General features: G+C 37.0%; 28 protein-coding genes and 4 long non-coding RNA genes across 76 annotated transcripts; 18 read left to right on the top strand and 14 right to left on the bottom strand.

The window, feature by feature from the left end:
- Positions 1-2408: 2408 nt before the first annotated feature.
- LOC124308924 (uncharacterized) lies at positions 2409-6663 on the bottom strand. Its single transcript, XM_046772094.1, has 5 exons — positions 6568-6663; positions 3532-4000; positions 2786-2980; positions 2593-2713; positions 2409-2515 (listed from the first exon to the last, which is right to left on the bottom strand). Exons 2-5 carry the CDS (start codon positions 3847-3849, stop codon positions 2409-2411), a joined length of 741 nt encoding a protein of 246 aa, XP_046628050.1. The 5' UTR covers positions 3850-4000; positions 6568-6663.
- LOC124308923 (arylphorin subunit alpha-like) lies at positions 5011-7927 on the top strand. Its single transcript, XM_046772092.1, has 6 exons — positions 5011-5261; positions 5330-5666; positions 6097-6494; positions 6578-6894; positions 6966-7300; positions 7386-7927. Exons 1-6 carry the CDS (start codon positions 5043-5045, stop codon positions 7793-7795), a joined length of 2016 nt encoding a protein of 671 aa, XP_046628048.1. The 5' UTR covers positions 5011-5042; the 3' UTR covers positions 7796-7927.
- A 2005-nt stretch (positions 7928-9932) lies between these two features.
- Positions 9933-12718, top strand: LOC124308826 (arylphorin subunit alpha-like). Its single transcript, XM_046771955.1, has 6 exons — positions 9933-10241; positions 10338-10677; positions 10760-11175; positions 11284-11600; positions 11684-12021; positions 12135-12718. The coding sequence occupies exons 1-6, from the start codon at positions 10026-10028 to the stop codon at positions 12545-12547; spliced, it is 2040 nt and encodes a 679-aa protein (XP_046627911.1). The 5' UTR covers positions 9933-10025; the 3' UTR covers positions 12548-12718.
- Positions 12719-15068: 2350 nt separating this feature from the next.
- On the top strand, positions 15069-25008 carry LOC124309667 (uncharacterized). The gene is made up of 8 exons (XM_046773521.1): positions 15069-15334; positions 19283-19472; positions 19597-19714; positions 20986-21096; positions 21562-21711; positions 21812-22081; positions 22217-22514; positions 22894-25008. Exons 1-8 carry the CDS (start codon positions 15314-15316, stop codon positions 22999-23001), a joined length of 1266 nt encoding a protein of 421 aa, XP_046629477.1. The 5' UTR covers positions 15069-15313; the 3' UTR covers positions 23002-25008.
- On the bottom strand, positions 20986-44423 carry LOC124309662 (protein fem-1 homolog B). Of its 4 annotated transcripts, XR_006909285.1 has the most exons (13): positions 43766-44423; positions 41794-41971; positions 41422-41639; positions 40972-41312; positions 40586-40746; positions 40156-40316; positions 39873-40016; positions 39367-39596; positions 39160-39276; positions 38930-39036; positions 38278-38431; positions 35960-36145; positions 35225-35294 (listed from the first exon to the last, which is right to left on the bottom strand). XR_006909285.1 is itself a non-coding variant. In XM_046773515.1 (12 exons), exons 1-12 carry the CDS (start codon positions 43895-43897, stop codon positions 21001-21003), a joined length of 1980 nt encoding a protein of 659 aa, XP_046629471.1. In that variant the 5' UTR covers positions 43898-44423; the 3' UTR covers positions 20986-21000. The 4 variants fall into 4 exon arrangements, 3 of the variants coding, with proteins under 3 accessions (XP_046629471.1, XP_046629472.1, XP_046629470.1); XM_046773515.1 differs by lacking the exons at positions 35225-35294; positions 35960-36145 and adding an exon at positions 20986-21037; XM_046773516.1 differs by lacking the exon at positions 35960-36145.
- Positions 24356-29488, bottom strand: LOC124309665 (WD repeat-containing protein 43). Its single transcript, XM_046773517.1, has 6 exons — positions 29034-29488; positions 27299-27796; positions 26681-27128; positions 26184-26493; positions 25874-26118; positions 24356-25264 (listed from the first exon to the last, which is right to left on the bottom strand). Exons 1-6 carry the CDS (start codon positions 29226-29228, stop codon positions 25062-25064), a joined length of 1899 nt encoding a protein of 632 aa, XP_046629473.1. The 5' UTR covers positions 29229-29488; the 3' UTR covers positions 24356-25061.
- On the top strand, positions 30329-35952 carry LOC124309666 (SHC-transforming protein 1). Of its 2 annotated transcripts, XM_046773520.1 has the most exons (12): positions 30329-30543; positions 30604-30755; positions 30957-31063; positions 31160-31230; positions 31997-32057; positions 32355-32528; positions 32611-32765; positions 32985-33220; positions 33313-33459; positions 33543-33670; positions 34313-34423; positions 34505-35952. In XM_046773520.1, exons 3-12 carry the CDS (start codon positions 30962-30964, stop codon positions 34655-34657), a joined length of 1338 nt encoding a protein of 445 aa, XP_046629476.1. In that variant the 5' UTR covers positions 30329-30543; positions 30604-30755; positions 30957-30961; the 3' UTR covers positions 34658-35952. The 2 variants fall into 2 exon arrangements, with proteins under 2 accessions (XP_046629476.1, XP_046629475.1); XM_046773519.1 differs by having other exon boundaries at positions 30330-30755; positions 30960-31063.
- Positions 44424-45730: 1307 nt separating the features above from the next.
- LOC124309470 (uncharacterized) lies at positions 45731-47958 on the top strand. Its single transcript, XM_046773136.1, has 5 exons — positions 45731-46211; positions 46324-46608; positions 47163-47283; positions 47532-47723; positions 47792-47958. Exons 1-5 carry the CDS (start codon positions 45969-45971, stop codon positions 47956-47958), a joined length of 1008 nt encoding a protein of 335 aa, XP_046629092.1. The 5' UTR covers positions 45731-45968.
- A 1258-nt stretch (positions 47959-49216) lies between these two features.
- Positions 49217-55455, bottom strand: LOC124309647 (MIP18 family protein galla-1). 6 transcript variants are annotated; one of them, XR_006909280.1, is made up of 6 exons: positions 55086-55454; positions 54606-54869; positions 54020-54125; positions 53356-53530; positions 49922-50965; positions 49217-49820 (listed from the first exon to the last, which is right to left on the bottom strand). XR_006909280.1 is itself a non-coding variant. In XM_046773495.1 (4 exons), exons 1-3 carry the CDS (start codon positions 55240-55242, stop codon positions 54028-54030), a joined length of 519 nt encoding a protein of 172 aa, XP_046629451.1. In that variant the 5' UTR covers positions 55243-55455; the 3' UTR covers positions 52402-52569; positions 54020-54027. The 6 variants fall into 6 exon arrangements, 2 of the variants coding, with proteins under 2 accessions (XP_046629451.1, XP_046629450.1); XR_006909279.1 differs by lacking the exon at positions 49922-50965; XR_006909278.1 differs by lacking the exons at positions 49217-49820; positions 49922-50965 and adding an exon at positions 52402-52569.
- LOC124309471 (uncharacterized) lies at positions 49721-53725 on the top strand. Its single transcript, XM_046773137.1, has 14 exons — positions 49721-49828; positions 49905-50010; positions 50126-50368; positions 50447-50668; positions 50802-50995; positions 51084-51213; positions 51311-51400; positions 51498-51598; positions 52255-52389; positions 52451-52608; positions 52703-52919; positions 53106-53265; positions 53352-53509; positions 53702-53725. Exons 1-14 carry the CDS (start codon positions 49781-49783, stop codon positions 53723-53725), a joined length of 1986 nt encoding a protein of 661 aa, XP_046629093.1. The 5' UTR covers positions 49721-49780.
- A 557-nt stretch (positions 55456-56012) lies between the features above and the next one.
- On the top strand, positions 56013-62473 carry LOC124309637 (baculoviral IAP repeat-containing protein 7-like). 3 transcript variants are annotated; one of them, XM_046773468.1, is made up of 8 exons: positions 56013-57332; positions 57449-57569; positions 58932-59141; positions 59291-59469; positions 60569-60709; positions 61054-61196; positions 61281-61537; positions 61648-62473. In XM_046773468.1, exons 1-8 carry the CDS (start codon positions 56838-56840, stop codon positions 61836-61838), a joined length of 1737 nt encoding a protein of 578 aa, XP_046629424.1. In that variant the 5' UTR covers positions 56013-56837; the 3' UTR covers positions 61839-62473. The 3 variants fall into 3 exon arrangements, with proteins under 3 accessions (XP_046629424.1, XP_046629425.1, XP_046629426.1); XM_046773469.1 differs by having other exon boundaries at positions 58935-59141; XM_046773470.1 differs by having other exon boundaries at positions 58980-59141.
- A 479-nt stretch (positions 62474-62952) lies between these two features.
- LOC124309639 (death-associated inhibitor of apoptosis 1) lies at positions 62953-72411 on the top strand. Of its 7 annotated transcripts, none has more exons than XM_046773477.1 (4): positions 63044-63157; positions 63623-63728; positions 68894-69807; positions 70260-72411. In XM_046773477.1, the coding sequence occupies exons 3-4, from the start codon at positions 68956-68958 to the stop codon at positions 70617-70619; spliced, it is 1212 nt and encodes a 403-aa protein (XP_046629433.1). In that variant the 5' UTR covers positions 63044-63157; positions 63623-63728; positions 68894-68955; the 3' UTR covers positions 70620-72411. The 7 variants fall into 7 exon arrangements, with proteins under 7 accessions (XP_046629429.1, XP_046629433.1, XP_046629430.1 ...); XM_046773472.1 differs by lacking the exons at positions 63044-63157; positions 63623-63728 and adding exons at positions 65329-65567; positions 66340-66452; XM_046773473.1 differs by lacking the exon at positions 63623-63728 and having other exon boundaries at positions 62953-63157.
- Positions 72412-73646: 1235 nt separating this feature from the next.
- Positions 73647-88125, bottom strand: LOC124309635 (DNA mismatch repair protein Msh2). 4 transcript variants are annotated; one of them, XM_046773460.1, is made up of 15 exons: positions 87942-88125; positions 87810-87859; positions 78485-78608; positions 78117-78373; positions 77827-77994; positions 77553-77741; positions 76929-77323; positions 76210-76424; positions 75684-76001; positions 75333-75554; positions 74961-75193; positions 74791-74882; positions 74383-74605; positions 74172-74264; positions 73647-74044 (listed from the first exon to the last, which is right to left on the bottom strand). In XM_046773460.1, the coding sequence occupies exons 1-15, from the start codon at positions 87973-87975 to the stop codon at positions 73889-73891; spliced, it is 2769 nt and encodes a 922-aa protein (XP_046629416.1). In that variant the 5' UTR covers positions 87976-88125; the 3' UTR covers positions 73647-73888. The 4 variants fall into 4 exon arrangements, with proteins under 4 accessions (XP_046629416.1, XP_046629419.1, XP_046629418.1 ...); XM_046773463.1 differs by lacking the exons at positions 87810-87859; positions 87942-88125 and adding an exon at positions 79747-79766; XM_046773462.1 differs by lacking the exons at positions 87810-87859; positions 87942-88125 and adding an exon at positions 79608-79724.
- LOC124309633 (interaptin-like) lies at positions 80142-87208 on the top strand. Of its 8 annotated transcripts, none has more exons than XM_046773458.1 (4): positions 80142-80291; positions 80982-83433; positions 83518-83667; positions 83962-87208. In XM_046773458.1, exons 1-4 carry the CDS (start codon positions 80284-80286, stop codon positions 86239-86241), a joined length of 4890 nt encoding a protein of 1629 aa, XP_046629414.1. In that variant the 5' UTR covers positions 80142-80283; the 3' UTR covers positions 86242-87208. The 8 variants fall into 8 exon arrangements, with proteins under 8 accessions (XP_046629414.1, XP_046629412.1, XP_046629409.1 ...); XM_046773456.1 differs by having other exon boundaries at positions 83518-83559; positions 83770-87208; XM_046773453.1 differs by having other exon boundaries at positions 80982-83028; positions 83113-83433; positions 83518-87208.
- On the bottom strand, positions 83134-83513 carry LOC124309650 (uncharacterized). Its single transcript, XR_006909282.1, has 2 exons — positions 83416-83513; positions 83134-83352 (listed from the first exon to the last, which is right to left on the bottom strand). It is a non-coding gene; the product is annotated as an uncharacterized LOC124309650 (long non-coding RNA).
- A 324-nt stretch (positions 88126-88449) lies between the features above and the next one.
- Positions 88450-94713, bottom strand: LOC124309636 (protein Son). Of its 5 annotated transcripts, XM_046773464.1 has the most exons (13): positions 94677-94713; positions 94191-94553; positions 93708-94085; positions 92463-93168; positions 92192-92343; positions 91966-92111; positions 91675-91783; positions 91281-91483; positions 91098-91208; positions 90886-90999; positions 89181-89409; positions 88717-88832; positions 88450-88619 (listed from the first exon to the last, which is right to left on the bottom strand). In XM_046773464.1, the coding sequence occupies exons 2-13, from the start codon at positions 94507-94509 to the stop codon at positions 88506-88508; spliced, it is 2697 nt and encodes an 898-aa protein (XP_046629420.1). In that variant the 5' UTR covers positions 94510-94553; positions 94677-94713; the 3' UTR covers positions 88450-88505. The 5 variants fall into 5 exon arrangements, 3 of the variants coding, with proteins under 3 accessions (XP_046629420.1, XP_046629421.1, XP_046629422.1); XM_046773465.1 differs by lacking the exons at positions 88450-88619; positions 88717-88832; positions 94677-94713 and adding an exon at positions 89751-89812 and having other exon boundaries at positions 89250-89409; positions 94191-94670; XR_006909273.1 differs by lacking the exons at positions 88450-88619; positions 88717-88832; positions 94677-94713 and adding an exon at positions 89751-89870 and having other exon boundaries at positions 89323-89409; positions 94191-94670.
- Positions 94714-95217: 504 nt separating this feature from the next.
- On the top strand, positions 95218-102566 carry LOC124309638 (actin-related protein 2-like). Of its 2 annotated transcripts, XR_006909275.1 has the most exons (6): positions 95218-95436; positions 96266-97090; positions 97248-97611; positions 98056-98359; positions 98860-99131; positions 99524-102566. XR_006909275.1 is itself a non-coding variant. In XM_046773471.1 (5 exons), the coding sequence occupies exons 1-5, from the start codon at positions 95309-95311 to the stop codon at positions 98946-98948; spliced, it is 1710 nt and encodes a 569-aa protein (XP_046629427.1). In that variant the 5' UTR covers positions 95218-95308; the 3' UTR covers positions 98949-102566. The 2 variants fall into 2 exon arrangements, 1 of the variants encoding a protein (XP_046629427.1); XM_046773471.1 differs by having other exon boundaries at positions 98860-102566.
- A 1180-nt stretch (positions 102567-103746) lies between these two features.
- Positions 103747-106947, bottom strand: LOC124309645 (ras-related protein Rab-39B). The gene is made up of 4 exons (XM_046773493.1): positions 106120-106947; positions 105496-105605; positions 104702-105175; positions 103747-103946 (listed from the first exon to the last, which is right to left on the bottom strand). The coding sequence occupies exons 1-3, from the start codon at positions 106225-106227 to the stop codon at positions 104737-104739; spliced, it is 657 nt and encodes a 218-aa protein (XP_046629449.1). The 5' UTR covers positions 106228-106947; the 3' UTR covers positions 103747-103946; positions 104702-104736.
- Positions 106948-107072: 125 nt separating this feature from the next.
- On the top strand, positions 107073-109622 carry LOC124309640 (adenylyltransferase and sulfurtransferase MOCS3). The gene is made up of 5 exons (XM_046773480.1): positions 107073-107648; positions 107713-107926; positions 108386-108684; positions 108798-109265; positions 109434-109622. The coding sequence occupies exons 1-5, from the start codon at positions 107471-107473 to the stop codon at positions 109583-109585; spliced, it is 1311 nt and encodes a 436-aa protein (XP_046629436.1). The 5' UTR covers positions 107073-107470; the 3' UTR covers positions 109586-109622.
- LOC124309641 (probable galactose-1-phosphate uridylyltransferase) lies at positions 109595-112518 on the bottom strand. 7 transcript variants are annotated; one of them, XM_046773482.1, is made up of 9 exons: positions 112205-112222; positions 112054-112089; positions 111630-111756; positions 111254-111391; positions 111015-111184; positions 110735-110940; positions 110429-110657; positions 110098-110314; positions 109595-110019 (listed from the first exon to the last, which is right to left on the bottom strand). In XM_046773482.1, the coding sequence occupies exons 3-9, from the start codon at positions 111703-111705 to the stop codon at positions 109745-109747; spliced, it is 1311 nt and encodes a 436-aa protein (XP_046629438.1). In that variant the 5' UTR covers positions 111706-111756; positions 112054-112089; positions 112205-112222; the 3' UTR covers positions 109595-109744. The 7 variants fall into 7 exon arrangements, with proteins under 7 accessions (XP_046629438.1, XP_046629439.1, XP_046629443.1 ...); XM_046773483.1 differs by lacking the exons at positions 112054-112089; positions 112205-112222 and adding an exon at positions 112459-112518; XM_046773487.1 differs by lacking the exons at positions 112054-112089; positions 112205-112222 and adding an exon at positions 112459-112516 and having other exon boundaries at positions 111684-111756.
- A 41-nt stretch (positions 112519-112559) lies between these two features.
- Positions 112560-114487, top strand: LOC124309644 (proteasome subunit alpha type-6-like). The gene is made up of 5 exons (XM_046773492.1): positions 112560-112720; positions 112906-113000; positions 113105-113186; positions 113740-114169; positions 114273-114487. Exons 1-5 carry the CDS (start codon positions 112645-112647, stop codon positions 114328-114330), a joined length of 741 nt encoding a protein of 246 aa, XP_046629448.1. The 5' UTR covers positions 112560-112644; the 3' UTR covers positions 114331-114487.
- LOC124309648 (probable small nuclear ribonucleoprotein Sm D2) lies at positions 114476-115405 on the bottom strand. Its single transcript, XM_046773497.1, has 3 exons — positions 115245-115405; positions 114749-115004; positions 114476-114662 (listed from the first exon to the last, which is right to left on the bottom strand). The coding sequence occupies exons 1-3, from the start codon at positions 115385-115387 to the stop codon at positions 114558-114560; spliced, it is 504 nt and encodes a 167-aa protein (XP_046629453.1). The 5' UTR covers positions 115388-115405; the 3' UTR covers positions 114476-114557.
- A 48-nt stretch (positions 115406-115453) lies between these two features.
- LOC124309643 (trafficking protein particle complex subunit 13) lies at positions 115454-118192 on the top strand. Its single transcript, XM_046773491.1, has 10 exons — positions 115454-115653; positions 115810-115978; positions 116070-116154; positions 116236-116363; positions 116671-116794; positions 116943-117039; positions 117107-117333; positions 117417-117517; positions 117648-117795; positions 117934-118192. The coding sequence occupies exons 1-10, from the start codon at positions 115611-115613 to the stop codon at positions 118024-118026; spliced, it is 1215 nt and encodes a 404-aa protein (XP_046629447.1). The 5' UTR covers positions 115454-115610; the 3' UTR covers positions 118027-118192.
- LOC124309649 (uncharacterized) lies at positions 117063-118632 on the bottom strand. Its single transcript, XR_006909281.1, has 2 exons — positions 118218-118632; positions 117063-117852 (listed from the first exon to the last, which is right to left on the bottom strand). It is a non-coding gene; the product is annotated as an uncharacterized LOC124309649 (long non-coding RNA).
- A 24-nt stretch (positions 118633-118656) lies between these two features.
- LOC124309632 (chromodomain-helicase-DNA-binding protein 1) lies at positions 118657-135388 on the top strand. 2 transcript variants are annotated; one of them, XM_046773449.1, is made up of 23 exons: positions 118657-120116; positions 122825-122937; positions 124429-124719; positions 125230-125418; positions 125503-125672; positions 125791-125954; positions 126058-126217; positions 126310-126622; positions 126752-126959; positions 127056-127333; positions 127427-128153; positions 128238-128483; positions 128560-128727; positions 128806-128932; positions 129161-129321; positions 129394-129755; positions 129856-130093; positions 130469-130588; positions 130688-130915; positions 131063-131386; positions 131476-132050; positions 132140-132253; positions 132386-135388. In XM_046773449.1, the coding sequence occupies exons 1-23, from the start codon at positions 120108-120110 to the stop codon at positions 132606-132608; spliced, it is 5508 nt and encodes a 1835-aa protein (XP_046629405.1). In that variant the 5' UTR covers positions 118657-120107; the 3' UTR covers positions 132609-135388. The 2 variants fall into 2 exon arrangements, with proteins under 2 accessions (XP_046629405.1, XP_046629406.1); XM_046773450.1 differs by lacking the exon at positions 124429-124719.
- A 1503-nt stretch (positions 135389-136891) lies between these two features.
- On the bottom strand, positions 136892-138182 carry LOC124309651 (uncharacterized). Its single transcript, XR_006909283.1, has 2 exons — positions 138051-138182; positions 136892-137556 (listed from the first exon to the last, which is right to left on the bottom strand). It is a non-coding gene; the product is annotated as an uncharacterized LOC124309651 (long non-coding RNA).
- Positions 138183-138460: 278 nt separating this feature from the next.
- Positions 138461-144516, top strand: LOC124309642 (saccharopine dehydrogenase-like oxidoreductase). 2 transcript variants are annotated; one of them, XM_046773489.1, is made up of 8 exons: positions 138461-138645; positions 139940-140112; positions 140434-140609; positions 140960-141276; positions 141359-141505; positions 141776-141866; positions 141971-142233; positions 143755-144516. In XM_046773489.1, the coding sequence occupies exons 2-8, from the start codon at positions 139941-139943 to the stop codon at positions 143858-143860; spliced, it is 1272 nt and encodes a 423-aa protein (XP_046629445.1). In that variant the 5' UTR covers positions 138461-138645; position 139940; the 3' UTR covers positions 143861-144516. The 2 variants fall into 2 exon arrangements, with proteins under 2 accessions (XP_046629445.1, XP_046629446.1); XM_046773490.1 differs by lacking the exon at positions 138461-138645 and adding an exon at positions 138765-138787.
- Positions 144517-148717: 4201 nt separating this feature from the next.
- Positions 148718-170725, top strand: LOC124308546 (GTP cyclohydrolase 1). 2 transcript variants are annotated; one of them, XM_046771353.1, is made up of 6 exons: positions 148718-149027; positions 156878-157117; positions 159962-160171; positions 164243-164408; positions 167553-167669; positions 168631-170725. In XM_046771353.1, exons 1-6 carry the CDS (start codon positions 148940-148942, stop codon positions 168758-168760), a joined length of 951 nt encoding a protein of 316 aa, XP_046627309.1. In that variant the 5' UTR covers positions 148718-148939; the 3' UTR covers positions 168761-170725. The 2 variants fall into 2 exon arrangements, with proteins under 2 accessions (XP_046627309.1, XP_046627310.1); XM_046771354.1 differs by lacking the exon at positions 148718-149027 and adding an exon at positions 156024-156279.
- Positions 170726-174487: 3762 nt separating this feature from the next.
- LOC124308545 (rRNA 2'-O-methyltransferase fibrillarin) lies at positions 174488-177775 on the bottom strand. Of its 2 annotated transcripts, none has more exons than XM_046771351.1 (5): positions 177620-177775; positions 176962-177329; positions 176317-176490; positions 175248-175493; positions 174488-175137 (listed from the first exon to the last, which is right to left on the bottom strand). In XM_046771351.1, the coding sequence occupies exons 1-5, from the start codon at positions 177630-177632 to the stop codon at positions 174967-174969; spliced, it is 972 nt and encodes a 323-aa protein (XP_046627307.1). In that variant the 5' UTR covers positions 177633-177775; the 3' UTR covers positions 174488-174966. The 2 variants fall into 2 exon arrangements, with proteins under 2 accessions (XP_046627307.1, XP_046627308.1); XM_046771352.1 differs by having other exon boundaries at positions 177629-177769.
- Positions 177776-178747: 972 nt separating this feature from the next.
- LOC124308860 (nuclear exosome regulator NRDE2) lies at positions 178748-184032 on the top strand. Its single transcript, XM_046772011.1, has 9 exons — positions 178748-178869; positions 179704-180374; positions 180461-180827; positions 181006-181152; positions 181572-181840; positions 181898-182767; positions 182844-182990; positions 183421-183590; positions 183681-184032. Exons 1-9 carry the CDS (start codon positions 178794-178796, stop codon positions 183931-183933), a joined length of 2970 nt encoding a protein of 989 aa, XP_046627967.1. The 5' UTR covers positions 178748-178793; the 3' UTR covers positions 183934-184032.
- Positions 184033-195837: 11805 nt separating this feature from the next.
- LOC124308881 (seipin) lies at positions 195838-199791 on the top strand. 3 transcript variants are annotated; one of them, XM_046772037.1, is made up of 5 exons: positions 195838-196367; positions 196536-196681; positions 196817-197019; positions 198116-198422; positions 198555-199791. In XM_046772037.1, exons 1-5 carry the CDS (start codon positions 196144-196146, stop codon positions 198623-198625), a joined length of 951 nt encoding a protein of 316 aa, XP_046627993.1. In that variant the 5' UTR covers positions 195838-196143; the 3' UTR covers positions 198626-199791. The 3 variants fall into 3 exon arrangements, with proteins under 3 accessions (XP_046627993.1, XP_046627994.1, XP_046627991.1); XM_046772038.1 differs by having other exon boundaries at positions 198594-199791; XM_046772035.1 differs by having other exon boundaries at positions 198745-199791.
- An 8715-nt stretch (positions 199792-208506) lies between these two features.
- Positions 208507-209673, bottom strand: LOC124308907 (uncharacterized). The gene is made up of 3 exons (XR_006909140.1): positions 209484-209673; positions 209193-209288; positions 208507-209080 (listed from the first exon to the last, which is right to left on the bottom strand). It is a non-coding gene; the product is annotated as an uncharacterized LOC124308907 (long non-coding RNA).
- Positions 209674-282389: the final 72716 nt, after the last annotated feature.

Here is a 282389-nt window from a genome sequence, read left to right on the forward strand (position 1 = left end):
TACCGTGAGCATTTGGAAAAAAAACCTCCGCAATTACACTTCGCGTTAATCACTTTTACGCGATAACTCTACCAATCTAGCTATTTGACAGGCCTGGGTATAACTCGCGGCAGAACACAGGCAGCAGCACAAAGGTCAATTTGTAAGATTTATTTGGAGAGGAGATGATCGAGCTTGCAATACGGCGGCGAAAGGCCGGTAATCAGTTTATTGCTTTAGGTAATTAGTCCAAATACCCGCGAAGTATAGTATACCTTATCTATAAGAATAGTTTCCAAAAACTAGAGTTTTTCAACGAATAAATTTTTTCATAAATTTTAAGCCAAGAATCACAATGGGCCGATGATTCGTTACATTTCTGTTATTTATTTGAATACGAATTTTATCGAATGTCAGTTCTGAAAAAAAAGTTCATTTAATTCACGCCTGCTAAGAAATTCGTTTAGAGAAATTTGTAGTCGATTCAGTTACACTTTGATTTGGATGTATTTTTTTCATCCGAAAAAAAAAAGACATTCACTCATTGATATGAAAAATACCTTTTTAATGAAACCGGCTAATTTTTTTAAATAAGCTTTTCATCTGACTAGAAATAAACTTTTTGTGAAATTACCTTACTAGATTGATATTTGAATAAATTATAAAAATTCAAAGAGACGTTGGCTCATGATGATACTGAACGCTTAATATTCATGAAAAAACTGACAGTTTCGGGGATATCCTTCGAAAGAAAATACAACCGAACCATCTGCACGATGAAGGAAATTTAATTTTTTTGGTCTCAAATTCAAAAAAGTCGTGAATTTGTATAATACCATAATTTGTTGATTTGCTTATCATAACTCAAGACGAATAAAATGGATCGACTTTAATTAATATCTTATTTAATTTTTGAGTTGTATCGATTTGAAAAATTTAAATAGGAGCTTTCAAAAAATTCACAACTTGAGCAATAATTAAGATACAAATTTCGAAGAATTCATAAATGATCATTTTGACAGATGGAATGAAACTAACACAATGTAGGAAATAAAAAACGCAACCTTAAAATCTTGTTCGATTCCGCAAATAGTCTCCAACATATATAATTGAATTTCATTGATTTGGGTTGATCAAGAAACAGGTACAAATTAATGCAAAATCTTATTCCCATTTGCTAGAAGGGAAATATGTAATGTATAGATGATAATTATGTAACTTTATATCTACGAGTTAGACAAACTAACTAATTGATGGCTATAATAAACTAAAACTCATCGGTCGAAAAAAGCATGAGTGTTTATAATACAATTATCCAAAAGATAAATGCCGTTATCTATTTTTACTCGGGGGGTAAATGAATTTGCTTGTACTTTCAGTAAACATCATTACACTTGATTGTCAAACAGTAACACGTGATACGCGAATGTTGATCGTAAGTCGAATGAAGTTTCATAGAGTAACATCTTGCATCTGTACTCTTCATTGTATATATTTGGAAAAAAAAATAATGATGCACATTGGCTTTATAAATCACGAATACGGAAAATCCATAGTGAAAATTGAAATATAATATTAGGGGATAGTTGACAGAAACTCGTGAATTCAAGTTACAGAATTCAGTTTGTGAGCCTAATAATGAAACGAATTAAATTTAGGTGAATTTTACCCGTACTACATTCGAGTGTAAAAGAACCTTCGCAAAGTGATGAATCCTGGAGTTTTTTTCTTCGAATGATATTAATTATTATTCCGTTACGCCAAATAAACTCCGATTAGATCGATGTAAATCTTTTTTGGCTAGATTCATGTACGAAGTAATACTAGATTCATGTAGTTATGTTATTTAAAGTACGTAATTTTTTCTATTTGGTTGTTTCAAGAATTCATGTAGCAGCTTCGTAATAAATAATGATGTAACGTGTATTCATAATGTAATACAAGACCCGCAAGCCCTTAATCACGTTACGCTTGCGCAATAAACAAAATTCATTTTACAAGTAGCGCGTTAGTCTGAATCACTCAAAAATTCAGAAAAGTAACATAAAAAATCATGCGAACCAACGTTGATGATAGATGAATTCAGTGAAAGAAGAGACAGGTGATTAGCGAATATCATTACGAAACAAGATTGCGAGTTCTTTTTTCCATATGCATGTATTTTTTTCTGTTATCTAAATCGCAATGATAAAAAGTTGACATTTGACCGCGGTATGCGCTGGGATGTGTCACATAAATTATTTCCAACGATGATATAACATGCGTCAATAATTGCAAAGATTCATTTATAGACCACCGACAGCTGCAGCGAGGATAGCGATTATTTAAAATGAAAAAAAAATTTATAATATCTGTTGACATTTCACTCATTATTTCTCATTAGAAATTTCTCCATAACACGATGGAAGCACCAGTCATATACGATTTAATTATACCAAGCAATAATCGAGCCGCTTTTGAAAGCCTCGTTCAAGTTTCTTGTTAACTAAAAGTCGTCTCTTCCTGATTTCCGATGAAAAACTTGGCGAAGAATTACCTGTAATTAAACGGAAATAATTAATCTTCACTCCGCCACACTCAAGCCGGAAAAATCACTCCATGCATCATCATCACCGAGTCCGAGACAATCGCAAGCGAATCTTGGAGTAGATTTTGGCGACAATGAAGTCTCTTCGAGTACTACGTTTCTCACGGAAATCGAAGGACGACTAGCATCGATAACGTGGCCTGGAAGCTGTTAAGAAATTTATGAAACACGAGCAGATGAAGAGACAAGCAAAAATATAACTCTGACCATCGATTTTACCTTTCCATTAATTCTGCCATCAGAAGCTCCTTTCTCGGTGACGATCAAATCGTTTTTAATCCCAGGATGGGGACCGTCGAAAAGAAGCGTCTGTCGTTGAACAAATTTTTTAGGCTGGTCAAATTCACTTCTGGCCAAAAGATGAGGGACTCGCATGTAGCTGCTTACGTACATAAACGCGTTTAGCCACTGGTGCTGCGTTTGGAAAGGGTTTCAAAATCAGTCGGTCTGAACCCGCTCTCGACTTTGTTAAAGTCAGAGTTGGGTAATATTTAAAATTATATTTTTTATTTTCCGTTTGAAATAGAAAGATATGCATATAATGCATCTAATCATTTGTCGAATGCAACTATTCACACGAGTTTTACATTCGTCCCAAAAATTTCGTGGCCAATATTCAAAAACGATTCCCTTTGAATGGAATACGTTATGTTGGGATTAGCAGGTCTTGAATCAATTTTCAAACTAAAGAGAACGTTATTAGCAATGCAACAATTTTTCGATAAGATGTTAATACAATGACAACCAGGAACAAGGCGTACCCTAAATTACCAGATAAATACAAATATTTCCGGCATATAATCTCTAACATTTTAAACTTTACATTTCGTTTTAAATACCTATTTTCCATCATTTATAATTATGAATTGTATTAATGTAATTATCCGAAATATTCCACATTCTATTTCGAGTGCAGTATTTGCGACAGAATTTTACCCAGCTCTGGATTTACGGTATATTCTCACTCGTCCGACACCCTCGACTTCAATCAACTTCTCGTAAAGCTGCCTCAACACCGGGTCTCGGACGCATTTGGCATCGGGTGGCGTTGGCAAACTCGTGCTTCTACTCATGGGCGTTCGTTGAAACGCGATTTTTTCACCACGGCCGAAACAGGTGCTTGAAGTTCTACAGACGGCTGGAAATTTCTTCATGGCTTCGATCTCGCGGGAAGCGTCGTAAACCTCCTTCTGGACCATGTACAACATTTCGTTACAGGATGACATGACCTCGGCCATCCTAGCCACCGCATATTTAGAACTCAAACTGTCGGAAGAACTCATCCCTGATCATGTTTCGTCGACGGATGTTTCCAACCTCTCAAGATTGGGATAGGAGCACGATTGCGGCAAAACCATTACCACTACAGCATGACCCATGTGAAGTTGGAGCGAAAGAAAATTGATGACCGCGCTATTCGGCGCCTGAAGTTGGCTGCGAAACGAGAATTTATCAGGTCATTTGTAACACAATTAAGTTAGTGTGACGATGTAAGAAGATAAGTAGTGAGAATATGCGTTGTGTCGAACAGGTATTATGTTGGATGTGTGAAACTAGAAAACTATTCTACAGCAAAATTTCCGTAGAAAAATGTTCTGTAAAAGAATTCCCCCGCAGAATAATTCATGCAGGATAATTTCTGATGTGAATCTCGAATTCTTTGCCGTAAAGGAAATGTTCTGTAGAAAAATATTTTTATAGCAAGGAGTCTGCAGAACATATTCTGTAAAATATTTTCCCTGTAGAACTGATTTCTGTAGAATCGATCCTCCTTCTTCGAAACGAATCTGAAGAAACGAACTTATAGTACCGTCACTTGTAGAAAGGAACTTGTAGAACCGTTCACTTGTAGAACTGATCCGTATAGAACCGGTCCTCTTCCATCGCATCCCGCCATGAGGATTCTAAACGTTGTCAAAACAAATGAAGTGTAATTCCGGTTGCCTGAATCAGGCGCACGGACCGTTTGGCTGGCAAGCCTATCGCATAAAAAACAGTGCACTTACATTACCTGCAGATGGTAACTGGCCGTAGCGTTCACTCACACCAGGCTCCGACTAAATACGAGCGCGTGTGCGTGAACGGACGGCCTGTAGGTGATCCAGCCTACGGCACACGGCTTTTCTTGCATCATGGGCATCATGTGCTTTAGGAAAACTTTTAAGACGATCGGTGTATCGTAATCGAAAGAAGAAGAAGACGGAAAAGAAAAAGAAGAAGACGAAAAAGACGAAGAAGACGAAGCAGAATGCGAAAACAGGCATTGTTCTGAACAACGCGACAGGCTATTTTTATGCACAACCATAATGCATAATCGCGACACAGCGTAACAATAATGGAAAATAACAGGCGAGGACAGAGGTTAATGAGATTAGGTATGATCTATGATATACGAAAGAAAACAATGTTGTCCATAAAATGAGACGGCACATCTGTCCCTGCTGGACAGTCTGTTGAGGGAAACTGATCAGGCAAGATGTCTGGTTATATTGTGATCCTGTTGTGGTCGGTCCTCTCATTAGGAATGGCCGATCACGTCCCAGTCCACCTGGCAGATGAGCATTTTGTGACAAAGCAAAAGAGCGTCTACGATCTTCTGCAGCATTTGGATTGTGTGGATGTTGGGAACCCTGGATTGTACAGAGAAGGAGCTTCATGGGACGTCAGAGGAAACCTCAAAGCGTACGATAGCGAGGTGAGAAGGTGTTCGTACGACAAATAATCGCAGATGGTTAAACGTTCCCATTCGATTTCTTCTTTCAGGTCATCGTCAATGACTTCCTCGATAAATACGAGCGTGGAATGTTGCCTCGTGGTCGGGTATTCTCCGTCTTCTATCCGGTCATTCTGGACGAAGCCATAGCCCTTTTTCGGCTCTTCCGATCCGCCGTGGACTTCAAAACATTCTACAAAACTGCAGCCTGGGCTCGCATCCACGTAAACGAAGGGCAGTTTGTCTACGCCTTCAGTGTTGCAGTCATTCATCGACCGGACACCAAATACGTGAAGCTACCAGCCCCCTACGAGATAAATCCGGACTTGTTCTTCAACACCGAAATCATCCGCCAAGCTCAGCTTCAAAAATTGAACCGTTTGCCTGGTGCGTATTTTAATATCATGCTTCGGAGAAGTGAGAAGTCTTTAAAGTATTCTGTTACTCTTGAGGGGTTAATCACTCGTGAAATATAGTATACACTTTTCCGGAAATCTTGTGAAATATCTTGAAATCTTTGAAATCTTCTTTAATCTTTAAAATATCTTAGAATCTTCTAAAATCGTTTGAAATCTCGGAAATTTTCCTTTGAAAAAACCCTTTGAAATCCCATCAACTCTCTTGTAATTTTTTTAATCCTTCGAATTCCCTGAAATCCTTGTAATCTTGAAATTAGGTGTACATCAAATGGATGAGTGATTAACCCCTCGGTAACACTCGTCAGGTCACTTGACGCCGCATGTAAGCCGCGTAGCGAAATTTTGTAACCAATTCAGTAACTGGACAATTCTTTACTAACACATTCCGTTTTCCGCAGGCTCTGCAGGATCTCACGTAATCCTTGCGAATCGCAGTCTGTGGTACGCAGGAAATCACGATGACCGTGAGCACGAAATTGACTATTTTGTAGAGGACGTGGGAATGAACGCTTATTACCAAATCCTGAATCTCGAATTCCCGTTCTGGATGTCAAGCGAGGAGTTCAATCTGCCGAAGGGCTACCGCGGCGAGCTTTACTACCACAATTTGAAGCTGATACTGACGCGTTACAACCTGGAGCGAATCAGTAACAACTTGGACAAAATTGAATACATCGATTGGAACAAACCAATTGAAACGGGTTACCATCCATCCATGACTTATCACAACGGATTGCACTTTCCACGACGCGATCACAACTCCATGGTGCCGCGAAACAAATACAAGAAGCTTCAAGTGCGTCGATGAAAATGATTGATCCCTAAATGATCGCACTTTTGAAACTAGGTTCGACTGATTCTTCATTTACCTTTTCGCAGGACATACAGAACCTGGAATCCCGCATACTGGAGGCCATTGATTCAGGGTTCGTTCTTAACGCGGATGGGAAATCAGAGAGCATCTACACTTCGGACGGCTTCGACATCCTCGGCAATATAATTGAGGGTAACGTCGATTCGCTGAACAAACAGCTGTACGGTTCGATCAACTCCCTCGCCAGAAACATACTCGGTTTCAGTCCCGATCCTTTGAGCAATCACCAGATACTCCCCAGCGCTCTGGAACACTTCAGCACCAGCTTAAGAGACCCCGGATTTTATCGTATCTGCAACAGAATCGTCGAATTCTTCAACAGGTGGTTAAGCGTTTTCGGAAAGTATAATATGATTGAAAGATCATAATTAACCGATGTTTATTCGTTTTCAGATACAAGAGCAACTTAGAGCCTTACACGGCTGAGGAATTGGGTCAATCAGCCGGTTTGAAAATCGAATCTGTTGTCATTGACAAGCTAGAAACTTACTTCGACCACTATGATTCGGTCATTGAGAGTTCCGACGAATTTTCCTTTACCGTCAAGGCTCGCCAGCGACGTTTGAACCACAAACCATTTAGCTACGCGATCAGAGTTCATTCTGAAAAGGACACGGAAGCCATGGTGAGGATTTTCCTCGGACCGAAGTACGACGCGTTGCACAACGAACTTGCCATAACCGAGAATTATGAAAACTTCTACGAGTTCGATGCGTGGAAGATTAAACGTTAGTACATACTTAATATACACTTTTCCGAATTTACACACCGATTCGCGGATCGTTTTGACGCTTATGATGCTTCGATTTACAGTTGAACCCGGGTGGAATGATATCAAGCGCACCAGCAACAATGCCCTCTTCGTGGTTCCCGATGACGAGGGTATCGAAGTTTTTTACCGCAAGTTGAAAGCGGCGGCGGAGGAAAAAGCGCCTCTCACCTACTCGGAACATGTTTACGGATTTCCGGATCGGCTTCTCCTCCCTAAAGGAAAGAAGGAGGGACTCCGGCTACAGGTTTTCGTCCACGTTGTTCCCTGCAGCAAGGATCACATCCAGGAAATCGATTCTCCGATATGGGGGAAGGCCTACACCGATGGTCGTCCGATGGGATTCCCTCTGGACAGACCGATCCAGGCTAACAATTTCACCCTGCCCAATATGCGCTTCGAAGAGGTTGTCATTTTCCACAGAGAAGCTGCGGAAATAAACGCCACTGTGTAAACAAAGTTTTAAATTGTCCCGAGATCATAGTCATACAATGTTTCTATCGTAAATTACTTTTTTCATTTGATATTATATATATGTATGTATATCCTGCTGTGATTATAATTGGCAAAGGTATAACGCCGAATAAAGAACGATGAAACTCAGTCCTTGATTATTCATTTCGCTGTTTCGTAACGATCATCCCGAAATATTTCTTATCTCATAAAGAGGGAAAAAAACGACACGAAAATATCACGCTAAATAAAACTGCTACAAAGTTGCATTACATATTGCGACGTTTATACGCCCCGACAACGTTATCAGGTCAAAATTAGATTGCTCGACCTTCAGTCCGAATTCAAGTTCAAGTGCGACATTTCGTTGCATGATATTTTAGCTGCTCATCGTTGATGGGAATTTATCAATTTCAATGTTCAATGGCTTCATAGAATAAACTGTCACCCAATCACTCAGACATAACTATAACTGTGCAATATTCAAAATCAAATTGTTCATACAGTTATCAATTTTTTTTCAATTCTCTGTACACGGGATTTTCACGACACTCGAATTGGCAAATATGCAGTGGCCATGCTGCAACTTTCAACCAAATATAATTATGAAGAGCAATCCTGCACCCTTTTCAATCTCGTCGCTAGCGATAATCAAGCTTACGCGATGGACTCTGACAAGTCGTGAGTGCAATAATAAGATATTAAATGTTACGAAATCGATTATCTGTGAACGCTGATATTCAGAAACATAAATCAAATTTTATTCAAGATACGGTAAATTTTCCCCGCGTCAATCGAATATATTGTACCAGATTTTTTGCATGTAACAAATTTACCGTAATTCCGACGAAATATTTTTATAGCACTTCAAATTTAAAGCTTTTATATATGTAACTATATTATGTTTATAGATATAACAGATTTTCGATTTTTTGCTTTTGATTAAAAAACGAATTAATCGATCACATATCTGTATAGTATCTACGGGTGCAAAATTGTTGCTATGAAATTAAATTTTTCTTGTGGAAATTATGTCGAATGAATAAACACCAAGTGTGAAACCAACAGAAAAAAACTTGGTATTTCCCACGACGAAAGCCATTTTTGAATGTTTTAAAAGCTTGTTCGGTCACATATCGTTTTGTGATCGACGACAAATAGGTTTGTCATTAAACCGAAAATGATATTTCAAAATTTCGCAACTTTTCATGTTTTTGTTTAATTTTGTCAAAAATATTTAAGAAGTGAAAAACGTATTTCTAAGCAACAAACTTCGATGATATCTACATAAAAGACACAATTCACAGTTGTTGTATGGACAAAAATGAAAACAAGACTAACCAAGTCTGGTACATGTTTAAACAACCGAAAAACAGTATATATTCATTTTAGATTGTGCAATGTTAAACTGCGTAAAAAAAAGACTTTGTTCTACGCATCATAGAAGCATGTTTTAATCTCGTACGAAACCCTTGCATTTGTAAAATGCTTTAATTATTTTCAAACCTCCGTGGTAAGTTTCCCAAAGTTTTATTCTTAATTACAAATTTAAACGAACTGTATATGCTTAAAATATTATCTGCTCCTACGTTCACCAAATTCCTAAGAACACTGAATTTCGAATAAAGTTGAAAACGAGAAAATTAAATCCAAAATTAGTTCTATTCGCCAATTAGACCCGTCACAGAAAAAAATTCTCAACACGGACGTAAATTCGCACCCTCAACTTTTTTTCTTGTGAGAATTTAGCATTATCTATGAATTGGGGGTGCGAGTTTTCACACCCAAGTTGATTTTCTTTTTCTTTCCGTGAGGGGAAGCAGAGAAATTGAAAAAATAATTTTTATTGTTAGGGCACGTCAATGGCCTTTTCGAATATCGATGTGATGATGAAAACCTTTCAAGACCAGCAAATACTGTATACATTGCCATGTACACGTACCTGTTTTACCAAATATGCAAGATATTCCTATCGGTAACATTGTCGCATCATGACCTATTTGCGATAACTGCGCAACGGTTCTTTATCATTTGTCAAATTTACTGTGTGCACAAGTGCACAGGGGTTACAAAAAATGATTGCGACACAGTTTCGGTGAGTATAAAAGACCCCTTGATGTTGAATCGTTACACTTCGACCTGAACAAGTAGTCAGAACGGTCTTGCTCGTTGCATACGAGAACGTTGATCGGGTATACACGAAGGAAGAGGAGCCGAAGATTTTATAGAAAATGATTCGGCAGGTGGCAATTCTTGCCGTCGCGGCATTCTGCCTTGCGGCGTCTGATCCCGTCCGTGTGAGGGCTCACGACAACGATTTGGCCTTAAGGCTGACCTACGATTTAGTATGGAGAACTCAACGGACGGGCAAGTTATCCAAAGAAGTTCAGGACAACGTGGATCCCAACTTCAGCATCCCGAATCACCTGCTGACCTGGCCGGACAAGGTAAGAAATTTATAACTTGGCACTTCTGGTAAATAACGGAAAAAGCAGCACAGATCGGCTGAAGGTTAACACTGCTCACATCGATTCTGTAAACAGGAAGCGCTCGCGGACTTCTGGGCACGATACCAGTACGGAATGCTTCCACCTGGCGCAATTTTCTCCATCTACTACCCTGACCAGCTTGAAGAAGCTGTGTCGATCTTCAAGGTCATGCACACCGCAGCAAACCCCTGGCTCTTCTTCCAATTCAGTGTTTGGGCGTTCAAAAACGTCAACCGTGAATACTGGACGTACGCTTTAAACATGGCCATCATGTACCGAGACGACTTTAAGTCAATGGCTATGCCCAGTCCCCACACCATTTTCCCTAACTACTTCTTCAACACCGACGTCTTGCACCAATTACACACCTTCAGAATGGACTACCAGTACGAAGGTAAGACGATGACCATTCTTTACTAACGTACAACAGTAAAACGGAGTCTGAAACCCTCATCCGTTCCCTTTTTTTTGAACAGCTATCGAAGGAGGAGAGAACGTCCACGAAGTAGTCGTGCCGGGCAACTACACCAACTGGTACATCACGGGATCAATGAATCCCGAATCGAACCTCACGTACTACCTTGAGGACCCAGATCTCAACAACTTCTACGCCTACCTACACGTCGAATCGCCGTTCTGGATGTCGAGCACAATGTACAACCAGTTGTCACATGAATTCAGAGGATCGGTTTACTTCTGGGTTCACCATATGTTGATTAACCGTTACCGCATGGAGCGCCTGTCCCACAGAATTCCGATGATGGAAACTATCGATTGGAAACAACCGATCGCCATGGGATATGATCCACAGATGACTTACTCAAACGGCCTTCACTTCCCGCGTCGCGACGAATGGACCAGAGTCCCAATGTTTAAACATCACCACGTTCAGGTAAACGGATGGAGAGTTAATACTAGAATACACAACAATATAAGATTTAAACTTATCTTATATTCTGTGATGATTGGTTAGAGTTAATTGACGTTGTTTTTTTTCCAGCATCTAGAAAAGTACGAAAGTCGCGTAATGGAGGTCGCAGAGTCTGGAATCGTTGTGGAAAGAGATGGAAACCTCAAGCACCTGAACGACGCAGAGGGCCTTAACATATTTGGTAACATCGTGGAAGGCAACAATGACTCCTGGAATTCATTCTACTACGGATCGGTGGACCACCTCAGCAGACACATTCTTGGATTCTGTCTTGAACCTGAGAACAAATACCAGATCCTTCCCAGTGCCCTTGAGCACGCTTCCACTAGCATGAGGGACCCAGGCTTCTACAGAATATACGATAAAATCGACGACTACTACAGGACGTGAGACGATCTAACAATCTTTCCAAATGACCACAATTCTTTCCCTACAATCAAACAAGTGACTATACGTTATGTCTCTTCAGGTTCATGAAACGCCTCGGGCCCTACACGAAGAATGAGCTGGCTTCACCTGGAATCACGGTCACCGAAGCTTCCGTTAGCAAACTTGTAACTTACTTTGAATATACCAACGTCTTTGTGACGGGTGTGAACAGAACCGCCGACAACAAATGGGTGTCATTCTACGTTCGTCAGCGCCGTTTGAACCACCATCCATTCGATGTCAATATCAAGGTTCACACCGATGAAGCAACCAAGGCCAGCGTTAGCATTTTCTTCGGACCCAAATACGACCAGTATGGCAGAAACATGACCGGCACATCCAAGTACTTCTACCAAGTTGATTACTGGGTCACAGATCGTAAGTGCATACGAGTAAAAAGAACCACACCAAAAAAGAAAAGAATTCATGCAAGCATGAATACACGGTCTTTCGTTCACTCTAATGAATCACTGTTACTTCTATCATTCTAGTCAAGAGTGGCGATAACGAGATCATCCGCAAGAGCACGGAGTTCACCTTGTCCGTCGTTGACCACAAGAACGACGAGCACTTCTACAAGACCGTTAATAAAGTCGTTCAAGGAGTGGACCCAGTGCCGAAGAACCCCATCCCAACTGGATTCCCGAATCGCCTGGTTCTGCCCAGAGGTCGACCAGAAGGAATGAAATTCCAGATCTTCGTGGACGTCAGAAAGTTCGACGAGACCAAGGCGAAAACGCTTAAGAGTCGGTTCTTCACCAAGGGCATAACCATAGACAAGCCCTTCGGATTCCCTCTGGACAGACCGATGAAGGCATACACCTTCAGCCTGCCCAACATGTACCTGTTCACCACCGACATTCACTACTATGAGGATGAGTCAAAGTTGAACCTGACTGCTTAACCTTTAAGATTAAGATGGTTAATCCAGACTGCTCGACGCTAATGGTAAAACAATCGCTCAGTCCAATTATCACTCTCTCGACCGATTCAAGATATACGTTTTGGTCGAATATTTAATCAAGTACACTGTAGAAGTTAGTAGACACAAATAAAAACTATAATGCATTCCGAACACGTCAAGCTTATTTATATTTCTTACCCTTCAATATATACGTCGGTTTTTTTTTAGGTTTTTTTTTTTTTTTCCTGAACAGTAAACGATGTGCAGCATACCCGGTCGAAATTTGGCGCCTACATTTGATCCTACCAAGGTTCAGATAAACCTACTTTGAAGGCAACTGAACCTAGAAAATTGACCCTCTAACTCCTAGAAATTTAAGACAAACCCTACGTGGCACTCTCAGTAGACAATTGAACTTACATATTTCGATGCTATTTAATCTACAGCTCCTCCATTGGACATGTCACTCCTTCTCTACGTAGACAAGTGTACACAATGAATCGTCGAAGGGATATTTGGACATAATTTTCATAAGCTTCAATAACATTTGAAAACTAAGTACTGCATTGCAACTGTACTTAATCAACGTTCTTACAAATACAAAAATCCTTTTAACTGATTGGATATGTTTTTCTATTTATTGTTATTTTCATTTAATTTCATACATTTTAATAGTAATTTTTTTTTTGTTTTTTATTTCGGTCATAATCAATTCGAATCGATGGACCTTTCTGTGAGCTCGCGCCTGTACTATATCACGTTATTTCTCGATTCCCCGTATAGGCGCTTTCTAACTGTACCATCAGAGTAACGGTAAATCCATGTGACGCTAAACACGTAACTTCGGTACACACTCACAACACCTACGCGATAAATTTACTCTGTGATAATTTAACAAAATCATTTCCACGCCACTCTGGGATTCCGAGGATTTCTTCTGGTTTGCTGGTCACATCGCATCGACGTGTTATTTTCACTTCATAACTCTCATCATATAATTCTTACATGCATATTCAGGCTGTGTACTCACGCATCCATATTCGTTTACTTTTGAGCACCGAGAAACGATGTGCAATACTTATTTTTAGTTTATGACGACTAATTACCTACGGTACTTTATGCTGGCATGTAAGTTATGTAATATGAAGTTAATTTTTGGATTCAAAGTTTAAATTCTTCTAAAACCTTTCAATCAGCTAATGTTTCATTGTTGACGTTTATAATTCTCCTCAGATTTGTCGTTAGCGTAAACTAAACTTTTTTTTTCAACTCTAATTTTTATAGAAGTACTAATCCGGCGTCAAGTCAAGTTGAAATTTTTCAGATATAGTAAATGAGCGAGTACTTCAACATTCCACACTCATTTCATGAAATATTTCATTAAAATACAAATAATCATGGAAATTCACTTTACTGTGAAGAATCGACAAATCACGTTTTATACCTAATAAACGAAAATCGGTTTTAAAACTGTATTTTGAAAAAATGTATCACGTCTGGTATACAATAACATGATTGAATAAAAACTGCAGACGATGAAACTGTATACTATTCCTTCCACCGCATATCGCTAAATTATAGTTACATTAACATACCTCTACAATTATGCACTTGATCGAGACAGTGAAATTGATTTCCAATTTCATAAAGCCCGATGCAAAGTCTGGTCTGTCAAAATCCACGAGAAGTATGATGTATCCAAGCCACCTGTAATAGCCATACCACGATGTGCTGTAATTATAGAACCACGCATCAAATACCGTTGCAGTCTCAAACGAATATCGAGATGTTCTCATTGCTCATACTTGAAATCGGATACCAGCTCTACCTAAGAGTCAGTATCAAAGACGCACAGGACTCCCGATTATCTGTCAAGGTCATATACGATTTTTTATAGGAAAGAATTCGGTACTCTCTATAGTAATGGAAACTTTCAATAACGGACAATGAATGTGTACAATATAATTACCACCGCACGTCGCGATATTACAATAATTATAGGTATGACTATGTATGTCCAAATCATCATAATCTGCATGGTGACGAACATCAACTCATCTATATCTGTACATTGCGCATGAAGATGATATCGAATTTCACTGAGATTCCTACAAAATCTTATCTACGATAAAATCGATGACAATTATAATGGTTTTGCCATGACGCGGTAAGCTGTAATAATAGAGACAGCACGAATCGAATACCCTTGGGGTTCATTGTCAGACGAACATCGAGAAGGTGTCATGGCTTACCTCGGATCCAAGACCAGTTCCGCTCAAGATTCAGTATCAAAGACGCACGAGACTCCTGGTTATCGGTCAAGGTCAAGCATCCTCCTCCAAAAGGAAGTCGGTAGAGGTGGTTTCACCTGAGTGGATCACACTTCTAGCCGGGTCTCCGTATAGTCTTTCCATTATACACGCCGCATAACGCTACATAACGCCGGCGTATTATATATAGAATGTAGCACGTTAACCTGCTGCTCCTTCCACAACAAGCAGGAAGATTCCTCGGACAACACGCCCGTCCACCCATTGAGGATGAGGGCAAGTGAGGAAAGGTAGGGGACGTAAACGGGGCCATCGGTCTAGACTCGACGAGCTTAGTCTTTCCGAAGTCGATGGACTGAAGACCTCAGAAGAAGAGACTGAGTCCGCTTGTTCCAGTGACGTTGATAATCACCCGAGGATCAACTTCTTTACTCTACGCCGACACCACAAATCTGTATCACTTCTGGTTCACGGTGATACCAGCCAGATTGACATCATGAATTTTCGCACCTTTATCGTGAGTTGAAATTTCTTTTTTTCGTGTCCCCGGAAATCCACAGTACTCATTGTTTGAGTTGTTCCATTGCAGTAAATTCTAGCAAAGATATTGAAACTCCATTTCGCATCTTGGTAACGTTGAGGTCGAATCCGATGCATGGTTTCAATAAGAAATATGCATTCTGTACTTCCATTTATTTAGATTATTTAGATTATTTAGATTATTATCCATATTAACACTCATTCTCAGATCAGTTCCAATTCACATGACACTTATTCTGAACAACGCAGTAAACTATCCCACGTGACAACTAATAAGTGTTACAGAAATGTCTAAACGCCATCGGTGCTTGACAATATAGCATTTAGTATCTATCAACTGAAACATTAGCCAATTGCACCACATTTTCTGGTACGCGAGTATTACGATGCAGCTCACCGATTTTCATTTTTTAGCCAGAATCGTGCGTTCCTAATTTTTATTGACTTAAGCCTCCGGTAAATATCACCTTCAATTACTACAGGTGTTTCTTTTTTGTTTCCAATCGCAACTTGAAAACGATTATATGACCAGACTTTTGGTCAAAGATGAAAAACTTTATAGTACTCATTTATGACATCTAACAAGCTGATTATTGAAAGGTTTTGGTTGATTTTGTGTTCGTCAAGTGAGTTAGCTACACTTTATACTTTAGAATAGAGCCAAATTTTAGATTAACTGTTCAATTATCAATAGAGAGTGACAAGGAAAAATTCGTGATGTTTCAAATCCGCACAGTAAAATTTTTACCCACTCATCAAAAGCTTTTATATATTTACCGTAATATTATAAGTAATTTAATTCTGATATTTAGATGCGCTAAAATCAGTTCGAAAAAACAAGTTCCACGTGATAAAAAGAAGGCCAAGCTGCAAAGAAATTTCCGCAATGAAAAACGGTAAATAAATTGAGGTGGTCAAGCAACTGACCAGCCTCCTGACACGTTTACCGCATATTAATGCTATCTAATTAAATGAACAACAAACCAACGACAACTCCAGTTTTCCGTTCATGTAAAGCAACCGCGATATAAAGTGATGTAAACTCAGGTGTTCAAATTGCGGTTCTCCTTAATGCATCTGGTTTGGTAGTCACATAAAAAGTGAAGAAAATTAGAAATTTTATTAATGGACTTGAATGCTCGTGTAACTGGTATGCTGCTACCGGTTGAAGCACCTCGTCAATCCACGCAGTCTATGTCACACGTACGGTATATGATACAACACATGCAAAGCCAATCGTGCGTAACACCGCAAAACCGGCCCAGAACTGATGGATGATAAATTATGCGAGGAAGTTATAATACACGTGTAAGTAGGTTGAAATTTCTTCCTCTCAAAGTCACGACATTCATTTCCGTACTATAATGTTGTTACGGTATAATATAATGTTATTATACGCCTTATAGAGGCATGTATAATGTAGGTATGTAATATACCAATATCTACGTGAAAGTTCTTTTACTTGCAAAATCACATTGCGTAACTTGTAACTGCATGCTTAAAACGCGTAATTGATCCAAACAATCGCTCGCATCAAATCGACGAACAGTGTACATTATGCATTATCCTGTATTATTTCCGAGAAAGTTGATATTATTTATTTGTAAGAATTATAAGTATATAGTAAAAATTTTCGTAACTACGCTGTACGTGTCAAAAGTCCATTTCACAGACTGAAAAAAATCTATGAAATAAAAGTTACAACGATTGTTCGCCACATGCCAGCTGACGCTCTGCGTTCTCGCGGCAGAAGAATCGTTGCGAAGTATGACAGAAAAAAAACGCAGCGTTGAATAGCTAAAATTTACTCAATGCAACATTTTTGAATTGATTATGAGACGTGGAAAAAAGATAATTGTCACGTTTATTCGAAACGCACGTGATTTCATTAAGAGAGAATACGGGGTGTTTCCGGGGCAAACGCCGCAGTACGTTGCGTTGCCTACTACTCGGGAGAACAAATATCGGTAATACAGACCTACCGAGTTATCGGTAAGTAGTGTTGACAAGTTGTGCGAATTCGGCTAAGCCGTTGTTTCGTTGTTTATAACCTATGCTGAAGAATCCAGCGATCGCATTGCGAAGTCAAGTTGAAGTAATTTATATTTGACTTGACTTGACTCAAGTGATTATGACTCGGTAGGTTTGTTTTGCCGATATTTCTTCCCCGCAGTTGTGAGCAACCCAACATACCGCAACGTTTACTCGAAACCATCCTGTATTCAAGAGTAGACAGCTGAAAAATTGGATAAATTTTGGAAATTTATAGCTTAACAATCAATTGTTAAATTCAATTGAAGCTTATTGTATTCAGAAGCATGTAGATCCAGCTGTGTTCAATTACCCTTGAATGAGAATCCGTTAATAGGCAGCATTATCATTGACAATAACCGCAACTGTTGCGCTCGGTGACATGTTTTGCTTCCTATTTACTTCAGATTTGGAGACTACTCTTGGATAGTTTTTGGGATATAGTGAGCATCGCAAAACATGTCACTGTCAACAACAATGCTTCTTATCAACTGATTCTAATTTTTTTTTTTTTTTTTTAACACTGAAACAAAGCTTGATCTGCATAATTTTGAATAAAACAATGTCTAATGAAATTGAAAGGTTGGTTATCGAGATATTAATTCCTCGAAATTCACCCACATTTTCAACCGTCTCCTTATCAATACTCCCTCGATTGAAATGCAAATTTTCATCGGTGCCATGAAATATGCGATAAAATCGGAGCAAGGTATTTTTTGAGAAAACATTCACAAACTCGTCCAACGGTGCTTCGCCTTATCCGACCTCGAGGGAACCAACGATGCGTCCACTGTTAAAATACGTTCCAATACACACAGTAATATTAATATATAGGTATGTATAGCCGCAGTCAGTGGACCAGGTACCGTTACTAAAGCAACTCAACGGCATAGATCCGTATGTTAACAAACGTCAGCACACGGGTCATGTTTGTATCTGTCCGACTGCTGGCTTGCCCTTAACCGAAACGAGGCTTCGCATACCTCTGCGCACGCGGCATTCGTCGACTTTATCGTTATATAGGTATACTCATGTGTCAATGATTCAGTACCACGAACGCCCGAACCGCAATTCGTGATCAGGATTAACAGGAATTCCGTGCCACGCATTTACATATGCTTTATATGAATAAATCGTACGAATGACCGAAAATAATTGATTATTTTATCACGATTAATCGAGTATAATCGATTTTTCAAACTCGATTATTTTCTCTCACGATCGGTTTTTGTTTTTCACTCCCATGAACAATGCAATACAATATCAATTCGTGCGATTAAAGTATCGATTATTATCATTGTCTTACCTTCTAAGTACCTATTTTATATAATAAGTGAAAGATGAATGAATATTTTTACTTGAAATTGAAAAATATTTTGTGTCAAACTATAAATCAAATCGAAAACACTTTTCCGCTGTTAAGACTACAAACTGAAATTTACGAAATTTTGGTTCCGTATGCACCATTTGAAAAAAATACGAAATAATTGATTCGATTACTTTTTATCGATTCAATCGAATCGTGTTCGATAATTTTTTTGGACTCGATTAATCTACACATCGATTATTTTCAGCTTTTAGTGGCCGTAGCTAATTTGATATTCAGATATTCGATCGTTTTACGTAATTGCACGGAATTAATCAGTTTTTCCATGTGAAATCATGTACAGGGTACATATCTCGCAAACGAGATGAGAAGACTTTTTCTGTAAATGATTTAATGAGATTTTTTCTAGAATAAACGAGCGAAATTTTCGTCTACCTAAGAAGTCACCGAAAGTTTAAGATTTTCAGAAATTTCGGAAAATGAATTGAATACGTAATATATGAACCTGAGAATAAAGAAACTATACGTCCCTTATTATATGGTCAAATATTGTACGATTGATTGCAGCTAGTCCTGATATGCGCTTCGGCGGAGGGTCAAGATTTTTCTAAGCCAAATTTCGACCGTTCAAAAAACGAGGATGCGGTACAGGAAAGCGAACCTCCGGAGGGTTATTACGCTTTTGTAGAATCTCCGAATGCCGAACCACCAAAAGTTAGACCGCCGCCTTACATGGACAGCGATAAAGAATGCCAAGGTACGATTAACTGTGTTTTATATTTATAAACTCGATTCTGTCACCGAGTTCAATAACAGTGGCAAATACTTCGTTTCAAACGGGTACAAGAAAATTCAATTTTTCTTTATTTTTCATCTTGCAGACCCCGGAAAACAGGGCAAGGGATTCGTCTCGGTCCATAACATATGCGGGGATCTGAACAAAGGATATATACCGCGAAATCCCATGCGGCAAAACGTTCTCGGCTCTTCGTACCCTTTGTAAGAAAACAATAACATCAATTGCATTATTATTTCAACTATAAGTATTAATATTATTTTTGTCGTTCTGTTTCGTTGGATTCGAAAAACACTAAAACGCTTGATTTCGATTTCGGTGGTTACTTTTTAATTTTTTTTTTTTTTTTTTATCTCCAAGATGCCTATCGAAAAATTCACGACAAATACTAAACAAAAAAAGATGTCGTAAAACCTGGATGAAGTAAGAAAATATTTACAAGTCGCAACCAATTATTATAATATTTTTTATATATTTTTATGTGTACACCTTACGGACTTGATTAGTTTGTTATTTTTTTTCGTATTGTGGACTAATTAATCATTGTTCATAAAAATTAGTACTGGAAACGAAATAGAGACATTAAAGGTGATATGATACTCCTCTTTCGGTAGCAAAAACTGTTATCCAAATTTCTCCGAGACGATTAATCTTCCGGATAAAAGACGAGAACAGACAACTGCGGAATTGTTACATACGGTTTGCTGTTGATGGGTGACCGATTAATCGGACCACGATACTAAAAAAATTAAACTAATATATATATATAAGTCCGTAAGGTGTACACATAAGAATAAATAAAAAATATTATAATAATTGGTATCGACCACTAAATATTTTTCCACCTCCTCCAGGTTTTACGACAATCTTTTTCAGTATTCGTCACAAATTTTCCGAATGGCACGTAAGAAGAAAAAAAAGAAGTAAAAAAAATTAACCACCCTAAACTGTATATTACAAATAACTACGGTGCAAAGAATTTTTCTCACGTATCGCGTGAATAATTAACTTACTATGATAGGTCGATATTCTGCGTAATATATTTTCACTCTTTTGTTTTTCTCGCCAAGCGATAAGACCTTATTACAAAACACAGCTGCAGAAAGTTATTTCTTATCATCAGCTTTCTTTTTTATTATTTATGTGCTTGTTTGTTATACTGAGTAAATTTGATCCGTTATAGTGATGCCAAAGTTCTTGACACAAAAAAATAATCATTTAAAGTATAATAACCATTACTCATTGCATTTACGAATCTGTATAGCAGAGGTCATCGATCGTATCGTTGAAGATTAATCGTTCAGTTTAATTAACAAGAGTATGAAACATACATAGTAATACATAACCGATATAACATCGCGAAATTCACTGGTAACAAGTAGATTCGAGAGCGTTGAATAAGTCCAGATAATCGCGGGTTACAGTTGTAGCAAAAAAAGAAACAGCGATTAAGATCAAGTAAAAATTCTTTCAGTGAACTGTTGCGCAATCACACCTTGAAGTTCTTGAGCAAGGCTCTACCGATCCTAAAGGCTGACAACTCACTGCCAAAAGTTGCAAAGATAGAACCATTCTCTCAAAATTCGTAAGTTTTTCTTTCAATGTTTATATTTCTACATCCGTAATATAATGCCAAATATGACCATACAGGTACAATCAGATTTGAATATCAATGTCCAAATACGACGGCCATTCTAGTCATATTTTGAAAAATTGCATGTTATTTAGGTCAAATCTCATATTTTACCCGGCTATTCTTACATTTACGGCAAATGTTATGTGTGATATTCCACATCTGACCGTACACTGACCTGTATGACATTATACATAATGACTAAACCCACAGCTTAGCGAAATGTGATTACATCGAATTGTATTTAAATATATCAAAACAAATCTAATAAGATAGAAACAGATTTCGGATCCGATTGTATCTTTAACGACTCATAGTGCGATATGATTATATCATACATCATATTATTTAACAATTTTTGTCCCAGAAATTGATTTGCATTGGTAATTTTTCATTTCTCACTTTGTTACTGCACAGTGTCGATACAGATGAAAAACGTAGCATAACTAAAAGATCAGCAACGAATACAGACGCGGCTGGGAGGGCAGCATCGGAAACCGAGCCCGTAGCGGCGGAAAAAGATGCGACGAGGACTGGGCGAAAATTTTGTGAAAGTGGCGGTGGCGTGTAAGTATTAATACATAAAGTAAGGAAACAAATACAGTTCAGGAACGGTTTTAGTAGCCTAAAGGAAATGGTCATAACACCAAGTATATTATGCATGCAGAGTCTGCATGCTCTACAAGGCGATTCAGGGTGAGCCTCTAGCTTCGGCAGCTGCAGAACGCAGAGACGATCCTCCGACACCGGAATATCGTCAGAGAACACCGCCGCAGGAAGCACCAGCCGAATACTCAGGCCCGCCGACTCCTTGTCCTGCTAAGGTCGAGTACGCCACACCGGTATTCGCCAAGAATTATCAAGGCGTTTGGCGTTACGTTGTGCAAATACCATACGAAGGATACTTCACCCAGACGATCGAAATCACCAGATGCATGTGAGTGAATAATTCACGGTCTTGAGTACGAAGCATCGATAGGGTACACCGGGTTGTTTCCTTGAGACGTTCTATGGGCATACAATTATTATAGGGGCAATTCATTCTTATAATTTCATGTTGTTTATCGGATAGGCAAACCAGATGCCACTACTTGGACGGCGGATGTCTGTCGTCGCCCAGATGGACTAGCTTGTTGGTGGCGGAAATCTTCTACCCTGACACCTTCTTGGAGGAAAATCAAAACGCCAGATTGCCAGGACCCAGGGAACCCGTTGCTGGATCCCCGCCGCCGGTTCACGATTTCCAAAATTATCAACAGTACTTGCAGAAACGCGCGGGCGAAAGTGAGGCCAGAAGCAACAGTGGGTCTCAGTTCCAGCAACAGCAACAACAGCATTGCGATGGCGTTGATGACATGGGATGCTTTCAGGTACGTACATCATACATACATACCTGTGTATGCTCATGTTCAGTGCATGATTTTTCTCGATAACGCGATTTCAATTGTAAAGTGGTCGCCATATTGGTCGCATCTACGACCCACCTCGCAACTTCAGCCTTCGCGTTCTGCTCGTTCTTTTCTCGAGAGTTAAAAGTAGAGTCTTTCATCGGTTCGCTATCGCCTGCACGGCTGTGAACATTCATATTTTCAAATCTTAAGCAGTTAAAAGACCACAACATATGAAAGTAATTTTCTCGACTCTGAATTTTCGACGCCATGTTTGTCACGTCATCGAAAAAAATAGTTTCCAAGTTCTTTCACTGACCTGCGATGTTAACGAAATGTTGTTTTACTTGCTTGTTTACAGGTACGACTGTACTACGACTGGTTCCTCGTACCAGGAAGTTGCAAGTGTTGGCGACCGGATTATTTCAACCGTTACGTTCGCCGGGGTAGTTCAAGTCCCGATTTGTGATGAGAGGAAAGAAAAACTTGTGTTTATTCACAAACACGTTTATCCTCAGATACGAGCGTAAGAAACAAATTGCAGGACATTGAAAGTAGCGGTTTAAAAGTTGATTTACAAACGACTGACATGATCATTATAAGTAAGCCAGAAGAAAAAGTTCTCAAAAGAGTGTCCTACTATAAACAGCATACACTGTGTATGTACTAACCAGGTCTAACCCAGTCTGCACATATTAAACTATTAGTTACGTTAGTCTTAATAATTATTGTAAAACTAGAATGTATAAGGTTAGAACTGCTAAGTCCAAATATCATACCGTTAACATTCGTTTTCTTAGATATATATATTCACGAACTCAGTATTGAATTCTAGATATTTTAACGTAAGTAAAAAAAAAATATCCTGAATATTATTCGAATAATGTACTCACTAGATACATTATCATTTTATTTATTGTATGTATTTGGAGACGATCAAAACGTATATGTACAACGTAATTTATTTTCTTGTATCTATACAGTTATACCACTTAAATGTTGCGCCTCGAGAATAATACTGTAATGTTTACATTGATAAAAATTTCAATTACATTTTATTCAAACGATAATTTTTTACCACTGATAATTCTTGATCAATACATTCTAAACAGAATTACAATGAATGTAAATCAGTCAACTACTGGCACTTATTCATTCAATGTTTCTAAAATATAAATCATGTTACAAATTGAGAAAAAGCTCTAGAGTGAAATATTTCTTTCTTTCAAATAAATCAATGGTCACCAACATATTTACATTACCGTATGAAACTCACATAAAAATTTGAAGTCAGATATTTATATATGCCTATAGATTTTTATGCATCCTGCAATAACTTGAAAAGTGAAGATTTGTCATCTTACAGTATAGTTTTAATGGTGTGGTATAGATGTATCGATAACTCTATTACACATTTGTGTTGAATAAGTCTATATTTAAAAATGGAACGAGTATTAAACGTAATGAACAAAATGAATAAAATACCGATTATTAAAACGAACTTTCTATCTTTGCACGAGTGATACCAATCATTAATGTTATTCAGATATAACAAGTAGACAAGGTTTTTGAAGATTCAGATATTTTGAAACAACATTCAATTAGATAGATTCTTGTTTATTCACATTATTTAATCGGAATAGACTCGCCTAACCCATATAAAATCCGGATCGTTACGTGTCTAACGTAATTTAGAGGATATATTTTCATAATGGGTAGGCGAAAATTTACTCATATAGCTTCTCATTCGTAAATTGATAACAGTTCGATGATATAAAAATATAATGTGCACATATGTACGTAAACCTATGAAATTTTCTTTCTTTTATTAATTTTCCCAAACTGTATACTACAATTAGCAACGGTTCTTTGAATTCGGTAAATTTTCGTATTTCAATGAGAATCTGCAACACTGGTAGTGTCTTTCACTGGCTGCACTTGGCTCGCACTGGGTGTGATTTTCCTAGAATTCCTGGTGCACAAGTACAGCCAGTGAAACCGACGATTAGCCTGAACAAGTTCTACAGAAGAGGCTACAATTTAAAATTTAAAGTGGATATATCTGTATACTTTAATCACTTTGTTAGTTACAAAAAAAAGAGCGTCAGTAAAAAGTGAAAACGGTAAAGGAAATAAGAAAATTTGGTAAATTTGTTTCTTTCCACAAAACGAGTTTAAAGATCTACAATTTATATTTACATTTAAAAAAATATAATGCAGCAAGTTTTATACTGAACGAACACTGAATCAACGTAAATAAAAAAAAAAGAACAACGTCAACATAAGTTAGCCCTAATTAATTCGCAGTCTTTTACGAAACAGTGAAATTATCCAGCTCCTTCGGGCTTTTGTTATATCATACATTCAATTACTGGTAAAAGAAAGAAGATTCGTTAATCAACATCACGTTCCTCCTTTTTGATTTCAAGGTGGCAAAGTGATTTCAAAAGGTTTACTTGAAAGAAATAGCAGACATTTCCTTGTAAAAAATTTGCCCCAATTTTACTTGTTTCTGTTTTCTTCACAAGTTCAACTAGACATTGATATATCGTCATTGTCGTCACCTTCGTCATCGTCACTCTCATCGTTGTCATCCTCATCATCATCGCCCGGTTGATTATTCGCTTCGTCAGCTTCTTGATTTGCCTCTTGGTCAGAAGCTTCCTCCCAAATATCATCTGATTCACTTCCAGATGCCAGTTCCTCTACCTCAGTGTCGTCGTCTGAAGAATCTATTCAAATCAAAATTTGACCGCTCGTGTAACATAATAAATAAATCCGGTATTGTTCGCAAAAAAAAAAAAAGTTTACGCGTTAATCATACAATTTCATAATTCTCAAATGAATGTTAACTTTTCGCTAGAACAGTTCCAAAACCAGTTTGCGTCGAATGATATATCAATTTCGAATACGATGTAAAATATACGCTTCATCCAACATGCCACGGTCAAAACCATGCAACTTTTCGAAGTAATACGCCAATCTTTCAATCGAGATTCAGAAGTCAAAGTATCTTTCTTAAAAATTCATTTAAAAAATCAGAAATTAATTATGTTTTATATTCGTTGATTTTTACATCAACTTCCATTTTCATTCATCTCATTGCACAATGACGCCGCATTTTTAAATATTGATCAAAATTGTAAAGAAAATTGAAATCGAAAGAAAAATAAGCTGGAAAATATTTAAAGCTTTATATATAAAGCAATAAAATTTGGTTTCTTCAAATCAATATGTTATTACGAGTGGTAACATAGAGCATCAAACCGCAGTATCAGAGATCATGTTTTTCAATCACACTATGACCATTCATCCGGCATTTCATAATCAACAAAACAAACCTGGCTCTTGATAAACGAGGAGACTCTCCTCGTTGATTCTTTCCCGTTTTTCAGCAGCTTGTGTGATTTGTCCAGTGACAAGAGCAACACGCCCTTTAAGTCTGCACAATTGTGGCAACAGACTCAATTTTGCGTCCACAGTACCTAGAATGGGTCCCAATAAATCACCAATGTCCGGATAGGCCAACAAATGCCCCGCAAATTGTTGAACCAACATTTTCAGCCAGGTGATGGCTATTTTGGTCCTAAAACAGCGAGCAGTGAGCATAACGTCGTATTAAGAAAAACGTCAAATAAAATTTGAACGTACGTGTATGCCTTCCCTTGCATCAAGATGGTGAGTTCCTTGAGCAATGGAGCAATCGTCTCGACTGGTAACCTAGATACCGTGTTTTTGATCAACGTTTCATCCCGCCTCATTAAGACGTCGCGAAGTATAGTTTTGTCTTTGCTATGTAAACCTTGCATGAGTAGTTGCGCCATATTGGTAGCTTTTGTAGGTGCTTCGCCCGGTGTATTCGCTGCTGTTTTTAAACTGAGATTTTCTAATCTAACTTCCATTGGTAATTGTGAACCTGCAGCATTCGATCGACTCCTTTTCATTATTGGAGTGGCTGTTCCTAAAAAAGGAAAAAAAATTAAGAGTAAAGGAGCCGTAATGCAGACATTCCAATCATTTGCAATCTTCAAGAAATGAATATAGCGATTTATTCATATTTATCATAGTAGGGTATTACAATAAGGGCAAAATATTGCAGTAAAATATATGTATAGTGTTATTTCTTTACAGCTAAATTAAAATATTACCTGTGGCTAAATATTGGACCTCTCCATCGACTTCCGTAGGTTTAAGTTTGGAAACTGCGAGCTCATTTCTTTCCTTCGATATCTTTGCACCAAGCCTCATAAGACATTGTACTTTCTCTGAGAAATCAGGCGTAACTTTTTCGAAGGATACATTAAGGTATGAACCATACGCCAAAAGCATCCGCGAGTCTACCGTCAGTTTAGCAGTTAAAATTTGAATCTGTTGAACACTTTCTCTCTGTCCACGACTTGAATTGACCACAACGTCAAGTGTCGGTTTAAGAGGCTTGGAACTTCGCCCGTTTGGTTGATGCTTGAATAAATGGGCTTTACCAGACCTTGTCACTGCCAATACCTCGACTTGTGAGTCTGCGACAACGTGCGTTGTTACCGAAGTGGCCTCATCCTGCATCACTAATATAGCCACAGAGTTCTTGTCCCTATTTTCCTGCATTTGAATAATAAAATATAAGGGTGAAGTAGCCGATAACCTGGTTTTACTGGACAAGTAAAATCAATCTTGCGCAAAATCCATACTAAGTAAAAACCTAAATTCCAATATCTGTGACAAATTTTGTATAGCAATCGAAAACTCTTAGAAATCAATGAGAAATTTACCTTATTCAATGACCAAATGTTCAATTGCCTATCGCCGCTGGCTCCACTGATAAGGTAGATACTTTTGCCATTCATTTTTATGGGGTTTAGGGAAGTTACATAACTGGCATGTCCCGTAAAGCTCGTAATGACACGCTGGTTAGACAAATCCCACCACTTGATAGTTTTTCCAGCTGAGATGATGGAATTTTCGCCATGAACAACAGCGATAGCCGTCACTTTTTCCTTGCCAGACTTAAACCTGGCCTTGACGCAATCGTCCTGGATATTCCAGTGAACAATCATCTTGTCTTCCGCAGCTGTGAACAAGCCGCTACAATCTGACCAGTCGATTGCTGTTATTACTCCCGTGTGGCCCGACTCCAATTGTTTACTAACTGAGGCAGCCGCTACATCATAGAGAATGACATTCCCATTAACCGAACCCATCGCAACCATTCCAATGCTCTCCGGCTCCTCGGATACTGATTTTCTCTTTCGCTTCTTCCATGGTGAAACCTAACAGATATGTTCCTATACTGCAGAGCACAGATTTCGTCTTTCTCAGATTGGAAGTAAATGAAAAATGGTAAAATGGGATAAAGTCAAACTTTGTAACTTCGATATAACGATGCATTTTTAAGAAAAATCATTACTTCGCAGAATTAAGATTGTTTTAATTTGATTTAATTTAATTCAGTACATTGTAATAAAACAAAATATGCCACATATTTTATGAATGAATTCATTTCAAAGTTATTTTAAATTTTAAAGATTTCGTTAAAAGATAAATTTAACTTCAATATTTAGTAATCTATAAATATGTCGAGTTCTTTCACATAATATTGATTCTGAACAAATGAACAGTAAATTATATTGACTTTTGATTAGTACAGCCAATGACTTCTCTTAATTCTGAAATCACAACACTAAAAATTTAATGTAAATTCAGATATGTTCCAGATATTCAAAGTTTCGAGGTTTCATAGAGTCTCTGTAATTTGACCAAAGCTTCTTGAGAAACGCGAACTCTAAAATTCAAAAACGAAGGTTCTTTTCAACTGCCAGATTTGTAACAAAATAATGAGCGATTATTTTTGCTCTTTAGCATAATGTCAGACATGTTACACAAGATTCGTTAGTCAGCTATTGAACAATCTTTAAATGCTTACAACAAGACTGTTACAGTTTATGAAAGGCTACATCGAATCGACGCTGCAGATCGCAATGGATAAGCGATAGTTAAAGCATCTACAGTCCAAGTGAGCGAAGATTAGTCGCAGAATAATCATAATTCGTTTCATAAATTCATAAAAAAAAATTTGGAGGGTTACAAGAATGCTCGGTTGTATGAAGCTGAAGCTAGCAGCAGGAGTCAGAAATCAAACGTATTCAACTTGTTGGAAAGAGAAAAATGCAGTTGTTTTATCCTCATAATTATATAAAAATATCAGGGGTTCGAGGTATTTTACTAAATTTTGATTTTCTGACTTCACTACCTTATTGGAATGAATATTAGAACATTTGACTGCGAATTCGGGCTGCTAGATTCAACCTCGTCTCGATTGTTTGACATAACCTATGCCGGTTATTGGAGTGAATATGTGTATTATTTCTGGGGGTGAACGATCGGGTTGAATTTATACCACATAAAAAGATGGGCATAATTGGGATGGGTGTCACAGGATTGATAATAAATTGGTTGAGTAATTAATTAATAAAGTAGACAAAGTTATATAACGCGCACATGGCTTACCGAGTTGGAGTTTGATTGACGGGTAACGGAGATCCATGCTAGGACACTGCAGGGCGATGACAGATGTAAATTTGGTATGTATTCCTGTTTCAACCTACTTGTGGCTGTCTCCCAAATCTTCAATTTACCGTCGCTACCACAATTGGCTAGATATTTTCCATCGTGAGAAAAAGCGGAGCAACTTGTACCCGCCATCTTTCAATATTCTGCTGTGTTTATCACATGTAGTATTTCAAGGGAATACGAACGATCGTTTGTTTAACTGTACTAATAGGAATTTATGAGCGGTTCGCAGTGCTTGTGTTTCCTTTATCCCACCCGCCACATGTCACACACGGTGTACTTTCTACAATCACTTCCCAAAATGAGAGTGTAGCACCTAACACAAGTGTTCGATTAGCAGATTTTCGAACAGAATAGCATCCTCATAACCTTCAAATCTCCGATCATGCCGCGTTATTGCCGTACAGGAAGTATTTAGAACACGTTGAATCCATAGACTTATACACAGACCACTTATGGATTGAATCCTTGGATCGTATACTACTAGAGGTAGCTTCGAGTGTACAGAAAGTGTAGCGGAGAAGTGAGAGAAAGAGAGAGAGGTACACGTTGGTTATAATCTGTCTCTCTTGCACTACACCTGATTGGCTAATACGTTACCTCTCAGCCAATCAAAATGCAAATTGAGAGCGATGAATACCTCGGATATGTATATCTCTCTTTCATCACTTCGGCTACATTTTGCGCAAGATCAATGGGGTGGGAAATTCATGACGTTTCTATGCACGTGGTAACCTTTGGATCTTCGAAATGACGTTACAGTATTTTGAGGAAGAATTTCGTTACTTAAAGACGATTAACTAAGCCAGTCACGCATGCGGGCATTGATATCCTACCTCCGTGCGCATAACCTCGATGTAAGACATTAATGCCCATGAAAGTAAAGGATTTAAGTAGCTTCAGTCAACGCGCCACATAACTTGGAAGTTCTCTTTTGCGCCGACAAAGAAGCTACCAGTTCGCTAACACAGCTTCTTATGGCCTGAAGGCTCACTTATCTGCTGAGCACCGATCACGAAAATCTGGCCAAGGGTAAACAGCTTTAAATTTTACCGTCAACATCCTTCGGAATTTTTTGAAGTTTTTTGAAACTCGACCGGCGTTCGAACAAGAACTGGACAAACGTGAAATAATTCAAATTGATTTCCGTAGGGTGCGGCAGGCGCAAGACGATACTGTGTTGGTTTTTTGCTGGTTGGTACGACAGCACGATTATACGTAGACACGGCATTTGCATAGACGAATATTTAATCAATCATGTTAAAGTGGCCCAGAATTCGATGCGCGTATTAATTCGAGTGCAAAAGACCCGAGTCGAGCCATTCAAACGGCGCGCATGAATGATCCGCATTAATATTTCTTTTTTAACTGCCTAGTGCATGCATATGAATGAAACGAGGAATCACGGACCGTGAACCATTCTTTCTGTCAGCTGTCAAATGATCATGTAATTATTACTGTTTCACTGTACTTGAGCAAAGGACGTGATTCACCAACGTAATTTTAGATAAAATTGTCTTACTCTGTAGAAGGATTGTCACCTAAGGATTAGTTGATTGACATCAAGGCTGAATAATTTTAACCCTATCATGCGTTTCCGAATTGTCCTCAACTGAACACTTGCTGCGTTCGTCGCACCATTCAGCCTAAAATAAATACGTAGGTACAACATTCAATCAATTGTCACAACCCACAAGAACAACAATTAATAACAAATCGCATTACCTTCGATTCCGTTTCGTTTACCATTGAAACAAAATACAACTTATTAACATGTCATTCAGAACTTCGATATTGTTTAAAAAATTATCATCAACAATACGTTTTCTTACTTCTTTTATTCTTGTCTAATTTTCATAGCAGCGATGTCTAGCGGAGGTGGAGGAAGCTTCATAAGTAAGCCAGCGAGGGGCTGGTTACATTCGGATAACCAAGTCACCAAGGAAGGCATAACATATGCAGTCAGGGTATGAATTTCTCATAAATGATATTATCTGACAATTCCCTTTCATTCCCATATAATTTCCTTTCATGCAATATCATACTTTGTTCCAATTTTACAGTACATTGGATGTCTTGAGGTCTACACTTCGATGAAGAGCCTGGATTTTGAGACTAGATCCTGCGTTGCTAAGTTAGTTTTGTCACTCTTTGCTTGTTTCCTGTACCACATGCCTGTAACATGAATAATTCGAAAAGTTGAACGCAGTTTCTATAACACAGAAATTGGATAACTATAGTTCAGGCTATTCGACATTCTTTAGGATGATTAATAACATGTAGCTTTGCTGGATCAATTTGTACACCTACCGAATTCTTTCTTAGTGATTAGTCATTTCTTGTTAAGTATCACAGGAGATTACTTCGCAAAGCAAATTATCACCTTTTTCTTTACTGTTTTCACATTATTATATGTTTAAGAGATGATTTACATATGTTTTTCACAACTTCATGTTCGCAAAGGAAATAATACTTCTTTTAATTAGAAAGAAATCCTGCTGAATTACGAGAATGCTCCCAAAAGTAGGAAATTTCAAAAACTTACAAATGTCGGAGAAATATTTTGGGACATAACATTAAAAAAATTAGAATTGACTCTATAAAATAGGCAGTAAAAAAATTTTATTTAATGCCTAAGGAACCTCGATAAGCCTGTAATTTTATAAATTCACAATGACTTTTTGTTTTAGTCAATCTAGTCACTGAAAATGCCCAATTTCCCGACTGTAAATTATTTTAACACTTTTTCCTCAAAACGAGACGTGATTGAAAGACCCAACAAAAACTAATGATTGTCTTACAATTATAATACAATGTTAGTGAGGCATGATACCATGTTAATTTACATTTTATATTACAGTTGAGTCTTTCATAATCTAGCCTGTTAATTGCTCTTGCAGAGAATGTATAAACAGAGTCTGCGAAGCAGCTGGACTCAAATCGGCTGACAAGAAAAGACGAGTAAGTTAGTTATGTTATTTCAGTATAGTCACTTGCCTGGAAAATGTAAAAATCGGTCAAAAGTTTTATTTAATCATAGGAAAGTTATAAAAATGTCAAGAAATCGGAAGTACATTTCAAGTCATGATTGACTCAATTAAGAATAGGTCAACAAAGTTCAATTCCAATACAAGCATTTCACGATATCGTTTTTATTAGTCGTTTTGGTATGTTTGGAAAAATTTTAAGAGAAGTTGATAATAAGCAGGAAAACAAAAGAAGAGTGGTTATAACAGTAGATTTTTTATCGTTTTTCAGGTCGATCGAAAAGTCTTGAAAGCAATTGCCGATAAACCACGGATGGAACATGCAGGAGCAAACATAAACCTGATTATAAGTAGCTGCAGTTTGGCGTTAACTATGCTTGACACTGGTGCGATAGTTGCTAAGCATGATATGCCAAGAATATCTTTTGCTTCTGGCGGTGACACGGTAGCTCTTAGAAACATCTTGAATAATAATTGTACTGGCGGAATTTTTTATTTCGAATTTACGATATATCTAATCTTTATAGGACACATTGGATTTTGTTGCATACATAGCTAAGAACTTAAAAGACTGGCGAGCCTGCTACGTTTTGGAATGTGGCGGGGGACTGGCACAGGATGTAATTGCAACGATTGGTCAAGCGTTTGAATTAAGATTCAAAGAATTTCTCACCAAACCATCGTTAGTAATCGTTAGAAATTATGTCCCAAACCTCAAAATAATAATGTGATTTATTCAGGGCATTCAATTTCTACGGAATTGCGTTTAAAGTGGTATTTTTCTAGCAACTCATCCAAATTTTTTTAAAATCATTATGGGAACTCCTATTCGCCAATTTCATTAAGTCTAAAACAATTTTATAAACCATTTCTCCACCTAATGTGTTGTTATTGTAAATAGCACTGCATTGACAAACCCACGCGACGCTGATAGAGACTACTACAACGATCTACCTGGTAAAGTACCCCCAGATATCGGGCCACCTCCAGTTCCTCCTCTACCAATTAATGCATCAACATTACCAAACCTAAAACATCATTCTAATCACAATCACGGAGTGGCTGGTACCTCCCAATGCTCATCACTCACGGATACGCTGTCAAGTAATCGCAGTAGACAACTGCAGCAGTGGCCAGGTACAAAAAATGAAATTCTTGTTCAACATGCGCTGAAACAAGTCAATCGACATTCTCTTTCATGACATCTATTTTCTTTTCTCTTCTTCCAGAAACTGGAAATTTAATAGACTTGAGCTCTGACACTGCATCAGCAATGTCATCAAGCAGCATCATTGTGGAACACAATTATGTCAACGATACTGTTATAGCGGCAAATCGTGATACACGCAGAGAACAAAGAGACGCCTTTGATATGCGTTAGTATTTCAGATTTCGTGTTTAAAATGCTTTATTTCATGTGATGGACCAGCAACGACTAATACTGTCTCTCCTTTCACAGAACCGTTCAATACCGCCATTCCTGAAGTTAGTAAATTGAGCCCGCAGTCGCAAAAGCAACAATTAAAAAGGGAGATTTGGTTTCATGGTAGCATAAGTCGAGCGGAGGCTGAATCTATGCTTACCAAGGCAAGTACTCAACCAGTATTTACCTTCAACTCATTTCTATCGTAGTTGTAGCATTATAATTGCAATAACTAGGTGAATGGTGAATAACATGTGTTGTCAGCAATGTGACATGAGTGATATACATTAGATTTTACAGGAGAGCAGACGCGATATGTACGGTTTCAGATTTTAGACTTAAATACTATTCAATTATAGAGCAGTGAAAAATTCTGACCATAAAATCAAATGAATTCTGCATGAGGTGTCTAATTTTACTCATGTTCCGCAGCTTTCACGAATGATTACATTCAAAAAACAAACATCAAACACAGTATTGTCAGAAACGAAACAATTTCTTCAATTTTAAAGTTCAGAATACAACTACCTTAAAGTCGTTGCAGACCTTCCATTAATTTTTGGCTCAACAAAAATAATCGAGCTGCTTTTTCTCTTTACAATAGAAAAAAAAACATCGCTTGCTTTTTCAAACTAACTACAAAACTTTTGTGCTGTACCAAGTTATCCGAATAAAAATTAGTATTTTTAGTGATCGGAATTACTTATATTGGTTCCAATTACACACAGCAAAAGTCCTGTGATTTTCAAAGTTACTGTTGCATCGCTTGACGAAATTTGTCTTGTTTTTTTTCTTTTTTTTTTTAGGATGGAGATTTTTTAGTTAGAGAATCGCAAGGCTCTCCAGGGCAGTATGTTCTCACAGGAATGAACGGCGGTACACCTAGACATTTGTTACTTATAGACCCCGAAGGCGTGGTGAGTACCCGCATGCTATCGATGAATGCATTTTCTTTCTCTTAACACTCTCGAGATCAATTTCTGACAAATTAATTTTAGGTTCGCACTAAGGACCGAGTTTTCGATAGCGTAAGTCATTTGATAAATGACCACTGTGACAATGCGCTTCCAATTATATCTGCAGACAGCACATTGGTACTTCGTTATCCCGTTCATCGACGTGCAGAACAACCGAGCGAGGGGCGAAAATGATGATTCCCAGAACAAGAGTTTAAGTATTGCCCCCGTAAAGTATATAGAAATATTAATTGAGCTGCTGTTGTCAATCTAAACTGTAATGCGATACCTATTGTTATTACCTATTATTTATCTTCCTCGTGTACGTGGAATAGATGCCTCAGCTTACCTTCAATAGTCTGGTTAAGTGAAACTAAAAAATTCTGTGACACTAAAATAATTTCAATATGCCATGTAAAACGAATTAATCTATTACATTCGACGTATTATTTTTGATATTTTTAGACTGGAAGTATGTAGACATGTTCTGCAAGAGGGTTCAAAGTATGGTAAATTATACACAAATTGATGATAAAATTCGTGCATACATATTTAGATAGACTAGTAGCGATGCAAAAATTGCGAAATTACTGCATTTATTCTAGTTGATAAACCAGTGTGTGAAATGAAATGAAATCAATGAATTGTATTCCAGTTATCTCTAAGTCGATTTATGCTTCTCTTTACTTACATTACTATAACTGTTGTTTTTATTCTTTAAATTCCAGTCTCTATCTTACTCTTCAGCATTTTTTCTAAGAATTTACATGCAGTAGACGACGTCACTGGTAAAATAGGAAATAATTAACAGCTCACCTTCCACACATCCGTCCTAAAAACAGAAAACATGCTGGTTCTTAAGACATTAGTTTTTAATACCTATTTTTGTACGAAATTAATTTCGGTATGTGCTTGAAAGAATTACAATAATTTTTACAGGCCATTATTATAATACGACTTTTTGAGGAAAGATTATTTCATGTTTCTTTTCTTTCCTATATAAAAAAGTAGTTCGGATTGTTTCTAATCGCTACCACTTTAGTTCGATTTAATATATTGTATATAATGATATAGTAATACTTTATACATACGTAAAATAATATTATTTTTCTTTCTTTTTTTCCCTTCGAGAGACGTTTGTTCGGAACTTATACGGTCTATACAATTATACATAAAATAAACTGAATATCCGACTATAGGGATAGAATATAATATGTGAAAATAGTCAGCAAGATTTGAATCTAAGTCTAAAACTTTCGTACAAAATGTTACATCTAAACCGGTCAACTTTGCTTGAAAAGATAGTCAACATTTCTTTTTTTACAAAGTTTTATCAACTGTTGCTTCCAATAAAGTACGAAAAAACAAAAAATCATGAAATATTCCAATATGCAAACACGCATCGAATCGAAACTACGGCAGACGACAATTAGCTTATTTGTTTAAATTGTACTATGTCAATGATCAATAAATATTTGAATAAATCGGGATTCATACCCTTTTTGGAATCTGAAGTTCCGTGACTTTTCCAAGTATTCCAGCTTGAAATTTGCGTTTTCTGCTGGACACCTTTGACTACAGATTGCGAAGTACTTTATTATATAAAAAGGAATTTGAAATCGGTGATCTCAAGGTCGCGCCCTCCCCTTGTTAGTTTGGTGGTATACAATTTGAATAATAAACCTGCATGTAAATAAGAATAATAAAATAGACTATATTATTATAAAATCTTCTTTTGTTTTGTATCTTATTTTCGTTTACCATAAATATAAACATATTTCACTTCAGTGGATCAAATTTATGACAAAATTATGAGCGTGTCATTATTCTGTAGTGCTGTGTAAGTTCTATAAAAATTTACAGCCATTTTAAAAAGTTCGTCAAATATTTATTAAGTATCCAGGTAACAAAGTTTATCTGTGCAAAATGTCTATCCCACTTGCCGCAATAATTGTTGCCTGTACACTAATTATTTATTTAGCATCATAAGTTTTGCGCAGCAGATTTACAGCAAATCACTTTTGTATTATTTTATTGTATAGCAAAGCTAGCTTGCATTTAGCAGTTGTGTTGACAAATTTTGCTTAGAATAGGTTGATCTGATTTTGATAGCAATTGAGGACACACCTTTTTCTAATATTGCTAGCAACACTTTTCAACCATTGTGGTTTTATTTTTTTAATGCGAAATTTACACACACGTTGTTATCTGGGTAGTTTAATAAACGTCCGTAACATAATATCTTACTTAGAAAAAATTTGGGAACACTGAGCGAATATTGTTATTTTAGATATTGTGATAACAATAAAATGTGTATAAAAAAAAAATGACACCCGTTCGTTCCTTTTGATATTTAGAGATATCCAGCTGGTATTGCACATCAACTGTTTCACAGAGTATGCAAGTTTCATTTAATTTTCTAGAAGTTTATAATAATAAAGTAAACCCACCGGTAAATTTGCAGAACGAATTCAAACAGTATAAAAATTATGTATGTTATAGAAATAATTTATATCTTATACAAAATTATAATTTTTACAGTCAAATTTGCCATAGTAAAAAGATATCAGTAAGCGCAGGTGATTTGCTAATTAATCTTTCAATTACCGTGATTGAGATAAAGTTCAAATTTCTCATCTATAGTTGACAGAGCGATATGCATGACCTCGAATATAATCTGATCATCTAATTTAGTAAAATAATGTGAATTTAATATAAAATCGAACCAACCTCGTTCACTAATTGGCAAGATGTTATCTTAGGTAATCGAATTAATTATAATAAATAACAATCAAATCCGTTGAATTGACAATTTAGACAAGCTAATTCAAATATCATAATCATTATTCGAGTCGAATCCATTTTATATCGATTTACATCTGCGACGCGGGAATCGAATACAAAATATTTTGCATTATACATAGCTTAATAGTTCGAAGCAAATTGTAATGTGAAGGAAAAAAAAAACTACAGAAGTCAAGATTACTTTTACTTATGCTTATTAGAGATATATCACTAAAATAAGATAGATGTTATTTAAATTCTATCTATACATATAATATAAAGTTAAAAATGTGACTAGTTCGTAAGAAGTAAACGAAAAGAGTATTGAAAAAAAACCTAATTCAGTAACCGCAGGTACTTTTATTACTGCACCACAGATCACTTTAGAAGTGTCTATAACAATTACAACAGACTAAAACAAAAAAGTCGAGTTAAAAAATAGAAATAAAAACTTTCATTTGAATCATTCGTTCTTACACTCTTTTCTGTTCACTAATATTATAATATTCAAAAGGCATCAATTGTACAGCTCATTAGTTGGTACGTCAGAATGATTAGCTTCCTATTCTGTTGCGAGATCTTAAAAAATTTTTTACATGGATGCCAAACCATTGATCAAGTGCCTAACGCTTAGAAAATCATTACACAATCCACTTATTCAAGTAGTGGAAGTGGTGTACTATGTTCACTCAGAGAAAAATTCAAATTGAGCTCCAAAAACCGTGATATTACAAGGGAAATTCATATTATCTAGCACCTAGCTGTAGCATTTTCAGAGTTTATCATGTATAGAAAAGGAATTCAAATATTGAATGTTGGATATTTTGTAGCAAAAATAAGTTCACTCTTTGACGCACCATATTTGTGTGGTTGATTAAATTCTCAGATTCGTGTCTAACAATAGTAATTCAGTTTGAAAATCTTGTCAAAAATAGCATGAAAACCGAATTTGGGATTTAAAAATTTCCTACAACATGACGTGACAACAGTGATGATTCTTGTCTCGGAATCAATAGTCACGTAGTAGTTACCCTTGATTAAGTCCGGGTCCGTGCAGCTCTATAAAACTTTCGAGCGAACGTGGCACGCTACCACAGTAGGACAAGTTGTATGTCTTTACTGCTTTAGCCGCCATACATTTTAATGAAAGTTTAGTTTGCTTTCGAAGTATTATCTCAGCAACACCTGTAACACGGAAAACCGGAAATAATTGGTAGTGTATGAGAATCTTAATAGTATTTCTTCTTCAAATGGATATTAAAGATGTGTAAGTAATTATAAAATATTATAAAAATTACAGCGAACATTCATAAAAACTGAAATGAAAATTAAGGTAGATGCCGATAATGGCTTGGGATACTTTTTCTTCACGTAACATTATTCAATATTATTTTTTCAAGAAACTTGTCACCGGATACTCTTTTTGAATTACTTATACTATCGAAAGCTATTTAGTTAATGCTTTTTCACCGCATCAAGTTGTAAGAACAAGATGCTATAACGAATAAATAAAAGCTAGTACAATAAGGTGAATCGTAACAAAAATATTGATGCTATTGTGATAACTTTGTAGTTGTAGTGAAAAAAATAACAGTGTCATCTTTTTCAAGTGTGATTGAGCCTCTTTGTCACCGTGTTCATAGCGTGAATGCATGGCTATTATCGAGCGAGAGAATAACTCACCAGTTGTTGCAGCATCATATGGAGTTTTTCCTTCAATGTTAACTGTATCCATGTGTGCTCCAGCCTCAGTGAGATCAATTATTATCGAATGAAGCGTTAAGAAGTCACTGCAAGAACCAATCCAATCATATTTTACAAACATTGTTATAAAAGCAGATTGGCTATCTAATGAAAGTAAAGTTTTGCATAAAAAAAAGACGAGAGAATCGTATATCCCCAGTTAGTCTTACCTGATAGGTTTTTGATAACTAACTATCACATGTAGAGGTGTATTCCTGTTTATATCCATCGCGTTAACATCAGCCCCGCATTGGATAAGAAATTTGGCAGTAGCAGCGCAAGGAAATCTTTGAAAGAAATTACGATACCGTAAGCAATTGGTACTTATTTAAGAAATGATATTTTGAAAAACAATTCATTACAAGGAATCTACATACTTGCAAACATCGTTAGTATGAAATTCGTCCACGGGTGTATCTGCGTTCACAGCAAGATGAAGCAGAGTTTGTCCATCTCTCAGAGATACGCCAAGTGCGCATAAATTATGTACCAGCCGATGAGCTCGGCTAACTTTTTCCTCTTCACTTCCCTTCTCATTCAGCTTTATTAATTTCATTAGAATAGTCAAAATGTAAAGCGTTGTTGTAATATTGGATTCCATTTCCTCCTAGAAGTAGCAATATTGAAAAATGTTCAAAGCTTGCTCAAATTTTTCTCTTCAAAACGTTCCAGGGTGAATAATTTTCCTCCAATTCTCTAAAGATTTTTTTTGAAAACTGCATAAAATTTGCTGCCAAATTTTTTACGAACATTTTTTTTTCTTTCAGTTTTACGAACGGTTTTTCAGAATACAATTTTTTTTCTTTATGTTGCGTAGAGAAATATGATGGGAAAAAATTCACTAGGGCTGTAAGTTCGCTTGACGGATTACGTTATGACTTACAATAATTTGCTCAAAATCATCCTTGGAGTCTAGATTTCCTATTTGGTCTTTATTTCTTTTTAGTTCTATCACACTAGCTTCTAAGACATTGATAACTTGTGTGAATTGCAGGTCAATTCCGACATGGATCATTTGTGAAAATACCTAAAAAATGAACATTTATAATATTAATTACTCTGAGCTCAAGAAACTGTTGAATTCTGTTATACGTCATACTGTCTTCTCTTTTGTTTTTCTGTTTGATATCACACAATGTAACCATCACGCAGGATATATAAAATACCTGAGCAAAACGAAGCAAGTCTCTAACAACCGAAATATTATTTAGTTGCCGCAGCTTCAACGCATGGAGCCAAAGATCGATACACCTATCAAACCTTGCGTTATCAGCAAAAACGGCCCCTCTGAATATTATTGGGTGCGGTACCTCCGGATTATGAGTTCCTAAACAAAGTATGGGAAAATTATTTTGTATCATTTCCTAATGAGTAATTTATCGAGAAAACCCAAATCGCATCAATAATTGAGAGAATATCTTAAAAGAAAAACAAAAAACTATGTAAAAATATTGAATATCTAATAAGATATTATTCAAAGTAATTATCAAGTTAAAGCTTCAAGTTACTTGAAACTTACTATGTAAAAACTGTTTCCTTTCAACCCTTCATTTCTTTTGGAATTATTTTCTTCTTTACATTAAACCCAATGCTTACCTAATATTCTTTCCCTAATTGCAAGCGACTCCATGTGGATAGCATTGTGATTATTTTCTATATTTAACAACTGTTCCAGAGTAACAGACTCGCTCCAATTTTCATACGCCGATATCGGTGCACATACTGGTTTGTGCATTATATTCTCAGGATCACTGTATCTAAAGCATCAAATTCAAATGTAGTTTTCAATAACCGAATATGAAAAATATTTATGCTGCTTCTGGATATTATGATTCTCTTCTTCTGTCTTCAACAAGCAAAAAAAAAAACATCATTGAAGATAGTTGGTAATCAAAAACTGTTACGTTTTATTAAACAATTATTGCACATGCAAGCAAGAAATAAATAAATTATAGTTAATAAGTTATATTCAATGTAGGTACCTTAATTTCATCGCTTCGTACAGGTATTTGAACGCTTTGCTAACACAATAATTGTCTTTATCATTAGCGTAAGAAGCACCAAGCAATTCATAAGCTTCAATCTTCTCAGCTTTGCTAACTTCATTTCTCTCAACTAAAAATTCCACTACTTCAGTTCTTGTTCTTTCGGCAGCTGCTATCAATGGTGTCATACCGCTGACGTTTTTTGTCATCTTGGCATCATACCTTAGCAATTCCGATACTATACGAAAATGCCCGCATTCAGCGGCAAAATGTAATGCCGTTGCTCCACACAGTGCTTTGTCATTGGGATTGGCACCGATATCAAGCAGATAACTCACCTAAATTATGTAAAAGGATATCAATTGAGTAAGTAATAGCTAATTTGGATTGGTTAATTATCTTTTTTAAAGATTAAAAGTTTGATAGTAAAATTCTCATGGTACTAACAACTTCGAGGTGTCCCTTGTAAGCAGCGATCATTAAACACGTGTTGTTGTACTTATTGGCAATGTGTATATCGGCATGATGCTCAGTCAGATACTGAACGATGTCGAGCCTTCCGTCGAAACATGCGGCTCTCAAGGGTGTAGAAATTGTTCTCGTCGGATGATTAACATTCGCTCCAGCCTTGACAAGAGTTTTTACTACATTCAGATGCCCAGCCCCTAACGTACAATACAGAGTTACACAGTTATAATGGGCAATATTTATTAATCGAAGATTGGAGCTTCTCACATGAGAATGAACATTGGAAATATGTATTAATGAATACTACGGGTGAAAAAAGTGGGATAACAATAAATGATAATTGATTCGCACCTGCAGCGCACCAAAGAGCACTCGCCCCTTGTATAACATATCCGTCAAATTTAACAGTACCCTCCTGCTCCAAGTCTGGCTTAAATTTATCGACCAGCATTTTAACGACTCTACTGTGACCATATCGTGCCGCAACTATCAATGGAGTGCAGTGCTGGCCGTCGTCTTCTATCACTGTCTGCAATAATGAATTATTCAATCTTTTAAACTCGCTGGTTGAGGGGACTCGGATTTAACAAATATAAATAATTGCATAGGGCTTGTTTGCTTGGCTATTGCAACATTAAATAACAAATCTGATCAAAGTTCAACTAATTAGAGATTGCACGCTATGAAAATTAGTCGATTCTTGATATTTCTCTGTTAAACAATAATATGAGATGAAAGCTCCAAGTATTTAATTTTTCAATTAATTGTTATTCATTTGATTGCACAGTATCATATTTCAACCGAATCAATATAGAGCATTTTTTTTTTTTTTGGGTAATATAAAAAATCCATTGGTTCTAAGAGAACAATTCAAATTCATATGATTGACAAACTCCATTTATCTTCTTCATTTACCAAAGTTTATAAATAATCGTATAATAAGTTGTCTGCGAAAGTTTTATTGATTTAAGTTTCTCCAAGACTGGTTCCACTGTAACATTGATGAAAAACATTTCCCTCTTCTCCGAAAACTTAATTCAAATATAGAACCTTTCTTTGAACATATTCTTTTACGAATCTCTGAATTTGTGAAAGGTATTTAACTTGTTTTTCCCAGGGAACATTTATATCTTTTATAAACTTCCACCAACGTTTGTGGAAATATTGGTAGAAACCTTCAGATGTGGTAGTATTTATACATTTCTCATTCGTGTTATTTTAAGCCTACAAATCAAAATTAGATTTCATCAAACAGAAATGAATTTTACTTAGCATATTATGAAATGTGTTAGACTGAGACAAACATATGAATAAAATTGAGTTATTCAATTTATTCGACTCAACTGCATATATTCCGTGATTGAAACCAGGTACTGTTGAATCTTGACAACTTATATGGAGCAATGAACTTGAATGGACTAGATTAAGTATTCTTATCCACAATTAAAAATAACCAGTAGGTCAACCTCGAAATTTTTTTTGTTTTCAATCACGAAGAAGTGAAGGAGAGATATCTGAGCAGAAATTTAAAAGTGCGCTAAATTCAAATGAAAAAAAAAAAAAAAAAAATACAGCCGTAAGCAGATAACAGTACTCCTGAAAATTTGCCACAAGTAATTTCTGAAGTCATGTGGAGTACACTGCATAGAGGATTTTCAATAAGTAAACGAATGTGTCTGTCCTTGAATACTGAATGTTGTATTTTGCGATACAAGACATCGAGCTGGAGTTTCATTTGTTATCTTTCGACCAGAATCATATTGCAAAACTAAAACTAATCATTTAAAGGGAAGCATGCAGTAGTTTTGGAAACCTCAGTACTATGATGAAAAGCAATGAAATTTGCGTAAAATACATTTTTGATAATATAATCAATTCTTTATTTGGCGATATTGTGATCTTTTTTAGTATCATATCGCAATGACGAAGCAATAACACCATCTACAAGTTCGCACAAGTTTATGTGCAATAAATAGAAACATTAAAACAGCTTGCATATATGACATTTGTTTTCATTCGAGAAACAAAGAAGAGGTAAAATTCTTTAGGGACACCGGCGCCAATTTAGCCTTCTTCTTTGTCTTTTATTTATTTATAAACTGCAAACCTAACGAGATTTGGGTTGCCTAGTTTTAGGCACTGAAATTCACCCCTTGAATCAGGCCTGAGTTAATGCACCTAAGTAGCAGAGGTAAAGATCAGAGAATCATTGTTACGCTGTACGGATTTTTCTGTAATACAACTTTAAATGATGGTTAATTAGAGAAATGAACATTATGGATTAAGAAATGCACCTTCTTTTTCATGTGTACATTATTCTCACCTGATTAAGAAGCTGGTCCAGGTGGTCCCCCCGCTCGCTGAGAATATCGTATAGAGATATTGCCATGCCATCGCGAGCCGCGTAATAAACACGATTCATAAGCGACTGGCAAATTTCAGAAGATTCCTCCATGGCTTTCGGTGCTGGATTAATTTCCGAAGACGTACGCGTGTCCGCCGAACTTTGGCAAAGTTTCTTCCTTTGTTTCGCCAGAGGCACGGACGGCAATCAAAAATAAATTCGTATCATCGCTACGACGACGACTGCGCGATTGTTAACCTCAAAACTGACTGAACATCGCACCCGTTCCCCGTATTAATACTCGTGGCGATGATCCGACGTCTATTTTTATAGATATATTTACATGGAATAAGCACGCACACAGAGAATGTATTGATTCGCCGTTGCAAAAATAGTCAACGCTCCGTAAATTGCCTGCGCCTAATCTTTCCTTCCTCCGTACACTTCAACTCTTTTCCTCACCCTAGTGCGGTCTTTCTTCCGCTGAACATGCAGTAACGGCTTATCGAACGTTTTTTGTCATTATTCCGACACTTGTCGTACACGACTGATAATTCACTTGTATTATTATGAGACAATAAAGTTATTTAATATTCACATTAATCCAGTGACTGTCGTGATGACACTTGTGGAAATAGTATCTTCATGGGGTGTATTCCGAAATATACTTCCAGTACTGCCGACCGTGACGTCACGCAGTCCACTGCGTACTGCGTTCCGTTTTTACTTCGAGTTGTCAGTCGCAGTAAAATCGGAACGCTACACCGAGGACGCGGCCATCTCTCAAGTATTGCAACTGCCTCCCGTCCCAGTAAGCTGTCGCGCGATTTCAGGACGCGGTTGCCAGTACTTGCAGTACTGAGAGTATATTTCGGAATACACCCATTATTAGGGTCTGTTTTCACAATTTTTATTTTCCGAACGCTACTTCCTTACAGGCAACTTGTGTTTTGTTCGATATGTGAACCGTCACTTTGCAGTGCGGGTGGAAAAATTAAACTAATATAACTAGGCTTAGTAGCTGGTATTTGGCAATATTTTTTCACGTACGATTGATTGAAAAATTATATTATTGATTGCGTATTATCAATTTGTGTAACAATAGTAATTTGAAAGCTACAAATTTACGATTTACGTTCGAAAAATTGAAAACTAAGGATATGTGGCAACAAAATGGTACCGACAATGAGATTCTGACGTCATAGGGACATTTCCTAATTTCTAGTAGATCATTGTCAGAGCACTTTTTTGCCATACAGCGATTATGATTGGCTGAAAACTTGCGCGGGAAGTAAGAGACAAGGAGAAGACGGAACCCCAACCGGTTGATCAGCAACAAGAGTGGGCCCGATTTCGACTCTTTCCGGCTGTTTTTAAAAACCTACAACTTTGTATTTGCCGGGTCAGAAGGAAGAATAGGTCATAAAAAAATAAATATATCACGTATTGAGAAGGGACTTTTCACCTGGTTTCGTATTGTCGAAATGAGCGCCTGCTCTAGAGACAGTAGAACAGCAGTAATACAATTTGAAGTCAAGAGAACAATGAACATACCAAAATATGGGTAGACGACAATAAATCAGATACTCAGTTACAACCCGAAAACGGAGCAGTTGACCAACGAAAACGTCTGCTCCAACTCCTCGCTGTATACAAACTGAGCGGCAAGCGCCCCGGCAAGTCGGACCAGAAAAAAAAATGTGAAAGTGGGGCCCTCTAGCGGCCGGAAAGCGACTTAGCCTCAAATTTCTATGTCCATCCGCTGAGGATGTATAAAGTGCGGTGCGTTCCGATATTAGCTCCCAGTGCACCCATCTTATAGGATTCCAATTATGCTAAATCGAGTCAGCATAGCCGAATACTGTAATTTCCCTTTAGCCCTTCAGCTTCCCTTACCGTACCTGTACCCGAAGCAAAGTTCATGAGGATAGCAGTCTCTACTCTCTATCTTCACTCAACGGCTGTGGCGCCAAATCAGTACAATGCAATGATTGGTTGTCGTTCCAACGCGCGCCTTTAGAATCAGCCCGAGGGCTTCGACCTTCGATTTTCGATAATCGCACTTCAGCAATCGATTGTTTGAGCGAGGGAATCTTTGTATGCGATAAATAGACCGACACAATTGTACAACATGAGCGTATTATGACCATGGTATTATGGTAAAAGATACCATATACCGTGGATGCAAAGTATGTCGCTTCTAGGCCAAACAGCAAATATGTCCAAGTCATATTTGGATGGGGAAGAAAGGGAAATGGAATGGAGAAAGAAAGTAACGAAGATGCGAGAGCGGTTGAAAAGTCGCCTTGACGAAAATACGATTGATGGTAAACGTGACGATAACTTGTTTCACGGTATGAAATTGGTCTCGTCAACAACGATGTTCGGGAATTTTACGGAAATTTGTTACTGCGAGGAAACCCAAGTAGGTTGACAAATATAAATGCTTTTTATTATAAATGTTAATATGAAAAAATTAATTTACACGCATACTGTTGTCCACTTCAATTAACCGTTTGTTTGCAATAATTTATTAGGAATATTTAGTCATCGATCCACCATCAAATATGCTGAGATTTTCAGTGCAAGCTAAACTTATTCAACCCTCGTACCCACTCAGCAGTACGATGTTGTTTACTAAACTATTGTGGTGTCAAAAAGCTAAGGTACTAATTGGATATGTACCAAACGACGATATGATCTGGCTCATGACTTCATTCTGCATGCTCTACCAAGTCATTCGTAACGAATTTCGAATAACCGACATATTTTACGAGCCTATGACAAACGAAATCGTTGTAGCAGGACCCAACAAAGTTACGGTATAAAATTTAGCAAAAACTGTAATTTTTTAAAATGGTTATAAATGCAATTTTTCACTTTAAAATTGGAACTCCTAAAGACACAAAATTTTCACATCACATTTGTCTTACTTTCAATTTCACCGTCTTCTAGTCTTGCATTTTATGATCAAACTATTATGATTGAGTTACACGTAACTACCATACATACAAAAAAATTTCTTTCACAGTGTATTATAATTAAAAACCCAAATTCATCTTTTAGCAATCATATAGACTGAAACAAATTATGCGAGATATTATAATTTTACTGGTAAAAAAAATTAATAGCTAGTACTGAATCGCAATTTCTTCCACACAGATCAACAAATATGCTAACTTACTATTCATTGTATGCGAGACCATTTGTAATAAATATGTATAAGCTAAAACCACATTTAGATACGCGATTTTATTTTTCGAATTTAAGGATAACTTTTTATTGATAATGCAGAAATAATTGAAATAACGAACGGATTCTGATGAACTACTTTAGAAAACCTTAATTCTAACAAAATGGACATATTACCTTCCAGAGATTCCCACTAGCGAACAAAGAGTCAACTATGAATCCTTGGAAGACAATGGCTTACATAGACAGCGAGTATGGAGCACTTTGGAAATTGGAATGCATGTCGTTGATTCCAGCGAATACATGTGCGTTAAGTATCTATAGCAACATTCGTCGACATTGACAAAATAATATATCTGAAACATATCTGAATATATGTATCGCGATATAATTGGAAGCGATAGACAATGTTACTCGACAATACCAGACTCACTTGAGTTCGGGTAAAGGTAGTCGATCCCAGTAACACTGAATGTTGAGACTAACTGCTATAGATATGTATCTATGATACATCTTGTAATGACAATATTTTAAGGAACTTTATGACAAGTAGCAATGACCAGACTGGCTGGCTCATACATGACCACTATTTACGTACTGCCATTGGAACCTTTGAAAGAAAAGGAAGACATCGTTCCAGTAATGTTTCTGGCCCGCAATCCTGCCGCTACAGAAGCTGCCATAACAGCACTGCTCTTCCACGACACAAGCCAGTGGATTATAACGGGAGACGAGCAAGGAAATGGTACCATTCCACTATCCAAATTTCTAAAATATTTCAGGCCTTATGTATTAAGTCTCTTAACCGTTTAGTCATGGGTTGGGACCTTGAATTGCATTGCATAATGAGCTGTCCTGGTGGTCATAAGGGATACGTTCAAAAGATAGTCGTTCATCCCTCAATATGTGGATTCATTACATGTGGCGAAGACAATGTGCTCCAAATATGGAGCTGCAATCTAAAAGGAAAGGTCTCGTAAACTGTACTGTATAAAAGACATACATTTTCTAGTTTCTTTAAGAGGGTGTATATTTGTATACATATATACAGATCATGGAAAAAGTGGGTGAATTTCGGAAATTTATGCCTTTTCAACCAATTATTCAATTTGATTGAGCAGCGTATTATTGAAATTATGTATATCGAGCTTCATCAGCATGTAATTTTTGAATAATCAAGTGGAATTGGTTGCTGTGATATAAATTCCCAAAAGTCACCCACTTTTTGAGCCGCTCTTAACTCATCCTTTCGAAATTTTCTGCAACTCTTCAAATCTCTACATCACAATTATTGGAATATCAGCACAGATGGAATCGTTTTCTGACATCGGCGAAATACAAGGCATCGCAATTAACAAATCAGCTGCGGCCATAGCAACCCTAGGGCAAAAATTGAGCTGCTTCAACATGCATCAGTTATACACATTCTACGCTGCTCTGTCGTAAGACTTGCGTTCGTTATGACTCGATCAATAATTTTTCATAGACAATACTACGAACGTCATATATACATACGAACGCATTTCACCTATAGAGAGTCTGCTACAGAAATAATAACGACTATGAATCCGATGTATTCGACAAGGGTGATTGTGAGAAGTGCAGATAATACTATTCGCATTTTAAGCTCTCAGACTGGAAAGCAAATTAATCTGCAAATATTACCAAAGACTTTGAATCTGGTATCAATGACATACAGTGGAAATAGAGGTGGCTAATAATCACTCCACATACATTAGAAAAACTTGACAACCGTTGAAAATGTAGTGTCCTTTGATTACAGAAAGATTATATACAATCATATTAAAAACTGGCGAGGTTCTTGTCAGCAATACACAAATGAATCCAATGGAATTCAAGTAAATGTCACTTTGCATTACAATTCTCAACATTGATTCAGATAATAATGTATCTTTTATGCAGACATGTTTGGGTGTCAGATAGAGATGTTATAACATGTATCACGGCATATGAATATTACGAAGAAATTCGAGGATACGATTGCCAACCACAAAGTAATTTATCGCATCAGGTAGAGTAACAGGCTCAGTATAAACGACACTAAATTTCTTACCGATTGTCTCTAGATCCAAGAGTGATTTACCCAAAATATACCCTAATTTTCGTGGGAACACAGAATGGGACTATTTTAAATGTCGATGAGCCAAGTGGGAAACACGAAGGCACATTCGTGGTGAATATTTCAAAATTAAATATTGGAAAATAATTCCGTGGTAGTCGTTTTGATAATTATATTTTCATATCGTAGGCTCACAATGGACCAGTAACAAAAATATGGTCATCGACCATATCACGGCTTGTTGTATCTGTGGGAGCGGACAAAAGTGTTAAAGTTTGGCGAGTATTTCCTGACTTGGAAGTTCCATTAGCCTTGGCACACTCGGTTTATTATACAGTTCCGATAACGCACGTTGTTAGCATGGGGTGAGTCGTGCCTTGACTGCTTGTACTTTAAATTTGACAAAAAACCTCTGATTAGAGACCAGAAAAAAATTATTCTTTTTATATAAAAAGTTCTGAAAATTACACACATGTATGTGTAATATTTTTACAGATCAGTAATTTGCATGGCGAGTAGCAGTCCTCTGACTCCAATGCATCAATTATTTATGTACGACATGGTGGAATCAGGTACCTGATTGTCAATGTTCAAACTGCACAAATGACTTTACATTAAATTATCTGTTAGTTCGAGTAGATCATCATTCGACGAAAGATCATACAGATTTGATAGTGGACATAGCAGCTTCAGAGTCCCTCCAAATCTGTGCAACGTCCTCTATGGACAACACGATACGTCTCTGGGACCACCAGAATATACCTATTAAAGTAAGAGTCCAAAATTCAAGCATGAGTAATTGAATGCGTATGTAACATCAATGTGAGATGGTTGTTCAACTTTCAGGTATTAGAAATAAACACATGTGCTAACAGCATTGCTTTCTCCTCTCAGCGAGGAGATATCGTCTTTGGCGCTGGGAGACACTTGTACAGAATTTCGTATTGTCATTGTAAGAATGCATTACTTTGTACTAGAAAAAACAAAACACAGATATCAAGAGTTTATATTCTAGTTCGTTTTCAAACCATTTATGAATCGTTACTGAAGTATATTTCATTGGGCAGATCTGTCCCCAAAATACAGAGCTCGAATACTGATGAACGGAATACCTGAAGAAAATGAAGAAGAGATGATACCTGAGAACAAAGACTACAGAGTCTATGAAAGTATCGTAGATCGAGAATTTTTGTTACATCCTGTTAGCAGCGCACCCCTTGGGTCATTGGACATCAGTGACGGTGACGCACCTCGCTTGGAATTAATGATCCAGGGACAAATGTGTGCTCAGCTACGACGTAGAGATCAGGGTATGAGGAAACCTTGTTCATATGATGGCGATTTACATGTCAAATGATGTGAGATTATTAGCTTAATTTGAATTTCAGATGTAATTAGTATAGAGAAAGGTGAAATAAAGGCGGTGAAATTAGTGACAGGAAAGTCGCTCATGAATCAAGAAGCCTGGGAAAAATATCTCGATGATATATTGGGAAGATCGAATAAAACAAGCACAGAAGTACCGCCATATGATGTTTGGGCTATGGTTGAAAAGTACAAAACTATGAAAAGATATTACAACAAACCTGGAATATTCAAAATGTTTTATGGTAAGGATCGAGATCAAAATACAGAAGTTACTCAATAGCTATTAAATACCGTTAGACGTACTTTTGATGTAGATCGTCATATCGATGCGCATAATACCATTAGTATTTTTTAATATTTTTCGATGGAAATCAGGTTACAGTATTGAAAAATTCCCGGAATATCCAGAAGCTGTACCTGATGAAGTACAGCATCCGCATTTGCGATTGTTTGGCTTCCTTCCAAATTCAGTAATCTACAAATTATTTGACATTGAAGATGTTGAACCGCCTCCGCCAGTACCAGAGCCGCAACCTTTGCTAAAATATGAATATCCTCCGGAGTTTCTGGTAATTATTTAATTGAATGTAGAAAAAACTTTTGATTATCAGAAAACAGTCAGTCTCGGTCCTGATGTTTTTATTCCTTAATCGTTAGTTGGACCAGCTGCATGAAACAAATTCGTCGCGTTTAGACTCAAACGTTGAAATGACACCGTCACAACTCATAAATCTAACAAATGTTAATGATATTGATTCAGAAACAACAGTACTCAGAGTTTCTGTTCGTGAGTATAATATGCAAATTACAACAATAATATTCACCACTAAATGTGTGTGTTTGTAACTTTTTGGGAGTAATGATAACACTTGTTCTTATGCAAGCTGTAGATCAAAATCCGTTTGTAAAAGCAGCACAATCTGTGTCTCAATACAGATATAATTCAAAGATGAAACGTTGTAGAACACGAAGAGGTGAGTTGAAGAATAATGCGTCGTTTATGTATTGTTGTATCATATTTTTCTTGAGAGAAAATGTTTTCAACCTTCCTCTTTGCTTATCTGTTTTCAGCGTATCATGATCATGTTGACAAAAAAAAGACGTACGTGAAAAAGACATTGAAAAGAAAGAATAAACCACGTGGTAAGAAATTAGGGATACCTTTGCTATGGGTATAATTCTTTTGAAGCAGTAATTTATTACTCGTTGTTTTTGAAAGACATATATTTTCATTTGACCAGATGAAATTACTCCAGAGGCATTTTTATTTCTCAACGAATTTGTCATGTTTAGTTCATTTAGATTATTTGTCGCAAATATTGTAGGTTCCGGAATCCCATTGACTATAGAGAAAATAGTTAATGAAGATCAAGAAAAACTTGAAATGATCTTGTCGCAGAAGATAACGAACGAACCACACATGGATGATTTTTACAAGGTGTTCAGTAGTTTCAACTTAACACGTACAGAAATTTCTGCAATTACTTTTGAATGTGGTAAAGTTAGTGCAACAAGCCCAGAATCCATACTTTCAACATGTGAAAATATTTGCGGTAATTTGAGAATTTCTAATATTTATTATTATTAGTTATCCTTCCGGTCACTCCTTATCAATTGAAATGTTTGATCGTTCTCGGATTCTATGATAGGTGTCAAAAAGAAACATCTGATTGTACATAAGAGGACGAAATTCAAAAAGGCATTGCCTTCAAAGAAGAAAAAAAATAAAGAAAATTGTCGCGAGGTTCGAATATATAAATGGAATCGTTAATTCAATTCAAATTTTTTTTGCGTACTGTGAGTAATAACATATATCAATATGTTTTAGACAGTACGAGAAGAATTCTCGAATATAGATGATCTTGCTAGATTGGGAACTAAAGAAATAGTTTTACAACTGGAAAGCATTAAACAGACAATTAAAAATAATTATGGTTCCATTTCAACTCTTCATGATAACAAGGTAGCACTAAAATATTCTAAATGCTGTTTAATTGTATACAATTACTACATATTTTCCACAGATCAAAGATACTTTGATGGTGCTTCTGGCCAGGTTTGTGAACAGCCCATCTTCGTTTTCAGTAATATTAAATTTACTGAATATCATACCAGTAAACAACATTGACATCATCGGGTTTCTCTGTACAATTTTCATAATTACATCACGTCGAATAATCAGGTGATACATATGCAAAACTTACTAAAAGCTCCAGCTGTCATGGATGTGAAATGAGCATTGAAATTATTTAAATTGAACTTATTCACGCGTCTAGAAAATCGGTCTTAAAATATTTGAAGAATCATGGATTACGAGATCCCCAAAAAGTACTGGCCAAACAGTTACTCATGGTAAAAAAGGTGACAGATACCACAAACTTGTTTGAGGTGAAGAAATTTGTTTCCCGAATGATCAGTGATTGGATCTACACTTTGGAGCGACATGTTGTTTTAATTGCCAAAGATATCAAATGTAGCGACAACTTCGAGCATGTAAGATTGATGTGGTATTCAGAATAAAAATATAAATGTCGCAACGTAGTTTGTTCCGAATGTTATTTTTGATTGTCTCCAAATTTGTGCTATCAACTCAGGTCTCTGGGTGATTGACTTTTAATTGGAAATAAAAAGATTACCGGAACTTAACAAGACATTTAGTAATTTTGTTGTATGATTCAGGTGAGAAGTGCTGTAAAAAAAGAGGGAAATCCACTTGCAGCAGAAAAATTAAAAAAAGGCAGAAATTTAGATGCAATTGATTTTAAGGATAACGAGTGCGCAAAAGAAACTGATCAAATACATGAAAAATGGTGCCACACTGATATGCACGATGGTTGTGGTAAGAAGCATAGATAAGCTTTGAACACGATTTCTTCGAACCTATTTTACCTAACAAAGATTGAATATTTTCATATTTGATTCTAGTTACCTGGAAAGATTTGAATGAAGAAATAGTTTTCTCACCAATCGAAGGAATTAACTATTTTTGCGAGATGAACATCGAATTTTCAAACATACCAAAAGATCCCCAACAATCATCCCAGCATACATGCGGAAGACATTCCAAATGCAAAGCCAGTCAGGTATGTAAAATCGATATAATTCTAGACAAAAATATTCATAACAGTGAAATACAATTTACAAGATTACTGGATAACTGTAAGTATTACTATGATATAAACTAGGAATCAGACTTAACGAAAGTATGTTATTTAAAGTTGGCAATTCTTCGGTGTAAAATTACTTGATACGATTAAATTCTTTTCTCATTACAGGTCAGATCGACCTATACGAAGTAAATGTATGTTATAGGATTAATCAAAGAACCAGATTGACAAGATTGTATTACAGATTGTTTGAGAAGAATTTGTGCTGCTCAAGAGTTCGAGTTCTTTATGGATATAATTTCTTGCCATTAACTACTTGTTCATTTCTCAAGATACGACCTAATAATTTTTATACTACAAAACAGTAACTTGATATTTTAAAAAAAGTTGAAATGCGGATTTGCTTTTCAAAATATGTGTATACATATGTACAAAAATTTTATGGATAAATGGGAATTAATTTTTCCCAATATATTAATAACTTACTAATCAGGTCATTCTTCCTCTTGAATACACTTCTCAACAAGATCTCTCAAGTTAGGGTTTTCCATTGCAGCAGCGATTCGTTCTTTGTCGTTTATTTGTTTGTTAACTAAAATCACATCACCAAGTAGTTACGACATATGAAAAAGAAATTACACACTTCCATTAAAAAATAACCATATCGTTATCTGTTTATTAATGGACAGCCATCAACATCTACTCTCTAAATTTTGGGGAGTGAAATGTCACTTTTTTGTGATGAAAACCGCGCTACTCTGACAAAAGTGACATTTTACTCAAAGAAATTTAAAGAGCTTCCTGATTTTCTTCCAATTTTTCTGCATTTTTATAATAAATTGAATGTCTCAGTTTCTACTCCGCAAAATTTAAAGAGTAAATAGAAGAATTCTTTAACACCTTTAATTTTCAATGAAAACAAAAAAAACGAAGAAAAAATAAAGGTTTTCCTGAAAGTTGTCCAAATTCGTGTCAGCAAAAATTAAAGAAAATTCTAATACACACTAGTTTTCATCTGAAAACTTAGAAAAAACTGTTTTAAAACATAGATTGAGTAAACAGCGAGCATTACTTTCATCTTCTGTTGCATGAGCCCCTTCCTTGATATAGATATCCAGTTTGAATGAAGCGATTAAGTGACGTTCTAATTTAACACGGATACAGAGACCGATGAGCGTAGCTAAGGAACAGTGTGGTACTGTTGGGTTAAACTCAATTCGAATCACTGAGACACCTTTTGTTGTCGGTTTATTTATGTAGACGCAATCCTCATACACAACATCCAGTTCTTCAAGGGTTTGGGGTTTTTCGGGGTCTTTTATTGTTCGGAGCAAATCTAGAAACATTTGACATGAATTGAAAAACGAAATCAATAATAAAAGAATAACGTTGAAAAAATTTATGATAAAACAACGGATAAATGACAATAGTAGATTAGAGGTTAGAAGAGAGATTTGATCACAGATTACGCAGAACTTAGGGAAATTTTTTATAATTATAATTCAAGGTTACAACTTATATATTATTCGATGATTTGGGCAAAATCACAAACCATAAATAGTTTCCCTCAGCTCATTTTCATCCTTCAATAATAAATTGCTCTGGTTTTTAGCTTTCAAAAGATCTTCTGGGGTGGCCATAACTCCGTACGGCAGTATGCCTTCCTTAACTTTGTCCGATAACGACAATTTACGAAAAAACGATAACATACTTATTTTTCACGTACCAACGAAAAATAAAAAAAAATTAACACATATAGGTATATGTACTGTTACGAAATCAAACCAATTTCGTGTGGTGTGTACAGATTTCCAAAGTCCAAGTGGTCCAAATCAGTCCAAATCATCCAAAACTACTCGAGCTATCATGAACTATCAACACTGGTCGCACTCAGCTGCACTGATTAACTTCGAGTCACGAACTGTATATTCACATAGATTGACTTCAAGTAAGTTTCTAGAGAGGCCCCATGACCGAACTAGACCCAATGTTCACGGGGAGCAAAATACCGCTGCAGCAAGCAGCGCGATAGCGAAAAATTGCCCGTAAAAATGTGTCGGCAGCGGCAGAGTTTTCACGAAGTTCGATAAAATGTTAATTCCGTCAAAACATGACGGAATGCTGTCAACGAAATTCGGAATCTATGAAATTTTATTCATTGCGATCCGTTGTCATCCCGATCTGTCGATCCGTCGTTGCCATGCAACAACACCCTTATTAGGGTACGTACCAAACTTAACTGGCACTGCACAAAACTCCCTAGCTGAGAGGCAGAGCTAATCACGAACCCGGCAGTGCAAAAGAGACAAAAATTGTTGACAGCACCTGACAGCACTAGGAGCTAATAACTAATCGGAACGCACCCTGAGTTCAATTGGGTATGGGTTCAGGTTCATGTGAATTCAACGTAGTTAGCGCTCATTTCACCCAATCCCAATCCGAGTCGGACCAGATTTGAACCCTCGATGGAAACATAAGATAGCGAACATGATTACGTATTTTATAAAACAAATAAATCAAGTTAGGAATATTAATTTGGCCTCGCAAATATTCAATTTCATTGTTTATTCGCAAGTATATTCGAATCCCACAAACAGCGGCTCGTTACTAAAGACCAATTTTGATCCAAATAGGATGTAAAAAATCGATCACATTTCATCAATTTAGCTCGACGTGTTACATAAAGTTTATAATTTCTTTTCTTCTCTTTCCTAGCAATTAGCGCTACAGTAATTTCTCGTTCATTCTCGTCAACACCGTATGACGAATCATGCTACACATGATTTCTATCAGAAGATGTAATGCAGCACGGATAGCATGGAAAAAAATTTCCACCCATTGTGTGAACCGCGACCATTATGACCGCAGGGTAGGAATTTAAAAATGCGTTCTAATCTCGAAGGTTAAACAGAGAAATTAAAATATTCTTTAACGACGCGTTTATTCAACGGTGTAATCTCAATTTTAAATTTTATAAGAAAAATTTCATAGAAGGTTGAACCCATTTGTCCAATACCAATGCTGTACATTCAAAAGACGGAGAAGCTTGTATATTCGTCGGATCTAGGTTAGGTTACGTCGAATCGAGTGAAGAGCATAAGGCATATGTGATAACACATCTGTACACACGCACACATAAACACAGCTGCAGCGGAGAACCGTCAAAGCAGAAATGTCAAACATCATGTTTCACAAAAGAACTTCAGGGACCCGGTAGACGTTCGGTGTTTTGATAAAAATTGCTTACTCGCTGCCAGTCGTGATACGCAATATCATCAACGCGTTCAATATCATCCACCTAAAAATGAACGTCGAGGAAAACAGGTTAAGAACGTTTTCGGACTGGCCGTCGAACGCGGCGGTCGACTGCAACCGCATTGCCAGGGCCGGATTTTACTATACGGGTCGGAGCCTTGAGGTTCAATGTTTTTTATGTGGTGGCAAAATAACCGAATGGAATTATGGGGACCAGGTGATGGCTCGCCACCGTCAGCTCGATCCGAATTGTCCCTTTGTTCTGAATCCATCTAGCACTTGCAACGTACCATTAGTCTCGTCGCCAAATCCTCTATCCTCCTCCTCGTCATCGTCGTCGTCATCAGTCTCTCGGCAGCAGTCGAACAACCGTAACCCGATACCAGCCGTGTCTGCAGCCGTAAGAAGAAGCCAGGAACCGAGAGCAGAGTACAGAACCGAGGCTCAGAGACTGAGATCGTTCATCAATTGGCCTGTGCCAATGATCGTGTCACCAGAAAGCCTTGCCAAAGCAGGATTTTATTACCTTCAAGAAGCCGACATGGTAGGAAAATGCTAGAACATTCAATGGTTTGCTCGTTTCTTTTATTTTTGGATTATCATAATTGAAATATAACTTATATGAGTGTATAGTTTATTGATATCCTTTTTTTTTTCTAGGTGGAGTGTGCATTTTGCCGTGGTATTATCATGAAGTGGGAATCTGGCGACGAACCTGACAGAGAGCACAGAATTCACTTCCCAACCTGTGATTTCTACCTACATAGAGAAAATAATGAATGTAAATCATTCTTATCGATTTGCCGGGTTTTCTAACTTTATCAGCAGGGTAGAAAAACCACCTCTTTTTTTTCCAATCAATTATGTCTGCAGGGCTTGTAGCCGATTATTTTCCTCGCGTTTGATTACTTGTCCTTGCGTTTTCAATCAAATGGTAACTTGGACTAGATTTTTTTTTTGGTAATATTTACATTTGCAACAGCGTTGTATGAATGGTCGAAAACTTAAAACAATGAAATATCAAGAATAGTGCAGAGATCTGCTAAATGCAAGTAGTATCGGTGACACTTTTTCATCAATTTTACCACAAGGTGAATCAGAAAACATATGAAACACGTACAGAGTATTTTAGCTCAGTTTAACTAACCATGAGACTTTTTTTTACATATACTACTAGTTTTAATAACAATATCTGATTAATTTGAGAGACTTTCATTTCCGCATTCTCAAAAACTTCCTTTCTATTATGATAATTGTATCAAAAACATTCAAATTCAATATTTTCCAATCGCAAAATATACTTGCAGGAAAAAAGGTTGAGAATAATTTCAAATTTAAAAAAAATACTTCATGTCAAAATTAAAAACTTGCAAAACTGTTGTTCAGACACAATTGATGTCCTCAAAAAAATTACACATACGTAGCTCGATAAACAGTTCAATAACCCTACAGAAAACTGCATTTCACAACAAAAATCATAATTCAGACGGATGATTTAATATGGAACAGTCAAACGAAAATATGAATGATTCTCTGATTCTTTGATTTAACAAAATAAAGCCTCGCCATTTTGTTTTTTCAATTTTATGCTAGGGGTTGGCTAATAACATGTTTTTCTTTCAACACTTCAGAATCTGTAACTCAGGAATTATTAATGAAAAAATATTCTGGGTTAGCGCCCCTTTTTGAGAAAGTGCTCAACAATATCATTACATTTACGACACAGTTGCCTAAATTGATAATATTTTGCACTTAACTAAGTGGGGTGACACTGGGACCACCATCTATTTATTATTCAATCTAGTTTTGCAATACAAAAGTTAATAATAACTGTTCTGGCAATGTCATGAACGTATAGTATAGGCATTAAGTTTTGCGATTATTTTACAAACAAACAGTAAAATGGGTGCAGGTAATTTGATAAGAATAAATTTAAAGTGAATAGAACTGTAAATTTTCTTCGATAATATTGCAAGAAAGACTTGTGCATCAAATATGAAGTAAAGTGTAAACTGACAAGAAATAGAGTCAAAAATATCTGCCAATAAAATGGTGTAAAACGTTAAACCAGAGAAAATCTTGAGATTTGATTCCAACGCTATTTCTAGACAAGATTATTTACTGAACTCTTTTCTTTGATTAGTAGTATCTACAGAGAACGTGGAGTTGGGTAATGTGAAATTGACTTCAGGGACAGAGTCAGACTTAACGGAGCTTGGAATTCAAGCGCACACCGCGCCTCGTCAACCCAAACATGCCACCTATGAAGGTAGATTACGAACATATCAAGGATGGCCTGAAAGCCTGAGACAAACCCCCGAAATGTTGGCTGATGCAGGTTTCTACTACGTCGGTAAGTTTTTTAACAAATTATTCAAAGACGATAATGGTTGTCGAGATATCAAAAATCAATCTCAACGAATTCTTGCAACTGTTTGAACGAAAAGTTTGGGACATTGATCATTTTGATCTGCAAATCTTCACATTCAATATGTATAATAGGGGTTGAGGACCAAGTCAGGTGTTTCTACTGTGATGGAGGATTGCGTAATTGGGAAGCAACGGATGACGCATGGACCGAGCATGCCAAATGGTTTCCAAAATGTGGATTCGTCGCTCTAGTTAGAGGACAAGAATTCATCAAACATTGTATAGACAATCGACCGCCTCTAGATCCTTCGGTGCGCTACAATCATGTTATACATTATCTTCAAATGACCAATAGCAGTTCGTTAGCAGAGCGTCGAGCAATCCAAAAAGTGTAGATATTTAAGGGATTTCCAATTTGCAGACAAGTATCAAGAAATTTCTAAAAAGTTTGATATTTAAACTGCGCACATGCTTGTATGAGTGTACAAAGATTTAATGTAGATTCTTGGATATCTTTTGGTGTCAGTACGATAATATGTAATTGTCAAACTAACCAAATTGAGAAATCAATTCTTAAACGGGTATATACGAATAGACAATTGAAAAATTGGATGTATTTGGAGAATTTATATCTACAATCAATTATTCAATCCTATGGAGGTTTATTTCATTTACAAGTATGTATGTACATAAGCATCATTTACATATTCTCATATTTATTATAATAAATTGACAGTTATTGGTTAAATTTTATTTGTTGTTTGTTGAAACATTGTTATTATTGACTATAACATCAATCATTTCACTCAGTGACACGTTTTGGCTTGCCCACGATATCCCAAAAAGGGCTTAAACAATTTACTTTAAATTTGGAAACAGTATTCATGGATAGTTTTTTTGCTCTTTGCCTCATTCCGAATTTTTGTATTTTATTTAGACGAAAATGGTGACACTTGAGGTAGAACTTCGATTTTTTTATGTACTTAACAATGAATGTGTGATAATTTAATAAAAAGTAGGGTCATAGAAAAGAGGTTCAATTTTTCAAAAATCTTGTCTTCAAATTTGAAGTAAATTTGATTAAACTGTTTTTGAGATATCGTGCTTACTGCAAAACATGTTACCGAGTGAAATAGTCGACTTTACTGCCAATAACAATGCTTCCTATCAATTGATTCCAATAAAAAAAAAAAGATCTAAATGAAGCTCGATCCGTGTACTTTAGAATAAAACAAACTCTCGAATTAAATGACTGGTTTTTCAGATATAAATTCCCAAAATTCACCCACGTTTTTAGCCATTTACTCGCACAATTTAAATTTTCGAGAAATTTTCCATCGCCATGCTGCTGGGCTTTCTGATTTGTGTTGCAACCTTTCGTGATATAACGTATTTTTTGAATCTTCGCAGATATTTGCTGGAGTGGCAGACAATGGATCCGGTGACGTAAGAGAAACTCATCCACCCTCGCTATCTACGGTTACCCCGCCAAACATACGCAGCGTCACCGAAGCTGAGATTGAAGAGTTACTCAACACAGCTCCTGCATTGGTAATTGCATGAAATTGTATAAAGTACCGCAATTCCTATATTTCCACCTAATAAACTTTAAATAAAGTAAAAACCAAACTGTATGTAAATAGATTAATCGTATAACGAAGTGGCGGGAGTATTAAAATCGTCAACAGATTTATAGCAGCCTGCTATCAATTCCGGCAGGACATTAGGTACAATCCGGGGAAAAACCATGAACATACCATTTGACTTTTCAGCACATAATCTCTTAGATTCTCCATAAAGCACTTGTCTTGTGTGTTAGGACGAATCTTTAATTGATTAGACCACAACAACCGTAAATTACTGTAACTAAATTTTATTTATCCTAAATATTGTAGGCAGCACTGGAAATTGGCTTACACGTTGGAAGAGTCAAAGCAGCGCTTAGACAAAGAATTGAACAAACAGGTATCCCATTCACGAACGCCGATCAGCTTATCGAAGATGCGCTTCATGTGCAGTTCAGAGAAGATGGCGGCAGGTGAGTTGACAAATTATATTCTGTCATAAAAGAGACATTCCATCAGATATTGGTTAAATTGAAACATTTCATGTTCGTCTTCAGGTCTGACAATCATACTCCAGAGTCGCCATCAGCAGAATTGACTAATCTATTAAACCAAGTCATAGCATCAAGAACATTGAATGATTCGGATAGCAACGGGGAGCAATTCAGTGGAGAGCATAGAGTGCAAGAAAATATGCCACAAGGTGTTGATCGGGGTGAAGATAAAGTCATGAATTCCAAATGCACGGGAACGGTGGATGGAAACGAGAGTTCTGTGGAAATCAAAAAACGTGAATCTAGCGAAAGTTGTACAGGTAATGCATTGAAGCGTGCTTAGTAAATTTTTTTTCCAGTTATAATTTCTATTATCTTCACGAAACTTTCGAAATTATCTTCCAACTGATCTGCTGTTTTTACTCTTCAGTTTCCCTGGAGGAAGAGAATAGAAGACTAAAAGAAGCTCGATTGTGTAAAATCTGTATGGACAAAGAGGTGGCAGTAGTTTTTCTACCGTGTGGACATTTGTCAACGTGTGTTCATTGTGCCCCGTCTTTGAAACATTGTCCAATGTGTCGTCAAGAAATTCGAGCCACAGTCCGGACATTTTTAGCATAATTTCCATGATATTATTGGTGATATACCAAACACCTAACGAAATTGTATATTTTACTTCTTATTATTGCTGTTTTTGAGCCAATTTTTTCATAGCACCAACCAAAATAACCAAAGTAAAAAAATGTGAATTTATTATAGAAAAATGAATGTTTTTTTTTTTTTTTTTTTTGCAAATTATTTTCTATACTTCGAATCAAATCTGTATGATGGTGATCATCATAATTTTTATTTACTGAAATGTAAGTACTTATAGATCCTAGTCGTCGGTAAATCATAGTTTCCAATATTATTCTCGACAAATTGAAATATTTGCAAGCAACCATTTGACGTTGATGTTAACAAAGTTATAGAAGGTAGCTAATTTACACGAACATTTGGAACACTGATCATGCAATTGTTCAACCTAAATCGTCTAAAATGTATACTAAGAAATATCAAAAGCTGTTCCATAGTTGTAAGAAGACATGTTGATATATACTACTTTATCATAATATAATCAACTGAGATTGCACTATTTATTTTTTTCCGAGATCTTTACATACTAATTTATTTTGTTGAATAAAATACTATACAGATATAATTATACTATTAAATGTTAAATCGAGCTATATGGGCTAAATAAACTATGAACATTATTCATCAACGATTCATTCCGAAATTATCATTCCCAGCATTTTCCAGACGAACAATTCCATTCTCAGAATTTATCTCTATCTGAAAAAACAACTCTCCTTGAATTTGTTGTTCATAAGGTTACTGCCGAACGATCGGTGATAGCTTATCATTACAGTGTATGCTGACATTAAATATAAGATAAGGTGTTTTTCAAGATAGAGTCGTTAGCAACATTCCGCGATTGTTTCAAATTTTCCTACAATATGCCTTAGAGGAAAAAGTACAGGACATTCACAGAAATACGCTGATATTGCAAAAGTCTCGAAACTGAAAGATCAATTTAGTTATATGAATAATTTATTAATCAATCATTTTTTTTTAACAAAATTGAACTGTTATACCACAATGCTATTACAATTATGCTGCCAATGGTGCTAAGAATACAAAAATAAGCAATTTTAAGATTAAGACCATTGTTGATTCGGAATAAAATTTCAAATAATTCTTCGTGAATATGATTCACACACACACCGCAAATACCAGAGGTTGTATTGTGTGGTTATCAGGCAGTGTACCACATAAATACGGCGCTCTTGTTGTACTGTCATTCAGTCACTGGGTACACAAGTGTTTAGAATTAATTGTATGTTTACAACCTTTTAATTTCCTTTTTTGTGAATTCGACTTTTTTCTGGATCGCATCAGTAAGTACATACACCGATTCTTCAATCTCAATTAATATACTTTGTATATATTATATGCGCATGGATTGAAAAAAATGGGAAAGAGATGTGATGAAGGAACTTCGCTTTACATTTCGTACAAAAATTACGTCAATGCACTAGAAATATTTTTATTTTACATATTATAAAAGTGTTGTACTGTTAAATGAAAAAATAAAAGTTTTTCGTATTCGGCTCGATTTATTTATGTATTTATTTTTTTTTTTTTTTTGTCAAACTCTCAAATCCAATCTTCAGAACGATTTTATCCTTAATATTTTTTATACTTGAAAGCTCTCGATGTCCAGCCAACTGCAAAAATTTATTAGTGATTCCATTTCAATTTCACTAAAAGTTCAACGGTGGTTAAACTATAAAGCAGGAAAATTGGGGGAAATTGATTAAAAAATTTAGTGAGATAATAAGCATTATTATTTATATTTGCAGCGGATCTTTGTTTCTCGTGCTGCCGTTTAGCGGATCGTGGTTTGAAATTGTTCGAATTTCAAATTCTGCCGTAACGACCAACATCAATTCTCCCGCGACTCACGTGGTAAGGTGTCAGCTTTTTGATCGATGGCCTAAAATCTATCATAATTTCGTGATAATTAGCTCCGAAAATATGAAATAATAATTAAAAATTGAAGAATCTCATAGGACCGATGAGAAAATCGAACAAAGTTTAGACATTTAGGTATATCCAAAAAATACATGCTTTCAGTGTGCACGCGGCGTTGATTAAAGGCAGGCGCGTAGTTAGGCGATCCAGAGATTAGCGCCGGGCGATAGGTGCGCTTTATTATTAAAATTGTAAATTGATAACGAGGTGATTACATCAGGATTACATAAAAAGCAGGGCGTACGTGAGAACTTTCATGCTCACAATATTAACGGATATTTTGGGACGCAACCACTGTTCACGTGTTCATATCTGGGTTAAGTATCACAGGGTGTGGCGGCTTCCACATCCGTTCCTATCGCTGTCGAGCATACCATATTTTCAATTTAATATATAAAGCTCAGGAAAATATGATTATTAACAAGACAAGAGGATCTGTTTTTTCCTTCATTTGATAACCGCACTGACGGCCGTTGTGGGGACGGAAATTCCGCGATATTCTTGCACGGCGTCATTTTGGAATGATGAATACATCGACATACCTCGAAGTATAATTCGAGCGCCAAAAAAGACGGGAGGGGCCCAAGGACAATGAATACATATAAAGACATCGCTTGAAATGAGCGGATGACGGTCGATTCTAAAAAATTGTGATACGCAATATATTGCAGCTTCGTCCATTTATATTTATTTTCGCAATTTACGCCTTTAATCTCTTTACTCGCGAAAATATAATAATATCCTTCAATACATATATTGCATAAAAGACACCTGGTGCCCCTTAGATTGTTTCCACGTCATTTATAAATGATTTTTCATCTATTACGATTATATTGCGTCTATTATACAAAGCGAATAATTAATCCTTCTGTAGCTTACATATATCTATCTATGTGTTGCTGACGTAGTTGATATTAAGTGTGATTGTATAATCGTAGAGCCAGGCAGGGGAGTGCACGGACGCATGTCATTTGTTTTTTCCGATATTTTTTTGAAAACGGTTTATTGCAAGAAACATTGAGAAAGACAAATAAACAGTGGATCAACTGTTTTGAGAAATGTAAAATATAATTTGATTTGTAAAAATATAATGTTCAAAATTCACAAAGAATTGCAGATAGGTAAGTCATCATTTTACTGCGGATTTTTTCCAGTACATAATATTGTAGATAAAAATTCTACCGCAGTGCGGTAACGAATATTGGAATTTGTGCAAGATTATACAGCTGATTGTGAGTGAATGACCCCGAAATATATTATATATTTTCTATGCATACAATGACGAACGAATAACGAGGAATTTAAGGGATGTACAATATCTGACCACATATCTTCGTAAATAAAGCTGATATTTTCGCTAATCGTATTACTCATTCTCATTCATTTTCATTATCTAAGTCCTACAGCCGCAGACCTGGTTCATCTATTAATGCGCAAGGTCTTACACCTACTAATTATCACATGCAAAGTAATTTAAACAAGGCTGTGATACAGGGGAAAATCGATTTTTAGGGCGATTTGTGCTGGTCCAGAAGGGTCGAACGATCGCATGCTCCGACTTATAACCGATACGAGAACTTTGCGGTCCGTCTTATCGATCCCAGTCGACGTCGGTAAAACAGAACTAAAAGCGATCGAGCACACGGAAATATTTACTCAAAAACCTTCCCGCGTGAATGTTCGTGCTGTGTTACAAGTCCACGATTTCCTCAGTGACTCGTTGAACTGCAGCATAGTGAAACGATCGCGTTCGTTGCTCGTGTTCGCCTCACGGTAAGCTTGCATGGCCTATAATACTATTTTAAAATCGCGGTTATAAAATTTTTATCTCCGCCGGAAGTTGAGTGATCATAACGCGCCGCTAGCTAGGTGTGTCATACAAATATTCGCTATACTCGGCAAAAAAAAAATTATCGCGCGCCACGATGTTAAAATTACCAGTTTGAACAGCCTTTGTGTTAAATACCAAAAGACTCGGTATATATATAATCTCCAGTCAATTAAACAAACTTCGAGCCGTGACCGATAGATTCGCAGAAACGTCAAGATAATCAAACCAATAATATTATTTTCTTGAGAACAGTCTACAGCTTATATCGATGACACTTCACACCTTATCGTCGATACGTCGATAATCGCTTTGTCCGCATACAAAATCACCCGTCGAAATATCGAACGGAATCAGAAATTACGTCGAAACGACAGATGGTGTAGTTTCGTTCTCAATCTTTCGCGATAGTGGTTACGCTATCTGCTATCCATTCGTTAGTTAACGATTTTTCGACGCTCGAACATGCACCCGCCATTTCAAAATTCAAAGAAGCTCGAGGGTGGGCAGGAAGGGAGGAGGAAAGGAATTCCTCTTTTTTTTTCCTCGAACTGAGCCCCTTTCCGTTGGGCTTCCCAGCACCCGTCAATGGGGCCTTTGTACCTAACGCTCGACTCCGTTCGTGTGTTTGTACCGCGTGTATGAGAGCGTGTGACTCGACGTCACGTCGCGGTGAATGTAAATAACTTAGCCTGGCTCGTATCATTATTGTTATAGACAAGGCACGCAGCTGTACACGCACACACAAACACAGCTATACCGTTGGTTGCACACATTGTCGAGGCTTCACGAGATTCTGAATAATCGCCCACGTCATCGAAATCCTGCCGGCTGGTGATATGCGTAATGAAATCATGCATTCTGCCATATCGTTTCTTTTCATTCCTTTGCAATCATTTCCTGATTGTTGTTATATCGTTTCATGTACTACCGGTAACTAATGAACGTCAGCGTTCATCAATCGGTCGTCTATATACCCTTGTAAATATATACCTACCGTATGCCTTACATGCATGCAACATTCATCCTCGGCATGATCTCGTCTCACAGAAAGAAATCCCGGACCGTGGTATGCGGGGATATAACATTTTCTACACACACAACGCTTTCACATCCTGTTGGTAGGGGAATGATATGTCGGGATAGGTTCGTGGCTACAGAGCTCAAGAACTCTGTAATCTGCTTCGCAACCGACTGAAATTATCGTCGTTGTAATTTTTCGAAATAATTATCCTGGAAATTGTATCATGCTGTTAAACGTAGAAGTGAAATCGGTTTTCCTCAACTCTCACTCACCAGATATACCACAAAAATTATAAATAAGGAAATAAAATATATAAATGTATATTTTCCATATTTTTCCTCTATTACCAACGTTCTCGTAGATATTTCGAAACAAGAAAACGTCGAGTCTTTCATAATCACTGAACATTAATCGTATATTTTATTTAACCGAGATGTAAAACACCAGCGTAGTTGGAAGGACAGTGTCAAATTTAATCGGCACCGTGACTGGTAAAGGTCACCTTTTTTTCTCCGAACTCATTTTATCCAACATTATTCATATCTAGAGTCGAGGTAATCGCTACGGATCATCAAATGCGCGTCAACTTGATTCCGTTCTGCGTGGGATTCCGTAACGAAAAGAAAAGAAAAAAAAAGATAGAGAAAAAAATAAGCTGTATTTGCTGAACTTTAGCAAAATACCACAATGCTGGGTTAAAAACCCCATATAAGTATATTCCCAACAACTATTATATCCATACATAGTAGGTATACGTTTGTAGTAGTTCTACGAATTGAGAACGGAATACAGCGGATAACACTCGCGTATAGGTCACATACGGTAAAAATCCATGATAAATCGAGTGATTTTGTCGGAAATTTTATTACTTGTCCGGTTCTTCTGCAAAATATGTAACGTTTTTACTAACAACGGTGAGTAAAACATCTACAGAGTATGCGATAAAAATTGTATAAATAGAGAGAGAGAGAGAGGTGAGAGAGAAAAGGTCTTGATATGGTTGATAGGACGCATCCTGACTACCCACGGCCGAACTCGAGAGTTTGGCAACGTTGCCGGATCGAAAACTTTCATTCTGTTCTTGTCAGGCTTCGCGCGTGTGTGCGCCTATGTAGGTACAAGCCCGCCGCTATGCCGTACGTACGCTCGCCAAGGCGCCTCACGATCGCTGCAACAACCTATAGTACGAGAACGAGACGCCAGGCAAATTCAGGCGGTAGTTTCACACAACCGCACCACTCGATCCCGCTCTCTCGCCGCTTTGTAAGGCCTGCGCGAAGCGCGATCGTCATAGCCGCATACCCGACATGGAAGTACCCGAGTCCTCGCGCGTTCTGCTGTTTTAAAACATTGATAAATTCATTGTAAATTCACCTCGGTCATCGATCATTCTACGTACGTATTTATCGTGCCCGATGACGTCTCTGGAACAATAACAAATTTCAAAATTACCGTAAGTTTATTGTTTCTTTCCCTCGCCGCTAGACAACCTATTTACTTTTTATTTTCTTTTTATTTTTATTGTTATTATCATTATTATATCGTTTCTTACAACACCTTATAATTGCGAGATCGCGGTACGTGTATTGACAAAGGCAAAAGTTGGCCGTGTCCGCCCATTCAAGCTCTTCCCCCATCCCCACCCCCCCGATCCCCTCCTCAACCCTTCTTTACCACTATTACGATCCCCTCTGGCGCCTCTTTGCGTAAAAATTAGTCGTACATCATTTTTGCCCCGGATGCGGACGGATGTTTTGTACATGCATACATGTTATTGTCGTTTAATTTTTATCCAAGTACCGGAAACTAAAGAAAGGTCACACAAAGTACGTTTTTGATTCCTGGGGTTCGCTTTATTGTAGAAAGAAGCAGCTGCGGCGATTTATTCAAAAGCGATGATACGGACTGTGTCGGCCTGTGCTAATTTAACGACAAAGAAAAACCGTTGATGCAGATTCGGACTTCTAAAACTCGGACTGAAAGCAAGCAAGAGTCTTTTTTGCTCATTTTCAATCCGTTAAAATTTCAATTCAATATTTTTTTTTTTCTGTTCTACTTAACACCAATTACTGCAAGTCCAAAACGTTGTTAGAACAAACAAAGATGATATACTATAATCAAAAAAGGAATGACATAAGCACACAATGAGTAATACACAGAGAAAGGTGGGGATTCGTGTAGACAGAAATGCGAATGCACCGCTTCAGCAATAATAATAATATTAGTTTTCTTCTTGTTTGTCTTCAGATTCAGGTAAGCACCACAAAGATTGTCTTCAACACATTCTTTGCACACTTAACTGCCTTCAAATGACTGATTGCTATCAGTCTCGTTATGGTGGGTACTTGGCGATGAACACGCCCAGGTTCAGAGACTCGCTGCCTTACTTTCAACCACCCCTGCCGCCGTTACGTTGTGAACCTCCCGATGAAACAGACGATCATAATGATTTCCGGTTTGAATCTGCGCGTAGAAGAAGCTTCGCAAATTGGCCGGTCAGGTTCATGGATCCGAAGAGATTGGCGGAGGCCGGGTTTTACTATCTCAACGAAGGTGATAAAGTAAGGTGTTTCGAATGTAAAATCGAAATTTGCAAGTGGGTCGAGGGTGACGATCCTCAATTCGAACACCAGAGATGGTCCGAAAGATGCAGATTTGTCAGGAGATTACCGTGCGGTAATGTACCTTATGGCACTGACGGTGCAAACATTTTTTCTGCTCCTCGAACCACAGACGTCTGTGGCCCCTATGGATTCAATGTTGAGTCGGAACTTGGACCCGACCTCAGCTCAACCCCACCGAACCTTCAGCATACCGTAAGCACTGCAACCCTTGGGAGCTGGGGGATCGGTGTGCCCAAGGAGCCCAAACATCCACAATATGCCAGCCGCGACGCAAGGCTAAGGACCTTCAACTTGTGGCCAAAATCTATGAGACAGACGAAAGAGGAATTGGCTGATGCAGGATTTTTCTACACTGGCAAAGGAGATCAGACACTCTGCTACTACTGTGGTGGTGGTCTTAAAGATTGGGAGCCAACTGACAATCCATGGGAACAACACGCCCACTGGTTTTCCAAGTGCTTTTATCTATTCATGGTAAAAGGACAAGCCTTCATTGACCAAGTCAAAGGTCTCACCAGGGAACAGCCTTCAGCCGAGGTGAATATTATAACTTGCACCTTCTGCTGTCAAATAAAAAATATTTTTATGCCGAGGGTCATTAAATCAATCACTTTTGGAGAAAAACCGTGTATCACTATTTGCCATTTCGTGATTTTGTAATTTTCTTTTCACTGTTATAAAACATTTCACTTACATTGCACCACTTTGTAAGATTGTGAAAGCATCGTTGGAGCGGGAAAAACTAATATCCAGGGTGTTTGTAAAAGTTAAAAGTTTGAAATACAAAGTGCCTGTTAAAGTTGGAGTTCAGTAAGAATGTACGTTTCCTTTCACAAAGTGCACAGAAGAGAATATCCATTGTAATGGGTCTAAATATTTTAGACTTATTTATCTCATGCGAGTTCTTGAATACTTTTTTCAAAAAAAAATGATAGCTGGACGCAAACTTGAAAGGCTACTGTTTATTAAGTAATTCATTCTGCTTCCAGGAAGCGCAGAACTTGACTCTACCGAACTGCATAAAGAAAGTGGAGAGGCCTATAGAAGCTGAGCCTGAACAACATTGTCCAATTGCTGAGAGTGGCGAATCTGGAGAAAGTTGTAGTAAAACTGGTTCATTAGAGTTGGGACCACATAAAAGCGAGGGTTCTATGCATCACAACCTGGAGAATGATGAAAAGAGAGCGGATGACGGAAGGCTTTGCAAAATTTGCTACACGGAAGAACTGGGAGTTGTATTTTTACCTTGTGGGCACATGGTAGCCTGTGTCAAGTGCGCGCCAAGTTTGACAACTTGTGCAGTATGCCGGAAACCTTTCACAATGACTGTGCGGGCTTACATTTCATAGCTTTTCATCATAAAATAAACTATAAATTCAACAAAATGCCAGAATAATGTCTAGCATTACTATACCTTTCGCCAAGACATGACTCTTGGCATATCAATGAAGTGAAGGCACAGTTCATCAAAGTTCAAAGACATTTTGTGATTTATTTTCTTTAGTTGCCAGCTGTTCTTATTGTCAATCAAGATCCTGAGAGCTGGAAGTTCGGATTGATCAGTCTTGCTTTAAAACATTAGACGCGTCATCTTTTATGTTTTTTTTCTTTTAGTTTTTTTTATTCCGTTCAAAACAATATTTTTTTTTTCTCTGTGTCCCGAATTCGTTTTTCTTTTTCTCTGAAAATTTGATGAAGTTTATATATTTTGTATCTAAAGAAAAAGAAGAAAAAATTCGTAATCTTCAGCATATTCGGTACATTGTTTGTGATTGAGATACATTTCGTATCAAATATGTAATTGTGCCTCCGGCGAAAAATTACAACTGCTTGTGAAAATACTAACATGTTAACAAAATCAGTAACAATATAATTCTCGCTATACCTTTATACTAATCGATCCTTGATGTAATGTTCATGGCTTATATTCATACTGTACATAACACTATTTCGGTAATGAGATTTCTGTAGCAATTATATGTGATTCGGAAAACAAAGGCAATTGGACAAAGAAACATGAACAACATTATGTTTATTTTATTTATTTTTTTTCAAAAAAATGTTAGTGTTTTCACTTTAAATGGGGAAAAATAGCAACTTGACTCTTGACTATGTACATATTCAAAGCACAATGATCTCATGAGAAATTGTGATTGGTAATTACTTACCACCCGGAATATTATTTTGGTTTAGAATTTTTTTTTTTATTTAACGTAGTGATACAAAAACATAGGAGAGAGAATTAAATTTTCAAAAGCATTCACACTCACTTGTATATTACCAACTGGCATTTGCGGTATCATTCTAGTAAGCACTTAGTGCAAAATAAACAAGATCAAACTGTACACGTTGAACCAACTGTACAGTAAATAAATTATTAACTTTTGATCTACCTTAATAATTAAGCATTTAAGCAATTATTTAATTGATGATTTTTTTTATTTATTTTTTTTTTTTTTGCTGCTTCAATAATTTAAGGCTTTTATTCGCGGGAGTTGGATCCATGTTCCAAGGGACACCGAAAAAGGAATATAGTATCACACAAACGGTATTTTAATACACTTTAATATCTAAATAAAACGCCCACTGAAAGCACTTCAAACTAGGTAGTATTAACAATTTATATTTAAAAAATATCACAGTCGCTATGAAACATAGTAACTCGTAAAACTGAAACTGTGAATAATTTTAGCTATTAAGTATAACAAGCAAAGAAAGTTCGTCAATGGCTCGATAACCATACTTAGAATATAAACACTTAGAAGTCCCAAATTTAATAAGGACCTTTTTTAATAGCTTTTTCAACTTTCAGTAAATAACGAATTATACAATCTCATAAGTGCACAAGATGGTATGCCGGGTAATAATATTTTGGTTTTAATAGAATAACAAATTGCGCGAATACTTTTTTTTTTCATGAATAAATAAACGCATATAACCTGCCGTAGAAAAACAGTATTATTAATTTCATGTACTATAAATATAAATTTAGGAATATCGAAATCAGAAATTATTCGCGACATATTATATTTAGTGAATTACCTTCAACTGTGTAATTATCAAAAATGTATATCTATACTATATGACTACACTAAGTATAATCTTGTATTCGTATACATTTAAATAAATACCGAAACAGAATTTCCTTGATTTTTATTCTCCTTTGATAACAACACCGGTGTTGGTAAATAATAATAATAATAACCACTGACCACAGTCGTGTTTATTAAGCTACCTCAATGCTTATGCTCCACTGATTTTTAGTTGAAAATTATAAAGTTTATATACTATCTGACTGGCACCGAAATGTAAGATTTAATTTCTCAGACAGTTTAATATTTTCTCTCCCTATTGATAATTAATACAAGGCAATGTTAGCTTGCGCACTTTGATAAGAAAGGTTGGTATAACTATTACTGCTCGTCCTTGTTCTCACGGAGAAAAAACGGAACTTTAGTGGAAATTCTTGCTAAATTGTTTTTGGGTACGATTTTAAGGTTTCTAAGCCAGGTAAAAATCCACGAATACATAGAAGATATTGTTGTGCGGTAAATGAAGAATGTTTCAAGTACTCCACAGACCTCTGGCATTCCAATGATCATTTTTTCCTTCAGGGCTGAAAAACGTAGCCGACCAAACCAGTATGCAGCACACTAACGCAGCAGCATCATAATAAACTGGTTTGGTCGGCCCTTGGCTGCATTCCTTTCCCACGAAGGGCGTAGGCTACTCACGGAGAAACTTAACCCGTAATCTCATCCAGTACAAGGAATTCATTCACGCTAACTGACGCAGGTCATTTTCTACAGCCCACTGTTGGGATTGTTTTGCAATGATTTTCTCATCAAAATCTCTTTCAATTTAACACAAACTTTCAAAACAATTGTCCATTACTGCTATCCCTGATTAACAAGACGGATGATTTCGTTTCAGCTCGAATAATCACGTGAATGGATGCAATATTGACGGATATATTATACATACTACATAAAATAGATGTGCATTCTTTCATTAGGTCAAATTCATAACGGTACAGGCGTTTTATTTATCTTCTTGCATTCGTTGTTAATAACATCGCTCCTGACAACTGCAAATCGAAGTCTTCTTAGAAGAAGTAATTGCGATTACTCATACTCGTGACGCGGGTGTTACAGCTCGGCAAGCTTTAAAAGGCAACTGATTTTAAACGAACAGTTTACAAAGCGTACGAGTTTATATTAACATATCATGTATATAATTGCCTCAATGATAGGTATTAATTCCCGTCGAACAAACTAATAATAAATTTGTAACGTACAGGTTTCTACAGCTTGTATATTTTATTTCAAAATACAAAAATATTAAGTACAGGAACAGTGATCTAATATTAATAATAATAATAATAATATTATGACAGCCAAGTGGAAAACAACATTTTTCCTCGATATTTTCTACAAAATTGTAAAGAAAGAATCAGTAGTAAAATTTAAAAAAAATAAATAAATATCGAGGTTGCATTACGTGAAAAAAGCTAAACTATACGTTGAAATAGTAGGTACTAGTTTTTTACCTTACTGGTCTTCTCGTCTCTTGCTTTTTTATTTGTATTCCTTACCGAGCGCCCGAAATGTCAATCGTTTCACGGACTCGACAACAGTGCATTTATATAAGGATTGTTGTGAGAAAGAATCTCTTCTTTGTATAACTGAATTTTGTTTTCAATTTCTGGCTTCGTTAATGATGGATCGAGTGCTTTGCATTTGGCTGCAAAATTTGCGATCAGCTCGTCTCCAGCCTAAAAAAAAATTGCACAAAAAATTAAAAATATTCCCATATCATTGTGAATTAAAAGTGTTGCTAAACTTAGATTTTATACTGTGAACTATTTATGTTATTTTCAGCTATGCGTATGATAGATTTACTTTTATAATTTTTCTTCTAGCTGCTGGATCATCCGAGCCTTCAAAAGTTATTTTTTGACAATCTTCCAATTCAATCAGTTTTTTTTCAGCGGCCTGTAACGAGAATATGAATTTTCCAGAATTCAGATACATTCCTTGTCAATGTTACTTATAATTATGTTAATATAATTTCAATCTTATAACATGCTGTTCATGTGAACGTGATTATCACCTCCACAACATCGTCTGGAAAGTTTGCCATTTTAGCAACGTGTATTCCGAAACTTTGGTCGCAAACACCTGGTTTAACGCGATACAGTAAAGTGAGCTTGTTGTCTCCGACAACTGCAGTTACTTGGAGATTCTTTACTGTTGGTACATCTTCTGCTAGCCTCGTTATTTCATGGAAATGAGTAGCGAAGAGACAGTAAGGTTTGAGTTCTGTGGCCAAATGACTGTGGAGATAAAAAAGAGAAGATATTAGGTATACATCTATAATAAATTTACTTGTCCTTTGGGAATTGGGTAACAGAGAAAGGCTGGTAATTCAGGAGCATGTACGGATGTCTTATTTGCGAATAATTTACATAATTCTGAAAACTCTACCAATGAAATCACAACTCAAACGTGAAACACTCACTCGGCTATAGACCAAGCTATTCCACAGCCCTCATACGTGGAAGTTCCTCTACCAAGTTCGTCGATTATGACAAGAGAGTTAGACGTTGCGGTCTAAAACAAGCAATCACAGTGTTAGAAGAAAGTCTTAGTTGAGCGAATACTAAAAGGAGAACTAGGATCCTTGAATACCCTTAAAATAGCCGCTGTTTCAATCATCTCAGTCATGAAGGTAGAAAGTCCTTTAGTTTGAGAATCATCGGCTCCGACTCTCGCCAAAATACAATCAAGTATTGAAATTTTTGCACTATCACAAGGCACAAAACAGCCAATGTGAGCTAGCAGAGCGACAACTCCTGTTGTTCGAATGTACGTACTTTTTCCGCCCATATTTGGCCCAGTTATTATGTGAAAGGTGCATTCGTCTGTAAACAGAGTTCTTATCATCATCAAAATACAGTATTCATAAATTTGGTTGTATAATTTGAAAATTTATTCTAATCAAATAAAAAACGTACAACTGAAACTGACACAGTTCTTTTCCCTTCAATTCACTACAGTTACCTCTTTTGAAGCTAACATCGTTTGCGATGAAATCCACCCCTTCCTGAAGTTCTAGGCAAGGATGTCTTGCCTGAATGAGATTTAACTCGCCAACATCACTGGAACACATTTCTGGTCTAACATAAGCTCTCGGAGCATTAGCTGAAGCTAATGCAAAAGCTGTAAGTACGTCGAGCTGAGCCGTCACAGAACCGATGGAATGAACTGGTCCAGTATATCCAGCTGTAAAAAAGAAACGGAAAGAAGTTATAACAATATTTGCTTTCATATAGAAGTTAGCAGATTATTAAGCACATGTTAGAAATATGCCATTTTTTTATATGTGCAGTTGAGAATTAATTTTACGTAAACCTGCGATGTTGATGATTTCTGAAATGACAGATTTTTGTTCTTCCAAATACTGATCCCTGACGCTTATGAAGTCTTCATTAAGAGACGTCAGTTTCTGGTTTGTAAACCTCACACCGCTTTTGTTTGAATCTATAGTTGTGTAGCCTTTCTTGTTCCTGATAGACTTTTCTTCTTTCAACGTTATTCGAAAATAATATCCGAACTGTTGATTCGATTCCAGTTTGAGAACTTTTCCAGCTTCAAGAGACAAGTCTGTGGCAACTTTGTTGATCAGGCCTTGTATTTCTTCCTCCAAATCATTCATTTTCAGCTTAAGCTCTGCAATAATGCAAACTCTGTCAATTGCACAAATATGGATAAACGACAGTTGTCTGATTTTTGTATAAAGCACACATTTCACTTTCGAGCATAGTGGCTGCTCAGAGATATGTAAGGTCTTTCTTGTTTGTCAATTTATCGACAAGTAAAATTAATTTTAAACATATGCTGGAAATTTAAAAAATTGCTTTATAAAAGTCGTTCATACCTTGCAAATCGTTATTAAATTCTGGTTTCACCATGTAATCACCCTTCTCTGCAGCTTCCAAATCAATAGTTTGTTCTATCATTTGTTGATACTTATCCATATCAGAAATAAGCTCTCTGAGTGGATCTACTATCATTGCCTTCATCGCCGCGCCATATTTTGCATTACACAATTGCTCGGTGAGTACTGGCAAGTGCGAGACACAAAAGTAAATTCTGAAAACCAAATAGATCTATAATTTTACGATTACATGATACTGCAAAATACTACGTAAGAGATTAAAAATAAAAACGACTTTTAAGATGGGGTGTATAGAAGTATACTGAAGAAAACTGGGTAATTTTTGGGAAACTAATCAGTTTCGTTAAGTATTTTCATTGACATATTTCATTTATTAAATTCAATTAAAAAATAAAGTGTAATAAGAAGTAATAAGAAGCATTGTTACTGGCAATAATGTCAACTGTTCCGTTCGGTGACATGCTTCGTCAATAAACAATATACTTCCTAATAATTGATTCCAATAAGGAAAGACATAAATGAAGCTCGATTTACGTACTTTCAAGTAAAACAAACGGCAATCGAATCGAATAATTGGTTATCGAGATATGGATTTCTAAAATTCACTCATTTTTTAGCTGTCTACTCGAACATACTTCCTTAATAGAAGTTATGCCCATTTTTGTTTGAAATAAAAAATGTTAATGTTTTTTTTTCACCTGCAACAATCCTGTAGAGTGACTTTCTTTTTGGCCAACTTTTTTGCAAGCTGCTGAAGATCGGGTACGCGTCTCAGATGATCTTCCATCAGAGAGGACCTCAATTCGTTGTCTTTTACCAAAGTTTCAACAATGTCATGTCGTTCTTTGATCAACGCAATGTCTCGCAGCGGTTGTCTAATCCACTGAGATATCAATCTGTGTCCTTGTGGGGTTCTGCATCGATCCAACAGATTCAGTATGCTATTCGGAGCGCCTGTACTTGTCCCAGAAGGAAGATCGCAGCGTGGTTCGATGCTCAGCGCTCTCACTGCTGCTGCATCTAATCTGACGAATCTAGACTGTTCTAATTGTTTTACCTTGAACTGATTGAAATTTCCTTCGTCCGATGTCAACTAGAAATAACGAGATTTGTTAGTTTCTAATATTTTTCTAGAAAACATAAGTGTTCCTAATGTTGATTTGATTGTAAGGATGGTTTCATAGAAGAGACTAACACTGTGAGAATTTTCAGGCAAAGTATAGCTAAGAAATTCTAACGAAGTCCACCTAAGAAATTTTTTCATTCATATTATTGATATATTGTAATTTCATATACAGCTGACGATGAGAGCTGATAGTCACCTCAAGATATTTGATAATCGCTGATGTTCCTGCCATAGCCACTTTTAAATTCATTTCCACAAGTGTCTGGGCATTTCTTTGCTGGCCTTTCTTGAAGTTCAGAAGCGTGTTCATGTCTTGAACAATTGAATCCGTTGAAAAATCACTCTTCTTTCTTAGCGTGACCATGATGTTACTTCGTTCCATTAACTACAGACATTATCAGAGAGTCGCGTTGAGTAATCAGAACATTATTACATATATATTATTAGACGAGCAAAAGTAAATTCATCACCTGTTTCAAAGTTTGAAACTCTTGACTGCCATCCCCTTGAATTATTAAGCATTCTTTTGGTCCAAAGGAAATCACAAGCGCTTCTAGGTTTGAGAACAAATCGTCGTCGGCAAATTCGCAAACAGCAATTAAACGCTCAACTGAATCTACGCAACTCACTCCGACTATCTGTAATTACGAGATTAAATTTTATCCAAGAATCCATTACAATTGTGTATATTACATGAAGCATAGATGCAATGGCAAGTAACTTTGCTGTTCAAATTTATCGTCGACTGTTATATTCTTACCCTGTTTTTTGCCTCACCACCAAGTTTCACAGCCATAACCGAGGTACTGACTGCGACATCATTATTGCTGAATAGAATATCCTCAAATTGAACTAAATTTCCTGGAGATCCTTTGTATTCTAGAATCCAATCCTGATTCTTTCCTGATCCTTGATTAACAAACACTTCCACTCTGTACTGTTTAACCAGCAACAAATCACGAACAAAATTTTCAAAGTTGGACTTGCTTAGGATCAATCCTTCCGTTTTGTATGGCTCTGGAGGGATGAATTTGGTTGATTAACAATGGATATATAAATCACGGTGAAAATAATTTCTTACTGTTGATTGAATACCGTAAAATTAAATGTAATAAAGTTTTTTCTCACCAGCACCGAGCATCTTGCAGCCAGCTGTACTTTTGTAGATCTCCTTAGCCGCGAACAAGGCGTCGCTTCCATGTAGCGTATAGTATTCTGTCCTGTTGAAAAATCGTATCGTACTAGATGGTTTCTGAAAGAAGAAACAAGAAATCGATCAGTATATTATTCTACATCTTTGGTACAATATAACAGTTTAATATCAAAAACTTTTGGCTAGTCATTAACCATTGCTCGATAGAAAAATAAGGCTGTATAGACATACTTTATATAGCACATTAATTAACAAAGAATTCTTCAACCTTGACAGCATTCGATAACACGTAAAAGGAATAAATATTCCGATTAAAAATGTAACATTTGCTGAATAATTTTATGATAAATTATTGGCTTGCTTCTGGGAAAGTGGACCTTGACACGGATGGCGTTATACCGGGATTTATCAGCAGGTCATAGGGTGATAGGGCATATCATTACTACGGCATGTTACGCTGAAAAACAAATTTACGGAAATCTCGACATCGACGAACAAACGTTTGTCCATCATCAAAGAAATCCAGTAAAAGTCATATTTTTGTAAAAATCTCACCAACGAAATAAACAATATTATTTATTCTCGACATGAATTTTCGTTTTTTTTAGAGAGCTCGATAAAAATTCATCATTCCTCTGCAATATGAGTATTGTTAAACGTTTGATTGCAGGGTGATCTGTTAATTACTTTTATGACTGGGAGATGATTTTCAGTCAAATTTAACGAAATAGAACTATTAGAAATAAATATTTGTATATTCTATTAAATAGTGAATAATAAAATAGCTTGGGGTCAGAATATTTAATACAGTAACAACAATTGAATAATGAATTGGTAAAAAACAACATGGAGCTGAAAATAAACCAACAGTAATGTAAAATATGAATGTTGAAATATCAATTACATGGTGGATAAAACGGGTGATAAAAATCAGTAACGATTGTAAATCAGAAGTCATACATCAACTTACTACAGACCTATAAAAGGATGCTATGAACTTTGATAATTACTGCTGCTACTCAGAAAACGAGGAATGCGAATAGAAAAAATAGAATCTTGGAATGGTTTATTCATCAAAATTAGCAATATATCAGTTACCATTACTGTATACAATCATTTCGTGGTTGTGCGATGAGCTAATGAATTGAAAAAATACATAAACTGCCTTCTGAGAGCTTATGTCACGGTCAAGCTATGACTGGGTGACTGGATGGACAAGCCAAGCCTTGCACTTTACCTTGGATCTCACCGGGACGAGTAAAATAATAATCATAATTGAGACATTCATAGAATAATAATGGCATAACTAATAATTATATAGAACTGATTCGTGGCAATGAAAAATGCAAGTTATTCATTATTTGAGATATGGACCGGTCGCCGTAATCTGCAGAAAGCAAAAAAATAAAATAAATGTGCTAATTATACAAAGTTTTTTGGATGTTTTATATTTCCCAGAAGATCCAGCTTTCTATGAATTTATGAACAAATAATTTCCCGCGAATTAAACAGATATCAGTAATATCTTTAATAGTGACTGACATTAGAATACTGATAAAAAATGATTATGCTAAGTAAACAAGCGGATAATGAGAAGAGATGTCTGTGAATGACGGCAGAAGAACTTTCAAGAGTCCAAGATTCGAAGAGGGGGAGATCCTCATATAGGGAATAGCTGGTGACTGCTACGGCCAATAATCTGTGAATTGTTTAAGTGTTAACATCCTCGATATAATTATAAAAGCGCACTAAGAAAGTGGCAGTTTGAGCTTTCATGATAAGGTAATTAACATTGCGTCAATCCAAAACTGTACTATATAAGTAATTTCTTATTTTTTCTGCATTTTATTAATGATCATTTACATTTTCAATTCTGATAATGCGTGACTTTATTTTACTGATTCTATATATTTGATGAAAAATCTAATGTTTAATTTCAAATATGGATTGCTTTACATCTTTACATAATATGGTTTCATTATTTTAAGTATTTGATACGCAATACCGCATTGACCAAGGGTACTTAATATTCAAATAGTGAAATGTGATTCATTTTACTGTAATTTAAAACTCGGAAACGATGCAATTGTTCGCGGGAATTTCACTCGTTTTTATACGTTTAAACACATTTAATTCTTCTTTGTTGAAAATGGTTAAAACTCTTGTTACGTTATATTGCAAAACAAAGTTGCAAGGAGAAATTTGTATTCAATCGGTACAGATATAAAATTAAAAGGAGCAAATAATAAGTTATCAACAAAATTCTTTTTATAACGTAAATAAAAGCCAAAAGTATATACTGTAAAAATAATTACAAACAAGAATTCTCATTAGACTGTCAATAAATCTTTTATAACGACTAACGACGATCTATAGAATGATATATTTAATCTGAAACGATTTTAATTTATTCAATATATAAATTACGTTGTCATCATAATTTGAATAAGAATAAAATTCTTTTATTTCCAGGGGTCAAAGCTCAAGCATGGCGCCAGCAGTGGTGGCTGTTTTCGTAATATCGCTGTTCGTAGAATCGTTCTCAGCACCGAACGGGTGTATCAGATGTGTAACATCAGATACTACCGGTGGCTACCAAACGCAGAGTGGTTGGGTAAATAGCAACAACTTATCGCAGAGGTCAGCGAATTTGGAAGATTTGATACAACAAGTAGAGGGTGAACTCGGTGGACCCCACAATCAGTTAGCCTTTGATAATACCAGGCCTGGAAACTGGAGGGACGTGAAGCAGTATCGAACAGCTGACGGTCATGGTAGGGTGTACGAAGAGCAAGGTCAACAAGTTCAAGGCCCAGTCCAAGTGAGATATTACAAAAAAAATTTCACCTCGAGCTACAGCAGCGGAAACCCAGGTGGTTTTGAAGTACCGTCTTTATCTGGATTTGATTTTGACAACATTCGATACGGTAGTCAATCGGCAAACCAGGGCAGTTTTGGCCAGGAACAGAACTCTGCTTACGATCAATCTGCAATCCGTGAAAATTCATACGCTTCGCAGGGTTCTTTACATTCGGCAAATCAATTCAGCAGCCAGGATGAAAGACTAGGAAGTCAACAGCAACGCGTAACGAGCAGTCAGTTTGGCGAAAATACATCCGGATTCAACAGTTGGTCGACGCAGCAAGGATTGTCTGAACAGGAATCACTGAGGCCAGGAAATTGGACCACAGCTAACACTTATAAAACTGACGGAGGTAACGGCAGGGTGTACGAAGAACGAGGACAAGTTGTTACAGGACCGCAAAAAATTCGTTTCTACAGGAAAAATTATACCTCGACTTACAGCTCGGATGGCGGGATTCCAAATTTGATTTCAGGGACTGATGGAGCTACAACCTTTGAAAGAGAAGTACAGCAACTGCAGAGACAGATTGATTCTATGGGACGAGAGGTTCATCAAGCTGGTCAACATTTCTCAAATAGCGATTACGTGCAGCAGACTTCTAGAAATTACGGACAGTCAAGTCCGACTGTAGACCGTACAAACTTCAGACATGTGTCAACGACAGGTAACTACGGGTCACAGAACTATGATAACTTGGGATTAGATTCTCAACAAATACGGCACGGTGCTTATGACAGCGAAAGTCAACGTGTATATCAGACTGGGAGCAGTATTAATAGGCAAATAGAAAGTGGAAACCAAAGGGGTCAAACTTATGGCCACATGACCGGCAGCTACGACAATACCAATGGACATGGTGCTGGGGGAGTACAAAAACCGATTTACCCAGAATTAAATACTCGGCAAACTCAGCGTCATTATCTTTCTCAGTCTGAGCAGGAAGAGTATATACGCAATCACGGGTCTCAAAGTTGGAACCAAGATCAAGTGTCCACTGGTAATTTGAATCGTGAGCAGCAAATTCATCATTCTTCATCACATAATGCAGGAACAGGACCAGGCCGCATTCAGCATTATGATCAATTTCAAACTACCTCTTCGTCTTCGTCCCAGTATCCGAATATTGACAGACGATACCTCCAAGCTGATAGTAATAGAGAAACACAACAAACGCATGGTGTGAGCCAGGATAAAACCGTCGGTAATAATTATCACAGGAATTACAGAATTCAATCTGGAAGACTGAGTACACAGGGTATTGATTTAGGGCGACTGGCACACGGACCTGATTGTGTAGATACTGCAAGTGGACATACCACGTATGAGCATTCCCAATATCATACACAATATAGACGGAATACTGAAGATTTTGATCAACAAACCCAACATATCAACCAGCACACGGAAGATCTTACCCAGCAAACAGAAGATCTTACCCAACAAATAGAAGATCTTACCCAACAAACAGAGGATTTAACTCAGCAAACACAAGATCTTACCCAACAGACGGAGGACTTTAGTCAACAATCACAGGGTGTTATTGAGCAATCAGGAGACCTTACCCAGCAAACACAGGATCTTACCCAGCAAACACAGGATCTCACTCAACAAACAGAGGACTTAACCCAGCAAACACAAGATCTTACCCAACAGGCGGAGGATTTTAGTCAACAATCACAGGGTGTTATTGAGCAATCGGGAGACCTTACCCAGCAAACACAAGATCTTACTCAACAGACGGAGGACTTTAGTCAACAATCACAGGGTGTTATTGAGCAATCGGGAGACCTTACTCAGCAAACACAGGATCTTACCCAACAAACGGAGGATCTTACCCAGCAAACACAGGATCTGACCCAACAGACGGAGGACTTTAGTCAACAATCACAGGGTGCTATTGAGCAATCGGGAGACCTTAGTCAGCAAACACAGGATCTTACCCAACAAACGGAGGATCTTACCCAGCAAACACAGGATCTGACCCAACAGACGGAGGATTTCAGTCAACAATCACAGGGTGTTATTGAGCAATCGGGAGACCTTACCCAGCAAACACAGGATCTGACCCAACAGACGGAGGATTTCAGTCAACAATCACAGGGTGTTATTGCGCAATCGGGAGACCTTACTCAGCAAACGCAGGATCTTACCCAACAAACGGAGGATCTTACCCAGCAAACACAAGACCTTACCCAACAGACGGAGGACTTTGGTCAACAATCGCAGGGTATTATTGAGCAATCGGGAGACCTTACCCAGCAAACACAGGATCTTACCCAACAAACGGAGGATCTTACCCAGCAAACACAAGACCTTACCCAACAGACGGAGGACTTTGGTCAACAATCGCAGGGTATTATTGAGCAATCGGGAGACCTTACCCAGCAAACACAGGATCTTACCCAACAGACGGAGGATTTCAGTCAACAATCACAGGGTGTTATTGAGCAATCGGGAGACCTTACTCAGCAAACGCAGGATCTTACCCAACAAACGGAGGATCTTACCCAGCAAACACAAGACCTTACCCAACAGACGGAGGACTTTGGTCAACAATCGCAGGGTGTTATTGAGCAATCGGGAGACCTTACCCAGCAAACAGAGGATCTTGCCCAGCAAACACAGGATCTTACCCAACAAACAGAGGATCTTACCCAGCAAACACAAGATTTTACCCAACAGACGGAGGACTTTACGCAACAATCACAGGATTTCACACAGCAAACGGAAGAACTCCCTCAACAAACACAAGGATATATTCAACAATCGCAAGATCTGACGCAACAGATAGAAGATCTTCCTCAACAAACGGAAGGATTTATTGCAGAATCAGGAAACCTTGGCCAGCAAGTTGAGGATCTTACCCAACAAACCGTAGATGTGACACAAAGTCTTCAACAAGAATCTGGTCACTCCATAGATGTAGGGGAGCCAAACTATGTGCCGCATGTATCAAATTTTAAAGATGTGCATGAATTGTTTTTCGATGATGAAAAAGAAGACAATAGACATCAAGAGATAGAGAAGATCTCTCCACAAGAGGAAGATCTCACCCAACAAACACAAGATCTTAACCAAGAAACAGAGGACCTTACCCAGCAAACACAGGACCTTACCCAGCAGACGGAGGACTTTAATCAACAATCGCAGGGTCTCACTCAAGACACGGAAGACCTCTCACAGCAAATTACTGGTGGAAATTCAGACTTTGGACAGCAGACTAATTGGGGGCTCGATCGTTTTCAAGTTGGAGATCAACAGGTCGAAGATCTGAACCAAAGAACACAGGGTCTCACTCAAGAAACGGAAGACCTCTCACAGCAAATTACTGGTGGAAATTCAGACTTTGGACAGCAGACTAATTGGGGGCTCAATCATTTTCAAGTAGGAGATCAACAGGCCGAAGATCTGAACCAAAGAACACAGGGTCTCACTCAAGAAACGGAAGACCTCTCACAGCAAATTACTGGTGGAAATTCAGACTTTGGACAGCAGACTAATTGGGGGCTCGATCATTTTCAAGTAGGAGATCAACAGGCCGAAGATCTGAACCAAAGAACACAGGGTCTCACTCAAGAAACGGAAGACCTCTCACAGCAAATTACTGGTGGACATTCAGACTTTGGACAGCAGACTAATTGGGGGCTCGATCATTTTCAAGTAGGAGATCAACAGGCCGAAGATCTGAACCAAAGAACACAGGGTCTCACTCAAGAAACGGAAGACCTCTCACAGCAAATTACTGGTGGAAATTCAGACTTTGGACAGCAGACTAATTGGGGGCTCGATCATTTTCAAGTTGGAGATCAACAGGCCGAAGATCTGAACCAAAGAACACAGGGTCTCACTCAAGAAACGGAAGACCTCTCACAGCAAATTTCTGGTGGAAATTCAGACTTTGGACAGCAGACTAATTGGGGGCTTGATCGTTTTCAAGTTGGAGGTCAACAGTCCGAAGATCTGAACCAACAAGTAACAAGTAACTCAGGAATTTACAATGGAAATTTAAATCAATTCAGACAAGATCAAGTATTGGACTACCCAGCGCAAGTAGGAATACAGCCTGCACCAAAACCAAAACCAAAACGTCCAAAACACAGAACAATGCACATACAAGAATTTTCCACAGAACAGGAACAGCCATCAATGGCTAATATACAAAATGGTGCACCAGAAATCATTGTGACTTCCCCATCAAACAGAGGAGATCAACCCAGTCATGAAACAATTTCCAATACAGAATTATACGGTAGTGAACAGTCACATCGAGTTCAGCCGACTAAAACTGGGGGCCGTCGGAGGAATAGGTATTACGGCATTCAACATAAACCTCAAGTTAACCAAGGAGAACATGGGCAGGATTCGCAAGTAGAGCATGTTCCAAACGAGGTAACGACCAGCCAAGAGCCGACTCTAAGATACACCCATGTAAGTCAACTTGACAAACAGAATTCAGGCGATTCAAATGTCAATCCAAAAAATGTACAACCGATTCCTGAGATTGAAAACAGATTTATAGAAGCATACGGAGCAAATGGACCATACAACAGTGATCATGAACCAGATTTATTTAATACTGTTAAACCAAATCCAAGTGCAATATTACCACCTGTAGATGGCGACAAGGAACCTTTCGAAATTATTTGGTCAACTACATCCACAGAGCCCACAACTACATCCACAGAGCCCACAACTATGACCACCGAGGTCTCAATTCCAACAACCACTGAGCCTCCAATTTCTACATCCACAACTGTCCCTCCGCCAACAACAACTGCTGCTCCCTCATTATGGCGCAGATTTAGAAACAGAGTTAGTAACACAATAGACAAAGCCAGAGAACGCGCAATAAGTATCTTTGGTTAACTAGTGCTATTGGATGACTGTAGTTCTACTGACTATCAACATTCTTTCATTTTGACCAACTATAATTGTACAGTCATAACTAATTCAGACGTAATATCATAGCTATTTGCCAATAATATAAATGTAAAATGTTCTAACAAAGGTGAGACCAAAGAATCTTGTGTGCCATCAGTTATTACAAACAGTTCTAATTTCACTTTTTTCTTTTGCATTGTATTTTGCTTTCAAGCCATTCGATGCTTTGTAGGTATTCTTACTAGAAGGTAAATTTTTTTTATAAAGTTAACTATTACAAAAATGAGTATACAGTGTCAGGTAACCAATGGTAAAAAAAAAACGGAATACTGATATGTTTTCAAAGCTTGCGTGTGTATGTTTGTATGAATTGATTATTGCGATAGTCTGGCAAAAAATTATTCATCAATAATACAGTAATGATATGAAATATTGTTAGTATAAAGAATTAACGTTACATTTACTTAGTATTAAGAATTTCACGACATTTTATGAATATGCGAGAAATTGTAATGCATTGTCATTTACGTTTAACTGAGTTAACAAATTTTTTTATACAATTAAGCTACTGTTTCTTTATTCCCTCAAATTATAACTAAGCAAAAAGTAATAATGAATTCGTAGTGATATGCGATAACGAGAACTTTTTTTCTGTTTAATAAATATTGTAAACATAAAGGAGCAATCTGATCAACTGACATCAAGCACAGAATAAGGGTATTGACCTAATGATAATTATGAGCACTTATCTCAACTTGCTTCGAAGTGGTCAGAATTTAATTTGACATGAATTGATAAGAAGAAATTGCGAAAACTCTATGTAGTTGAATTATTACATTTTTTCTTTTCTCAATATAAGAGACATATTTGGAATCTGGCTAAAATGTTTCTAGAAGGTTCAATTTTATTATAAAATTTTTGTAAATGAATGAATAAATTAAGTTTGGAATTATGAACGTTTAATAAACATTTACTGACATAACTCACTCATTTTAAACAAATATTGTTACGAAGTAGACAATATTCTGTAGGAAATATGGCAATCAAAGTGCAACTTAAAGTAAACAAATGCTTTGAGAAAAAGTTTGCGGTATTTATCCAGTCTGAAGTGAAAATGAATTAGCCACAAAGAGATAGAAATTTATCATAGTGAGGTTGATTCTCTTTCTTCAATTTTTCTATGGTCAATTCATCGCATCGCTTATTCATTTAGCAGATACGTTGGTTAGTATTTATTCTATTCTCAACATTAACAATGATATTTGACGTATATGATTATACCCTCTACAAATATTTTTTTTAGCAAGAAAACTGAGGAGTTGCACTAGAAATAGATTTGGAATAATTTTTTTGAAAACTGAAAGTAGAATAGAGTAGACGACGAATAATATGCTTCACTTTTTTATTACTGCATGGAGGGTATCCAATGCAGATCTTGAAATACATTCAGACTGTGATTTTGTTTATCCGAAGTGCGATTTAGTTTTCTTGTGGTTAGGTTGGAATTAATTTTGGACCGTAAATTGAGCCAAGGTAAGATGATGAATACTTACTTCAGGAAGATTTTTAAAGAATCTGATAAAGCTCTGTTGCGTCGCATTGTCTAAAAGTGAAAATAATGATTACGTAGTGTGAAGTAAATGGTGCCTTTTTAATTAGTGTGGTTATGTTTGTTGTTTACTAACCCATGTTGAACTGTTGATTTGGTTGAACAGCCATCTCGATCCCTTTTTTGCGAATAATCCGTTAACGAGAGATAGATAAATGTCAATGACTCTTTTCAACAATAATTGGTTGATTATTTAAGGAGCGGTAAAACGGCGACAATTCATGTCATGTGACGTCCTCGCTGTTCCCGCCGTTTAAGAATTGAATGATCAAAAATAATCGATTATTTTGTCCTGAGGTATCGAGTTTAATCGATTATTTTTCAAATACCACCATATTCAAATTGTGTTGTATAATACATGGCGGTACTTCGGTTGAATATTTCAAGACGCGAAACGTCGCCAAAGTATTCGAGAATACAAATAGATTTAACTCCTCATTCAACGCACGAACCATTACACGTAATAATTGGAAATTTGAAAAACAACTTCGAAACACACGAACTCCTCAGTCAACGACGTAATTGTTAGATTTCGTGGAAAAGGAATTGATTGCAAAGGATGTGCAAAGGATTTGCTACAACAATTTTAAACAAACTTATTTTATTCATTATTTTATCTATTTTCATATATTTACAAGATTTATGCTGCAAGCAGTCCTAAAGTTTGCAGACATATTTGAGCAGCTTCTGCTTTAGCTTGCTTCTTGTTCGGGCTGGCGACACTCGGTTTGTATTCTATCCCATTTACTTTCACCTGCATTCACAATAACATGTTATCTGAGAATTAAATTCTCTACTACACGTTGTAAACCAGGAAGTACGTACTTCCTGTCAGAAACAGAACTCTTTACCTTGAATAGAAAATTCTTCTTATGGTCTGGTCCACACTCAAAACACAGCTCATATACCGGTGCCCCAAACTTTCGTTTCGAACAATATTCACCCAACAACGAAACTGGATGTTTTCCTGAAAGTTTAAATTGATTAAACATACATGCATTAAATAGAATAATGCACAGCTGTATAATTACTTTAAAAAAAATCTACACTGGAAAAAAGACTTTTTGGAGTATTAGAGCATTAAGTATTTAATATTTATCCCTAATCAATAGTCAATAATAAACGAACAAAGGTGATAGAAACCTATAGCGTCACGTGTAGCGTCAATAGGATTTGAAATTCCCAAACATGGACAGGTTATTCATTCATGAATGAAAAATAAATAGTTCACCTGAATAATATTCCACGAAACTAAGATTTTTCTCTCAATTTAGATATAGTGATTTCGATCTGTCTATTTTTGAAGCCAATTTACCTTCAAGAGTCTTGATCGTTGGCACAACTGGCTTTGCTGTTTTTCCAACTCGACTACCAATATCCTGATCGGAGACAAGACCTCGTTTGTCAAGCTTTACTTCCAACTGTAATGGCACTAAAGTGCCTTCCTTATTTTTGCCTAAACCCTCACCAGGTCTCCATCCCATTTTTTGCAGTAGCGCCATTCCCATTCCACCAGAGACAGGTTGTGCAGTTAGCAATTGATCCTAAGTAATTAGTGTAATTTCGTTGTAAATAATGCAGGAGGAATTACCTATTCGTTTTTTACTAATAGGAACTGAAGCAAGTCTCAATTCATCTCAGGAGAAATTCATCTAGAGAGCGGTTGTGTGATATTTGAGTATAAAGTAATGAAGAAATGTAACCTTTCTCACTCATCTGTCAAGGTAAATTGAAGATCATTTCGAGTATGTATATGATTCCTAGTTCACTACTATCATCTTTTAATCAAAGAGAGACATTATTCAAGGAAACACCAATTTAAAAAATATTCAAAAGAAATATAAACTTTCCAGCAAAATTTTTTTTTCTTTTTGATAATACTTACCAAACAAAGATCAATGAGCACTGCGCTGCGAAGGTCGTTTCTTCTCCAATGTAGCTATGTGCCTGTAACAAACCCTCAGGTGGATACAGACCAGTGCTAACTAGTCTCAGCTCGTCAACTCTTTATTTCAAATAAATTAAAGTCACAGTATTTTCTTTTCTATTTATGAAACACAAAGATGAGCAGCTGAAGATTAATTAGCATTGATCTCACAGGAGCAAGTTGCCAGTTGTATAATTATGCAACGAAGTTCACTCGTTGATGTCAGAGAGATGAAAATGTGGCAAAGTGAACAGGAAATAAATAGCATCAACGAATGAATCTGTGCTGATGACAAGTGATCGTTATATTTTGTTTTCTCAACTATGCAGTAATCGTCATTTCGTTTATGGCAACAAGGCTCTTGTGTCCGTGCAGACACAGAGTCCACCTCTGCGTGAGAAGTGGTCTGTGCCTGCAACACAGTCTCGGTTAGACCAAAGTCATTCTTTATGGATGGTCTGGACTGAGACTGTACCTGAAAACTTGCTATAGGCAATTGCGATAACTTAGACCAAACAATACTATCAAATAATAAGCCAAAACGATGGCTAATGTGACAAGTCAAATAAATAAATTTATTACATAAGTTTTTTTTTTTTTAGAATTGTCCCAACAATAAAATTTTAAAAGTTACTTGATAAAAGTTTGTTTTTAAAAAGAAACAAAAACTAGTACGTCCAATGTTATACACAGAATGTGCAATTATGATAGGCGCTATCGTCATGTAAAAAATTAAAGAAAACATGTTACTTAGAGAAGTTTGAGTTATCAAAATAAATTCTGAATACATATTAACACTTTTTTTCCTCAGAAAACGAAAGAATATTTTGTGTACTTTAAAAAACGAAAGCGAAAATTTGATATTAAAATATGCAAGTAAATTGCATAGTGATTTTTCATTTTGAATTCGATTCAGTGCACTTTGTAAATTTTTCCCAGTATTTATACCTGTTAAAAGTCTGATAAACTAGGGAAGCTGTACTTAGTGTAGTAAATCGAATTCGCCATAGTCTTCGAGACAAATATTGAATAAAGAGCTGGAACTTAAAATACCGGGACAAGTGAAGAAGACAAAGATAATCGATCGTGTTACCTTACGGGCCCATGCTTGATAGCCAGCAGATAGTTCAGAGGCTGATAGCACTTTGACTCCAGTGCTACCCGTGAACTGACCTGGCATCTGTTTACTCTCAGCCCAACTTTTCATCTGAACAGAAATTATTCGAATTAGTATTTTCAAATTACGTCTAACGTGTTTTGTTGCATTGTCTCATTTGATTATCGCTGTCAGTGGAAATTATTTACCCCATTTTGAGCTCTGTACATTTCATTCAATGCTTGGACGTCGTTTGGATTTTCTCTGAGTTTTCTCATCGCGGCTAATCTCTGAGATACGATGCAGCCTATATCAACATTCTGAAACGTAAACGATGTAATGATCTCACGATTCACCGCACAACTTCAAATTTTTTTTATTGCCTCACATACCTTCAATAGAGAAGGCTGTGAAAATACAGGCGATTGTGGTGCAGGTGTGGGGGCAGGTGTAGGTATAGGCGCAGGTGCAGGTACAGGTGCTGGCGATTGTGTTGGCGCTGGCATTATTGCAAGCGGCTCAGGTGGAGCTGTCACTGGAGCAGTTGGCTTCTTTGGTTCGGGCTTCTTTGGGTTAACTGGTACCCACTCGTTCTCTGTGTACAAATAATGGGAAAAAATATCAGTGCGCTCATGCCGCATATATCCAACCTTTAAAGTAGACTGAATAATTTTCTTAACGTTTTTTACAAGAGAACATGAAGGCTCTTAGATTTTTATTTACATAGTCGAATGTTCATTCTGCAACTGTGAATATCTGTCAACAGTAAGTTACACATTCTCTCACCAGTTTTTCTGTGATGTTGTCCACTAGAAACTGGAAATTGTAATCGTAACTGGGTCGACGACTCTGCCGCTTTTTCTTGGAATGTTTTTGTTGGTAACTGTTTTGCATCCTGAAATAGCAATATAACCAGTGAGCATAAAACTTCGTTCTAAAGCCTTGTTCAATCGTATTTCGATGGCAAGACCTTGCGATAATTAAACCCGAATTTTAAGTGGGAAAGTTTAGTATTTTGATTTCGATTGTTATCAGAAGCTATTGAAATCGGCATTCTTTCACACGCTGCCAACTCACCCGAATATTCATGATTATTGAATTGGGCCTATCTTTGACAAGGAAAGGATGATGAAAGCCTTTTTCAGAATTACTGCCATCGTCGTCTGAAGATATGCTGGACAGTTCACCCAAGGCTTCGGATTTTGATAGGGATTTGCAAAAATCTGAGAAAACAATAGACAAAATTAGGATACTTCGACGGCAGATTTTTTCTAAGGATTAATACGCTTTTGAAGATAATCACCTGTGAGTTCGTCGACCGACTTTCCTCCAGCTTGAATAGCGGCAATCACTTTGTCTTGTTGAGCAAGCGGAAGTGTTCCCTGCTGAATCATACTTATAGCATTCTTTCTAGCGATTTCGAGCAGCTTTTTTTTGTCAATTTCTATTCTTTCTCTGCAAATTTTGTACAATAATAGAATGAATTGAGAGGTAGACTTAACGAGACATCACTTTTAGCTAAACGTTACAATATTTAACTCGAGAATTTCAGGCAGAAAAAACGCACGACTAACTTTCTTTCTCGGCTCCGCGTTCTTCCACGATTATTGCGCCTGTCTCTGCTTCTATCCCGACTCCTGCTTCTGTACCTATCCTTGTCTCCGTCTTTGCTGACTTTCCGTCTATCCCTGTTCCATTCGTGATCCCACCTATCTCTGCTTCTCTCCCTATCTCGTCTGTCTCTGCTTTTTTCCCTAGATCTTTCCTTGCCATTACTCCTGCTGCGCTGAGATCTGGAATGGCTTTTTGACTTGGATCTTTTTCTCTCACGAGACCCGCTTTTGCGGTGATGTTTTTCTTCGTGACCTTTGTCGTTGGAATCTCTACGTGTCTTGTCTTCTCTTTCCTGTTTGCCGTTTCTCAACTTGGACTTTATTTCCTCCCGACGCTTCTTTTCCTTCTCCTTTAAAATCATCCGCAGATCATTTCTTAGTGTTACACCCACTTGCTGCAGCCTTAGCATTGGACTTGGCGTTCTCACAATTGATTTATTTGATTCTGGACTCAAGGATGGCGTTCCATGATTATCGCATGGTGAGGGACTTGGACTCAGCGTTGGAGTTCTATCGTTGCCACTGCTGTCAGACAGTTCGCCATCTTCCATGCGAGCAGCCTTTTCTCTTGCCTTGTTCTCAACTTCTTTCACGACTTCACTGTAAACCACGCTATGCTTCAGATCCTTGATAAGAATTTTTCCTGCTGCTCCCTGCTTCGGATTTTCTGTATTAAAAGAAAAGTATTCTTTAATAGGTGATCTCTTACAAAAGATAGTGAAAAATTCTAGATGCTGAAAACGAAAATCGATAACTAACAAACAAATGACTAATAGGACGGTAATGAAATCGATATAATAATCATTTTTCAGTGATTCCCTAATATACTCTGCCTTTCCCACAGATATAGGACTTATCCCTCTTTGCCATCAGAGCTTTCAATTAGCAAAAAGTAACTTTTATACAGTCTATTACTTGCTATGCGAGGAATGTTGATGATTCAATTGGTATAAAATAAAATAATTTGTTTTTGAAAATCATATGTCTAAAATTAAGGATAAAAACGTTTGTAATAAGAATCCAATAGAATAATTCTTGTTGCTGAATCCTAATATAGGAAATCCTTGTATAACATTAAGTATATCTAACAGTATGAAACTTACGGATGAATGAATTATTTTAATTTTATTATCTACATAAAAGTATGTTTGCTATCTGCAAGTTAATACTGTGAATTAAATTGTTAAAAGTGATTTTAATACACACCAAGTAATCTTGGCATGACTATGTCCTCCAAGTTATCCTTGTTAGTTTTACTTGCTACGAAAGGTTGCCGGGGACTTGATGGTTCCAAAAGTGCCTCATGTTGTTGATGCACTGAATGCTCAGGCATTGCTAATCCTGGCTCTGTTTTGATCAAAGCATTTTCTGCAAGCTTTGAAACGTTCTTATTCGCATTACCATTAGTAGTTGCATCAAATTCATCGTTCAAGTAGTTTTCACTTATTTTGGAGTTCTTCTTAAAGCCATCACTATCAATCTTTTGTACTTTTCGTTTCTGCTCATCCGATTCGGAAGTTCGACTTGACGAAGTATCTCGCTTGCGTTTAGATTTCTTTTTATGTTTTTTTCGCTTCTTCGAGCCTGAAAAATAAGAGCAAAATAAGAGCAAAAATAAAAGAGATTGGGAACTTAAGATTCGTTGAACTAATGTGGAATTGTTGATCCTAAATCAATATGTCTCCTCACCATCTTCAGCCTCGCTGTCGCTATCGGATGAATGTTTCTTAGTTTTCTTCTTGTGTTTTTTATCCTTATGCTTGTGCTTCTTCTTGCTCTTTTTCTTCTTAAGCTTATCCGATTTTTCGCTCTTTACACTGATATCTTTGGCAATCTCGTTATCGCCGCTTCCAGGTGAAATTATTCCTTCATCGGCGTCAAACGTACTAAAAAGTTCGGTCAAAATTTCATTTGACGATTTTTCGGGTAACCCTGGCTCCGATTTAATTTTAACCGCGTCTACACCCACCGTCGTAATTAAATTTGCTATATCGAATAAATCGGCCATCGGTAATTTTCTTTCCTACCAATTGTCAATGAAATTCCATACACCTGCAGAATTTAAAAAGATAAAATTGTCAAAACGCAAAAATATCCCTCCTCCCGCATAATCTACGTCCCATCACAAACACCCTTATGCCATGTACTTTTCTAAGTACTACTGAACATAGCTACCATAGAGATCAGTGGTAAGCTACCCAACCGTCAACTTGGCTAAAACTGTGGTCGTAGCGATGAGAGAGCGAGATGTATAGCCCTGGATTACCACCATGGGTACTCTGCCTCTCTCACTCTGCATTTTATTGGCTGAGAGAAAAACGTATCGGCCATGCAGCTTGAAGAGCGAGAGAGAAAGGCTGCTCATAGCACGAGTGCTCTATCTCACTCCTCCGCCACAGTTTTTGTATAGGCGATGCTTAGCGCGATGCTACCACCAGTAGTAGTATATGCTCTAAAGCAAAAACCTACCCGTGAAAATGTGTCTGTAGCGGCAGTAAAACGCTGTCCTATAAACGTCCCGTGAGTTGATCACGTGGTTCGTCACTACATATTTTTCAGTTGGCTGCACTGAGTGCGTTTCCCCTAGGATTACGCCTTTGCTATTAGTTGAAAACTGAAGATATCGCACTCAGCGTAGCCAGCAAAAAACTCTAAAGACAAGTCTAAACGCGCGAAGCAAAGCTTCAACTATAGCCTTGAACTTGACTAGCGCATTATCAGCTAAAGGGAGTGTCTCGAATATTTTCAACGGGTCGGTATACCTGTCAAACTTATCTTTTATATTTCATTATTTTCGAAATATAATCATGGATCCAGCTGTCTTCCCCGAGGAAATATGGATTAAAATTCTTTTATACTGTGATGTGCCTGACATTATTGCCTTCGGGAGCACCTGTAAATACCTCAGGAAAACATCGGACACCGATTACTTGTGGTAAGTTTCGAGGTTATGTTGCTTAAACGCCCTTCGTACTTTACCGAGCCAAGGCCTTATAGTTAGGAATGACAAGCTAATTATTTAATCATTTTTCAACCCTTAACACATACTCTTATAAAGGTAGTATTACAGGACTATGTTGTACATCCCACAAAGTTTCTGAGCAAAAAGATCATAAAATGATGGTGTAGCATGTACAGCTGAAAGAAATCAAGCCTGTCGAGCCAAATTTTTTCGAAATATTACCGTCAACGTGACCCGCAATTACTCAACCAAAATTCAAAACATGAAAACCCAGCTATTTACAAATTTATAACTGGTTGTCTTGTCTTAATCAGCAGGAATGAGGCTGTTAAGTCCTTATCAGCATTTGGGATACGTGAACTTTGATTTTTAGAGATATATATGTCAATGTTGAAATCAAGCATGGCATTCCCTTAACCCATTCTGAACTGCATTATATCTAATGGTGAAATTTTTTTTTTCAATTTATTTGAATTCTTCATACTTCAACTATACTAAGATATTTGATTTTTTTATAAATTATTTTGAATGTTATTGGTTTGAAGATTTGTTGAGAGCGTCATTCATTGATACTGGACGAAATATCTGCTTTTGATATTTAAAATACATTATACAATTCATAAATTTCTGTAATTGTCAGCAGCCAAGATCATTTGATTAAAATTTGAAGTTGAAATCTTATACCCTCACCCAGGGTAATTGTATTGTCAAAATTAAACCCAACCAACTTCAGCCGCACCCGCGAATTATGGATTAAGTAAACCATGCACGCTTCGGTACATAAAAACTTTTTTCATTTCAGGAAAATCAAATGGCTGCAGCTCATATCCAAAGTACAATTCAAATTTCCTGACATGAAATGTCTCCAGTTACTAAGCGTTAGTTTTAAGGCGATGTGCTACCGACTTCACATGGTAGTGACGCTGGGAGAGAGCGTTCCATTCCCTAAGTGCTACCACTGCAGTGGTTACACGTGTCAAAGGAACTGCGTCGAAGGTTCGAGTTCAAAGGTGGTCATCGAGATCGGGAACAAATACACGTGGGTCATAACGCCTCATTTTGGTTTAAGACGGCATTTCTCTATGTTTGGCATACCGAAATGCAACACGGCCAACGCAGAGGTGCAAACACAGGCACCAAGCATAGCGAGCAGTAGCAGCAGGTTAAAAACTGATGCAAAATCAATTGCCAAAAAGCTGAAACTGGTGAGGCTATCCGAGCTAGCAACGGCAAAAATTCCACGACCCAGTGGACCGTTTTGCGTATTTTGCAATCCGGTTAAATTGTATCGCGAGAAAAAACGCCTCGCATCGCACCAGAATGATGTACAAAAATACTCTAGTACAAATCCTATTTATCAAAAATTATTGAATGGATATTGTGCAGACACCATTGAGGTTCTCGGAATTCCTAACGTCGATGTTGTTAGTCCAGCAGAAGCCCTCTTAAGCGATGGAACTTTTTCGGTGCTAAAGACTTTCGTCGATCACTTGTTTCACCAGATGGGTTTAACGGCGACACTGAGAAAGCCAAACGCTGTACTTATGTTCTGCGAACCACTCGCCATGCATCCATTACTCAGAAAACAGCTACTTCATTACTTATTTCAAGAGGTCAAAGTTGCTAGGTAATTTTATTCGCTAAATTTATAAAAATAGAATCATATGGAAATAATTATGTAGCCGGTTCTTAGATATTTGGAGTATAATCTTCACTGCTGCAGAGAGAAGATTTACTTGTTCAGTTGAATTTTAACAATTTCAATTCTCTCACAATCGTTTCAGGGTATGTTTAGTTCCAAAACCCTTGGCTGCTTGCGCAATGCTCGATGTGGAGACTTGCGTTGTAGTAGATAGCGGTGCTCTGAGTACAACAGTTGCTGTTGTCATCGGAGGAAGGGTGATGCCTGATCGGTGGCGTCTATTGCCTGTCGGTGGATATCACGTAGCCCATCATTTAAAACAAGCGATGCATTGGCAGCCAAAAGAATACCATCAGATTCCTGTATCTTATTTGGACACTATGGCTGTCAAGGAGAGATGCAGATTGAGCTACAACATTGAAAATGAAGAACGGAAAAGAGGGCCAACCAGAAGAGAACACATCAATCTTAGGGTTGATAGTTACGCAGATTACAAACAGTTTTGGGTAGGTAAAAAGTAAATGATATTAAAATTATTTATGCAGGTGTGTCGAGTAATTAGAACAAGTAACAACTATTCTCGATGAATGTTAAATATATCCTTAATTAACACGCAATTTACTGAAATTTGTCATGAATCGATAAGAGTTGTTCATGTAATAATTTGTCGAGAAGGTAATTGAACAGTATGAAATATGTGATGAAAATATTTTGCATTCCATCGATTGTTATTAAAATAAATAAGTTTTCATTGAAAATTGATATGCTTGGTTGATGGGCGTTGCGATCCACCCACGTTTTTTGAGGTGAATTTTAATTTCGACGATTTATCATCATTAAATTCTTTAATGATCGGAAAGAAGTTTGTAAACTTTCTGTAGCGATTAGTCAAATATTTCTTATTATTCTCCAATGTATAGATTGATAGAACAAGAAATTGATTTTGGCAGAGAGTATCGCTGGGTTCTGAGCTTTACATCGCACCTGAGATGATGTACGTTAGCCTTGGGCTCCCCGAAGTGATCAAGGAAGTGACTATGGGCCTTTCGGAAGAACTGACCCAGGATTGTCTATCCCATATTCTGTTGACCGGAGGTAACACTGATTTGGCGGGATTTGACCTCAGGCTATCTAAAGATTTGCGCGAATTACTTCCGGAGCACAGTCCAATTTTGGAGGTCAGAAGCTGCCCAGGAACTCACAGCTGGAATGTGGCTATGGGATCAACTTACGTACCTTTGGCCGTACATCCTGGTATGTTGTCACCTTGTTTGGTAAACACCATATTTTTCTACTGTCATCGATCAGAATTTTGGATTGTATCAGGAGTTGAGGATGAGATAAGAAAAGAGTGCAAAAAGTCTCTTGCTATTTTCACGTATGGCGTAAAACAGGGAATTGAATATCGTTATAAAGCATTGTGAGAAAAGCATTGGGTGGATTCTGGAAAAAGGTCCAATGCAATTTGTATCTTCATTTTAAATATTTGAAATTACAAGGTTAGTTATTCAATATAGAAATCTCGATACATGGATTGCGTTGTGAATTGTAATGCTGAACAATCAACATCGTCGTCCAGCTTTAATGTGGAGCTGAAAAATATTCAGCAAGATTTAATTGTATTTAACTATTTAATACGGAAAGCACTTTGCCGTAATTTTTTCGTTCATCTCAGAACCAAAATATTTTTACTTCTTACCTTTTGTATCTATTTATTCTTGCATCGATAAACGATCCGCTTATTTGACTTGCAGACAAAACGCCACCAGAATATGTGGAAGGGAATCCATTCTGGTTATCGCGGGAAGAGTACGTCTTATTTGGATGTGAATCGCTTGAATAGTAACAAAGTAGCAAAGTGGGAGATAGATATCAATGACGAATGATTCAAGTCATGAATACTAGTACCTTAGCAATGATTATGCAAATTAGCAAACCAGTACATATGTCAAGACGTAATATCAGGAAGAGAAATGTTACCAGTGTCAAGTATATTCTATTCCTATATTGTCTATCAACTCGCAAGGTATGAATTCTCTTATAATATTATAATAATGTTAAATTAACTAGAATGACTTTATACATTATTGAATGCATGTATGTTGTACGGTTTTGAATATGCCTGCACATTATCGTGTAACCGGCGTCACATATTTCATCTAATTTCTTCATATATTTTAACAGACTAACTCACCAGATACCAACTCGAAAAATTCTTTGCAAATTAACCTTATTCAAATAGTAAATCAACAATAAGCAAACTTGCACTTGTAAAACTATTTTAACATAACTCTGTTGCATTATAATACATTCTGAACCAAATAAGAATACTTAATTTCAGAATGAACGTATGAAATTTGAAACTTTTTAACTATAATAATATTTGATATATATGAGAAGTTTAAAATGTTATTCTAGCTTCCCCGCTCATGATACCTGCAGGAACTTCAGAATTTCTTATTTCACCAGATTCTGAATTCGAGGTTCAACTAAAGATTGATAAAATTACAACTAGATGAAAATGAGAATCTAATCTGATTGAAATGTGGAATGAACGGTTTCACTGCCTTATTTCACTATGCTAAATTTATTACTTATGTATCTCTGGCAAGTGTTCAACACGCTATTACATGACACAAGACTGGGAGATGTTATACAGATGTCAAAAATTTAGCAATGAAAATCTTTAAAACTTTTACTACTTGGTAAAGTTTTCTACGCGCAATAAATAGTTTAATTTTAATATGTTACTGCATCTCTTATCTCTCCGCTATATTCTTTCTTTAATTCACATTGAAGAATGATATGGAAAAAGGAAAGTGTGATCAAAACAACTAGTATCATTTAATTTTGCGCGTTAAATGAATTTTAAACTTGCAATAGTATTCCGAAGAATGTCATTTGTTATTTCGTAAATTTATATTGGATTTTTTGCCAAAAAAAAAAAACAAACAAAAAAGCAACACAATAACGTGCGTGTGTGTGTATATATATATATATATATACATAAATGTATGTATGTATGTAGAGATTTTTCTAGTCACCATAAACCTACCTAGAACATTAAGAACAGAGTATACTTCCAAAATAGTAATATATACGTATACATATGATATATATGTATTGAGTAATAATTAGTAATGATAATTAATTGAGAAAAAGTAATAATATATTAAACTCATGAGTCTCTCGTTTATAGGTTTATACAAAGTAAGAACAAAGAAGTAATTGTTATAATAATTTATACGTCAAGTTTCATAATATTTATTAATAATGACTATACCTAATAATGCTGCTTATGATGAGGTATAAAATATAATTAATATTAGTTCACAGCAACGAGCTCAATGAACATATTTTGTTACATATTATAGCAGATTTTTATCAGCTTACTATATAATTCCATCAATACAAAATATTTTCGATAAGATATTGTACAATTTAATGATAAGTTTATTGAATTTTACTAGCACAATGTTGATTTTTTTTTTTTTTTTTTTTTAACCATACTTTTTCTTCTCTTCAGGTAGTTCCTTAAACGACTAAAACCTTGAAGGAACTCACAGCACTAAAGCTGCATTTCTTTTCTATAATGTGTAACAAGTTCATCATTCCAGTTATAATTTCTTCAATATCGATATCTTAAAATATTTCATTACCGCAACGAACGAGAATTCGTACTCGGTGATTCAGTCTCTGTATTTATTTTAAGGCTGTACATTTGGTAACTTGTTGTGATTTCCTTCATAGATTATTCATAATGTGAATGTTCTCAACATTCAAATTTGTATTATAATCAGTGGTCTGCTACAGATGTGAACAAAGGATAATATACCAACATCAATATAGAATCAGCTCTATCTATTTAAGAAAAAACAGTTTCACACCTGAATTCTAACAATCTAAAATGTCAGTGAAAGTGGATGAAAAGAAGAAAAATTGTTAAATAATTATTCATTTCTCATCAGTTTTTACAAAATATTTATGTATAATCCTGTAATTATTGTTGCTTGGCACAAGTTTTTATCCGATGGAAAAATAAATAAATAAGTACATGTGAGTGAAAGGGATATGTTATGAAATTATATCGACACATTTAAGCTTGTCGTACGCTCAAGCTTTTATAATTTTAACATTTAATTTTGTTAAATTATGTAAATAACAAGAGAAACACATTTATTCAATAATTTATTTCACCACACTTTACATCAAGAAGTCTCGTTATATTATAGATAAAATAAAATACAACGGCATGCGTACGATACACATATCCATATATATTTATGTTTACACATACGCACATGTATATGTTTGTGCATATATATACATATGTATGTATACGCACACAATATTTACACACGCGCACACAAATGCCTGTGTTTCTATCGATGTATACTATTTACGACTGTATATTTTGTGAATTTTTTTTTTTTTTTTCTGTCCCAAGAATAGAAAGCCAATAAAAAAAAATAGTTTTATAAAACTTTTTTTCTAATCGTTCTATATTTTATCAACTCTCGTTTCCGCTTTATACTCTTAAGAATTATTTCTTCATCGTTCAGTCCAAAATATTAGCGCTTTTTAATTTGTTCATACTAATTGAATAGTAGCAATAGAATTAATGAAAATTACAGATTCGAATTGTTACAAATCTGACAAATAAGTAAATAACGAATTGCATACTCGTTAGATAAACTGTAAAAACCTTTGGCTAAATGTGGTAATAGTTATTCATATCATTTGAAAAGAAACATTATTATACATGGTAATAATAGAAGATATATTTTTTACTCTATAATCTGTGACGTGCAGGTTTATGACCCATGATAATCACTCTTGCAATTTAAATTTACTCCGATGATAAAAAATACGACCGGAATACAAGAGCGAGGCAAAAGCCTGTTGGAGATCATAAAGGCAAGGTACGTACATCGTGATTGACAAATGACTTTATGCAAATCACTCAATCAGTACAATCTTATCCTATGTTACTAACAGTTAATCGTTTATTTTACTTACTTTAATTTTTTTTTTTTTGGTATCAGGTCAAACCACCCAAGCCACTGAACGTCAATCTTTGCTAAATATCGATCGTATCGATAGACCCGTGTGTTTATGAACTGTTACACTTGATCGCTATGATTTGAGGCCATAGTTGCATTTTAAAAATTTGCAACGGAACGAAAAAACTACATGCGAATCTCCGCGAAAATGTATTATTTTTCTTAATTTACTTGGGTATTTCAAGTTCGACAAAATTAATGAAAATAATGGACTCAATGGGTATACATAAATATAAATATCACGTTTTAATTTGATAGAAAATGTGAACGGTTAAGAATCTGTACAAAAATGACGTTTCAAAGATTCTGTCATATTTAAATTCAAGAAGCATGTATGCTAGAACTAGAAATTTGAAGTACAAACAACGTATTTTATGACAAGTTCGCTATTAGAAATGTATGTATCAAAAAATCTAACATGGGAAAGTTTGGTTCTCTCGAATAAGTAATAAATAAATACTTTAAGATATATTTGTCTTATTTTGGCATTGTCATGTCTCAGGATGCTTTGTTTTCGTTTTAATACGAATTTCAATTAATCGCACTTTTGCAAGAACTTTCGAGTACGATGAAGTAATTAAACGGACGATGATTTACATGTAACATATTTGGACGTGGACTTTGGAGTATTAAATTTTATTCTATTTCCAACAGCTATTAAATGTATGTATGTATGTATGTTCGTGTATATTACAAATTAGAATATATAAAATATACCCTAAGTTTTGAAGAATATTTTGTTTTAATTTCTACCTGCATATTTGTGATGCAAATTTGGCTCACATTTGTTTTTGTAAAATCTTATATATTATCTATGTAATAGCGTTTCAAAACTATTGAAAATCGCAGTGGTATCAAACAACGACTATTTATTCTTGTTAGTAAAACTTTATGAATTTATGTCAATACTTTGACTAATTATACTCTGACTTTTTAACAATAATCACTGTAAAATAGTACGTGTATGGGATAACTTCTGTCACAAAAAAAATTTCGAAACTGTAAAGCAAACCACTAAAAAAATCAAAAGGGTGCTCGACAATTCTTCTCTGATTAACAAAACGACACTTTATGTATTCCACAAAGGTACTATCGCGTTATTAAAAACAATTAAAATATTAGAAGGCGCTTTCTATATGTATATGTATATATATATATATATATATATATATATATATATATATATATATATATATACATATATATATGTAAATGTGTCAAGGCTTATCTAGAAAGAAATATTTCAATCTTCCAATATGTACCTGAAATTTTAAAGGTTCCTTTGATCGTAATTATACCAAGATAGTTATTTCGCAAAACTTGTTCAGTAATTGTAAGTGCAAAAATTTTTCATTTAAATTATTACAAATTGATAATTGTAATTTAATTTTTGGAAAAACTTGCCGGAAAAAATATGTGCGCCATAAATTAATTTATATTTTCTTTCAAATGAACATTGGAAACTTCAGGCTCATGTTCTAATCTATTGATACTTCAATATTATACATGTTAATTTTTTCATATTATTATTATTACATATATATACAAATTATATACAAAATTGTTACAATAACTCTGAACAAATTGTTTCGATGCTTATAAATTCTCTCTGTTAGTCTTTTTTTTTTTTATTTTTATGAATATGGATGTTCAAGGTTTGATCAATTTCATGGCAAATCTTTGAACGAGAGAACAAAAAAAGGTATATCTTTCTACCTCGTCTCAACTTTTGCCAACAGCGCTTACATGTTATGATCCTAAAAAGTTTTTACCTTTAAGGTAGTACCGTGATAAATCACTTTTCTTACAATATCTTTCAATTTTTGAATACACATAATTTGAAGTGTCCTTTATACGTAGGAATTTTTTTTAATAGTCCTTGCGGTACTAAATTTTGCAATATTAGCGATCAAAAGTCGTACAATTTACATGTATTCCCTATCCCGACCGTAGTTAGCGTGAGCATTTTATTCAATAACAGCCATACTTTTCTTAGAATTTTTTTTAAAAACTGAGAATTATTAATTGAGGATATAACAAGTAATTTTTTTCAAAAAAAACATAAACAAGCAGTATTCATTTTTTTGTAAATAATTCTTAAAGTTTGTTGCTTTTAATGATTTTCGAACTTTCTCTCATAACCTGACCCGTGAGAAATAGTGACTTGGCAACGTTGCCCTACGCGGGAAGTTTAAAATGCCATAAAGACCTAACGAATTGAAATAAATGTCAGAACTTTGCGGATATAGGTTACGGTACGGTTCAGTCTCCAATTATAACTAACCTCAAATTGATTTCATAACAATACATTTCTCTACAACACATGCTTGAGGGGCAAGAGATACTGAGTTAGAATGCAACGTTGCCAAGTCAGACAAAAGACGCAATGGGAAAATTTTTATACTTCTGCGCATGCGAGAGGAGGCGCAAAGGTGTACTGTATCTCAACTACTTTTTACTTTAGTTGTAATGTTTTATACAGGGGATATTTCTCTGGAAGTTGAGGACTGCTGCTATCACGGTACTACCTTAATATAAATTTGGATTAATCATAAACTGCCGCTATTATTAGCAGCAAGAACTTTTCGCAGGTTCAGCTTCGATTAAATTGAAATCCAACCCTCCGGGTCTAGCAAATCCAGTTTTGATCCCATCCCATCCATCCTCCAACTTATACTCACCCGTTTGTATTCTGTTGTATACTTCCTGCGTCACCGTTTTAAAAGCATCTTCAACATTTATCCCTGTCTTAGCGCTAGTCTCAATGTGGTGGACTCCGTGCTGATCGGCAAAAGCCCTTGCTTCCTCCTTTGAAACCTCTCTTCTACCTCCATTGCTCACTAAATCTACCTTACATCCTACCAATGCAAAAACGGGACGATGAGGCTCGATATGCCTCCGTGCTTCCATCATCCATTGCGGTATGTGCTCAAAACTCGCTCTGTTACATACATCGTAAACTAGAAGTGCTCCAACCGAATTTCTGTAGTAAGACTTCGTTATGGACCTGAAATATGGACAGACATGTACTTTTGTTACTAATTATGTAATTATATGCAAAATACTGGGCGTTTAGTTAAACGACGGTTCAAAAAAAATATTATAGAATGTAAGGAATTTGAAAGAATAATGCATCTTCACTGGATTCATGCTGTAATAAATTAATTTTTTATCATCAATACATTTACAAACGTCACAAGGCTACTAAAATAGGGTGCCGTAGTGTAAGAAGTGAGAAAAATGAATCAATTGAAGCCTCGCGAATTCTTGGCTTATTTCTTACAATACTGATTGAAAATAGGATCAATTCCTGTGCATAGTAGCTACCTAAATCTTTCTTGGCCTGCCGTGTCCCAGAGCTGTAATTTAATCCTCGTCCCATCTTTGACCTCGATTAATCTGGCAAAAAAGTCTACTCCAACTGTTGGGTCCGATAGCTATAATGAAAAAGTAAGCTTATAGTTTTCCTAAATTAGAAAAACAGACGAACCAATGTTTAGGTATGAATCATGCTATTTGTATGGAACTTGGAATTTTGAAAGGTTATTCCCTACGAGTCATGCTTGCACTTTGATATGCAATAAATGACGATTCATTTCTCAAAACTAAGCTGGTTGGAAGGTCATGGATTAGTTTTGAAGTGATCGTTATAGTATGAAACAAATTCCAAAAGTACGAGTAAGGGACAAGGAAAATTTTTCCGACAATCAGCTCGGCATCTGTATAATAATATCTATGATCTTCAAATACAGACTTCAGCATACGAAATGAAAATAATCGGCGACCGAAATTCTTAGGTCAATAGATGAAACCACTGAGTGGTAAAAGTTTTGATCAATTATGATGCGTATTCGAGGTTGTTATCAACAAATTACAAAGATCAGATGCGATAAAGGGTCAAGAGTAAAAATAAATATGCATAACAGCAAAATAAATGACAACCAGACGTACCTCGGCGAATTTACCATCGGTAAAATATTTTAGCAGTGAACTTTTTCCAACCGTACTGTCTCCGATAAGAATCAATCGGAATTGATAGTCAAAAATAGGTTCCACCATTTTGACGTTTTCGCTTTTAGGGGCGGCGCGATTCGTTCAATTACAGAGCGATAAAATTGTGCGTCGCCGTGTTAAAAATAGCGCATCTTCGTAACCTCCGAACGTTGCCAGGAGAGTGGAATTTGTACAAAACACAAGAGTCCTTTCGGCTGATCGTGACACATTAATTGTCACTTCCTCTAGCAATAGCTTTGTTTGATTTGTATTGTTTATTACGAGCAAAGCCTGAGACTTGCATATGATTTCAACTGCGCATGACGCGCTTTTTTTTTCTATAGTTCCGAATCAACTACGTCTTATCATTCGCTCGACTAACGTAAAATTTGATTATCCCAGTACTCATTTTTGGCAGACGGTTAAAATTCACTGCCGAATCCCAGCGCTCTAGATAATTAACCGCGATATCGCAGTGGCCAGCACTTTACTTTAAATTGTCAGATACGCAGTTAGAACTTATTTTGTCATGTAATGCCACTTTGAGGTTAATAAGCATCGCGGAACGGCAGGAGATATGCCAGAAAAACATTTGCTCTCGATTGCCTTTTGTTTTGCTATGGTCAATATCACCAACAACAAATACATTCGGTTGATCAGCATTGATCACAGCTGACGTAACATACGCGTACTGAGCTGATACGAGCCTTTATTGCATATCTACAGATGCGTATGTAAAAATTAGCCATGAGATTAGGTGTATTCCTGAAGCAGAGAAAGATATATCTCAAGCGTGTTCCTCACTGAAGTATACACATATATACATATATATGTATATAGGTATATTTCAGTGGTATTCCTGGTTCCCCATCTGTATGTCAGCCATATTGGATTTTCAACTAATCACATTTGAGATCATTTAGCGCACGTTTTAAAATGTGAAAATCTTGAACGTGTTGAATCAACGTTCTATGAATTTAGCTGCGAGAGCGTTTTCATTCGTTATAATTTTGCTGTGAATGTGAAATATTGGACCACACCACCACAAAGTTTCGAATGAGTGAAATTTTTTCAATTAATTTATACGTAGAAGCGTCGAAAAACAGTCGACATCTCAGCCAAGATGTCGTCCATGGACAATTCTAAATTCCATTCCTAATGACCACGATAATGACATTGTCATGTCGACAAATTCAGGATTGGGTTAGGTCAGGTTAGGTTAAGAAATCTGCACGTTCTCGGAACAGGTTTTTACTGGCTCGCGTCAGTATCGGAGTTGATTTTGGTTTCTGATAGATAATTCTAAGCAATGAACGAAGAGGAATTAATACGAGAAATTGTCGCTCTTACAAAGACATTACGCGAGAAGAAAGATACGCTCAGAAGCTTACAACGAGATAAGCATGTAGTTCAAGAATGCGGCTTGACCAATGAAGAAATTGGCAGATACAGCAGGCAGATTTTAGTGCCTGAAATTGGGGTGAAAGGTAGATCAAATATATCCAACCCATTTGACAAGTAACAGTGAAATATCTCGGTTCCTTTTCCTAGGTCAATTAAAGTTGAAGAAGTCATCGGTGCTGATCGTTGGCGCCGGAGGCTTGGGATGTCCTGCAGCATTGTATTTAGTTGGTGCTGGCATTGGGCACATTGGTATCATTGACTATGATGAAGTCGAAATAAACAATCTTCACAGGCAGTTATTACACTCCGAGGAGAGCATCAGGGTCCCCAAAGTCGTGTCGGCTACAGCGGCGCTGACTCGGTATATTTTGTTTGGCGCATGAAGCTTTGTCAGATCGAATGACTATTCATAGGTTTCACAGATCCTGCCGATTCATGCGTGGTCGGTAGTGAAATGAACTACTGCGTTCAGTTTTGATCCACTACAACAGTTTTATTATAACAAAAGGAGTCGATGTATTTTTTCATCTACATAGTACAATCAAAACCATGATTATTTATTTTGATACTGTGAAACAGATTTAATGATTTGATACCTATATTTTGAGTTTTTGAATATGCACCAGAAATCGGTGGCTAGAGAAAAATGAAGAATTTTCATCGAGTAGATAGTAAAACAAGTCCAATGTCTCCTACCATATCGTAGTAAGGTGAAACTGAACAGTACTCTATTTTACTTGCGTTATATGCGATGTCTGAAGTCTGAATATTAATTATATCTGACATTCTGATTACTAAAAGTATTAATTATTATTCCCAGGTTGAATAGCAGCGTCAATATAACGCCTTACAAGATGCAGTTGGACAGCAGCAATGCTTTGGAAATAGTAAAGCAATATGACGTTATTTTGGATGCTACCGATAATGTCGCTACCAGATATCTATTGAACGACGCTTGCGTGTTGACTGGAAAACCGTTGGTTTCTGGCTCTGCCTTGAAATTTGAGGGACAATTAACTGTGTACAACTATCGGGGTCCCTGTTACAGATGCGTTTTTCCAACCCCACCACCTCCCGAAACTGTGACGAACTGTGGAGACGGAGGCGTGCTGGGCGCAGGTACTTTTGAGGCCAAGCATTAATTTGAAAAACGTGCAACAAAGAATTACTAGTTGCTAGCAATTATTGATTCAAACCAGGAATCGACTAAAAATATCTAAACTATTTTCTAGCTGTAGGAACAATCGGCGTTCTCCAAGCCTTAGAGGCGATGAAAATTATTTTGGAAATGTCCGGCGTGCTGGCTGGCAGATTGCTACTATTTGACGGAACGGAGACATTATTTAGAAATGTGAAATTGAGACCAAAGAATCAGAATTGCTTAATATGTGGAGATAATTCGATAATCGATAAGCTGATTGATTACGAAGAGTTTTGCCGGGCCAAAGCGAATGATAAAAATCCAGGTTTAAAATTGCTCAAGGAATCTGAGCGACTCTCTGTTAAAGAGTATCATAAGTTTGCTGACAGCAGTGCAACATCTCATGTACTAATTGATGTTCGGTCTCACGAAGAATTTGAAATATGCAAATTGCCCAATTCTATTAATGTTCCATTCACCCAAATTTCTAAACCTGACAGCCATGCACTTGTGGAACAAGTTATCAGAAGTATGAGAAATGGGGATACTCCTATAGACGGTAAGTCAGTTCAAAATTTATCCTTAAGACCAACGATTTCGTTCATCTACGTGAGATAAATTATCTCTTGATTGAAACAGTCGAATCTGTTCCTGTTTAGCTTTAGTATTTACATTCTTATGGAGAGTCGAACTATCTTTCAAATGAAAATTTGTTCTGCATTTTCAGTAATTGTGATATGCAGACGTGGTAATGATTCCCAAAAGGCGGTGAAAATTCTCAAAGGATTGATCAATGACGAGGCTGTAAACATAAGAGACGTAATCGGTGGTATTCACGCATGGGCAAAGAACGTCGACCCGACATTCCCAATCTATTGATGTACAATATCGTTAATAAACCTCCTTTAATTTCCTATTTACACGTATATCTTTTCTATACAATCGTCAAAAAATATATAGTCAATATTTTAAAACGTGATAATTGGCAGATAGTGAAATGTATGTCAGAATCACTCTAATTTCCTAATTGACTAGCCTCTATGACTTAGATGCTTCAGGGGGATTGCACACACAAAATTTAGCAGGCTCGTCAGGTGGCAAACTCATTTCGGGATGTCTGTAATGAGCGTCTGATACTGCTCTAAGTTTTTGAGCTGCTTGTTCAGGCGTTAAATCTCGCTGACTTTGTGCCAAGAGTTCATATCCGACCATGTGCTTCTTTATCGTTGCAGAACGGAGCAATGGTGGGAGATATATTCCGTGAAATGTCCAGTAGCGATAGTCCTCGTTCAAGTATTGGCCAGTCGGAGCACCTGCAAGATTCAAGAGACGATATTTGATATTTTCATGATTTTCTCCCTGCACTTAGCAGCTGATTTACCGAAACCTACCATGCCATCCCATTGAATAAGGGAAGGAGCATTGGAATAAATTATCGTATCTGGTACACAGTCGCTTCATTATAAGTGCCAGAGACTCTTGTTGACTTGCCGTCAGATCTTGCATTCTGATTACTTGTCTTTTGGGTAACACCATAGTCTCGTAAGGCCACTGCGCCCAATATGGGACAACAACTACCCAGTCGCAGTTCTCAATCACGATACGTTCCTGAAAACGTGTCAGTTACTGTATTGCAACATTTATTCGCACAGTTCAAAGATTCAAAGATATTAATTGATTTACTCAAAATCTTTGCCTTTGAACAATTATTTCCCGAAGTACCTTTCTATCAATCTCTTTTCGTACATAATCAATCAAAAGCGGTTTTTGGTGACGGCGGTAGTAGTTGCAGAGAAATTTGTCCTTTCTCTGGGCTTCAAAGGGCAGAAACGAGCTACTCCAAATTTGGCAGTGCGGATGAGGGTTACTACATCCCATTATAGCCCCGCGATTCTCGAATATTTGTACCCAGGCCCATTTTTTGCTCAGTTCATGCATTTCGAGTATCCATCTGATTGTAAAATGTTGAGTCAAGGTTTCACGACGCTGTATCATACAGTTGAAACACATTTTTGCGATAATACATACTGTTTTATTACTTCTTTGATATCTTCAACTTTCATCAAAGCGATGGTAACGTTCGATTTTGGGTGAAAGCACATCACTTTACAATTTCCCGTTGCTGGACCAATCTTGAAAAGCTCGTCCGAAGATTCTGGCGGACTTGGAACAGACTCCAACAGTGCAGGAAAGTCATTTTCAAATGAATATGTGTTGCGGTAAGGTGGAGTCACCTGGAAACAATAGTTATCACAATGTATTTGAGAAGTTGCGCTACTTTTCTTTATCTCTTGCAGGTTCTGCTCACTTTACCACTGCTCCTAACGTTTCCAGGACACAATGGATTCTTTGGATCATATTCGGGAAGCTCTTCGTCGAGATTATCTTCTACTTGCCCTCCCCAAGGACGTTTCATACGATGCGGGGATACCAATATCCATTCTCCTTTCAGAGGGTTATATCTGATGTGTTGGTGTTCTGCGAAACAACATTAAATAAGTAGCATATACAAACATCCGTATACCTATGCATCATTCCCGACCATACCTGTTGGATCAAAGTCATTGTTAGTCGCCATATTTCCACAGGTTACACTCGAAGGTTGCCCTTTCTCCGACATCAATGATTCATCTTTGCTCGGGGTATCACGAGTGCATTCAAGCTCTTTGGACCTTCTTCGTTTACCTAAAAAAATTGAATAAAGTTTAAATCAAACTTAACGCAATCACCACCAGATGAAAACAATATCTGTGACCTTCGCTGTACTTATACTTTGAAAATAATAGTGCAAGAATGTGCAATATAATGATTATGAATCACATGCGTTCAGTTTCGCAATAGCGTATGAAACGCTGTAGCAAGGGAGTTTAAACAATGCATACTGTCGATTATCTGCAGTTCGACTGTCGAAGTTTATAATCACCAATATCGCACACCCCTTTTGCTTTGCCATTACCATCTCTAGTGCGATCCTTACCACACTTTTCCAAGGAACTCATCTTGACGTGTCAAATCGATTTTTCTTCGGTGCTTCTCAGGGTACCGAGTCTCTATGTGGACATTATGTCATTAGAAGTTTTACCAACTAGATACTAGATAACATGACATAGCTAAGTAGCGTAATCCGGATCTGATAACATCGTCATTTGTTATCTCGGATCATGCTGCCTGATTATTACAACTGTATGTGATGTAAACGAAGAAATCGATCACTATTCAATGACAATGAAAAGAAGATACTTTAAGAAAGTGTATGCTAATATATACCGCAAAACAAATATTTATTATTCGGTTGTCAATTAATTTTTCTGGAAATACATACATGCTAAATGACAAAATATACTTGCTTATTGACGCGTGTACAAAATCAATTTTTTAAGCCTCTGAAAGGAAAAAAATTGAACTGTTCATTTCATCATTTTGTAAGAACTTTGATCTTTTTAATATGTTTATTTTAGAAATTGACAATTATTTTGGACTTAATTTAAAAATAGATAATTTCGAAAGTGTCAAGTGTTGGTCGAATGTGTCAGATCGCCGCGGTTTCAAAACCAGAACAAAGAGGTCGCTTATATCGGCGGACGGCCATCTAAAAATCTCATAAATGGTCATATATAAATGGTAACAGAATAGGCTGATGAAATAAAAATCAGATATCCTTGGCGTTCCGAAATGCCACCCAGGTGACTAAACGGTGTGTTCCGAAATTGGCTGACAGCCCTAAAAACTCCCTAGGACAGAGGCAGATCTACTCACGAACTCGGCAGCGCAAAAGTGATAAAAGATTGTTGACAGCACTGGAGGTAGTTCGGAATCGGAACGCACCCTAAGTGAAAAGAAAGCTAATCTTCTCATTCAGGTGGCGTTTTGGAACGCCCCCACCCGCCACAGCAGCGCAAAACTGACTGTGAGCAAAGCCGTCAGTACAGAGAGCGAAAATGTCGCGAGGAAGTAGCGCTGGTTTTGACAGGCATATTACAATATTTTCGCCGGAAGGTCGGCTCTACCAAGTAGGTAAGTCTGACAAAAAAGTCGGCAGTATCGCCGTTTTCTTTACGAAAAATCCGACGATCCCCGAGCGAGTATTCCGTGCAACATTCGACATTTCATTACCGTGTTTATGATGACTCGGCGTGATTAGTGTTTCACTTTTTGATGGATAGTATTCTGTATTAATTAAACCGTTGTTTGTGTTCCAGAATATGCGTTTAAGGCTATTAATCAAGGCGGCCTGACCTCCGTCGCTCTTAAAGGCGTCGACACCGCGGTATTTGCTACACAAAAAAAAGTTCCGGTAGGTTATGTTGTCAGATTGAGGAGAAAAACGGTTTTACATCGGCACATCATTGACTCATATCTTTACACCACTCAATAATTTACTTTTCATCTAAATTACAGGACAAGCTTCTCGATGCCTCAAGCGTTACACACGTTTTCCAATTGACTGAAGATATTGGCTGCGTCATGACTGGGATGATTGGTAAATTTTTAAAGTGTTTCCGTAATTAACCTGTGATATTGAGAGTTTTAAAAGTGTTGTATTGATATGCATTATACATTTTATTCACAATCCAAACTAATCTCGAGAAAATCTTTTTGTCACAGATATTTTCTGCTGACAATTGTGAATTTAAGAATCATTTCCAACCAATTCAATTTCACCAACCATTTTCAAGTGTGGCCCCTTGATTAATTGAAACTTACCCGACGTATACCTGCTTACATAGATTTTGTTTCTAAGCATGAAACCTATGGAACTTAGGTGTTTTTTTTTTTTTTAATTATTTTTAAGAATACTGCTATTTATGCTCTTGATATATTCCTAGAAAAAGGTTTCATTAATTGAGAATCAAATTTTGCTATAAAAACAGAACCATCATTTTTCAGGATACTTAATGTTTAATCGTGGAGTATATTTTTTTGGTAATAATTCTCAAAACTGTTACTTACAACGATTTAATTAAATCGTAAAAATTACATTATGTTTTACATTGATACTTGAACGAATCTTTAATGAATTGATATTTTTACAGCTGACAGCAAATCTCAAGTACAACGTGCTCGTTACGAAGCTGCCCATTTCAAGTACAAACATGACTACAGCATTCCTGTAGACACTTTGTGCCGCCGTGTAGCTGATATTAGTCAGATTTACACTCAAAATGCGGAAATGAGGCCTCTGGGATGTTCGATGGTACTCATAGCATACGATCAGGAGAAAGGGCCTTGTGTATATAAAACTGATCCTGCAGGGTACTTCTGTGGCTACAGAGCAATTTCAGTTGGTGCTAAACAAACCGAGGCCAACTCGTACTTGGAGAAAAAGTTAAAAAAGAAGCAGAACTATGATCACGACGAAGCGATTCAGCTGGCTATCACTTGTCTTTCGACTGTTCTTTCTGTTGATTTTAAACCAACTGAAATTGAGGTCGGAGTTGTCTCCCAGAGCAATCCGAAGTTCCGGTAATTCATGAATGAATTTTCATGTCGCTTTTTTTTTAAACCACTTGTTTGCAGTTATACATTGTGATTAACTCGTTCTTTCTTTCCTTTCATGGTATCTTAGTGTTCTCAACGAGCAAGAAATCGATAAGCATCTGACCGCAATTGCAGAAAAGGATTAATTGGTGAGATCGGGTCGAAAGGATATGACCAAATGTGTAATTAATCACAAAGTGTCATCTGATTTCTTTTTTACTGAATAATCAATGTTATCGATGATATGTACTAAGTATGCATAGGTCGAAGTACACTGAAATAAACTCTGGCTTACGGCTTAAAGTAGGTTCTTTATTTTAGTATAATCGCAGCTTGTTAAAAATAATTACAAAATTCTTACAAACTAGTGATATTATTTGCCCGATGCTGTGGCAAGTGGGTTTTTCAACACCAAGATAACCGAATCACCTCGCAGGAACATTTTTGATATGAACCGGTCTTTGTTCACTGGTTTAGCCTGCAATTTTTAATCATAGTTATTAAATTTTACCTATAATCAGTTATAAATGTTAGGGTAAGTGAGGTCAGTTTCGATTTTATTACCTTTTTCTTTCCTTTTCCAGTCCGTGGTAATTCTGTCCACATTTCTTTGATGTTTTCCAATACCATATTACAGTGTCTGTCAAATGCTTTGACTCGGCCGAGCAGTTTCTTGTTGTTCCGACAGTTGATTAAAACCTGGGTGTTGTTTTTAACAGATTGTGTCAGAACGGACAGGGGACCGGTGTTAAACTCCTCTTCTTCCCTTTTAGAAAGTTCCTCAGGTGTCATTTCAGACTTTGGTTTGGTTAGCGACGCCCTGTAATCGAACATTTGTTAAAATGAAATTGTTGTATCACGTTTAAAACAGAGTTCAATTATTAGCCAAAGTTAACACATCAGTATGGTCATAAATCATATTTAAAAAATATTCTAAATCTTGATGAGAGGTTAAGTTAGGTTAGTTTTTGTTCGTGACTTCTAAACTGGAAATAATTCGGCTACTTTATGCTATCAGATTCAACGATAATTTGATCAATATTATTGAGAGCACACTCACATTATGTTGTTGGAAAAATTCTTGCTGTTTATAAACTGCTTCAATTGATCATCAATTTCTTCTCGAACCTCGAAAAGCGTCTCTCTTTCGCCGTGCAAACGTTGTGGTTGTGCCGGAATCACCCAGATTCCGTATTTGTTCATTTATTTTACTAGTTACAAAATTGCCAGTCTTCAGCCGCAGAATTCCCTATGATCTTAACTTCAATCAGCGATGAGCTCTATGGAGATGAGTAGGTCTCTGCTTCAATGTTTGACATAAGAATCCCCCAGATGTCATAGGTTATGCATCCAGATTTTTCAGATCCAGATTGACTGTTGAAAAACAACACGGAATTTATTACTTGATTACCACCGAACGAGAGAAATGGAAGCAAAACCGAAAAGTGAACATTTGTTAGCGTTAAAAGGTGTGTTTGAACAATCATGACCAATTAGTTCTCAAAATATTGTATAATTGAATGAGTAAGAAAATTCATGTCAACTGCATCATACGCCTAACTTATTCGTTGATTTTTGTGTTTTGTTAATTGAAAACTTCTTCATTAAATTCTATTTATTTCTAGTTATGCGGCTTACCAGGCCGACACTTGCTAGTCCAGTAATTGTCTCTTGCGACTCGACAGATCTTCCAGGTAACACACTCAATAATGAGCTTAAAAATGACAACACCTCCCTCCAGGGAATGGAGACCCTTGCTGTTGGCCAATTCATGATGTTGCCACAGAGTTTTGGGTAATAATTGATCACAATGGCCGAGATGAAAAATTTTTTCCATTTTCTTCCGATAACTTTACTTATTATAAATGCTTTACAATTGTTTCAGTAATATCTACTTGGGAGAAATATTCTCGAGCTATTTATGCGTTCACAACGGTAGTTCCCAATTAGTTAAAGACGTGATTGTGAAAGTAAGATTCTTTTATTTTTCAGTTTTTATGACAACATTTGAGTTGGCTAATAAATAATGCTTTAACTAAAATCTGTTACAGGCTGATCTTCAAACTAGTTCCCAACGAATACCTTTGTCTGGTCATAACGGTATGCCTAAGGAACTAGGCCCTGATAATACAGTGGACGAAGTTATCCATCACGAAGTTAAAGAGATTGGGACACACATGTAAGAGAGTTGCGCTATTCTGTAGTATGGCATTTATTATATTTTGGTGTTTTGTAGTACAGTCAAATTTTTCAGAGATTATTGGGTCCCTGTTTACAGGTACAAATTTTGTTGATTCCACTCTGTGAAATCTATAGTTATTGGAATTTGACAACTTCAATTTTTATAAAATCTCAGATTACTAGCAATCCGTGTTATTTCTTTGGTTGAAAATTTCAACTGTCTGGTGTACTTTTGTGAGCAAACCACTCTCATCAATCCTGAACTGCGAAGTTTCGAAAATAAAAATTCACAATTTCATTTTCAGATTGGTTTGCGAAGTTACATATACCCCCACAGTTTCTGAACCTGTTCCATTATCATTTCGCAAATTTTTCAAGTTCCAAGTCGTCAAACCACTCGATGTTAAAACCAAATTCTATAATGCAGAGGTAAATGATCTTTCCTTTAATGGATCTTTGTTTGAAAATTATGACAAAGAATACATTAATGAAAATTTGTTATCCTATTTAATTTATAATTAAAGGACCCAGTTATAAATGTATCAAAAGTTTACGATTAATCATATGATTTTTCTAGTCTGACGACGTTTATCTGGAGGCTCAAATACAGAATCAAACTGCCGGTCCAATTTGTTTGGAGAAAGTAGCACTTGAGTCATCCCACTTATTCAATGGTGAGATAATTTTTGTAACTATGGCAGGGGAAACGAAAAATTTTAACTAAAAATGTACTCTCCACAGTAACAACCTTGAACACAAACTTGCAAGGTGAGTCTATTTACGGGCGAGTGAATCTATTAGATTCTGGATCGAGCCGGCAGTACTTATACTGCCTTACTCCTCAGCCGAGCTTAACCAAGGATCCAAAAATGATGCATAATGCAACTAACATAGGAAAACTTGATATCGTTTGGCGGAGTAATTTGGGTGAAAGAGGACGCCTACAAACGAGTCAGCTGCAGAGGATGGTTTGTTTCAAAAACAGCAATATGCGTTTAACATGTAAAGCTCAGCTGATATTCGATCTAATTGATTTTCGGTTGTCTTTAAGGCTCCAGATTTTGGAGACTTGAGAGTAACAATGAAGGAGATACCACCTATTGCGTACCTGGAAGAACCAGTGAACTTCAAATGTCGTATTGTAAATACTTCGTGAGTAATTGAAAGCATTCATTGACAGTGATAAATGTGTAGAGAACCTTTCGAATTTATCGTATTCAAGTTGAAATAAAATAACATCAATGAAAAATAATGCTCAGTTCAATATATGTTTTGTTTACAGAGAGAGAAGTATGGATATAATGTTGGGCCTAGAATCTAATAAGTCTATAGCATGGTGCGGAGTCTCTGAGACTGTGATAGGAACTCTTAAATCGGGAGCATCGTGCGACATTCCATTGTGTTTAATTCCATTCGACACAGGGCTTGTTGTGAGTATTTATTTTCAAAGATTTTCATATCCAAAGCTGCATGTATAGTGAAAAGTGCTAAAACAAATAATTTTCAATATATTATAATGGGTAATGATTTCACAAGAGAGACTAAAGATAGATCATTTTCGCCTTTAGACTGTTTCAGGTTTGAAATTAGTGGACACATTTTTAAAACGCGTCTACGATCATGATGACCTAGCCCAAATATTTGTACATCAAGTCGACTAATTATTATTTATACTAATAGAAAGTGTTACTGGAAAAGAGATTCTAATATAATATTTGTTGTATAAATATGTAAATATGATCAATAATTATTAAATCTGATGATAATTATCTATTACGAAAGAAAGTTTATTATCAATTTATTGAAATTTTATGATCTTGTTAATAATTACCTATCGACGAAAATTACCTACTATTATTAACAATGACAAATTTGTACAACCTAATTCCTTCTTCATCGCCACAGATTTGTTAAGTTATGACAAATTTTAAGAAATAACTAATCGATTGAAATTAATGATTAAAATTAATCATTTTCAAGTTGATTTTTTTTTTTCCCCCAATACATTAGTGACATTCTGCAATTATTTGACGAAAATTTGATTAATATAAATCATACAATGAATCTTGCGTTATAAAGAAGGTAGCAAGAATCTGATCTATACATATAATATACCAGATATCTAATCCCCTTTAGGCAAAAATATCACGGAATTTGACTAATCGCTACGGATTTTCTCGATCCATCGAACATCGATATGTAGTCTCGACAGCATGCGTCGATCGGAAGTTGTTGCATTAAACGTGATCGAGTTTCGAGGCCTCGATCAGCATCGTCAAACTCCTCCTTTTCCGTTGTGGTTGTGTCACAGGGTCTCCGGGTAATATTTTTCGTCTTTCATTCAGTACAAATTACACTTGTCCTACTGCTTGGAAAAAAGTCTCGTTACATTTCATTGGATTGGGTAAATTACATGTATTGTTTTAATGCAAAATAATTACGCATACGTTCCTTTACAGACCATTGTATAAACAATAATTACGCTCTGCTTTTGGCCCTGTCCCAATGTAATGGAAAATGAAAGCTTTGTAGTTTACTAGTCCGCCTTAGAGCGGCGCTTTGTACCCGCATGATGACGTCACTAACACTTTACATAACGATGAATGCATATATGTATGTGTACACATAACACACACACACAGACACACGTATGGATACGTAATTTCCTAACTACTTACTTATACCCGCACCTACTACGCGTTGCAAGTTTTATACAAAAATATTCGAATCTCGAATTTCATTTCAATGAAATGTTTGTTGTAGCGAGAGATGAGAGGAATTCTCTGGGTTCATTTATTCGAAATCAAATCTTTATGTATCGCAAGACTCATCGAACTATGCCCGTTAAACCCGCCAACGATAGAAAGAGGGAACAAGCTGCTGTCTTAAAATTAATTCTCTGAAACTGAGTATCGCGATCGAAGATTTTTCCTCTTTCGACACCGCATCGTGAGCAAGGTCGTTATGAAGAAAGAAATAATAATCATAACAATCGCGTAGTATTCTGGGTAAATTTCAGGCATTCCCCCCACACGACAATTAAAAATGTCGGCCAAACGGTTGTGTCTCGATGTTCAATTTTCTTTGTTCTACTTCTATTTTCTTTTCTTTCCGATTCATTGTGAGATGACCCAAATGTTGTGACACATCGTCGTCACGCGATCGATTAATCAATGATGAAAATTACGCCGGTTTCGCGTACATATATATTCGACGGATGTATTATCGATCGGAACGTTGCAGGATGTTTTTTCTTGAATTTTCATCCTCCATTATTAATGTCGTATTTTTCCCCTCTCTTCTCTGTAACTGGGCAAGAAATATGTCCTATGTCCACCCGAATTGTTTACTCGTAATACGTTCCATGTAAACGCAGTTAGAAATCGTGACGCAGCGGCGCTCACCTGAAACGGTCATGGCGCCGGGTGAGGCGCGAGGGGTGAGGTGATGTCCCGCGCGCGCAATGCATGATGGTACGTCGTACCGTCGAGAGGGACGCAAGAGGGGGGGAATCGAGGAGGGCGACGAACAAGACGGGATCACAAAATGGCGGCCAAGCTCAGGTCCGTGACCATATAGTACGGGAAAATTCGATATTATTGAACAATGTCGGGATATAATATAACCAGTGATATCTAGTATCGTGAATACGTTGTTGTTTCGTAATCGGAAGGGTGAACAGGGGGTGAAATAGTGCATATTCGACGTTAAATAAGGAATTTGGTTTTACTCGTGAAGGGGAATGATGCAGGTGAGTGGACGGGTACGAAAAATAGTCAATTTTCGAGCTTTTCTCGCAATTTTCATCGATAATTATTTGTTTTTATTTACGATATGAGCGTTACCGTTTATCTGCGATAGCAATTTGCCCGATGCGACCGCGGTGTTGTTTGGAATAATGTAAAATACCCCTTGCGACTTGCGTTTTAATCATCTGCGGCTAGAAAATGCTTGATAATTGTTAAAATTATTATTTACACCTGTATTTCAAGGGTTTCTACGTGTAGGGCGGGGCCTTGTGCCCCGACTGAGCCCAGGGACTTGTCTCTCTGTTGAACGAATTTTCCACAAATTAACAAAGTCTTGATCATCCAAATAACCTATAAGTTTGTTTACATTCTACTAACAACGAGTTTTTTCAATTAAAATGTCAATGTTCCAACCATATTTTCCCGCAAAACCATTCCTCACTATTTTTCCCAACCTTTGGTAACAGTTATTCAAATATTCGTGACGGACCCATTTTTGCAAATTGAGCTTAAAGTTTGGGCCGCACGCTATCCACATAACCTGCAACTCTTTGCCTTGTGACATTACTTCAAAAATTATAATCCTTACTGCCATTGGTTTTGGCAAATCTTCCAAACTTACTTACTATTCTATTCAAACTTTGACCATCATTTTCCACATCATTTTCATATACTTTTACTGCTTCAACCGCTTTGTTTCATTGTGCGTAAACACAGCAGTATTCCCAGTATCGATAAAACATTGTGCCAATATGTTTTGCATCAGTTTTATCCTCAAACCCACCTAAGTTATTCAACTTTCTACAAGGCAATAATATCTGCACTGTACGACTTAAAAGCCCAAATTAATCTGATTTAATCACGACATCCATTTGATATTCGACAGCCATACTCATCTGCTAAGAAACGTTGTTTACAAGCTTATTGTTAATGTCGTCTGATTTTCACTGCAAACAAACTGTTGAGTAAAACGTAAATTTTTGTAACATTCGTCTAAAAATTTATCGCATTGCTATTGTAAAAGTATATTTCTGCTTTTAATGCTATTCAATTCTTTTGCGACGAAATGAAAAATGGTCCTCAACCGTTTTTTTATTAAACTCGTTATGCCACACAAACTATTTTCGCAAATTGAACAACTGCAGAAAAATAAAAATAGATAAAATACTAAGGCTCATTGCTAACTTGAACTAAAGAGATAAAAGATTTCGATAGTGAAAGCGTATCGTGTACATAGAATTATTTTCATTGCTAGTTGTTTTTTCTTTTACAAATTATAATAACTACTCTGATTCAATATTACTATTTGCTTGTATTCCTGAATTCGAATGTCAATCAAATCATCTTATTCGTTTCTATATAGTTGAAGATTTTATCCAAGTAGCAATTATTCATATCACTGTAAATATATACGTATAGATATATATATAAATATAGATATATATCATAAAAGAAAAGAGAAACTAGCATTATTTATGGCAATGAAAGTTTTGTTCTTCCATCTGATGGTTATAATGCGAATTAATACTTAGCATTAGGCACTGGTATTATTTCTCTTATAACTTAATTGGGATGCATGATTTAATTCTCACATAGTTTCGATTCAAATTAGTGATAAATAATTGCATTACAGCTATTGAATATTCCTTGCGAAGTGTATATTCATATTTTTTCTATTGGAACGCGTAGAACTCAGTTTTTTATCACTCAATATTATTTCTTTATCGTTGATCAGTGTTTCGTATGCTTTTTACATATCTAGGAATCTACATTCGATACTTGGAAGAGCTATCGCATCACGCATATATTTTTTTCCCCCAATCACCAAACTGTTAGAGATTCAAATATGTAAAGTTCGCTGGACAATGTTTGTGGGGTAAATTTTGTCGGAGATCTTGATGAAAAATAACAACTAATATAAGGTCACCTTATTTAAACACCTGGATTTACATATTGTACACAAATGATTGTATCAACACTGAAATGTTGATGTAACTTTTGTATTATTAAATAAACCTATTTATTACACTTTAAAAACAGTATATAAGTCATTTTATCTCCATCCTTGTATGTAATATATCTAAGCTATCTAGTAAGCAAGGTTGCATCATTTGTTCTATGATCTGATTCCGTAAGCTAAGAACGCACAGAATTTACATCACCATCGACATCTGTGGACAAAGGATAAGGTGGATCTTGGGATGCCTGCAGTATAAGTACAATAAGTTTGCAAATCTGGAGAAAAGGATAGCAAAGTAGTTTTAAATCTGAATAAAACCAGCAGCTTTACTTCGCGGTGATTAAGAATAATTATCAAAGCAACACAAGCCATATCGGCAAGCTATAATTGCAATAAATTCGTTGCTTTTGGTATAATACGGCATAAACAAAATGGCGGCTGAATTCGACAAAATGGCTGCTAAGCAATCTACGGAATTTCGTAAACAGGAAATTGTATATGATGTAGCACTGTCTAATTGAATAGATCTATAACAAATTCTACTACATATTTGCAACAGATAGTCAAACCTATTAGCGTTATTAATATTATTATCATTCCTGTTCCTAATAATATCATTGGTATTGAATTACTGGATAAATATTAGCACAACATATCCAAACAACACCGTGGTATCTGCTCTTTCTTATTTAGATGTCTGTATAAGCGATTACTGATTATTAGATTGTATATTTCGAATTGCATTTACAGAAAACTTTAGATTCTGAGTCTGGTAAGGAATCTGGTTCAGATTCGGAGAACGAGAGTAAGAGCGACAGCTCATCATCCGGAAGCAACTCCGGATCTGGTTCTGGATCAGACAGGTGTGTATATGCAGTGAATTGAAAGAATTGAATTTAGTAATAACACACACAGTGTCCAATTGTATCAGGGAAAACCTGGATATCTAAAAAAGCAAATTATAATCTCTGATTTAAGTTTCGGAATATTTTTGGAAACAATTAGTAAATTGAATTCTGGTACATCTAAAAGTATGCTTCATATTTCAAATACTTACTTCGAATTCAGAGATAGAAAGTATAAAGAATGAGTAAGATCTTCTATGATTTCCATTGGACGTCGTATTGTGTGAATACTAAAAGATTGGATGAATGGTTAATAAAATTAGGTGAAAGCCAATTTCAGTATTTAAAATTTTGTTTTGTGGTTTTTCTGAGATCAGATCGATACTTCTGGAAGTTTCACGTGATTAAAAATCAATCAAGCTACTTGCTCAAGCTTTGCACGCCAGTACTAACTTTACCTTGCTGATCTTACGGCTAACTGTTATTTGTTCTTTGAAGCTGATGTTGGAAAATAAATAAAAAGAGGCATTGTACTACCTGCCACTCCACAAATGAGTTTCAATTTACAAAAGTTGTACATTTTTCTTCACTTTACATTCCATACTCTGATTTACCAATAAAGATTTTTTTTTCATTTACTTTAAACTTTGTATTGAACTTAGAGACATGCTAATGATTATTACAATCAGATCATTTCGGCTCTGGATACAATGGCCAGAATTTAGTAGTTAGTAGTTTCGATTATTAGATTGGGGGATACATAGAATTTTTCATATTTCTTGTGAACTTAAGTTTGAAAAACTTTATGATAATCTATAAAGTGATAAATGCTCTTGAATATTTGTATTTTAAATCATAGTTTAGGAGTGAGAATTAGATCAAGTTGCGTGTTTGCCTTACTTATTACTACTACATCGTTTCATCATATTATGTCAATACCAGAGTCACTGTAATTTTGATCTACGCTAAAGACAACAACAAACAACTACTTCGCAGAGTGAAAAATTATCGAACAGTATCATTTTCTACACACATGAAAATATTTCTTATCTAAAATGTTTGTAAAATCGTACAGTGAAAGTATTACATCCGAGCGTAAAAGCTGAATAATGATATAGTCATTTTGTTAATTCAGTCTTGTATTTAATCATACAATTATAGATATTTCATCAATATTTTACGAGACACTGAGACGTCAGAATTTAATATTGAAAAACTTAAACCTGACACATCACAAGCGAGCAACACGTGGACGATTATCGTTATCAGATATTAATCCTGAACAAAATTTTAATTCTCAACAGAGATAATACTTATCTTCTGTTTGAATCAATACATTATCTCTAAACTTACAATATGGTCAATCATTATGCGAGTCAACAGATATCTCTTATTTATTCATTCATTCATTCATTTACCAATATTAACCAACCCCTTGAAGGGGGGTGACAAAAAAAAAAGTAATACTAGTATAACGAAAAAAACAAAACTGCTTGGCTGCTAACGCAGTGACTCTAGCTCCTCAAGCGGTTCTGGTTCAGCATCAGGTTCGGACTCTGAAAAGTCAGATAAATCGTCGAAATCGGATACTCCTGCACAAAGCGTTAGCATTCAAAGTAAAAGCTCGGTACATAGCTCAGAGACAAAAGTTCGACATAAAAGCGACTCGAGTCGTGAATGGGATGAAAACCCAGACGTTTATGGAATCCGAAGATCGGGGAGATCCCGCAAGGAACCAGAGAGGCTCACTACGCAACGCGAAAGCGATGGCGATGTACGACGGAAGGGTCAAAAAAAAAGGTAAGGAGAATGAAATAGATAAAACGCTATCATAAGTAAGTATTTTATTATATCCTTTGGTATTTCTGTGATCGTAAGGAAATTTCATTGTGATAAAATTTGAGAAAAATGCAATTGCTCGAAAATTCAATTACAATTACACTGATATTTGACGGTAGCGGAAAGCGATATCAAAGTCTTAATTATGAAACTTCAATTCTTCTGTAATTCAGCAAACCCCACGTAAGCGAGTTGAAATTTCTCTTGCAACAAATGCATTGCATTGACTCTCGTCAACTTGAATCAGGAAGTCTGTTTTCCATGTTAAGTTATCATCATGTATTCTTTGAATTGTTAGACTTTTTAATTGCTGTTAACAGGCTAACATAAAGCTAAAAATTAATTTCCAAGTGTGATTTGTTTCCCAAGCTTCAAGCCTTAGTCGTCGAGTTTTGTGTAATGTCTTAATACGCGATATAACATCTCACAGTGGCACTCGTTTACTTATCATTGCAACATTTCTTATTTCAGTACTCAAAATTCCTGGAATTCTGACAGTTCAGAATCAGAATCGGATGAAGCTACTAAACGGAGACCTCCGCCAAGTAAATCGATAAATCGTCGAGCAGCGCAAAAGGTGAAAGAAAACACCCGTTCACGTCATAAACGAATATCAGAATCCTCGGAGAATTCTTCGTTTGACAGCGATGATAATCGAAGGTGAGCACGCATCAGTATTAATTTAAAATTGTTTGGGCTGTTATGATCGTTAGGTAATTCAACACACGATAAATATCAATTTAGGCAAGTCACGCGACGGGCTGGAACGGCAGTCAGTTACAAAGAACAGAGCGAAGAGGGGACTGATAGTGAGGATATAGTCGAGGTTGACGAAGCATTGGCGACTCCGTTGGAACCAGATAATGCCGAAACCATTGAACGAATTTTGGGGCAGAGAAGAGGAAAAAAAGGAGGTGAGTTTTAGTAAATCGATGCGAATTATAGCAAAATCACATGAACGCAACACAAGCAAATCGTCTTACGATTTCTGGAATTTTATAACGAACGTGTATAAACTTTTGCTACTGTTAGTTACTGGAAATGTGACGACTGTCTATGCTGTTGAAGAAAACGGTGATCTGAATCCTACAAATTTGGCGGACGAAGAAGCCGAGACGCAGTATCTAATAAAATGGAAAGGCTGGTCGCATATACACAATACGTGGGAATCAGAGGATTCTTTGAAGGCGCAAAAGGTATGAGAAAATTTTCGAACTTTTCTACAGACTGGTTGTAGATGGAAACTGGAGTATATTCTATTTTACATTTTAAACCGATATTTTATTTCGTTTGTCATAGGTGAAGGGTATTAAAAAATTAGAAAATTTCGTGAAGCGAGAACGGGAAATCAAACAGTGGAGAGACTATGCTGGACCTGAAGATATAGACTACTTCGAATGTCAGCTGGAACTTCAACAGGATTTATTGAAAAGCTACAATTACGTAGAACGGATAATTGGTAAAAACTTGTTAATTGTTATACTTGATTGGATAAAAGACTAGACGAATTTTATCTGCGCCGTTATTTGTTGAAATAATATTTTTTCACAGCTGAATATAACAAACCGGATTCTGGACATCCAGATTATTATTGTAAATGGGAAAGTTTACCATATGCCGATGCGACGTGGGAAGATGGAGCTTTGATAATAAAAAAATGGCCTGAGAAGATCAAGGAATTTCGCGATAGGGAAGATTCGAAAAGAACACCGAGTAAACACTGTAAAGTATTAAAGTATAGACCAAAATTTCATCAAGTCAAAGGGCAACCCGAATACATGGGAAGGGGGAAAGATTTAGTCTTGAGAGACTATCAAATGGACGGATTAAACTGGTTGATTCATTCTTGGTGTAAAGAGAATAGGTAATGCTGTGAGATATATGTTATATATTCGAAATTAGTTATCGAAAATCAAGCAAGTGGCGATAATTTCACATGACTATGAATCAAAGATTATTAATAATTTGTTGATGTTTATTTTTTCATTCTCAGTGTGATTCTCGCGGATGAGATGGGTCTGGGAAAAACTATACAAACTATATGCTTCCTTTACTACCTTTTTCACACGCAACAGTTGTATGGACCATTTTTATTGGTTGTACCATTATCTACGATGACGTCTTGGCAAAGAGAAATGGCACAGTGGGCACCAGATATGAATTTTGTAACTTATCTTGGTGATGTGACGTCTAGGAACGTGGTAAGTGTTGTGAATTTGGCAGAATATTTTTGTTCAATGTTCTCTTTGTTATTATTATTATTTTTGTTTTACTTGATGTATTTTTACGGCTTACAGATCAGGGAGTTCGAATGGTGTTATAGTTCAAAGAGGTTGAAATTCAACGCAATTTTGACGACGTACGAAATAGTTTTGAAGGATAAAACGTTCTTGGGGGCCATAAATTGGGCCGCACTGCTCGTCGACGAGGCGCATCGTCTCAAAAATGATGATTCACTTTTATACAAAGCATTGACAGAGTTTCATACCAATCATAGACTTCTTATCACCGGAACTCCGTTGCAAAACAGTTTGAAAGAGTTGTGGGCATTGCTGCATTTTATAATGCCTAACAAGTGAGTGAATTTTTTTTATTTGTATTAAGTACTCGGTGAAACTGATTCGAATTCTTTAAACGGCATGTATTACAATTGTTTTTAAACACATAGGTTCAACTCTTGGGAAGAATTTGAAAAAGAACATGACAACGCGGCGCAAAAGGGTTACTCAAAGCTTCACAGGCAATTGGAACCATTCATTTTGCGTCGAGTGAAAAAAGATGTAGAGAAATCATTGCCGGCTAAAGTCGAACAGATATTACGTGTCGAGATGACCTCTTTGCAAAAACAGTATTACAAGTGGATACTTACTAAAAATTATAATGCCCTTCGCAAGGGTGTTAAGGGATCGACGACAACGTTTCTCAACATTGTTATAGAGTTGAAAAAATGTTGCAATCATGCATTCCTAACTAAGCCAACGGACGGTGAAAGGCGAGAAAGCAACGAGGATTATTTACAACAGATAATTCGTGGATCGGGAAAATTGGTTTTGTTGGATAAACTGTTAGTACGACTCCGAGAAACTGGTCACAGAGTTTTGATATTCAGCCAGATGGTCAGAATGTTGGACATCTTGGGAGAATATCTGCAAAAAAGACATTTTCCCTTTCAAAGATTAGATGGAAGCATAAAGGGAGAGCTCAGAAAGCAAGCGCTGGATCATTTCAATGCAGATGGCTCGACAGACTTCTGCTTTTTACTGTCAACCAGAGCTGGTGGTCTTGGAATTAATTTGGCAACAGCTGATACTGTTATCATATTTGATTCTGATTGGAACCCGCAGAACGATCTGCAAGCCCAGGCTAGAGCTCATCGTATAGGTCAAAAAAACCAGGTATTTTATCTAGATTTAGCCACAACGACAACATCTCTTAACTGACATACTAATGGAGAATTTGCCCCGTTTATCGTTTGACAGGTGAACATATACAGATTGGTGACAAAGAATTCCGTGGAAGAAGAAATAGTTGAACGTGCAAAACAAAAAATGGTGCTCGACCATTTAGTAATACAGAGAATGGATACAACGGGAAGAACGGTCTTGGACAAAAAGGGTCCCAACACAAATAATAACCCTTTTAACAAGGAGGATCTAAATGCTATTCTGAAGTTCGGTGCCGAAGAATTGTTCAAAGATGAAGAAGACGGGGATGAGGAGCCCACTGTAAGTTTGTTCGATCAAATTTAAATTAACTTCAACGTCATTGGCAATAAAAATACGCTCTTTTGATTGTTTATAGTGTGACATTGACGAAATACTGCGACGTGCTGAAACCAGAGACGAAGCCCCGGCCACGGTAGGAGACGAACTCTTATCGGCGTTCAAAGTTGCCAGTTTTGCCGCTTTCGAAGAAGAGACAGAGCCGATTCCTCAACTTAATGAAATTGACGATGAAAGTAAAGATTGGGTGAGTATTGTTTTGCACAGCTGCAAAAGCGATCGTTGATGTACAATATTAACTTTGGATCTATTTTTTTTTTTGCAGGCTGAGATTATTCCTGAAAATTTTAGGAAAAAGCTTGAGGAAGCGGAAAAATCTAAGGAAATGGAGGATCTGTATCTACCACCCAGAAGTCGGAAGACTCTTCAGCAAATCAATCAATCTGGTGAAGGTAACTTGTTTTAGAGATCAAATGCATTTAAACAAGTGCCTGAAGGTTATCATTTATTGGATTTGAAAAATTTATTTTAACCATTGATATAATTCTAATGAAATCACTCTGTTTTATGTGAACACATTTTCCACATCATCTTTTAAAAATGTCATTGGATTGAGTGTATAGATCTAATAACGCGATACTGAAGTACTGAATATACAAAATCTGCTAAATATTTTATAGAAGGAAGGGGTAGAAAACGCAGAAAAACTACGGGCGACGACAGCGAAGATGCTGAAGATTCGGGAAGCGAGGCAGAAGGCACCGATGATGAGAGGCCTAAAAAGCGGGGTAGACCAAGAGTCACTCCTAGAGAAAATATGAAGAGTTTTACCGACGCCGAGGTGAATTGATTATCTCAATCGAAATTTCACTCCGCAATATTGATTTTAAATAATACAATTTTGAATCATCAGATTCGAAGGTTCGTCAAGAGCTACAAGAAGTTTGGGGCTCCGCTGAAAAGATTAGACGATATTGCAGCCGATGCCGAATTGCAAGAGAAGCCTATGTCTGAGTTGCGTTACTTGGGCGAGCAGCTAAGAATCAGATGCGAGGCTTGCTTAGCAGAGTTTGAAACTATCGCTAAAGAAAATAAAGGGACTGAAGAGGAAGGCCGTGGTCCAGGGCGGAAAAGAGGAAGAGGTCCAACCTTCAAAGTTGGCGGCGTTATGGTTAATGCAAAATCCCTTTCTGCTGCTGAAAAAGAATTAGAACCGCTCGATGCCGCACTCCCTGCAGATTCCGAACAGAGAGCCAATTGGCACCTTGATATAAAGTAAGTTCTTATCGGAGTCTATTAAAGTTGTAGATAAGTTTGGATAAATTCACCGGGTTAGAAAATGATTGTTGACTACCAATTATGAATTGATGTTTAGATTAAAACCGGCGAACTTTGACTGCGATTGGACTCCAGACGATGACTCGAGGTTACTTAGAGGAATTTATCATCATGGAATGGGATCTTGGGAGGCGATTAAATTGGACGCAAATTATAAACTTGGTGACAAAATTCTCCCTCACAACGACAGTAAACCTCAAGTTAAACAGTTGAATACACGAGCTGAGTATTTATTGAAAGTGCTCAAAAAGCAGATGGACCTTAAACTTGGAGTGGTGAGTTCTATGATTGATAATTTTTGGTGTTTTAACAAATTCCAAAGATCTCTGTTTGTGCACAGTTTGTAACGATGAAAAATTGTGTTTTTATTAGCTTGTAACAAATTGTTACGAACCTCTTTCCTGCGCACAAGAAGCCTAGCAGGTGGAGAAATCGATTTTTTTTCCTGTTATCCACGTTTCCTGTCCTAATTGTTTCCTATTCCTTCTCAACAGGGATACGTCCTGTTCTCCCAGATCCTTACTAGATCCGAGGTAACATCGTCAGATTTCATTTTCTGTTCAGAAATGAGAATTCATGTGTGAAAAATGCGAGCGAGATCTGTCGTGTTATTCTCATACTTAGGTTTCTCGTTATATTCTTTATTTCAGACCAGAACGAGAAAGCCTCGGAAGCCTAAGGAAGTAAAAACTGTCATTACTAAAGAAATTGTCGAGGAGAATGACAGTTCGGGAGATGAAAATAAAAAGCTCAAGCTTAAACTGGACAAGGTAAAATCAAACTTTTATGAAATAAAGTTTACTTGTAACATAAGGGGAGATATTCTACGATAGATTATGAAATTTCAATACACGAACGGAAAATTTCAGCAACCGGTTAAAAAGGAGGAAGAGCCTTTGTGCAAGAAAGAGCCGAAAGAAGAAGGCGAGGTTACGTCGGATGATAAGAAAAAGGATAAAAAACTGAAGAAAGAGAAGAAAGAGAGTAGAAGAGGGAAGAAAAACAAACAACCTGTCGGTCCAATGCATTTTACGGCCAACAATGAGCCTAGAGCTCTTGATGTTCTTGGTGATCTTGATCCGTCTATATTTAACGAGGTAAGTTGGTCGTCTAATCTCTTATTGTTATTATTTGGGCTAGATTGAGCAATCCAATTGAGTACGATTGGATATATTTCTATTTGAAAGTATGTTAATTTTCCTAATCTATTAATATCTAATCATAATTAATGCCGTAATTTACAGTGCAAGGAAAAAATGCGGCCCGTCAAAAAAGCTCTGAAAGCTTTGGATAGGCCGGATCAGTCTTTAAGTCAGAGTGAACAAGTAACGCACACCAGGCAATGCCTCGTTCAAATTGGGAATCAGATAAATATTTGTCTGGCCGAGTACAAGGATCCCGAACTTATAAAAGAGTGGAGAAGTAATCTATGGTATTTCGTGTCTAAATTTACGGAATTTGACGCGAAAAAATTATACAAGTTGTATAAACATGCGACTAAGAAGGATGAGACTAGCTCGAATCCAGTATCCAGCCCCGAAAAGAAGGAAGAAACTGTCAACCCGAAGGTACGTCCAGTAAGACAATAATTTGCTAGGTTTTACAAACCCGACATTAATTTTTTACTACAATGTACGAGAAATTCTTTTCATTTCAGAAGCATAGTGAAAAACTACACGATAAGCACAGTGAGAAGCATAGTGAGAAACATGTTGAAAGACATACGGATAAGTGGAGCGATAATTCACAATCCAAAGATAGTAGCAGCAAAGATTCACAGAGACAACAGGTGAAACGTAGAATAGACGAAGTGGAGGAGAATTCAAATAGCAGTACTCCAAACAAAAAACATCAATCTATTACCTCGGTTACAAATAGTACGACGACTGGTTCCACGACGACGGTAACAACAACCACAACAACGACGCCAATTGCTGCGAACACTTTGATGGCAAACTCGAATTCGAATTCCAGTAATTCATTGAGTAGCGAACAACCGTCCAGACACAAGGAACCAAAAGAAATCAAACATAAGGAAATGAAAAGAGACAGAGATCGAGATAGGGAAAGGGAAAGATCCCACGGCGAAAGAGGTTTGGATAGATTAGGCGGAGCGAAAGATGAGAGAGTGAGGAGAGACAGCGGAGGTTACAACATCGGTGGTCATTACAGTGGAGGACGCGAAGATGATCATTGGGTACCCAGAGACGGTAGAGATCCTCGAGACAGCAGGTAAAATGTGATGCGTTTGAACTTTGCAATTGGTTTATTCACCTATTTCGTCATAGTTAATTGTTAATTAACGTTCCGCTGCTCGACAGGTTTGGAGATCATAAACGAGAAAGATTCGAATCTTACGGACGTATGCCTAGCGGTTATCATCGCGACAGAGACAGAGAACGTGATCGCGGCATGCATATGAACGAGAAACGAAGGTATGCGTTACTTATTGATGTAGAAATCAATTTTTTTTTTCTCATTCTTTGCCTGTATTAAAGCTTATATGAGTATTTGCGAACAAATTTACTTCTACTGAGAATTGAATTTCCGAACTATTATCTTTGCAGTGATTACTATAGATATCCTCCAGGCCCTCCGGGTTATGGATATGGTGGTCCAGGAAGTTATGGAAGCGGAAGCAGCGGTGGTTATCCACCCTCAGATCTACCGCCTGGACATTTCAGAGGACGAGCATACCCAGGGGATGGATATCCTGGTGATTGGAGGCCCAACAAAGACTATAGACGTGATTACGACCGTAGGCCACCTCCGCCGAATGCAAATTCCTAGTGCTCCTTTCTCGCCACCGTCCTCGAATGTGTCGTCAACCGGTTGTAAAACCTGGTTAAAGTTGCTTTGTCGTCTATCATTCATTTCAATGTCCTCGTGCCCGTTGTGAATTGTTCTCTTGAGGCAAAACTTGGAAAGGTTTGCTTTTTGTATTATGTTACAAGTGCGATATCCATTATTGTCATTCAAGAAGTTGATGGCATTTAACACGGCAAAAAAAAAAAAGACGAAAAAAAAATATCACTACGATTTAGAAAAATAAAAAAAAAAAAAACAAAAGGGAGGCAAAGAAAAAGGAACGAGAAAACGGAAAAAAACGAAATTAACTATTTCCACCCGTACAGAATAAAATACAATTTTATATCGAGCATCTGACTGATTTATCATATAGTGGAATATATGATGAATTTTGAATAAATATAAACATGGTTCGAAAATAGATGCCGAAAATAACGAAGAAAATAATATACATATGTATATTTAAATATGGATGTATGTATTAATCTTCAAGAATTTTGCAAGGGTGACACCTCCGCGAGACTTCTTTGAATTGGTAAATTTTAAAACTTGGAACAAAATATTGAAAAACACAAAACAAAATAGAAAACTATGCGAAATTGTTACCAATTAGATTCTCTATTTGTAATGAGTTTCAGATTATAAATTTACGATTATTTGTTTTTTTTTTTTTAAGTTGCTAATCAATACCATATACGGAGAAGCTATTTATTTTTCTTGCTTCACGAGTTGCTGTGCAAAGACCGAAATTCTGCCAATAAGTTAGCTTTTCATGACTTACAATCATACACTGATTTGACGCCACTTTATTTTATTTTTTTTTTATTTCATTTCATTTCTTCACAAAGGAAATAGCTAACCAAACTTTATCGATTAAACCAATCACCGATTCAACGTAACTGTGAAAGCAAGAAGTTATAATTGATTTTATAAGATATTAATTTTTACTTAGGCATTTACTTTATTATTAAACTTCTTGGTCATTTGCACGGCATTGCTTGTTTCGTTTGATCAGTTTATTGTGCAATTTTTAAAGCAATGAGTATTAACTTGATAAAAAAAGAAATTAAGTTTAAGCATGTATATTTTCTCCGATCATGTCAACGCATCGAGTAAATATTGGATCGTAATCAATTGTTCTTCGACAGGTCTTTAGGTATACATATATTCATTGATACAGTTAAAAATAATATGATCTGATTATTTTGTTTCGATCCAGTAATATTATTTCATTCAGTTTCAGTCAAATTTAAAAACCAACTAGAAATAAATACGTCCGGAACTCCTTAACCATTATTTATTATGTTTTTTATATGTCATTTACGATGTGACGGAGATCAAGTAACGGAAAACAAATAAAATAAATATATCTGTGTCGTGGAATCAGCGGTGAAATCAGAGATCATATTGTGGCGATTTACTTTCTTTTTTTTTTCAATTATCACATTACCAACTACCTTGACACCGTCTTCTCAAACAGTTTCTCTGTTTCAATACCTTATATTTGTTTTTTGGAAACAAATGTTGAATATATACCCAGGCACGTTGTCGATATCGAAATTGAACTAACTGTACACAAATGATTTAGAAGTATCATTTTTGTAGTTTGATCATGATCCGCTATTATTATTGACAATTTGGTGATTCATTTTTCAAATTCCATTCATTGTTCGTAAATTAATTTGATCATGCTCGTTCGCCTCTAATATAGTGCTATCAGAGGGTAAATTGGCATTTATTTCATTTTAATTATTCAAAATGAGAGACAGACGTTTTTTCATTATAAAAAAAAAAAAAAAAAAAAAACGCAGATTTCGATGTATATCATGTGTAAATAATATAAAACGTATTAACAGAGATAAACGAACGCTAAGGTTATATTGTGTGCACGTGAAAAACAAAGATATGATAATATTGTTTAGAGTCCGTTTCGAAAACTCTGATACTAAAAATGCGTGATGCACCGTTTAATTAAGAGATGAATGACAAAACAACCCCTGCTAGATTAGATTTATATTTTTTGATTAAATCAAGTTGAAGACGTGAAAATGAACAGAGCCGTTTATAATTTATTAATGGTCGAATACGGAATCATGATTTAGATAAGAGTGAGGTAGAAATGTTGTGTATATATTATAATTAAGTAAGCAAAAGTAATTATTGATAGTGTATAACAAGAGGTATGTAGTTAATTATTATATCATAAAAATCAGTTTAAACGCATAATATGATGGTAATGTATTTTATCTATCTTCATTCTAGATAACTTGATATTTCTGGAAATATATGGATGCATAAGAACGAGAGAGAGAGAGAGAGAGAGAGAGAGAGAGAGAGAGAGAGAGAGAGAGAGAGAGAGAGAGAGAGAGAGAGAGAATAATGATAATTATAATAATAATAATAACCGCAGGAAACTTACAACTATTGAATGAATATATGTCATTTGTGAATATAATTTTTTTCCTTTGATCCATTTTTCGTTCTAACAGAAGTGAAGTGACAATTAAAAGTGAACTGAAACTTTAGGATAAGTCCTGAAAAACTTGGAAAAAAAAACAAAAAAAAAAAACAAACAAATAAACTGTATTTATTTATAAATCATCTGAAAAAGTAAAACCATGTATAGCTGGACAAATTAATGCTTCTTTCTAGCACAGTGTAGAAATGAATAACGCTTAAAAGTCATGTAAAGGTGAAAGTTTGTATACAAATTGAATCTGTCCAGATTCGCCATTAAAACAGCTTAAGTATTGGTAACGGTATATGAATTATTTTAATTTTATCTCACACAGTAGCGACCTATGACTTGTATAAATGTATACATTATTGGTTGAAAACGATATGCTCAATTTACTGTATCGATCACTTCAAATATTCTTTTGGACAGTATTATTGGAGTAGTCGTTCTATTGACATTGACAATGTTGACGGATAAGATTTTTAACGTTTTTTCAAACGACGCAATTCTGAAGTATCGTTACAAGGATAGTTAAAATCCCGTTTTCTAATTTAAAACATAATCTTATCAAACGCGAGTTGAATGACGTTCCACAAGCCTATACAGGGTTGTAAATATCGTTGTGTAATAATATTTATTATCACTTTCTTTTCGTCGTTTATAAAGTTTCCTTTCGCTACGCGTAAAAGTTGAAAAATAATTACGCATCACCAAACTGATAAGGGTTTACTTATATTAACTACTAAAAGCTGTTCGCGGCAGCGGAAAATAAAAATAAAGAACAACATTAGCGGAAGTATTAAATTGCGTATGATGTATGTGTGTTGTACATACATGCTTCGAATCTCATATATAAATATACTAGTTAAGGAATATTAATATACACATATTAATATTCAGCAGATTACGTCACACCGTATGATAAAAACACGTGTATAAAAAAGAGAAGAAAAGAAACTAAGAAACTCATAAGATGACGTTTTAAACACTTGCGTATGTCTCACACACGTCCTTTCGTAAAGTACGTGATAGGATTACTTTCTGATTAGTATTTTCGTAGAGTACAGAGTAGCTTGAAATGGCTTGACTCGATGTTATTATCAGACGTTTCTAATTACTGTGGATTACCTATTACTATTCGCTTGAGCAGTTAAAAAATTCAAGCATTTGCCGCGGCATTGGAAAGAAAAAAATATGCCAACATTAATCTCTCAGTTAACTATACATTTTACAGTTTTTTACACGTTTTCTCGTGTACGATATACGGGAAGTTACTGCTCATCTCAATCAGCCGACGAAACTAACGCGTATGATTTTTTTTCTTTTAAACAGTGTCGTAGTTTCAATAACAATAAAGATGAATTCCGAATATATGACGAATTGGCTGTTATAATGAAAAAAAAAAATTCACAGTGTTGCCGTGCAATTCTCGAAGATCTCCATATTCTCAGTAGTTTCACAAAAGATTCTTTATGAAAAATGAAATTTATAAGAATTTTTTGAATAATTAATAAATTAAGTAATAATCTTTTCTCTCAATTGAAATTTCGTGAAAACTGTATAGTTTACGCCCTTTTGGTTTTTGGCCCTTGATTCGTATGTTGTCCATACTATTTGGTTTATGCCATCACTGATAACATCACAATTATACAGAATACTTTTTTTTTATCGTCGACGGTACAATACCATTGTTATTATCGATATTACAGTAAGTAATACGTATACACGTATTATAATTTCTTATTGTCGTTAATGCGGTACTATTTTTATTACAAATAACGCTCTCAAAACTTTTTTTTATTGCACAATAGAGAGAAGAGATATCGCTTAATATTTCGACTATCCCACTTCCACCTAGTTATTGTAAAATGTGAGAAACAAACGAATTCTATCAACACAAATTTTACATACAAGCGTGTACAGAAAAATATGTCAAGATCGCACAGTAAGTTTCAGTGTATTTAGATTCTTTATAATTATTTTCGAATGCTATATGGAGAAGACGTGCTCTAAATATTTTCATTGCATGCTCTTGAGTTTCCAGAACATTCCCAACAAGAGTTATGCTTGAAACGTTCGGGATTCTATCTTATACAATCTGCGTAAACGGTTAATCAGGAAATACGTTTGCACAAGGTAATCAAGTAACCAGGTGCAGAGATAATTTGTTTTTTGCTAACTACAGCTTTGCCCGATTATGCGACATACACTTTAGATATTTTGTTTTTGTCTTTATAATATGTAATCTTCGTAAAGTTGACGAGTTTCCGAAGAAATTTTGTCGGATGAAATGGGAGCATAATATCTGCAAATAAAGCCGGGAACTATATTAGTAAAAGGTATGTTTTTATTTGCCAGCTATGATAAACGACAGCCTTAAAATAAGTTTAAATGTAATTTTTGTTTTCTGAACGTGGTAATTAAATAACCTTGGCAAAAAGTAGTATATTTTATCTTCCTGTAGCCGTGATTCTGCTGGAACGAAAATAAAACTCGTTTATGACACGTTACGCAATATACATACAGCTGGTATAGAATATCGCTTTCCAGCCGGCACAAGACTTAGAGTCGTCAAAAAGACGTCTAAATGATATGTCTTATGACCTATTTTGTGAGGTATAAGTCGCCAAGGATATCCTTTAGGTATGACGATATATTTTCGGGTAAAAAAATTGGTCATAAGATATCATTTGGGCATCTCTCTGACGACAAAAAAAAAATACATCGCATTATACTTTGCACTCTATTGTGAAAAACTACTTTATGCTAATCGGATTGAAAATGGTAACTACTGGAACAATATTCATTACAGAGAAACAGTCCGTGACCGCATCAGTGTTTTCTTCAATCGCGAAGGAATAGAAAGGACACATACATTTCAACGCATCCTTATATGCCAGTATGAATGTATGTATGTATAATAATTCGATACAGGATACTGATGGCTTCTAATAAAATTCACTCACCTTCAGAGAGGCTGATTATAAAAGACCCAACTTTGGCTTGACGATTATAATAATCCAAGTAACTCTACGCGTTGACCTCTACGGATACCGATGATAAATTGTCTGTTTTATCATCAGGATCCGTAAAGTTACTTGAATTATAATCGTCACGTCAGAGCCAGGTCCTTTATAATCGCCTCTCTTAAAATGAAGTGAATTTTATTAGGGGCCATCGATACAGTCATGCAAAATTTTCGCCTCCACGCTCTAGGTGTAGACATTCATCGCTTTTCTTAACTTCACGTCAGCCAATAGCGCCGCAGGTTTTATCGGAAGCAGCCAATCAGCTGCCGAAGCCGGCCTTCGTTTGATCACGTGACCTGTCTACCCTCATCTGTTTCGCATGAGTAAGACGGCGCTGCGCAGTTTGAACCGCCTGTGTCTTGTATGCTTTTGGAGTTTGGAACGGACCGGCGCAGCGGAAAGTCTAGCGGAGCGGAACAACGCTGTGCGTTTCAACGGTTTCAACTGTATAATTTATCGCATTTACTCGGTTAATAAGCGAAGAGGTATTAGTCAAACCGTGTCCACATCATCGGGAAGCTATTCTCAACGAGTAAGTATGAAAACTTTGTCGAGTCAAGGCGTATTTATTTTCCTTTATTGGTTTAATTGCGCTTAGTGACAGCTAGTTGTCGGCTTTCGAACCGAAGCATATTTCACGCCACGAATTGTGGTTCACTTCGCATCGAACTCACGTACGTTCTTTTTAACACACCGCAATTATTTTATATACAATACCTCTGTTTGATTGCTTGGATAAAAATTAAAACATTATTTAAAAAATCAGATAATCGGTTAAAACTAGTCGATTTCAGGCTTATATTGCTTTTTTCGCCGTAATTACATTCGGGGCCAAATCAGCTGCGGATCATATCATTTATGTAATGCACAAAAGCTGGCCAGCGGTTCGCCGGTTTTCACAGTCGAACGTTGACTTTACTCCTGTATAAATACGCGTTTTAATTAGTGATTGATTCTCGGTTGTGGTCTGTAAAGTGTAATAACATCGGTTTTCACCCACGCATATTTTCAGGGCGTGGCATATCGCTTACACTGTTTGTAAATATAACTCTGAAACACAAGTCCGGCTTTACGCACGTAGTTGCAACGAATATATATACATATATATATATATATATATATATATATATATATATATATATATATATATACCTGCGAATGTACGTTATACGTATTAATTAGGTAGCCAGTTGACATATATGCGCAACTGCATTTTCAATCGACATATGCTGTATGTAGAAACTCTGTTTCGGAATGTTTATCGACTATAACTTAAGTCTGCTATCGAATTAGTATCATTAAATTGAAATCATTATCATTTACTCCTCGACTATGATTACATAGTTAACATATCGATACTATTCACAAATTTCTTTTGGCAATCGTCTTGATTGTCTGAAAATTATTTTAATTTCTTGGTGATCGAAGTTATTTTTTTTTATTTCCAATTCTCTGAAAGAAAACACTTAAATTTCCTTTGTTAATTTCTTTAACAATCTCTGCCAAGTTTTTATTCCTCGTATTAATTTATCGTCCAATATAATATATTCATTTGTCATGCTCTGTCAGAGAGATGAGAATACCATTAAATCTTATCAGACAGAAATTGTTATTCATTCCCTGGTATTACATGCAATACACTGAGAAAAGAACTTGTTTAAATGTGTTCTTGCAAAGTTCTTTGGAAAACTGCCGAACCTACAAGATGTAATAAAAAAAACTCGTAAAAAATATTTCTAACAATAAATATATCTATAATTTATTGCTTCTACAATCACAGAAATACATATATAATAGATGCTTGTGCATTCTTTTTTTGCAAACAGAATGGCGGAAGAACGTTTGGACATTGTAATATTTGGAGCGACTGGTTTTACTGGAAAATATACCGTTTTACACGCAGCAAAGTTGGCTGCTGAGAAGTCGTTTTCATGGGGGATTGCTGGTAGACGCAAGGAGGCATTGGAGGCAGTGCTCAAAGAATTTGCACCTGATCAAGGTGATTACAATGAACGATGATAACGAAACCCGTCTAGCTGTTTGCTTTGACGACTTACTGGGAGTGATACGAACGTCGCAGCCCCAACAGCGCAAAAGTTGAAAACCTTTCTAGCAATATTCTGTACTGTTAGGCGGCAGTGAATGAATCAAAGTTTTTGCACACGTTAAATATAAATAGACGATAATCTATTTTTAAGATGATTAGTCAGTTCCTTACAAATAACTTTAGATATTTGTGTATCAATAATGCGAACGAGGCATTTTTCGTTTTTTACGTTCTTGGAAATAACTGGAATATCTTCTTTTTTTCACATTGCAGAAAATATTCCCATCATCATTGCTGATGTGAACGATGAGGAGTCGCTGAAAAAAATGGCAGAACGCGCTAAAGTTATTGTCAATTGTTGCGGACCTTATAGATTTTACGGAGAGCCGGTTATCAAGGCTTGTATTGAGGCCAGAACGCATCACGTTGATGTCAGTGGTGAACCGCAGGTAATAATCACTTATATAAGTATTAGTATTTATTAATATCCATGACAATGTTGGAAAACTAATTAGAATAATCTGTCTCAAACGAGTCAAACAATTACAAAAACATAATAAATCTCTAAAAGCAGAAATCCAAAAATACTACACTAGAAATACCATACAATTAAAAATATCTCATACTAACAAAAAACAAACCAAAACGGTCGTATAAAAGTAAAAATAACTACACAATCAAAATATAATGAATAATTAGAACATACGTTAGAAGAAAGGAAATGCAAGTTGTGACGTAGATTTTCGTAATTCTGTTTTACTTATGCTGTGTATTCTCTCGATTAATTTAATTTCTGCAGTTCATAGAACGGATGGCACTGGAGTATGGAAAGCAGGCGAAAGAAGCAGGGGTTTACGTAGTTAGCGCCTGTGGATTTGACAGCATTCCCTGTGACTTGGGGATTATATTTTTGCAAGAAAAATTCAATGGAGAAGTGAATAGTGTCGAAACTTACCTTAACTCCTGGAATACGAAGAACACTGGAGGTGCTTCGATCCACTACGGAACATGGGAATCTGCCGTATATGGATTGGCTCACGCTAATGAACTCCGCGAGCTCAGAAGAAAACTTTATCCCGAACCTTTACCTAAGTTGAAACCAAAACTTGAATCCAAGTAATTTGAAAGATTTTCACGTCTGAGCTAGATCGTTACTTTGAAACGCCGAGTTATTGCAATAAACAATCGACTTTTTCAGAGGCAGCATTCATAGAAGTGCTATATCTGAAGGCTGGTCAATGATATTCCCAGGATCTGATCGATCAGTCGCGCTGCGTACTCAACGCTTTTTGTACGAAAAATACAATCAAAGGCCAGCACAGATCCAAACCTACATGACATTTAAGTAAGTTTGCATTAGTAGAATGATGCAGGGTTTTCTTTTTTCAAATCGGTACATGTCTTCTAACATGCACAAGTTACTATGCTTTAGTACTACTCAAAAGATCCGTCCGTGATTTCTATTGTCGATTTTTCAAACAAACAGTTTACAGATGCACCGCTGTGTTTTTATAATTTTTTTCTTCTGTTTTGTCTAAATCTGTAAATGCGATTAAAACACGGTTTCTGTAATGTTATTCTGTTTCGTTTATTAATCACTTTTTTTATTTTGTAGGTCCTTCTTTACTTTACTCGCTACGGCTGTTATTGGTGCAGTATTTAGCCTAATGACGAAATTCGGATGCGGACGAACGCTACTTCTTAAGGTACAAATTAGAATTGGATAATATGCATGAGTAATTGAGTATAGTCACATCAGGTCACATCTCTCATAGCGACCGCTACGTGAACAATATATTTTCATCTACAGTATCCAAAGTTGTTCTCTGGAGGATTCGTTAGTCACGAGGGTCCCGCACCGGAATCAATGAACGACGCTCATTTCTCTCTAACTTTTAAAGCTTGTGGCTGGACAGAAAAACTAGCTGAACCAACAGATGAGCATAAAGAGCCTCCAAATAAGGAAATGATAACCAAAGTCTCAGGCGTTAATCCTGGATATGGCGCAACCTGTATTACTCTCTTATTTGCTGCGCTGACCATTCTAAGAGAGTCTGATAAAATGCCGGACAAGTAAGTTTACTTCTAAATATTCCTACAGAATTTTCCTGATATTCAGTTTTTAGAGTTCCATGCATTCTTAAATGTGCAAGATTGTTGGCAGCTTTGAATTGTGAAGAAATGTATTGCGTAAAATCTATCCTTTTAGCACAAAAAAAGTATGACGTACATCGAAGTTGGCAAAAAAAGTAGCACGATATTTTTAACAGTGTAAACATGAGGCTATTTTAGTTTTTGATAGCAAGGAGATGAGGAGAAGGAAAATAAATGAAAGCAATGATATAGTAAGAAACTCGATACAAATTGACTATTGCACAGCGTGCACAGCGTAAACAATGTTTAGATTTTGGAAGGCAATTAAGATACCTTCAAGCATGCCTTAATAATTAACGGAGTAGAGTATGGATTGGTACTTGGATTACAAATATTAGAAGAAGAGTTCTAGCGTGAAATATTTGAAGAATTATGAATCCCGCCAAAACGCATCTCTGGTGCAAAAACCTTTCGCCATTCTATCACTTTATGCAAAAAACACATTTCGCAAAAATACTTGACACAAATAAATGTCCTCATCCTTTATAGAAAAAAAACTATCACATACTATTGCCAAGTACATGTCTGTTAATTTACAATGAAACTTAATATAAATTTCCGAGCGAGATTCAAGCAGTGCCAACTGTCTGTGCCTGTGACGCCGAACTATAAATGTGCTATTGCACTCTGTTATCGCTGCGTGATTGTACTCGGCGGGCGATTTTCTTTTTACAGATATAGAGAGATATATATACTGTAGTTTGAAAAAGGAACGAAAAATTCTTCATCGAACTAACGATTTCCACGAGATTGGAAATAATACGCATTACATATGTCAGTTCTCCGTTAACCGATTGCATTGAAATGGAGTTTAAATGAAAGCTCGGCAAAACTACGTTATAAATAAAATTGTCATCTGTCACATTTCATCGATAAGGAGGAGAAATATGTGATAACATTTTGTTCCTATAGCTCAAAGGATTCTGTTCGCGATAAAAGAGCGTACATCGGCTCGTGAGCTATATTTTTATTTTTTTTTTAATGTACTTGGTGCGAAATGCGACCACATCTCTTGATTATTGATTATTCTGTAATTTATTTTTCCCAGCTGCTGCTGTAAGTTTAGTAGATATTTTATCCCTATTTTTCATTGTCAAAAAAAAAAAACGTTTTTAACGTGTATTCTTTAATTTATATTTTACGTGAATTCGTACTCTGTACAATACACAGACCTATTTATGTCCATTGTATTTACAATCGTGCTATTCTGAAAGTCGGTAGCCATGTTCGCGGTAAAATTGTAAACAGTCTTAATTTGGAACTACTTGAAGAGTGTTCAGATTCATTTATTCAATATTGAACCTCAAGCTAATTGAACATTTCTCAAGTTTCCCGCAGCGTCGGAAATATGAAAAACCTTAAAAATTTCTCACAGACTTGGATATAAAGCTGATCAAATTGAAGTTGACTGAATAATTATATATTTTGTTGTTATTTCAGCGGCGGAGTTCTTTCACCAGGCGCAGCTTTTGGCAAGACCTCAATTATAGAGGAATTGAATAAACACGATTTGAAATTCGAAGTAGTATCATCCATTGAAAAGTAAAGGTAAACAAACTATGAAACTTGATATCTCCGAATGTTTCGATCGACCATACAATGCATAATATGACAGCCCTATTTGTATTTTCTTGAATTTTGACTGATATACGCGAGGTGAAGAGATCTAATTGAATAATAATAATATTCTACTATATTTTAATACAAAGTTTATCGCACAAACATGTACCGTTACATATATAATATCGAAGTAAATTATATATTCCACTTTCAAGGCATAGTATAGTATTATATAACGATAAATAACGGACAGCTTTCTACGAATTCAATACACTGCAAGTAAAATTCAAGATTCTCTATAATCCGTGAACAATCGTTCCATTGATACGCATCTGTTATTCTTTTATTTTATTTTTTTATACTAATTATATTATTATTAATCGTTAATATACCCATGTGCATTTATATGTATTAAACATGTTAACACTTGATTTACAATATGAATTAAGAAGAAAAGAATATAGTTATCTTTGTACTTATAGATATATATATCTACATCTTAATATTCTAACAGAAAAGTCTTAATTTTGTGATCATTTCCGGGTATAAAAATAGAAACCAGAGGTGTTATACCCATATACCTAATAAACTCGTTACATTATTTTGTACAATGTTCTATGAATAAAAGAAAATGTTTGATAATCATTCGTCATCATCGCATATGTAATTCATTTACATTATATACACGCATATATACCCTGAAGCGATGAATGAATTTATTTCTGAAAAAAATACTCTTCATATTATACGGTAAATGAAAAAAAAAAAAAAACGTTAATCGGGAGACGTCGTGTCATTATTATTAGGTCAGAACCAGTTGTTGTTAAAATTGGTATTGAGAAATTCAGTCGAACGTGTGCTATTCAATTAACATATTAGGGTATATTTATATATCTATACCTATAGATCTATGAATGTTGTGCGATCATAATCATCAAGCCGCTTGATTTGACAATTTCATTTTTTGTTTTTAATTTTTTTTTTTTTCTCTTATCTGTCTGATATTACATCAAAGTGAACATTACATAAGGAAGTAAGCGATTATTATTACAACAGCCGTCGGTTGCGATTTTCAAAGGTGGATTGAAAAAAAAAAAAATAAAAAAAAAATAAAAAAAAAAATTGTGTACGTAGAAAAGTAGGTCAAGATCTTAGTTTTCGATATTGCAAATCACGAAATCATGTATCTGCATGATTTACACGTGTGACCCCACCACATCTGTGACCTTGCTACGATAGTATATGCGTCTCCATTTTACATTGTGACATTAATTATGCAGCCGTTTAATATGATTATACTCTGAAAAGCAGTCGATAACTCGTTTCACGTGATCAATGTGCTATTATATTTATTCACACATACGCACGTGTGATACACGCGTGCCCCGCATATACGATTGTAAGTATATGTATATACGAATTCGACTCGAGGCCTTCGGCCAAATGTTATCGACCCGTGTTTCGCGGGGATTTAAAAGAGGAAATGAATTCCGAAGTAGGTGAAAAAAATGTTGATCCAAATACGTTTTAAACTTGGAAATGACGGACAAATAACTCCCTCGGCGCATACTTTGACAGAATAGTATTGTAATTATTGAAATGTTCACTGCCATTGAGATTAAGATGCAAAGATATTAAAGCCTATTTCCGGTCTGGAATCATTTTTTTACAATTACGTACGCTCCGTGCTTGCGTCGCGAAGAATTTTATCGAAAGATCACTTTGTTTTTTTTTTTTTTTTATGTCTGTCAGAAATTATGGATTATTTTTTAATCAATTCATATATGTGGAGGATCAAAAACGTTGCGGATACCTCGTTGACAAAACGGTAAACTGTAGACACTAAATTTGATTACCTATTTATTACCGAAAAAAAGTACGTCTTCGATTGATGCCTATTTCAATTGAATTGGAAACAAAATCTTCACGGCAAACTTTAAAATGCACACTTGTTATTCGCTGATACAAAAGTTCGTTCAAGAATGGTACATATTTATAATAAATAATTATGATTGAATGGTTCCAACTATTTTGCACTATTATAGGTCGGTAAAAATGTATAGTTTACTAATTTTTGTTACATACCTGACATATTTTTTATTATAGTATTTGAGATACTTTCGATTCAGTGATAAATTTACCTCACAGTCGGAAGTAATAAAAACTGACAATGAATATAAGAGGCAGCTAAATTAAGGGTTGTAATAATTCGATTCATGTACCGGAAGTTATAGCGATAATATTTGGGAATCCCGGTGTTTAAAGGTCAACGTCAATTTCTTTTCCTCTCTCTATATAACGAAGAAATTCCTGCAGGAACTTTCAACAATCCATTTCTGACCCCCTACTCTCGAAACCAGTTCGAAGAGGATGATTCGATCCCCGGGAAATTCCCGAAATTATCATCTCGGAGAACTCGGTTGCACACGATACCGAAACCGCTATGAGACGCAATAATTGCACCTCCCGAAGGTGTTTCCTCGTCCTCTCGAAACCCCCCGTTAACGTGAATTGGATTTCCGTTCATTCAATTCTTTATAGATAATTATACGCGTTCCCTGGTTGAATGACGCAGATGGCAAAGGCACACGCATCGAACCTTATATCTGTAGGGGAAATCCCCCGGAGATTTACACCTTGGTTGAGAATGCAAGTGAAGTCGTCCCGCAAGTTCTTACCATGGAAACCAGCCGAGCAGATTAAAGAAACTTCCACGATATGACGATATGTAATTTATACGCGGAGGGAAAGGATTCTTGAACAAAGATAACAGATTTCGTTTAAATTTATTATCCCTTGTTTGTTCCAAATACGATTACTCCGATTCAACAATTTCGATGCCGTTAATTAGTCGAAATGATTTAGTCAAACGAATTCATTGATTCAGCCTTTCTTGTCGCGATCGAGCGAAGTATTGACTCGAGTGAACCTTTTCATACGTTTACGATATTGAGTCAATTAAATATCATTTCGTTTCAAGTTTATGTATTGTTCCTTCGAGTTGCATGTTCATTGATTATAACAATTGGGTTTTTCAAATAAAATAAACACATGGAATCTAGCCAAGAAAAATTTACATACGATTACGATGTAAAAGAAACACCACATGCTTTGAAACAAGTAGATAATATATTCATGGTAAATATTAGTACACTAGTACTATAAACGGCCACTAGGGGGTGAACTTTCTCGCTACGGAAGTAGCATCAGAAATACTTATAACACCGGGTACTCTGTTCCAAAGTCAGTTTCGATTACACAATATAAGTGTGCCATTGCTCGTAATATAAACAAAGAAATTGTAATACGAAGTTTCGAGTCATCGAAGTTGATATGGTTGACAAAGGAACAAATACCGCAGACACATGTTCAAATTGTACTTCTACATATACAACAATAAGTTTCGCGTTTTAACCATTAAACACCGGGTCAATCGCGAAAAGTTTTGAGTCATCAAAATTATAATTGATATCATTCGAAGAATACGTTTCTTGCACTTGAATAACTCTATTGTTCAATCAATGCAAAAGATTTTCGTAACGACATATTTTCATTACCCTGTTTCAACCGTTAAACTCTTGAGTGTCCAACAAAACATGAATTAGAAAAAGCTCAATTTGTTCTGATACAAAATTTTCATATTTTTGAAAACAAAACGATGGACAAAAATATTTTGTTGAATTAATTAAATGAGTATTGTGTTCGTCGTATTTAACTATAGCATTCAGTAGAATCAAACTAATTGACTTAGAAATAATTCTTTTCCTCCATGTAGCTCAGAGAAGATTTCTCCGAAAAAATCTATTAATTAGTATATTTCCAGTCGATTTTCTGTGAAAAAAAATTCATCGAAACGAATTGTGATTCTGCATTGATTTGAATAAATTCACTGTTGCAGACGTTTCATAAAACGAATGGGTAAAAATTTTAAGACAATTAAAAGCTGGTCAACATCAGTTTTCCAATTGATATATTACGAATATAGCTATATCCAAAGTTTTTGGTGAATCACGTCGCTCGAGGCCAGCAGATAGGCAATATTTTATACTTGACGTATACATTATGTATCATCGGTTGCCTATCCGTTGGCGTCGAGTAACAATTTAAGACTCACCAAAAAAAACCCCGGTATATGATCCACAATTCTGAATTTACCAATATAGAATCCGTTAACAAGATTGTGAAACACAAAAAGTGGCAAACAGAAGTATGACGCCTGTAGTACGAATGTAGGATGCAATAAAGCCGCTAATTACAAATCGGACCTGAAAATTGGGACATTCGAAATGGCAGATCGAAGATAACCGTCCCAAGGAACAGTAAAATTCAAATCATCTTCGAATTTGCTCTTTTCGAACATTGGTTATATTCAATCTCACTATTTATATCTGCAGGAGTTGTATACGGCGTATAACGACCGCAAAAGCTACAATAATTACAGAAGGCCGATTTTTCGAAACCGATAATGCACCTGTAATTGTTCGAGTTTCTTCCGGCTTTTATTTACTTTTATTTCAATTAAACTACTCATTTTCTCTTTAATCACGCGAGCGCATTTTGGTGTTGCCAAATTTTCTCCCCTAAAATAAGGCTTTTTCAAATTAATTTTTCGGACCCGAAAATTTCATTGACGACTTTTGGGGCAACGCTCGAGACCCGATGACCGTGAATAGACGGGTTTTAGCTATTATAGTCACCGTCGCTTCGGTGAGAGTTTTACACCGAGGGATGCTGGAGGTTGCGTCTATATCGGGTCCCAGGCAGACCGAGCATAGATTCTGACGCGAAATTGCAATCGTACAGAGCCGCCGTATATATAAGCCTGGGGAGTTCCACAATCCAAGCTTACTTCTCGTTCTTATTTCGCTTGAGAGACAGTACAAACAGTCACCTCCAAGCGTCGGCAATATAACGAAGTTTACACTTGCCGACAAATAGAAAAAATAAATAAATAAATCGCCAGTTTCTGAACACACTTGTTCCTATATCTTTTTTTTTTTGTTTTTATCATATCTTTTCGTTGCGACTCCGAATTCCAGGCCGAAGACGCGGTGCAACTCTAATCATGAAGGATCAGAAGGAGTCCAACAACCGAGAGAACGGTACGGAAAATGGAAAAAGCCGGTGTCTCTGCGTTCTCAGTAATGGAAACGGTGAGTAGGTGAACTCTTTTTTATATATGTACTCGGGAAAATCTCCCAGAAAATACTCGTCGACTAAATAATCGAATGATCGATATTTATTATGATTTATAATTGTTTAAAAAACAATTATTCTTCCGAATCAATGTCAAATATTACTGAGATCCGTAATTTGTTAAAGTCCAATGTTTATTTGGGCGTTTGGGGGGGGGGGGGGGGGGGATTACTAACGAAGTCCGAGACGCGTAATTTTATTGATGTCGAATACTCGGATCTAAATCCCGGAAAATGGACTGGAAACAATAAAAGTCAAGTTATGTCAAGATTTCGTATATGCGCTATTTCATCCTCGAAACAATTTGAAATATTATAATAACGTGAAACTGAAAAATGCGTTTCCATGGATTTCGAAACTTGGACTGCAATTTTGTCGCAGTAGCTTAAAAGTTATACACAACGTAGGGGATGAACTTCAAAATTGTTTAACCGAGATTAAGACGTAGATTGCTTGGCGGGAATTATTTTTCAACGTTTTAAACACGTATTACAGATTATAGGTAGGTCGGTTTTTCATCCTTATTGATAAATGATTGAAAAAATAGAAAACGAGTGTAAATGTGAATCAAGCAAAGCTGTGAAGCTTTGAATTTTGAAAAAGATCAAATTATTCGACAATTTGTGAATAGTCAGCTGACGAAGGTGACTAAAGGATTACATCTGTTCATAGGTAAAATGCACCACCGTGATAAAATGTGTTACACAAAAATATAATCCGGTGTGAAAACAATCGATCCGAGATCGCAGAACAATTCGTAGATAGGTGTACTTCAGACAAGGTCAACGATTTATTGCCGTCACCGTCTGCAACGTTTAAAATTGATTTACTCTCCCTTGAACTCCATTGAGTGCCGAATAATTTTTTTGGAATCCGATTAATCCCGGCCTCGGGCGATTGTATAGCATGTCAGTGTATATTAGTCTACCACAACAATCGTCGTTGATCTGGAATAATAATGTTAATCATAATCTACAACATAATTATATCAAGATGGAAAAAATTGTATGAATTTGCAGCGTATCATTGGCAAAACGTTTCTACACCCGAACGGTATGGTGTAGTTGCAGGATGCTAAAAAGTAATAAAATAAGTAAATAAATTATTCGACTAAATCGGAAACGCTAAGTTTTCGGGATTGAGTAACATGTGCATGTAAATAGATTGTATACCTATGTATTTGTAGGTATATAAATCAAAAGTCGATCAACCTGGTTGCGCAATTTATTCGCACGAGATACTTCGCAGTTAATCAACAGCCTCGCTTCCTTTTCATCAAGTGGAAGCCTTGTCGAGTTTTAGCCTCGTTCAATTAGCCGCGCTGATATTTCGCAAGCGCCCCCGTATCGATCCCGCAGAATTATCAGTGTCACGAAAATAACGTAACTCTGTCTCCGGTCCGATTTAATCCACGCACGAAATTATTTCGATATTGCACATCATTTCATCCGAAGGTCTAGCCGTAGTCCTTCGATTTGTGCTAAATATAAGTATGGATTTGTCGGTAATTAGCTCAACTAAGTATCAAAATTTTAAACGCGCGACGCCTTGAGCATCGGCAATTCCTTTTTTGTTTTGTCACGCCAATTGCATAACGTCAGGCGTTTAGTGTACGTTTGTCACTGATTGCTACTTTATCAATGGTGAACAAATCGAGAGAATGTCGTTATGAACCTTCACTCCTTTTCCTACAATTCATTCACGTTGAAAATAATATGAAACTGAACAGATAATCCATTTTCCTTACTTGTCAAAATTTTCGGGGATAAAAACAGAATTTCTATTAAATACTAAGAAATATTGAATAAAAAAAAAAACCCAAGGAAAGGCTTATTCACTAATATATGTGGGATAAAAGTGCGGTTTACCGTTTCACAATCTTTTTTTCTTCCTCCTCGTATAATACTGATAATAATGATAGTCAAATCAAAGAATTGAAGAAAAACTATACAAATTTCGGACCTAAATGTTGTAAACATTTTTACTCCTTCGATTTATCATAGGTTCATAGTTTGATTATTTTAATTAACAGGAACACCGAGGTTGCTTATGCAATTCTGTCTACTTTAAGTTCTCTTGGATCGAGGAAAATCACCCGAAATTACCTTATAATATACCCATCGAAGTTATCCTGGAAGCTTGATGATATGTCTCATTAACGCACGTCAATCGTTACGCGCGTAGTATTTACTATATTCACAAGAGTGACGTGCGGTTTACCATAATTTCTGCAAACTAAGGTTATTCTCGATTAATCATCCTACGATATGGGCCTTTAACGAGAACAGGGAAAACTGCGCTCTTGACTTCAAAGGAGAATAGATCGGTTGGTCGATCAGTTTCTAAATTATTTTCTCAAAGGTTACTATCAGAAATGAATTCTGAATACGAAAAATAGAACGATTTTATTCTATAGCTATAAAAACACGTATATTTTTATTTTTTTTATTGATTTTTTTTTTTTGAATCTCTGTACAGATATAGGCAACACTTTATTCAAGTTTCAAATTAAGAGTACACGGATATCCATATTGACACTTGATTGACGTTCGATTGCAATCTATAATTGTTTATAACTACTTCCTCAGTAGAAAATACAAAGTAATAAAAATAACCACAAATACACCAATAATAAATCAATATTGATTGGTTTAAAAAAAAGTCTGCCCAGTCATGTTATTATAGCGGTATAATAACATACCTATGAAATCACTCAGATGATTTCGTCATACTTCAAATATTTAAATCACTAATGTCAGCCGTAATTGCGAGCAAGGCAATTAGAGACTTGGGAATATAAGGTGCAAAAAGTGAAGGAAAAGAAGAAAAGACAAACTGACGAAGAAAAACCGTTACTGCAGAATTAGATCGTAATAGTAAAGATTGAAAAAGAACTGCAATTTACCTTGACGGTTTTGCGAAGAGGTACAAAAAAAAAAAAACGTCACACAAAACGAAGCTAGGCATATTATTTGTTGCAACAATTACACGCAGCGTTTCTTGTATAAGCAGCTCCGTTTTACTCCGTTTCGCTTATAATTTCTTACTCGTATTATCGACCAATTTAGTTTACGATCGATAATATCGTTCGTTGTGTATCGCTCACGGAGCTCGTTCAGCTCCACTGTCTTGTTTATACAGTTTTGTCTCTCGGAATTATCATTCTCTTCCTGACAACCTTGTATATTATAACTGAATCCAAGGTTCTATACAGCGTATTCGGTACGATGCAGGTTTATTCGTATTGTTCACGTGTTTATAAATTTCTTTCTAGTATAATATAATTACATATACCTAAATATAACAATGGATACTATATTATAGATTTTAAATACCTAATCGTCCGTAGAATTGTTACCCTAGTTTGCGCAATTGGAACACGCAGGATAATCGTTATTCAACGGATCACATTGAATAGATAGGACGGAACAACAATGATGACCTGTTTTGAAATTGGTCGAAACATTTTTCAAGATTTCGGTTACATGTAACCAAAAGATTGAATAAATGCTTGGCCGTTTTACTATTTCGAGAATTTTCTTAATGTGGTGAGTTTTCGAAGATTAAAAGAAAAAAAAATTGCAAAAACATTCTCAAGGCTTGAAACTGTGACAAAATCAAAGGATAAGAAAAAATGCAATTTTTTTAACATTCAGTTAATTGGCTTGCTTGTTTGGATTTAATACTTTTGTGAAAACTGCAGATTACTCGATAAGTACCCGAAGGGGGGGTAAAACTTGAACGGTATAAAATCATACCTATTGAAAATATAAATAATACAGCCTTTAAAATGAAATTGCTCTAAGTATTTTCATTTTCTATAAAAAAAAAAATCCTAAAAATAGGTATCATTTAAGACCATCCAATCTTATCTATGAAAAATGGAATGACTCACTTACTTAGACATTAATTGAGCCTCGAATGCCAGTATACATTAGTGGAAAAACTAACTTTTCAATGATCAATGGTGTAGTCGAATTTTCAAGAAATTTCCTAAAATAGAAGCTGAGATTAGCGTTCATGGCTAATAATGTGTAAAATGGTGGTGAACTGTAAAAGCTTAAAGACTTGATTTTAATCTCGTTGAGCCGATAAAAATTCGAAAATACAACAAAGAACGTCGCGTATAATTAAATATGATTTGGTCGTGCTGAGCATATTTGACAGTTTTTGAAATTCATGATTACACAAACAAATGAAAGACGAATACACGAATACATAAACAATGAATCAGAGAAATCCAAAAAATACAATTCGTTTATCGTGATTCCGACGAGTAATTGCCGTAGGTAAAATGTTTCTAATAATATTCTCAACTATTATAAACAGAGTACGAAAGTTTGCAAGGTGGCAATTACGATGGTGCATGGATTTTCCGTGATTACTCTTTACATTGTGTGTGTTTGTACGCATAGGTATAACTGTCGGCTATTCGATTATGATCTTCCTACACATATTCTCGGTAATTCCGCAGACGTCTGTACAACTGACGTAGGTGATGTGAGCTGATTTTTCCATTCGAGTCAAGCGAAGGGGAAATAACTCGAGATTTGAGTGACGCAATAATTTGATGTGTTGAATTAATTTGAATTAATTGATCTGATTCAACCTATTTCAAATTAATTTTTATTAATTTAGATAAATTTTTCCAATTCAACTTGATTCATTTCAATTTATGAACTTCAATGTTTTTCTCGATAATTCTCGATGATTCATTCAAATTCAAGTGTTTACAAAAAATTTCGACCCATTTTTTTTATTTCTCGTTAATTCGAATTGATTTCTTTCATAAATTCAACTCAACTTTTTGGTTCGAATTCAATATTTTTTTCTCTATAAACAGATTGTTCCGGCACGAATCCAAACTAATTGAAAATCAACTTGAGTTAATTTCTTATAATTCAGTAATTTCTCTGTTAATTCTCATTACTTCAGTCAACTCTCGTTGATTTATTTATTTTGCATTAATCCAGTTGATTCTTGTTAATTCAGGTGATTTATAAACGCTTTACACATGAATTCACTGAGTTATTTTCCCCGCGGAGTCAAGGCAGAGAAATCGGGGAATTTCCGGCCCGCGAGCAACCTCATCGTGCAATTATGACGCTGCGTTAGGCATGCCCTCGCTACATTATACAGCATGTTCAAAAAGGTATTTCCAATAAAAAACCGAAAAAAAGCTGACTGCAATTAGTTACAGCCAGAACCGCAATCTGCGTTATAGATATTTCCAGAGGTTTAAAAATTCGAGTTATCGTACCAAGTATTACAAATAACGTCCTTATTCGTTCGTGTGATTTCGCAATTCTAATTTATGGGGATACGAATGAAACTGAGTTATTTAGCTGTAACAAGAATATCTGGTATGTGATACAATTTTTTTCATCGTGCAGGTCACTCGTATGCACATTTTTTCGTAACTATTACGGTAAATAAGTGATGTTGATTCAGCAGTCAATTGAACAACTTGACAACGAAACAAATCCATTTGAATGTTGCAATAACCATAAAATGTATCGTGAATTTTTCTAACAGCGGAACGATCCGTGCGCCTGAAGCAGGCAACCGGAGTTACACTTCATGTTCAGGTTGACCCTCACGGAAAAAAAAACCCCAACTTGGGTGTAATTCGTACACCTAACTTTTTTCTTATGGGAAATGAACATTATCTATGACTTGGGGGTACGAATTTACAACCAAGTTGGAGTTTTTTCCATGAGGGAAGCATCGTATCACATCACGGTCAATCGTCAAACATTATTTGTCAAAATAACCCGAATATTACGCAATGTGGAAAATTATGAATAATCGAATTCGGACAAAGAACTGTGGCAATGAGGCAACTAAGAGTAGAACCTGTCATCAGATCCAGTTATTCATCGGGATAATGTGGCGGCAAAATACGGTGCCGAACCTGAACATAATGAGTAATTCCCCTTGCCTAGGATTCGGTGTAGAGTATAAACATTCATTAACTCCTTAACTTTACGGCTAACTTGTTTTTGGTCCGAAACAAAATGTGAGTTCGATTCTATGCGAATTATGTAACAATTACTCCCGATATCTTACGACAGCTGTCATCACCGGTCATTGTCACGTAACTTGTATAGAATCAAACTCGCATTTCGATTCGGATCAAAAACAGGTTAGCCGAAAGGTTAATCGATTATTGAATATTACTATACCGTTAATTACCAAGCGAAATTTTATTACCTGTCAGGAAAAAGACGTATATACCCTCACTGAAAAAACCCTCACCTTGGATATCGATTCGTACCCTAAACTTTTTTCTCATGGGGAATTTAGTATTATCTATGAATTTGGAGTACGACTTCACATCTAAGTTGACGATTCTTTCTATGGTAAACAAAAGACGAAGCATATAGCATATAATTCGTGTGTAAAAAATCAGGAGTTGGTGTCTCCGTTACTTTTGAAATATCATTTGATAGAAAATTATTCAAACTTTTACCAATATCTTCAGATTGAAAGATAGTAATGATAGAATTTTTGTAACGATCAAATTCACCGCATTCTTTGACCCAAAATTATTGGAATGTCAGTAGAACAAACATCAGCTCAGCTCGTGTTATCTCGCAAATTTTTCTTTTTAGGAAGGGTAAAAAATTTCCCCTCATAATTTAAAAGTCTCTTAATTCGAAATTTGCGAAACACAGTAAATTATTTTTCTCGCTTCTCCGATTTGTCCTCAAAAAAATACACCTATTTAAGACGGTATTTTTTTTTTTACATTTTGGTGTTAGGGCCCTTTTAAATTCCGAAGGCAACAATGGCCTGTTTCAAAATCGCCCCACCCTGCAGCGATTTCTGAATTCGCGCTGCGTCGCGTCGCCGCGTTGCGGTTCTCTTTCGCAGCCTGTATCTACTGGGCAGCTGTGCACGGTAGTAAAAGCGAGTATATAGAATATGAGTAGCCAGTGACGGCAGGCCAGTCGCACCGCGGCAGTCGAACGAGGAACATTACGTTCCGATCCTTACGATCTTACTTTTAATCATTTCAATTTTCGTTCGATTTCCATTTTTTTCCACCGACAATTCGACATTCGATCGGCTCTCGTTTTTTATAAAAATTTTTGAACTGGTTTATCCTTTCAATCGGACTATCTCTTTCTTTTTTTTTTTTTTTATAAATCGTTTGACAATTCATACTGTTATTGTGATTAATTATTCTTTACCAAGGCTTATGAGGTAATCAAAGTAACAAGATTTAATCGTACAAATTCTACAAATACACAGAATTTAAAAAAGTTAAATAGAATCAAGTATGCACGTGTATTATGTACACTAAATTTCTATATGCGCGTGATATGTAATAATAAACTAATTATCTTCGAATTAAAGTTATATCATTATAACGGACATTCAATTTTTTACAACCGTAATTCATTATCATTGTTATTATCTTTATTCAAGAAATTTGAATGAGAAACATAACTGCAGCACACGGCACTTGTTTGAATCTGTGATGAATAACTAATTGTACCGTTCTATATACATGTACCTATCATAGTTATCCCTGAGTTTGAAAAAAATATTTCGAGTGTGTAAAAAAAAAGAAAAAAAAATAAAACACGCGGTGAATTAGAGCTGTCCGAGGATTGGAAGAAGAAAGAGTAAAAGTAAAAGTAAAAAACAGAAGAAAAAAAAGAAAAATCAAAATTCACGTGAAAAATTTATTTACGTTGAAATTCGTCAAACGAGAGTACAAAGATAATAATCATATACTATAGGAATAAATCGCGGTCGTGTAATCGTGTATAACATATAAAATATTGTACGTACGCAGATAGGGGAGAGACGATGAACGGTGTTAACAATCAATGCGCGGCGAACGGAGGCGCAGGGGAGAGCGAGGTAGCCATCTATAATGAAAGAGCCGTACAACAAAACGATAACAACATGCAGCAGAATAATATTGTCAAAAAGCCGGGACCGCTTAGGACAGTCTCGTGGAACGAGAATGTCGAAGATTCCGAACTCGATATACCGGGAACACCTCGAACGCCGAGGACCTCGACAACTCCAGGTAAAAATTTCACGAGCAGACGTTGAACCCCGCCGATAATCGCGACGCGAATATACGCGAGAAACGAAAAAAAAAAAAAAATTAAGGAAAAAAGGATACGTGTAATTGTGTTATAATTGTCAGGGTTTTTTATATTTGTAACTGGGATGTTCGTTTTTTTTTTTTTTTAATTTTTTGATATAGATTATAAGGTTGCTTGAAATAGTGCTCGTATAAAAAAAAAAAAAAAAAAAAAAAAAAAAAAAAAAAAAAAAAAAACGCGATTCGTTGGACAATGTAACGGTTGGAATATTGTTCGATACAGTATTTGTTACTATTGTTTAGCGTGATTATGTATATGTACATAGTATATTATAAATGACGATACTATATTTTTTTCATTATTATCACGCAACAATGTTGAATAATTTAATTTTTTTATTAGCTCATTTATCGCTGCAACAATATCGAATTATGGTAAATCGAGAAAATATAGTGCGAGTGACCGTAATCGAAAAGAATAGTAACACGTATGTATAAGTGAAAATGGTAACCTGCGCAATTAGAAATTCGTATCTTCTATCTGTAATAATGAGTTATGTAATTTTTTGGAAAAAGTTACTCGCGTTTATATAATATTTATCGGACATCGATCGATCAATTGATCATTATTTTTCATATATTGAAGAAAGAGACGTTTGATTTTACTAAATTCATTTGAATCGATGGAATGACAAATTGAACTCGCAGTCATGATGAGTCTGAAGTGTTAATAACGTTAATTCAAACATTGGGGGGAAAAATTACTATTTTGCAAGTTTTTAGTGACTTTGAAGTGGTTCAGTTTTCAAAATGTGAACACGTTTTGTCTTATTATGATTTACTGCATTCCTACAGTTGTGAAACAACTATTTTTTAGAAACGTAAATCATTACAGTAACGTTACTGACTGCAGCCTCATGTTATAAAAAACCTGAAGTTGGCAACGTTAACGCAACGGAGCGTTGGGGGAAAAATGACTATCTTGCAAGTTTATAGTGACTTTGAAGTGGTTCACTTTTCAAAATATGAATACGTTTTGTCTTATTATGATTTACTGCATTCCTACAATTGTCAAATAACGATCTTTTAGAAACGTAAATTCCTACAGTGACGTTAATAACTGCAGCCTCATGTTATAATGAGACTGAAGTTAGTAACGTTAACGCAACGGAACATTGGCGGGAAAAATTACTATTTTGCAAGTTTATAGTGACTTTGAAGTGGTTCAGTTTTCAAAATGTGAATACGTTTTGTCTTATTATGATTTATTGCATTTCTTACAATCCCGCAATTGTGAAATAACTATTTTTCCGAAACATAATTCATCGTGATAACGTCACCAACTTCAGCTTCATGTTATACCAGCGGAATTAATTCTTTTATTTTACTTTACAATTTATGAAGCTTTATATGATAATTGTCGATCGCGAATTATATCTTATTATAAGATTCGCAATAAAGTAAATCGTTTAACTGCACTAAATTATTGATATAATGCATAATATTAACCGAAACGAATGTTTAAAAGCCGGCATAATTTTAACTTCCTTACATTGCCGACATTTGTTTGACCCGATTACACGTGAACAAAGTACACTAATAATAATAATAAATACAAATATAACATAACAGTCGGACGCTTTGGATTTTACTCTTTCGACATAATATTTAAAAGGGCATGAATTATTCGAGGTATAACATCCATTAACATGTGGATATTCGCTCATCAGTTTACCGTACGCACAGTTATTGTAAACATATATGTATAATTTTATGAGGCCTTGACTGTGTGCTCTTTTTTTTTTCTTTCATCTTCGCGTATCCAAACAAAGATGAATAATCGTCAAACTTGTAGGATACAAAAATGAATTATAAGTTGTACGTATATACGAAATACTAAATTGATGTTCTACGGACGAAAGAGTAAAAGTATTTCAAGAAAAGACATAAAAAAAAAAAAATTAATAAATAAAAAAACTGGATAAAAATTGTAGAAAATGCATAATTTCTTCTTCGGAGAATATATAATAATATTTTATATAATAATATTTTAAGGTGCATACGAGAAGTATTTCATAATGCTAGTAGATAATTAATGATGTAAACAAAATTTTGGAGCCAATATTTTATCTTTACTGGGCAAAAAGTTTGTTTTTATTTAACGACGGGGTTCGCCGCGCGACTATCGCCTATACGATAAGAATTGAACGTATGCACAGGCGTTTATTAACGTATAACTGAATTGCTGATGTGTATAAAAAAAAAAAAGCGATACGCAAACAAACGCATATATAATGAAAAAGACTAAGTGATTTCGTAATTAATTTATACCGAGACTAATCACTGTTATCCGTGATTCCGCCCTGATAAATCATACGCGTCTTTCATCATGTATTATTATGCTACATATTATGATCTAGGATGTGTAAAGATTTCTCTCTCTCTCTCTCTCTCTCTTTCTACTTCTGACGCAAGCTGAGATTATTATTTACTCGATTGCGGAAGATCACCATCTTTTTAAATTTTTCAAAAAAAGTATGTGTATGTGTATATGTATAAAAAGAAACAACGTAAACGGAACTGTTTTCCACAACAATTTGTTCAATTAATTTTTTTCTCAAAGTGTTTAACAAATTTCGTCAAAATGAGCTTCACTTGTCAATTTTTATATCAATTAAGTTTTAAACGATTTTCACTTACCGCAAAGCCAATCCAGTATTTTTACTTTGTTTTCTCTGGCGAGTGAAAAAGAATGATAGAAATAATTTCGAAGGGGTTGAAAAAATGACGATTCGTTATTGTGTGGATTGAATTTTTACGCAGGACACGAGAAATGCACGTTTCATCACGACTTGGAGCTCGATCATCGACCGCCAACCAGAGAAGATCTGTTACCAGAAATGTCCAGGAGTTACAAACTTCTTCTCAGCTCACTCGGAGAGGATCCTGAACGCCAGGGTCTCCTTAAAACACCTGAAAGAGCCGCTAAAGCCATGTTGTTTTTCACCAAGGGATATGATCAAAGTTTAAAAGGTAAGTTGGTAGAAATTTTAAGCTTGATCTTAAAATTGTCACCTAGTGAATTTTGCCACGAAGAAATTTCTGTTTAAAGATATTCACCTTGGTTTAAAATCGCGCGACGAACTTTAAAAGAAATCCAGACTGAATCATATTTTACTTGGGGCAATTATTTGTCAAATTTTTACTGACGTAAAATATTCTCATTGTAAGTCTTTTTTGGTCGCTATTTATTTTTAAATAATTACAAATGATTACAATAAATTTCTCCAACTATACCGTTTGAAGGAAGATTTTTATCTTTTAATTATTGATAGAAGCGTATGATTTGTAGAGGTAATGTTGGAATAAATTTTGCTAAATTTTTGTTCTGAGTTTCTCTGAATATAAATTATGATAATTCTCGTAGGAAAAAAGGATATTTTCACGAAGGTTAATAAAATTATTTATGTACCATTGTTTTGTTTTCGTGTACCTCTGTTGTGTGGAATTTAGTACAAGGTGATTACTATAAAATACTTGCCCGTGATTATTTTCATTGTATTACAAATACAGGATGAACAGAAAAACTCTCACCAAACAAGGACGATATAATTGTAAATTTTTCTTTAACGTTAGTTACGCATTTTAATACGTATATAATGTATATATATATATTGGAATTACTATACGTCAGTAACAACGAGGACGACGACGAATAAAGATTTTATTATTTTCTATTTGGTCTTACAAATAAATAATTGAAGTGTTTTGAATCAACGATCAAAATTAAAGATTCGAGAGAATTTCCTTATTGTTGATACATTTCATTTTTTTTCCTTTTACTTCTATTTAATTCGGAACTACGGATGAAACAAATATTATTTTCAAAAGCGGGAACACGGTTTAGCTTTTCGTCAATCTTTTCATCGCGAACATGACAAACTTATTTGTAACGAATATTTGAAATTCAAGTTTCTTTTTATTGATATCCGTTATATGGTCAAAAAATGTTCGATTACCTAATAATTTTTTTCCAGCTTTCGAAAATCCTTTTGCGAATCAACTTTGTAAAAAAGTCTGAAATTCGTAAAAGTACTTGGAGAGGTTATTCTTTTTTCTAGTTCTTATAGAATTATAAAAATGTGCTTTTTTCTTGTTTACATTACACCTGTACTTCATGTTAATTATGTTAGCATTTTTTATGCATCAGTCCAAGCCACAAGTGGCATTTTGTACAGACTAGAACGGGAAAAAATCCTTGGAAGGAATCTCGCTTTATAATATTCTCGAATAAATTTTTCGCTCTTCGAAGTCTGCAATGAAGGGGGAGTGGAGAACGGGGCAGAAAGCTTCGCTTATCTGCTAAGTAGCCTGCCTCTCTCCTCCTATTGCGAGTCCCGAATCCAATGGCGTAGGTCGTACCTAAATTTTGTCACCCTATTAGTGGTAAAACATCGTAATATTTTACATTACAAAAGTCCTATCATATATTGAACATTCACATGATTTCAAATATTTTTGTTACGGTGTAATCGGTGACGATCATCTTGGGATCGATAATTTTGTCATTATCGGCATTTTAATTCACTACATAAGTATTACCTACTATTATTGAAACGTCTCCTCATTACCCCAGATTATAGTTGTCGGCGCCATTGTATCACGACATAACCTAAATTTTTTTCATTTTGACGGAGGCAAATCGTAATTCTTGGGGTTTCAAATTACTCGTGTCGCACAAATTATTTAAATATAATCAATAATATATCTGTTCTTATATCCACACCCGAAAAACACGGTCAACGATCAGCTCTCAGCCTCGTTGGATTAGTCTGATCTTTTTTCCACCAGATGACACATTGCAAAGTGAAAATTCCAATATACGCGCGAATTTTTGTCCTTCCATTGAGTAGCGAACATTTTTAGAATATCGAAAAGTTATTTTGTAAAATTTTCAGGAACATGTTTACTCCAATCATAGTACAATTCAAACTGCTTCCAATTTATTTTTCCAGTGTTTTGTTGCTATGTCATGGCTGTTCCTTTATTTTTGCTTTTCAAAAAGTTTAGAACATTAAAATTCTCACAGTGATGTAAAAATCGAGTGCATATACATGCATGCACGCTTAATCACCCTTTTCATTCACTTGACCCGCAACCTTTTCTTTTTGCAAGATTCTACGCTTCTGAACCGGAGAAAATCTCAGAGCATGAAATCCCGTCACGAGCACTTCGCTATGAAAGCTCTACCCTCCCACGCCGTTTTCCAAGACCCTTATACCCGATTTATTCCACTCCCATTTCTCTCCGCGTCTCCCTCTCGCTCTCTTTATTTCTTTTGTTAAATCGCTTGTTACCGGTTCGCATTCCGCACGTGCAGAACATTTTACATAATATTGTACAAGTATATTGAATCTAAACACCAAAGTTTCGAAAACGAAAAACGTTTCAAAATAATTCACGGAATGAGGATACTGTAAATTACGATCGGCTAAAGTGTCACTTATTTTTATTGTAGCAATGCGGCAAGTAGTGCAATTCTATGTAAAATCCTGAACAAAAATATCCTTAAGCTTTTTTCCTTCACAATATGCGAGAATAACGGCCAGAAAATGTGTTCCGTACAATGAGAAGCAACTCAATTAAAGGTTTACGACGTCTTCTGACATTATTGTTGCGCGTAAAACAAACGCTTTTGTCAATAGCTGTAATGAGTGAATTTTACTCGGTCGGTAAAAAACAAAAAAAAAAAGACTAATTACGATCAACACGATGTTGCCAAACTTCAGTCGAATCACAGCGTTTCCTTAGGGCGTCAGAGTTTCCAGTTAAGGGTTGCCGTGGCAACGAGGGTTGGAAATCAGCAGACTCATACCTACGTGTACAAAGCACAGCGAAAGCCATTGAAGACACTGGAGATAGGTGGAGATGATATATTGAGGATATAGGGTTGCTTTTTATCACTGCTTCTTATGCACATAAAATTTCCAACCCTAAGCAATTTTCTGAAATATAGTCAGTCTTTACCGATCGAGCAAAATGCCACTTTTTGAATATTGTCAGTGCTTATGGTGCTTATTGATAGTCGATTCGAAAAAGTTTCAGCTAGCGCGAGACTTCGCGTGATTTCGAACATAAATATAGAAAAAAATGTTCTTCTCAAAATCCATTACATTTTTAGGAATACATTTTTCAGCGTTGCTCGCGCATGAAAAATGGTTTTCGTGTATTCTTATTTAACACTCAAATATTTAGAATTACGCTATCTGAGGCACTTTTACGTCAGCCATCCATGCGTATTATAGGCTTTAGCAAGACACGAAATCCGTGACATTTTACTCCGTCGGTAAAGACTGACCTATAGCATCCTCCTAAAGTAGGTCAATAACGAATAAATCCCATCCATCCTTCTCGTTATCCTCCCCGTGATTCAGAGAAATTCTGTGATTTTACGCGAGTAACGACCACTGTAACGACTAACGAACTTCGTGAAAAGAGAATTAAGCCTTTATTTTAATGGATCGACGTGTGCTTCATATATCTGTCCGCTTCTGATATCTACGTCATCTTCGATTAACGGCACTCATACTTTTAATGAATTTTATAGAATAAGAATGTTTTCGTTCTTACAGTGAAATATTCTTCTTTCGCTTTATGACGAACGCGTAAAAAATGGGAGGAACGTTTTACAAGTCCTTTCAATTGTGTTTGCATATCTTTGTCGTAACGTATAAAAATAATCCTCGCTTATTTTGAAACGAAAGCTTGGAAATTGTTGTAAATACACGTTCTTTTTCCTTTCCTCTTTTTTCCCGTTTCTTATTCTATCAGGCACAGGATTAAGAGAGTGTACATTATACACACATAGCCTCGACTTATGATAAATTGCTTGCTCATCCGAACAGAAATACGTTTATTGAGCAAACATATTACACGTGTAGGTAACTAAATTACGATACAAGTTTTTATTCATTGCTAAAAAGAAAGAACAAACATTGAATTTACTTAAGATCAGAGTATTTCAGTTTATGTACGTTATTCGCTTTGTGTACAATCAATCGGCCAACTTATGTAATACTTATGATACGAACTATTTTATTACAGATGTTATCAACGACGCCGTATTCGACGAAGATCACGACGAGATGGTAGTCGTGAAGGACATCGAGATGTTTTCCATGTGCGAGCACCACCTCGTTCCTTTCTACGGCAAAGTATCAATCGGCTATTTACCCTCCAAGAAGATTCTTGGACTTAGTAAATTGGCGAGGTATGCACAGCATCCATTATCGGTATTTCTCTTACCGTTTTTAAATGTGTAGTTTGTTAATTTCTCATTCGATGATTAAGTTGTACTAAAATTAGTTGTTGTCTTTAGTGCAATATATCGATCATTTCCACTTGGAATTTTAAAAACCTTAATTTAGTTGATGCAATTCAATAATTTAGTGGGTGAAGATTATTGAATAACACGAGCAACGCTTGCAATTACAAACGTGAATTTCGAAGGCTTAATTCTTACCTTTAATTCATTTCTCGAAAGTAAATTGACGACCGTACTATAATTGCCATTATGATTTTGTTCTGCGTGAAAGGGATCAACGATGGACGAATGATGCAAACTAATGTATAAGTCAAAACAAAGTAGCTAGTGCGGAAACCAGCATTTCAGTAATATGCTCCAAGCTTTTTATTTTCAAGATTTCGTTCAGAATGTAAGTTTTTAAAGCTTGATTTCTCAATTCTTAGTGAGCACCGACACATATTTATGTCGGTTTTTAAATGCGTTAAATATGATTTCATGATTTAAATTACTTCCTAAAAGTCTCGATCGACAGTGTATAGATATTTTTTGCCAGACATTGAGGAAAAATCTATAGTCTATACAGTTCCGGAATAGTATAATTGTGTAACAAGGAAGCAAACTCGGTCTTTTCGGGTCGAGCGTAAGTTTGCAATATAAGGCGTAGGTGAGCCGAAGAAGAATATTTCATATACGCGAGGCGCAAAGATCGTTGACAAGGAGGTCGCACACGATGCTACATTTAACAAGATTATATTACGCGTTTTTTCACGAAGCATGAAGTTGAGTTTAGGATCGTGCAATGACAATTTTCTTTGTGACAGCGCATGCGCGCAGTACAGAAAAAACCACTTTTAACCCCGAGGACTCAAAACTGGTCTTTTCAGTACTCCGCGCATGCACATTCGCAGACTCACTTGACCGTCATAGAAACTGTATCTTGTGTACGGAAAAAACGCATGGAAAAACGCGTTAAACATGCTTGCGTTATATAAAACTGTTTTCTTCCACTCTTTCTCGGAAACCTTTTACATGATTACCTGATCCAATTGCGACATGATCTTCAAAAATAATCCAACTACGCCTAACCCGCGCATCACGAGCCGCCATCTTGCTGCATCTCGGCAATTGAAAATTTAATTTTGATACAATGTGACCGACGTTGCTGGAATTTCCGCGATTCTGTTACACTCCTCTCGTGAACTATTCCGCGCTGAACAGTAGAATAGTGAAAAACTGTAACAAGGACAGTATTTTAGTCGGTCAAGAATGATCGCGTCGAGTAGAATCGTAGACTGTTAATGTTCTACAGCAATTATCGAAGCAGCGGTAGCAGCTCGTTATATGATACCGGTTTTTCCCTCGTTTCAGATTTTAATCTAGCATCCTAAGGAGCTGAGGACGGTGTCATTTCGACAGAATTATTGCAAATTGCATTATATAGCACATGTACACATATACAGACGTTCGCAAATGCGTATATTACCGTACACATCCACGTGACCTTGTATGACTGTTAATATCATTGCATTAGCGCGAAATATGTCGAAGCAGCCAATTACAACCGCACGGGGAATAAATTGTTCAGACTTTCACGTCGTCACGCGGTTCGGACACAATTCTCTATATAAGATTGTATGTATAGATGCATGCATAAACAGACGGTGTTATGTACCAACGTAGGTGGTACACGTGTCTCTCTCTCTCACTCTCTCTCACTCTTCCCGTGCAGTTTATACAAACCATCCGATACAAATTCTACCTTGAGATATATGGAGTAAAGTAACTCGACACGTGAGACCCTGCATCCTTGTGTATATCCGTATCAAACAATCACACATTGTTTTATATATACTTGCATACCTGTACAAGAACAACGCAAATAATTGTGCAGCGATAGACAAGGTCGTTGTCGTCGCTGCCATGCTACCTTAGATTGTTCCTTGGACTATTTATCTCTCCATTCGTTAATATTTACGTTTTACTACTCATATTATACCGAGTCGGATTCTGTTCCGTAGAACCCTATTGAAAATCTTTATTTTATAAACCGTAAAATTTTATGGAATAATTCAGTCTGTAATTTGTGACATGATTCATTTTGTAAATTCAATAAAATTCATTACGTGAAAATATATATATATATATATATATTATCGAACTTACAAAGTAAGTCATGTACCAGATTACACACTGAATTCTTCCATAATATTTTACGTTTTATATATTTAATTATTATATATTATATATAATATTAATAACGCCACCATAATAAAATTATATAATTATATAATTATAAAATATTCGATAGCTTCTACCGCATTCTACGGGTTCCTATCCATAATTACATTAACGTAAACGGATCCGTGTTGTTTTACTCGTTGTTAAAAATTATCAAAATTAACCCCAGTACAGAAGGATGAACGAGACGTGTTATACGTATAGATAGAAAAAAGGGAAACACTGCGACCTCTAAGGATATAAAATTTGAGATATGTATGACACACCATTGAAAAAAAAAACAAAAAATGCAACCATCTGATATTCGTTGAAGAAGTATTTTATCGAATTCGGTTTTTACTCTCGTTCGTCACTGTTTCAAATGGCACGGCATCTTTGAAGGATCTCATGGTCGGCAATAAAAAAAAAAAAAAAAGAAAACAAAAAAATTCCAGATAACAAGAGAAATTTTGTAGAAACCATTGGAAAAAAAAATAAAAATAAAAATATCAACACACGAAGCAGTGTACAACGAAAGTAAAAAATTCAAATAGGAGGATATGATTCACGTGGCCCACTGAGCGTGCATAATTGCATCTGTAAAAAGAATATTGTTGAAACTCGACCCTGCTGTAGTCTTCAAATTTCTATTTAATGTATCAAGTTTATATTCGACCTTTGATCTCTGCTCCAGAAGCCTCGGTTATGTTCGGTAACATACTTTCTTCCTTCATGAAAGGTGTTTTTATTCCGTTATTATTTTTTTTTTTTATTGCTTGTAGTTTTCTATGAACTGGTTACAATATAGCTGCGGTTCTTTTCGTGCCCCCCTCCCCTTCACACTATCTTTGTTTTTCATGATTCATCATGTGTTCCAAATATTATTTACAGAATTGTTGAGATCTTCAGTCGACGACTTCAAGTACAAGAGCGTCTTACTAAACAAATTGCAATTGCAGTTACCAAGGCTGTACAACCTGTCGGTGTTGCAGTCGTCGTCGAAGGAGTGTCAGTATAATTTTATAATTTCATACAATTCTGAATATAATTATACTATTCCTTTAATAATATCTGGGAAGCACTTTGGAAAATCACGTTGCCAACTTCTTTTTCTTTTACTTTTTATAAAAGGATGCTTGTCTTTCTTCGAAAGTTGACGATACGTTAAGAATTTTTCAATCAATTCTACTTTATTACGACTGCTTCAGAAATCTCGCTCGATCGAAGATCCTTTGAAATTTACTGAAAATTTTCAGGTGCAATTTGTTAATGTTGTAATTTTGAATTTTTCTGAAAAAAAAAAAAAAAAAAAAAAATTAAAAATATAATTGTATGAACAAAGCTAGCGAGCCAAAGTTATAAGAAAGCATCTTCACAAGGCTCTGGAATTCGACAAATACTTGAGACATGTAATTAAAACGATGTCAAATAATAATTACGTAACGATCTTGTGCCATTTGCATCGTGAGTTTGAATTTTTTACTCCTAGATATCAATATTCTACCTTTCACTGATGCAAAGATACATACAAATTTATGTATGTATACGTTTGGATTACATCTGTTATATGCTCTATACGTTAAGTAGAAACACTAGGTTCAAGGTCAGACGAATATTTATGACTTAGCTAGCGGTTTAAAAATTTTTTTTTAACAATTATTGTCTCTGAAAAATACCTCGGTCTAAATAACTTGACAAAGGTTTTCAAGCACCTTGGATGTGATATTGAGCATTGTAGAAAGATGAAGAGAAAACACTTACATTTTTATATATTAACAAAATAATAACAGCATTTATCGACAGTACGAACACTTTTACATTTTTGGCTGAAATGGGTATAATTCTGTGAATGGAAATTCTCTGCATAGCTTTGCAGAAAGAAATTTTCAATTCGAATGTCCAACGTAAGCTGCATGCAATATCGATATCCTGTTATGTTACTATAATGTGTGATTTTTTTAAATTTCAGGCACATGTGCATGGTGATGCGAGGAGTTCAAAAAATTAACAGCAAAACAGTAACATCGACCATGCTTGGCGTTTTTCGTAACGATCCCAAGACTCGGGAGGAGTTCCTCAACTTAGTTAATTCAAAATAGAGTCTTCAATAACACCGGATTTGCTTGCAGTTTTCTCACTAAGCGATGTCAACACCTAGTAGATTGAAAACTGAAAAATTTCTGCCTTCTTCTCATACTTTGTACTTTTTTGTAGTTTCATTTTAGAAATTATGTTCACTTGAACCACTGAAGCTCGCTGGTAAAAGTTCTGTTAGACGCACACGATACGTACAGAAAATCTACTAAAAGCAGACGCAGAATCACATTATCTGTACGTTTCTATCCGTGTCTAATGGAATTTTTAGCAGAGCTGTGAAACGCAGATAGATATTTGTGTATCAGAGTCAAAGTTGAGAAAAAACATGAAATATTTATGTATTGTACAAGAATCGGAAGCGTGGAGAAATCTTATCAAATATAAATTATAGATATTAATGTTACTCAAACATTCAGGCGTCCCGCAAACACAGAGACGTACTTAAATTGCTGACCAGTTGACAACAAGACAATATCTTAGTACTTTGAATGATTTTCTCATTAATCATCCAACCCAAGATATGAGAATATTACACCATCTTTGAAGAAACTCATGTAGACGCCATTCTGCATTATCGTTCTGTCAATCATTGCAGATAGTATTAAAACGTCATAAAGCAAACCACTCTGAATGCGATTTTTTGCAAAGTATCACAGGGCGCGAGAAACAGAAAAAGAAAATCTGTTATAACGCACTACAGGTCTTGCTCTTCCAACTTTATAGAACAATGACGCGTCGTTGTTACTTAGATATGCATTGAAAATTTATTTTGAGATAAGAAAGTAACATTTAGTAAATTAAATTAAATTGAATTAAACTATAAAGCTAACAAGGTGATATCCGTGGTATGGTTATCGCAAAATTTCACAGCCAGATGTTTGGCGACTTGCCATACCTTTGAACCTAGGTGCTTAGGCAATTGTATTTTGTCACAGGGAAGTACATGTGTGTATTTTAGATGTCTAGAATGCGCGAGCCATACAAAGGCACTTTACATTCCATCGTTAATCTAAATGCTGAATCTGATATCATTCTACCTTACTGAAAATATTTATGTGTCGAATCATGAAATGTTTTGAACAAATTTAGCGTGTCGTTTATTACATGTATATATAGTTGACTATATGATTTTTAGTCTAGTATATCTGATGATTCGTGCTTTTGTAATTTATTATGTGATTTTTTTATATATTTTATCAAATATACAAGACAAATCATGTAATAAATTGCATGTAGAATTCTTTCGTAACGTTTTACGATTTAACGCATGAATATTTTCAGTAGGGCGAACTGCTCGCCGCAATGCAACTTGTTATTTGTAATTTAGTATACCTAATAAGTGAATAAGTGTATATTGCGTTATAGTATAAAGTTTGGTTTCTTCAGAAATGTTGATCGGTACACAGCATATACATGTTAAAATCGTGAACACTTTCCTAATATTTATTGATCATAGGATATATGTTTTCTGCTGTGAAAATTAATACTGTACTTCCAGTTTACATAACTTCGTGCAAAGATTATAATTATGTGATAATTTATAGATGTTTGATAATTGCTGCTAATTGTCGAACCGATTGATTAACATTCAATTTACTGAGAATAATATTATACGGAATAATTTTTACATATTTTGTATTCACTCAATTCTTTTTACAATTTTGAAGTTAAATCTTATTTTTTTGCTCTCAACAACATTGTCTCTCTATAAATTATAATTTAAACACTTTTTTTCTCTACAAAAGAGATCTGATTAGAGTAGACTTTTGTTAATAGTTTCCTTTATTATGTCATTTCATTTCGAACAAATTTTACATCGTGAATATCTGCATGGTTTGCGGTAACTCAGCCAATTACACTGTCCATGCTGATAGTAATGATCGATACAAGTTGTCTCGATTTTATTGTTCCGTCACGACATTAGTAATATTTTATTAAATAAAAATTTTACGATTCATATTACTTTATATAAACGTTCTGTTATTTATAACTGTCAAATATAATATCAGATGATGAACAGTATTGTTATACGCACGCTAAACTTATATATCAGTATAAAAATAATTTTTCTGCATCATTGTGTGAAAAATTTACGCCAGTAAATTTTCACAAGATATGAGAAAAACTTACTGTCACATCATTAACAAGTCATGTACAAGAAACGAGTACAGCTTAATCTCCTTTCAAGTACATCCCAATAATTTTTATGGCATCATATATGGTAAATTTGGGATCAAATTATAGAAATTTTAAAAGTTTCAATCCTTTTCTAAATAGCGATATATGGAAAAATTCTGTATTTCAGCATGAAACATAGTAATATTTTGTTATGAAAATATTGTAAAAACTAATTTTCATTCTTGCTCAGTAATAGTAATATTTGGATATAGATTCCCTTATAACTGATGTGAGTGGTTTCATGCTGTTTAATTTAACACCGATATCAAGCAAAGCACACTAAAAAAGAATGATGAGTATAAAGTGCAAATATAAGCCTATCTACGAAACAAAATGAAAATCATATGTTTACAATTGGACGTTAAATTTATGAGAAATTTTTAAAGACTACATACTTATATTATATACTGTTATGCAGGACCAGATTTTACTTGTAAAGAATAATAACAATAGTAATAGTGTTTTAAAAAGTTATCTATACACATGATGAAATTTGACATTTATGATATTTTATGATATTATATTATATAAAGTTCAATTTATATTTCAAAAACAAACGTCTCATTTTTATATACAATTGTTAAGTACGTTCCTTCACAATCTTTCGATCCGTACTTTAATCTGTTTATATTTTATATAACAAACAATTGAAAAATTAAGTATGTAATTCCTTATTGTTCTTTATAAAAACAGTTCCATTGCAGTGACGCGTTGCAACAATAATAAGGAAACCGTGTATAGTGATTTTTTATGTACCAGAAAAAGTGTCGCATGACAATATAATTATCAGTCTCCTCTGTTACAGTGATTGGTATCAAAAGGGCCCCATCGTTTAGTTGTCACAGCATTCCACTTTGCTGTACTATTCTCTCTGGTTTCCTAAAAATTAAACAATTAGTGTCGACGAAGTCTTTATACGCGTCTTTACGTTTAGCAGATATATATAACTACCATCTCTGCTTCGAAAGTAGATATCGCGTGATTCTGGACGCGACCCAGAAGATCTTCTGGGACTTGAAACTCTGTCCCTCTGGCCAGCGGCTAGTTTCCTACATTTTCCACCGACACACACGTTATCCCTGTTACTCGTAGACCCTGTCAACACATACACGAGTATTATAAATGTAAGTATCAAAGAATATTGCGCAATGATTATTATCAATTCTGACAGAACTGCTACAAGTTTTGCTGCGTAATGAGAAAAATAATCGATTATTGCTTTGTTCTCAAGATCATGCTACTGCGATCAGTTCTCCAATCTATTGCACCATAAGTCTCAGGCTGAGGCTTCATGCAGGGTTGGCATAAATTCGCAGCGTCACCATGATGCAGCAAAAGGATCACGCCATTTTTGCAAGACCTCTTGTCGTCTCCGTTGCAGTTTAGTAAATGCTCAGAGTGTTCCTGGGAGCAGATGTTTGTCCCCGGACTATTTCTGATTCTAGTCTTATCACTTTTTTCCCTTCTAGGCACAGTCTTTGAACCTCTTTGGGCTGGCTGTGGGACGGCATCAAGCCTTTTGGCAGGATTTCTCGGATGGCAGGAAACAACAGTTGGCTCTCTAGAACACCAAAGACAATGGATGAGGCATGGACCAGTTACTGATCGAGTCCACTGATTCAACTAACTGAGAAATAGAACATGGTGGGATATGTGCACAAGGGGTGCAACATGGAATTGGCGGACACCGCAACACCTTGAATCCTTCAATGTTCAGCGACGAGACTCCTCTAAGCAGCGCGCACTGGACGCTGTTCTCATACTCCATCCGTTCTTCAAGGAGCCGTTCGTTTTCCTCGCGAAGTTGAGCCAACTCTTCTTCCAGCTAGAAAAGCAACAGTTAGTCATGCTCTCGATACCGCTCGTCGTCATACCTCAGCTTCTCTATTAGCTTTTTCTTTTTCTCCATCCTCGACAAATTGGGACGCTGTATCGACTAAGGTAATGGGAGTTCTAGTTTCTAAAATATTTCCATCAACCATTGCGTTATCATTCCCAGGATCTGATTGCGCTGTTGTGGTAGTTTTTTCTTGCTCCGCCACCTGTGACGACAAGGAGTGCGTTTTTCACAATGGATTCATTAAGATCTTATTTTTCATAAGATTATTACTGGATTCGCTGGCGGTTTCCCAGTTACTTCGAGTTCCTTCTCTTGTGCGGCAAGTGATGCCTCCGCTTCTGCTAACTTTTTTCGCAATACGACAAGTTCGAGCTCCTTTTCTGTTAGGTCGGACACTCCAGCGATAGAATCTTTTCTAAGTAATTCGAGATCGGCGCTAGCAGCACAGATACGATTTTCGACAACGCTTACCCAGTGTTGAACTCTCCCCATTATATCCATGAACATCAATTTTAAATCTTGTTCAAAATTCTCTCCCAAATTTGTCAGCGCCTTTCCAGCTTCGTTTAAATTTTTCATTGTATAGTCAATCATTTTGTCCGCCTTTTTTTGCCTGCACAGAAATAGACGTTACATTCAACTTGATGCTTTATTCTCTCAATTTACCCAGGCGATCCGCTCGATTGTGGAGCACAGAAGCACATCGTTCCATTACCCACACCCATCTTGTTTGAAGAGACGTCTTTACCCCGAAAAGTACCAGCGCTCAAATACGCTGTATTGAACTCGCTGTCAATTTCGGCTCGAAGACTGTTCAAGGTACTTGCGGTGTTTGCTTGATCATCCTGGCTACTGAGGTCATTGTGATCGGTAATATTTTTATCTTCACAAGGGATTGAACTGTTTTCTGGAACCTCGTTTAGAGATTTACGCGTACTCGAGTGTATCTGATCATCCGCTCCCTGAGTCATTCGCTTTTGAGTATTATTCGCCACCCGAATCGGCGGCTTTTTTTTAGTGGCCATAGTTTCTGTGATGATTCACTTGTGATAAGTTCAGTTGCTCTGTACCAATGAATTCTAGCACAACATTATTTGTCACAATATTAATAGCAGATACCTGATATTTTATTGTTGATAAAAGCGAACGAATCGCGTTTTGGTGGTTCAGTCAGATCAGACATAATATTTTCATTGAGTCAATTATCGAAAGCATTTTTATTTACTTCTCGGATTAAATATTAGCGTAGCAAAAATTTCGTGCGTATACATGGCAAAAAATAATCACAACGCATTTCCGTACATCACGGTTATACCTGAAAATTTCCTGCATATCGTAATTGCTAAATGCTGTTTCCGTTTATTATTTGTTAATTACTGCTTCGTTGTTTTTTCGTTTTAGTCTGATCTCTAGTGCTTTGTTCTAAATATATTCAGGGAACTTGATTTTTAGACAGTAGAATAGTTTACTTTGCAGTCGTCGTCCAAATAGAAAATGTGACTATTAATTTTTCGACTTCGGATTTATTAAATTCATAATAGTTTACACATTCTACAAACATGTCGTTAAGTTGACGCGATTCATTAATATTTTTGTTTTTTGTATAAAAACTAGTATATTATAATATAAAATTCTTCTCTTCATGAATATCGGTTCTATATTTTCAAACTAATTTTCATCACGCATTCGAGAATGAAATAATACATACAGGTTTGCAAGTTTTCAAGCTTTATTAGATGCAAACATAAACGACCATTATTTACAGCTTGAAAGTATTGAAATTGAGGTCTCTTTACGGCCAGAAAAATCGTCTGTAGCGATGCGAGCGTGCAAGAGCACACTTGCTTGTATACTTAAATGCACATCTTTGCGTCGATTAGCAAGTTTAACAAACCTGTTACGGAATTCACAAGCGCTTAACATCAATAAACAGATACGACTCTTCGCCGACGATTTGTACCGATGAAAACTACGAGACAGCTGGTAATATTTGTTACAGAATTTGCAGTATGGTTGCTGTTCGTAATTAGAACGTGAATATGGATCCAGTGATTGGGTTGCTCTTGGCTGATTCAAAGTCGTTACAGTCTTTTGGATCCCAAGGCAGCGGTAAACCGTATCACTAGCTTATGAAGAAGAAACATAGTTTCGGTTACAGTTTGACGTGATTTAAGCCAAATTTATACTCTATTACGCAGCCTTCTTGGCCGGTGGTCTAAACACTCCGACTACTACAGCGTGATCTCTTTCGTAGGGTTCTAGTGTGATTTGTTCTTGGGGTTTTAGTTTGTCTGCAACTAATTTCTTCACTTCCGCTGCGAATACTGCCTCTGGTTGCGCTGTGGAATCGATGCAGCTTGCCTGATGTGAGGACATGAATATGATTATTAAACTGTCAGCGATTGGAGGATCAAATATGTAATACATATTATATGTCATACTGGTTATTTATTTTATTTTGTTTATTTTACCTTGATGGAGATAACAAAGTGGCCACCATTTTTGAGGAAATATTGCGCGTTGAGAGCAACAATTCGCGCCTGATCAGGTTGCGCAACGTCTGCGAAGATTGTATCCACCATACCAACTAACATTCTGTATTTGTGCGGGTGTCGAGCATCCTCGATTATTGGAATGATGTTGGTCCGTTTCTTTGCCACGTTTATCAGATCTCTACCGGATCTGTGCGAGAATTCTACAGCATACACGAGTCCTTCCTAAATGCAAAACAGTAAACATTGTTAATAAATCAGGGAAATATGTTATCGGAGCAAGCAGCTAAGAGAGTACGTGAATTTTAAGAATTAATATCTCAACAACTAATTATTTTATTCGAATGAGGTTTGTTTCATTTAAAAGTATGTAGATAGTGCTAAATTAATTTTTTTTTCTAATTAGAAAGAATTATTAGAAAGCATTGTTGTTGTCAATAGTGTCAATAGTTTTGCTCGTTGAGATGTTTTACAGTATTCATATCTCAACAACTGCTTAACCAATTTACTCCAAATTTGGAGACAGTATTCTTAGATAATTTGTTTTCTTTTCCATGATCCTATTTTTTCAAGTTGTCACTTTTCTTTGATAATTACAAAACAAGATATTAAATTTTAGACGAAAAATCAATCTTCAACTTCAAATATTGCCATTTTGTTGGAAGAAAAACTGCATACATGGCAAAGCGGATTAACTATCCAAGAATACTGTCTCAAGTAAATCACAAAACCTGAGCAAAATGAATAACGAAAATTGACGCTATTGCCAATGACAATACTATCAATTTATTGTAATAAAAAAATATGTAATTCAAGCTTGATAGACATACTTTTCAATATACCATATCCTAATGAAAGATCATTCAAAGACTATTGTACACTTGCCTGTTGTTCAATAGAAGTATTATACTTTATAGAATATCAGATAGGCAAGTTTATATTTCTATTGCATGACTTCGACACCAAGTAAGTGAATATGAACAAACTTGGCTCTAATGTATGCGTGTTGCAGGTCACGGATTAAAATTATTTTCAATTCATTATTTACCGGTCCAACGACATCTGCCACATGTGACACCGTCGTTCCAGATGCAGCTCCTAGGTACAAAACCTTGCTGCCTGGTGGCATGTGAATTTGATCAACTCCTCCAAGAATTGCAGCAGCCAATTTGGATCTGAACGGATTCCACACTCTGTATTCAACTTTTTCTGAATTGTCAGCCTGAAATCAAGCATACTTTTTCATGATTCTTCATCTATTTGAAACCGAATACTGAGATACGAAACATAATTCGAAAGTAGAAAAGTTTTACTCAAGGTTCATCGAATTAATCTAAACAGTTTACAAGAACACCGCTTAAAATTGGAAGATAGAAACTCGATTATCTGCACCAACCATTTTCAATAGGAATTTGGTATCCTACAGATATTAATAATTCGTGCAATATTTTTTCTTGCATAACTTCGACACCAAGTAAGCAACTATTAACTTATCTGGCTCTAATGTATGCATTCTATTATACATCTAAAAACTTCTGCAAGAGTTTTCCAATTTTTCTTTACTGTGCAGTTATGAAAAAAAAACCACATCAGATGTACACATTTGAATTTAAATCTGGACAAATTCAGATCAACAATATAATATTTGTATGTATTGTATTGCATTTTACTGAGGTTCTAAAACAGTTCTCACCTCAACACTAATTCTTTTTTCACCGTAAACCTCCGAACCTGGAACAAGGTTCAATGTGACTAATGCGTCTTCTTTTCCTCTGGCTATGAAGACTCCTTCGTGACGATGTGGCTCAATCACCACGGTCTTCCCGCCCTTGAAGCCACCACCCCCGCGGCCTCGGCCACCTCCCCGACCACCCCCTCGTCCTCTCGGGGTTCCGCCACCTCCTCGACCACCAAAACCTCCCCCACCTCTGCCTCGACCACCTCCTCGATCACCGAAGCCTCCTCGTCCTCCGCCACCTCCTCGTCCCCCTCGAAAACCACCGCCTCCTCGGCCACCCCGGAATCCGCCACCTCCACCGCCTCCACCGCCTGGAGAAAATCCTGGAAGTACGTGAAAGCTTAGAAAAGGTTTAAGAGTTCTTGATCACTTTTGTTCTCAGGAAATTTGCTGATAAATAACTGATTGAAGTGAGAGGGGAACGGAAGTAAAGTGATGAAAAAAATGTCACAACATCAGTTGTGGAAAATTAACGTGTTTTCCAACGCGGTTAAAGGACACCCCTAGGACGCGTGCGAGATGCCGCGAGACGAGGTGCTTCGCATCTTCGTAATTATGTGCGTTTAGAGGAAAACTTGAATGTGAAAAAATGGATGATGGGGCTATCGCTTACCTGGCTTACCCATATTGTTTTACAGTATGTAGAATCAAAAGCACGATCCTTACTGTGCTCGGTATCGCGTGTACTTTTGGTTATTTTAGGCACACGCCGTACACGTGAACCAAAACGTTTGCTGGCGCGGAAACCGGGTTCTCCCCTATCGACTCTCGAATATCGATTTTCGACTAACGACTATCGAGGCTCGGAAGCGTCAAAGATCGAACAACTTCATGCGTGGTTTCCGGATTTCGAAAGCAGTGGATAGAAAACCTGTTCATTGATGAGTGTGAACGGATGACGAAAGAATTGAAAGATTGGCTACCCTTGAGCAAATTTACGTGACCAGGACTCTACTGGTAAATAAGTCTGGGGACCTAAGATGCCGTGTTAGCGGTCCAGGAGCTTCTTTATCGGCGGAGCCGTTTAACACGCAACTTAATGAGACACACAATACTTCATTAGGGTAACCGTCGTAAACAATCTTTAACCAACGATCTGTTTCAAAAACAAACAATATCAGGTCAGATTGGTGATCACAAATTGAATCACATGGTCTCATATTTCTGTAACCTGAATCTTATTCCTTCTGTTCAATTATTCTTTCTAATCTACGTAAGTAACGGTTGTAAGTGATGGTAAATTCTTTATGAAAACTGCGGAAGATTTTACGCATCACAAGTTTGGCACGACTCACTGAGAATTATTTTAAACAGTCACATTTATATGCGACTTATTAGTAATGGGTGAAAAGTAATAACTAGTGGCGGCAAAATGTGAAAAATAGAGGAGGTGGTTTAAGATATTTAAATCTAGGTTTGCCGGGTATCGGATAAAGGTTTAAGAAGTAATTCTTCTACCTTACATTTACCGACTGGTCTTATAGGATTCCAATGTAAAATCGAATCAATGTAGCAGAATACTGCGATTTTCTTCCCTGCCCGTCAGTACCGCTTATTGTAAGTTCTTATTCTTACGCTAAAGTCCATGAGGCTAGCAGTCTTGATAAATCTTCAGTCAACGGTTCTCAAAGGTTTGAAAATTGTTTAAAAAGCAGTACGGACGCGCCTTATTCTAGGCATTTTGTAAAGCACATAATCAACGCGGGCTGCAGGTGTTGTTTCCAAAACAATATGGCGGCAATTACCGCAGTTGTCAAATAATTTTGTGTGGTACGCTTTGGTTTAGAATGTCGTTATTTCCAGCGTATTCGAGTAATTCCAATAACGAGGCAAAGTCCTTGGATGAGGCTCAGAAAAGTTCAGGTAAATATTTCTCAATTTATCCTGTGTCATACCTAGATTGTGCGAACGATCTTATCTAACCTAACATAACCTATCACAACAAAACATGACCGCGAACCACTCTCCCTAGCATGAATGTTGTAAACGATTATTTGATTAAACTTGATCTTAAACAATGGTTTGTTGTATGCCAGAAGCCCAAGAATTGTGGTAGCATCTTTTCGGCAATTCTTTGGTAGTATTTTTTTCGGTAATCTTGGCTTGGTAAAAAGGATAAGTCAGCTTTTTACATCAACCTTAAAAGTCAAATAGGTTTGAAAATTTTATGATCATTGAGTTTTATTTCCTATCGTTGTTTTCATGCAACTCGTAACACATTTATTACCCAACATGGATCTAATCCTAAAACTCCATGAAATTAATGTTAGAATTCGAGAGGTTCAGCCAACTCAAAATTTTTTAAAGGATAAATATTTTTTTGGCTCAAAATATTGAAAGTATTTCAAACTAGATTCGAAGGGAATATTCCTGAATTTGAGAGAGTTGAAGAGTCTTATGCTAAACTAAGCACGTTGTTTTACTGACAAAATTCACATCGTTGATTTAAAAATGCTGGCTGCCTTGTAAGTGATGTTATCGATGAAACTTCCTTATCATTTTTACAACAAAATGGTACGAGAGCAAAGTAAATTCTGTTTCTATCGAACATGCAAAAAGTCGGGACATTATATCTGAAAAAAATACGGCTTTCTCTACCTATTCAGCTTGGGTTGATTAATTCTTTTCTTGAGTATTACTTTTTGCCACGAGATTGGTTAAAATCGATTCAGAAGCTATTTGATTTTGAATTTGCAGATGAAGTATCGAATTTGTGGCTGGAAAATTCCAGCTTTGTGGCACCTGTGGTTCAAACTCCCGTGATCGATCTTTGGTCAGATTCATCTTCTGATGAGTCAGTGAAAATAATATTTAACGACAGCGCACCTTCACCAAAATCAGAGGTAATACCTATAGATTTGGATGGGAGTATCAGCAGCGATTATAACAGAAGTTCCACATCGAGACGCGAGAGGAAGCACAAGAAGCGAAAGAAAAAAACTCGCGACAGAAGTAGTCACAGACAGAAGGAGAAGTACGCAAAGATACTTGAGAATGTGTATTTTGAGGACACGGCACGAGACAAGAGAAATTTAACGGTATCTACGCTTGGTGGCTCAGACAGACCCAGCTATACCTTGTACTCTGCTCATCTCGGGTTTAGACCATTTAAGAAATTGCTAAAACAAACACCGCGAAGGTATCACGCCGTCAATATAGATTCTGTGCGCAAAGGTGAGAAACAAGATACTAGAATTAAGAGGAGCCAAACTAGCGATGAAAGCAAGCAGCTGCAAAATGAGGTGGAGGATTTTAACTGGGGTGTTAACATGGAAGAAGAGCAGACGAAAAAAACAAAAGAGTTTAACGAAGGGTTGGCAGAAAACCCTGACGATGTTGAATTGTGGATGAAATACATCAACTTCCAGGTATTCGATGTTGAAAATTTATATCCGGTCTTGAGATCTCTGGGCGATACGATTGATTCCAAATTATAATTAATTTCTCATTTTAGGATGTAATTTCCCGATTCCAAAAGGATCGCGGGATCACGGATGTTAGGAACACGATAACTTGCCAGCGTAAACTGGCGATAGCGAATAAAGCTTTTGAGAAAAATCCAAGTTCTACAGAACTCTTGAAGCTCAAGTTAAGCCTCACTGCTCAGTTGTTACCTGCTGATCAATTTTCAAGTGAAGTCGAGGCCCTCGTCAATAAGGATTCGGGGAACATTGTGCTGTGGCGTGCTTTAATTATGGCCACTCAAGCTTCTGTAGCCATTTGCACAGTTCCTAAAGTCTTGGACTTGTACTCTAGATGCCTTTCGAGTCTACGCCAACGGCTTAGGACCAGTCCACGATTATACGATCAACAGATCCTTGGTGAGACATGAAATAATAATGTTACATAATGCGACATCTAACAGGAGACAATCGGTGCATCTATAATGTCGATTCAATTTTTATATTCGTCTATTAATCGGTTGCTAATTCCATTCCTAATATTTTGCAACATAAATCATTTTTGCTTATTGGATATACAATTTTCAATGTTAATTAGAAATGCTGTATCGCTGTCTGACGTTTCTGAGGCAGGCAGGACTTTGGGAACAGATGTGGGAAACGTTGAGACTCAATTTAACTCTGAATTTGAATTTGAGTAAGGACAACTTTAGATTCCGAGGGTTTATTGACGAGCGAAAATTAAGTAAGTCAATAATTATCTATCAGCAAATATCTTTCGGTAGCAGTTTTTACCGTGCATGAGAGAAGTAAAAAAAGAGAAAATAAAATAAAAAAACCAGGTGTGAGGATTGCATTGTATCGTCGGTAGGAACTAATGAACTACCAGAAAATGGAAGACTGTAAAGTGCAAGTGAGTGATAAGAAAACTGCAAAAAGATAAGAGAGTATATGTTTTCATCCATTCCCAGAGCTGCTTATAAATGCTCAGATATGCGTGCGATTTCAAATCTAGAATCATTATTGATCTTTATTTGTAATTCTGGAAGTTGAACAGTTTGTACTGTAAATAAAATAGAACCAATTTGGTCTGAAAATTAGATGATACAGACACAGTTCTACACAAGCCGATAACTCTCCTAACTGCAAATTATTAATTTCCAGTTGGAATGGAAGAGGTAATATTAACATCGAGACTTCCATTGAACCAATTATGGTTGAGGGTAGAGTCTCTCCGAGAGAGTTGTCACTGGATTAGCGTAAGCAGCGACCAATTAGAAGTACTTGGAGATTCGCGGCGCTTTGTACTACCGGAAGACGTGACTGATTTTGTACAGCCAATAATGTCACGTGACTCCAGTCTGAAACTTGCCGTTTACTCTATACTTTCACTGAAAGTGCCTTTGCTTCCAATGCAGGATTTTATTGCCCATGTAAGTTGCGCTGCCTCTTAAATGGTTGACGAATAATCATCTAGAATAAATTTTCAGGATTTAGGGTTAACACAGATAGAATGGGATGCTGATTCGATCGAAATGTTGCTGCCGTTGGTTCATCCTTTTGTTGGAATCTTGGCTGGATCTGAAGAGAAGAAGAAAGTAATGGAGAGAATACTTGAGGATCAGTTAACATCGGGACCGCAATACCTGAAATATCATCCTGCGCAAGAACCGTATCTGGATTTTGTCAGAGACACGTTCTGGGCGATTGCAGAAAGTTTCTCAGCAACGCAGTACGAGCGTACAAGTATTTATGTTTGGTGGTTGCGATTCGAGAGATTGTTAGCTTCGCTTAATAAGAATGATAAAGATGATCACAGAAAGAAGAAGCTCAAGAGTATGGTGAAAGATTTTCTCAAACGAGATGGGAACAGAAACAATCTTCACTTTTACCGGGAATACGCATTAATTGAAAAAGAAATTGGCCGCTTTGACAGCTGCGTTACCATTTTGGAAACCACTATTGGAATGCAAACTAATTTTCTTGCAAACCTCTCTACTCGACAGGAGAAGACTGTGTTGTGCAGCGTATTCAGAGCTCTGTTCGAAACTCTTCTCGACCCCAAAACTTATCAGGAAAATCACAGAGGCCGCATACTTACAGCTGTTGCTCGAATGGTCTCCGGACCAGATGAAAATCGTTTAGAACAAGCGGAGGAATTCTTGGAGACTAGCGTCGATGAATTTCTACGGCAACCTGTGTCTGATTTGATTGAAAAAACGTATTTTCTCCCAAACTTCGAATGCGACTTGATCACTTGTTACGCGTACTTTCTCTATGTGAAAAATTTGACTATCTCGGAGCCAATTGGTGTATTGGAAAAATGTTTGAAACATTCAAAAGAAAATAAATATTTGCAGGTGAGTACAACGATTTATTGCTATTTAACGCTGGTGCGACTAAAATAGTGAGGTCAACGTAAATGTTTGTTTTCAGGAATGCTTATATGAAAGTACGGTTGCACTTTTGCATTTGGATTCCAAACGTTCGAAGTTGCACGGAATTTCGAAGGAAACACTTGATCAAGCTTTGGATTTGTACCCCATGAACTGCTACTTACTTTCTGTAGGAATGGAAATCGAAGTGAGTGATTACTGTCAAATATTGATTGCAGAAACTTCTCTGAGAACATGATTAATTCATTCATTGTCATGATATACTTTGTACGAGTGAGGAAAACACGGCAAACTGATTTCTACATGTTTACAAGAAAATAAACGCGACGGGATTACATTTAGAGTGATGTACAATTTATGTGAAAAATACGAGTGAAATACAATTTTGACTTAAATTAAATTATGATGAAAAATTTACTATCGCTTTAATGACATTAAGATAGTTTAGTAGATATTCTAACGGCACAAAGAAGTAGAAACAAGTTCGATTCGTTTTTTTACTAACACTGTTCGGTATATACGTCGTATTTATGCAGTGACATATTTGAGCATGAAAGAAACCATACTATATTTGTAACGCAATCTGCTAAACTTTTATTTCAATGCTTTATTCACAGAGCGAATCACCTTGCTGGAAGGTGAGCCATCATCGAACTGGATCCTTTCAGGCAATGGCTTCATGTCTTGCTATTCACATTCGGATCGAGCGTCTAGAGAGCCTAGGGCTTCAAGATGCTGCAGTCGCTGCGACTAACAAGCTCTTGTCGATTCATCGTAGACTAGCCAAGTGGGTGTTCGTTATTCTTGTTCTTTTACTCTGGAATTCGATTTCTGTTATTGTACTCAACGTAATTCGTAAAATTCTATCAATTCACAGAGATCCAGGCTCGCAGAGATGCCCGTTAATATGGAGACTTTACATGCTATTGTTGCGTGAACGTAATCTGTGCGAGGGCAGAGGCGAGGAAGTGTATCACGAGAGTGTAGCTGAGTGTCCATGGGCCAGAGGCATTTATACTGATGCTGCTCAAGTAGCACCCCAACTTCTTACCGAAATTCAAGACTTGATTCGCGAAAAAGAGCTAAGAATGCACGTTACTCCCGAGGAGTTGGACATTCTGCGTGGCTAAACCTGGTTTTCCATTTATTATTGTTCCCCTACGAACTATGTAATATATGTATGTACGTATGTAAAGATATCCATTGTAAATATATTTATATTTATTAAATTTGTAATGATGAAATATGTGTGCTTGAAGGATGAAAGAGCTTATAACCATGTATTGCAAGGTATTGGAATTCTAACTTCGTCGTAGGTACATATTAATCGTGGATCGTATGGTCTAGCTATTTGTGAAAACGTTTTGTACTGACAATAAGACAATAATCAATTCATCTGATTGGCTGTAAAACTTAGAATCAAAACAATATGATTAACTGTACCATCTTATAGTCGTTTTGCGAGAATTGCACCAACATTGATGTCAGGAAAACTTTATTCAAGCTGTCGGACTTCAAATTTATTCCATCGAGTTGGTAGGTCCACGGTAAAATATGATTAAAGGACTCCGTTAGTTTGAATTTGCATTGATTGGTTTCATTCTGCGTGTGAGTTTCTATCATAGGTCGCTCTGTTGATTAGCGAGCGAAGCTAAATTTTTTTATGTGCTTTATGTGTTTCTCACAGTCTAAGTAGTCTTAAAAGGGTTGAGCAAATCGGTTACGATCAGGTCACTGAAAATTTGATGCCCAGAAAAATGAAGTTGGCTACTTCGATTTCTTGCTGTAAATTTTCGTTACTTTGGAAAATGCTCGAACTGATCTATGTACTTTTGCGGAAGAAATCGATTAAGCGCAGTCCCGATACGCTACCAGCAACGGATCTAAAGTTACAGTCAAGAAACGAGAATGTTCCTTCTTTATCTCCCCTCTGCTGGTCCCACGCTCTTTTCGCTGCGTTTTCTGAGTTCATGGGGGTCCAGTAAGTCAGTAAAGGGTCATACAAATCGAATCTGAGAGCAAAAATTTTCGGTCGACAAATTAAGAAGAAGTAAGGCTAACCCCTTTGCATTTTTGACGGGAATTTTCGCGATTTTGAAAGGTGCTGGAATAAATTCATTGTGGCACTATTCCGAGGTAGTTTGTCAAGAGAAATCGATTGGGCGCAGTCCCAATACGCTGCGATTATTGTTTAAAAAGTTACAGCCAGAAAACGAGAACCTGTGTTTTCGACATTTTTCAGCAGGTGCTTTTTCCTTCGCCATTTCTCTCCTGTTGATCCCACGCTCTTTTCGCTGCCTTTTCTGAGTTCCTGGGTGTTCGATTGATCAGAAAACGGTCGTTTGAATCAAATCTAGGACCTAAAATATTTTGGCCAAAAAAAAAGCAAGGCTAACCCCTTTGCATTTTTTGCGAAAACTTACGCGATTTCCAAAAGTGCTGGAATAAATTCATTGTGGCACTATTCCGACGTAATTTAGCGAGGGAAATCGATTGGGCGCAGTCCCAATACGCTGCGATCAACGCATCAAAAGTTACAGCCGAAAAACGAAAACCGGTGTTTTCGACATTTTTCAGCAGGTGCTTTTTCCTTCGTAACTTCTCTCCCGACGATCCCACGCTGTTTTCGCTGCGTTTTCTGAGTTCCTGTGTGTCCGATTGATCAGAAAACGGTCGTTTGAATCAAATCTAGGACCTAAAATACTTTGGCCAAAAAAAAAGCAAGGCTAACCCCTTTGCATTTTTGGCGAAAATTTTCGCGATTTTGAAAAGTGCTGGAATAAATTCATTGTGGCACTATTCCGACGTAATTTTGCAAGTGAAATCGATTGGGCGCAGTCCCAATACGCTGCGATTATTGTATAAAAAGTTACAGCCAGAAAACGAGAACCTGTGTTTTCGACATTTTTCAGCAGGTGCTTTTTCCTTCGCCATTTCTCTCCTGTTGATCCCACGCTGTTTTCGCTGCGTTTTCTGAGTTCCTGGGTGTCCGATTGATCAGAAAACGGTCGTTTGAATCAAATCTAGGACCTAAAATATTTTGGCCAAAAAAAAAGCAAGGCTAACCCCTTTGCATTTTTGTCGAAAATTTTCGCGATTTTGAAAAGTGCTGAAATAAATTCTTTCATGCAATATTCACAAGTAATTTTGCGAGAGAAATCGATTGGGCGCAGTCCCAATACGCTGCGATCAACGCATCAAAAGTTACAGCCAGAAAACGAGAACCTGTGTTTTCGACATTTTTCAGCAGGTACTTTTTCCTTCGCCATTTCTCTCCTGTTGATCCCACGCTGTTTTCGCTGCGCTTTCTGAGTTCCTGGGTGTCCGATTGATCAGAAAACGGTCGTTTGAATCAAATCTAGGACCTAAAATATTTTGGCCAAAAAAAAAGCAAGGCTAACCCCTTTGCATTTTTGACGGGAATTTTCGCGATTTTGAAAGGTGCTGGAATGAATTCATTGTGGCACTATTCCGAGGTAGTTTGTCAAGAGAAATCGATTGGGCGCAGTCCCAATACGCTGCGATTATTGTTTAAAAAGTTACAGCCAGAAAACGAGAACCTGTGTTTTCGACATTTTTCAGCAGGTGCTTTTTCCTTCGCCATTTCTCTCCTGTTGATCTCACGCTGTTCTCGCTGCGTTTTCTGAGTTCCTGGGTGTCCGATTGATCAGAAAACGGTCGTTTGAATCAAATCTGGGACCTCAAATTTTTTGGCCGAAAAAAAAGCAAGGCTAACCCCTTTGCATTTTTTGCGAAAACTCACGCGATTTCCAAAAGTGCTGGAATAAATTCATTGTGGCACTATTCCGACGTAATTTAGCGAGGTAAATCGATTGGGCGCAGTCCCAATACGCTGCGATCAACGCATCAAAAGTTACAGCCGAAAAACGAAAACCGGTGTTTTCGACATTTTTCAGCAGGTGCTTTTTCCTTCGTAACTTCTCTCCCGACGATCCCACGCTGTTTTCGCTGCGTTTTCTGAGTTCCTGGGTGTCCGATTGATCAGAAAACGGTCGTTTGAATCAAATCTGGGACCTAAAATATTTTGGCTAAAAAAAAAGAAGGCTAACCCCTTTGCATTTTTGGCGAAAATTTTCGCGATTTTGAAAAGTGCTGGATTAAATTCCTTGTGGCACTATTCCGACGTAATTTCGCAAGAGAAATCGATTGGGCGCAATCCCAATACGCTGCGATCAACGCATCAAAAGTTACAGCCGAAAAACGAAAACCGGTGTTTTCGACATTTTTCAGCAGGTACTTTTTCCTTCGCCATTTCTCTCCTGTTGATCCCACGCTGTTTTCGCTGCGCTTTCTGAGTTCCTGGGTGTCCGATTGATCAGAAAACGGTCGTTTGAATCAAATCTAGGACCTAAAATATTTTGGCCAAAAAAAAAGCAAGGCTAACCCCTTTGCATTTTTGACGGGAATTTTCGCGATTTTGAAAGGTGCTGGAATAAATTCATTGTGGCACTATTCCGAGGTAGTTTGTCAAGAGAAATCGATTGGGCGCAGTCCCAATACGCTGCGATTATTGTTTAAAAAGTTACAGCCAGAAAACGAGAACCTGTGTTTTCGACATTTTTCAGCAGGTGCTTTTTCCTTCGCCATTTCTCTCCTGTTGATCTCACGCTGTTCTCGCTGCGTTTTCTGAGTTCCTGGGTGTCCGATTGATCAGAAAACGGTCGTTTGAATCAAATCTGGGACCTCAAATTTTTTGGCCGAAAAAAAAGCAAGGCTAACCCCTTTGCATTTTTTGCGAAAACTCACGCGATTTCCAAAAGTGCTGGAATAAATTCATTGTGGCACTATTCCGACGTAATTTAGCGAGGTAAATCGATTGGGCGCAGTCCCAATACGCTGCGATCAACGCATCAGAAGTTACAGCCGAAAAACGAAAACCTGTGTTTTCGACATTTTTCAGCAGGTGCTTTTTCCTTCGCCATTTCTCTCCTGTTGATCCCACGCTGTTTTCGCTGCGTTTTCTGAGTTCCTGGGTGTCCGATTGATCAGAAAACGGTCGTTTGAATCAAATCTGGGACCTAAAATATTTTGGCCAAAAAAAAAGAAGGCTAACCCCTTTGCATTTTTGGCGAAAATTTTCGCGATTTTGAAAAGTGCTGGATTAAAATCATTGTGGCACTATTCCGACGTAATTTCGCAAGAGAAATCGATTGGGCGCAATCCCAATACGCTGCGATCAACGCATCAAAAGTTACAGCCGAAAAACGAAAACCGGTGTTTTCGACATTTTTCAGCAGGTGCTTTTTCCTTCGTAACTTCTCTCCCGACGATCCCACGCTGTTTTCGCTGCGTTTTCTGAGTTCCTGGGTGTCCGATTGATCAGAAAACGGTCGTTTGAATCAAATCTGGGACCTAAAATATTTTGGCCAAAAAAAAAGAAGGCTAACCCCTTTGCATTTTTGGCGAAAATTTTCGCGATTTTGAAAAGTGCTGGATTAAATTCCTTGTGGCACTATTCCGACGTAATTTCGCAAGAGAAATCGATTGGGCGCAATCCCAATACGCTGCGATCAACGCATCAAAAGTTACAGCCGAAAAACGAAAACCGGTGTTTTCGACATTTTTCAGCAGGTACTTTTTCCTTCGCCATTTCTCTCCTGTTGATCCCACGCTGTTTTCGCTGCGCTTTCTGAGTTCCTGGGTGTCCGATTGATCAGAAAACGGTCGTTTGAATCAAATCTAGGACCTAAAATATTTTGGCCAAAAAAAAAGCAAGGCTAACCCCTTTGCATTTTTGACGGGAATTTTCGCGATTTTGAAAGGTGCTGGAATAAATTCATTGTGGCACTATTCCGAGGTAGTTTGTCAAGAGAAATCGATTGGGCGCAGTCCCAATACGCTGCGATTATTGTTTAAAAAGTTACAGCCAGAAAACGAGAACCTGTGTTTTCGACATTTTTCAGCAGGTGCTTTTTCCTTCGCCATTTCTCTCCTGTTGATCTCACGCTGTTCTCGCTGCGTTTTCTGAGTTCCTGGGTGTCCGATTGATCAGAAAACGGTCGTTTGAATCAAATCTGGGACCTCAAATTTTTTGGCCGAAAAAAAAGCAAGGCTAACCCCTTTGCATTTTTTGCGAAAACTCACGCGATTTCCAAAAGTGCTGGAATAAATTCATTGTGGCACTATTCCGACGTAATTTAGCGAGGTAAATCGATTGGGCGCAGTCCCAATACGCTGCGATCAACGCATCAGAAGTTACAGCCGAAAAACGAAAACCTGTGTTTTCGACATTTTTCAGCAGGTGCTTTTTCCTTCGCCATTTCTCTCCTGTTGATCCCACGCTGTTTTCGCTGCGTTTTCTGAGTTCCTGGGTGTCCGATTGATCAGAAAACGGTCGTTTGAATCAAATCTGGGACCTAAAATATTTTGGCCAAAAAAAAAGAAGGCTAACCCCTTTGCATTTTTGGCGAAAATTTTCGCGATTTTGAAAAGTGCTGGATTAAAATCATTGTGGCACTATTCCGACGTAATTTCGCAAGAGAAATCGATTGGGCGCAATCCCAATACGCTGCGATCAACGCATCAAAAGTTACAGCCGAAAAACGAAAACCGGTGTTTTCGACATTTTTCAGCAGGTGCTTTTTCCTTCGTAACTTCTCTCCTGTTGATCCCACGCTGTTTTCGCTGCGTTTTCTGAGTTCCTGGGTGTCCGATTGATCAGAAAACGGTCGTTTGAATCAAATCCAGGACCTAAAATATTTTGGCCAAAAAAAAAGCAAGGCTAACCCCTTTGCATTTTTGTCGAAAATTTTCGCGATTTTGAAAAGTGCTGAAATAAATTCTTTCATGCAATATTCACAAGTAATTTTGCGAGAGAAATCGATTGGGCGCAGTCCCAATACGCTGCGATCAACGCATCAAAAGTTACAGCCAGAAAACGAAAACCGGTGTTTTCGACATTTTTCAGCAGGTGCTTTTTCCTTCGAAACTTCTCTCCCGACGATCCCACGCTGTTTTCGCTGCGTTTTCTGAGTTCCTGGGTGTCCGATTGATCAGAAAACGGTCGTTTGAATCAAATCTGGGACCTAAAATATTTTGGCCAAAAAAAAAGAAGGCTAACCCCTTTGCATTTTTGGCGAAAATTTTCGCGATTTTGAAAAGTGCTGGATTAAATTCCTTGTGGCACTATTCCGACGTAATTTCGCAAGAGAAATCGATTGGGCGCAATCCCAATACGCTGCGATCAACGCATCAAAAGTTACAGCCGAAAAACGAAAACCGGTGTTTTCGACATTTTTCAGCAGGTACTTTTTCCTTCGCCATTTCTCTCCTGTTGATCCCACGCTGTTTTCGCTGCGCTTTCTGAGTTCCTGGGTGTCCGATTGATCAGAAAACGGTCGTTTGAATCAAATCTAGGACCTAAAATATTTTGGCCAAAAAAAAAGCAAGGCTAACCCCTTTGCATTTTTGACGGGAATTTTCGCGATTTTGAAAGGTGCTGGAATAAATTCATTGTGGCACTATTCCGAGGTAGTTTGTCAAGAGAAATCGATTGGGCGCAGTCCCAATACGCTGCGATCAACGCATCAAAAGTTACAGCCAGAAAACGAGAACCTGTGTTTTCGACATTTTTCAGCAGGTGCTTTTTCCTTCGCCATTTCTCTCCTGTTGATCTCACGCTGTTCTCGCTGCGTTTTCTGAGTTCCTGGGTGTCCGATTGATCAGAAAACGGTCGTTTGAATCAAATCTGGGACCTCAAATTTTTTGGCCGAAAAAAAAGCAAGGCTAACCCCTTTGCATTTTTTGCGAAAACTCACGCGATTTCCAAAAGTGCTGGAATAAATTCATTGTGGCACTATTCCGACGTAATTTAGCGAGGTAAATCGATTGGGCGCAGTCCCAATACGCTGCGATCAACGCATCAGAAGTTACAGCCGAAAAACGAAAACCTGTGTTTTCGACATTTTTCAGCAGGTGCTTTTTCCTTCGCCATTTCTCTCCTGTTGATCCCACGCTGTTTTCGCTGCGTTTTCTGAGTTCCTGGGTGTCCGATTGATCAGAAAACGGTCGTTTGAATCAAATCTAGGACCTAAAATATTTTGGCCAAAAAAAAAGCAAGGCTAACCCCTTTGCATTTTTGTCGAAAATTTTCGCGATTTTGAAAAGTCCTGAAATAAATTCTTTCATGCAATATTCACAAGTAATTTTGCGAGAGAAATCGATTGGGCGCAGTCCCAATACGCTGCGATCAACGCATCAAAAGTTACAGCCGAAAAACGAAAACCGGTGTTTTCGACATTTTTCAGCAGGTGCTTTTTCCTTCGTAACTTCTCTCCTGTTGATCCCACGCTGTTTTCGCTGCGTTTTCTGAGTTCCTGGGTGTCCGATTGATCAGAAAATGGTCGTTTGAATCAAATCTAGGACCTAAAATATTTCGGCCAAAAAAAAAGCAAGGCTAACCCCTTTGCATTTTTGACGGGAATTTTCGCGATTTTGAAAGGTGCTGGAGTAAATTCATTGTGGCACTATTCCGAAGTAGTTTGTCAAGAGAAATCGATCGGGCGCAGTCTCAATACGCTGCGATCAACGCATCAAAAGTAACAGCCGAAAAACGAAAACCTGTGTTTTCGACATTTTTCAGCAGGTGCTTTTTCCTTCGCCATTTCTCTCCTGTTGTTCCCACGCTGTTTTCGCTGCGTTTTCTGAGTTCCTGGGTGTCCGATTGATCAGAAAACGGTCGTTTAAATCAAATCTAGGACCTAAAATATTTTGGCCAAAAAAAAAGCAAGGCTAACCCCTTTGCATTTTCGTCGAAAATTTTCGCGATTTTGAAAAGTGCTGAAATAAACTCTTTCATGCAATATTCACAAGTAATTTTGCATTTTTTGCATTTTTGACGGGAATTTTCGCGATTTTGAAAGGTGCTGGAATAAATTCATTGTGGCACCATTCCGAGGTAGTTTGTCAAGAGAAATCGATTGGGCGCAATCCCAATACGCTGCGATTATTGTTTAAAAAGTTACAGCCAGAAAACGAGAACCTGTGTTTTCGACATTTTTCAGCAGGTGCTTTTTCCTTCGCCATTTCTCTCCTGTTGATCCCACGCTGTTTTCGCTGCGTTTTCTGAGTTCCTGGGTGTCCGATTGATCAGAAAACGGTCGTTTGAATCAAATCTAGGACCTAAAATATTTTGGCCAAAAAAAAAGCAAGGCTAACCCCTTTGCATTTTTGACGGGAATTTTCGCGATTTTGAAAGGTGCTGGAATAAATTCATTGTGGCACTATTCCGAGGTAGTTTGTCAAGAGAAATCGATTGGGCGCAGACCCAATACGCTGCGATTATTGTTTAAAAAGTGACAGCCAGAAAACGAGAACCTGTGTTTTCGACATTTTTCAGCAGGTGCTTTTTCCTTCGCCATATCTCTCCTGTTGATCTCACGCTCTTTTCGCTGCCTTTTCTGAGTTCCTGGGTGTTCGATTGATCAGAAAACGGTCGTTTGAATCAAATCTAGGACCTAAAATATTTTGGCCAAAAAAAAAGCAAGGCTAACCCCTTTGCATTTTTGTCGAAAATTTTCGCGATTTTGAAAAGTGCTGAAATAAATTCTTTCATGCAATATTCACAAGTAATTTTGCGAGAGAAATCGATTGGGCGCAGTCCCAATACGCTGCGATCAACGCATCAAAAGTTACAGCCAGAAAACGAGAACCTGTGTTTTCGACATTTTTCAGCAGGTGCTTTTTCCTTCGCCATTTCTCTCCTGTTGATCCCACGCTGTTTTCGCTGCGCTTTCTGAGTTCCTGGGTGTCCGATTGATCAGAAAACGGTCGTTTGAATCAAATCTGGGACCTAAAATATTTTGGCCAAAAAAAAAGGAAGGCTAACCCCTTTGCATTTTTGACGGGAATTTTCGCGATTTTGAAAGGTGCTGGAATAAATTCATTGTGGCACTATTCCGAGGTAGTTTGTCAAGAGAAATCGATTGGGCGCAGTCCCAATACGCTGCGATTATTGTTTAAAAAGTTACAGCCAGAAAACGAGAACCTGTGTTTTCGACATTTTTCAGCAGGTGCTTTTTCCTTCGCCATTTCTCTCCTGTTGATCCCACGCTCTTTTCGCTGCCTTTTATGAGTTCCTGGGTGTTCGATTGATCAGAAAACGGTCGTTTGAATCAAATCTAGGACCTAAAATATTTTGGCCAAAAAAAAAGCAAGGCTAACCCCTTTGCATTTTTGTCGAAAATTTTCGCGATTTTGAAAAGTGCTGAAATAAATTCTTTCATGCAATATTCACAAGTAATTTTGCGAGAGAAATCGATTGGGCGCAGTCCCAATACGCTGCGATCAACGCATCAAAAGTTACAGCCGAAAAACGAAAACCGGTGTTTTCGACATTTTTCAGCAGGTGCTTTTTCCTTCGCCATTTCTCTCCTGTTGATCCCACGCTGTTTTCGCTGCGTTTTCTGAGTTCCTGGATGTCCGATTGATCAGAAAACGGTCGTTTGAATCAAATCTAGGACCTAAAATATTTTGGCCAAAAAAAAAGCAAGGCTAACCCCTTTGCATTTTTGACGGGAATTTTCGCGATTTTGAAAGGTGCTGGAATAAATTCATTGTGGCACTATTCCGAGGTAGTTTGTCAAGAGAAATCGATTGGGCGCAGTCCCAATACGCTGCGATTATTGTTTAAAAAGTTACAGCCAGAAAACGAGAACCTGTGTTTTCGACATTTTTCAGCAGGTGCTTTTTCCTTCGCCATTTCTCTCCTGTTGATCCCACGCTCTTTTCGCTGCCTTTTCTGAGTTCCTGGGTGTTCGATTGATCAGAAAACGGTCGTTTGAATCAAATCTAGGACCTAAAATATTTTGGCCAAAAAAAAGCAAGGCTAACCCTTTTGCATTTTTGGCGAAAATTTTCGCGATTTTGAAAAGTGCTGGATTAAAATCATTGTGGCACTATTCCGACGTAATTTCGCAAGAGAAATCGATTGGGCGCAATCCCAATACGCTGCGATTATTGTTTAAAAAGTTACAGCCGAAAAACGAAAACCGGTGTTTTCGACATTTTTCAGCAGGTGCTTTTTCCTTCGTAACTTCTCTCCTGTTGATCCCACGCTGTTTCCGCTGCGTTTTCTGAGTTCCTGGGTGTCCGATTGATCAGAAAACGGTCGTTTAAATCAAATCTAGGACCTAAAATATTTTGGCCAAAAAAAAAGCAAGGCTAACCCCTTTGCATTTTTGACGGGAATTTTCGCGATTTTGAAAGGTGCTGGAATAAATTCATTGTGGCACTATTCTGACGTAATTTTGCGAGAGAAATCGATTGGGCGCAGTCCCAATACGCTGCGATTATCGTTTAAAAAGTTACAGCTAGAAAACGAGAACCTGTGTTTTCGACATTTTTCAGCAGGTGCTTTTGCCTTCGCCATTTCTCTCCTGTTGATCCCACGCTTTTTTCGCTGCCTCATCTGAGTTTCGGAGGGTCCAATTAGTCGGAATAAGGTCATGCAAATCGAATCGGAGACCCAAATTTTCCGGTCGAAAAATGAAGAAATACCAAGGCTAACGCCTGTGCCATTTTGGTGAAAATACGACGATTTTGAAAAATGCTGGAATAAATTATTTGTGGCACAATACCGACGTCATTCTGGGAGAGGAATTGGTATTGCGCCGTCCCAGCACGCTAAGAGCAAGGCAATAAAAGTACCCGCGAGAACACAAAATATGCTCAGGAAATAAAAAAAAGGAGGGGAAGACAAACTACAATTTCTTAGCATACACGTTCCAGTAGTTTATTCAATGTACGTCTATCTACTACAAGTATAGCTGTCAGTATTTGGTAATTCAACTAGTTTACAAATAGAACTTAAGTGAGAGACAAAGAGGAACACTAAAATATGATATGTAACTAGTCCAGAAATCTCGATTTTACATGAGGAAATATGTATGGAGTATATATTGTCTTAAACAGAATATGAAAAATACTATATTAGATAATTAGTATCATATTTTCAACATATAGCTTAAGTTAAGGCCTGTGTAGAGGTGGTATACACCTCCGCAGGATCCGATGTATGATGTATGATGAATTTTCTCTATCACACGTTACCCACACGAGTATGACTGAAAAAGTAATTTGCACCGTATTCTTCTTGTTTTCCCCCAGCTGTTGGTCTTTTACTGTTTTAGATCTCTTTTCCGCACTTCTATATTCAATCAGTCAAGATAGAGTCATATAAATCGATTCGAAGGAAGATATTTTACTAAAAAAGAAAGTAAGTTTATCCCCTTTTGATTTTTGTTAAAGATTCTGTGGACTATAACTATGTTGGAAACAATTGTTCGATGTACTGTATAGACGTTATTTTGCAAGAGGAATCGATTGCGCACAACGGAATCGCTGCGCTATTTTCACACCAAGGGCGCTTAGTGTTATGCCCGTGATGCGAAGAATATTTTTTGTCCTACGTAGGCGTAAATCCACCTTTTGGACTACCATAACGAAAACTAACCCTCGAAATATAATTACGGCGTCCATACGGCGATACACAAAAATTTGCATCGGTGGTGTGGTCATTTTATACCCATACTAATATCAGACACTACACTATCCCTCCGTCTATACGTGATGGCACCTTAAGGTGATTCATCTTTACGTACCGACCGTTTACGGACTTGAGTTTTTCGGCGCAGCAGCAACGCTCGTCGGTGAATTTATCTCGTCCGTTTTTGATTACGGAGAGTTCCATAAGGCTTACGTATGGCTTACGCTTGCTGAAATTCCCCGTTACCAACGTAATCGTCTAGGGAAAAAATTAACCTCCTCAGACTACATGCGGGCATGCGTACTTGAGACAGAAGATAAGCGACGCTAATCTTTACTGTCAGTATGCCAGCTAGTAACGTCGGTATTGCAGAATGCATGCTAAGCCTACGTTAAATGCTGGTAACTCTTCTCTAGAAAAAAAATTGGTTCACCGTCTGTTTAAAGTTTCTTTTAGCACAAGCTTAGCAAACGCAGCGCCAGGTAGCGCTGGCATCAGCTTATTTGTCGTAGTATTGGCGCTTCTCGATGCCTGTTTACCAAAGTACGATAACGAAAATAAGTTTATCACTAATCAAGCCACCAAAGCGTGATTGAACAAATGTTGCACTTTGACTCGGGAAACGACATCGTGACTTGATTCGTTATCAAAAATGTATCCGAAACAGTCGCCGACTGCAGAAGACACGGTGTATGTCGTTGGATATTAATAACAATCATCTCTGACACAAGCTATAAAATCTGGGAATCAAACGAAGCAAACGTTTTTCCACACATTGATTATCTTTAGCATCGTTCATTATCGGGACAGCTGTCAGTAAAATTTGTGTACGAAAATGGTTGTACTTCGATTGTTTCGCCGGCTGGAAGAGAGGATTTTTAACGTTCAACAAAAGACTGCCGAAGGCGTTCAAACGGCACGCGATGCTGTCCTACGCGGCGGTATCATCGTTATGACAGCGGTTGTTGTTATTTGGATATCTGTATTTTTGTACGCCGCTTTCTACTACGCTTACATGCCGAACATATCTCACGTGCGCCCCGTCCACTTAAAATTCGAGTGAGTCAAGCTGTGAAAATTTTTAGGTTAAAATTTGAGGTTAGGAATCCGCTTTTACGTTTCTGTTTATTTACATTCTTCTCCCTTCTCAAGTCTGGCACGTGCATTTTCAATTTTTTCATTGTCAACCCGATTCGCTGTTTATTTACTTCAATTATTTCACACCAGATCATGCATCGACGAGAAAGGGATATGTAGCTTTCCCTCTGCCCACGTTCAGCTGACTAAGAAACAACACCTCCTGATGGTCGGCCAGCCTTACAAAGTAAACTTGCATTTGGAGATGCCGGAATCGCCGACCAACAGGGAACTCGGTACGTTTGTTTGGCAGATCGATTGATCGCCCAGTATCGGCCATGACTTTGATGTCGGAGGATTAATTTTCTCAATCAGGCATCTTTAAATAATCTTGATTTCGTTTTATGTATTTACAATTATTCGTTATTGAGGAATGTTCATGGTCTGCGCTCAATTGAGGGATCGGGATGGAGTCTTGGTCGAAAATGCTTGCCGTTCAGCCATGCTCCACTATCGCAGTTCTTTGCTGCATATTCTCACTACTTTGACATTCTCACCGATGATGATATTGGGCAGTGCTGAAGAGAAGCAAAATATTGTTCTCGAAATGTTTGCCAATTTTGAGGAAGATCAAGTATGCTTTTTCACTTATTCCATCAAGACACTTCTTATATGAAATGAATATTTTGGCTATAAAGTAATAGAAAGAGTGAGCTCGAAAATTTTTATTGAAATCTAGAATTCTTGTTCGTTAGAAGATGGGTAAAAGACATTATTTGAGATACGAATTTATGTATCCACAAGAAGCTTGCGTTTGATACGTTTCATTGTTATTACCTTATTAAATATTAGTTCCAAGTTACTTAAGATCCTAATTATTGGAACTTGTAGCTCGATTGACTTACAGCGATGTAAAAAGAAACTGTTCGATTGCGTCTCATTTAGCAAAAAACTTCCATGTTTACAAGCTGCGCACTTTCCTTGTAGATACCGTCTTTTTTTCTGCAAAATACAAACACTTTTATCAAAAACCTTCTGAATATCTATGAAATTCAGGAAATTAGGATCTGGGATCCTTTTAAAAGTTTTTAAACTGCGAGTGCGCACTGATTTCTATGAACATTTGAAACACAGGGAAAAGCAGAGTTATATCATTTTTAGTGCAAATTCGAATCCTCTAAGATTATACTCTTTCTGCTGACCCAACCTTTCATCAAGAGGCTACAAACAGAATCTCCTGCCAGCAATTGTCTACATAGAATTCTATTTAAAAAACCGGCTTTCCTTTTTGTTTCTACAGCAGTCGCTTTACTTACCCATTGAAATAAACAATAAGCTTTGGACACATTTTGCGTCAAAGCTTTGACATATTTCCTGGAAAGCATCCACCGTCCTCGTTGCTCAAACTTTCGATCAGCTTTTAAGAAATCAGAGCTTTTCTTCGAAAGATGAAAGATGAATAGTTTTTTTTTTTTTTCAAATTTAAAAACGTGCTTACTTGAAATTCGCTAATTATCTTAATATTCAGAGATGAGTATAGAGTTTATTACAAAGTCTCTCAATCACTTTTTAACATGAATTTTTCACAAACATTCAAACGGTCAGCTTTTCTTTTTATTAAAGAACAACTTGCAACAAAATGGAATCTTGAAGGGGTGACAATTTACCTGATAATAGATGCGGAAGGCAGGCAGATACTGATAACGATGAATATATTTTCTGTCGCACAGAGTCATCCAGTGACAGATGTGTACGTGCAAATACAGTCGCGATTTGTAGAACTCTACTCGGCTACCGTGATGATAAACGCACACTTGTCCGGGCTGCGTTACATCATGTTTCATTGGCCAATATTGTCTGCCATTCTGGGGATCAGTACCAACCTATTTTTTATAGCGTTGATATGCGTTTTATCTTACTTGCACTTTATTGCCGAGGACGAGATACTGGACGATGATTTTATTTTTGAGAAAGGTGAAGAGGAGGTGGACGAGGAGGAGGATGACGATTACAAGGATGAGAAATCCAATACTGATCGTAAGTTCAATAATCGTACAACATGTAATAATTATTCGCCAGGCCTTCCCGCTAAGTACAAGGGTTACAAACAAAGGGTTGTAATTGAAAATTTTGCTGAAATTAAATTGCATTAAAACTTTTTGTCAAAAGGAAACTTTATTTTCTTTTTGTTTACCTGGAAATGCAAAGCGAAATTACCGATCGATCATCGTGTAAATTGAAGCGGCTTAAGAAAATTGAGTGGAAGGCCTGCTGTGGTAATGGGATAGTGAAAATTATCTCTTTTCTGCAACAAGAATAATTTGTCGAATCTCAACGATACACCATTGCCTTCTCAAAGTGTCTTCAGATACTTCGTCGCAAGGAGATACTTCGATGCTTGAAGAAATTCCAAAGCGTAAAAAAGAAGAGGGCTCGAGCACAGCTGCTGCGACTTTGCGAGTTGAAATGATCACGTAGTCGGTTATCGTCTGCAAGTTCATAGTGGATGAACAGATTTTGAAGCTGATAAACTATTGTATTAGTATTTTGCAGGATCAAAACATGTAAGATTCGTACCTTTGCGTTTCGTTATTATCGAATCAATCAGAATATTACAATAATTTCGGATTCTGAGCTACATTCCTTGACTGTTTTTATTTTTATTTTTATATCTTTCATTTTTATTTGCAAATCGTGATTTTATCAAACGGACTACAGTTGTTGTTGCTGTTGTTGTTGTTGTTGTTATTATTATTATTATTATTATTATTATTATTATAATTATTATTGCTGTTGTTGTTATTGTCGTTGTTATACACGCATTGCAATATTAATTACAGTATGTTTCATTTATATTTCACCGATTTTACTTGTGCTATACAATTAACCAAAGATATCGATAGAGTGTTTTAATGATATTTTTTTTTTTTTAATTATGTGCATTTGTGTGTACGGATTATGTGAAAAATGTTGGAAAACGTTGAATTGTTAACGCGTGTGAAAAAGTAAGAAGACGCGCGTTTAGTATGAATTCAATTGAAATTGCAAATATTCCAATATTTCGGGCAGTCACATGTGATAGGATTATTTCCAAGATAATTTCGATATCGTTGTGTATTTAAAGCATTATTGTTAAGATTTACAGAAATAACAATTTAAGCGAATTATAAGAGAGGAAAAAAAAAAGTGATAGCAAGGGAGTGAAATGCAACGAAAAAGAATTGTTTTTTTTACTTTATGTACTTAGATGTAGTCGTATACGTATACATATATTTATCTATAATACATAATATTATAATGTAAATATCGTAATGTTAGGGGTATAAAATTTAATGGTGGAATGTATATGCATGCTTTAATTATAAGTTGCGGAAAGGTGAGAATAAATAATTATGGAACAGCGTGATACAATTTGTCAAATCAAGTATTCCTATTTTCACCAGCGTATAAACACACTTTTCAATATCTAGTAAAATTAGTTTATCGAATGGAACAAGCCGCTAATATCCTTTGGGAATAAATCCCAATGGTCGTATAATTGACGAACGTATATACGCGAACCTCGATTCTGTATAATGCTATTTAAATCACCCAAACAATCCTAAAATCGCAAATATTCCTGCCTCGCTTTCAATTGGCACTTGCGATTAAATCTCTTGCAGGATATTAAATGAAATATTATTATGGTTTTGTTGTAAGTGAATTTTTATTACAAATTATGAATAACGATCGCTTACTCTTCTCGGTAAAAGCGTGTTTCCAATTGTTTATCTTGACACTTTATCATCAATCTTTTGTTTCTTAATGAAACTGAAATTTTTTGCAAACATCGGAACTGTGAGATTATTTTCATTTTCATTGAAAAACTTGTGGATACTGAAAGATATAGTATTTTTTCTGGAACAAAGAATAAATCTTTTAAGAATCTATCGCAGCTTTAATTAATCAAAAACGGTTTTCATTCATCTTCTGTAATTGAGTGCAAATTTAAATTCGCACTTTGATTAAAAAGATTCAATTTTACTCGGGGTTTGATATGCTGTTTTTTTTTTTTATATATTTTTTTTTTTTTTCACTCCGCTTCTTCGCAGTTTGCGGAATGGTTTTGAAATTTTTTCCTCATTTGCAAAACAGATACATGCTCGCTTTCAACTTCATCGAATAAAGTCGTTTTTTAGGATCAATGTATTATCAATTTGATGTAGTGAGGTGAAACGAATTGATGATTTCGAAAATTGTTCAGTATTCCGGTTGAGCTTTGAAGTTTTTACACTTGAATCGAGAATTTATAAAAACTTATTTGCACGCAACGATCAATAGCACGCAATTATCGAGACATTTTTTATCTGTAATAAAAAAAAAAAAAAAAAAAAAAAAAAAAAACGACAATTTCAACGCGGATGTATGAAAATTATTTGCTGTTTCACCCGCGTTAATTAAATTTCAGAGAAGCAACAAGATTCCAGATTTGAGGGGAAAAAATTCGAAGAATATGTAGAAATGGGAGCACCTACAGGTTCAAAAACCAGGCCTGGAATGCCTCATATTTACGACGTGCGTGAAATTCTTTTTCAGATAAAGGAAAAAAGAAAAAAAATCAAAAAATAAATAAATAAAACGAAAAAGACAAAAGATACTTTCGCGGTTGTTTACGGATGATGCTTTTTTCGCATACCGGAAAAGCAAGCCCGCCGCACCTGTCGAATGTATGCGGTATGTATTGTTGGAATTTTTCTTCTCATCCGACCCTTATTCGAGAATCTGGCATAGAGCCAGAGATGGGAAAGAACGCAACAAAGTTAAGGGATAAAGAAAAAGCGAGCTTGCGAAAAGACGGCAAGAGAGAAAGGTAGAGGTGGAAAAGTTCGCAGGGAAAAGAAAGCGCGAAACGGTTTGAGATGAATTAGAGAAAAGCAAACGACAAAAGCTAAAAGAGGAAAACGAGCAGGAAAAAAAAAAAAAAAAAAAAAAATCCGATCGAAAGTGAGAAAAAAGAAATGTACAAAGTATCGTACGCACAATTTTTTCTTTTACCATCGATTCGTCGGTGGGCCGGATGGAATGAGCTCGTATAATCCAATTAGCGGAAGGAAAACAGCTCGGGTGAATTGTCGCTGGCCGATGGGGAGGGTTTTCTCTCGTTACACCTCGTAAATACAATATATATACATATATATATATATATATACATATATACATATGTATATATATTCCGATATATTAATTATCACTATGACGCTATTTTCCCACGCCATGCGATTCGATACAACGAGGGGTGAGAATTTGGGGGCGGGGAGAGGGGGGGGGGATGGTTGTTGTATTATGACTATTATTTGTACATATGTACGTACACAGCTATGAAGTACAATACTTTTTTACACGTTTATGGGGTATTCCATGTCAAGTCATTGTACATGTACGTGACTGACTTTGCGAGATTTTTTATTTCAATTAATTAAAGCGGTTTTTTTTTCCCGCGATAACGTAACAATATTTAATCCCTGAAACGTCTGGGTGTATTTTATTTATTTATTTATTTATTTTTTTGTTTCATTTGCGATGCTTTATTTGGTCTATTAATTTTCAGATCTTATACATTGAAAGAATGACACGATTGATTTTTCAGAAATCAACGTTGGGTATGTTTGATTTTTGATTTGATAGTTTCTTACATGCGGATTTCATCTCTTTAGATTTTTTTGATAGGAAAATTGAATAAGAAGTATTACAGAAATATTATATCGGTGCTTGATCTCTGATCAGTTAGATCATGACGTTAACTATCTATATTGGATATGTTATTGCTGTATAAGTAGATTTTGAGATGTGTGATATTTAAAACCTTGGTATAAAAACAGAAGATCCAACGAAAGGAAAAAATTAAACTTCCACTCTGAAATTTATTATTTCTTAAATTGAAACGCGCGTATTTTCTTCTCGTAACCATTTTCTTGGCTTCTTTACTTCAAGTTTTGCCATCAAATAATTGGGTATTAGTCGCTTTCGAAACCTTTCAAATTCGGAATTTCAACCCCTTTCACCGCGGAAAAAATTCCTGATAAATTTAAAAAAATGTCACGGTCAATCCTGTACCCAGTCGACATGGAACGCCCCATTCATACTTATTTGGGCATACATATAAACAATCGACGGTGCAGGGGACGCGGTAATTCAAAGTCTGCAACAATAAATTGGCCAACAATAAAACACTGTTGCGATGGCTGCTCCGATATATCCATATGCATGCGGTATAATATGCGGCGTTGTCGAAAAGGAGGTTTATGCATAACACCGAGATAGAGTTAATTATACGTATATAAACCCCTCACGAAAATAATCGCTCCGCAAAGGGGCGTTTACCGACACTTTTAAACCCCTTCTACCCTCCCATTTTTACCTCGCAAAGTTACCATTTCAAATAAATCCGACGCGTCGAGAGACGGTGTAATTAAATATCAATCGCTGAGAGGGCAGTTTAGGTTCTTATTTAGTACGTAAAACCATCGTGGGCGTGCGGTAAAAATTGTTTGAATTTAGGGATAATTCAGGGGGATGAATATCTTCGTACGATGTGCGCACCTAAGGTTGTATCAATTTTTTTTTTTTACTCATTTTCTTCAAGCCTCCGTTGTAAAAAAAACAATGTCGGTTTTATCATCACAGAGAAAAGACGTTAAAAGTTTGTTTTATCCGTTTATTGGTTAAATTAATCAATTTTACATAGAATTTTAATAATATCTTTGTAAAAACTATAACGCCTCCTGTGAATAATTATAATATATGAGAAACATCTGCGAGGCTTGAATAAACGATCAAATTGTCACGTTGATTGGTTTATTGAAATTTCATCTTACGCTCTCAACCTCAACCCAGTGAATTGTGAAAAATATACGACAGTCATTTGAGATCTTTAGAATTATTAAACAGTCTGAAAGTCGTTGACGATATTACAGAGAGAGGACTGAGTAACTTGGATCGAACAGTGTAACACAAATTCATTAGTATTGAGTCAGACCTGCCAGATGTGAAATTAATCTTTGACTTGGCCGCTTTGGGAGACATAAAAGTCCCTTTTTTACAAGTCTAAAAAAAGAATAAACGAAATAGCCTAATGTATACAAAAATGTGATTAAATGTTTAGAAGTTCTTGAAAATACTCCTGGAATTTTTCTTAACGAACTCGGTCGTTACTGGTAATGGTATTTAGGTATCTCAACCCGAATGCTGTGATATCTTATGCCTGCACTTATTGCATCATCCTTACGGTCACGAGTTGATGTTTCGACCATGCTAACGATAAGTGGTTGATCTATCATTATACCTATGCTTTTATGCTACAAGTATCAGGTTTCTATATTCACGATTATCTTCTAGTTTTATCTAGCTGTCCGTTATTGTGCGTCGCACTCGGACGATCTGCCGTTATTGTTGCACAGCGTGCACATAATTAACCGTAGGAAATTGAGACATGGTGTCGTTTCCTGTTTTTTTTTTATTTATATATTTTTTTTTTTTATGGACTCGATATTTCTCTTTTTCACGGACTAACGGATCCCTGATCCACTGCGAAGATCGTTATCCGTTGATCGTCCGGTGCAGGACGTTACGCCTTGTCTTGTACTATAAACATGCCCGTTTCCTGGTTGGATTCGTCAAGACCTTTCTCTACCAGGGAATAGTATACCTATTGAGTATAATACCCGAGGACCATGTAACTCCAGTAATTCCCGGGCATCCTGCACACGCACGCAGCAACGGCGAGAAGTAAAGCAAATTGTCCTGAGAAAGATAGGCGGAGGATAGAAGAAGATACAGAGAGGATGCTGCTGGAACTCGTTGCGTGCGAGGCTGTGAAACCCGGTCTTTCGCCATTACGGCAATCTGAAGAAACCGCATCCATTCCACTCCGGTTATCGTCGGGGTAGGCAAAGTCTTCCATGTTCCGAGTGACTATTGCATCGAATGATCGAAGGGCGCGGGTGTAAATTAATATAGAAGGATCGAGAAATCAATGGGTCACAATATCGAATTTTCAAAGAAGCGAAAACATGATCTGTAGAATTTGGGAATGTAGGAGGTATAAGTATGGAGATACGAAATATGGAAAGGTCAGAATACAGAATGCCAAAGTGTAGAGTCGACGAAATTCGACTCGGTAATATAGATCGTATACAGATTCTAGACTTTGCCATTCTATCTTTGAATAATTCTATTATTTAGTCTTTCTATATTTTCAATTTTCTATACTTGGGCTTTCTATGGTTCGATAATCCTGCGATTTAGACTTTTACCATTTTGGAAATTCGATATTTCAGTCCTTCTATCAATCGGCCATTATAGATTGTTATCCTCGCAGGTGCGATTGGTCAGAACACCGAATGGTCGAAACTCCAAATGGTCACAACTTCAAATAAGCCAAAGTTGCGAAGAGTCAAAACTTTGAATGGTCAAAACTCTGAGTAGGTCGGAGTTGCGAATAGTTAAAACTCCGAATAGTAGGAATTCCAGACGTTCATTAGTTGGAATGATTGAAGCTTCGAACGGTCAAAACTCCGAATGTTCAAAACTTGGAATACTTGGATCAAAGTAACAAATGTTTAAAACCCCGAATGTTCAAAACTTCCAATAGACGTGAGTTGCCAAGGTTTACAACTCTGAATGGTAAAAGCTTTGAGCAAGTCGAAGTTACAATTGGACATAACTCCGAATGGTAAAAAGTACGAACGTTCGATACTTTAAATGGTGAATGTTCTCAACTTTGAAAACTGAATAGTCAAAACCTCGAATAGGTTGAGAATGGTTAAAACTCCGAATGGCCAATACTCCAAATTTCATACTCACCTTGGAATATGCAGTACACCGCCACCTTAGTCGTTGTGAATTTCGACGAATGGATGTTACTTTGGATATTATTACAGAGTAAGTCCGAATTCGGACAATTCTGTATTTTGCCCAGTACCAAGGCACGTCATTCCGATCGGTTGAGGATCGCTGTTCGGTAAGCGTGGCCCTTTCTCCCTCTCCTCTCACTCCTTGTTCTGAGCCTCCTTGCTCTCCGGATTCCTGGACCGGTTAGACGGAGTTCGAAGCTTCCTCTCTAGCCGCACTGCCCCATGCTTTGGCTTTCGTCTTCCTCTCTCTCTCTCTCTCTCTCTGCGCTCCGTCGCTCATCCATTTACCTTAGAAGCCCCCAAGCCGCACACGACAGGTGCTGGCGTGCGGTAGTAATGCCACAAGAGTGGAGCGCAACCAAATAATGAAATAATAACGAAGTGCTTGGGACGGGACGCCCCAACCCTCGATCCGGTGAAGGCCGATCGCCGGCGAAGAGATAAGAGGAGTTGGCCATCACCGTCCCGACGAAGCCCGGCCAATATGGAACGCTTTTTATCGCCTCCTCGGCCGCTTGGTCTCACCTTTTCACTAATTACCCACCGCAAGTTCAACTCTCGATACTCTTCTTCTCACGCCGGATCAAGGTTCAAGCTATACATTTTAACTCGGCTTCAAACCTCCGACGAGTAATGATCTCGATCTCGTGTGAGAGTGTGGACCTTGATCCCCGATGTGTTCCAAGTCCTCCGAATCGAGTCATGGAAACATTATTATTGTACCTGAAGAAGTTCCTTATTCATGCTTGGGTTAAGAACCTTGTAAAATCACCAAGGCACTGATCGATGCCTAGTTTTTTCGCTGTCGTTTTGTTCTTTTATTGAGATCTGCCGAATGAGAATCATCCTCGCCGTCTCGTTTGCCAGGATATCCTACTCAATAACAAATTAATGGAAAATTGAGAGTATTATACATATATACTGTATTGCAAAGTTTTCTTTGTTTATGTATATACCTGTAACTTGAGGTTTGGTATTCACTTGTGGAAAGTTTGGTTGGAATCAATCGAGGTATGCTGTTAAACGTTCTCCCGAGTAACGGTACTTCGCTGAAAAATTTGCATGAAACATTTATCATACATTTCTGTAACGTCGAATGAATCAGCGTAAAACAAGCTTTGGAAAGGCAAGAATCCTGAATCGTTGGTGTTCGAAAAGTCTTATGGACTCGAAACACCAATAGTGTGTACAATAACAAAGTCCAAAATGATAATTGCTCGCTTTGTGTCTGAAAAATAAGGCACGGTTGCAAATATCGTTGAGTGGCAACTCGAAGCCATTGACAGACAGTCTGATTGTACCTATACGTCACGGGGTTGATCAAGGTGAATGCGAATTTCATTCCATTCTTGAAGTAACAAATCGAGGACCAGATTGACGGTGATAAGTTGTACACAGTATGTATGTACGTGTCCGTAACATGTCCTCGGTAAATTACTTGCAGCTGGAGCGATAAAGTTGGACACAAAGCCGGGAACACACTCGTTGGTCTCTTGGTGTGAAAGGCAGGTCGCTTATCGCATGGTCGTTTTCTGGCTCTTCGGAGCAGCAACACGCGCATCTGACAGATTTGGAAAGCCTTAAAAATCTGCATACACTATAACCGTAGGATGACATGGAATGAGAAAAGGACCTCCTTCGTTAATCATGGAGCCTTAAAACCGTGAAAAATAAAAAGCTTTGGGGTAATCATTCCGCGGCATGAAATACCTTCTGTGTTACACGGTTAAGTGGTCTCTACTCCGCGACGTTTTGCGGAGCTGTCTTGGCGAGCGATCGCGTGTCGGGATAAGCAGTTTGGTGCCACGCCAAGAAGCTTCTTGTACAGGTATACATGTACACTTGTATCAATGCGTTGTACGGTACCCACACCAGTCGCCATGGTACTGCCACAGAATCTGAAGCCGAGTCGATGAGGCCCGGTTTCTCATGATCGTTACGCCTCACCGGAGGGCTCATCGAATTCATCCGTAATAATTCCTGAACCATAACCGACACACCCGTAGCCTAGGAACCGTATATTAATCGGAACGTGTGTGCAGCGTAGGTGGATTGAATATAATATCCATGGACCCGGCGATCATGGTACTACTGCCGAACACCACCATGTGGATGTACAAGGAGTTACAGTTCATTTGGCCGCGTTTCATCGCGTGAATACCTTTAGGGTATAAGAATTTTTTGTTTATTGTTCAACGGCTCTTCATCGATCATTTACATTTGCAAAGCATATATAATTCATAATTATACAATGTTCAATCATCAAGTCTATTTTGCTGCGAATAATACCGTGGAGTAGTTTATAGATATATGTATATACACTCCGTGTACCATACATAGGTACGCGTTTAGCAGTCAAGGGAATTTAATGTTTTCATAATTTTATTGACGAACCAATCCATTACCTCCTCGGTACCTCCCTCCTTCCCTTTCTCTTTTCGTACCCTCTGCGCACTTTGACAATGATGAATTACTCTGATTACGATATTTTTATACCACGTTATGCACGATATGTGGGTATACGTACCATTGGTTTGGATAGAAAATGGATAGAAGTAAATTCACGGTGACGAATGATGTTTTTCTTTTTTTTTTTTCATACTTCTTTCCAAGCTTTTACGGTAACGACCGACTAGTGTTATATTGCCGAGTTGTATAATTGAAATTCGCTTTACAGCTGTGCTGTGTAAATTATTATTATTATTATTATTGTGTATACTCTTACACCTATTAGTTGTGTACAAGAATAGTGAGAGAGAGAGAGAGAGAGAAATCATATATATTATGTCCGAGAAAATTTTGGGGCAAAAAGAAAATACATACACAAGTATAACCAACATTAACAAATTAACCCCAATGATAGTTGTGATTGCTGTTCAAGAATGAAAAATAACTAAATAAACAAACTATAGTGATTGATAAAATATAACAATAGAAACGTGTTTAAATAATAATAAATTAAAAAATGAACCAAAAAATACAATAAATATAATAAGACATTGAACAGAATATGTATAACTAATAAAATAAGAAATAAAATAACAATAAAAATAAACTGATAAGAAGAAATAAAGTAATTACACGATAATGAAAATAGAGAGAGAGAGAGAGAGAGGGGAGAGTAATTGCTGCAGCCGCGTCAAGACACAGCACGGATATAATTGCATTTCGAGACGCAAGTGTAATAATAAAGAGTTTGCATCAAATGCGGGAATTGTTTTTGGCGTTGCTATTTAACAAGTAACACCGTGTTTCTTTTTTTTGTTTTTTGTTTCTAATTCGTTTGCTCGAAGTTCCATTTAACGTTGTTCTGGATTGATCGGTATACGTATACAATCGGAGTAATAACGAAAACAGTGAAAAAGAAAATATCCAACAAGGCGAAACGACTTATCGGGTACAGGTGGAAACGGCCCCCAGTGTATCGTTTGTAGTTTCACCCTGATTTTTCACGGTTATTTCTTTCTTCGGTTGAATTTTTCCGTTACACTGATCGAGTCATGGTTGTTTTTTCATTTATGTACATACATCGGGGTTTTCACCTTCTTTTTTTTCCACGGTGAGGCGGCTTTTTGGCTTTCCGACATATCGACAGTGACGGATGAATCCCTGTGCTCAGCGACTTGTCTTTTCCCTTTTCCTTCCTTTGTCCTCGTTTTTCTTCTTCCCTTCTTCGTTCGCCGCTCCCACGCTTCGTTGAGACACCGCGGGGCTTAGTTTCCGGTAAAACAACACTGATCGTCGATGTAGAAGGAACTGCAGTGTTTAATGCCGAAGAGAGGAAGAAGCGTCCCAGTTTCGCACCTACAGTTGCACAGATATATATTTTATATACGTATAACATGCACATACAGGGTGTATAATTTTGAACCGGTGTGTTAATTTCGTGAAATAAACGAGAAACGGAAGTATTTACGTTATCGAGTTGATTAAAAGACTCAAAGTAACGAACCCAGTTCGATTGTAAGTCGAGCCACCCTTTGAAGTGGTGTTACTTTACTTCGTTGTAAGCCTGGAGAGAAAAAAAAAGTTGATTAAGCTGCTAGGAATTTCGATGGTCGTAATGTAGTTGGAAAGTGGCGCATCGGATGCAACAAAATTGAACTCTTGTTTGACGCTGTTCTTTTTTTTTCCACTACCTTCTTCAGCATTCGCAATATTCTAATGGATCATTTGGAATAGAACACCCGGTGATACGGCAACGTACCATACGGGAAAAATATCTTGCGGGAGGTTGACAGGACGGCGTCGCGACGCTCTGGCAGGTACTGGCGAGTGTAGGTATACAGTCCTCTGGAATCCGCGAGATCAAACTGGATTCCGGAAACCGGAGAGACACGCGCTCCTTCAAAGTCCCTTATTTTTCATTCCTGGGAGAAAATCTCTTGAACCGCTACTGCTATACGAGAATATGTATGTGTGTAGGTATCATACCTACACGTAAACGCGTGTGTACATGCATTACTTACATATAAATGTACATGTATTTATATACACAGGTATGTATGTAGGTGTAAGGGGAAAAAGCAATTTCGAACGTCACTCAACCGGAAATAAATTCCGTGTCTATTTCTTCGCGTCACTCTTACATCGACTTCGACACCGCATTAGTCCTTCTTCGATCCAATCGATCCAAATTTGACGTTTACGATTACATGCTGGTATATACAATATACTTCGTATAAGTACTGGAATGCTGTGTATCGCTCGATGCAAGATATATAACTGTTATTGGTACACGCTTTCATCATCGACACTTTGGCCCGGTCCATACCTATAACTCTTTTCACACTCCGAGAAAATGGTTTGATACGTAGAAATAGTTTTTCCTTTTTTTTTTTATAACTCATTAAGGACACAGGCCTAATCGAGGTGCAGGTGGGCCACAGTTTAAAACCGGGAATTAACGTCTTGGAAGGTAATGTGGCTCCGATTGTGGCTACGGTGTGAACCAATACTTCAATCTCAATTTCTTGTTACGATAAAGTTACGTCAGGAATATTCAAATCAAGGTATTTTTAGTCACTTGTTGTAACGGGGAGTTATGTGAAATCGTTTGGTATACTGAGAAGATTTTATTGTAATGGTTAGTAAAAAAAAATATAGCAAGTGACTGATTTGCTATTTTCATGCTCCAAACTCCGTAAGCGTAGTAACGGCTACTATGTAATACGCTTAGTAACCTTTACCATGTTCATGGAGTAGTCACTACCATTCGTATAACAGTTATTACGAAATAGATTGTAACTGATATTATACCACATAGTAATGGTTACTATTTTGTATAATTACAGTACATAATAACCTGATCGCATAGTATCCTTTAGTATGTAAATGGCAACGGTTGCTTTATTTTAAAGGATTTGACCCTACAATTCATATTTTTAGCTACTATGCTTGACAAAGTATCAATTACTGTATTAAAATAGCGCCCCCGATACTATAAAATTTTCACATTTGCTACATTTTGAATACGGTTGGAATCAAGCGAACTCATACATGAGTGAAGTGATCGTCGAATAATTTGTAAATTTTCTTGAGGTCTTGCTAAGTGTATTCGCAATTCGTGTAAGGTCTCGGAGAAGATGATTGAATAGAATTGTAAAATTGATCGGTAGTGTTGATGCGAGAGAAAAGAAACCTTCACCAGTGATTATATACGAAAGAGAAGCCAATAGCTGGTGCTTTAGCTGATGTTTACCGCCTTATTTTCTTCCTTTTGTATGTCGAAGAGTCGAAAAGTTTCGTGCACGACATTTGATACGTTGATGATATTCGACACGAATGTAGCCCTGGACGGCTCAGGAGCGGTTAATAATAATAATGATAATAATAAAAAGAGGAACGGGGAAGAAGGTAAAAGGGCGGCAAGGTGCAGGCGCATTGTTGAAACTCGTCGAGAGATGGTTGCAATCTGTGATCATCGTGCGGTTCTTAGAGACAAACAAGTTGACACGGATGATAAGATCGGTTTTCCTGAACGGAAGGCCTTCGAAGGCTCCCTTAAGCCCCCTCTCTCTCTCTCTCTCTCTCACACTTTCTTTCTTCCGAGCACTAAACTTCCCCCGGCGAAGTGACGCGCACGTTGTTGAAGTACACACGTAGGTGTACGAACCACACTTGGTATTGCGAGATCTACGCTTCCTTGTCGAGCCATAGATCGTATCTTCAGAATAAATGTTTGCTTCTTGTATATACCAAGGAGAGACTGAGTAAGTACCCTACCTACCCCTGTCCTTGTACACGCTGAAACTCACCAGTGTATGCATATCGTTTTACTGTACCTTATGGCATCCGCGACCTCAGTCTCGTCTGACCGCCATGTCAAACGATCAAAGCGAATTTCTTTCTCCAAGGTAAACCTAAATTTTGACCCTTCTCAGCCCTTTCTTCGAGACTCTATGTATGTACGTGTAATGGTTGCTTGGCCTACCGTAAACTTTAAGTGAGCTCTTTAGGCCCCACTAATGAGAAGCATGTTGGGACGTTTTTGGTCATGCAATGATTAGGATCTAAACGAACGGAACCGTAAACATACCTTATGTTTATAATACAGGATCGGAGAACCAGAGAAGCGTTTAATTAGGAATTGGGTAGGAGACACCGCGGAGATTCCGGAATTTGTTCGTTTACGTGAATAATTGCGAGAACCTTTCAGTTTTGGTGGAGAGGAAGAATGTGTTCTTGCATCTGAGTATCATTCATCAGCCAGTCTTCCAAACTGTTTCGATACTTGGGTTCAGAATATTGAATAAATTCGTTTTGCCATGGTGAAATTGCGTTCGAAATTCATTGACTGTAATTGACGAACAAGGCAGGAAAGGGGAATAAATTGAGTTACAATCTTTTCTGGAGATTGGCTGAAAAATTCCTTTCTCTCTGTCTCTCTCCACGCATTGCACAAATATAAGGTTTTAAATAAGAGCGAAACACGGTTGGTAGTGCTTGGATGAAAAAGGGAACCGGATCGACTTGTTTCGTTATTTTAAGAACCCGTTAGAACGAACTGAGCACATTGCACTGCTGGTAACATGTTTTGAAATACGCTAAAGGCATGGGTTGAACTTCCTGTAGACTTCTTCGTATAATTGTAACGGGTAATGGCAATGAATTGATGTCATGTTCAAAGCATCTCATTGATTTCAAACAGCTTGAAACCACTTTGGTCTTGGTTGTCGTAGATCTGTATTGTGCACTTTACGATCCCCTTTTCATCCATTTCCTCAAATATTTGAAACACGGTGTGTAGAAAAAGACTGTGAAGTGAATTTAAGGAGTCTGCATGTTTAGAAGCAGATAAATACGAGTAAAAGCTTTGTATGTTTGCTAAGGAAGTTGCCTGTAGTTCTATCAAGTAAACCGTTTACGGTGAAAAGTTTTTTCACGGCTTCTTAATTCATTTGTAAAAAATTCGGATCCATTCCGTTTTACTAAAGGCTCTTACGTGGCAGGAACGAAGAGTCCTTTTGACTGGTGTCACTTCTGCTGGCTAATGAGCCGTAATTTTTCAACTACAGAAATGTCACTTTTCAAGCTTCCAGATTCGAAATTTGCAAATCCAACTATGATCTCAATACGAAAAATGACAATTTTCAGTTGTGTCAGCTTTGTCGCAAAGGTGCTAAACGTCCCGAATTCGGGTGTCCTACACGCATCGTGTGTCTTATACCTACGCTGTGTGTAAACCGATTTCACTGCTCATTCTCTTTCGACGAAATTCCAATCTGGTGATCGCGACCAGGTGCGATTAGCCGATGAACGACCAAAAACTGGTTTCAAAGGTTACTTGTGCCTGTGTGGTGACTTCGTTGTGTCGGATTTGTGTGTGCGTGGCGGCCACGGGGCCTGGCGTCATCTTGCAAGCGGGTAACCAAATGATCCCCGCTTTAAGAGAAGCCTCTCGTGTTCTTCCCTAGTCGAATCCTTCGTCAAGGAATCCAAGTTCTGCGTTGAACCCATACTTTTACACTTTGTACAGAATTCTCTGTCGATTCCAGCACACCGAGTAAAAATATCTTGTGGTTTTACTCTCTGCAGCAATTCGACTTACACACGTGTTGAGAGTATTGAAAAAGGTTGAAAAAATATATATGTATCCTTGAATTAGGGGCCTCCCTGGTTAGCTGAACGTAAAAAAAAGAGTTCGGAAAATAATCTCTTATCCCGTTGCTTTGCTTCTGTTACCACACTTGGAATTCTACCCAAACACGTGATCGCCCGTTGCTCAACTTCGGGGTATAATATTACCTACTGATAATAACAAAGATGAAAAATGATGAAGAAGGCGGAGTGGCAAGGAAAATATAGCTCTTCGAATCGTTAACTGGTGATTTTGACTTGTCGGTGTGTTCTTACATGTTTTCCATGATGATTTTTTCTCCCAAACATTTGACAGTATAAATATTCAAGATGCATCTTTATCCATGGTACTCTCTTCATTCTGTGTTGGTTATTGATACGACACAGTATTTTCAGTCGATGGATTTATTCTTCGGATCGTTGAAATTCGATTCGTCTGATTGGTACGATCACGACTTACTTGCAAGATTCATTCGATTTGATCGACTCGCTCGTGGCCTTGAATAAACAGCCGGATGTATTGAGAGGAGATGCTGGAACAAAGAAGAGAAGATGTTAAAGAACTTTTGAGTATGGTGTAAATAGTTTATTGGGTAACTGCGCAGAGCGTCAATTATTCTTGGAGTTTCTTCCTCTCGGCATTGGATCTAGATACAGGTATTATACGTAATACCAAACGACGAGGCCTCTGGTAGTCCCTGTGACTTGGGATCAATTAAATCATCATGAGGAAATGGTCCTTTGAGTCGAACCTTCTGTCTGCGTAGGCAATTCCCTTTGACAGATCCTCGGACCTATGTAACTGTCAATTCCAAGATCCCTGTGGTTTTGGTAGGTTAACAGAGATCCCAGAGGCTACGGAAATACCCGGCTTACAATTAGCGCGGGTTGTCTGAGCTGAGGACCTTATACCTATATGCACAGAGGTCACAGGGATCAACCGTCTAACCCAAAACATCGCAAGAAAAACTTTAGGTATAACTATTAGACCTTTCCTCGCCGGTTAGGTGTATGTACTCAGAGACGATCGGTATAACACAAAGAAGATATCGTAAGAAAACTTGCCGCTGAAAGTGTTCAATGTCCATTTATGTGGTTCATTGTACTGCCAAACGTTACTCCGTCATTTATACCTGACAAAAAGGTCGAGGTGGGGTATTTACAGGGTTACTGTGCATGAATTTTAATTAAATGACTCGACCATTATCCATTGTGATATTAATTGAAGATAAAAATCATCAGCTGAGTCATTGGGTGAACAACGATAAGAAGATGCTCGAATTACACGCAGGATTAGGTAAACAACTCAATTAACGTTCATTCGATGTAACTTTGTAGGTACCCAGTGAACACAGTCGTCTTTTTAACGATACCTTGGTCTGTGTGGAGTGGTGTTAATTGCAGAACATCAATTTCCATTGGCTGTGCGCCGAGCGTTTGAATATACCAGAAAAGTTTCCAAATTCGAATTAGCAGAGTGATGAATACCTAATGACTTTCGAAACGACTCCAGCATCCTTTTTGCCCGAATATCTCGCTTGAAAATTGCGCGCCTTGTATGCTGTAGGAAGGGTTTATCCGTGTGTTACGAAATTGCTGATGTGTTATTTTTTATTCCGCCAGCTTTTCAGGGATCGTAACCCCACCGAAACAGTCTCACCTTTCGTCCGTGTTTATAACCACTTCGGCTCCCGTCGATTATTTTACTCATCAGCTACCATACCGCTCGTTCTGCAGAGGCTCGGAGCTCTTCGGGTCAATTAAATGATCATCTTCCTTTCCTCCCTCGGCCTGGACCAGGCACGTTGCCGTGGAACCGACTATTAATTTATTTCGAAACACTCGTCGAACAAAAGGCCTACTCGTGGCTCACTTTTTACCATCCATTCTTCTCTCTCTCTTCCTTCTTATTTTCTACCTCCTCGTCCTCGTCCTCGTCCTCGCTCCGCTCTGCTCTATTCTTCCTTTTTGCTCGCTCCCTCCGCTCATTCTTCACTACGACTCGTTCTTCGCATTTTTGTTGCTTTTAAATTATCCCCCACTCTCACGCCTTGGCTATAAGAGATCAACCTTTGTCGGAGAAAGGCGGCAACAACCTGTCCTGCCCCAGGCTAAACACTTTGGTCCGTCCCAGCATCTATCTCGCGGTAGCCGCAAGGTGGTGCTGTGCCAGCTCTACTCTACACCGTCAAATGATTCCGCTTACTTGCTTGCTTCACAATACATCCTCCGCTGAGATTTATTCATCCGTTTACTTACTCAATTCCTTTATTTATTATTCGTTGGAAAAATACTGCACTTGTTATATCGATACATCCGCGAACCTCTTTGTTTTCACACTTCCAACCTCCTACTTCATCATTCGAACTGATCTTCGCGTGTACGACACTGATTTCTCAGTTTTTCCGAATGAAGGGAGAACCTCCTTCGATGACAGCATCACCTTTATGCACCGTCAAGCTTCAAACTTTACAGTTCCAGTAAAGTCCGGTATTTCTTGCCAATTGAAGACTGTCTGGAATGGTTCCAGACTGACATTCTTTGAGTGCTGGAGATGCTCAATTATGGGATGGTCGTTTCTCAAATATTCCATTGTAAAAAAATGTCAGTTAATGGCGCTCGAAATTCCTTGCAAACACTGTACGCAGTCGCAATTAGGAGGTAAAACAGCGTGTAGAAGCGGCAGGATCAGCCATGTTGGTGGTACAGAGTCAGGTAGGATGACTTGACGTGGTCTTATTAAACTCCGTGAAAATAGTAAGAGTCAGGTAGTCAGGCTGGTAGGCATGAGGCGGGTGTACCCACCCATTACAATCGACACCGGGTATATAGCTGGAGGAGGAATGCGTGCATAACGATTATTAAAATTTACTACAAATCAACCAGAACTTGTTTCTCCTGCCTGCGGAGGGTCAGTCCTTCATGTTGGATCAACTCACGGATACACACGGGCATCGGACTAGACCTGCGGTCTTGGGGTTCGGTGGCAGGCAGGTTGGTGCAGGTCTCGCCTCTTCGCCGACGTCGAGATCTACGTGCCCTGGACTTGAGGAGGAAGGTGAATTGTAGTCAGGTGAACGAGCCGAGGTAAGTAAAGGAAAGGAAAGGAAAGGAATGGAAAGGAATGGAAAGGGGACCGGCGGACGGCCTTGGTGCGCGTGGTTCTCGCGTGCCCGAAGAGCCGCGGAACCACCCGAGCACGACCGAGATAGAACGGGAAATAAAGGTGAACAGAGAAAAGGAGAAGGAGAAGAAAAAAAAAAAAAAATTGATGGTTAAAAGAGGAAAAGGGATAAGAAAGGACCAACACGACGACCACGACGTCTCGTTCCCAGTGGCTGTCAACCTGGTTCCGTCCCTTATCTGATCTCGCTTTCTCAGACTCCCAGCTCTCTCCTTGTTACCTTGTGTGTTCGTTCGCTTTGCTCTTTCGAATTAATGCGTATGTTCTGTCAGATGTTGGAATTCAAGTATCGTCGAGATTTCCGATTAACGACGTTGTCGTTGACAGTCTTGATCGTTATCGAGATTGTAATTGTTATTATTGTTTCGTGACAGGTTATTGTTTACATTAACAGTTAAACATATACAAGTTAGAGATATTCCAGCCAAGACCTCTCAGAAGTGGAGTAAACAATAGGAAAGAAGATCAGATGTAAGATTTCTAATTTTGGTATCAACTATGTATCGATAGAATATTATTACGGATCATGAATACAGTGGTTTGTGGAATCGGTCGTTGTATGATTTTGTAAAGCGCGGTACGAAAATCTTCATTAAAAAAAAAGGCCCCATCAAATGGAAGCGAAGTGATTTAAATGCCCTTTCGGGCTGTATAAGTTGGACAAAATCAACGATCGAAATGTGTCAATTTAAACGACACTTGATCCGCTACAAAGTTTTGTTCCAAGTGTTCTACATTAACGAAACGATGAAATGCTCAGTTTTTACTTTTCTTCAAACGCTCCGAAGTTTGGTTGATACTCGTTAAAGGAGTCTTTTACGAAAATATCCTGAAGATATTTTTTGTATAGTGAATATGGTTTCTCAAATGCCTTTTTCAAGTTTATCAACCAATCTCGGACGGATGTTTGCAATAAATCGTTCCTTTTCTAACCATGTTAATAGATTTTTGGATATATCACACGATTGCCTACGTTTTCGTATTTATACAATGTTTGGGGTAATCTTTCGGAATTGTTTATACGTTCGTATGTTTTCTACAGTATTGGAAAAGCCAAAAAAATATTAATCACTGAATTTTCCAACGTCGACTTGGCGATGATAGAACGAAACAGTTCTCGCTGTTCGATAAAACTGCATCGTTGATTTCCTCATGAAATATTGTTCACAATCTGTGGGATTGTTGATTGTATATGCGGCGGAATCCATCGAAGCATAAAAGAATGGAAAACAGTTTTCGGTGTGGCTTATATATTATTCTCAATCGGGAATAAAACTGTTTGAATCGATTACTTTACAATCCGTCAGTCTGCCGCCTATTGTTCTCTTCACAATGTAGTTTGTACGTTTGTGGAATATAAACGGAATGTAACTATTTTCAGATAGATATATAATCGCACGATTCCATGCGAAATTCGACGTGAATTTCAGTTTTTCTAACTCATGGATATTCTCATCGTTCAGTCCAATTGTAAAAGTAATGAAACGTGCAGCCAAATTGGAACGTTGATGAAAAAGAGTGAAAAACACAACAATGTATTGATTAAAATTCGTTCTGTTTATTATTATTATTTTTTTTTATTCATTGTTTTTTATACTTGACCTACATAACGTGCTGCAAAATGAAAGAAACGGAAAAATGTCCGCATCTTTGTACTATTGAAAAATTTACGAATATCAGGTTACTTGAAAATGATATATTTGTGAATAAATTTCGAAGAAAAAATGACTCAATTTGTGAAGAATCAGACCGTAGTATAAATCTCGAATATATTATATCTTCATCGTGTCACGTTTGGCGGTAAAAATTGGTTACGTACAATATTATAGTAGGTATACAACGTGTCGAGGGTGATGGTGTGGAGATAAGTGGCACCTTGAATAGGTAATTAGACGAGGAATGATCATATTCGATACATGCGACGTTATAAAGCCGCTACCGCGCGGTGAATGGCTGGTTAAAAAAATCGGCCCTCATATGTATAACGTAATTACGGCATTCTCTATTATGAAAAAAAAAAAAGAAAATGTAACTGAAAGCTGTTCAAAGCGACCTTTTTTGCCAGAGGCACCGGACCGATTCGGGTTGACAGTTAAAACGGTGTTTATGGGCATATAGTGAGTTTCTATCGCTGCACGTAAAAAATAGGGACGGTATTTATCAATGACAAGGGTATAAATAGCGATGACGATACGAGCAAATACTCATTAGAAACATAAATAAATAAAATAAACAAAGTATATATAAATCGAAAAAAGACCAAGTCAATGTAAATAAAGGGAGGCGAAAATTTACCGGGCAAAAAACAAAAAAATTTCTAGGAATGCGTTTCCTTTTTCTGGTATACGCGAGGCCCGCGCTTTAATTACCGAAATCGTACTAATTGGTACAGCTTGCCGAGAGCCTGCACGAGGATCGATAATGGCGTAAATTGGTTTTCCCCCAAAGTTGCAGGCAGGGTTGAACGTTTGCACAACCCTTTGCAACCCTCCGGCTCCCCCGACTTTTTCACTTAGCATCGTTTCAACGCGGAAACGTCAAGAGATAGCCCGACGGTTCTGTGTATAGACACGAATTTCTGGCATCAACTTTTCACCCTGTGGAGTATTCGCCAAGCGGTGGAGGAGAAATTAAGCAGAGCCCGTGGAAAGTCGAAATTCTGCGTTTTCGATTGGACCGTTTAAAAATCAAGGCAATATTTTTTGTTCGTTCCTCGAACAAGGTCCTAAACCTTAGATTGTATCGCGAGCAATTCGACTTTGTATTTGTGTTATTTGTTACATTTCTGTTAGTGAATATGACGCCCTTTTTTTGTGATTTTAACATTGACATTGTCATATCAACGTTTCATTTGTAATTTTCAGTTTTTAAAAGTTTTTTTTTTTATTTCACTGATGTGAGTAGTAGATTAAAAAGTGATCAAATCAATCCAAAAATTTTAGTGGACCTGCTAGGAGGTTTTTTTCTCACCATATACTGTTTCTAAAATCCTGCCGAAATGTAGAATTTTTGGCTCAAGTTTATCAAGTAAACTACATTTCTCCTCATTTTTCTTTTCTCGATCATTTCGATTTTCTTTATGTAGCGATATGTTATAGTACATCAACAAACCATTGGGACGTACGTTTTTTTACCTGTCAATTTGGCTGATTAAGTAGCAAAACCACCGCTAAACTTTACCTCCAAAAAGCATTTTTTTTTTAGCATGTCTCGATAATGAAGCAAATGTTTGTTGCAAAATTAATGGAACGATATACACTATCAACGGACGACAATATGCGTTAATTAGCACGTAAAAAAATGTTTGTTTAATGTTTTTTTCATTTAGCACGAGAAATCACATCTCCGCTACTCTACTCGTTAGACTTGAACTAAATATCCTATGTTTCGGAAGGATTTTTCGGTCAGTAAAAATTACCGTCTAGACCTTGATTTAGCAAAAAAATCAAAAAACTAGCATTTCCCAAATTTGAAAGGGTCCAGTATATCGTTGGGATGACCGTATCGCGCATCCGAAAGGTTCACAAGGTTGTTTAGACTGGTAAGAAGAGGCGGAGATTGGAGCTTGGGACGATTTTATTCGATTAGTTCATCGGTCGATTAACCTTAATTAGTTACGTTCCCTTGGCCATGGTAATTCATACGCGGCTTATGAATTTATCACACTAGAGAGGATTGGATCAGACCGTGGAATTAGCCGAGCATCGCTTACTTCAGTCCTCGTAACACCTTCACCTCCCCTCGATTCCTCTTCGTTTGACAATTTATTATACGACGGGATGGAACGGTTTACTTTTTTATATTATACCTTTATGCAACGGAACCATGTTTTACCCGTTTTTTTTTTTCATACGCATTTCGCACACATAAACCATTCGCGGAGTACAGAAAATACCACCTCTAACGATAAGTCCTAGGACATGGAGACCACGGTAAAGGAGTCCAATCTTCGTATCCAAAAATCCGTACAATAACGCTTGGACTTGGCCGACGCTGAACGGTGGGCCAAAGTTGGAAGGATCAATATTTGGAACGGCCGATATATCGAAATTTCAAACATGCGAAAATGAGATAACGGAAAACGAGTTGTACGAAATCTTAATTTTTTAAAGTATCACTGATTACCAGTGATTCTAACTTCGAATGAATGCATAATTTAAGTTGGCACTGTTTACGACAAATACGGTTAAGAACCGCTGCACTGCGACAGCGACACTTCTGCACTCTGGTGGCGAGTTTCGCAACTAAACAAGTTTTCACTTTATACGGTTAAAAATTCAACTCCCGGCAATAGAAACGTAGTATTAACTGACAACCGTGAATTTTTGAGTTGTGTCACCTTCTTTTCCTTTTCTTTTTTACCCTTAAAGCTTTTTTATATTCTATGCGCGAGTTTTGTTGTCGAGCGGTTTATTACGTATGTACCTACTATCATGGTCCAGTGATGCGTGCCTTTGCTGATGAGGTCAGGCGAACCTTCGACCATCGTTAACGACGTGCATCTATACCTACGTAAACAAGTGTATAACTATAGCTCGAACGATCATTTTATACACGAAGTATAAACCCCGTTTCTGTGGGGTTAATCGCGGTTGATCGTCATGTGTGTTTTCGAATTAACCCGCTATGAAATTCTAACTATGCACTGCTCGAAGGTCTCTTGTGAATTAGAATCGCTGCCGAAGAAAAATTTCGTCGAATTTCGCAAGTGTATTTTTATTTCAAGGGAATATAATTTTTAATTAGCAAATTTAGGGATTTCTTGGTAATTCAGTCACCCCTAATAAAGGAATCCATAGACAGGGTTCACGTTTTGTAAACTCTCAACTCCGTTAAAGTCATTTTTACAGAATTGCCGAATGGTGAACTTTTTTCAACGTTTTCGATACATTCAAGGGGGGAAATTAGGGCTTCAATGTATCGAAAACGTTGAAAAAAGTTAATTTTTTTCTTAAAGTGATTTTCATGAATTTTTCTGTTCAGAAAGGTATGTATTTGTTGAAACTTTGAATAAGTTTTATAAATAATTGAAATAAATATCATGATTTTTTATCGTGACATCAGCTACCGTCAATCGGAGGTCATCATCAGACGTAACTGTTTGTGTACACTCTGGAGGCCACAGTTTTCATCTAAAATCAATAGGGTTTCAAATTTACTTTAAGTACATGTCTTTCTTTTAAATATGTGAACTTAACTTGTCCCAAGAAAATTATTAATTTCATTTTTTAGAGGTGTTTAAACAAAAGAGCATAATGTTTTGCCATTTTTTGAAAGCTTTCTTTCCGATAGAAAAATACTTGAAACGATAATATTACCCCAAATTTAGGTTCATGTACAACAAAGACATGCTCTTAAGGTAAATTTGAAACCCTATTGATTTCAGATGAAAACTGTGGCTTCCAGAATGTACACAGTCTGATAGTGGAGACCTCCGTTGGGTGGAAATACTTAAAAAAAAAAAAAAAAAATTACGATATTTATTTGAATATGTGTATAAAATGTTCTCAAAGTTTCAATAAATTATATACATTCCAGTCTTGCAAATAAAAAAAAAAAAAATTCATCCAGATGACTGAGAAAAATGTAGTCTTAAAGCTATTTCCTCCCTTAACGTTATAATGTATGAAATTTGTTTGCCTGAATTATTCTGATGAAAGCGAATTCTTACAGATTTTTTACACACTTATTTAAGAAGTTTGGATTCTTTTTTTTTTAATCCGAGCTTCAGACTTTGCGAGGAATAATTATTGGCGCGGGCGGGCATCATGCAAACTGTCTAACGGCAAATAGTCCCATTTGATCGTTTAACGGGGCAAGTTTGATTGACTTTTAAATTAGCAGAAGTCGTAAGCTCGCCTGAATTTCGAGGTATAAAAGAACGCGTCGCTAATTTCTCCGCAGTCACGTGCATGCAAATTAAACTTTATATATGTGTACGTTAAAGCAGGCTTAATGTGATTTTTCACAAATCTACGCCGAGGGCTTGTAGAAATTTTTTACTTTCATCCTTTTAACAACGAAAGTGGACGTGTTCCTCGGTGCCTTAGCACGATACAAATGACGTATCGTTGTTTTTTTCCAACTCTTTCTTCCATCTAACTCATTCGAACAATGTTTTGAAAGCTTTAATAACGTTCGTGCAGACGTTATTTCTCCTTTTTTTTTTACACACTTTATTTATAACGTATGAGTATAATTCACGTCGCAGATATTAAAAACGATACTTATAGCTTTTAATTAATTATTATACATATACAAAGAGGTATAAAAATGTTTTCTAATTATAAAAATGAAGAGAAATGTTTTCGAACAGTTAAAATAAATATCGTAATTATCGTTTGAAACGCATTTCGCAATTTTTAATCTAGTGGATATTTATATATTTATTTTATTTTTTTCATACGCTGCGTTGAAATATTATAAATAAACCGAGCGCATAAATCGCTCTCTGGGCATTATTTTTATAGATGCATCTTAACGAACTCCGTGATATATGTATCTATAAAACGTGCATACTCACAGGTTTCGTTTTAAACGATTGTATTGCTTGTTATGCATGCACCCATATACATATATGTATACACATACACGGCAGGCGAATTCTGGAAAGATATATTTTATCATATGACTCTGGGATGGCGGTTTTACGTATACGTATACATATATAAGCTTGGGGGAGAAATCGCAGGGTGGAAATTCAATTTGGATTATAAGCTGGTAAACCGTATCCATATCTTGGCCTCTCAATTCTATATCGCAGATAAAAGAAACTAATACATCATACGAATGTTGTTTTTGTTTCTTTTTATCTCACATGATTTATCTGTATGAATGCATATACATGCACTTATGTAGTTGACACGTTTTTTGCAAACGCGATATTGCAAATTGTGGGGTCGCGTTCATGACTGGCCAAGGAAAAGGGGGGATGAATTAATTTATCACCCTTTTCTCCGAGATTGGTTTTCAAATATTCGGTAGTTTAACTCTGTCTTTCTATTGCATAACGTGTTGCATATACAAGCATACCAGGACAATCTCTTGAAACTTGAAAATCAACCGCGCATGCGCCAAATAATTAAATCTAATTGGTCGGCGAAATCTTCCCGCAGCGATATTTTTATCTGCGATGCAGGCGGGCCAAGCTACGCAAAATGTGTACGTTTTAATTTTCAAAGAGCACAAGCATTAAATTCCGACCATTCTTTGAAGAATCAACTTTCCAATCCAGTAACAAATGCTTTCCAAACCTTTCCGAGTCACCACCTCTCAATTATTTGAGATTCTAACCTCGAAAATTCGTATCAACTACATCGCCGGCAGAAACAAAGTTTGACAGCTGAAACTCGGGATGGCCAGCGTGCGCGAACAGCCGATAAAACTCGCGCATGCGCAGTTCATTTTCAAGTTTCAAGAGGTTGTCCTGGTACACACACCCTATACATAGATGTCGGAAAATTTTATCGCGAGACTTTTGTCGCAGGTATACTTTGTATTTTTTTTCTTTTCCTAATCCTTATTCACATTATATGTCCTGCAATTTTATACCGCGAGAGCAGTATTAGTATTTCTTTTTTCTTTATTTTCTTGCCATTACAGACTTCTCATTTCGTTTTCAACCTTTTTACTCTCTTTCCCTTCTCCAACTTCGCTTCGCGAGCAGACCCAGCTTGTGGTATTGACACTTGTTGGCTTTACGGTACACAGCTATGTAATATATAATACATATATACATGTGCGTATGTATGCATAGAGGAAAAAAGAGATTCCGCGTAAAAGCAACTCACGTTGTACGACGATGCAGCAGCGCGCTTTTGACAAGCCCATTAGAAAGTTTTGCAAATGGCAAAGTACAATATATTGTGTTTACGTTTTGCAATATGCATAGAGTGCGTGTACGAAACAGTGTCGTTGAAAATAATAATTGTTTTATAAAGGTTAAATTACATTCTTCTTCGGAAAATTGTCGTTTATCCTGTATTTTAGTATAACGTAGCCCTTAATTTTGAATGAAATTAAATATAGTGAAGCGGTGAATTGAGGCGATTTTTGAAACTGTAACCGTGTCAAAGCGAGGGTTGAATCGCCTAAATATCAAATAAATTATATCTATCAGCTGACATTAATTTTGCGTGATTCTACCGATTTATAGATTATCGTATGACTCGCGTTAATTTTCGGTGTTACGTATGATTTTTTATTATTTTCGAGCGTTTTGGCCGGTTTTCAGCGATTTTTTTAATTGGCCAGAATCACAGGGAATTAAAAAAAAATCACTGTAGTCGGTTGTAACGTTGGTAAATTATTGGAAATTATTTAAAATCAACTGGCAAGCTTTAAATCAACGAAAGCACTTGATGAGATGGAAATAAATAGAATGTTAACGAATTGCAATCATTTGGCATTTATCGCAAGATTCACAACGATTATACGATTTTAAGAGATTTACAATAATTTCAGTTATCACAATTGTTTCCTTCTTATTTCAAATCATACTTAAGCCACAGAGATTCTTTTGATTTACCAATTTCGTCTCCAATTTTCAAATTTATAATTTCCTCATTTCGTTACTAAAGGTGCCCAAGTCTCATCTTTATTCTCATTCAAATCCTCATCATTATCCTCAATTGTCCTTTAACAAGGCTCCTCAATCTCATCCTTTCTAATTTTGATTCTTATTCTCATGCGGTCATCCTTTTACCTTGTTGTTCATCCCGATTATCATCATTACCCTTGTCATCAACTTTAACCTCATCCTCACCACTATCATCACAATCATTATCCGTAGACGAAGTCTAATGTCAATTTACATATATACAATGTATCCATAATAACGTATCGAAGTATACTGGGATAATCTCTTGAAACTTGAAAATGAACTGCGCATGCGCCAAATAATTAAATCTAATTGGTCGGCGAAATCTTCCCGCAGCGATATTCTTGTCTGCGATGCAGGCCGGCCAACGTAAGCAAAATGTGTACGTTTGAATTTTCAAAGAGTATGAGCATTAAATCTCGACCGTTCTTTGAAGAATCAACTTTCCGACCAAATAACAAATGCTTCTCAAACCTTTTCTAGTCACTACCTCAATTATTTAAGATTCTAACCTCGAAAATTCGTATCAACTACATCGCCGCTCTAAACAGTTTGACAGCTGAAACTCGGGATTGCCAGTCTGCACGAATGGCCGATAACACTCGCGCATGCGCGGTTGATTTTCAACTTTCAAGAGATTGTCCCGGTATAACCTACGAGGCTGAATTTACTAACGTTAACGTAACGTTACATCCGGATAAAAAATCATTGTCGGACAATTTTAGGACAACTTTCAAGTAGTTGCTTTTTCCGAATCGATGTATATTCTATTTAAATAATGGTTTGCTAAATTTTGGAAATTCGCAAGGGTGCGAATTAGCGATTTTTCCTAAACATTGATCGTTACACTCACGTCGCCAACTTCATTCTCATATCTCTACAATCTGCAGTTGAGGCAATAAATGCAACACTTGAATTCTTACCGGTCTTTGAGGGCGCTGCACGATATGTACAGTTGTATTATACATTATGTGCACATCTGTATAATAAATCTATGTAATACATATACACACATACATGCATACATACATAATGCAGCCTTTTGTCGTAAAAAGTTTTTAATTCCATTTCGCCTCGCTCGGTTATTATTAAGCGGGGCATCATGCGCGGGTACCTGGCCCGCTTATATTCCTTCCGATCTTCCTGTCTCCAAAGTTATGATTAAACTCATTATTTAGACAAAGAAAGAAGGAACAGCATCAACCGGGCGAGTGAGCGAGCGGCAAGGTAGCCACTTTGCATCGCGAGGCGCAGCCCGGCTGGCTGCGCGTGTAATTTCACCCCGTTTAATTCCATGCAAATTTTCTAAAATCTTCCTCCCCACCTCACCTCCCTCCCTCTTCTCCTTCCTCTCTCTCTATCTCTCCCTCTTTTACGCTTCTCTGCTATCCACTCTGCCGCCAGTCCTAAGCCATCGCCTTTAATGCAGAAAAAGGAGTAGCGAATAAGATGAATAACGTAATACAATGCAAAAATATTAACAACGAGAAGAAAGGGTTGAGAATGGCGAAAGCTCGATATTTTTCTTTTCAATCCTCACGCGCGGAAGGTAGAAAAATTCGTTAATACTTTTAAACGTTTCTTGTTTTGTAGATCTAGTCTTAAACTTCTTACGAAAAAAATGGAAGATCAGTGAATTTCGATGATTACAATATTTAGATGCTGTCGAATAATGTTAATAGTTTTGAATTTTTTTTATGAACAACTACTGTCACAATTTGTTTCTTTAAGAAATATTCACTAATTTGTTGTTTTCGAAATTTGCACAAACCGAGCATCGATCATTTTTCTTCTTTAACTGCAAATACTATCGGAACGGTTTTTGATGACTGGGGATTTTTCCCTACAATTTTGTGGCTCACCTTGTTTTCTGAAACGTATTCGATACGTAAATAACAGGATGTTTCTTTGACTTGAACAAAATAGTCGTTTTTAAAAAAATTCAGTACCTATATTCACCTACTGCTAGAAAATTTGTAGGGTTTTTTTGATTTTAGATAAAACTATACTTTTTTATAAAGGATTTCCGAAAACCAGGTCTTAACGACTGAATTTTCAATATTTTAAAATTAAAATTTCTCAAAATATTGATCAAATGTTGTGCTCTTATATGCTTAATAGTTTGAATAAAACAATTCGTTTGTTATATTAAAAAAAATACGCACGTCTGAAAAATGCGACAAATTGATTATTATCATACACATATACCTGCAATAATAAATAACTCCATTATCCTACGAGGGATCGTATTTCAGCTTTCTTTTATATTTATCATAATAAAACTTGGTGCAAAATCGAGGGGAGCTATCATACATTGATAAGTTGATGATATTTGTTTGAGATTGGAGCAAATAGAATGGTCGGGGAAAAAAAAAATTGTTGAAAATTTTGAAATTCATGGTTTACCTCCTCTCCAAGCTGAATGAGTAATTATAATCAAACTTGACGAGGGTCCCTTGAAAACCTTGAATCCTAATTAAATATACGTGAAATATGCGAAGATTGAAGGGATTCAAGAATACACATTAAAGGTTACACAGTAATACGATGGGGGGGCGTGCACAGGTGATGGAGATACCGAGTCAGTGTGTAAATTCTCGTCCTTTTCACACAGCAAGATGGATGTATGTAAAGGATGATGATTCAGGCTGGAACCGGGTATGTGTGAGGCTGTAGATTTCTCGGGGGCCAATTTCGAACAACAACCCCTGAATCGGCAAAAATTACAGAGAGCTCTCCGGGCGATGAGGTGTGCAAAAACGGTCCGCCTCTCGACGCGTTCCCGGCTCGCAATTATATTCGAAAAGGATTCATGGATCCCGAAGGAAGCTGCGCTGCCGGGATTCGTGGAAGTCGATCGTCGAGCCTGGTTCAGAATGATTCGAACACGTACGAAATATACCGCAAAAAGGAAGATTGCGGAGATATGAAGTGAGGGAAGGGGGCGAACCTCAGAAGTCGACCGACGGTTATGGACTCACCTCTAGGTTTTACACCGTTATGTACACTGCAACACGAGTCTGCGTCTCTGCACGGATACACAATATGCGTAATGTCGAGACGTTTTTATTCTTCCAGGGCCTTCGAATCGTTTTTTATCGATGCATCCAGAGGTGTGGGATACGCGTATACTGCGCCCTGGAATTGCTGGAATTGGATGAAAGGAGGTGTGAAAAAGAAACAAGGAAAACCGAAATTGCTCGTCTCAATTACTGCAAAAGAGCGAGAAAGATGCGAGAAAATTGCTACGATTAATTCTTCTTTTCATATGTACATGATGCTGTTAGAGTACCGGGCGCATCTCAATTGCACGATTTTATTCGTTCTTTTGAAGAGCTTTCTTCTTTTCTCAAAACTCCTCGCTGTATTTCTGAAGGAAACCTGCTTTATTATTATGGAGATTTCGCATCGTGTGAAACGTTTCGCTTTGAAAAGAAAAAAAAAAAAGAGAAAAACAACAAACGAACAAACAATAAATTGTCTTCTCTGAATAGGAGTCACGTTTTGTCACGCGCCTGTGTCCCATTTTTAGTTACGTTCTGCGTAGCGCGTTCAAAGAAATAATTTTGTACCTCGTATTCCGGTAAAACGATTCTACCGAGATTTGAGTGTATTTTGTCGCACGAGAATTTTTGCTATTTTTAGTCAGGTCCGAAAAGCTCAGCAGCTGTCCTTTTTTTTTAGCTTTACACTCGCTTGTCCCGATTGTAATTCGCATTTTCAATTTTCGGTTCCCGACCGAAGTCCATAAATTCCCTCTTCCTTGTTCCATGCATGAAATTATCCACCGTTTTGTGTCTTCTTGGAAGTCATTGTACAGACTCGGCTGAAGTCGTTGAGAATCGGAGTTTGGAAAGGCGCCAGGTTACTCGGTAGACAAATATTTTATACCGTTTCAGAGCTTGCCAGACTGCAAAATAGAGTTTCCTGCACGATATTACCGAGTCTGGAACGTGCGGCCAGTTGCTATTTTTCATCCTACTTATCGCCGGAAGTGACAGTTTTGTCGTCTTATTTCCATTCTCTTGGGAGGAAACGTAATATCGTAATTTAAACAATTGCGAGACCCCCGTTTTGAAATTGTCACTGTGATATATGGAAGCTGAAATTACCCAAGTCAAGTAATGTTGTTTATCTTGTGTGGGTATCAGAATAAAGAAGGATTATGAATTGTTAATTCAAATATGTCTTTCGGTGGTGTGTAATAAACTTTTGCTTCCATGAATGAAGTTGACGTTTCTTTCGTGGAACGAAATTTGTACAATTTATACGGTTTTGGTGAAAATTCATACGAGATGTTACCAAATAGCCATACAAGGCAGGTTCTACACACAGATTCCTACTGCCAACACTTACCTACATCTTACCCAGACTCAAACCCTTCTCCTCGATGCCTTGATCTGCGGTTAATAAAATTGTTGGTAAGGCAGTGCGATTTTGATCTTCGGGTCAGTGTAGCAGGGATCGATCGCTGTGACGTAATCGCGTAGAAGGGTTTGAGTCTGGGTAAGATGTCGGTAAGTATCGGTAGTAGGAATCTGCGTTAGGAACCCTGCGTTGTATTGCTACTTTGCCAGGTCAAGTCCTCTCTTTGATTCTTATTATTCAAGAACCGGTGAGAGCAGGTATATGAAAAACGTGAGACGAGCGTGTGACTTGAAGTAGGTGGAAATAGTATCTCCGTTCACGGTACAAATTATTCAATTTCGTTCGAACTACAGCGGGACATGAAGAGCTGTGGATTGAATACCATCCTCGAATGCATGGATGCTAGCCGTCGTATCATCGTCGCGTGGCATAAAACCAAACGACGGGTAAGACGTACGATCTACAAGAAATTCCCTGGAGGTTATACGTGGTCGTTGATGTGATCATTTCTTATAGTGAACGGTTCGCCGTGTAGCCTGCACAAGCGGAGGTAAGTTATGAGCTGCCCGAGGTAGAATGATATTTGAGAAATGAGAAATCCAACAGTCACGTAGGAACACAGAGCCATCGGTAAATAATTGTACCCACTCTAATTAACGTTAACGACAGTTTATCGGGTCTTTCGAAACTAGAGGTTTTCATTTTCTCCCATCCTTTCGCCATCCTCGTCCCTTCGGATTCGTTAACAGTTTCGAAATCTCTTCACGCACCCGGTGCCTTCTCCGTTTCACCGAAGCTCCTCTCCGCTCCTTGGACCGTCCATCAAAGTGAGTCCTTTGTGTCAAGAGGTTCGAGATCGCGGGAACGAAGGCCTGTCCAACACCCTTCTCTCACATCTTCCGGGATATTTCATTCCTTCGACCACGATGTAGGTGTGGGCAAGGCGGCACTCCTGACTGTGCCTACAACGTAGTCCATGCAGTGTCATTATACCGGGGATCCACGGGCTGGAGAACCGACACCGTCCACCACCTTGCCGGAGATCGCCGGTTTCCGCCACCGTTCGTCAGTCCTCGGCCACGCGAGCAACACGCGATCACCCTGTAGCCATGCTAACCTGTTGGACCGGTTGGATCACCTTCCGGCCCTGGAAAACTGCTCTCCCAGAGAGAGAGATAGAGAGGTAGAGACAGAGAGAGAGAGAGAGAGATGGACGGATTCAAGACGAGATGCTATGGGTGGGGGCTGCGGAACGATGGCTGGAATAGGTGCTGCTGACCCCAACAAGAATCTCGCATCTGCTCTCCTCTCTCTCGTCTCCTATCTCCTCCTATTCTCGACCAGGCGTCCTCATCTCGATCATGGTCTTCCCGATGCTTCTGACGCCGTTTATACACTGTGTCGCCTTCGGGGACTAATTTACTCCCGAGCTTTTATTATATACCCTCGGCTATAAAAGTAAGAGTTAATTAGTCAGGTCGCTACTTCGACAAGGTAGCTCTTCTTTTTATGAATTCCTTTTAGGCGCATACATAGAAACTGATTTTTTCGTTTATTTGGAAGTTACTGTCGTTATTATTATCATCATTAACGCTAATTACATTCATGTATATCAGGGACACAACTTGACTATTTATCACTTCGAATGATATTTCGTTCAAAGTATACCAACCTATTACCGTCGCTATAATACACACCTCGATCAATTGATTCGGACACTTTTTGAGGTCAATAATCTATGGAGTCCTCGTCACGAGTACGTTTTAACCGATGCAAGAGATGGCGAAGGGAGGAAAGTCGGAACTAATATGGAACAAGTTCAATCTACTTACTCCCCAATCGAGTCCAGTAGAAAAAATTAGTAAAACTATACTTTTACTATGTGTACATTTGGATTCTATGACCTCGAATAATACACCCAAGATTTTTAGTACGGTAAAGGTTATTTGGTCAATAATTGGAACCAATGGTGTAGATTCATTATATTAAATGGTAGGGTATAATGACGATTGAAACATCAAAAGTTACCGCGCGGTGTTCGTCATAAAGCTTGACTTAATTGAGCTACTCTTTATGGTGAAATCTGTGTGGAATAGTCATCGTTAACTGGCAACTAAAAGCATCACGGTAGGCAACAAGTTGATCGATCGTACGTGCCGAGCATACTTTTACCGAAAATGAGAAAATCAAAAATTCAAACACGCATGAGGCATAATATAATAACCCATTCGCGAACAACACTATACTTCACTTTTCTCGTCACAGAACGTTGGTCCAATTTGTCGTTTGTGTTAGCTTGCGTCACATTTCGTTGTACGTACCGAAAATCCGCCAGTGGATTTTCTTTCCTTCGCCCATCACGTGAGTCGCCTCTTCCATGCACACACACATACACACACACACGCGCGCATATAAATTTTTCCTTTTTCTACAACACGTCCACCTCCTCCTTCTTCACCTGCTTTGTGTAGGTTTTTTCTCTACCGTTCCCTTCTTTATCCCTCACTACTTTCCTCACTTTCTTCTCGTGCTCTTCTTTTTATTCCTCACTCCTTAGCGCCTACCCTGTGCCTTCTCATTCACCTTCTCCTTGTCTTCCTCTTTCCTCTACCTCGTGGTTGTGCGTAGTGTGTGGTTGTACATAAGCAGAGCGAGGGAGGAGGGCGCTGTAATGTAACGTTGGATAACTTTGACCCTTGTCAAAACGTCCACTTTGACATAAAACCTAGACTCACATTCACACAACGATTTCTCTCATATATACGCCATCCAGACGTTTTGTGTACCGGTTGTTGAACCTGCGCCAACACAGAGATCTCAAACTTTTGCCTCGCGGTGTACAGAGAACACCCAACTAATGGATTTTCAGCCACTTGCTACACCAGCTTCACGCTCACGCATGTATAATATACCTACACATGTGCCTACAATACCAGATTTATGGGATGTACCTTGTAGGTACAATACGCCATGAGTCAATACTCTGCAGTTTGTATGATGCCATTGTGCAAACGCTAATTTCACCTCATTAATTTTATAAACTTCATATACCACTCACCTGCGAATTGAGTTGTATTCAAAATTGGTCGATGTACACATACGCAAAAATTTATACAATTTATTATATATATAGCACATAGGTAGGCAGATTTTGTACCAAATGCAACTAATTTGCGAATTAATCAATCCACCTGCGCCGCAGCGGTGAATAAAATTAATAACATTACGATATTGTTTCAGACTTGAATTTACTGGCTCAATTGGTCAGAGTGTGTACCGACAAGTGTTCTTTTGTTTTGGAACTGGAAATTTTGACATCCCTTGAAACTGTAGTGATGCAGACAAAAAATTGAAGAACGGAATTCAGAGAACAACTTTTGTTCACTTCTCGTTTGAAAAAAGTTTTTATTCGTACTTGTTGAATATTGGAAATAGCACAGTTACTTTGCGACCATCCTCCGACCACTTTAAGCCAAGTTTTAAGAACGGTCAAGCGCACAATCACCTTACAAAGATCAAATCCTTTCGAATGTTGTTTCAAAATATTTTTACAACTTCAATAAAGTAATAAAGGGGCACTCGAATTGCCCCTTGTATACATATGACTATGTATACTGTGTCGAGTTGAGTGTCTTCATGCATGTAGGTCGGTTTATTCCTTGAACAACTGGTCGTCGTTCATTCCTGATACACGATAAGTAATAATCTTGTAACACGTATTTTAACATCACGATGAAAAACCTTTCAAAACCTTGTATCTCAATCGGTTGACTCATGAACTCGAAAATTTTCGACGATGATCCGCGTGTGTCGGTATTTGTTTCTGCCAAACGGTGAGATTATAGATGATCCATCAGTCCATCAATCCTGAAACGCGATTCGAAAGTGATAAACTATAGCTTTTGTACCTAGCTGTGATCACTGCTGGACAAATGGACCTGAAACAAAATGAAATATAATCTACGAAAGAGCTTAAAATCCTACTCACGATAAATTATTCGAAAACTCTCGTCGTTTAATTCGCTGCAATGGAAGCTCAATGGGTAATGTAATTTAACAGTAGAAGAACGAAAATTGGATGGTATTAAATTACAGCATGTCTGAAATGTCTGTAAATCTGATCCTCAGAGTTCATATAAAATTTGATAACGATCAATAACGTTTCATGAGACAAAAATTTTTTATGATAATGGCTTGAACAGCATCGACAATTATTGTTCTTCATATTAACTGTCATATTATGCCACTTTTTACCACATCAAAACGTATCCCGATTCCCGCATATTCAATGTACTCAGCAGCTACATAAGAAAGGATATCCACCAATGTACAAATTGGCAGAGAAAATCTCGTTCTCTCGGCGAAAGAAGCAATTATGATAACAAGCTAAACGTGGTGGACTGTCATTTATACCAAAGCATGGGATCGGTTAACAGGAATGCTTTTTCTCGCAACAACTTACTGGTATAAGACCAGACGATGATGCGGCTGTCGCTGACGATACCCACAGCTAATTTTAAACGCGTCCGATAATAAGCCCGGTGCTCTACTGAGGGATCATAAATGGTCTTGGCATGCCTCTCCACCTTCCATCCGACCAGTATCTATGATCGTGAACGAGCAGTGGGTATAATAAAATGAATCGGTACAGGGGAATAATGCAGGGTTGTTGGAACTGGTTTGTGTGTTGCAAGGAACGTTAACCTGCAATCTCTGCAACCTGCACGCTCTTGTGAAACGCATCACCGACAACTCGCGTTGAAACTATCGAGGGGCAATTGTGCAGCAGCAGGATCAAGTGCCCACCTGAACTGGTATTGCACTTGCCTACCGGACACTCGTGTGTCTGTCTGCACTCAACATGACGTGCGTATAAGTCACGTCGCCCACGTCGTTCTCGTTCTCGTTATCGTTATCGTTAAACGCCATTATGAGTTCGTTACCGAAGCCCAGTTCCACGTGGTGAACCAACATGCCACTCCTCCTCTTCCGACGCAGCTTCCATTAGTTGTTGGTTCGCGGTATGCGAACTTTTCTAAAAATTTCATGGTCTACCCTTTGTGTAAATGCCTCCTGCATTGGTCCGTAATGACATAATGTTCTCGGTCTCGTTGCTGTTTTCATCAACCTCATCAACGTTCTTCGCACTGTTTGATTAACCCTTTGTATCATGGTGACAGTTGTTGTCAAGACCTATTTTATATCCACTTTTTGTATGTTTAGAAAACTTTTAAACATCTGCTCTGCTATTTCTGATAGTATTCTAATAGGTTTTCAACACTCGAGAGTAGTTGTTGCGATATAATGTGAATTGTTGTTGTTGGAAACAAATTGATTGGAAATAATCGTAGAAATTGAAGGAATCATTCATTTCCGAGAAAGTTACTCCTCTACACCTGTACATGTTTTACATAAATCATAAGGTTTTGCGGTAGCTGATTACGAATCTAAAATCGTATTCAAAAAAATCAACGTGGCGGATCCAATATGGTATACGAAAATTTCAAATTTGATCGAATCCGAAGAATGAACTCGATCCAGGGGTTTTTGGGGTAGCTGATTACGAATTTGAAATGAGATATTGAAAACTCAGTATGGCGAATCCAATCAGCGACCCCAAACACCCCAGAATAGAGTGTTTTCTTCGGATTCTATTAAATTTGAAATTTTCGTCCACCGTGTGGGATCCACCATCTTGAATTTTCAAAATCTGATTTCAGATTGGTAAGTTTTTTATTTTGAAACCTTTAATATGTTTCTTAGAAATCTGACAATGATAGAAATAGATCGGATTAAGGATTAATAGACAAAAGAAAGGGGGTTAAAAGAGGGGGTGGTTAAAATCGTCCAAAAAGCGAATGTACTTGTTTAATGGGCCCCTAATTATCAGAGTATAAATTTGCAGAATAATTTTATGAAGTAGAAGCACAGTTTCCGTTTGGTATGGTTTATTTTGAACTCGGTTCAACTTCCGCACCATCTGATTTTTGTTCTTCTGTGAATTCCTTTCGATTTTAATAGCAGAATTTTTCTTTAACTGCGCTTATAGCCAAACGTCCAAACCGTATTGCTATCTCTCGTGACAATGAGTGTAAAAAAAAATCCAGTGGAAATTAATTACAAATATCTCAGCTTCTAATAATGCTAGCGAGATTTTTTGTTTTTTAAATAAAGTTCAAACAATTTCGCATAAAATGGTTGTATTTTAAAAGTAGTTAAGTTGAACTAGGCAAATAAAAATGAACGTTGAATGGAAAATTTTACCCTCATTGCCTGTCAAGGGTTAATTTAAATATCGCGTCTTTGAAAGTATGAAAACGAAGTCTCTGTAACATAAGTTTCAAAAGGTTCGACAAAATTCTCATTAGCATTGAATGTCCCACATTTGTGTAGATATTATGCATGTAATCAACTTTCTTTCCGATGTCATGTATAATATTGTATAATATATTGGTAAAGGTATCTATCTATATAGCTTCTGTATATATTTCTCGTCTCAGCTCATCGAGAAGAGTTTTATTATACAGCTTTCGTTATGACTATTGAATATCAATTTCTGAAGCGAGTTGGCGAGTCGGGATATAAAGAAGAAGAGAGCTCTTGTTTTTTTTATTCTCGTCGTCTTTTCAAAAGTTCGCAAATTGCGAATAATTTATTGGGTGTAACAATTGAATTTGAGTGAAACTTCTCGGTCTGGTACTTTTGAATATTATTTCACAAAGTGGATGTAATATATACACCATATATTCTATGTATAAAGATATATAAATATTATAAGTAAAGTTTTATTGTTATACTCTTACATCGTACAATTAGATTGAAGGATATCGCAGCGAGCTGACGAGTCGCAAGAAACTTTGCCTCGGAAAAAGTTTTCTCCTTCATCTTGGAAGTACGTTTCACGTCACTCATTTTGTACATATTTGATACTTCAAAACATTTCCAGCAGCTTTTTTCTGTATGAATAGATAATGCCTGCCATCTGAACGTTAATTTTCTTTTTTCATCATAACTTTTTCGGTGCGATATTCGAAAAAGCGAACTTAAAAAAAAAAAAAAAAACACCAACAAGTCCATGTATTTCTTATCATTTATCGTCTGAAGACAAAGTTGGAATCGCAAAAACAATTCAAGGATATGTTCTGAATCCAATGTCAAAAGGTTGCTCTCGAAATTCTATGTTTTTTTCATTTGAATATCATGCCTACGATGCTCTTAATTGTTTTTCAATCGTTACCACTCATTGTCAGAGGAATTTGATGATGCGGATTTTATCCTGGAAACAGTCAGTAGAGAATTGAATTCCGTACAACAATCGTGATTTTAATTTCCTTTGCAGTGTTGTTCAACGCCCAAAAATTAATTTTCGAGGCTCACAACTTTTGAACCGTTTCAGCCACGGATATCGCTCATTTTCAGTGAACGCTTTTAGAAAAAAAAAGAAAAAAAAAATTATATCTTCCCTGTTATTTAAATGGGAAAACTTGAAATTTCCAAGTGCGTCATTTTAAAATGGGATCTAACTGCGTAAGGGAATTTTGTTTCGTTTCTTTGCCACGCGCAGCAAGCTCTTCACCCTATGAGTAATTAACCATATCTCGGAGGAAAGATTGTCTATTATAACAAATACCGAATTGATTTCAGCGATTATCTAGTTCCTTTGAATGTTTGAGCGTGGTTGGTTTGTTGATAGCAAAACTGTTGTCAAAAATGAATCACCCTTACGGTGTGATATCGTGAATTTGAAATTTGACAAAGAGGTAATATGGCGCAGGTACGTGAAAAACGGGCGGGTTGATTTTGAGAGATTGAGGCTGGCGGAATAAGGCGGGTCTCGTCGGTACACGTGGCGAGGTGAAGCCGAGGGTTCAGAGGTCAATAGGGAGTGGACACTCGAGGTCGATGTGGCGGCGAGTATCCCTGACAAGTTTTCCACCTCGGTGTAACTTGAAACACCCTCTAGCAAAACTAATCGGCCTAAGAGGTCTCTAAGTGGCCCTCAAGACTCTGTCTAGTTTGCGGTGAGGATGGCCTCCGGGGTGCTCCGGGGTAAAGAGGGAAAAAGGAGACCGGGAGCCGAGGGCTGTCTGCTCCTCGCTTTCGGACGCGATAGAGAGAGAGAGAGAGGGTGGGAGGGAGGGAGAGTGAAAAACGGGCGCCACCAAGAGTGAGAGAGAGAGAGAGGGGAGAAAGAACGCGGAGGCCGAAACGTCGAGCAGAATTGCGAATTAGTGCGCGGTATCGCGGCATCTTACCCCTCGGCCTGCTTCTCTTGCCCCAAAAGATTAGCGGGATGAAGAAGGAAGGGTGTGGTATCTCCGTCTTTCTCACTTTCCTTCATTCTCTATCTCACTCTCAGACCATCTTTTTCTATAATCTCTTAATTCGGATGCGAAACTTAAGGTCATGTAGTATTTCTACCTTTACCGACCGATCAAGACCACCCTTTTTCTTTCTATATTAAATAAAAAAATGAACGGAAATAGCTGAAATTTCGACAATGCGTCGCTCTTTTGCAGCGGAATTCAGGAAAGTTATAATCGTATTACGAAAATCTGAAACTGATTTCAGAGTCATTTTTTTTTTTTATATATCGAAGACAAAACGTAAGGTGGGGTTTCCTAACCTACAAAATCGTAGAAGTTCCGAAAATTTGGGTATAAAGTTTACTTCCAGGAACTTTGGTAATGTTGTTTTTTCGTCTAGTTCGATTATTAATTTCAGTATGTGTTATAAAACGGTCGTATTGTATAATTTGTTAAATTGAGGATGGCCGGACATGCCCCGATCGAAACGTTTTAAGGAAGTTGCAACTTTTTTGGAAATGACCTTCACACCCGAGAATTCTTATACTTCTTAAGCCGAAAATTGTCAAAAGATGTGTGGGTTTTTAATACGTGTTACTATTTCCATATTTTCCGCATTTCAGGGCTCAAAAAGTGTATAGCTCGGATATTTTGCGCAGTTCCCGAAAGAATGAGGAGTAAAATGAGCCATCGTGATACTGTTTTTATGTAATATTGAGGTCGCTAGACGAGAACTAGGAATCGCAATAAATTTGTAAATAAAAAATGAAAGATGAAATGAGAGTTTGCTCGGTCGGTAAAGGTAGGCGTACTAAATAACCTTAACTTTGTTGATTTCGCCCACGGTCAATCTCTGCTGATCGGAATACATTTGTTTTCCATCGGTAAATTTTTATCTTTTTTTCTTTCTTTGTTTATACATGTAGAATAAATATAATCGTATCTTCGATTTTCGTTCGAAAAAAAAAATAGTGTCCTCAACAAAATTAAGTCATGTGTAGTATGAAATCATTTACAATTTCAGTATTCATTTTTGTTTTTGCAGTTTTATGAAACCCATCGTAGCTTACGTAGTGTATTAATCGGCTAAAAACGGAATTTACGACTATCTCGTAATCAAACCAACGAAAAGTAGCGATTTCCAAATCGCCAATGAGTTTCTGAATTATAAATATGTGTTCAAATGTCGTGATTCGGTAACAGTCTGTTTTCATACGAGTAAGTAAGAAAAAATAAGGGGGCGACAACGAAAGAAACTCTGAAAATTGAATCATAGCAATTTTTCTACCAATAACGAGTTTATCTGCGGATATCAGCTCCATGTATGGTCTATATTTACTGTATAGGTAGGTATATTATATGTAGGTACCTTACATAGTAGGCCTGAAGTAACAGGCTTTGTTGCAAGAGAGTCACGACCGGCGAAAATAAAAGAAATATCTACCTACTCTGCGAAAAAGTTCAGCATTTCGTTTCGATCTTTATTATGTTATAGAAATTGTCTCTTGCTCTTTTTTTTTTTTTGCACGCTCCGATTATTTCTTATGACAGACGGTAACGGCTAACTTCGGTATATATTACACCTTAAATCACTGCCAAATTTTCCAAACTTCAATATTTCATTAACCTTTTTGCCGCTGTACAGCTTGGACGGTCTATAATCATACCTATATGCACCATGCCGCCATTTTGGTATTAATTTCAATGAAAAAATTCTAAAATGTTCTTTAAACTATGAACAAGAAAGCCCTCAAACTCAAAATGTTCCAGGTGTTTTCATTTTCTTTAAAAAAAAAAATGCCTCAAATTTTAATTTCCAAACCTTGCTAATGTTTTGTTTGAATAGTTTTCGATAAAAGATACAGTAGCACGATTAATGAATTTTTGCAAATTATTTTCAACGAGATACATTTTGTTAATCAGATTAAATGTTCAAAGTGTTGTGTACAATGAAATCCCTTTGGGAGTCCGTGATTCAATTACTGACCGCGAGCAGTTTATTATCATTCTGAATACGTTGGCTGTAACAATTTTGGTGGCTTAACGTGCAGATAATAAGATTGTCCAGGAAGTGAGTAATCGTGCTTGAAATTACAATGTGATGCTTCGTACGCAGGTTTCTTCTCGTATTTCTCGAGTATTCTGCATTAATCTAGATTATACTTGCCATTTGCATTATCATTCTAAAATGGAAGTCTCTTACTGAAGTTTTCAAATTTTTACGGAGCAGTGAGCGTAGTTGAAGAACATGAAGATCGTTGACGTTTACTTCGTTTAAGGTGCTGGACATATTCAAGGTAAAAATTCTGCATAATTTCTGTAATCAGGACGTCATAATACTGGGGATGAGTTTTGTGTCGGGAGAGGTTCGATGATCTAGCATCGGCTGAAAGCAGTGGACGGAAATGGTTGGAATAGGTAAGATTGGAAGGCGTGTGTCTTTGCAGAATAGGTGGAATTCTCACTCTGTGGGAAGATTCTCAACGGAGTGATTTTTTTTTTTGTTACGTTTCTCTATCTCATCTAATATTTTTCTTCGCCCTAATTCCACGTTCACTTTTATTTATTATCACTCGAGCTACTGCGGCGACTCTTTACATCCACACCGTAAAGTGTAATACCGTAATAAGGTTGTTTTTGTCTACAAGCCATAGACGCAACTCGTACCTATAAAGTGATGAGACGTCAGAGTTCTTGTACAGTTCCCGTTCAACAACTCAGCAAGACGATCGTTGCCGACATGACGTTCAATGCCTATAGAATACGCACTTTTATCGTTCCAATGACAATTTATTCATCGTTTACTATTCTAGTATACGCGTAAGTTCTTTTTTTAAATCTATAAATTTTCAATCCATTAGTTTAACATTGTAAATCTACACTCGCCTTATAGCTTCGTGAGGATGTCTTTTTCCAATTATGCATTATAGCCCGGTATATATGTATACACATACGTGTGTACAGCCGTATGCACGATCTCGATGAAATTTATTTCATGCTTACGTTGTGAATATCCATACATATTTTACACTATTCGAGAAAACTTTTCTACCATAAAATGGTCAATAATTCATGATACGGGTCTACGAGTTCTTTTCCTCGTCGGCTTTCAATGAAAAACAAAAATACTCGGGCATCGATAATCGTTCGCTGTTCGAATTTAGAGGAATTTTTTTTTAACGAATAGACACACTGTAAGAAATATTTGAGTGTTCAATTATATAGATTATGAATTGGTATTCATCTAAAACTATCCGATGTCAATCTATCATCATCTGATTCTAATCTAAATTCATCTGACGTCAATCTAAAACTATCTGACGTCAATAGAACATTATCTTGTGTCAATCCAACATTATCCGATGTCAATTCAACATTGTCCGATGTTAATCCAATTTTGTCTGATGTCAATATAAGACAATCGGATGTCAATACAACACTATTTGATGTCAGTATAAGACAATCCGATGTCAGTTCAACAGTTTCCGATTTTAATCCAAATTTGTCCAATGTCAATATAAGACAATCTGATGTCAATACAACACTGTTTGATGTTGACTTAAGACAATCCGATGTCAATTCAACAGTTTCCGATGTTAATACCAATTTGTCCGATGTCAATACAAGACAATCTGATGTCAATACAACACTATTTGATGTTAACTTAAGATAATCCGATGTCAATTCAACATTATCCGACGTTAATATAACTTTGTCTGATGTCAATACAACACTATTTGATGTTAATATAAGACAATTTGATGTCGAGTCAATACCATCTGATTCTGAATGTTCTTTGACTTGGCTGCAACAATTATTCTGTAGTGTACGTCCGAACCAGCCAATTTAAACACCACATTCTTGACAGTGCTCCAGACATTTTTGAATGCTCATAAGAATCTTCTCTCGGACCATGAATATCATTATAAGATCTTCCGATTTACCGTTGGTCTGTAAGTTACACTCACAATCAGAAAAAATATATATATATATATATATATGTGTGTGTGTGTGTGTGTGTGTGTGTAATATATATATATACATATAAGCAACTATTCCAAGAATAGCAGAGTAAAAATTTGAAGGAAGCAGGATTATTTGGCCGAGAGATTTGAACTGCGGCATGAAAAAAACTATCCAATTTGTCCATTCATTAGCTCAGCTTGCCTCTACATATACATATATACATATACTTGCTGATGGAAGGTTTTCGTGGACGCGGCATTGGTGTTGAAAAATTCCGGTTAGGTATATCCGCCGCGCTGGTGAGATTATTCCAGATCACGCAGAGAGTGGCGTAAGAAAAATTGTTTTTGTGCCACTCCTACCTGTTTACTTCACCCTTGGCTACCTACTGCGACTATATTGTCCGGGGAAGGAAGGCCGGTCTGTCTGTCTTGCGCTAAGAGAAGAGAGAGAAGGAGAAAAAAAAAAGAGAGAGAGAGAGAGAGAGAGAGAGAGAGAGAGAGAGAGAGAGAGAGAGAGAGAGAGAGAGAGAGGGAGAGAGAGAAATGGGCCGGGTAAGTGGGTGGTCTTTGCTTTTTCATATAATTCTTGAAACTCCGTCACTGTCGAGACGTGAGGGCCGAGCATGTTGGACTACGCCTTCCTGCATCCGCGACCTTACACCATTTTTCATTTTTTCCCTTGTCATCCCCGCCCCTAACATCATATAGAATCGTCACTTTCCAATCTCCGCTCGTTTCGTCGCTCCGTTACTTAAACTAGCTGATACCCAAGATGATTTACTAGTATTATCAATTCGCACCTATGATGTATGTATTTTGCCTATGGCCATGCGCGATTACTGCTAAAAAAAAAAAAAAAAAAAAAATAGAAATGGAAAGAGTATGAATAAACTTACACCGTTGTCCGTTTCTTGACATCGCAGACCTTCATCAGTCAATCAATTGCTTAAAACTGACGAAACCTTTTTTTTTATTTGCTTTTTATATATCTTTTATTCTAAGGATTGAAATATTATACTCAACTTTTTTACAAGTTTTTTTTTTTTTGTCTGATGGTAGTGATTTATTTTGCATATTTTTTGTCAGTTTCTCTTCCGTCGTTAAGATTAATTTTCAAAGTTTCAATTCCAGTGTTATTTTTCTGTTTTAGTGGCTATTATTTAAATGTTAAACTTACGATTTTTTATGATTTTGTTTTCAAGTTATTTCGATTGCATTATTAAGATTCACAGTTGAAACTGCGGTTTGGATTTTTCATTACATTTCAAAATACACAAAATCAAGATTTACGAATTTCAGTTTTTGAATCACAATTAAAAATTACATATCACGTATATTTATTCGGATTATTTCGATTCTTTTCAATTCCGAATCTTAAACTTGAATTACGTCTGTTTCTGATTCGAAAAATATTCTATTCACTAATTAAATCTCGACTAGGTTTAGAATTGCCAAAACGTTACATTTCCGACATAAAACGTTTCAATCACGTCGATGGCACCTTTAAATCCGTGATTTAAAATCTGTTTGAATTTCTTGCTACGTTACGAGTTGTGACAACGTATAATTCGCGATTTTTTCTCACCAAGATCACGATGATCAATGTAATTTTAATCTGTGCAGTGCCTCTCACGCAAATCCGAGACACTCACTACGCTATGCGAATAACGGAATGTCCGCTGCTGCAGGTATCGGTTGAAATTTTAGCGACGACATTTTTTGTCCCATCCATTCCGACGCCTTTTTTTTTTTTTTGCACCGTTGGTAAATCTGCACCGTGAGGCACTTAGAAAGTGTTCGGTCACGCCTGAGAAGCACGGCTGACAGGTGAATCAGACGGCGGTAAAGAATTAGACAAAAACATGTACGGAGTAAAAAACAAAAAAAAAAAAAATGTACGGAGTCTGGAACTTGTGTTGGCAGAAAAGAAAGAGAAGAAAAAAAAAAAAAATACATGCATGCATCCGTCGCCTTGATTACTTTAACAGATTTCAGCCATGATTGTAATTACAGAGCAGGCACGAGTAATCACTTATTTCGCAACTTTTGGACACTTTTTTGTTCAACTCAAGTTTCCTTACCGATACATAAAAAAAAAAAAAAAATAGATTCGGCAAGGCAACTGCTGTTTATTCGAAAGAGCAGTTTTTATCGTAATGAGTTTTTATATTTTTTTTGCAAAACTCCCGACAGATTTCACTCGACTCAAACCGGCGGCAATTAGTCTAACAACCGACATCGCGAAGTGTAACAAAAGCCCGTCACTTTGATTCTAATGCACTACTCGAGTTCCTTGCTTCACGAGAGAGATGAAGAAAATACGCCGCCTAGCGGCGCGACGCGTTACTATCCGTTTTATTGAAACTGAACACGGTTACTCGAGTCGGGGAAACCGTTTCGCCAGATTGATACATGCAATGTATTACAAACGACGCCCTATTCCAAAGAATGGGAAACGATAACGTAGAATGATAAAAAAAAAGAAAAAATCAACATCGTCAATAAAAGAAAAATTTTTCGTCGATGCAGCAAATTTGTTTCTCCGTTAAATTCAGCCTTGGTATAATTTTGGCGAGATACTTACTTGTCGCTTTTTCGAACGTCGAAACGTCAGTCGTTTCGTTGTATTCTCGACATCGTTGTCCGTTATCTGTATAAAAATTACACCGAATTACCATATCCAAATGATTATACTGCCCGCCGTATGAATGATTGATAAATATCGATAGCCGTCGGTCCCTCGATCTAACGTTCAACGGCAGCGACGTCGAGGCGACGTAACCGTAACGTTGATCTAGATTTTCGTCGTCCAGTCTAGACCGTGTTTATTATTCGTCGCTTGAATCATCTACACAACTTCGACACGGAAGTCAATTTCCCGTCTATAATGTGTATCCACTATGTATGCGTATACATAAGTACATCTGTATCGATCAGTTTACTTATTTATTTATTACCTCGAAATCCAGACGTTGAATATCCCTGTGATCGATGTGGAACCAATTTATTGCCGAGCCAGCGTCAAACGATCGTCGATGAATCGTCATGTCTACGAAATTAAAGCAGTGCAGTTAGAAGATGATAAGACTAACCGGGTGAAAAAGATGAATATTTCGAAAACTGTTAAAAGGTCACGTGGCATTAGAGAGTTTAAGAATAATTTCTAGTTTGAGGTTGGTTGTAAAGTCGTTATTTCAAAGGGTTTGTACTTTTGGAAAAATAGCGAGTGATCTAATTTTAATACTTGGATTTTCTGACAATTTTTTCTTTAAACAAACAATGCGAATTGGTTTTTAGGATTTTGGTTATTTCCATCAAATTTCGTTGATCTAATGGCCATTCCGAGGTCTCCGTTTGTCAACCAATGAAATCCAAGCGTTTTTAATACACGTTCATTGTCAAATTTCTCCACCAGCGAATTACATTTACGAAAATACTTTTTTATTCGCATATGTTTCTGTATAATAATTACAAACAATTACGGCTTCACAATTCAGGATTTTGCGTGGAATATAAAAGAAATGAAAAAATGGATGCCACTATAGTGGCTTCTGTGACTGAAAGAGTTAAAGACCCGACCACTGGCAACTGTTTGAATGAATCTCGAAACCTTGATCTATGCCTATATCGATCTGGATGAAATCATCTGAAATGACTTTAAGTTTCCAAAGTGTAGTAGAGTATATCGAAATCGAGTGCTGTTCTCAGAAAGTTCACGATAACTTTTGACACAAGTCTTGTTGAATAAAAATCAGAAGAAGATGATGGACGTTGACATTGACGAAGAACGAAAGCGGCGTTCGGTGATCGGTTGTGAAAAGAGCCGAAGGAAAGCTTAAGCGTAACAAGCGGTTGAAGGAAGGAAGCAAAGAGGGATCTTCGATATAAAAGAAAGATGAAGAAGAAATAAAATGAAAGAAAAAAAAAAAAAAAAAATTAAAAGTAAAATAAATATCGATAGAAGAAATCGGAAGAAAATGGAGAAAAAAAATAGTCCTGTTTACTCTTCCCACGCATCACACAACGTCATTATTATTGCCGGGCTGTAGCTACGCGCGTGCTTCACATGCCCGAAGCGTGGTGATCATCAAAACAGGCATATACACGAGCATGCAACACCGTTTGGTGTTGAATAAACACTGAGGAAATCTATATTTCACGCCCTACAAGAGCCTCGGGCTTATACAGACCGTCTATCTGTATATCTGCCGGGTATTTCTGTGCTAGGAAGGTACGCTTGTATGTACCAACGTAACACACATCCAGGTAGGCCATGGGTGTTCGTTCACCAATGTTCACGGCCTAGACGTGTTGCATTTGGTTGCGTAAACGCCCGCTGGCTCGGCAAAGGCTCGACTACTTCGGGATGCTCGGGTCAACGACGCCGACGGTCACGTCTTGCCCAGCCGATCGTAAGCAATGGACAACGGGGACCAAGATGAATACGAGGTGAAAAACGCGGGATTGACAAGTACGCGGTGATTTCGCTGCTTCTTCTCATTTATGTCGAAAAAAAACGTTTTTAAGGATGTTACATCACGGTATGTTCAAAATAGTCTTGGAACGAAAACATTCGTTGGGAGAGATTCAGGGTCAATAACTGTATCAAGTATCGATAGGCCTGTGTTAGGAAAATTTTTTGGTATCACGGAAAATATCGAGCTGCGAGGCTTGGTCCAAATCGTTGAGCAGTTGATTCATATCCTCGGGGGTTTTTTTTTTATTCCTGCCAAATTTTTCGACCACAGTTTCAACGGTGAAACCTAGGAATGTGTGCAAGATTTTAAGATTTCGGGTAATAATGGACTCGTGTGAATTAGAAGATTTATCATCGTTTCGTCCGTCAGATATTACGGGGTTGTAGACGATATCGAAAGATTTTGTGTGGTTTTAACACACTTGATTAAATTATTTATAAGTTTCGGAAGATTTATAACGATGTCAAGAGATCTCCTGACGATCATAAATTGTGGGCTTGCACGTACATTTCAGAATATTTACAAAAAACGTTAGAACAACTTTATGTGACTTCTGAAGGATTTTCAGAATTGGAGAACTTGGAAGGATTCTCAAAGATTTTTCATACGGTCCAAAGATTTTACCGACTCGTGTAAACCGGTACAATGAATGGTGGCTTACTTGAAATTGTCAAGTTATCTGTAAAAACAAAAGATTAGGTGTTTTTCATAGTGAATTGTAGTAATCGTCAGCCTATCTGACGGAACGTTCAAGCCTTTGCGTAGGTTAATGCTATGTGAGACCAAATAATGGTGTAACGATAATAATTGACGAAGAATAGTGCCGTTGAAGTTTAAAATAGGAGGAAAGAATCCTAAATGACAATAATTACCGGCATCATTTACAACCAATATAATGTCCTCGTGGTTAATAGCACACCACGCGAAGCGGTATAATCACTTATGGTATCCATGTGTCCCGTAATGAATGTGGCTAACAATTTGCATCTATATATTATACATACAAATCGCATATTCCTCATATCTGTACCTTATACTCAATTGATCAATAGCAATTTAGCCCGTCTTTGACGTCTCTTTCTTGCCCCTCTTCAGACACTCCAGAGCACCGGGAATTGTACCTGCGTTTCTACGTGCCGCAACGAACGAACGCACGCACCTTATGCCTTGATCCTATCCTCGTCTCTCCTCTCCTCCCCACTCCTCTCTCTCTCTGTCGAAGAGAGAAAATGAGCTGGTGCACCGAGAGGACGAGAGCAAAGCGTAATTCCCCTCGTTCATCGTCTACGCCCTTACTCGGCTCACTTGCTCCTTCAGGGAGCACGTCGGCCTCCGCCTGCATATCGCGTGGCGTGCCCGCTCCGTGCAGTCTTGTGCTACCCCCGTCTTTATCTCTCTTTCTTCCTGATCCACAGGCTCACTCTTTCTACTCCTTCTTCTTCCACCTGGCTGAAATACGGAGCGATCAGGGAACTCGAGGACGCTGGCTGACGGGATGAGAGGGAGGGAGGAAAGATGGAGGGGGGGGCTTTAACGAGCCGCCAAGGTAGCCGCGTGGACCTGGAAGCTGCAGGACGCGCGCGCCTCCGTCTTGGTGCAGGCTCTTCGGAGTACGACCCTGGCGCATCTACGTATTCCTAGATACAGTAGAACCTTGATGTTGCAGGCTAGGGTCACAAACAGGTTGACAAAAACCAGGCGCACTTCAAGGGGGTTGGTTCAAGTGAAGTTCGTGACAGGGTTGACAGAAACCAAGCTGACAACACGGTTAATTGGCAAAAATAAAGTCGATATCAAAGTTGACAACAGGGATGGACAGAAACAAAGTCGATAACAAAGTTGGCAAAAACAGAGTCGACTTCAAAGTTGGAAACAGGGTTTACGAAAGTGGAATCGACGTCAAAGATGACGTCAGAGTTAACAGTAAAGTTCACAACGAGCTCGAAAACAAGGTTGACAAAAACAAAGTCGATAACAAGACTGACAATAAGGTTGGCGAAAACAAAGTCGACAACAAGGTTGATAATAGGATTCATCGGAAGTTTGAGAACAAAGTCAACAAAGCTTGCAACAACCAAATCGACGATACCGAACGTTGATATCGACGGGTAGGAAAAAAACCAAATTGAACATAACAAGCTTGGTAGCAATTACACGGTTAGTAAGAACAATAGCTCGCTGTTATCGAGATTGTTTAGGTGTTGCAAAATGAAGTTGATTGTACCAAAGAGTTTCGTGAAGAGAAGGTCCGAGTTCACTTTTTTTCAACCTACCGTAGAAATTTTTTATGATCGCGTCAACTTTGTTATTCTTAATATCAACCTTTCTCGGTTGTCTTTGCTTTCATAGTTATCATCTTTGATGTTTTTGATTCCGTTGTTCTTAACCACACTGCCATGAAGCTACTTGTTTCTATCTTTATTTCTTTTGACTCTATTGGCTTAGCTTTGTCGTTTTGAACTTTTGTCATCCACAACTTTGTTGCTCTCAACTTACAATTAGTTGCTTTCAACTTTATTACTGCCAACTTCATCGTCATCAACTTTACTGCTATCAACATTGTAGTTTTCAATATTTCTGTTTTCAATCTTGCTGCTTGTTGTTTCCTGTTGATTCCAATTTCTATGATGCGTCCAATTTTGTTCTTTGCAACTTTGTCGCTTTCAAATCTCCCCTTTCATTTTTCTTTACTTTCAACTTTACTGGTTCCAACTTTATTGTTTTCAACTTTGCTCACATTTCTGAACATGTTGTTTTTAATTCTGCCAATTCCAACGCTACTCATTCAAACTCCGCTCTTTTGAACTTTATTCGTGTTTTCCACTTTGTGACTTTCAACGCTGTTGCTTTCAACTTCGTTCTTCCCAACTCTGCTACCATGAAATTTATTGTTTTCAACTCCTTTGCTTTCAACTTCGTTCTACCCAACTTGCCATCATGAAATTCATTGTTTTCAACTCCGTTGCTTTCAACTTCGTTCTTCCCAACTCTGCTACCACGAAGTTTATTGTTTTCAACTTCATTGTTTTCAACTCCTTTGCTTTCAACTTCGTTCTTCGCAACCTCCTACCACGAAATTCATTGTTTTCAACTCCATTGATTTCAACTTCGTTCTTTGCAGCTCTGCTACCACGAAATTCATTTTTTTAATTTCGTTCTTCGCAGTTCTGCTACCATGAAATGGTATTGTTTTTAAGTTCGTGGTTCCAATAAACCCTCCGGTTTTGAACATCGTCGTAGTCAGTATCTTGTTCGCCTTGTCATTTCGGTAACAAATCCCGATTACACGACAGTAACAAGGTCCTACTGTAGCCTCGCATCAGAGAAACGATGCAAGTGCCGGATCCGGAGGACGAGAGTAGGGGGAACCCTGCAGGTGGAAAGTGGACGACGTGTAGGTAGGACGCAGCGGGGACCATCGATGCTGTGCGCCTCATCCGAGCCGCCGGGGGAAACAGGGAATCGAAGAGAGATAGCCGGGAGAAAAAAAGGAAGGAAAGATGGTGCCGGAGAGCTGATGGCTTACACCTGCCTGCCTTCGGGCAATGTCAGGGATACGGCGAGATTCTTGCCCTCCGATGCTCCTGAGAGAAAGAGAGACTGCAGGCACGGTGGCTGTTTGCTCCAGCGACTATCATCCGACTCGATTCACACGTACATCTCTACCTGCCTGTCTCTTCTCTTTCCTTCTTTTTTCACCCATCGTTTCTCTCCGTTTTCAGCGTTGATTTTTACCCCCAAGCATACGTCGAAGTTGACTTTAGTCTTTTTTTTTTTTATTGATCTTACTGTACAATTTTTACAAGTGCAAAGTTTCTCCGTCGCGAATTCTATCGTCGATCTGGTAACTCGCAGCATTGCTGTAGTAACTTAAATAACAAACCGTGTATGGTAAATTTGAAAGTAAACTGTGACAGTACCAAATTTTTTACTAGCGTAATAAATGCAACTAGTACGGCAATTTTGTTCCCATGTTTAAAAATTTAGGGATCGATGATGCAAATTACAATATAACAATGTAACATAAACAAAATTGCGACGAGGATGGTTAATGACGATGATTCGGCAAATCAAATTTCAGGAAAGTAAAGATCTTGCATTTTGTACACCTAATCGTGAAACAAATATTCAGAATCATCAGTAGATTCTAATGTTTATTATAAGCTTGAATATTCAGATTTACACTATTTTGAAGTTTTCACTTCACTGATCCATAATTCCCGCCATTTCGATTCGACTGCCAAATTTTCAACCCTGTAATTTTGACTAAACGATGATCTTGGAATTAATTTCTATCTTTCACGTCGTTACCTCGAGTATTTCGCCAAATCCTAACACCAATTTGTCCGAGCCTTGACGCGTAACTCGGGGGTATCTGTACGATCTTCGAGAAGTAAAATGCATGTTGAGTTACTCTACTTGACGATCTGCATGAGAAATCGGGCTCTGCTCAAACCAGTTTTACGGTTTAACGCCTGACCGAATTTCGTTCATTATTTTATTTTTAATCCTCCCGATGATCAAGTTCGGTCTCAACTTACGCTTCGCGAGGCTGTAAAATTTTGCGCGAAGGGATGTCTCACAGTTGTGTAATTAGGTATTATACTCGATGATAAACTCGAAGTTTCCACCCCCCGCAGCTGTGTTAATTCAAGCTCTCGTTTGTATTTTCTCATCGCACTTGTACTGTACAAGGTATACTGTACATACATATTCATGAATTTCCACGTACGTTGAATTTCCGCGGACTTTTGGCTGGGTTGTTGCACAGCGGCTGGTGAAGGGAGGAATGAAATTATACCGTGCGAATTAGCCTCGTGAAAAAACATCATCATCATTGCCTTTCGACAAATTTGCGCTAAATTTGTATAAACAGGGACGCAATAATTTCGAAACTGCAAGACGAAGGTATAACGATACGCAAATAGTACATTGTGTAACAAGGAGGCAAAATGGATCGTTTTTCAGTACCGCGAGTAGAAACTTACCGCCTACATTTCATCCTACCAAAATTCATACAAACCTACTTTGAAGGAAACTAAACCTAGAAATCTGGCATTCTGACCGTCTAACACCTAAAAATTTAAGAACAAATCCCAGATTGAAACTCCAACTCCTAAAAATTAAAGTACCAAAACCCTACTTTGGCTCCTTCAGTAGACAATTGAATCTACATATTTAGATGCTATTTAATCTGCAGCTCCTCTATTGGACGTGTTTCTCTTTCTTTAGATATTTCATTACATCGACATTCAAGTGTTCACAATGAATAAACGGAGGGCTATTTGAACATAATTTTGATAAGTGTGAATAACATTTGAAAATTAAGTATTGCATTTCAACTGTATTAAATCAACGTTCTTACGAATACGAAAACCCTTTTAACCGATCGAATATATAGAAAATACGATCAAACGCATGTGTAAAAGAGTTACTATTTATTGCCATTTGTTTTTGATTTCCTACGTTATAATCGTATTTTTTATATATTCAATCACATTCAATCAGAATCGACGAATCTTTATCAGCGGGGTAGGATTTTGAGCGTTAAAGGAGGATTTCAAACAAGCAGGTTTAACCTTACCTCTGGAGGGTTAAAGGAGGTTCTAAACAAACCCTACTTTGCGCCTAAACTTGGTAAACGAGAAATTTCGGTCATTCTTAGCATCAAAGCAGGGTCTGATATTGGATTGAAATAAAACCTACTTTACTATCTTTAAACCCTACGCAGGGTTTCAAAGAAGTCGTTAAATTTCGACACGGGACGAAATTGAGGTTAGGGTCGCGTAACGTCAGATTCGTTCGCGACTGCGCATGCGCGCAACGTGAAATTGATATTTTCTGCACTCCGCGCATGCGCATTAGCAGACTCACTCTACCGTGATAGAAACGGTTACTTTGTGTGCGGTAAAGAGGCATGGAAAAAGTCGTAAAACACGCTCGCGTTGTACGAACAGTTTGTACACGTGTGTAGTTAAAATAACCGCGTGGATCCGGTTTCCGCGAAATTAAATTTAGCACGGTCAGTTAGCGTTTGAACAAACTCGGCGCCGAACGGATTGACACATTAGCATCGGGCTGCCGTAATCCGGACGCCCTGTGCTTCCTGGGCCAATTATTTAATCTTCTCGTTCCCGCCGCCACGCGTCCAACTTCGCTGATATTACGCCGTGGAGTCAGTCAAGGGAGAACCCGTGCCGCCCTAGCTGCGTGTATACAAAGGGCTTTGAGGTATTTAGATAGCGTCGGTCAAAATAAACAAGCCAACCTCTCCTCGGGACAACCACCGCAGCTAACTCAATCCGGGGTGGGAAAAGCGAAAGAGTAAAATCGAGGGGTCGGATGGGGGATGAGGGTGGAAACCGAGGCGTTGGAGTAACTCAATTTTCTTAAAAGCAACGCTAAAATCCTGCTCTGGGACCACCGAGGTGACCGTTAGAAATCCGGGACGTTGTCACGGTTCAGGATCGACGGAAGTCGCTGACAAAAAAAAAAAAAAAACTGGCGCCACGTTCATCTATCTAAACCATGTACGTACGTACATGCAGATATACATAGAAAAATGGGATCAGCTAATCGTTGAAAGACGTAGTCATAGTTCGGAATTTATTAATTTTGATCGATCGGTTTTTTCTCTCTCTCTCTCTCTTTCTCTTTCGTCGTTGCGGCTTCAGCGTGAAATGAAAATTCTGTCACGCTTTTTCATTGTGAACGCGGGTTTTTTTTTTTTACTTTAAATCGTGGTAACTAATTCGTTCCGAGGATATATATTTTTATTTATTTTGTGGTATTATTCCGTCTAGCATAGGGATAGCTGTATTTAAATATTTTACGCGACAAGTTGTGAAATTTTTACGTTGAAAGGAGGAAAGGAAATTGTTTGCTGATGACTTGTAGTTTTGATGCTTTTTGCATGATTTTGGTACAGCTATTCACTTGTTCGCTTACTCGCTTATACACAAAGATTCCACAAAGTTTTGAAACATTTTGGGACATTTCAAAAGATCTCCAGAATTCCTGTAACAACTTCAACAGATATCTTCACAAGATTTCGAATTACTTCGAAAGATTTCAAGAATTTCAGACAACTTCGCACTAGATTTCACTAATTTCAAGAATTTCGAAAATCGGTTTCACAAGATTTTACTAACTTATTCAAGTCAATTCGAAAGGATAAACAGAGTTTCAGAATCTCGACAGGTTTCAGAGATTCCATACTATTTTTTTTCCAATTTAATAATTTACTTCAACTATATTACAGTGACTTCGACATATTGCAGACGATTTTCAATACGCCATTGGAAGAATTACAAAAGACTTTACAGAGGAATTCGAAAGATTATCAGACGTTTACATAATTTACACTTAAAGTTTCTTGGCTTTTGAAAAGTGTTCATAAGATAGTTGAAAACATTTTGCCTGATGTCGGAAAGCTTTTATACGATTTTATTAACTTCCAGAGATTGGAAAAATTTTACAGATTGCCGAAAGTTACTTGGTAAAAAATAATTCACTTTTGAAATGTGTAATTTGTCCATAACAATGTTTCTTCGATTTCAATGCTAAGAAATATTCAGGCTTTATTTGACTTAAAAAAAGTTTATTTTCAAGAAACGCGGCTAATTTCATAAGATTTGCAATAAGTTTTGTTAATTTTGTAAAACCACGTGCAATTGCGTAAAAGAAATAATAACGTTACGGATACGATATTACAATGAAATAATATGAAAAAATGAACCATACACCGATCGATTGATATTCAAACTGTTTAACACCTTCTAGAAGTAAAGCTCTATTATCTTATAGAAGAATTTTCTTTTCTCAAAGTAATTTTACCCCCAAAATAATATTACGGTCACTCGGAATTGTTTCCGTGCTGATTTTAAGGGTTGCCGACGGCCTTTGGGTTCGGATCCGAATCGCTGACACCTTCCAGGCTGTCCGACCCTCCGGGCGAAAATCGCCGGGAAGGGTGGAGAGTCGAAACGGCAGACGACGAGGGGTTGAAAACCATCGGCATGAAAGGCGGGCGCGCTCCATTTGTTTCGCTGACCGTTAAAGCTCCGGATAATCGGCGCACGTACGCCTTGCTGGTATTCCAATATCGTTACGGCGGGTGGATGCCCATAATCACCTTTTGTTGCAAATTACCTACCGATCGGGGTTTCTGACCTAGTCGGAATTGATTCTTCACGTGTCGATGAATTCGAGCTGAGAGAAAACACACACACCGGACAAGGCAATTCGCAAGAACCCCTTTTTTATTCGCATCATATATTTATGACGGGGTGGCGATGGTCGCTAAGCTAAAATATAGTCTATGCATCGATTAATCGAGTACAAAAAAATAATCGAACACGACTCGATTTGATCGGTAAAAATTAATCGATTATTTCGTATTTTTTTGCAACGGTGCATTTGAAACCAAAATTTCGTAAATTTCACCGCGTAATCTTACAACTAATAGCGGAAAAGTTTTTTTTACAATTTATAGTTTGAATTTGAAATATTTTTCAATTTCAAGTGAAAATATTCGTTCATCTTTTAATTATCATATCAAACAGGTATAATCTTAGTGAGTGAGAAAATGATAATAATTGATACTTTAATCACACAAATTGATATTGTATCGCATCGTTCGTGGGAGTAAAAAACAGAAAAAGATTCTGAGGATAAATAATCGAGTCGGTCGATCAATCGATTTTGAAAAATAATCGATTATACTCGATTCGGTACGAATAATCGATTATTTTTGGTCATTCAATAAATAAGCTGCAGCATAATAAATACATATTATCATGGAAACTGAAAATTACCCAAAATCAACCGCTGGCTTATTTTTTAATTTTATTTCGTTCAATGTTATATTTTATTGATAGGTTTTAACGATGTTTAATCATGAAAAAAAACAAAAAAAAAAAAAACTTTAATGCTCTGTGCCAGATAATTTTTAGTCATCTCAACAGGTACGTAATAGAATTGACTCAGTTCTAGTTCGTAGTCTACATATCTAAAATTAAATTTTCTCGCTCAAAGTATTTAATCTCAAGGCTGAAAAGCTCGAGCTTTGACGAGTCAGAGAAACTGGAGTGAGAGAGTAAAATGTACGTTGTTAGGGGTGGGCAATCAGGTTCAAACGAGAGAATCTTCAAGTGTACACACGTATATATGTACAACGTACCAGCGTACATATGTAGTCGCTTTCTTACGTACATAACTGTGTACTTAAAATCTACCTGCGTCATTGCGCTTCGGCCTCGCTACGCAGCTGCCATGCCGTCTGGCTTGTTTCGCTCTCTGTACTAAAGTATGTACGAGCACGAGATAAAACGGAATGAAGAAAAGTATTAAACACGGCTGGATAGTGTGAAGGAGGAAAAAAGGGAAGAAACATTTTCAACCCATCCTCAATCATAATAAATTTTGAACGTCAATCGAATTGACTCGATCTGTATGTGACTGAAATTAATGTTAAAAAGTCAGTTTTCATTTACGAATTTATCCTAAGACGATCGTCTTTGAGCGAGGAATTTTTTAGAATTTTTTCGAAAATTTTAAACACGTCTTTCTCTTTTAACCTTTGAAGATTTATAAAAAAATAACGGTCAGTGAGAAAAATCTGAGATGATTCAGGAGTGCTATTTAGAGTTAGCAGAATGGTGTGGAAAATTATGAACTAAATGAAAACTGATGAGGGAAAATCATTTGTCGAATTGGCGTGGAATACCCCTTATATATATGTATATATATACGATAATGCGATTGGCCTGAACGCGTAACGAAAGAAATGATTGTCTGAATAGAAAGAACGAGAGAAACGAGAAAAACTAATCATACAATAACGTATCGCAGTTATAATTTCAAGATTTCTTTTCATCTCTTTAACGCAGGAGTATAAAAATAGACCGTAAATTTCACCCTCAAAGGCCTGAATATAATAACGTATTTTTCTTTCGCCCGATTCGGAGGGCTGCTGTTACCCACTGTACGTATGTTTAGCCAGGGAGCGCTTCTCGTAGGTGTATAATTTAAGTATAAATTATTACGGCTGACTCACGGGTGATGCGGCCACGTAACGCCAGAAGTATACCGGGACAATCTCTTGAAACTTGAAAATCAGCCGCGCATGCGCCAAATAATAAAATCTCATTGGTCGGCGAAATCTTCCCGCAGCGATATTCTTGTCTGCGATGCAGGCCGGCCAACCTACGCAAAACGTGTACGTTTTAATTTTCAAAGAGCACAAGCATTAAATTCCGACCGTTCTTTGAAAAATCAACTTTCCGACCCAATAACAAATGCTTCCCAAACCTTTCCGAGTCACCACCTCTCAATTATTTGAGAGCCTAACCTCGAAAATTCGTATCAACTACATCGCCGCCAGAAACAAAGTTCGACAGATGAAAACTCGGGTTGGCCAGCCTGCGCGAACAGCCGATAAAACTCGCGCATGCGCGGTTCATTTTCAACTTTCAACAGATTATCCCGGTATATCCAGGTTACGACGATCCTCATCTCCCCGAATTTTTTCCGAGCTATTGAAATTGGTGGGTAGGTACGCGTAGGTGCGTATAAGGAGCGATACGGCGTGCATAACGCTAATTGGACCGTCAAGGGGCGCGGGGTAAAAGTTTAGGAAAGCTTCTTTTTATGTAACGCACTTGACTACGCCGAGAAAAATTTCTTATGACTATTATTATGCAGAGTTGTTATGAAGTCATGAAATTGTTTTAGTATTCTTTCATCAATCGACCAAAATATATATACGGTTTTGATTACAAAATAAAAGTACGTTTTGCGACTGTGTTTACGTGTGATGAAAAAATTTTTATGTGACGTATTACTTTTCATTCCGGTCACTCGGGTTTTTATTTTTTTTTTTTTTCTTACGTACTATTCGGGATTAATAATGAACAAAAAATTTAGCGTCGGCAACTGTAATTAAACTAAATAGATACTTGTACCAAATATTCATGTAATATCAACAACATTGAAATTATCATTACGAGGATACTCGTTGTACCAGAATTTTTTTTGGTAGCGATTAAAAATGACTTTTTTCTCAGTTTAACCATCTTCACACTCGATTTCTGTTGTTCTCGGTAATTTTTTTTTTTTTTTTTTCCAAAATTGCCCGGAATCTGTGAGGCAGCAGAATTCGTGGTGGGTAAAAGGATACATTTTCTCCATGAGCCGAATTTAGTACTGGACATTGTATTTGTACGTAACGCGGAGCACCGGGCAGAAAATTTTATAGCTGTTGCACGAGAATTAAACCAGATGGTTAAAACGTGACCGGTAATTCGAGACTATCGGGGGTCACGTGTTAATATTAATTACCTATGCAGGATTTCAGCCCCAGCAGAATGAGAGAAAGAAAGAAAGATGGAATAGAATAGAATAAGATTTATTATATCCATGGCGATGTTGGATAACGGATAGACGTAACTGAGACAGGCGAATGAACAACAAGATAAAGAGAAATGGCAAGGTGATGATGTTACGAGCGAAATGAAGTTATGAGGGAAGACTGGAACTCAAAGTGCGAAACCAATGATGGAAAAACAGGAAAAACTAATCGATAGTGATTTGAGTTAAGAAAAACAGCCCGAATTTGTGGTGAAAATGAATCTGGAGAGAAGATTCGAACGTCACAATTCGAGAAAAGTTTTTGTGTTTAGAGCGTTCAAAATTATTGAACTCCGATTTTTTAGATTCGATTTTTATGTTTTGGACTCACTTATCTCGGTGACCGAATCCACAGAAATTGTCTGAAAAACATTCGAGAAACTTTACACTCTAGTACAGTTGTAACAGGAGATTGTAATTTTTGACAAAGGGTTCGTTGTACTGTGGTTTTAGAAGTAAATTTTTACCCACTTATAAGATAACAGTTTGTAAGATTATGTGAAAGAAAATAAGTTCAAAAATATTGGAGTTAGGTAAAAAAACATGAGAGTTTTATCATTTAGCACGGTTTTGTGGTAAAATCTTTTCTCAGATTGTTGATACTTTATATATAAAGGTGTATGTACAAAACTAATCTCTTTTGTATACAAGGACGATAAGACTAACCTGGACTGTTTACGTTTATATTACGCTCTGATTTGCCGAGAACTCTGTAATCAAAAAACTGCACAGGTATTTTAATACTATTTCTGATAAATTTTCACTCACTGAAACCGGGGAAAAACACTGAAAAAATTCCATCACGTCAGGTTTTTCTCTTTGAACTCGTGTTTGCAGTTTCATTTAGAGTGAAACTCCCGTTTGATTCGATATCTGGTATCCCATTCTTGATTATGAAAATCATATGCAAAATTGATTTCTTACTTTCATTTGAACATCTATCAGAGTGAGACTTAAGAATAAATACAAACAGGGAAAGAGAAAATGAAAAGCGGAAGCTTAATCGGAGAAGTATCAAAGAGAAGAAGAAAAGGTTTCATAGGCAAAAAGAACGAACACGAAACGTTGAGTATGTTTCACGAATAAATCATTTGTTCAATTACATAAGAAATATCGTTTAGTTCATTGTAATGAAGTGTTGGTTTTTTCATAATCGTAATGCTTTTTTATCTTATGCAAACACCTTGTATTTTGAAAAAATACCACACGCGATGGATGAGAATGGAAGTTACTTTTGGATTCAACGCACTGCTCAAAAGCACAGTAATAATCAAAAACATCCCATACAGCTGAAATAAAAAAATTTTTTTTGGCAGACCAGTGATGTTTTGCGAGAAGGAAGAGGTAATAAAATTTGCAAAATACAATCTAAACTTAATAACAAATTACAGTTTCATACTCGTCTTCGCCACAGTGTCATTCACGCGAGAATGACCATTGCGTTTTATATTTTTACAAACCGGTTTTTTTTTTTTCCTCTCTTCATACAACTCTTGGTTTTGCACTCCGGGATCCATTCATCCTCGAGCTAAAATTCTAATTTCGGTACGGTGTGTGTGTGTGTTTTGCACGCATGACGCGTAGCCGAATGTTAACCACGATGGGTGTTTGCCCAAACGACCATGGCGCACCTGGGCAATGGGTGATCCTCCCTCCCTCCCTCCTCCCATCTCGTTGTCGCGACTAAGTTGATGACTCGAGGAATTAACCGACGGCGTGTTAAACTACATACATCAGGAGTCCGCCCGCGATAACTGCGAAGGTCGAGTGCCCAGGTCAAAAGGTCGCCGTTTCGCCCGGCAGACGTCGTAATTGTCTTTGTGTTACCCCGGATCACCGACCGTTGGATACCTGCGTGTCCCCTCGAAGAATTCACTTTACGGATTATCACTGAGAGACCATCAAGGAAGTCCTCGGATAAGGATCGGTTGGTTGCTCTTCGGGAATGTTTTGTCGCGAGAGACGAGAGTCGCATGATAATAATGATGCGATTTTAGGAGAGAAAAACGAAAAAGAAAACAAAAAAAAAAAACACAAATCAATTTAGCAACTTTTCGTTGGATATTCTGAAATTCAGTAAACCGTACAACAGATGCAACGATTTTTTATTAAAGTCGTTTTTGAGTTGGTTAACAATCTGGAATATCTGTCAAATTTCACTATTCCGTGACTCAATTTATTCGGAATTCTAGTGAGATATTTTTTCTCCGTCACGTTGGTATTGTCGAACATACAAATTTTTTCAGAACCGCGCTGACAATGTACTTTTATAAAGAAACGGCAATATTAAATTCATCGATATTCAATACTAATGAAGGAAAAAAAAAAGATCTGTACAGCAAAGTCGTACAAAACAGTTTATTAAACAAAATAAACCAACGTCGAGTGAAATCGACTAAATTTAGCGCATGTTTTTCACCACTTCAAAGCGATCGGAAATCAAAAATCGGTATTTAGGTTATAGATTTTGGTTATAATTTCATTAAAAATCCTAGTAACTAATAGATAGTGAAGATTATAGGTATCACAGTAGATAATAGATGTTTACACAATGTGATAATCAATTTAACAAAGCGTATTCATTTTCAACTCATCCTATTTCTTTTTATACCTCTCAGTTTCACGGAAACGTATTTTACACGGAATTAGAAGCCGAGTATCGATTTCCGGTTGATTTTTATCTTACATTAGTTTCCAACTACAAGTAAATTTTGCCTGCTGTTGCAGTTCGACACCTCGATCGACGACTCGGCCATCTTTAATTCCCTGCAGTTTAGCTACCGTGGCTGATTTCACAGCTTTGAAAACGAATGATCAAAGTCCTGGTAACATCAAAGGACGGCCGCTTGACGTGAGTACAAGCATATAATTACCTATCCAAATAGAATGTGGTGTTGGCTGTATTGGTTAAGCAACTCTTCAAATATTGATTCTCCATACGACTTTCTTTCGAACGAAACTATCAACAGTTCCCTTTCTCATCTCTGATCCATCACAAGTTTGAAAACTGTGCGTCCTTCAACTCGGTTTCACGCGCCAATTGTGAGATGAATTTGCATTGTACCCTGATAAGGAAAGCACTTGAGATGTATCTCATCGATTTCCTTCAATCTGTCATATGTTACAGTACATCATGAAACATTAGACACGTGTGTTTTTTCATCTGCCAATTCGGCCGGCTAAGAGGTCAAAACCGCCCTCAAAGTTCACCCCCGTATAAATGGATTTCGCAGAATTTCTTGGTAATGACGCAAATACTTTGACAAAACGTTAAAATTGGACGTTATTCGCTATATTAACAGACGAAAATAGGTGAATTGTCTTTAACCTCAGACGTTGCATAGTTCCTTATTTTTAGAGGCCAAGCTTCAGGAGTGATTGAGGTGATTAGAGGATGAGAATACTGGTGAATGTTTCATTGCCAAAATTAAGAGGTGCAGGGTATAATAACACGCAGAATACATGTCAAATATGGGATTGAACCTGACAGGTTAGGTACAGGAATGTTATTCGGTCTTTCAAATTTCATATTCATAGTTGATACGATAAGCGTAACGATTTGAACAGTAGAGATGAGTAATTATTAACCCTGTTACCACGTGATCTGACATCGAGGATTTTGGTAGAAGGTTGTTACGAATTCTTCATACACACCGTAGAAGGTATTCGATACGAGTGGTTCCCATTGTGCCAAGGTTCCCGAAGTCAGTAATTAATACAACGCGGTCGTGAGGGACCTTCAGCATGGTCTGGATTTCGGCAACGACAGGTGAGCCCTGACCGTGACTCCTTACTCGAGAATCGTGAGAGAGGGAGAGAGGAAGGAAGAAAGAGGGACGGAGGGTCGCAAACAGCATCCCTCGGGCGAAGGGGAAAGACAAAGACGAAGCCAGAGGTCGCGTGGCTCGGTTCCAAACGGGTCGAAGGAGGGGGAAAGATGCCGGGGAAACTAATGTTCCGGAGAACCTCTACGTTACTATAATACCCTCCACAGCCTGAGTTGTACATATGTACGATGGTCTATGTATGTGCACGTCGCTTCTCCTTCATATACGGGGTGGCTATCAAGAAACGGTCATTATACCTTCGCTTATGTTCGTTTCTAACCAGTCGAAAAGGAACCTTCATTTTTCGCCATATCATGTTATATCATGATCCAAGCTGTTAAGGATCAATGGAATCCGAAGTCTTGATCGAAATATTGGAAAAGAGAAAAGAACGTTCAAAGAATGTTTAGCAATGTTATTTGCTTACCAGTGACAGTGAACACATACCATGTTACATCATGATCTAAGCTGTTAGGGATCAATGGAACTCACAGTCCAAAGAATCTCTTGCAATATTGCTTGTGCCAGTGACAGTGAACACGCGCTCATAAACGACAGTAGTGTTGGCGATTTTTTGAATGTTTTTTTCCCTTCATAACTCTCAGTTCAGACCGTGGGTTTTATTTACCCTTAACGAGTACCAATTAGTTCTCCAGTCCATTATAATCTTTGTACTCTTAGAATTCAGTCGTTTGGACGAAGTTTATTCATCGGTTACTGGAGCTTTAGAATTTTTTATCCACACTAGTCAAAATGTCCTGCGACTTCGGACGATTTCTATTTCTATACCGGTTAGAACAAGTACTGAGGTTGGTTGCGAAGTCGACTTCTTTCTTTGTCTCGTCGTATGTCTTTTTGGCAATCTATACACTACGTAGGACGTTTAGTCAAGAGATTAATAATACCGCTGAACGCAATCGGTATTCTCAATTAGCGTCTTTCCATTCACGACGGATCATATCAAGAACATGAAAATGTCAGCCATCTTCTACTACCTGGAAGCGCCTTTGTTAATTCAGCTTTGATCCCATTCATAGCTTGCTTCAAATAGTTTGTAAGATGGATATGAATCGAATAGCATGAGAGTGGGATTACCTACATTTCTGTATGTTCTGAATTCGGCAGACACAGCTCGATCCATATCTTCTGAATTCATGAGCTATTATAAATATCAAGCGTTACTATGCCAGCATGGGTACCTAGATATGGAAACGGAGAAATGGAAAGTTGAGAAGGCTTGTGTCTGAGCTATAAGGCGGCTGAAGTGTCGGTAAAATGCCGGTATCGGAATCTGTACGCAGAACCCGCTTTGTATACCTATTGATATCGTTTTACGCTGTACTTTCGTCTGAATACCAAACAACGTACAGCACACCCAAATTTTCGGTCGGTCTACATAACTTGTTAACAACGTCAAGTTGTCGATATAGTACCGAGTTTCAATATACCAAACAAACATTCATTCGATGCAAATGAAGCCAATATTCCTGACCATTTCGTGTTCCCAAATAGGTCGCCAAGCTTTGTTGACTCGAGTCAACTTCTTGCGACCATTACGAGACTTAGTATTAGGGACTTCAGTATTTGTCAAGCTTGATAGATCGAAACTTTTCAAGTGGTTATCAAAACTGACTAACGATTCACTTTTATCGCGGCTTCAGCTTCAGCTTCGAGCATCATTTCGCTCCGCCCAATGGAACGACCACTTTTCCAGAACACCCGGTGCTTGCTTCTCGTGTAAGGCTGTATGCGCACCATCCATTCGTCCATGTATATAAGGTATTCCGAGTCAAATTAGCAGCTCATGTACCTCACCCCCTTCGATTTTGATTATTTTTTAATATGATGTTCTTACCAACCCAAAAGGGTCTCGGGAATCTTTTCAGTTTTTCTTTAGCTACTGGTAAAATTTTTCAGCATGCCTTGATAATGGGGTGACAAATTTATCATATTTTTCGTAAATTTGTAATTTTTGCCATGTCAGAATTGGTTTTTTTTCCTCCAAATACGCCTTGATCCAAATATATTCCAGAATCACATTATTTTCATGGTTTCGTCATCTATTTAGATCGGGGAGTAGAAGAAGAAAAAACAAAAAAACCTCCTATTTCGACATGGAATAACTAAATATCTGTGAAAAAGAAAAGTTAACACCGAGTTCCCATAATCGTGTGGTGCTCAAAAATAAGATTTGAAATCGTAGAATCTGGTTTATTTAATTTTTTTCAAGTTTCACTGTGACTAAAAAAATGTGAAAGAAAATCCGAGACCCTTTGGATCGGTAAGAACATCATACTAAAACATGATTAAAATCGAAGGGGGTGAGGTACATGGGCTCTTAAGTTGACGTGGAATGCCCCATATGTACAAAATGCCACATATACCGCGGGTTATAATGTGGATGTAGTAGCGGGCGAGACAGTGCAGAGGGTGAGGAGGGAGGAGGCGCAAAGGGGGACCACCACCTGCGGATCGAATCCACGCTGAGATCAGTTAGGTTTTATTAGTGGCAGGGAGTGCTGGTGAAGTACTTATAGAATGTACCATTGCCCCTCAAGAATTACCTGTCCCGGACATCGTGCAGGCCGGGGATTCTGATTGTTTTCTTTTTGGACCCCGCAGGACGTCCTCGAGGCCTGTTACAGCCTCTTGCCGATGTGCTTTCACAGTTTATCTCATGGATCATTGCGATTATAATACTGCGAATTTCGGCAAGCGTTTCGAGTTCTCAGATCGTTCCGAGGGGCTAATCGCTCGTGGATTTAATGTACACCTGATTTTAAGATTACAAAGGTTTCAAAAGTTTTCAGGAATTTCAAATGATTACAAGAGATTTCAGATGATTTGAAATATTTCGAAGATTTCATGAATTTCATAGGATTCCAAAAGATTTCAGAGGATTTCAGATGATTTCAGTTGATTTCAAAAGATTTTTACAGATTTCAAGAGATTACAAATAATTTCAGATGATTTCAGGAGATTTCTAACGATCTCAAAGGATTGCAAGTGATTTCAAGAGATTACAAATGATTTTAGGAGATTTCAGAAGGTTTCATAAATTACAAAAAATTTCGAGGATTTCAAAGGATATCATAAGATTTGTAAGGATTTCAAAAGAATGTAAATGATTTCAAGAAATTTTTAAGGATCTCAGGAGATTTTAGAAGATTTCAAAGATCGTAGAAGGTTGCAACGATTTCAAAAGATTTCAGAGGATTTCAATGGATCTTAAGAGATTTCAGACTACAAAATATTTTAGAAGATTTCAAAGATTTCAAAGATTTCGGGAGACTTCAGAAGATTCAAGGAAAGGCATACACCAGATTTCAGGAGTGATGAACCCCTCGGATCGTTCTTAGATCGTTTATTCATGTTCGCCAATTTTCGCAAGCTCGGGTTTCTAAGATTCTGGTTTACTAAATATCGATACTTCTTAATCATTTTATCACGACACGATAAATACTCAACGTTTGACTATTTTGTAGTAAAATGAATAAACAAGTATCGATTTTTTTGCTCACGAGACGATTCGACGTATTGTGTAAGTGAATCTCAAAGCTTTTCCGATTCACATGAAATTTCGACCATCAACACAGTTTCGTTACACAAGTTTTTTTTTTGCAACCTGTTAGAGTTGAAAACGGTATTCAAAATATTTTTAGAAAATCAGTACAATAACACCGAAAATTTTGCGTTCTTTAAAGGCTTCTATTTATGACAATATTTGACTCATGTGCAAACTTAAAATAGTTTCACAGCATGAGGAATAAGACTTCTTTGTTTATCGAATTTGCAATCTAATTATTAACTGACCAATCGTCCCACTAATTTCCCAAGAGAAATGTGGGTGGCAAAAAAATGTAGTTGAAATTTCACATCGGAATTATTTATGAAATTTAACTTTTCCAAAAAGTCATCGAACTTTTTTTGATTTGAATATATTATTTGCTTGATTACCAATTAAAAATTATTTGTTTCGGTAAATGGGTGAAATTTTTCCCATGAAACTAATACAGTATATCCGTGTATATTGGATAATTGCGTGTATGGATACCTGCAGTGCTTTTCCTTTGTCTTCATTTTGTCTGTTTTTTTTTCTACGTATTTTTATTTTATCCTATGTTTTACCTACTCTTCTTGTTGTTGCGAAACAGGAGCGGAAATCGTTAATTCCTAATTGGATACAGATATTTTTTATCGTGGCGTGGGGTAGAAAAGTAAATACGATTTTTCTCGTCTCTGTTATTTTTATTTTAAACCAATTATTCTGACTCGATAAAATAACAAGTATAAAGTGTGAGTACTGTTTGTGACTAGCTATAGGTTTTTCATTTTTTGCTATCACATTTAACGCGACTCTGCTTTCTGCAACCGTGTCACCTGTATGAGGCATTCCATATCAAATGAAGAGCAGTAGGTTTTGAATATTTTGAAAAAAAATTTCCAAAAATTCTCACGATGTCTATTAGAGTTACGAAACTTTTCAACCACGGTCAAAAGTAAAATTTTCAGATTGTCTTTATTTATTCCAACGATTTTGATGAATTACATTACTTGGTGTTATTGTGTACAACGTAGTAAAAAACGTGAATTCGCCGATTCCTAAATCAAGATGTAAAATCCGACCATCAAAATGACGCAAAATTATGATCGTCGTCTGATGTAGAATTTTTTAAAAATTCATTCCAAAATTTCCTAAACTTGAGTAGTTCAAAACTTTGAAAATCACCCGTAAATAACTACTATAGAGAAAATAGCCTGAGTTGAAAGTTCAGCAGTATTTTAGAGTCATTTTGGAGTGGAATGCTCCATACATACACACGACTTCAACGTACAATGTTGTTTTGGCTTGAAACGGGAGATTGCTGAGTGTTTTTTTTTTTATTGGTGTGAAAAAAATTCGTCGCAACGGAAAGAAAAACAATGAGAAAAACTATCCCATCGAATAAATCCGCGCACTTTAAAATCGAGTCAGTTGTCCGGAAGTGAAGCTAAATTTTAGAAAATCCACATTTCGTATTTATTTATAAAGGCAAATAACACGGATAAAAATAAAAATCTGAAAAAAGATCTCGCTAAAGACATCATTTGAGAATCGAAGTTTTTGTTTTTGTTTTTCGTCTCCTCTGCAGTGTTCAAGAAAGGAATAAAACTTCGCTTCATTTCGCAATTTAAGATAACCAATAATAATATATACGTTCGTGTAAAAAGAAAAAAAAAAAAAAATTTTAGCGGCTGTCCGTATTTGATTAAATGAATTCTGCAATTTTGCCACGTATACGACTATGCGTGATGTGCTGGTCGAGGATTGAAGTATGGAATTACCTGTTGCATTCGGAAATTATGTTCTAACATGTTTACATGTGCCAATCATAACGGCAAGCGGTAATATTGAACAGGCAGCATTTCAACTATCGGAAAAGTGTCGAAACGTTGAGAAATAAATATTCATTAAAGTGCTGTCACGACGCTGACATTTCTCCTAACGTAGAAGCGTTACTTTAGAATATCGGTGAACGATAAAAAACCAGACAGACTGCATATACATATATTATCGAATATTTCGAAACATAGTTCGGAATATTAAATTAACAAGAAAATTTGGTCAATGTAACGTTTTGTTGAGCTGCCTTAGTAAGATTTGATGTCAACCACCCTGGGAGTAAGCATAATTTTTCAAAATTGGCTCCAGATATTTATTTTATCGAAATTTTTATACACTACTCGAAAAAGCAATTATTAGATGAGAAATCTGATTTTTTTTTCCTGTGAATATCTAAAGCTCGTCAAAAAAATTACTACACAGGTCAGTAAAGCGAAATTTTTTTTTCTTCCCCAGATTTTTTCCGTGAATTTTGGTGCTTGAGAATGTAGAAATGACCCTCCTTACAATACTACCTACAATAAGATAAAAACTAGAGCCAATCCAATAAATTCTACATTCTCAAAGTTCTAAATTCTCGGAAAAAATCCAAGCATTAACACAAATTCTTTTTTTTTTGTCGAACTGTTTTACGTTGTCGATACAATATTTTCTGGTTTTTGCAGCGATAAATTTATTTATGTGGTTAAATAAATTTTTCCCGTTGAATAGAGACTTGACATCAATTCATCGTTTCGTAAAAATCTTGTTATCTCCAATGTTTGCCAAAAAATATAGAGTGACCATAATCGAAAAGAATATGCATGGATGGTAGATTTTCTGGTTAAAGATATGAAAACTAATTCTCACCTTGCGATGAGAACTGTATTTTTCGGTTACGGCGAAGAATGAGAACAGTTACAGGGACTTTGAAGTAGATCCAACAATAGAAACATCTCTCGGTGCAGTAATAAATTGTTGACTGGTATTAGGAAGAGCCAAAAAAGCTCGACGAAACAAATTATCACAGGTTAACAGGCCGCAGCATTGTTCCACCGCCCATCTCGAAGATGTCGTTGCAGGTGAAACTGCAGCTTCTTGGGGCTGAGGAGAACCGAGGTGGTCGGAATTGGAGCAAATGGTGGAAAAGCTTGCAGCTCAGAGAGAAGAGAAGGGAAGATAGGCGGGGATGGGAAGTAATGGCAGGCCACGCGACACCATTCCCAGTGATACCTGGGCTCCATTGTTCGGTGTAACAATAACCAAAGGTATCCTCTAGATGCGGATCTCGCCAAAGTTCTTCCCTACGACGCGTTTATTGCAAAAAGACCAGCTTCGCCATCCGGCTAGCAGCGTCCCGCAGGCGATACTCTTATGTGTACTCGCAGAATTGCAGGGGGTGAGTGTATAAGGGTGGATCTCGCGTTTTCTTCTTTTGTCCGGCGGAAATACGGCGAAAACTTCTTTTGAATTTATCCGGAGAAAATCCACCCCTGTCTTCCTTCTTAGCACGTTCTAACGCCGCTTTTATAATTTTAAAACTTTATTTCCTCTCACGGTATTTAGCTCGATTAAATACAGCTGAGGATTTATTCACCCATCGGCTTCTTCTGTAGCTTCTTATTCCTCCTCCTCCTTCTCCTCTTCTTCTTCTTCTTCTTCTTCTTCTTCTTCTTCTTCTTCTTCTTCTTCTTTGCCATCTTCGGAGATAGCTGTAAGTAGATAAAAGTGTAAGACGGTTTTATGCCTCGTTTTATTTATCTTACTTCTGGAAAAGGAAAGTTTTGCAAGATGGCAATTACACCGACTTTCTTTTGTTTTTCAACCTTTAAACTGACCGTTCTCAATTTGCGGAGAAATTATTGATACCCACTGTGGTTTCTCCAACTGGTTTGCAAAATATCAGCGGTAAAGCTTGAGTGATAAAAAATGGTTTCAAGATGTCATTGACAAGTAACAATTAAGAAGAAAAACTGCCAGAGAATTTGGGTGGCCGGATTATTATTCCGATTTCTTCTAACTCACATTTTATGCAGAGCAATGAAAATCACTATATGAATTGTCCACTTAGCGTGTTCTGTACAATATTTAATTATAATTATGATTATAAATTTCATTTTATTAAAAGTTAGATTAAAAATTTTGAATACACTAAGTCTAACTTTTACAAAAATCTAACCACCAAGCGTCCGACCATAATGAGATTTTATACGAATATTTTTAAATCATGACTGCCAATATCGATATACTGCTTTTTAATTTTCTCTATTTGGCATCCTGCCTTACATTTATCGTTATCTTTTTACCTTTTTATTTGAAATCAACTGCAGCTAAAGTTCAACTATCCACACACAGTTTTCCTGATATGGAAACTGTAGCAGCAGTTTCTGAAGTCTGTGGTTTGAGTTTTAGAACAGTTCAACACTAGTCTCCGCAATTCTCTAACCCTTATCAAACTTTGCCAGAAGCTGGTTCCTTGTTTTGGGGCTTTTCGTGCTAAATCACCGAATTTTAAACCTGAATAATATTTTTAATTTGGTTGTAATTTTTTTCGGGTGATTTTTGCAGCTCAAAAATGACCATAATTTTTTTCTTCATATTCTCAATATTCAAAAATCAATCCCATAATGGAATTCTGTGCTTTCTATTGTTAAAGATTTCTGATTTGTAATGGAATTATCTCGGTAATCTCAATTGATTCTTCCATATTTCAAAGAAGGTTTTGGTCACTCGAATTTCTCTAATTCACAATTCAATTTTCAATTGGTAAATCTATGACTTCCTAGAGCGAATTACCTCTCGGTCGGATATTTGAGTATACGTCGAATTATCATACTCGAATTGTATGTAAATTATGTATAAACTCGATGAGATTCGAACGACACGAGGAGCCCAAACCCAAGTCGTCGATCATCCGCATTTGACGCAGAGACGAAGTGGGTTTTCGTCTTATACAATACGGGCAAAAATAATGGCTAATTTATTCGAAAACGGCACGTTGAAAGCGAGAGAAAGATAGAGGAGTGAGGAGAAAGGCGAAGACCTAGGTACTAGAGTGTCATATGAATACATAAATATATGTCCTCCTCCACGTGCCACTCTAAATTTCCATTTCGCTTCGTGGCTCGGTCGAATTTATTTCTTTCGGTAAAATCACTGAATCGTTGAGGCAAGACGTCCGAGCTACGCTTGCCGGAGTAAAAAGACGTGACGTGCGACTCGCTGCAAGTACAAATCACGCGGCATTCGTCGACTTTAAGCCCGCGGCTTCTATGCTCGCTCCACCATAAAGAGGTGAGAAGAAAAAATTATTAAAAAAAACGAAATAAAAGGAAAAAGACTCGAAAGACGAGAGAGAGGGAGAGAGAGAAGAGTAGGAAAGAAATGGGACAAAAACTTGGAGGGCAGAAAAATGGATATGTTCAAGGAAACCGCCTTCGGCGTTTGACTTGACGGGCACCGAATACAAATTGACGAATCAAAGCGCTTTGACCGCCGAAAGTATGTGTTCCTCAACGTCGGTAACAGTCGATAACGGAATCTATAAAGTAATCCCAATACTCTCGTTTTCTATATTATTGAAAACGCATGAATGAGCGTGTTCCACAAGCGCTCGTGAATCGCTTTTGAATACTCAATATTTATATCCGTGGGATAAAACAGAAGTCGGTAACAGTCGATAACGGAATCTATATGGCGATCCCAATTCTCTCGGTCTCTGCGTTACCGGAAACGCACGAATGAGCGTGTGCCACAAGTGATTGGGAATCGCTTTTGAGGACGTAATATTTTTATCCGCGAGATAAAACCAAGTCGAATATTTATTTGTCTTTTATATATCCCTGCGACTTTGCGTTAGTCGAATATTTAACGGGTTTGAAGCTGTTATCGGATTCCCCGTGAATTATTATATAATCAAACTCGTAAAAGTTGTAATCTCGATTCGTGGAATTCTTACAACGTCTGTAACAAGATATTTATAACCTTTAAGAGATGATTTCCTGATTTGGAAACCGGTCTCCCGAGTTTTATACCTATTATAAAAGTATAAGCAAGATAAGATGAACGTTCACAAATTGGTGAAAATTGTGCTGTCCCCAATTGCTGACTCATATTAAACGACTAAATTGGGATTTTGTAGCTATCGTTTTCATACTGAAACCTCATATCTATTTAATTCAACGATTCATGTTTGCTGGCGAACTTGTTTCGTGGATTTCTCGATACTCGCTACTGACATCGTTTCTGAAACTGTGTAAAGATGACAGAGTAGAAATAGTAATCTTCGACCAAAACCAATACTTTTCTTCCATCACTAAAGGTAATGAAAACTAAAAACCTGGTCAAATGTTGGCGGATCGGCTAGTATAGAGTCTAACGTAATTTGCGCAATTGAAGTACCCGTTTCCCGAAGGACTCGACGGGCATTTCCCGGCCTTGGAGACACTCGAGTCAGTTTTCGCAAAGGGTCCGCGAGGCGAGTGAGGTAAGGACACTTGGTCCGACAACGAGGTGGCGAAGGAAGGAAGGCAGGCAGACAGCAATGGGACCGAGGGACTCGACCTGCCCTTGGTAATGGTTCAAGAACCAGCGGCCGGAAGTTAGCGAATTAATTTTGACCGAGAGAAATTCCAACTGCTGCTTCTGCCGCTGATGCTGATGCCGGATGAGAGAAGAGAGAGAACGAGAGAGAGAAAGAGAGAAAGCGAGAGATAGAGAGTTTGCCACGCCGAGTCCTCTCGAACTCGAAGAAGGACCCTGGGGGCTCTGGTCCTTCTCTTGATCCGCCCGCCGATTCTACCAAGTAAATTTGCCAAACTCTGCTATATTCCGACTGCTTCTAGTCAGCTTCTAGAGCTGCTATATCAAGGCACACGCGTTAACTGCCTGCATGGTTTGACCTTCATTCGACGACCCGAACATCGTCCCTGTGGTGAGGGAAGCTCTCCTTAAGGTTCTTCGGACTTTTTAAATTTTCCTTAACGCGGGTTCAGAAAACTTTGAAAGGTAAGTTCCTGCTTCAGAGTACCAGTACGGGGACTTTTAAAAATTTAAGCAGAGTTTGTTTCACGTCAAAGAATGTTTTTCAGAAAAATAAACATTTGTGCCGTAAGGATTTTTCCACGTTTTCCACGTTTTTTGGTCCGATTTATCCTTTCAACGTCTGACATCCGAGGGGGTGTTCATTCAAATTGCGTGACGGACGATTGCAATGATTTCAAGTGATTTCAAATTGACTGCTTTCCAAAGTGGTTTAAGACTTTAACAAGTGAATACGCCTGTGATTTTACGCGGATCCACGCCTTATCACGTGGTTTCGAGTGATTTCAACTGACTTTAAGTGAGTTACAAGGGATTTCAAATTATTTTAAGTTATTTCAACGGATTTTAAAGTGGTTTGCAATTTCATCAAATGAATACCCCATTGCTAATATCCTCTGTCGAGTTGTTTCCCATATTTTCAATTTAGTGATTCGAAAACGAAAAACCATGTGATTAATTACGACGAATGAGTCAAATTTTCAGAAAAAAAATTCAATCATTTGCAAATAACTTTGTCATAATTTTCATTGGTTACAAATGAGCCACAAATGATTTACCTACATCGTACCAAAGATGTCTGAAAAAGACCTCGTGAGAGAAATCTTTTCTCAACATTGTTATTTTTTTTCACCTGAAATGAGCTTTGGTTTCCAAATCAATCATTTTTCCGATTGCTCGACGAATCGCTTATTTCAGTCAATCGAAGTTCAAGGTCAATCGCAGAGCCCTGATCGTAACGATCATGAATTATTTTCTAACAGGTGAAAAATCAAACAAACTTTATAAATAATAATAACAACAGCAACAACAATGAAATCGATACGGCATGTGTGCATATGGAAGGTTTGCGAAATCTAGACGGGGCAGAAAGCTGCCGCCGTTATCTGTAAAGTTTGGCGAACCGCAGGGCGAGAGATGCGACGGACTTTGGTCCCTGCAGAACATTCGCGAAGGTTGGATAGAGTGTAGCGATTAAAGCGCGATCTACGAAGCGGCGGATTTTGGAACGCGAAGTTCACCTTTGTCCCTGGTGTAAATCAGCCCCCCGTCGAGTTATGGTTCTCTTAATTACCTGTTAATTAGGGAAACCCGATAGGGAGTATCGTTTGTTATGCGAGCTCCGGCTACCCGGCCGCAGATAATATTGCTCGGTTATTATTCTTGTTTCGCCCATTTCAAACTAAATGGGGCGTACCCGCAAATGTGGGCATCCTCTCCCCGTGTGTTCACTCGGATGTGTAACCTACACACAGGCTTCTGCCCGGAATTGTTTCAGCTAATTATCATTGCTCCCATCATGCGGGGCTTCAACCGTTCGATCTATTCGCTAGATGACAAACAGAGGCCGAATCCGCGCGCATTGACACGGAACGTATCCCAGGTCGATCTCTCTCGGAATTGATTTTTTTTTTTGTAACATGTTACAGTAGACTAAAAACTAAGCGACATGTGTTTTTTTTTTTTATTTGCCACTAAAAACTTTAAGGGGGTGAAACCACCCTCCAAATTAAGGCGCGTCTAGGAGTGATTTGGCATTTTTTTTGTTTTGTTTTGCTTTGTTTTTGTTTTTTTTTTTTTATTGAGAAAATTGCATTTTTCATTTCTCGTTATGAGGAAACTTTTCCAGTCGGATTGGTTGAAAAATATAATGTTGTTACGGGTGAAACTGCCAAATCACCACTTAACATACCTTACTTTGGAAGTTGGTTTCACCCCCTTGCACTGTTTGGTGGCAGATAAAAAAAAATACGTGTCGCTTAGTTTTTAGTCTACTATAACATATTACGAAAGATATTAAATCGGAGAGATTGACCTGGGATACCTTCCGCGTGAGACGAATTACACTCGTTACAGTTTATATTTAACAATATGCTGTACAAAACGATGGCTGTGTTATCATTTACACTGAAATACAATGATTATTTATGAATAAGAATTCTACTATATGTATAGGATGAAAGATATAGTTTCTCATTCAATAAACTCTATAGACCATAAAACTATCCTCATCTTGCTCTAGATAATTATGAAGATAAAGGATAAGTAGAGGAGATTCTTAATGTTCCGCGAAAATATTTCATCAACTACACTGACATACAATGATTATTCATGTATGAAGATTCGACTAGATAAGATGAAAGATATAATTTTTTTTTGTCACATCCAAACATCTCTGTAGATGTTAGAAACATCCATATCTTGATATGGATAATCTATATGATGAAAGATAAAGAAATGGGTTTCTTAATATTCTGAAAACATATATTATCGTCTACACTGAGATACAAAGATTATTGATCTATGAAAATTTATCTAGATAATGTATAATATATAGTTTTTTTTTTAATCTTAATATCTTTTTAGATGATAAAACTATCCTCATCTCGATCGGCAACCGCTTTTACGATTGTTGCAACGTTAAATGTGCCGTTTTTTTTTTAATCTTAATACATACTTTGCAGTTGAATAAGGCCTTAATAACAATTTATTGTTGCAGCATCATAAGACTATCGCGACAGTTATAAGAAAATATAGTACGAATTACCGCGATCAAAAAGAATAGTTTTTTTTTTTTTTTTAGTATGTAAATCGAATTGATATTGTGAAAATCAGAGGGATGATCTGCTCGTTTAATAATCATTCAGTATTTACGTTCTGCAACAACGTTTGATCTCTCCGAGGTTCCGAATAATTCAAATGTTTTTGGGTTTGAAATTGAGTGTTTTTTCTTTGTTTATTTTTGGTTTACTAGGTGACTGAAGGGATATTGTTTTAATTAAATTCGCTTCAATTGACTTTAATTTTGAAGAGAATTTGGTATTTACGAACTTCATTATTTGACGGATGGCGAAAAAGTCAGGTTCAATCAGATTGCGAATATTTACCAAAGGAATAAATTTTTTTCACTATATATGATGAACAATCAATCGCTCGAATGATATGCCTCAGTTATCATGAACGTCGTTATTCGAAGTCAAGCGATTGATTGTTATTGATGAATATAAGATGGAAATAAACAAAATTGATTGTATTCCAGTAAAACGATTCGTTTTTAGCCGTCAAATTTGAAGTCAGAAATTCAGAACCTCGAATTTTGAGTTTGGGTTCTAGATGTCAAATTTTGACTTCTTCTACGTGACTAATAAATGAAAAAATAGTTTCATTAGATAGTAAGCTTGTTTTTGTAGAAACCAGAACTATATTTTGGATTTTAAGAAAAATTACTTATTTTCTGAGAAATTTATTGTAAATAGCAATTTAACGAACAATTCAGATTTTCGTTTCTTTCAATTTTATTCGAAAATAATAATTCGTAACAAACTAAAAATATGAAAGAATTGATAAACAAAGTTTAAAAATGAATATTTTTCGTATCGACTATCTCGTGTCAAACCCCAAACGTAATATCCCATTATGCTCTCATTATATTGCCCCTGATAAAGTCAATGACGGTAAAGTCCATCACATATTGGTGAAAACGTTTTCCCTTTTTCCTCTAAACAGGGACCCATATTAGCTGTCAAAACAAAAGCTTCGAGACTTATTCTTCAGCGTAAAAAAGACAAAAACAAACTTCATACGTAATAAGTAAAGGTTTCGGTTATTAATCGATGCATAGAATCAAAATTTATTTATCTCAATAGAAACTCAAGAAAATATTAACATTCTTTTTTTTTTTGACCTGTTGATCTGTGTAATCGGCGAACTGAAACGACCGTTCCAAGGTGCGAAATTTCATTCATTTCGTTTATCTTAAATTTCTTCTTCACCCGAACGAAGGAATCACGCGCAGCTTCTATAATCCAATTTGGTAAAATTGATCCTGGAAGTTCCGCGTTGGCGTTATAATCCGTACCTTGTTACACGCAGTATGTAACGAGATTAGGAAAATTTTCCCAACTCCACAGTCACGGCATGTGTATACTTAATCTCGCTTAACTTTTAGTTAAGTTCGAATCAACCCGAGTCACCTTATCAACCGCGACCCCCTCACTTCGCTCCCTCTTACCCGCTACTCGGGAGTTTTCCTTATCTCTATGTTCGATAAACTTGCTCCTTGAATCAACTTTAGTGCCATTTGCGGCTCTCGCCTCACTCGAACCTCTAGTGTGTGTGTCTAAGCGCTTCCCTTGGCACGCCTCGTGATGTACGATCGCTTAAAGATGAATGAGACCCAAAGTCCGTGGGTAACAGGAGTTCGGAAAAGAGGATGAACCCTTAAGCAATATCTTCAGCCATCTTATTTGCGCCGATGGTGGTGAACGAGAATTGAGCAACATCTCTACCGGACAATAGAAATAAATCCAAACGAACTCGAATTAAACAATCTGAGATATCAACAATTTCGGAAAAGGTTCTGCAAAACTACAGCTTTCGAAACAATTAAACTCTGATGGTTTTTATTCGATTACAATACTCTAAGGCTTATGTTTTTTTTTTATTATACAGATCGCCGGAAAACTTTCAACTAATAGTTATCTACAGAGTAGAGTATAAACATAGATTTGTGGAAATACGGTGTAACAGATGTTAGCTAAAAATTACAATCTCATTTTATAACTATACTATAGCTGAAGATTCATCGAATCTCTTTTTTATACACTTTATAGGGGTTTGGTCAGTGAGTAAAACGAGTCCGAAAACTTTATAATTCGATCATAAACACCAGAGTTGAATAAGTTTGAACGTTCCAATTATAAAACCTTCTCCTAAATTCTTGATACTTTAGCTTGTGTTATTCGAATTTGCTCAGAATCATTTTTGTTACATAAGAAGAATGTTGTTCTATTTGTGTTCGCCGTAATTAGTGCAAATGGCACTGTCGGAAGTTTGTTTTCAGAGGGTATTTTTCTAGTCTAGAGGTCTGAGATTCTAGCGTTTTTTCGGGCTTGATAAAAAAACCCATATATACATATATATTTTTACCATTAAATTTATTTTATAGTACCTATCTTTATTGATCTTTCAAGAACTTGCGAAGAAAAATTTTGTTTATAAAAAACAAAAGTGAAGAAAGGTATGGCCCTAATATATAAAAAAAAAAAAACGGTCCGATGCTTCGATTGATCCGAAACAGAAACAAAAGCAAGTTTCTTGATCATTAACAATGTCATTATAACCAGGACCGAGTGAAAAAAACAAAATCAAAGAATCGGTGACTGTGAAGAAAAAGTCAATTTTCCGCCCAACTTTTTTCCAACTTTTCATTGTTTTAAAAGTAGTAATAATAATAATTTCGTATTTCCCGAGGTTTCGTCTATAACGGAATATATACTGAAGGCTTTTTAGTCAAAATATTCTTAAACGATGTAGCTTCTGTAATAATATAATATGAAAAAATAATAAATTGTCAAAAAAAGAAGATTTTCTCAAACTTATAGACCAGAATACCTTCTTAGACAGTTTTCACTCCATTCCTAGCTTTCGAAACAGACGTTCCGACAGATTCATTCCTAATCGCTGCAATTTTCGTCTAAAGTTCATTGAACCACTTCCAGGAATAATCTACTTTGCCCACTTGTTGCGTAACGTACTATTCCACCACTGGTATAATCAGTCCAAATCATTCATTCCATGCCGTTTATCGTTCTCTAATGAATTTATAGTGGTTCCTATTAGATTTCTCGTTGTCTAACTTCTCGATTCTTGTTGAGAGAGTGTAAGTACAGAAAAGAGTAGTCAGAAATAGAAGATAAAAAAAAAAAATAAATAAAATTAAATTAAAAAATGCAGAACCAGAACCTCGTGCATTATGATTGAAATTAGCTGAAAATAATTTCTCATCTTTAGTCCAATTAATGAGACTCGAAAGATGTCTATCATTTTAAAGTTGAAGAGAGGTTGTTAAGAGGGTGAAATAGATAGAGAGAGAAAGAGAGAAAGAGAGAGCGCGGTAAAAAGAAAAAAATCACGTGTCAACGATCGAACAAATAAGAAGCAAACGAATGAGAAAATTAATAAGAAAGAGAAGTAGCGGTGAGGTGGGGGAGGAAGCGAGTGAGAAAGGGAGAAAGAGTGAGAAGGGAGGCGAAAAGGGAACGGAAAGATGGTCACCCCGTTTTTTTTTTTTTTGTCCCCGCATCTGATCCGCCCTGGTAATTAAGAGTCGAATCCTGAGTCAGCCAGGACGTGCTTCCACTTGCAAATCCGCGCTGAGATCGGCATACCGCCGCGTTTAGGAGAACACAGCAGCTGAATTGGCGATGAGGGAGCCTCGCGGCTGGGTAATTCGAATATAATCGAAGCTATTAGGCGGCAGTTGGTGCACCGGTAGTCGAGAATCAAAGTCGAATCAGCCTCACGGCGGTTTGTCGGAGGTGAAAATAACGCGGTTACATCCCCCCTTCTTCCACGGAACGGTGGGATCCGGGTTTCGAACCTTGTGCTTGACGAGAATGACGAAACAAATAACCGATTGCTTTTCCCCAATTAATCGAGTGCAATCGATTATTTTTCAAACCCGATTAATCGACCGAGTCGATTATTTTTTCTCAGAATCGGTTTTTGTTTTTTAATCCCATGAACGACGCGATACAATATCAATTTAGGCGATTAAAGTATCGATTATTATCATCGTCTTACTTACTAAGCTACATATTTCATATAACAAGTGAAAGATGAGTGAATATTTTCACCGGAAATTGTAAAATATTACGAATGAAACTATAAATTATCAAAAAACTTTTTGGTATTGAGACTACATACTGAAATTTACGAAATTCTGGTTTCATATGTTTCAAGAAAGAACGAAATGATCGATTAATCGATTAACAACTTATTATTTATTTTTTTTTTTGTCTCGGTTAATCGATGCATCGATTATTTTTAACCTTGCGGACATAGCTAGTACTTTCATACAGTCGAAAAACTGCCCGGCTAAACAATTTACAAACGATAGAATTGTTGGGAACAGAGATTGAACAAATACAGCTGAAACTGATCAAGTATGATTTGGTTGAAACAATGTCTGAAAAACGTACAGGAACAAAAAGAACAGATGAAAACTTTTTATATACAATGCTACAATCTGTTGTTTTTTGTTCAGGGAGAAAAAATCTGCATCCAATTTCAAAGAATCATCGCTTCTTTTGTTTGTAACTCAGTTATTTACAAATCGCCTCGGGTTGAATTTTTAACGATCTTTTGATTGACTTGAAACAACAAATTGAATGTAAAATCAATACAAATTGCATGTACGAAAAACTAACGCTTTGTTCGAAAACACAGTCGTTTAATCGAAAATCCAAGTCAAGCAATTTTGGCATAATTTATTCGCATACAAAATGAGTTTCAAAACAATTTTTTTAAACTGGAGAAAATATACGAATTCAGCATTAATAAAAATGTAGGAAGATCTCACTTTTGTTTCTCGATTTTTCAGTTTCAATTCTTTTTTGACAGTTGATAAATTCATAGAACTGTTCTTTAAAAAATCATGAAACTGGACAAACGAAAAGTAATTATTGGCCTCGAAAAGATGGTGTCACAACTGTGTGTAACATTTTCATGTATCAAGATTTCCAATATTATTTGCTTATTTATTTTCAGTTGCCACTTGTGATCTCAGATTTTAGAGATGTTTCTCATCCGTCACGTTAAATTTTGCTCAGACTGTACAACGTTTGATGCGTATTAAAGATGTTTCCCGACGATTTACTTTGTACACAAAAAAGCAAACTGGGTTAGCCAAACAGAAAGACCGGGAATTGTTATAAAGGCTCAATTTCAAAGTTTTTTCAACTTCTCCATGAAGATTCACTCGCATATTTATAGCCAACAAGGGGGATCTGAAATCGGGTTTGTCAGGCAATGTGCAAGTCGGTAATTTCTTCGACGTCTCATTTAAAAGCAATGTAAATATAAATAGTTCGGAAGATGTTTGCGATTTTTAATACGCTTCTTGACGGGAGAATACGTACGAAAAAAAAAAAAAAAGAAAATCAACATTGCAGGGTAAAATTACATATTTTTAATACTTGGCACAGAAAAATCGCTGAGACTTATTTTTCTTCCGGAAATGAGACGCTTTGTTTTATTATATTTCCTGCACCGAAGAACATAAAACTAGCTTACGTTGTTTTTCCTTCTCTCTTTTCATCGTCGTCGTTGCTCCAGGATCGTATATCTGGAATTAAAAGCAAGCTACAACACGGAGGACCAAAATTGGCTGGAGGGTTGAGGTTTGAAGCGAAGGAAGAGTGTTCCAGTACACGGCATCCCTTGCAGGATTGCACGGTGAGTGTGTTTTTTTTTTTTTTCTTTTCAACACCTCCCCTGTACCCAAATTTCCTATGCTGAACTCTTGGCTTATTCACGACGTATACGTGAAAAAGAGAAAGAGGGAGAGATAAAAAAGAGAACTCGTAGTAATTGATTCGCAACCCCTGGAAACTCGCCTCCTAATTCGCGCGTCCCGAGCTTTTGTCTCTTTCTTTATTGTAGTTTTCTTTTGGTCCAACGCTGGCTGGCTGTATATGTCGGGCATCTAATTGCATCGCCAATTAGCGCACGCGTCTGATCGAGCACCCTTCACTCCTCGAGACCTTCGCTTCACGTCACTTCACTGGTTTCCTATATGCGGATTGTATACCGACGCCGCCATCTTCCCCCGTCGCTTGTATGTACGCGATAAACAGAGCTGCGATCAGGATGACGTGCTCCTGACTTATGTGCTGACACGTGTTAACCACTCCTAGTCAAATTTGTACGAGATATTCAGGAGTGACGACGGAACGTCGTCGCCGCGCCTCCGGAACACGTGATGTTCACTAACCGCGGTGGGATTCGTAGGGGCGATTATCCGGAATTCTCCCGTTTCACAGACGGCCAAGACTTCCGGATTTCGGAAATCTGTCATAGACGTTAGGCATGCTGTGAGCAAGCTTTCACTCCGCACTTCTGTAGACCGTGTTACAAACGCACTCCAAAAAAGACTCCCGTCCGGCAGACTAATTCTGACATCGGATTTCGTTTCAACATGTCCAAAAACATAGACGTACGGTTGTTATGTCCGCCCGACAAGTATTTTTTTGTTGTAAGATCCATTCGGTTAAAGTAAAATCTGAAGGTGCTGGAGCAATTCTGACATCGGCTTTGGAATCAGCATATTTAAAAACACGTAGGTACAGTTGTGGAGTCTGCCGGACAAGCACTTTTTTTGTAAGATCCACACATTTAAAGCAAAATCTGAAGGTAATGGAGCGATTCTGACATGGGATTTGGATTCAACATGTCCAAAAACATGGAGGTACGGTTGTTGGGTCCGCCTGACAAGTATTTTTTTTTTTTTTTTTTGTCAAATCCATTCATTTAAAGTAAAATCTGAAGGTGCTGGAGCAATTATGACATTTGATTTGGAATCAGCATGTCCAAAAACATGGAGCTACGGTTTTTAAGTCTGCCGGGCAAGTATTTTTTTTCGTAAGATCCACACATTCAAAGTAAAATTTGAAGGTGACGCAGGAATTCTGACATAGCATGTCCGAAAACATGTAGGTATAGTGGTGTAATCCGTCTAACAAAACTCTTTGCTTCTGTGGTTGTGTATTTGGTGTCGATTTGGTATCAATCTAATAAGGTACTTTCTGCAGACATTGTATTCCCGAATTGGGAAACACAAAAATTTATAATATTCATCGGCCAGTCTTGATCAATTCTGAGACAATTACTTTTTATAAGTATAACGAGGGATTAAACACGGCAAAAAACTGTATAGACTCTGATTTCACGGTAATTTTGTTACAAATTTCTAAGATTTCTGAAGATTTCGAAGAATTATGGTGTTTCTCATTTTATTGGAGAAATCGCAGCATTTCATGAGATTTCACAGAATGTCACATACTTCGGAAAAGTTGTTTTTTTTACTTTTTATTTATAATTTTATCATGCCGGAACCTTGTGGGTCATAAGATTTCGCAAAATTCATAAAGTTTCACGAAACCTCTTAGACTTCACAAGATTTTACGACAATTCTTAAAATTTTCTTACGAATACCGGGATTTCAAGGGTCACAGTATTTTGAACCCAACGATGCAAACACTTGAGTTTCAAAAAACGTATTCAAAAGTCTGTACTTTTTTCAGGAAGCTCATCAAAATTGCATTTCAGAGTATCTTTTCGAGAAACTTGGTGACGCAGCCTATTTATAGCTATATTTTGAATAAGGAAATGAAAAAGAACAACTTACAATTACAGAATTTCTGTAAATATTCGAACTTTGACGTTAAATTTATATATATTCAAAAAATAGCAATATACGGGTTAGGCATCTCATTTCTCATACACCTTAATTTTTTAAAATCTTGCTAAATATCCAGAAAAACTCTAATAAAATTTCTATAAACTGTGTGAGAAAACTCCGAAAAAAGGTGAAGATAAATTTTACCGCCGTAGCAGAATTCAAAGAGTAATAATCAACCCTCTTGACTATCCATAAAAACGTGCTGCTTGTATTATTCGACGATCGGATCGGGGAATTTAGATCTCTTCAT

The sequence above is a fragment of the Neodiprion virginianus genome, chromosome 7 (assembly GCF_021901495.1).
Source record: "Neodiprion virginianus isolate iyNeoVirg1 chromosome 7, iyNeoVirg1.1, whole genome shotgun sequence".
In the NCBI taxonomy this organism is placed as follows: domain Eukaryota; kingdom Metazoa; phylum Arthropoda; class Insecta; order Hymenoptera; family Diprionidae; genus Neodiprion; species Neodiprion virginianus.

Coding starts and splice junctions, on each gene's coding strand:
- LOC124309644 (XM_046773492.1), top strand. CDS start 112,645: ATGTCGCGAGGAAGTAGCGCTGGTTTTGACAGGCATATTACAATATTT. Junction 113,001..113,104: donor CTACACAAAAAAAAGTTCCG/GTAGGTTATGTT, acceptor TCTAAATTACAG/GACAAGCTTCTCGATGCCTC. Junction 114,170..114,272: donor CAGAGCAATCCGAAGTTCCG/GTAATTCATGAA, acceptor ATGGTATCTTAG/TGTTCTCAACGAGCAAGAAA.
- LOC124308545 (XM_046771351.1), bottom strand. Junction 176,491..176,961: donor AAAAAAGAATTAGTGTTGAG/GTGAGAACTGTT, acceptor GCTTGATTTCAG/GCTGACAATTCAGAAAAAGT. Junction 175,138..175,247: donor ACTTTGTTATCTCCATCAAG/GTAAAATAAACA, acceptor TCCTCACATCAG/GCAAGCTGCATCGATTCCAC.
- LOC124308924 (XM_046772094.1), bottom strand. CDS start 3,849: ATGAGTTCTTCCGACAGTTTGAGTTCTAAATATGCGGTGGCTAGGATG. Junction 2,714..2,785: donor ATGGCAGAATTAATGGAAAG/GTAAAATCGATG, acceptor ATTTCTTAACAG/CTTCCAGGCCACGTTATCGA. Junction 2,516..2,592: donor TTGCGATTGTCTCGGACTCG/GTGATGATGATG, acceptor GTTTAATTACAG/GTAATTCTTCGCCAAGTTTT.
- LOC124308826 (XM_046771955.1), top strand. CDS start 10,026: ATGATTCGGCAGGTGGCAATTCTTGCCGTCGCGGCATTCTGCCTTGCG. Junction 10,242..10,337: donor TGCTGACCTGGCCGGACAAG/GTAAGAAATTTA, acceptor TTCTGTAAACAG/GAAGCGCTCGCGGACTTCTG. Junction 11,176..11,283: donor TTAAACATCACCACGTTCAG/GTAAACGGATGG, acceptor TTTTTTTTCCAG/CATCTAGAAAAGTACGAAAG.
- LOC124309648 (XM_046773497.1), bottom strand. CDS start 115,387: ATGAACAAATACGGAATCTGGGTGATTCCGGCACAACCACAACGTTTG. Junction 115,005..115,244: donor AATTTTTCCAACAACATAAT/GTGAGTGTGCTC, acceptor GTTCGATTACAG/GGCGTCGCTAACCAAACCAA. Junction 114,663..114,748: donor CTGGAAAAGGAAAGAAAAAG/GTAATAAAATCG, acceptor TAAAAATTGCAG/GCTAAACCAGTGAACAAAGA.
- LOC124308860 (XM_046772011.1), top strand. CDS start 178,794: ATGTCGTTATTTCCAGCGTATTCGAGTAATTCCAATAACGAGGCAAAG. Junction 178,870..179,703: donor TGAGGCTCAGAAAAGTTCAG/GTAAATATTTCT, acceptor TTGAATTTGCAG/ATGAAGTATCGAATTTGTGG. Junction 180,375..180,460: donor TGAAATACATCAACTTCCAG/GTATTCGATGTT, acceptor TTCTCATTTTAG/GATGTAATTTCCCGATTCCA.
- LOC124309637 (XM_046773468.1), top strand. CDS start 56,838: ATGAACGTCGAGGAAAACAGGTTAAGAACGTTTTCGGACTGGCCGTCG. Junction 59,470..60,568: donor GACCGCCTCTAGATCCTTCG/GTGCGCTACAAT, acceptor GAATCTTCGCAG/ATATTTGCTGGAGTGGCAGA. Junction 61,538..61,647: donor ATCTAGCGAAAGTTGTACAG/GTAATGCATTGA, acceptor TTTACTCTTCAG/TTTCCCTGGAGGAAGAGAAT.
- LOC124309632 (XM_046773449.1), top strand. Junction 126,623..126,751: donor TCTTGGTGTAAAGAGAATAG/GTAATGCTGTGA, acceptor TTTCATTCTCAG/TGTGATTCTCGCGGATGAGA. Junction 128,154..128,237: donor GTATAGGTCAAAAAAACCAG/GTATTTTATCTA, acceptor ATCGTTTGACAG/GTGAACATATACAGATTGGT.
- LOC124309645 (XM_046773493.1), bottom strand. CDS start 106,227: ATGGTGGAACCTATTTTTGACTATCAATTCCGATTGATTCTTATCGGA. Junction 105,606..106,119: donor CCGATGGTAAATTCGCCGAG/GTACGTCTGGTT, acceptor TTTTCATTATAG/CTATCGGACCCAACAGTTGG. Junction 105,176..105,495: donor GCAGGCCAAGAAAGATTTAG/GTAGCTACTATG, acceptor TCCATATTTCAG/GTCCATAACGAAGTCTTACT.
- LOC124309642 (XM_046773489.1), top strand. CDS start 139,941: ATGGCGGAAGAACGTTTGGACATTGTAATATTTGGAGCGACTGGTTTT. Junction 140,610..140,959: donor ATGTCAGTGGTGAACCGCAG/GTAATAATCACT, acceptor TAATTTCTGCAG/TTCATAGAACGGATGGCACT. Junction 141,277..141,358: donor AAACCAAAACTTGAATCCAA/GTAATTTGAAAG, acceptor CGACTTTTTCAG/AGGCAGCATTCATAGAAGTG.
- LOC124309667 (XM_046773521.1), top strand. CDS start 15,314: ATGAATTTTCGCACCTTTATC. Junction 19,715..20,985: donor CTCGGCTCTTCGTACCCTTT/GTAAGAAAACAA, acceptor AAATTCTTTCAG/TGAACTGTTGCGCAATCACA. Junction 21,712..21,811: donor TGTGAAAGTGGCGGTGGCGT/GTAAGTATTAAT, acceptor TTATGCATGCAG/AGTCTGCATGCTCTACAAGG.
- LOC124309641 (XM_046773483.1), bottom strand. CDS start 111,705: ATGAGTTCCTTGGAAAAGTGTGGTAAGGATCGCACTAGAGATGGTAAT. Junction 110,658..110,734: donor ATCAAAGAAGTAATAAAACA/GTATGTATTATC, acceptor TTTTACAATCAG/ATGGATACTCGAAATGCATG. Junction 110,315..110,428: donor GAAAAGAGATTGATAGAAAG/GTACTTCGGGAA, acceptor ACACGTTTTCAG/GAACGTATCGTGATTGAGAA.
- LOC124309638 (XM_046773471.1), top strand. CDS start 95,309: ATGGATCCAGCTGTCTTCCCCGAGGAAATATGGATTAAAATTCTTTTA. Junction 97,091..97,247: donor CAAGAGGTCAAAGTTGCTAG/GTAATTTTATTC, acceptor CAATCGTTTCAG/GGTATGTTTAGTTCCAAAAC. Junction 98,360..98,859: donor ACCTTTGGCCGTACATCCTG/GTATGTTGTCAC, acceptor TTTGACTTGCAG/ACAAAACGCCACCAGAATAT.
- LOC124309647 (XM_046773495.1), bottom strand. CDS start 55,242: ATGTTATCGTTTTTTCGTAAATTGTCGTTATCGGACAAAGTTAAGGAA. Junction 54,870..55,085: donor GCTGAGGGAAACTATTTATG/GTTTGTGATTTT, acceptor AAATGTTTCTAG/ATTTGCTCCGAACAATAAAA. Junction 54,126..54,605: donor TCATGCAACAGAAGATGAAA/GTAATGCTCGCT, acceptor ATGTGATTTTAG/TTAACAAACAAATAAACGAC.
- LOC124309643 (XM_046773491.1), top strand. CDS start 115,611: ATGGAAGCAAAACCGAAAAGTGAACATTTGTTAGCGTTAAAAG. Junction 116,155..116,235: donor TTAAAGACGTGATTGTGAAA/GTAAGATTCTTT, acceptor AATCTGTTACAG/GCTGATCTTCAAACTAGTTC. Junction 116,795..116,942: donor CCAAATTCTATAATGCAGAG/GTAAATGATCTT, acceptor TGATTTTTCTAG/TCTGACGACGTTTATCTGGA.
- LOC124309662 (XM_046773514.1), bottom strand. CDS start 43,897: ATGGAGGAATCTTCTGAAATTTGCCAGTCGCTTATGAATCGTGTTTAT. Junction 40,747..40,971: donor TACGAAGCGATGAAATTAAG/GTACCTACATTG, acceptor TTGATGCTTTAG/ATACAGTGATCCTGAGAATA. Junction 38,432..38,929: donor ATATGATGCTGCAACAACTG/GTGAGTTATTCT, acceptor TCCGTGTTACAG/GTGTTGCTGAGATAATACTT.
- LOC124309636 (XM_046773464.1), bottom strand. CDS start 94,509: ATGGCCGATTTATTCGATATAGCAAATTTAATTACGACGGTGGGTGTA. Junction 91,209..91,280: donor CACAGCCTTCTCTATTGAAG/GTATGTGAGGCA, acceptor TTTACGTTTCAG/AATGTTGATATAGGCTGCAT. Junction 88,833..89,180: donor AACGATCAAGACTCTTGAAG/GTAAATTGGCTT, acceptor TTAAACTTTCAG/GAAAACATCCAGTTTCGTTG.
- LOC124309639 (XM_046773472.1), top strand. CDS start 65,344: ATGCTCCGACTTATAACCGATACGAGAACTTTGCGGTCCGTCTTATCG. Junction 66,453..68,893: donor ACGTCATCGAAATCCTGCCG/GCTGGTGATATG, acceptor GTTTGTCTTCAG/ATTCAGGTAAGCACCACAAA. Junction 69,808..70,259: donor GGGAACAGCCTTCAGCCGAG/GTGAATATTATA, acceptor TTCTGCTTCCAG/GAAGCGCAGAACTTGACTCT.
- LOC124309471 (XM_046773137.1), top strand. CDS start 49,781: ATGGACAACACGATACGTCTCTGGGACCACCAGAATATACCTATTAAA. Junction 50,669..50,801: donor AATATTCAAAATGTTTTATG/GTAAGGATCGAG, acceptor GATGGAAATCAG/GTTACAGTATTGAAAAATTC. Junction 51,599..52,254: donor TAGGGATACCTTTGCTATGG/GTATAATTCTTT, acceptor AATATGTTTTAG/ACAGTACGAGAAGAATTCTC.
- LOC124309470 (XM_046773136.1), top strand. CDS start 45,969: ATGCAAAGTATGTCGCTTCTAGGCCAAACAGCAAATATGTCCAAGTCA. Junction 46,609..47,162: donor CAGGACCCAACAAAGTTACG/GTATAAAATTTA, acceptor ATTACCTTCCAG/AGATTCCCACTAGCGAACAA. Junction 47,284..47,531: donor GTTGATTCCAGCGAATACAT/GTGCGTTAAGTA, acceptor TATGACAAGTAG/CAATGACCAGACTGGCTGGC.
- LOC124309633 (XM_046773451.1), top strand. Junction 83,434..83,517: donor ACCTTACCCAGCAAACACAG/GATCTGACCCAA, acceptor CAGCAAACGCAG/GATCTTACCCAACAAACGGA.
- LOC124309640 (XM_046773480.1), top strand. CDS start 107,471: ATGAACGAAGAGGAATTAATACGAGAAATTGTCGCTCTTACAAAGACA. Junction 107,649..107,712: donor GCCTGAAATTGGGGTGAAAG/GTAGATCAAATA, acceptor TCCTTTTCCTAG/GTCAATTAAAGTTGAAGAAG. Junction 107,927..108,385: donor GCTACAGCGGCGCTGACTCG/GTATATTTTGTT, acceptor TATTATTCCCAG/GTTGAATAGCAGCGTCAATA.
- LOC124309635 (XM_046773460.1), bottom strand. CDS start 87,975: ATGGCTGTTCAACCAAATCAACAGTTCAACATGG. Junction 78,609..87,809: donor TCTTTAAAAATCTTCCTGAA/GTAAGTATTCAT, acceptor TTCTTCTTTCAG/AAACCATCTAGTACGATACG. Junction 76,425..76,928: donor ACTCTACAGGATTGTTGCAG/GTGAAAAAAAAA, acceptor TTTGGTTTTCAG/AATTTACTTTTGTGTCTCGC.
- LOC124308881 (XM_046772035.1), top strand. CDS start 196,144: ATGGTTGTACTTCGATTGTTTCGCCGGCTGGAAGAGAGGATTTTTAAC. Junction 196,368..196,535: donor CCCGTCCACTTAAAATTCGA/GTGAGTCAAGCT, acceptor ATTTCACACCAG/ATCATGCATCGACGAGAAAG. Junction 197,020..198,115: donor CCAATTTTGAGGAAGATCAA/GTATGCTTTTTC, acceptor TCTGTCGCACAG/AGTCATCCAGTGACAGATGT.
- LOC124309665 (XM_046773517.1), bottom strand. CDS start 29,228: ATGGCGGGTACAAGTTGCTCCGCTTTTTCTCACGATGGAAAATATCTA. Junction 27,797..29,033: donor GTCAATCAAACTCCAACTCG/GTAAGCCATGTG, acceptor CATATCTGTTAG/GTTTCACCATGGAAGAAGCG. Junction 26,494..26,680: donor GGTCCAATATTTAGCCACAG/GTAATATTTTAA, acceptor TTCCTTTTTTAG/GAACAGCCACTCCAATAATG.
- LOC124308923 (XM_046772092.1), top strand. CDS start 5,043: ATGTCTGGTTATATTGTGATCCTGTTGTGGTCGGTCCTCTCATTAGGA. Junction 6,895..6,965: donor ATCGTCGAATTCTTCAACAG/GTGGTTAAGCGT, acceptor ATTCGTTTTCAG/ATACAAGAGCAACTTAGAGC. Junction 7,301..7,385: donor CGATGCGTGGAAGATTAAAC/GTTAGTACATAC, acceptor TTCGATTTACAG/TTGAACCCGGGTGGAATGAT.
- LOC124308546 (XM_046771353.1), top strand. CDS start 148,940: ATGAAGGATCAGAAGGAGTCCAACAACCGAGAGAACGGTACGGAAAAT. Junction 149,028..156,877: donor CGTTCTCAGTAATGGAAACG/GTGAGTAGGTGA, acceptor GTACGTACGCAG/ATAGGGGAGAGACGATGAAC. Junction 160,172..164,242: donor ATATGATCAAAGTTTAAAAG/GTAAGTTGGTAG, acceptor ATTTTATTACAG/ATGTTATCAACGACGCCGTA.
- LOC124309666 (XM_046773520.1), top strand. CDS start 30,962: ATGTCTAGCGGAGGTGGAGGAAGCTTCATAAGTAAGCCAGCGAGGGGC. Junction 31,231..31,996: donor ACTAGATCCTGCGTTGCTAA/GTTAGTTTTGTC, acceptor TTGCTCTTGCAG/AGAATGTATAAACAGAGTCT. Junction 32,529..32,610: donor TTGCTTCTGGCGGTGACACG/GTAGCTCTTAGA, acceptor TAATCTTTATAG/GACACATTGGATTTTGTTGC.